Consider the following 288358-nt stretch of genomic DNA (forward strand, 5'->3'; position numbering starts at 1 on the left):
TTAAATTGAGGTTGGGCTCAATCTTCTCTCTAAATTATGAGAAGAACCTATCTCTGGAAACAACATGTATATGGATATAGAGAAATGTAAGGGCTTGGGAAAGAGGATAAATATCTCTAAAAGAGATGCACGCTGCTCATTATTCTGTAATAACCTAAATGGGAAAAGAATTTGAAAAAGAATAGATACGTGAACATGTATAACTGAATCGCTTTGCTGTACACCTAAAACTAACACAACATTGTTAATCAACTATGCTCCAATTTAAAGTAAAAATTAAAAAAAAATAAAAGAAATGAAATATTGCTGAGTCACAGCTAACCTGAATACTTGTCAATCCAAGTTGGTTAGAAGGTATGTCCTTGTCTGTCTCTTCTTCAGACTATAATCCCTGGACTAGAATGTACAGAAGGAAACTTTGTTGAGTAGAACTGAAGATGCCTCTTATAATCTCCTCTCCTTGAGTGTTGGTGGGACCTGGGGCTTACTTCTAACCAATAGAATATGGCTAATGTTTTGGGATATCACTCCTGAGATTATGTTAAGTAGAAAAGGTGAAGGGATTTTGCAGATACAATAAGGTCTCTAATCAGTTGACTTTAAGTTCATCAAAGGGGAGATTTTCAGGGTGCATCTGACCTAAGAGGATTAGAGACTCTCTCCTGCTGGCCTTGAAGAAGAAAACTGCTATGGCTTCTACAGCTGCAAGGAAAGGTATTGTGCCATCAGCCTCATAAGCTTGGAAGAGAACCCCAGGCCCAGATGAGATCCAAGTCCTGGTGCCTCCTTGATTGCAGCTGGGTGAGACCCTGAGCAGAGGGTAAGCTGGGCCCAGATAAACTGGGCCTGAACTTCTCACTCGTGGAAAATATGAGATAATAAAAGTGAGTTATTTTAAGCCTCTGAGTTTGTGGTAATTTATTATGCAGCATAGAAAATTAATATGCAAGCCTATGGAATATTGCAGGTCACTCTGGTAGCCTTGTACCATTATAATAAGTTTTTACACGTCTGTATTCTCATACACTTCGTGAGAGCTGGGCTCCTCTTTGGTTCTCTTTGTGTCTCTCTTCACTTAGTGCTTAAACATTCCTTGAATGTTCTTTGAATGAATAAATTAATGGATGAATTCCTTTTTGTTGTACTCTGGTTCTTTTTCAGTTCAATCTTTTTGCTAAGAAACTGCCCTTCCCATCCCCTCGTTTTATTCCTTCCTCTGACTGTTCTCAACTGGAGAAATGGTTATATCCAATAACCAGCCATTTCTGGTTATAATTAGCAAGCATTACCATTGCCAAGTATAGTGAAAGTTTATCCCCTTGTGTTTGGGTGTCCATGTGAGCTACTCAAATTAATGTATTGATATCTTTCTTCATATTCAATCATAAAGACATTTTTCCATTGGCATGTCATCAGCTGTCACTTAACAATTATTAGGATATTCTTAAAATGGATTTCCCATAAAAATTGTCCAATTAGAAATACTAGGGCTTCCCTGGTGGCGCAGTGGTTGAGAGTCCGCCTGCCGATGCAGGGGACACAGGTTCGTGCCCCGGTCCGGGAAGATCCCACATGCCGCAGAGCGGCTGGGCCCGTGAGCCATGGCCGCTGAGCCTGTGCGCCCGGAGCCTGTGCTCCGCAACGGGAGAGGCCACAACAGTGGGAGGCCCGCGTACTGCAAAAAAAAAAAAAAGAAATACTACAAGATACAATTACTCTATACATTCTGTTACTTAGGAAAAACTGTGTCAGTCAGTGTTCATTGCTAAAGTGACAGAAATCAATTCTGCCATTAAGAAAAAAGTGTTGGAACATACCTAGCAGTTGACAGGATAAAAAGAAGGATAGAGAATTTGGATTGGAAAAATAGGTCGGACCCAGGGGAAGATGGAAAGTTAGAACCCAAGCTAACGTGATGACCTTCACGCTGTCAGTGCAGCGTGTTGCTACATTCTTGGCTTGATGTTGGACATCACTCACGAAGCCCTCATCCCCACCATCCTCCCACTTGACCCCCACTCCCACCACCAGAAATAATTCTCAATTGTCTCTTTTTTTGCCTCACTAGCTAAAGATTCAGTGGACTGGGGAAGCATCTGATTGGCAGAGTATTCTATGGATCTGAGAGAGCAAGTATCTGGCATTTTGGTTTCTGTGGCAGTAGGTGGAACCCTACCTCTCACCAAGACACAATGGCCATTTGTCCAAACATGGGGTTTAGATAGTGGGCTGCCTCCACCCAAAAACACAACCCCTGATACATCCAGTACAATGTGTTGGTGTTTTTCTTAAAATAGCCTTAGTTGGATGGAATTGTTGAAAGAAAACAGATAAGAGTTTCCAGAAAGACTTGAAACAAGGATAGAGAAATCTGGAACATTAAAGTAAGATTATTTAATGGCCAAGTGTACAGCCACTTTTGGCAATAGTTACATAAAGAAGGAGATAACCCCAAATGGTTCTGGAGAATTCTTGTCTTCCCAGAAATTGACATTCATATACACAGCTGTGGCTAATTCCATTTAAGTGAATGAGGATTCTGCAACGTTCAAAAAATGTGATTGCCATACTGAAGAGTGTTTTTTTTTTCACCCAGTGTCTCCTACTCACCAGCTAACTGTTATAGAGATTCTGGCTACAGGGCTTCCTGCCCATCTCCTCCAGGTAATTGGTTCAAAACAAATACAATAGGTTCATGATCGTTTACTTCAAGTTTCTGTGAACCAAAAGTAAAGGAAAGTTCAAGTTTTTAGTACCTTTATTCAGTAGGCTGGGACACGAGACGTGTGCTGTCAATTACTTCTACTTCATTCTTTCTCCACCAAGGCCTATATCAAATGCCATGCTCTCTGTGAAACCTTGTTTATTTTCTTAGACTAAGTCCATTTTTCCTTCCTTTGACTTCCAGTAATTTGTAAATAAATTTGCTTATTAACATTTCTTATTTTGTTGTTTATATTCTTGATTCTCCTACCAGATAGTGAACTGTGTCAGAATAAATACCATCTTCTTTAGGAAGAGTTAGGTGCTCCTTCTTCCTGGTTTCCTCATTACCTTGTACACTATGACATTGTTTCTGTAGATGACTCCCCAGCAGGCTGTAGGCTTTTGGGGGTTGAGGTTATTTGTTTTGCTTCTGTCTTTGTCCATGGTACTGAAATTCAAGAGTCAATAAGGTGGGATCATTGGTTTGTCTTAAGTGGACTGGTCATAAACAAGATATAATAAACTTCCATTTATTTGGCAAAATTATCATATTTTTGGAATTCCAGTGAAATTCATGTGTGTGTGTGTGTGTTTCTGTTTTTTGGAAATTAATCCTAACATGCCATGTGAAAAAGAGTTAGCATTACATCACTTACTCTTTGAAGATAGAAAAAAATAAATTTGAGGATTGAGTATAAGCCCTCAATATAAGAAAGCATATCTTCTTCATCTGTTATTGCTCTCCTGACAAAGATCTGCATAAGTGAGTGGTAAGTCAATACCACAATGTACCTTTTTGAATTCATTTTGAATAATGTTGGCAAATGAGGCAGTGTTGCAAAATATATTATCTTCTTAAATCAGCATACGCCAGAGCTAATACACTGGACTAAGAGTCAGATCTGATTTCTTTTTTTTTTTTTTTTTTTTTTTTTTTTTGCAGTACGCAGGCCTCTCACTGTTGTGGCCTCTCCCGTTGCGGAGCACAGGCTCCAGACGCACAGGCTCAGCGGCCATGGCTCACAGGCCCAGCCGCTCCACAGCATGTGGGATCTTCCCGGACCGGGGCACGAACCCGTGTCCCCTGCATCAGCAGGCAGACTCTCAACCACTGCGCCACCAGGGAAGCCCCCAGATCTGATTTCTTTATTTTTTTATTTAATAAATATTTGCTGAGGTATTATGCTAGGTACAAGGTTTAACATGACCATACACTTGCTGTGTACTGTTGGTAAGTCACTCAACTGCCCTGAGACTAGGCTTCCATATTTGTAGAATGGATATAGAGTATGTCCTGCCTTGTCCCATAGCATAGTTAGTGAGGGTCAAATGAGACACCATATATTCAAGTGATTAATATATGGTAAAGCACTTAAGTATAAAGTTATAATACTTATTATGTTATAACATGTATAATATAGCTACATATTATATTAGCTAGTGCAATAAAACTATATTTATTAAGTAGCACTATAGCTAGCTCTCAAAACAAATTCCTAATTTCCATAATTTCATACTACCACAATATTATAATAACTTATAACAGTATCATACATTTGAATTGTCCTCTACCATTTTCAGAATACTTTGAAGTAAGTCTTCTTTGATCCTTTCAACAACAGAGAAAGTAAAGTCACCTACTCTGCTTTATTTTTTCATTCACATATTTCTAGGGATCTACTTTTCTACTTGATAATTTCTAAATCTAGAGCTAAACTAGCTTTTGAATGGTACTTAAGTAAGCAAGAAACTTTGGTTCAATTTATTTCTACCTCAGTTTCTCAAAGGATCACCATAGCGATACATGATACCTGAGAGACATAAAGAATTGTCAGATCAGTTTTATTTCTAGTTCTTGCAAAATGCCTGATGACAATGGAAGTCTACAGTAGTGGGTTTCAACATTTTTGAAATGGACTGCATTTTTTCTAGGACTGCTTTACACAGTGAAAAATTAGTGAGGACCCCAATGAGATTTTAAGTCTGTAGGCTGTATACCCTTCATATTGGAAGTTACAGCTGAGAAATTTCAAAAATATTTATTTATTATTTCATTCAAAAACAAGAAATGCATTATATTTTAATATAAATATTACTTTTATGAAAAGTGACCACCTTTTCCAAAACAAAAAAGATGAGTGAGAAGAATGAAATTGTTTTACATTTTTGCAAATCTCTGATATCTGGTTTAACAGAAGAAAACAGAAATCTCTAATTTGCTTCTACATTCTATCTGTTACCATATATTGTTTGGGTTGAAGTATAAGAGGAAAATCTGGTCTCACACAGATATATAGTTGGAAAAAGGAGCATCTTGCAGACCCCCTGAAAGGGCTTTGAGGACCTCCAGGATCCATTAACCACACTTGAAAAATGGCTGGTCTACAGTGTAGAGGGTTTAAAAGCCAAAGCTTTGAAGTCAGACAGACCTTCTACCTGAATTCAATCCAGTTTAATATGTTTTGGTTGTGTGTCCTTGGATAATTTACTTAAATGATAAGCCACAACTTCTTCCTCTGTGAAAAGAGTGTAATAATTCCAACTTCATGGGGTTGTGGTAACGATTAAATTGCTCGAATTGTGAAGTGCTTAGCATACGTCCTGGCCCATAGTAAGTGTATGGAAAATAGTAGCTGGCTCTAATGTATCATAGGCTGTTTCTTGTACCCTGTTCAAAATAGAAGGCCTAGAATAGTCAGCCTAACTCACCTGACAGTAAGGTCAGTCTTAGAGGGGAGGTTCTGAAATTGAAACCAATAAGATCTAATTTTAAAATATGTTATCCTATTTTCACTTATACAAGATTTATGCTCAGTTAATATTGCCACACAATTGCGGGTGTTTATGATTGCCCAAACTAAAGCTATGGTAGATTTGAACAGAATCATTTAACTAACCTTCACATAAAAAAATTCCATGCGTTGTTCTTAATGAAAAACAGATCAAACTACTAGACTGAGAAAATAGTAGATTATTGTATACACATCTCATTTTATAAGATGGTAGTAGGTATTCTAAATATACTAAAAAGAGTTTCTGAAAGCCTAGAAAGTAGGAAAGGGGATTTTTAAAATTTGGTTTTATTCACTTATTTATTTTTAAAATTTATTTATTTTATTTTTGGCTGTGTTGGGTCTTCATCGTTGCACAAGGGTTTTCTCTAGTTGCAGTGAGCTGGGGCTACTCTTCGTTGCGGTGCGTGGGCTTCGCATTGCAGTGGCTTCTCTTGTTGCAGAGCACCACTCTAGGTGTGTGGGCTTCAGTAGTTGTGGCACACAGGCTCAGTAGTTGTGGCTTGTGGGCTCTAGAGCACAGGCTCAGTAGTTGTGGTGCACGGTCTTAGTTGCTCTGCAGCATGTGGGATCTTCCCGGGCCAGGGCTCGACCCCATGTCCTCTGCACTGGCAGGTGGATTCTTAACCACTACGCCATGAGGGAAGCCCTAAATTTGGTTTTATTTTTGTTTATAAATTCATTTTAATTACACTTATTGAGCACTTATTTAGTATAAACATTGTGCAGAATCCAAAAATGAGTAGCACTTCTGCCTAATATTTAAGGTTTTTTTTCCTTTTCTTCTGTTTCTACTTGCTAATAGCTTTGTTTGTCCAAAAATAAATTTCTGATTTGCCATATCTCTAGTATGTATTTTTAAAAATTAAAGACACTTATATCTGAACTTTGTGTCCTTTTTACTATCCGAGAGAGTACAAATGATCATCAGGGGTCTGAAATTAGTGGTAAAGTAGTTGTCCAGGAATAACTAAACTAGTTCTTTTGTACATTCTATGATATATGAAACTATTACAGAAATGTCAGTAGAACAGTCCCTTCTTAGACTGTCAGATTTTGTAAACTGATCTCACTTAACTCTGCTACTTGTATTGTTTTCCTAGACTCAGAATATTCAAACCCAGCTGAATAATTCTTCCTGATGTTCATCTAACGGTTTTAACTTCTAAATTTATAGATCATGTGGAATCCCTAATAATAATCACAGCAAGAACTTGCTCACATTTATTATGTACTTACTTTGTGCCTCATGGGGTTCTAAATATTTTACATGTACTTAATCATATAATCATCAAAATGACCCTATATTATTATTCTCATTTTATAGATTACAGAGACCCAGAGAACATATGACAGTAAAGGTCGTGTCAGAAAAACACAATACTCTCTGAATATTTAAATCAAGGGATAATTCAAAGGATTGGTTACACAGGTAAGGGAGGAGTACACCAAAGAGGGACAGTGAGTTAAATCAGAGTTTAGCAACAGCAAGAGATTATGATGACTCTTAATTTGGAGAGATGACGGAAGGAGGGAAGGCTTCCAGAGCTCAGGGATTTGCTTCACCAGGAGAACCTTGAACCAGGGTAGGCCAATCTGGTGAAAAGTGGAACCACCAAAGAGACATAGCTCGAAGAGATGCCCCCAAGGGGAGAGGGAGAAGGAGAAAGCAGAATGGCCTGGCTTCTCCCTTTCTCTCACATTCTAATACCCCACCTATCCCTTTCATTGGCCAATCCATTCTGAAGCCAGCTGAGCTGAGAGCATGGGATATGCACGGGTAGTTCTTTCCGTGATTCACAGCAGAACAATGGAAGTACAAGGAATGTTCCTGATAGCAAATAGGCAAGGAATATGCAGAAGGCTTAAGTAAGTTGGCCAAGATAACTGAGCTATCAGTCTTTCAGTTGCTCTTTGGGATTTGGACATACGTAGTAATCATATGCCCTGAATAAGGGAGATAGAGCTTTCAAAAAGTGACATTAGTCACTTTCTGATGTGTTTTTTTCTGACCATACATGTCATAGGATAATTTCAGGGAAATGTTTGCCTACCACTATAGCAGGGGAAGAGAGGTAGGAAATGAGAAAGGGTCTGGGATTCTAAACCATTTTCAGTGTCAGAGTATGCCTTTGAGCATGTTCAAGGTAAGAAGAACAAGTGATTCATGCAAGAAATCTCCACTTTGTACTGTCTCTCAGTTGATGAAGTATAGCTTTTTCTCCACGTAGATCTTGCTTTCAAAGTAGACCTTGCAAAGATATAGTTCACATTCAACTAGAATCTGTTTTCATTTTTTCAAAACTATTCTAATTGGAAGTGTCAATATTGGCAGAAAATGTGGAGATACTATCTTTTAATGTGTTAATGCACCTCTTGCCAATCTAAGAGGTTATGGGATGGGGCAGGAAAAAAGGATATTTGATGTCACATAGGCATGAAGTATAGGATTATAAGTAAAGTAGGCTAAATATAACTGCTATGAGCTGAATTGTGTTCCCTTAAAGTTCATAGTTTGAAGTCCCAACCCCTAGTACCTCAGAATATAACCATATTTGGAGGTAAGACCTTTAAGGAGGGATTAAGTTAAAATGAGGCTGTTAGAGTGGGGCCCTAATTCAATATGACTGGTCCTTATAAAAAGAGAAAGGGACACCAGGGGAGTGTGTATACAGAGGGTCAACCAAATATGCAGAGGCAGCATCTGCAAGCCCAGGAAAGAGGCAGCAAGAGAAACCAACCCTGCTGGTACCTTGATCTTTGACTTCCAGCCTCCAGAACTGTGAGAAAATAAATTTCTGTTGTTTAAGCCATTCAGTCCATAGTATTTTGTCATGGCTGCCCTAGCAAACTAATACACTGACCAAAGAAGCAACATCTGGAGACTCTCAGTGTGGGAGGCATTATTGATGCCTAGAGATCCTAATAGTGATATAAAACAATATGGCTGCCAGGACCACAAAGCTGTCCGATTGGAATGAGAAGTTAGAGTTAGACATACACTGTAAAAGTGTAAATAAACCTGTTTTTCTCTTCTTCATGGCTGCCCATTTAATTCAATATGCATTTTATTGTGCATGTATTAGTCAGGAAGTACTCTTACAGGTTCCAATCTCTGAACACTCTATTGATGAATGGTGCTATTGTGACATCATAGAAACCTCATCTTTGAATGATTGTTTATGGTTCCCTTATTGGTGGAAACAAAATTGTCCCAGAATGTCAATACACCTTAAGAAGAAAAATAATTCCAATCCTCTTCAAAGTAGATTTAAGAAACACTCTTCTGTTGTGGCAATTGTTCAAATCTACCCTGTGAACTGAATGTTTCTCACTTGCTCATATCTTACAGATGTGCTTTGGCAACATATTAGACTTCGGGTGTCCAGAAACAGATTTTCAAACCCTTTCTAAATGAAAAGAAATAAAGAGTCAGGATAGAATAATACCAATGTCCTTGGTTCATATATAAGATATAATATTAAATATTGTTAGAAACATCATTTTGATCCACAATAGAAAAATAGACTTTGTGTTAAAAACTAAACATTTAAACAACCTAAATATCCATCGACAGATGAATGGATAAAGAAAACGTGGTACATATATACAATGGAGTACTACTCAGCCATAAGAAAGAATGAGATAATGCCATTTGCAGCAACATGGATGCAACTAGAGATTATTATACTAAGTGAAGTAAATCAGAAAGAGAAAGACAAATACCATATGATATCACTTATATGTGGAATCTAAAATATGGCACAAATGAACCTATTTATGAAACAGAAACAGACAGACATAGGGAACAGACTTGTGGTTGCCAAGGGGGAGCAGGGATGGGGGAGGGATGGACTGGGAGTTTGGGGTTAGTAGATGCAAATGATTACATATGGAATGACTAAGCAACAAGGTCCTACTGTATAGCGCAAGGAACTATATTCAATATCCTGGGATAAGCCATAATGGAAAAGAGTTTAAAAAAGAATGTATATATGTGCATAACTGAGTCACTTGGCTGTACAGCAGAAGGTAACACAACATTGTAAATCAACTATACTTCAATAAAAATAAATTTAAAAACTAAACATTAAATTTTATATGAAATTTATCACCTTACTTGCTTACCTAAGTGTCAACAATCCAGAGCAATGCAATAATTTAGGAATTATTAAATAATATAATGGGGATATATAATTCCAACAACCATCCATATTAAGGCTGATGCATGAACAGCAAAACTGATATTGGGGCACATTTTTAAAATGATTTAGGATATCTGGCAATGGGTCTTATGTGCAAATTTATCTCAAATTCTCACATTTTTATCCTCTATTCATTCCGATTGTATGCTTTCTGGAAAAAAAAAATACCTATAAGGAGACATGAAATTTACTTCTCAAAGTTCTACAAAACCACAATTAAGATTTAAAAAAAATTAAATAGGAAACCATCAAAAGTGATTAGGGAATGATCAAAGTGGGCAGGTACAAACTACCCTATAAAGAGCTTTATTTGGTAATAATATAGTAAGCACTGGTAAGATAATTTTTTTGTGGAACTAAAATCTAACTCAGGGGTGGGATAGGGAGGGTGGGAGGGAGGGAGATGCAAGAGGGAAGAAATATGGGGTTATATGTATATGTATAGCTGATTCACTTTGTTATAAAGCAGAAACTAACACACCATTGTAAAGCAATTATACTCCAATAAAGATGTTTAAAAAACCAAAAATAAAAAAATAAAATCTAACTCAGAGGAACATTTATTGCCAAATTCTAGAAACTAAACTTTAGTATCTGGCAATATCCTTATAAAACCACAGTACCAGATTTTTATGTTAAATTTAACTTTGTTAAATTCAAATGTCATGAACTGGATAGATTTTTAAAAAAATCTGTAACACAGACAAACCTGGAGTTGATATGTGGAAAGAATTTTCATCTATAAATTAGGAAAAATGGGCTGTAGTGAGCTTTTGTTGACAAGTCACCCTCTTTGGGTCTCAGTGTTATAAAAAATGTGTGCATTCTATCAGAACTGTTGCATTGTTCCTTAAAATTCTGGGTTTCCAACCACTTCACAACCTTTCAAATTCTTCTGTTAAAGATGTAAAATAAAATTTGTAATCTGTCAAAATCAAATGAGCAAATAAACATGAAGACTCAAGGGAAAGACCTCAAAAGCGATTGAAGACATCTAAGGGTGCAGAGCAAAGACAGCTTGTAAAGTGCACAGATTGATTACAAAACCTTAGGAGGTACTGTAATCCATGATTATGAAATAAAACCTGATATTTCAATGATCATGTACCAAACTTTCTTTTCTTGCCATCAGATTAAAAACTATATCCAGATTTGTATATGTGTGCATTGTATTTGTGACAATACGCACTGATTATTCCTCCTCTCCCGTCACACCATCACCCTCACGTCCCTATCTGCTTCCTATCCCCACATTAGCTCCTGAAACTTAAGATATTTTTGAGGCTACAGATTGCTTTCTCAATATTAGGTTTGCCTTACAATTCCACATATAGTCAAATATTCCAAGCAGGGTGGTTAACAGATAATTGTTTGGCAACTGGGATATTAGGTGATGTACCATCTAGGCAGTGATACTTTTGTAATATTGTCTGTTGTATAGACCGTATTTCATTTATATCAAACCTTTGGAAAAGATACCTTATTTCTCCAGAGCCTAGCAGTGACTGGCACATGTTTGAATGAAAGAAGTAGACAGAGAATATCAATATTCATTTACGTAATGATTAGTTAAGGATTAAAGTACATTGCAGCATATGGGCTTCTGACAGCCTTTTGCTTAAACCACACTTGACTTTTCCCTTCGGGCGAGTTTACTGCTTGTGAAATTCCTAGAAAGGCCAGAGACATAGGAAGGAGCTGGGATTCGGGACCCAAAGCGGTTTTGGGACGTTATGCGCCCTGGAGAGAAATGTTTTGTCTTGGAGGAGTTCGGAAAGCCAGCGATCTAACAAATTCTGGGCACAGAGAGAAACGCTGCCCTCCCGCCTCGGCTTGGAGCATCGCAGTGCCAAGGGTAGGCGTCGCGCAACCTGCCGCAGGGGCGGCTCCGAGGCCCGGCCCACGTGGCGCTCCCTCGCTCCACCCCCGGGAGCGCGAGTACGGGGGGTGGGGCTCCGGGGCGGCTCCGCCCCGCCCCGCCGCCCCGCGGGTCATAATGTAGGGTTAGGGCGGCCGGCGGGCGGGGCTCGGCGGGGGAGGAGCCGCCGGGCGGGGGCGGTGACGACGGTTGGGGGAGGGGAGGGGAGGGGAGGAGGAGTCGCGGCGGGAGGAGGAGGAGGACAGCGCCATTCCGGCCGCTCCCTCTGTCCCCTCTCCCTTCCCCGCAGTGGCCCGCCAGCCGCCAGCGAAGGGTCGCGCGCGTGACGCGTCCGGGCTTGCTCGCGCCCTCCCGCGCCGAGCGTCCGCCGCCCGCTCATGGCCCGGGCCGCGGCCGACGAGCCGTGCTGAGGCGGGCCGCGCGGAGTCGTGGGGCCGCCGCCGTGGCCCTCGCTGTCTGCGCCTCGCCGCCAGCCCGCGGTGCCCGTGCACGCCGGACGCCATCGCCTTCGCGCCTGGCTGGCGGGGGCGCTGTCCTCCCCGGCCGTCCGCGCCGCTCCCTGGAGCTCGGCGGAGCGTGGCAGTCAGGGCCGGCGGAGGCGCGAGGAGCCGGACGCCGCCGCCGGCGCTGCGGGGGCCATGACCGTGGAGCAGAACGTGCTGCAGCAGAGCGCGGCGCAGAAGGTGAGGCGAAGCCGCGAGCCGGCGCGGCCCGGCCCCGCTCCTCCTTCTGACGTGCCGCCCTCACCCGCCTCGGCCTGGACCTCCCCGGCCTCCCCCGCCGCCGCCCGGGCCTCCGCTGCTCTGGGCTTCCCCCTTGCTGCCCCCCGCCCCTACCCGCTTTGGGGGCGTCGCGCCCAGTTCTGGGCTGCGTGGGGAAAGCGGGGTGTAGTTAGCGGGTTTCAGTGCACTTCCTTCTTGCCGATTGTTTTCCTGTAACAGACGGTGCCGGCTATTGGTTGAGCGCGACCTCACATTCCTACACTCCTCTATATGGCTTCTTAATTAAACTTTATCTTCCTCCTCTTTTTTAAAAAAGGAATAGCCGGTTGTTATCCCCTCTGAACCCAGTTTTTATTTCCAAGGTAGGAGCATTCCAGGCCTGCTATTTTGCAAAAGGGTCTCCACCAGAATTGAATAGTCGGCCTGGCGGGACAGGTACATTAACCAGGTAGACTCGGTGTAAAAGTAGAGGATTTGGTTGGTTCCTTTTCCTTCCTCCCTCCCTCCCTTCCTTCCTTTCCTTCCTCCCTTCCTTCCTTCCTTCCGTTTCTTTTTCTTTTCTTTTTTGGGTATAGAAACTGTCCCTTAAGGAAACCTTTCTGGCCATGTTATTCCAGGAATCCATTGTCCCCTAAGTTTGACCTTGTTCCATAGTTCACCCTTTACTCTTGCCTCAGTCACACATTCAAATGGTCACTGACTTAAGAAAAAAATCTGGGTTTGTGAAGCTTCACATCTTTTACGTTAAGTAATGAGAGATGCTACTTTTTTTCTAGATTTTGCTTTCAGAATCTCAAGTGCACTATCACGGCTTGCACCATATCCTGAAAAGTAGTGGGCTATGACTTAATTTTTTTTGGGGGGTGGTCATTGGTGTGAAAAGCATTTTGGGCAAAAGGAAAACATTGCTTTACTCGTCTTGGAATTATGGGGGTAACCAGCGTTTACAGAGAGCAGCTACCAAAAGTATATTTGATTATCATTCTGGGAGAGTAGTGAATGCCCCACCCTGTTGTAGTTTTGGCATTGTTATATCCTACCTGTGCTTGATTTTAGAATAAGGGCTGCTGTCCTACTGACTATGTGTATACACGCAGCTTGCTAAGTTTTTGCTTTGAGATTATTTTTAGAATTTTATTATAGTACTTGAGGTAACTGAAGATGCTCAAGAATTTTGGAAAGCAAGGATAGCGCATTGTTAGTTTAGGCACTTTGGGAAAGTTGTCTTTGGAACTCTTTTGTGCTATACTGGTTAATTTTGAAGACTATTGCAGACTGCAGTTTATTTACGGTGAAATAATTCTAGATTTAATAATGGGGGTTTAGAACAGTTTATCTCCTCATCCCCTCCATTCTGTTTGGAATACCTTAAACTTTAGTTTTTGATGTTGAGTATGACAAAGTGTTAATACTTAGAGGAGGATCTTGTGGTCATATGTATACTAAGCAATATTTAATAGGTTTGGTGTCGCTTCTGTTTATAGTTCTCTTCAAAGTTGAATACTAAAGGCTATGCGTTTCAAAGTGGGAAATATAACTCATATTCTTCACATCTCTTAAATTTGAACATTGGCAAGAAATTTGTGAGTTTTTCAAATTGATTTTGGACTAAAGTACTTCTTTAGCATAAAATTAGGTAATGCAGATATGCCCAGTTCAGAGGTTTATGCATAAAATTGTGAATCAAGAATCAAATTACTGAAAGTGATCCTGGCCACCAAGTCCAGTTTCCTAGTTTGCTGAGTCCCCTCCTTAAACAAAGGGAGTAGTTGTTAGTCTAAAATATTACCATTATGATGCTGTTTTTAGTGTGTGTCAGATCATCTCATTGATACTATGGACATTTTTTTTAGAGCAATACAATTGCATTTATTTTTGTACTTCCATCATGGTGTTTATGTATTATTTTTAAAAGAAACATGTGATGGGTTTGCTTTCTATATTAATATACTATTACTTTGTTACTCAGAACTATTTAAAAATATTTATATAGGTTCAAATACCTTAAACCATCCACTTAAAATGAGTTGACGATTTAAATCCACCATGCTAGTAACTAGGAAGTAGGCTTCAAGCTAGTAACTAGGAAATGAACTACTTTAGGAGAAACAAAAGTGAAACTCTTTGCTTTTACATTAGAAACTTTATGAATTACTAGTAAAACGAGAAGTGTCTAGTGCATATTGCATAACCAAAATCTTAGCCTGTTTTCTTCTCTCCTTTAAAAAATTGTGTGTTGTATGCTCATGTATAATATTAGCTTTATATGAAGAGCCATATTTTGGTAGTTGGAACAGTTTTCTATTTTTCAAGATTTTTTTTTCTTCCAGAAGGATGTATGATTTAAAAAAAAAAAAAGCACAACATTCATAGGTCTTTTGTCACCTACAGAGTAGCTTGTCACAGGGTAACATAAGGCAAGGGCTGTCTTTTCCTCTGATGTGTTCTTTGCTTGATTGCTCAAGTTTAGCCATGGCAGGGAGTTATGAGATTAAGTGTAACTGCAGAGAGCTGTTTTTTTGAGGTTTAAGATGATACAGGTGAGGTGGAGTTGGCAGCAGATTAGCTACAGTTAAAATCTGTCATAATTTTGTTCTTGAACGTGTGTATTCAGCCTTTGTGCTTGATATTTACCTAAGTGTGGGATCCTTGCATCTCAGAAATTTGATTCATAGATTCAGGTCCCAAATAAGGATTTAAAAAAAAATACATCTTTATTGGAGTATAATTGCTTCACAATGCTGTGTTAGTTTCTGTTGTACAACAAAGTGAATCAGCCATATGCATACATATATCCCCATATCTCCTCTCTCTTGAGCCTCCCTCCCACCCTCCCTATCCCACCCCTCTGGGTCGTTGCAAAGCACCAAGCTGATCTTCCTGTGCTATGCTGCTGAGTAGCATTGACATATATATACACTACCAAATAAGGATTCTTTAGGGCAGCAGTATAGAAGCCTTCCTCCCAGGGACCAAATTAATTTGTAGAGTTAAGTGAGCTGGATACTATTTTCATTAAATGTATCCTCCTGAGTTGAATAAAATATAAGGTTCATAAGGGAAGGTATTTTGCCTATTTCATTTCACCCTAGGGCTTAGAACAGCTCCTTGCACATAGTAGGTTTCAGTAAATATTTGATGAATGAGTGAGTGTTTTCTAAAAGGAATGCAATCGCAGGGGTTATTTTAGTTCCCTAACTGAATCTCACGATTTAACATTATTGAGAAACGATGGAAGCTCGAAACTGTGGACAACTGTTAGAATATAGGCAGTGTAGTGAAAAGACTAGGATGTGGGTTGATCTAGATCACCTTTCTATGACCTTGGGCAAGTCATTAAATGCCTCTGAATCTTCTTTTAAAGCCTTAAAGTTAGTATGATTAGACATGAGCAACTTTTGAAGATCTGAGTGTTTAGTGGAGCTAAGCATACATTTATTCCAGACAGGGAGGATAAAAAAGAAATAGTAGAGGATGGAGGCAGAAGGAATCTTATGGATCAACAGTCAGCTTTCACTTAGTTATAGGGGGGGTGGGGAGGGAAGGATGTCACAGATTAACCAAATTAAGGGTTAAAACAAAATTTGCAAAACAATACAAGCTGAATTCAGGGTAAATTTCTTAGTTAAAATAATGTAGTATTTTCTAATTTAGGTATTATCTAAAGTTATAAAAATGTAATACAACATTTCAAGGGACAGTTAACATATAAATCACTCTAAACATTATATAAAATGGATGTTCTTTAGTATGAAATAGTTGGTTATCTTGGTATTAGCATAAGACTTGGTTTGCAGAGAGAAAGGGATCCAGCTGCTTATTCCCTTTTTACTCCTTTCTTTTCTCACCTAATTTGGATTTGTTATACTAACACTGTATCCAGCTGCCTTAATGAATTTTCATTAGTTCTATTATTCTGTTGATATTCTTCAATATTCTTCGTATTCAGGCCATATCATTTGCAAATAATTATCATCTGACCTCCTCTTTGTCAATCTTTACACCTCTTTACTCATAAAGTGTTTTATTGTTTTAGCTAAGATTACAGAATACTACTAGGGTTAATACTAGTTTCTGTTATGTATTGTTTCATTGTAAGATGAAATGTCCTTACAGTTATAAGTTTTTAAAATGCTTTGAAATCAGATTTAGATGTTGACTCTTTATCAAATGTCTTTTTTTTTTGCAACAACTGATGATATTTTATATGTCCTAATAAGAACGATTGTAACAGAAGGAATATTTACTATGTACTATGTTAAGAAATTGTGCTAAGAGTTTTATAACTTTTTTTCATTTAATCTTCCCAACCACTTTTTTAGGTGGAGACTTTTTTTTTACCTTCATGTCCCGGTTGAGGAAACAGTAATAGAGAAGTTAAGAACTAAAGCAACATTTTGTTGTTAGTATATGTTAAGAGTGGGATTTAAACCCTGGGCCACGCGACTCAGGGGCTTCTGCTGTTAACCATTAATCTGTATTGCTTTCTGGCAAAATAGCATTCAGTCGTGATGCCTCCAAATTCAGTATACTAAATTAAAAAAAATTAGAATCTTTGTTTTTAAATGAGATTGGTTACAAGGTTTGCTTTTATATGTATATGGGCTATTAAGGTTAGCTAATAAAAGCATTAGAAAGCTTTTTGGTTTTTTTCCTACACTTTTGGAATTGTTAATGTAGCATTAGGTTAAACCATTAAAAATTAGTAGCTTTTAACTATTTTTGATCTTTCAAACTAAGTACCTGTTACTTGGAAGTTTTGATGAATAGGACTATATTAGGCTGACCATTCTATTTAGAGCAAGTTTTAGTTACGCTTTCCAAATTTTGACTAGTATCTTTAAAATTTTTTCTTTCATTGTTTAAAAATATTTTTTGTTTTGCTTTTTTTGTTGCATTTTTTAAATTGTGGATTCTTAGTTTCAACACAGTTGAAAGTGCCTTTAGAGAATATGATTTGTAATAGTTTTAGAAATTTATTAAGAATTTCTTACAACTAAGTACATGAGGTTTTTGGTTTTTTTTTGCGGTACGCGGGCCTCTCACTGTTGTGGCCTCTCCCGCTGAGGAGCACAGGCTCTGGACGCACAGGCTCAGCGGCCACGGCTCACGGGCCCAGCTGCTCCGTGGCATGTGGGATCTTCCCAGACCGGGGCACGAACCCACGTACCCTGCATCGGCAGGCGGACTCTCAACCACTGCGCCACCAGGGAAGCCCTGTACATGAGGTTTTAATGATCATATGAAAAGGATATGTATTTTTTGAGAGTTATAGAGTTCTATATTTATATATTAAGTGAACACTTACAGTGTCATTTGAATATTTCATGTTTTTTTTCTTTATGTGTTAAATTCTGAGAGATATTGACGTCTCTACCTTTAATGTAATTTCATCAAATTATCTTTGTATTTCTAATGGATCTAATCCAAACTTGTGTTTTTGCTGGTCTTTTAGTAAGATTTCATCGTTTCCATATATAGTGATAACAAATTTAATCTTTTTATTGCCCTCTGACTTTCATTTATTTAAAGAGCTTTTTCTGCTCTTTTAATTCTAAATGAATATATTTAAACATGTTTTTCTGTAAATAATTAATAGTTTTCTCTCCTTCCCTGTGCCCCCAATAAGATAAGACTGTTTAGCATATTTTTACTTATAGCATTCTTGATTTTGTTGGGATAATATGGAATTCTAATTTAAATGATGATATTTAAAATTTTTTACAATATACCTTACATCAAAAATATTACTTAATTGTGTTACATGTTAGTAGCTAATAAGTTTTTTAAAAATAGGTGTTTAGGTGTTTAATCTTAACTATGTTTTTCTGTGTAGTTTAATACCATTTGATTTTTTTTTTTTGGTAGATAAGTTGTTAACCCTCTGTATAAGCTTATAATGGCAAGGATTTTTTTTTTTTTTTTTTTTTTTTGCTGTACGCGGGCCTCTCACTGCCGTGGCCTCTCCCGTTGCGGAGCACAGGCTCCGGACACACAGGCTCCGCGGCCATGGCTCGCGGGCCCAGCCGCTCCGCGGCATGTGGGATCCTCCGGGATCGGGGCACGAACCTGCGTCCCCTGCATCGGCAGGCGGACTCTCAACCACTGCGCCACCAGGGAAGCCCTGGCAAGGATTTTTGACCTGAAAACTTCAGTGTTCTTCCAGGAAAAAGATATATATTTAAGAATTATTACATCTACTCTATTCCTTTTTTCTTTCTCCTTCTGAAACTACATTATTTGAATATTAGATACCATTCATCTGTCTACCTTGCTTCAAATTTCATTTTATAATTTCTTTCCCTTTTTGCTCTATGTGCTAGGATAACTTTTTACTTTGTCTGCATTATTATTTTTGTAATGCCAATTCTGCATTTATTCCCTACACAGGTGGTGAGATACCTTTTTGTGGGTGTGTTTTAATAATGTATACACTAGTTGGTTCTGAAGTACACAGAATCGAATTAATCATAAACGCTGGATCATGATCAGCTCTCTATGCAGATATGTTTTTATTTACTTATGAAATAGCATATTAATCTTTAATGATAAGCACACATTGAATGCACTACTTAAAACACAAGTGAGAACTTTGAAAGTAACCTATATCCAACCATATAGTCCCCTCGTCGCATCCCTCTATTTTCATTTGAGATTGTAATCAGCTTGAATCCTGTCTTCATTCTCCCCTTGAGTTCCTTTTTATTGCCGCTCTGAATTCCTGAAGGTATGTTTTTAATTTTAGTTGTTTTAACTTTGGAAACTTTTTTCACCTTGATATATAAATGAAATTCATCTGTATAGTAATAAGAATTTTAGTTATGTTTGTAACATCTAGACCTTATACTGTCTGTACTTAATTTTTTGTACCTGTTGTGAGGTAGGGATCCAATTTAATTTTTATTTTGTGTATGATTTTTTGTTGTTGTTAATCTTACCTTATTGAAAAGTTAATGCTCTCCCCCACTGAACTGACATACCATCTCTGTCATATATAAAAGCTTTATGGAAAATGCTTTTCTTCACCCTCTGCTGTTTTGTTCCGTCATTCGTTTTGTGAATACCATCCTGTCTTCGTTGCTTTGGCTTCATAGTAATCTCTAGTACTGAAAAAATAAGTTTGCCCCTCTACTTCCGAAGTGTTATGGTACTTTATCTTCCTTAGAAAGTTTAGAATAATTTTACCAAGTTCTCTGAAAAACCTGTTTTAGTTTTTTAGTAATTTTATTGAATCTATATACCAATTTGGGATCATTAATATCTTTATGATATTGAGTCTATCCATGAACAGGGTATACTTCTTTTTATTTAGGTCTTCTTTAATTTTTCTTTTTTTAGTTTATCATTTTAACAGTAGAATTCTTACACATTGTTTGTCCTATGTAGTTGATACTTTTGATAACAATATGTGGTGCTTTAAAATGTTTGTTATTTGTTACTGGTGTGTATGAATGCAGCTGGCTTTTGTATAGTGATCTTATATTTAGCCACCTTGCTAAACTTTATTCTAATACTTTCATAGATAATTTTGGAATTTCTACATAAAAGATCATATCATAAATAAATCATGACAGTTTTATTTAGTTGCAATTTCTATGCCTATAATTTCATTTTATCTTATACTAGGTAAGACATATGATAAATGTTGATTAGAAGTGATGATAGTGGATGTTTTTGTTTTATTGCTGCTTTTATTTATTTATTTTTAAATTTATTTATTTTTTCGGCTTCACCCCCCAGCAAATGAACAAATGGTTTGGTTTATTTTCTTTCTTGTTTTTTACTTTTGTGGACTAAAACATGCCAATCTACTCTGGGACACTGATAGTATAAGATCACACCCTTAAATGTAATAATTTCTAAGCTAATGTCACCCTAGGAGGCCTTTATAAACAGCTATCCAGAGTTTTCTTGCTACACCCTGATCTTGTCATCAGGACCCTGTGGTCCTTGCCGCACCCCACCCCCCACCCCCCGCCACGTCCTTAGCCTGCCTTTGTAAAAAATTAATTAATTAATTTATTTATTGGCTGCGTTGGCTCTTTGTTGCTGTGCGGGCTTTCTCTAGTTGTGGCGAGCAGGGCTACTCTTCGTTGTGGTGCGTGGCTTCTCATTGGAGTGGCTTCTCCTGTTGTGGAGCACAGGCTCTAAGCGTGTGGGCTTCAGTAGTTGCGGCATGTGGGCTCAATAGTTGTGGCTCGTGGGCTCTAGAGCACAGGCTCAGTAGTTGTGGTGCACGGGCTTAGTTGCTCTGCGGCATGTGGGACCTTCCTGGACCAGGGCTTGAACCCGTGTCCCATGCATTGGCAGGCAGGTTCTTAACCACTGCACCACCAGGGAAGTCCCAGCCTGCCTTTTGTCTGTGGAAAAACTTACCGATGACTTCATTTGAATCCTCCTCCCTTATTTTCCCCATGATTTCTCCACCCAGTTTTAGTAATGTTTTATGGTATCTCTTTTAACTGCCTCACATCCTTCTTTATTGCTGTTTTTAAAGGACAGTTCGTTACTTTGTTACCTGATGTACTTCTAAAGTATTTCTCTTGGACAAATACATAGGAGTGGAATTGTTGTAAGATATGGCTAAATGGTTATTCGAAGTGGTTGTACCATTGTACATTCCCATCAGCAATGTATGAGAGTTCCAGTTGGTCTATATCTTTGTTAACACTTGGTATTGTCAATTTTTATATTTTAGCCATTTTAATGAGTATGTAATGGTAGTGTGGTGTCAGTATGTATTTCCCTAATGACTAATGGTTTTGGACATCTTTTCATGTGCTTATTGGCTATTTTTGGATGACTTTTAAGTATTGTTTCTCATATATTACTCAGTTTTACATTCTCATAGGATCAGCAATGACAAAAGCTACTTATTTTTCCAAGTCTGAAAATGGCAAAAAAGTTAAAGATGTTTCTAGAGGTAAAACACTTAGGAGCATGTACTGATATGCTTACAAAACAAAATGAAATTGCACAATTTTTCCTTCATTTTATATTTTTTAAAGTAATACCTCATAAAGAATGCTCACTACTGAGGAATGAAAAGCCTTTTCTTCTTCATGCCTCAGACTAACATTGATCTCTTTAATAATTAATAGCACACACAAGAATAATCTTTATGATGTGTATTTTTCCCCACAGGGTACAAAAATACTTTCACATTGTAGTTAGCTTGGAAGTTTGGAAAGAACTTCGGGGACCAGTGATGGGGTGGGATGAACTGTGGACAGGTAAACAATTGAGCAGAGAAAGACTTTTCTTACGGTTTTTGGTCCATGTGAGAATAAGACAGAAGAATAGCTTGTTTTGAACTAGAAACTATTATTTGTTGGGTTTCTGTTGGTGTTGTTCAGCCTGGAAGTGGCTCTTTTGGGGGGAGTGGCACTAACTTTGAGGACAGGATTGGCTGCAGAGCTGAGAGCTAGGTCCTTGGTGAAGAGGAAAGATGTGGGGGAGGAGTGTAGAGAGAGGGACCAGGAATGAAGAACCATTAGTGGCCAGGAACTGGTGCTGTGCTTGCACTAATGTGAGAACCAACCATACACTTGCATATACAAAAGTTTATGCATCATAATTTGAGCCAGAATACATGCAAAATCAAATGCCTCATTTCTTTGAAATGGAACTACACAAACAAACTTGGGCTGGAGGTGTGGGGCTTGCTGTATCCTCCACTGAGGCCTCTGAGCTAGTCTTGGTGTGTCAGAAAGAGGGCTCCTAAAGTCTTCCCATGAGGCCTTAGAGAAAGGCTTTGGGTCAGGACAGGGCCAAGGAAGTGGGTTGAAAGGAAATTAGCAGTAGTCCACTGCCTCAGGTCTAAAATTCCAGCTTTTGGAGGGAAGAAGGAGCTCTCTGCACAGGCCTCCTGGGGTCATGGACACTCTTTGTGCCTGTTCTAGTTGTACCAGACATATTCTCAGAACTGACTTCCGGGCTTCTTCCCCAGTGGGGCCGGGACTTTAAGTTGGTAATAAGCCTGCAGAACTAATAGAACTGATGATATTTCCTTTTTCGCTTGTGTCATCAGAGGGAGAGCGCCCAGTGTATCTGAGCATGTGAAGCTTTGGTGGGATAGAGAAGGAAGCATATGAGCATATGTGGTGGTTATTTATAGTTATGGTTACACAAGAACTTAACCATTCTGGTGTTGATAACCTAATTGGTTATCTTTTTATATGTTTATGGGCCATTGAGGTTTTTTTTTCCCTGCGAAATTCACATTTGTTTCTGTTTTTTTTTCTTGGGGGGGGAGATTGTTTCACCTTTTTTGATTTGAAGCAGTTCTTTATAGTTTGTATACTACTTTTTTTTTTCCAACTTACATATTCTGCAAATATCTTTTTCCGTTTATCACTATGTCTTTTTACTCCCTTTATGTTGTTCTTTCATGAATAGGAGTCCATTTTGATTTAGTCTTATATGTAATTAGTTTCCTTTATTTTGATCTTTCATACCTGTTTCATAAGGATATTCTCTTTTATTGCCATGTAATCTTTTTCTTGTTTTGCTTTTGGTATTTAAGTCTTATTCCAATTGGATTTGAATTTTGCATGTCTAAGTAGGTGTCCGAGTTGATTTTTCTCATCTGGAGAACCAGCAGCTTTAGTGAAAAGTTTCTCCTTCCCATTAATACTCCACTTGATGGCAGTATTTTTTTATCCTTGAGTTAGGACTGTTTTAAAGGAAGACAGGAAAGGAGGCTTCTGGAACTCTTTCTTGAACTAAAGTATTTTTATTATAGTTTTACTGAAGTTTGCATAAATATAAAATAGACATACATTTATTATGTTCTATTGTGTAGCTTTTATGCACTGAAACCAAAAACCAACTGTTAACTCAGATGTAACCAAAATTTAAAAACCAGAATAACAAGGTTAGCTTAATTTGACAGATGGTAGTGTTTTATAGAAGCTAACTTGGCAGTTGCAGCTTCAGCCAAGGAAAGTAATATATGTATATCAGGATATTCTTGTAAAATATCTTTATTAAACATTCGGAGTAGATTTTATTGCTGCTGTCATCCACATGCCATCTGTGACCCTGGTACTTATTTGATAGTCTTTGTCTTAAGGGTAGTGTTCTCAGCCTTTTTGTTGTCAAATCTTCAGAGATGTGCCACCAAGTATGATCATAGTTTAAAACTTTTTTTTTTGCTATAACTTAGTAAATGTATTGTAATTATTCTAGTATCTCTTAAGCAGAATGTTGAACTGAATAGGTTTTGTGATTTAGTGTAGAGTGGAATACACTTGCTGTGAATAAGAGGTAACAATTATAGCTTACTTTTAAGTTAGTGCCATATAAATATTATGTATTGGAACTTGTCAGTATTTTGCCTGTGAGCATGTCTTAGTGCCTGGATAATCAAGAGGGTGAGATACTACTGTGCAGTGTGATAACTCCTTTTGCAGATACCATGTGACAGTATTGTTGTACTGGAATAATAATTGTATTGTAATTATTACCACTTCCTTTAGGAGTTGTTGAATTTTGTTGTGGTGAAAGTTTTAAACCTTTTCAAGTATGCTGCCAAAAATATTTGAACAAGTACTATAAACACAAAGAAGTTGAGAATTGATGGGTAAGAAGATAGTAGCAAGTAGGCCTAGCTATGGGCAAGATTTTTGTAAGCTTGTCAGCTTTTGCTGTGTACTTTCAGTACATATATTTAAACTCTTTACGTTTGGGCAGTACAGCATGGTAAAATTTGGCTGTTAATACCATATACTGTGTGTCTACTTAACTGTAGGAGTTTTTCAAGGTTTAGTCTTTGATTTTCTGCTTTCTTCTTTGCAAGCTTTGAGAGATTATGTAGTTTCTCAGTCATATATGTTCATTACTACCAAGTTTGTATTTTCAAAATAAAATTTTCACTCTCACATAAACTCTTGTTTCAGGTTTTCAATTCCTGTTGTACATTTCTGCTTAGATACCCAGTCGACTCTCATTATCATGTCCATCCGTTCATTTATTCTTTGTCTTAAGCAGATAGAGAAATAAATAATACACTCTAGAAAAGCTTATAGTTTGGTGGGTGGGAGCCAGAAATGCATACATTATGTTAGAAGTTAAGTGAAGTATATACAGGATATATTGATAGCACCAAGGAGAGGATCTAAGAACAGGAAAGGCCTCACTCATAGAGGAGGTAATGTTGAAGATGTATGGGGAGATTGAAGGTAGCATTCTAAACAAGGAGAAGTCCATGAGCAAGGACAAAGAAACAAAACAATTTGGTGCCTTCTGTTATCTACAAGTAGCTGTAGGAGGCTAGGTGTGGTAAAATAAAGAGTAAATATTTAGTCTTTTCCCCTGGTTTCTGCCACAGAAATTTACTGTCTTTTGTATGCTAATGAGATAACTCCTGGTTGGGGGACTAGATAGTTTCAGGATGCAGGCTGTGCCTCAGAAAAACCAACCACTATGATTAACGAGTTAGAACTTTCAGTCCACTCCCCAGTTCAAGGAGGGGAGAGGGACTCGAGATTGAGCTCCGTCACCAATGGCCAATGATTTAATTGATCATGCCCACATAATGAAATCTCTGGTGCCTTATACACTTTTAATAAGTGCTCAGTAAGCAGTGGTTCTTGGGTAGCACTTACCATATATGGTTAATTTTCCTCTTCCTATTGTTTTTGAGACTTATTCTCTTAAAAGTACAGAATTGCATCATTAACATATTATTAGAATACAAAAATTGCTTTTAAGGAAGTTGTATGAGTAAGAGTCCAGTTAGGACACAGAAACTACACAGTAATTTGAACAGGGAAAGTTTAATACAAAGAAGTATTGACTAGTAATAGATGATTGGCTACTAAAGTGCAAAGAGAACTCTAAAGACTAAAGGAAGGAATACATTTGGGAGAGGTCTTACCAAGCCCCAAGACTGAGATTCAGTTCTTATTGGAGAGGTTGGGATTGAAGCCCGCTGGATGGAAGACAAGTTTGCTGAGGTGCTGGAGGCTGAAGGCTTCTGCAAATGGCTCTTTTATGGGTCCGGGAAAGAAAGCTTTATTAAACCTAACGTTATATCTAGAAGAATGGAGTTCCTAATAGTCAGTAGGATGTATTATGAATGTAATTAGTGTGACCAAATACTGTATTTGCTTTAAGGAATTGTTTGTGACACATGTAGCTGCTAGGAATTATGTAGTATTGTAGTCTGAAAGTTCTACGTAGAGCATGCTTATTTTTTTTATTAGTATAAAGGATTTTATTTTTGGACTGAAAGTTAATTATGAAAATTTAAGTACAGAAACCAAGAGACACATAAAGATTTAATTGGATGCAAAGATTTTATATATCTTAGAGAGGTATATTAGGAATCAGCCAGATCATTAGCATCAAAAACAAGTTAAATATATACTTTATTTAAACTGAAAACATTGCAGTTCAAGGATATGATTTGATTCACAGAAGTTTTGTTTACCCACATATTCCATAATATAGGCATTCTGATTTAAAAATACAGTTCCAAAAAAAAAAATACAGTTCCAAAAGATTTTGCAAGTTGGGTTTTTGTAACTCTAAATGCATATTGCCATAGAAACCATGTTTCATGGTATTAGGTTCTTATTTGGCCAAGATATGTATTTAACTTTGTGTGAACTTAGCTTATAGCGCTGTGTAACAGTATATTTGGGGAAAATTGTGTTTAGAGTTTCTACTTCTGATACATGTCTTATATCTGCCAGTTAATAGGGATGGAAGATTCTATTAGGGGCGTGGACATCATGCAGATGTTAGATTGGTTGAAGGGCTGGAGTGGAAGGATGGAAACAAACATTTATTGAGGGCTAACAAAGTATCTCATTTCTTCACTTTCTTATTTTTCGGGGGGATTTACATAATGCTTAAGATTGTACCTCTGGATTCTATAAAAAGGTGGTAAAAGACTTTAAATTCAGAATTTCTAGCATTTCTAAGGCTTAATGTAAATAGTGAAGAATAAAAAAGCATACTTTTAGATTTATACATCCATAGAGGTATGTGATTGATTTATTTTAATAAATAAAAAATAAAGTGCTGTTAACCCAGCAAGATTAAGATAAACCTTAACTCTCTGGCAGTAGAAAATACAGGATACCCCAACTATTCTTGAGATTAATACGTAAATTATTTGCAGTTGGGAATTTGAACAATATTGTACTATACACTCCCCTTCAGGCAGGATTGACAGGACCAGAACTAGGTTATAAAGTGTTCTGTGAACCTCTAGGTGCAATGTAGGAAAGTGTAGAACATTTGCTAAGTGGCGTGATTTACGCATGCTTCTTGTTCCCATCTCCAATAATTAGTTTTTACCTCCTTCCTGTGGATGAGTTCAAGCCCTGTGATCTGACTTACTCTAGTTCACCTCTGCAAACTCTGCTATATTCATTTATTCAGTCAATATTTATTGGGTTCCTACCGTGTGCCAGACACAGTACTAGTTAGTTACCAGGAACACAGTGATGAGCGAAATAGACAGTCTTGTGCTCTCTTCGATTTAGAGTCCGGTGATTAACATAGTATGTTATTACAAGCTGTGTTAAGTGTCAGGGGAACCTCTAACCTTAACAGAAAGGTTAGACCTTTGAATTAGGAAGTTGAATAGTATTTTGTAGACCCTAATGAAAGAGGGAAGAGGAAGAAGGGGAGAGTAGTGCAGGGTGAAGCTAGAGATAGCTGGGGCATGCAAAGGGCCCTTTAAGCCATGAGAAGGGTTGTACTGTAGGAAAGTTCCTCAGAGAGGTCATAGATTATTATATATGAAGGGAAATGAAAGGTCATCATGTTGTCCTCCTTAAAATTATGGATAAAAATAAAAAACAAGACTAATGAAATGAAGTTTTTTTTTTTTTTTTTTTTTTTCTTATATATCTGGTTAGAGGCAGGTTTGGGTCTTACAAAGATGTACTTGAAGGATATATTATGTACTTGAAATTATCTGTCAGTGAAGTTTGGGAACTTTTTGTTATGGTAAGAGATAACATGAAGTAAGGCAGTTCAGTGTTAATTAGGTAGATGCAGCAGGTATTTGTAAAAATAGATATATGTATGGTTATGTACCTTAAAGGCAGTAGTATAGTTAATCCTTTCATTGATAGGTAACTTTGAAATGTTTACCATTTGGTGCCTAGCAATGCTGATTCTGAAGTTTAGGGCATGTGATTCTGAATTTTATGAATACATTGGGATTTTCTATCAAATTGGGTTTTTTTCTTCTTTTCTTAGAGATTTTGAGGTTTTTTTAGAGGTTATTCTAAGAGTTACCGTTTTTTCCCCTGAAGATGGAAACCTTTGTCTTTCTTTCTTTTGCACTAAACCAAGTTTTATTTATATTTAGAAATTCAGTCAAAGGAAACAAGAACTGACTTAAGAGTCACTCACCCCTTAACACAGAAAGCTTTCCTGCCTTGTGGTCATCAGTGCTCCAGTTTTCTTGTACCATTATCTAAGTATTTTATGTCAGCATAGTAATGGATTTTTGGGCTGAGTTTTCATTTTTCACTGAATCTTTAATCTGCAAAATCAGATACCATAGAGAAAATGTAGAAGAGACATGGGCTGTGGAAGTTGAAAAATTAGTCAGTCATTTCTGTCTCTGTACTTATTAGTCTCTTAAATATTCTATTAGTTATAAAATGAGAGTAACTTTCTAGAGGGTTTATGTTTGTGCACGTGCACATGTATTAAATGAGATTATACACTAGAAGCGCTTAAAACAGTCTGGCATACAGCAAGAGCATAATAAATGCATGTCTTCTTTTTTTGGCTTAAGCCAGTGATCCTTTTTTGCATTCTCAAGAAGTTATACCACTGTTAAATATGCTGTAGTCTTACTTAAACAGATTTAAAACAGACCCAGCATTACGTAGGATGAATGGTGGGGGGCGGGGAGAAGGAATTTCTGTGAAACACTCCGACCCTTACTTTATATTGAAATTACTGATGCCTTCTCCCTGAAGTGCATAGTACTGGATTTTGCACGTAATAGGCACTTAAGGATGTCATCACTCAGTAAAAATTACATCGAGGAAGGAATCTGAAGGCCTGTAGATAGTCTTGGTTTGTTTGCTTATTGATTTTTGTGGTGTTTGCAAGCCATTGAATCTCTTTGAACATTGTGTCTTGCTCTTCTTGGTCCAGCAGTGTGAACAGGTTGCACCCACCTCCTTATACTGTAGTAGATAGGAAATCCATACAAGGAAGACCTCAGAACTCAGAAAAGGAATTCTAGAAATGTTAGTGGGTTAGATCCACCTTGGATCCAAAATCGCTAGTCAAGGAGGAGAGAACCAACCATATGCAGGACATTTTTAGTTGAGGATCAGGGTGTATCAGACCAGAAGTTTGGTAAATAAGAAGGTGCAAACCTTGAAAGAAGACCAGGGTCTTAATCACAACAGAAATAATAGCAAAAAAATATAAAATTGTAGGAAATGAAGATGCAAATTTTCAAAGACAGGACAAGCACAGCTGGAAGATGCCAATAACAAAGGGGAAAACTTGACAAATGAGGTGGCTTCTCTTCCATAAACTTAGAATTTTTCTCATAGCTTACCTCTTTAGATCTTGGTCCCGTTTCTTGCTAACCTAGTTAAGAAAATACGTTTACTTTTTCTCCTTCCCACTCTGCCTTCTTCCCCACCCTCATCCTTTTCTCTTTATTGTTTCATTTTTCAGTCAAAATTCATGAGATGAAGAACCATGCACCTGAATTATTTTATTTGGATATTTAGCTGACATTATTGTGCAAGATGAACAAAATACTAAGTAAAAACAAAGTCTTAGGACTTCCCTGGTGGTGCAGTGGTTAAGAATCTGCCTGCCAATGCAGGGGACACGGGTTCGAGCCCTTGTCCGGGAAGATCCCACATGCCACAGAGCGACTAAGCCTGTGCGCCACAACTACTGAGCCTGCTCTCTAGAGCACGTGAGCCACAGCTGCTGAGCCCTCGTGCTACAACTACTGAAGCCCATGTGCCTGTAGCCCGTGCTCTGCAACAAGAGAAGCCACCGCAATGAGGAGCTCACACAACACAATGAAGAGTAGCCCCCACTCGCTGCAACTAGAGAAAGCCCGCGCGCAGCAACGAGGACCCAACGCAGCCAAAGATAGATAGATAGATAGATAGATAGATAGATAGATAGATTAATTAATTTAAAAAAGTTTTAGACGTTGCTTCTCTTCATAAAATACTTAGTATTCTTATAGTACTCTCTAGCAGTCAACTATCAGTGTAACAGACCACACCAAAAGTTAGTGGCATACCAAAATATTGTCATCATGTTCAGATTGGTTGGTTGGGGTGGCTCTTCTCACATGCCCCATTCTTCTGGGGCAACAAGTGGGCTACCTAGCTTATGTTCTTCTTGAGGAAGTTGCAGAAGTTCAAGAGGGCAAGCCCAACCATGCAAGCACATTTCATGTCTGCTTGCATACTGTTTGCTAATATGCCATTGATGAAAGCTTGTCACGTGGCCAAGCCCATCATCAGTACAACAAGGAAATAGATCGTGTTTCTAGTGGGAGGAAGTGAGAAGTGGCAAAGGGTGTGGGTACAGAGATGGGAGAAGAATTGGGAGTCTAAGGCAATGCAGGCTCTGTAAGCTTTTCTGGGTTTTACACTCTTTTTACATCTTACCTTGTACTTATTAACATATACACACAAAATTTTGTATTTTACCACTTTAGCTTAATATGATTTTGTAAAGATTAGCTGCTGTATAGATTATATATTTGCTATTTAAAAATATACAGTTGTTTGCTTAAATCAAACTGTGCTCCTAGGTTCATTTATATCAAAGTCATTTGAGATGCTTCCTAAAATTGCAGATCCCCTAACAGATCCCCTAGCAGATCCAGATGCCCCTGGAATCATAATTTCTGGGTGTGGCGCCTGGGAATCTTCTTTATTGACAAATTTATCAAGGCATTCTTTTGCACATTACAGTTTAGAACCTCTTCTTTAGTGGAAGGACATTTGCATTGTTTCCATTTTTCCAGCATTATAAATAATAGCAAGCATCATTTGTACACATGACTGATTTCTTTGGTGTATTCAATAGTCTTTCCCTGATACATGATTGAATAATTGCAGTTGAGGAAAATTATATTCTGTGTAAAGAATGGAGTTTGGAGTGCTATTAGGGGTGATTACAAACAAGCTTGTAAAATCTTTGAAATATTTTATGTTCACTAAAATAAGACATTGAATTAGATAAGGAGAATTTCTATAAAATTTGTATATATCTTTAATTTGTAATGTTAGGTATTGTGTAAGTTAGTCGTGGTTCCGTTGCTAGCTATTAGTAATTTTTAAAATGAAAGTAGAAAAGTTGACAGGTATAAAGAGAATTTTATTTTTCTCATATTTCAGCACTGTGAATTTGGCAGTTCAGTTCTTTTATTCAACTATTTTGATTCTTTTTGGCATTTTATATGACCTTTGTTTATATACTTTATTACGTAATTTATTTTTAGTCTCAGTTATCTCAGCTTTTAATAAGATGTTTATGGAAATTAAAATTCATTGATGGCATGGCAGATACTGCCAATGCCTGTTCAGTACATTCTTTTCTTTTTCCTTAGCAACAGATTTGCAGAAAAGCTTTTTGCCTAGCTGAAAAATACATTTCCCAACCTCCTTTGCAAGTATGAGTGGCCACATGATGTGACTTTGTTCTGCTCAGTGAGGCTTTAAGTGGAAGTTACTAGATAGGGCTTATTAAAGAACGCAGAGTCATTTAGCAGACACCCTTTGTCCTTTGCCCTTTATCCTACCTAGAACTTGGACAGGATGCTGGAGGAGGAAACATTGAGTGACATTTAGTGAATGTCACATACGAATGTTTAGTGGGAAGAGAGAAGATTTCAGCAGATCCTTTTATTCTAGTGGTGACTTGTTTTCCATGTCATATCCATTGAGCTTTCTTTATTTCATGGTGCCATCTTACAGTTTTGGGGAACTTGTTTTAAGAAATGCAGAGATGGGGCTTCCCTGGTGGTGCAGTGGTTGAGAGTCCGCCTGCCAACGCAGGGGACACGGGTTCGTGCCCCGGTCCGCGAAGATCCCACATGCCGCGGAACAGCTGGGCCTGTGAGCCATGGCCGCTGAGCCTGCACGTCCAGAGCCTGTGCTCCACAACGGGAGAGGCCACAACAGTGAGAGGCCCGCGTACCGCAAAAAAAAGAAAAGAAAAAGAAAAAAAGAAATGCAGAGATGTAGGGAGGAGCATGGCTCTTAATTAGGGAAGTTTAGGGAAGTTTAGGGAAGGGTTTTGGTAGTAGAATCTTATCCTACCTCTTTTTTTCTCCAGTAGAGTATAGTCGATTATATAGATCAATAGAGTATAAACAGATTTAAAGCAAATGGGGGCAAGTGATCAGTTTTACTTCGGATCTTTTATGACAGATAGGAAAATGAGATGATCCTTTTTTTCCTTGAATAGGGTAGAATCCCCCTGGTGTAATATATCCACCTGGTGCTTGGCCTGCCAAAGGCATGTTTTTTCCAAACATCCTAGGTGCCTCAATGCTGGTTGACTTCAGGGAGAGGGAGCGATTAATAAGGCTGCCTGGATTTCATTCTGTGGTCTCCTCCCCTAGTTAAAATAGCCCAATGAATACCTGTTTTCCTTAGTTCTTCTTAAGTTTAGCCATCAGGCAGATCACTCCTTTTCTTGTTGGGAGGCATAAATTAGGCAGTGAAGAATGGGCTTTTAGAAACATGAGAATGGAATAAGGGCTACCACAGTATGGTTCATTCTTCCTAAAAGAATGAAGTTTATTCAGTCTTTGTCAAGTTCTATTGTTTTTTTGTTTTTCACTTTAGTTTATTTTGTGTTTTCTGTTTTTTTCCCAAAGGTCATTTATTTTCTTGTCCTTGTATATTTTCAGATTTCATAGATAACACTTTTGGTTTTTCCCTTCCTCTAGCACCAGCAGACGTTTTTGAACCAGCTGAGAGAAATTACTGGGATTAATGATGCCCAGATACTACAGCAAGCCTTGAAGGTATGGCCTCTGTTTCGCAACATACAGTTTCTAGTTCACCCTCATCTCCACTGCCTACCATATTTGAAACTTGAGTTTTTAAATTATACCATGGGTAGTAGTAGAGATATAGGAAAGAACTTTTATAAAGCAAGAACCTTACTTAACATAACATACTGCAACTTCAAGCATGTTAGCTTTTAGCAGCCTAATGTTCCAAGATACCTTGGAGTGAAAGAAGACTTCTCCATGTGAAAAACACTTTTCATGCAAAAAGGAGGGAAGTGAATCCAAGTGCTAATGGCTGGTTTTACTCAAGAGACATGATTTTAGAGTTTAATTGGGGGTGGGGGGTAGGGTGGGGTAGAGGAGGAGGAGGAAGAGGAGGTGGGAGAAAATTAAGAGTATCAGAAGTTACATTTTTTTCTTCCAAGAAGGAGAAATGTAAATTGGCTAACATTCAATTAATTACACCTTAAGAATATTCAACATCAAACTGTTCTATTATGCACTAAATGAAGGGCATGATTTTTGTTATATTTTACGAAGTATGCTCATTTCCTCACAGTGGCACCCAGATGAGTCAAATCACATGGATATGCACATTGAAAGAGAGCAACTGAATGAAAGATTTCAAGAACTAGAACTGCATTTTAAGTTTATTTATAGATTGCTGCCAAAGGCTAACAGCAGTACAGCATTTTTGCTACTATAGGCATACACATAGCTTCAGTCCTTTGCAAGTTGCTCTGAGAGACAACATTAATTATATCATTTTTGATTTTGTGCCAAAAGTTCTTAATTTGTTTCTAGAAATAATTTATCTTTTGGATGATTGTAATCATAATCATCATAATTGTGATAATAGCTAGCACTTATTAAGCACTTACAATGCTATTCTAAGTACTTTATGGGCTAACTCATCCTCCTAATAACTATGACGTAGGTATTATTTTTATCCCCTTTTTAAAAGATAAGGAAACAGAGAAGTTAAAGTGACTTGCTGAAGATCACATAGTTAGTACGTGGAGGAGCTTGGAATAGAAACCAAGCAGCCTGATCCCAGTGCCACACATAATTTCTCCTTTTACTGGAAGCTTTGCTTCAGCTTTTTACCCCGATCAGGAAAACGATGAAACGGTACTGTTAGGAGCATTTTAATGCATGGTTATGAAGCCACTGTAAGTATTTGGAGAGGAAGCAAAAGTATTGTGCCTCAATTTTTATGATTATGACATTTAGATGATTGCCAGTCCCTTCTTTATTCTGCTAAATATGATTAAATCATTTCATGTCTATTTTCAGAAATTGCTTTTCCCGTTCTGTTATCACTGAGTGTGGGACTGCACCTATTACTTTGTCAGGGCAAATTTGGGGAATTCACTTATTTATTTATTTTTTTTAACTTGGGAAACACGTAGTATATGCTAAATTAAGTAAACATAAAGAATTAAATTATTGTCCACATTTCCTTTGAGGTAGGTTGTGTGACCATGTTTTTTTTTTAAACTTTTGTTTCAGTTACCAGTATCTGGGGAGGAAAACAGTGTACTTAAACCTTAATTGTTGCTCAACATAAATTTGTAAGATGTTTAATAGTGAGTTGACTCTCTCAGCAATGTACTGACAAGGAATCTACTTTTGGGAGCCACAATGTCATTGATTGATTTTAGCACTTTTACTGTATTTTATTTTGAGAATTTATTTATACCGCCAAAGTGAGTGTAGATCCCTGCTGCATTCAGTTTATTATTATTGTATGAGATAGTATATGGAAAGCCCTTAGCACATTTCTTGGCACATAGTCAGTATTCAATAAATGTTAGCCATTGTTATTACAATTATTTTATGACTAGTTTACTTATCTAACTATAGACTATGCTAAACCCATATTTTGGATGATTCATTTAAGAATCTTATAACAGTTGTGACAGATAACAAAGTTTAAAACAGTGGTGCTTTTCAGACTGCACTCTAGCTTTTTTCTCTCCTCAAAGGCTGCTAGAATTGGAGTTAGGATGGGTTGGGGACTTCATTCTTCCAGTTGCTCAGGCCTCAAATCTTGGAATCATCCTGTTCTTTCTCCTTTTATCCCTCCCCACATTTAATATGATAGCAAATAATGTTGGACTCTCTGCTTGTACCCATTCTCTCCTATAGTCTATTCCTAGCATACAGCCAGAGTAATCCTTTTAAAATGTAAGTCATACCATGCCATTTCTGTCGAAAACCTTCCACTGGCTTCCTATTATGCTTCGTGTGTATGCTAAACTTCTAAAGGCCTACGTAGTATTATGGGTTATGGCCTTCTGTTACAAAGATAACTTCATTACTAATATCTGGATTTCATAATGTGGTTTCAGTTAGCTGTCATAGAGCTAGTGTTATACTTATTGTTAACTGTGGAGAGAATATAGAGATAAGTGGGCAAGTCTCATTTTGCTATTTCAAAAATTCTTAGTATTTTAGCATCTGTTTTCTTCTAAATTAACTTTAGAATAATTTTGTCCAGGTATACTTTTTCTTTTTTCTTTTTAACATCTTTATTGGAGTATAATTGCTTTACAATGATGTGTTAGTTTCTGCTTTATAACAAAGTGTCCAGGTATACTTCTGATGAGAACTACATACAATTTATATATTTAATTTGGGTAGGATTTTCATCTTGATAGTATTGAGTATTTCTAGGAGTTCTGTGTGTCTCTCTATCAAGCTTCAGACCATTTTGCTGTTTTCTTCTTATGAGTCTTTGATATTTGCTTGTTAGTTTGCCTCTAGGTAGGCATTCAGCATACATACTAAAGGGAATATCTTTTGTTGTCCTTGTTTGCTGAAGTACTATTTTAAATATTTACTTTTCACCCTTCTATATGGCCAGTTCCAGAAAACATTTTTTAGTTTGTTCATTTGTTTAGGAGTGTAACTTATGATTGGATAATTAGTTATAGACTTGATTTTTACATTATATTAGTAGTTTTAATTAATAGCAAAAGGAATTACTATTTATATAGTCTACTTTGTTTACAGTGAATTTATACTGTAAAATTAAGAATCATAGAATAATTTTAAATCTGAAAGTGATTTTTACTATTAGTTGTTATGGAGAAAATTACATAATCATATGAGAATGTATAGAGTTATTCCAAAATATTTGATGTTCCGTTCTTGATATTTGAAGGATAGTAACGGAAACTTGGAACTAGCGGTGGCTTTCCTTACTGCGAAGAATGCCAAGACCCCTCAGCAGGAGGAGACAACTTACTACCAAACAGCGCTACCTGGCAATGATAGATACATCAGTGTGGGAAGCCAAGCAGATACGAGTAAGTTTACTGCTCTTTCTTAATATTTTAATTAGAATGTAATGAAAAATTTTTCTTGGAGCTGTGTTTTGTTTAAACAGAGGTGAAGAACAAAAAAGGAACTACTTCAGCTTTGTTTTTTTTTGGTGTAGTTGAAAGGCACATACGTTTTTATTAGCTGCTGTATTTGTTTTCAGTTTAGGAGTAAAAGATTATATTTAAGTTGTATATACTTTTATAAAACATTTCATATTGTATTCATTGTTTTGAAATATGGAACATTTAAAGGTCTTACTCATTAAAGAAACAAAAGTTTCTGGAATTTTAAATGGGGCACAGTCATTTGTTTTATTGATGTTAAGTGTTGGTAGAGATCTTAGTATTATTTTTGAAGATAAAGTGTTGTTTCTAATTACTGATAGATTTGCTGTTTAACAGAATTTTCCTTCCCTTAACTCCAACCCCTCTCCAGAATAAAGATCTTGGAAAAAGGCTTACTACAACATAACAAAATAAATAAATACACATATACACATACATACATATGGAAAATTTTACACGGGACTCTAATTTTTCTTTATAATATGAATAATTTATGCTTATATAGTTGAGTTTTGGAAAATATGTTCATTTATCTCTGTCTCATTATGGTGTAATAACTGCATTATATAAAATGTGGGTATTTCTATGCATTCTGGATTTGAGAAGTTTGATTACTAACTTGTACTTGAAGAGAATTTTTGATTTTGTTTTATAGACTTGCTCAAAGTTAGGAAACAAGCAGGAAGATCCCATTCACATAGATGTTTATAGCTATTGATTGACATTAAATGCTGTTTAATGTTCATTGATAAAATATTTTAATTTCAAAATTTCAAGGTAATCTTAGTGTTTTTGCTCCAAAAATGGTCTTATGTCAGCCAAAGCTAGGATACTCCTATCTCACACATGTAATAGGTGATGGGAGAAGTTTTATGTATGTAAGACAGACTCAATTGCTGTGTCCAGGTTCAAGACAAAGTGTGGTTTGGCCCCTATCTACATCTCTACCTTCATTTTCTACTGTTTTCCTCCTCTCACTTTACACTGTGATAATACAGAATAGATTGGAAGTTCTCATTCACCCAGTGCTATTTAATTTCTTCTGTCTTTACACTTGTTGTTCCTTCTGTCTGGACTCTCCTCCAGCCTTTATCCCTAGCCTAATTTCTTCTGATGTTATAAGACTTAGCTTAAGAGCTGCTGGCTCTAGAATGTTTCCTCTAGCCTCTAGATTGATCCAAGGGCTTTTCTGACACCCAGAGCATACTTCTGTCTTAAAGGTTACTGTGCTATTTTGAAATTATTTGCTGTGCCTTTCTTGCTTACCAAACTAAACTTAAAAGGGCAAGAGACCATTGGTAGTCCCACCATTATAATAGGATGTTATTGTTTCTCAAAAAGTGTTGAGTTGTTTTGTTAATATGTGTAAAAAAGCTGTTTTGAAACCAATGAAAGTTCTCTTGAACAGGGTTGAGAAGCTTGTTGTAAGAAGTTGGAAAAAAGAGAAGTGGTATAAATAGAGGAGGAATTAGTATGTGAGAATAACATATCTTTCAAGGTTCTGAGACTTGGGAGGAAAATGAAATTAGGTAGAAAAAGGAAAAAAAGAAAGATTCTGACTGAAGACAGCTGGTTAAAATGAAGGAGACAAAACCGAGTAAAACATGGTTCAGTGTTCTAGCTGAAAGGATGGAAAGATTTTAGAATGATAGCTGTGAGCTCAATGTAGATGGTAGACTTTGAGACGTGGGACAGCATATATAGATTTGCAGGGGAGAATTAGGATTATAAGACTGTCATTAAAGATTATGTCTTATTTGCTGTGTGAAAATTAGAAAATATTGTTTAAGTCACATGTTAACACCTGTTCAAGACTTTTGACAAGGAATAGTGAAAATGTTATGGACAAAAAGAGAGATTTGAATAGGTGCTCTTAGGGAGGAAGCAACCTGATTTCAGAAAACATGTGTCCCATTTGTTGATAATTGAAAAAAACTTTGTGTGTGTGTGTGTGTATGTGTAGCTCTCGGCAAATATGCACTAAGTACTTTCATATTCCACTTGAAGGGAATGGTAGAGAGATGGAGTTTCTGGTTTCATCTTACTGATTATCTTATTGAGCAAATTGCTCGTTGTTGTGGTTTCTTTATTGATAAAATGAGCTGTCTTTCTAACCAGGATGCTAATTCATATTTAATAATTGAATAATTTGGATAGTGCATTATTCATAAAGTTGGTTTGAGATTACTGAGAAAAAAACTTGTAGAAATATAGTGGGGTGATTGTATTATAATAGTATTAGTATTAAACTGAGAAAAATATAGCTGATGAGGTGACAATAGTTCTTTGCTATTTAACAAATTTGTACCATCTTTCATAAAGTTCTAAGAAGTACAACTGCCTTTAGGAAATAGTCTTTGTTCAGCATTTAAATTTAGTAGTGTCATAATAATACTACAAGTGTTATGACACTTGTATAATACCAAGTGTTACAAGGTTTAAAACTGAGAAAGTAAGTAGATGTCATGCATTCAGCAGATTCTTTAAATTACTATGCTGTAATTGCTGAGTAGAAATGAAATCTCTGTGTATTTTTAATTCTTGGATGGGGTGGTAAAACGTGGGAAGGATAGAAAATAATTACAAATGAATATATATATTCAAACGCAGGCCTCTTGGGGAAAACTCTGTAAGTGCTGAAGGAGTGTGGAGTATTGGAGTGATCAGAGTGTGAGGAAGTTTTCAAGGGATTGTTCTAGATATAAAACCCTTTTTGAGCATTTTCTCAATTTTATGTGAAATGCATTGTTACTTGAAAGTTGACCATAGTCGAACTTAATTCTTGCAAATATGGTAAGGGTTTTTATTTTTTCAATTTCTTCTTCTTCTTCTTTTTTTTTTTTTTTTTTTTTTTTTAAGTATAAAGTCTGTTACAACCAGGCTAAAGCATAAACAAAACCTTGCTACCTTTAAGTGTGTCATCTGTTGGTTTTAGTGCTGACAAAACATCTATATTTTGAGATAAAAGTCTCTAATGCTAAATATATAATGGTTCTTTATTGTTATAAGCTAGAATATAGCTTATAACTGAAGGTCTCTTTTAGAAGATCTAAAATACATGTTTTTTTGATGACTAGAAAAATTTAGCTTTCAAACTAATATCCCATAGAAGTCACTTTTGGGGTTGCTGAGAAAGTTTCATATACCCAAGTATATCAGAATAGAAAGCAAATTATGTCACTTGATTAGGAGAACACATATTTGTGAACTTTAATATTGAAGGAGTAATTACATTTTCAATTGTTGGCCTTCTCAGTGTATTTTTACCTTTCATTTTTGAGAGAAAAAGGAAACATTTCAAGGAAAGCTTGTACTCTGCATAATAAGGAATTAAGAAGTATTGCTTTAGTAACATTCCATACTGTAATATAATACTCTGTTGAATTCTGGGGAAAGACCCAAACCATTTTGTAGTACTGTTAGCAAAAATTTGAGGCACCTTTTTAAATTACTTACATCTCCTGTCTAGATTGGATATTGTGAATTGTCAAATGAGTGCCTCCTATACCTCTCGCTTAAATGAGAAATAAAATTACTGTGTTAGGAGTTTTGCAGTTAAAAATGCAAAGGGAACTAGGAAACAATGCAAGATATAGAGATATCATAGATGTATTTAGTAATCAGAGAAGAGATTGTGTGAAGTCTTTGTGTCATGGCAAACTCTGTCATAGACATGACCATATAAGGCTTTTGCCCAATTTGAAATCAAATAGTAATATTCTTTCTTTCATGATCATTAAATTCTTTTGAACTTTTTTAAAACAGGAAAAAAATGGTATATACCCGCCAGAACAAGATGTGTGCTACAATTGAGCAATCAAAGTATGGATCAAAAGATAAGAGGGATTTGGGTAGGTAATTTTAACACAGAAAATAATGCCGCATATTGGCTTAAGTTTTAGAGGAATTAGTATAACACACTGGAGTGAGTGTTAAGTGGTAGACTCTTCACAAATTTAGAATCACTGTATTTTTTTTTTTTAAGACACACTGTATTTTTTTTTTTTATCCTCCGAATGAACTTGAATTATTTGGTGAGGATTGCATAGAAAGTGAGAAAAATGTTGAAGTTCTGTCCTAGAACTCTAATCTTGGTTATATTGCTTGGCTAGCCTAAAAGTGATTTAAAGCACAAATGATAAATAGTCTAGTGTTCTCACCCCTGCTGAGGGCAAATCACTTATGTTAAGCAGTTTAGGATTTTATTAATTGAACACTGATATTTTTCCCATTCACCAAATTTGTTAAACAAGCATCTGCAGATAGAAAAAAGAAATTAGTGAAATGGAAGTTAAATCTCTTTCTGTAGAGATTTCTAATGCATAAAACTATTTTGATGATTGACCAAAAGTCAATGTTAAGCTTAAAAATGAGCTTCTACAATGGTATGAAAATTACTTGTAACTGATTGGATGCAATTAGACTTATATTCTATATTAGACATACACTGTAGAATTACTTGTATAACTTTATGAATTTTCTTTTAACTTTAGGACAGAATGATAGCCATGGGCCTTTGCACTTTTTGTTGACTAATATAGAATGTTAACTTTTAATTTTTTCCAAGTTGGAAAACACAGTAAAACAGATGACAAAAATCAAGAATGGCTCCTTTATTATTACTTTCCTTACTTAGTAATGCTGCCATTATAAATTTAGCAGCTATTATTAAAAACAGAGCAAGACCATTTAGAGCTGAGCTGTTCAATACAGTTGCCAATAATTACATGTGGAGACTTAAATTTAAACATAAAATTAAGTAATACTGAAACTCAGTTTTTTCCATTGCCATAGATACATTTAAAATGGTCAATAGTAGTCACATGTGACTAGTGGCTACCTTATTGGACAGTACGGATAATAGTACATTTCCATCATCACAGGAAGTTCTATTGGATGTCACTGTTTTGGAGAATCTGAGTTTAGCAATGAGAAGATTGGAAAAGTAGGAACATCTTACGAGAACTGACTGACGGCAGGGGAGAATGGGAGAGTGGGATGAGCAACACAGTTTACATTGCTTATGTCTTCTTGATTTTAAGTATTCTTTTAACATGATACTTTATTATGCTATTTTTCCTTTTACTAGAAAAAATTTTGGATAAAGTATATACTCTCAAGTATTGTAACTAGTGCCGCTGTGGAGATGACTCACTAATTTTTATTTCTATTCCATAGTCTAGATATTAACCTTTATTTGCTTAACAAATATTTATTGATTGCCTAATATGTGTCAGGTACTCTTTTAGGCTATTAAAAAATCAAAAAGTGTCTCCGTTTACATAGGGGGAAAGACAGTAAACAATAAATAACTATTGTCAGATAATAGTAAGTTCATGAAGAACAATAGAGCAGGGTAGAGGGACAGAGGCTGGCAGGGATGAGGTTGTAGTTCAGACATGGGGTATGCTATTTTAGATGGAAGGTTGGTTGGGAAATGTTTCATTTATACAGATAGCTGAGGAAGTGAAGGGGTGAACCTCAAGGATGTCTTAGGGAGGTGTGTCCCAGGCTGGGGTCTTGAGGTAGGAGTATGTTTTTGGCTCAGGAGGTGAATGGTGAGGACAACAACCGTGGTTGAAGCAGAGTGAGAGTGAGAATGGTATTTTTCTCATTTCCAATCCGTTGACCATCTCTTTCTTCATATTTGCTTTTTTCTCTTAAGGGTATCCCTGTCCTTTTGGTGGGCCAGAGATTTTTTCTGCTCTGGTACCTACTCTTCTTACAACTCTTCTCAAACTCTTGTTCAGCACATTTAACTCCTCTAACTCCCATAACAGTTATTTCTACTCATATCACTCCCCTGCCTAGAAATCTTTGCTGGTGTATCTTTGATATGTATTTGGTAAATATAAGCTTGGCTTATTAAAAATAAAACATTTCCCCTAGGTTTAGCCTTATGTAGGTAAGGAAAATAATGAAGGAACTTTTTTGTTCTAAAATAAAAATCTTTGCATATATTCAGTTAGATTACGGGCTAAATTGGCTCTTGTGAACTAACTTGGAAGCCTCATGTCATTTTATATACCATTTTCATGAGAAAAAATGAGTGATAAACAATTCATACATTTGAAGTCTAATTTATTGTTAAGTTGATGACTTTCTGTGTTTTGGAGTTAGCAGAGAAATGTTTGGTAGTTGGTGTGTAAGTTTTTAGAGAGTGGAAGATTTATTAGGGTGGACGTTATGTTTTGGTATATATATTTCTGACTTTACAGGAAAAAATGTTTTATTTTGGTCAATCTTGAAATGTTGTAGATTACTGTTCGTAGGCTTTTGTAACGTGATTTTCTACAGTGTTATTCAGCTGACACTAACACACTTGTGCCCTTGAATTCTCTTCACACTAATGCTAATACTAATACTGGAGGGAGGATTGGTTCAAACAAAGTTTGGTGTTTTACCAAGGTCCTCCCTTGGCATTGACAGAAAAATATTCATAGTACTTTGGTACTTGGATGGAATTTTTACAAAGGCTAAGTTTTTATAGTTGACTTTTGCCAATTAGAAATTGTTTACTGCTAAGCTTATTCTCTGTTCCTTTTTGAATAAACACATAAGAAAATCATAGAGGGCTATTTTTCATTGTGAAATTGATAGTTTATTACATATTTTACAGAAATTCATTAAACTCCAGAAAAATAAATTTAGGATTACCCATTCTATTAAAATAAAGTTTTATTTTCTTAATATCTGTTCTTAAAATCATATGTATTTGGTATGTGAGAAGATTATAATAATTCAAGATTTCTGTATTGTTCTAAAATGACCTATGGAAAGAAGAAGCTTTATGAAGTAATGGGGACATCATGGAGAAAATTATTGTAATTATAGTGAAACTACAAATAATAAATAAACCTTCTCCATCACTTAAAGGAACAAGTCCCAGCTTTTCAGTTAAGAACTGATAGTCTGTGGTCAGCTAACCTTTCTAGCATTAAAGACTATAATTGCTTGTTTCTTTCTCTGCTCATACTTATAATACTTCTGACACCAGATATGTGAGTTTTTTCCCCCCACACACGACCAATTCTCCAACACCAGCTGGGTGTTCTACAATTCTGATACCATCTATCTGGAGTTAGCATCAGACCCCACAGGCTAAATGCTCAGTCCCATAAGATTGCCCCTACCTTAGACACCAATCACAAGTAGTGGGTCCCCAGGTTACCCACATTCTGTCTGACTTGGCTACAACAAATTGGGGGTTCTCAAGACCCCCTCAAGTTTGATAATTTGCTATAATGGCTCATAACTCAGGGAAACACTTAACTTTTACTGGTTTATTATATAATAAAGGCTATGATAAAGTATGTACAGCCAGATGGAGAGGTATATAGAGCAAGGTCTGGAAGGGTCCCAAGCCAGGAGTTTCTGTTATGTGGAGTTGGGGTGCACCACCCTCCTAACATGTAGATATGTTCACCAACCTTGAAGCTCCCCAAACCTTGTACTGTAGGGATTTTTATGGAGGTTTCATCAGGTAGGCCTGATCGATTATTAACTTAATTTCCAGTCCTTATGTCTCCCTGGAGGATGGGAGGTAGGGCTCAAAGTTCCAAGCTTCTCATCATGGCTTAGTCTTTCTGATGACCAGTGGCCCATCCTGAAGCTATTTAGGAATCCACCAGAGTCACCTCCTTACAGCAAAATATGTTCCTATCAAGCTAGGAAATGCCAAGTGATATAGGAGCTCTATGTCAGGAACTGGGTCAGAGACCAAATATTAGAACAAAAGATGCTCCTAGTGTCTTATCTTGCTCTTTGAATGGATTGTTTATCCATGCATGATTTAATAACACAGTGCATTGGTAATTTGGAAAAGGTTTCCTTCCAAATGTTGGAAGAAAGTCTACATTATAAAACAAATAGAAATTGTTAATATCACTTGATTTCACCAGAAAAGCCTTTAAGTATTGGGAAGATGTCAAGCTCATAGTGGTAGAAACAAGTTTTCTGAAGTTTCAATTTTTGCTTGAAAATTCCATGCTAATCATTGGCAACAAATACTCTTCATTTGTTCTTCACGTGACAGGCTCACTTTATTTTTCAGAAAATGTCTGCCAAATACTGACGTCTGAATAATCGTAGTTTGTAGTTTGTCAGTTGTTCTTTCAAGTAAAAATAGTGCTCCATGAAAAAAAAATCAGTTCAGCTTTCAACTCAAGCAGTGTACTAGTGTTTTTCTTTACCAACAGCATACTTTGGATATACAGCAGAAGTACTATGCATACTTTCTATTTTGTCACATAGAATTAAAAGAACATGTAAAACAATGTTTGAGATTTAATAAAATTAGTTTCCTCATTTTATCAAGGATTTAAGAGAGACTGGCTTTTTTTTTTTGAATAATGGGTGTGAATAGTAGTAATGTAATTAACTTGATGCTACTGCCTTGATTTGTGCTAAGATGCTGTGGTTTTATGCACTGTTGTTTTGCATAATCACTGCAAATGTGACCCCAGTAGGAAAGGCAAATAACATCTTAGTATTATTATGAGAATATTTTTTACTTAAGGAACCCCTTCCTTCATAGGGTTATTGGGGATCCCAAGGATCCATGGACTACACTTGGATACTGCTAGTATGGAGGAAAGACCACTGGACTTAATAATTTGCAGACTCAAATTTGAAACCTGTGTACCATTCTTTATTCTTATACTATTAGACTTCATTTCTTGCAACTTCATTATCTCATTTATGAAATAGGGTTAAAAGCATCTTGCCTAGTTTTTTGCTTTTGTGTTGCTTGAGTTACGATTGCTAAATTCTGAAAAGTTCTAAGTATAACTTGTTGCCATTTCTAGGTGAGTTCTGCTCTAGCCAGTTTGGTTTACTTGTCAGTCATGAAACAGTAAACACTCTAGATAGTTCCAAAGAAGAAATTTAATACAGGGAACTAGGTTCTTAAGAAAATCAGTGGAAGCAATGGAGGAAGGATCTCTAGCTCAGCTTTCTGAAATGACTCCTAGATTCTTGCAGGACTGGCCAGCCAGGGAAGACATTCCGTCTGCCACAGTCAGGAAGATAGTGAATCAGGAGACTGCCTTTGGGACTGCAGGGTTCAAGAACGTACATAGCTCTGTAGCTGCTGCCAGGGAACAAGCAGCCAGGATTAGGTAACTGCCACTGAGCTGTGCCTGGGCATTGGAGTGCAGAGTCTGGTTACCACTTCTATTCTATCTCTTGACATACCTGAAGCTGTAAATTGGATACTGGATTGCTACTGTGGAACAGCCCACATCTGTTCAGTCATGCTGGAGAAAAACAGCCAAAAGCAGCAGGATAGAGGCTTCCCCCCTCAAGTCTGCCTTCCACATCTCATGCTAATGCATCCGATTGGTGTAACCTAAATTTTATCCAGAACCATAACTGCAGGTGAATCAGGAAAATAGGTTTGTTTGTTTTAATCTTTTCAGCTTCTGTAGTTGTAGAGGGCACACAAGGAGGATGAGAGATTGGAGTCTGAGGGCTAATTGATCGTGTCCCCAAAACCCGTTTTTCTGCTTCTCTGTGATTTTCAAGTTATTTTCTTTACTTCCATTATTCTCTCTTTACTCACCCAAGTTCTAGTCATTATTTAATGACCATGATAGTTCTCATTTTTATGAGGCCACTTCATGCCTCTCCAGTCCTAGCTTCTTTATCAGTATTTCAGCTGGACTGAATGACTACACCCAGGTGATATCCGTCTACAGCTGTGGTTTGGTGGACTTGGAATTTGTAAACCAGAATTAGGAAACCTTTGGCCTGCTGACGTACGTATGCATGCCCATCATTTCACTTGCTCTATAACTCTGTTCCACATTTTACTTAACTGAATTTTTTGGACCCTACTTACTACATTTTTGTGAGGTTTTGTTATACTCCCTAAGAATATTAAAAAAAATCTTCTGTGGCCAACTGTTATTTTTAATATTTTTAATATTCTCATAAGCTGCTGTTTGGAGAAAAAAGTGTATATAACAATAGAAGTAGACTTTTGAAACTATCAATATACTTTATTTTTTATTAAGTGCAAAATATTTTTTTTCTAGTAGTTATATATAACCCTGTAGCCAGATGGTAAAATGCAGACACTTTATCTACCATCCCCAACCCTTTTGTTTGTTTCCCTCTTATAATATTCTAAGATTACAAAGAAAAAAATTAATTTTAACATGTCTCGAATACAAATAAACAAAATGATTATAAAACTTGTCCAGAATACCAAACAGCATAATCCCAACTATGCAAAGGTAAGGTTGTAACAGCTGTACTTCTTTCTCTTTCTCATCCCATTATTTTGTAATATCCTACTTAGCAACATGTTATGGTCTACCATTGTTTAAATGATAATAGGAGTATTCTTGACATCTTTTGAGGTAAGGAAATAAATCGATGTATATTGGGAAATTGGATTAAAAATCAGTTTTTTTTGAATGTGGTAATAGTTGTAGACTTTATTCTTTGGAAGAAGAACACTTACAGCATCTAGACTACTTTATTTTATTCTAACAAAAGATAACCTGTCATTTACTTGCATATTTTTCTCTTTTGTGAAATGAAAACTTTTTTTTTAATTAAAAGGAATGCATAGAACAGAAAATAGAAAGTGAAAGATCCTTATACTTCCTTCTCCCCATAACCCTCCTCATCAAAATTAACCACTGTTAACAGCTTCATACATTCATCCAGACTTTAAAAGTGTATATAAATATAGATATATATGGTCAATTAGTTTCTGAAACATAGTTTTTGAGAGCTCATTTAATTGTTATACTTTGATAAATGTCTAGGTAGTATAGCCGACTGTAATGTGTGTGTATTTGGGTTAACTTCAGAAAGCATAAATGTAAATGTTTAATTATGTTGGCTTCAATTTTTGTTGTTAAAGAACCTGTTTTTAGCAGTCTTTCTGCTGATTAGCTTTTAATCAGAGACTTCATAGTAAATATTGAGATTCCTCTGTAATGAAAAATATTTATACTCTTAATTGCTTTAGGTATATTTTATAGAGAAGAACATTAAATTTCAAAGTATAACCAATTTAAAAAGTGTTTGCATTCTCTTCAGAGAGGCTCTTATACAGAATTAAGTTGGTGCTGACTTTGATTGGAAAGGGTATATTGGGTATAAAATCTCCATTATAAGAATTACCTTTCATTTTGTTTGACTTTTAATTTTGAGAAAGATAGTTTTGCTTTTCAGATGTGATTGATCTCACTGGAGATGATAAAGATGATCTTCAGAGAGCAATTGCCTTGAGTTTGGCGGAATCAAACAGGGCATTCAGGGAGACTGGAATAACTGATGAGGAGCAAGCCATTAGCAGGTAAAAATATAATTTGTATAAAGTAGATATAAATACTATTTATAATAGAAATAATAATTGACTTTAATTTGAAGAGGCACAAAGATATACTTTGCAATTCTAAATAAACTATTAATAAACTTAGTATTGTTTTTATATTTTATGTAACCCAGATTTTCTTATTCTAGATCCAATTGCATTTGAAACTTAGATTGTTTTTAGGATTTTGGAGTGGCATTGTGGGGCATTAAATTTAGGTATATATTTTAATATTTCTTTGATTTTTTTTTTCTTCCCCTAATTCCTTTTGGATACATTGTCCAATTCAATTTATAGTCATTTATGGCCAGGGTCAACAAACTTTTTTCTGTAACATGCCAGTGGTAAATATTTTAGGCTTTGTCAGCCATCTGGTTTCTGTTGCAGTTGCTCAACTCAAGTGTTGTAGTGTAAAAGCAGCCATCAATAATGCATAATTTAATGAGTGTGGCTGTGTTCCAGTAAATCTCGATTTACAAAAACAGAGGGCCAGTTGGATTTGGCCCATGGGCCATAGTTTGCCAACTTCTGATCTATAATATGATAGTATATTTATAGGTTTAAGAAAAAAAAAGCAAGATTCCAAGATGTGTGATAGAATGCTTTTTTTTTTTTTTTTTTCTCTCGGTACACGGGCCTCTCACTGTTGTGGCCTCTCCAGTTGCAGAGCACAGGCTCTGGACGCGCAGGCTCAGCGGCCATGGCTCACGGGCCTAGCCGCTCCGCGACATGTGGGATCCTCCCGGACCAGGGCACGAACCTGTGTCCCCTGCATCGGCAGGCGGACTCTCAACCACTGCGCCACCAGGGAAGCCCTGGAATGCATCTTTTGATTTAATTACCAAAACTTTTTAGTTTGAAAAAATTTGATCCACCAAAGGATTAAAATTTAAGTTTGATTTAAAAAATAAAACTTTAAATTACAACTAAACATAATCTTCTAAACAACCCTTTGGAGCCAATGGTAACTTTATCTTACTGAAGAAGAAATTTGTCCTTTAAGAGGTTAAATGATTTTCCAAAGGTACACAGCTAAGATGGGTCTTATGACTCTAATGTTCTTTTCCCCTGTTAACACAGTTGTTTGGTAGCAGAATGTACCAGCTTTCTTAGATAATTTCCCTTGGCACAATACTAGTAGTACATTTCTTTCTGAGTAATCTGAGATTACTGTAGGAGATGCCTCAAAATGCTATGTTTAGCAAAGGCACATAATTTTTTATAGTAATACTTTTTAATGTCTTTGTTACTTTGGAAACTGCTTTGTATAATAAGATATCAAGATGGCAAGCCTTAATTAAAATCCATTATCCTCTTTAGTTGTGGCTAATATCATTTAATGCCAGTAATTTTAAATGAAAACCAAAAGTACATGTGCTATTTTTAGACATTTTATTTAGGCTTATTTTTTGAAGGATTTGGAGAAATTACAAAGTTAGATTTTGTCTTATAAAAATGAATTGGAATAAATATTTGTCTTGAATAATTATAAAATTCGATAATACTTAAGCTTTATGAGAAATATTTTAAACATGAAATACATCAGTTGCAATTCATATTTAAGGTGAATGATAATCTAGTATGTGAAAAAGAGATTATAAAATAGAATATGTACTATGATACAAATATTTTTAAATGTATATATATCGTTATATATATTAATTTATATTAGTACATAAATAGAAAAAAGTCTGGAGGATTATATACCAGGTAGTGTCTGTAGTTTTGTATCCTGTGTTTTCTAATTAAAATAACATAATAATTAGATAATCAGTAAAAATAAATAAATAAATAAAGTTAAGGAATTTAGATTATTCCTAATCTCTGTTACATACAATATATGTTATATATTCTTTAAGATACTAATTTTTGTCCAAATGGGAAAAAAGTCTCTTTAAGTTAATGCCCTTTTTTCCCCTTGATCTTTTAATTTTAATATACTCTTAAAATAGTAAATATTTTGCAAGTATTTTTATTGTAGATAGCATTGCAGAGAATTGGTATAGTGTAATATAACAAAATTTTATGTAAAATTATACTCAGAAGTAAAAAAAAATATTAATTTACTGTTGCAAAATGTAATTTTTTTCTTGATATGCATAGATTTTATAATATATAGTTAACAAAAAAAGTTAACTGCAACATTCAGTAAATAAGCACATTTATAAATCATATTGTATTAGAAATAAGGGAATATGAGAATTCTAGTTAAGCATTTGACAAATACAACATTGCAGTGAGTTTTATTAAGGCTTAGACTCTAAATTCAAAAGGGAAAATGGTGAAGTTTTTTAAGGAAAACATTTATATATTATGCTTAAAAGTAAATTTTTTTGTTCATTACCTAGTAAGTTCAGATGACAAAATCTTGCCAAATAAAATCCTAGAATCATTTGACTATGGTTGTATTTCAGTATACATACTTTAATATGAATTCACACATTTGGAATACTGCATTATTGTGTATAACTAGATGAGATAAAACCCTTTTACATCTTAAAATCCTGTGTTCAGGCACCCATAAATTTCATGGTAAAATTTCTTAAGTTGAACATTTTAGAAGTGTACTTCTTAATATAATTACTTCTTAATGTCAGGATTGGATGCATTTATTATAATTATCTTAGTTATCACTGCACAGACAGGGAACAAGTTGAGTATGGATAGTAGAAATTTGTTAATAAACTGCATTGTGGCTAGTTTGTTTCTAGCATATTTGTTGTGAAAAGGCTTGCCTCATGAAATGACTTTCAATAAGTTGGGTAGAAGGTAGGGCTAGGTTCTAGTTAAAATTGTTACAAAGAGCACACCTTCAACAGTTTCAGGAAACATGGTAGACTAAAACATATTTTCTAGTGGAAACAACCAGAATGTGTTGTTTCTGTTGGATGTAAAATATTTTAAGATCTCTTGAAAGTATTGTAGAATTGTTAAGATAGTAAGGGTTATAATCAGACTAAATCAGAGTGAAAGGTGGAACCCAAAGAAGTAAGTTCGGAATGCTGAAAGTCACTTTTTGACATGATGACATTTGCTTGTGTGTATAAATTTGAATTTCAGTTTTGATATCCTTGTTAATGTGGGAAAAAGAAGTTAAAGGCCATTGTCTATATTAGGTGGGAAGCTTTAATAGGAAATCATTCCCCTTGTAAAGTTATGTCAATGGATGACATATTCACAAATAAGGGTAAATCAGAGCTATCCCTCCCTCTGAAACCCCTATAATATTACAAAGACAGTTGCCTTAGCTATGAGGAGTGTTGTTGGAGGGGATGAGATTTGCCCCTGAGAAGTTGTACCATGGTTGTACAGCTGAAATTTGTGTCACTTTAATGATTCAATAAATCTCTACTTGAAAAAGGACTGTGAAAATATCTTCTAGAAACGAAAATAAGAATTACTAAAGTAAAAAAAAAGAAAAAAAAACAGAACACAGGTTTAATAGCAGATTAGAAATAGCTAAAGAATACATTAGTAGACTATAAGCTATATGAGAAGAAATTATCCAGTGTGTAACAGATAGCTAAAAAGTTAAATAATATGGAGAAAGGTTGAATGACATGGAGAATAAAATGAGTAGGTCTAACATACATTAATTGGTGTTACAGAAGAAGAGGAGGGAGTGAGTCAGAGGCAAAATTTAAAGTGATAATCACAGAATTTTTTAGAAGTGAAGAGATAACTTGTAATTTCATGAGCCAACAAATCCCAGTCAGAAAAATGAAAAGAAACACACACATAAATTCATTATAGTGACACTCCAGAATACTTAAGACTGGGAAAGTCTTAAAATTACTCAGAGGAAAAAGGTAGAATTATCCTAAAAATAGTGACAGTGAAAGTGACAAATGACATAAATTTACATAGCAGTTAGACACATGAAAATAATAAGTTGGACAAGTTGCCATGTTGGGTATGATGATAGATTATAGCAGTGCTGGTAATCTTTGTGGCGCAAGTTTGATGAGTCACCTTATTGGAGAACAGCCACCACTATATATCCAACACAATGGCTAAAATTAAAAAGACTGACAATATCAAATGTTGGCAAGCATGTAGAGCGATTGGAAGTGTCATATATTGTTCGTAAGAATGTATAATGGTGTAGCCACTTTGGAAAACTGGGAATTTCTAGTGTATTTCGACATATATTATGCTAGGACTTAGCATAGTCCACGTTTCCACTTCTAAGTATAGACCCTTGAAAAAGAAGCACATAGTGCCTTTATTGATAATAACTAAAAACTGTAAAAACCAAATATCCGTAAGAGCAGAATAGTTAACAGTGGTTGTATATTCACACAGTGGAATACTAAGCAATGTAATGGAAAACATTTTCCTGGTACTTTTAAAAATGTGGAGGAATCCACAAAGCAACATGTTGAGTGAAAGAAACTTGACACAAAAGAGTAACTGCTGTGTGATTCCATTTATGTGATGTTTAAGGACAAGCAGAACTAGTTTATTGTGGTAGAAGTCAGAATGGTGATTATCTGAGAACTAGAGAGACACTATTGGTTGGGAAAGGGCATGACAGAATTTTGGGGAATAATAGAAATTTTCTATATCTTGGTCTGGGTGGTGGTTACATGCGGGGTGGTATTCATTGGTAAAAATTTCACTGAACTATACATTTAAGGTTTGTGTATCTTGTTATATGTAAATCACCTCAATAAAATACTCTTACCAAGAAAAGATGTATTTAGCCCTGTTCGTTGATAATCAGTATACAAAAGGTTACGTTCTTATGTATAAGAAAGAATGATAAGGAGAAAAATTTAAAAGCTACCATTTATAACACATAAAACTATTAAAGACCAGGAATAAATCTAATAAGTGTGCAAGAACTTCTAAGAAGAAAATTATTTAGTAACACTGAGACATATTAATGAATATGGAAATAATTGGAAATGTATTCTGTTTCACAAATTGGAAGACTGAATATTGTAAAACTGGTCAGTTCTCCTTAAATTAACTTATGGGTTTAGTGTGATCACAATCAAAATACCAATAGATTTTTTTTAAAGGAAATGTAGAAGATGAATACTCCCTCCCTCTCTCCCTCCCTCCATCCCTTCCTTCCTCCTTCTCTTCCTTCCTTCCACCTTCTTTTTTCTTTTCTTTTTGGTTGATCTGTATAGCTTAAATGATATGCATGTTTTCCAGTGAGTATGTTGCTTGCTTGAAATAGACTTAGATGATCCAAAGTGGAATGTTTTCTATAATGCAGTTTAAATAACAATACAAAAGAAAACAAGCAAAAAAAAAAAAGCCCTCAAAATCAGTACAATAAAATTCTACTAGGAACATGAACACTTACCATAAGTAAGTGTCTTAAAGATTCATTCAGTATAGTGTGTGGAAGGAAAAGAGACAACAAAACATTTTGTCATCTTTTTATATTGTTGAATGCCATGGTCATGACTAGTGTTGAGAAGATAAGGTGATTGTAGTTGGGGTTGGTATTTGTGGCTTTTGGGCTTGCCTTTTTCAGTATGCTACATTTTGTTCTAAGCTATTTCTGAGCTCTGAGATTTGCAGTGTTATTTTTTAATTCTCTCTCTCTACTTGCAGCCTTAATATCTGAAATGTAGCTATTGGCATACTTTACACTTTAAAGCCTGGGTAGAATCATTGGCTTCACTTTGTTTGGTGAGGCCAGGGAAGGAACCCTTATGAGGACTTGGCTTTATATAAAGCTTATATTAATATGCCAGGACTGGACTATAGCAAAGGACAGGGCTTGGGAATGGAGGGCTCATATTTGGGCTAGAGGTTGGGCTGCTTTTGCCAAAAAAAAAAAAAAAAAAAAAAAAAGAAAGAAAGAAAAATGACAAACAGATAGCAACATCTAATATTTTAATCTGCCATCTACTTCAAACACTTGTTTAGCCCCTGTTTTTTTTTTTTTTTAAAATCATGTATGCTCTAGGGATGAAACAAATCCATGTTTCTATCCTCTGGATGCTGATGGGAGAGACTGGTTGATTAATAATTTTGTGCAGTGTAATAAATGTATTTATAAAGTCTTTTAGGAGCCAGGAGGAAGTGGTAGGAGGAAACCTACTGGAGCATGTTGTAAGTCCTTGGTGATTAAAAAACTAAATGTGTTATAAGCTCTAAATCAAGATTACAAAGCCATGACATTCTTTCATCCACTATTTTTAGTACCATAATTCTACCATATTACCATATGTTTAGGGAATATTATAATAAATCTACTTCTTTAAAACTCATGCTTTTATTATAATGAATGATGATCTCTACCATATGACTGAATTGAGTTATATGAATATTTAATTATATACATTTAAGTATGTATACCCACCCACCAAAAATAAATGTGGTTTAAAAATGGGTACTTAAAAATTTTTTTATATCTTTAGGTCACTTTGAGAAACAGTGAACATGTATGTCTTAAGCTCTACTCAGTTATTACAGTTTGTATGTAATTTTACCTCTGTAAAAAGTTTTATGGGAATGCTGGAGAGATGGTATCTTCAGTTTATATCCTTGACTTCCTTTCCCTCCTCTTATAACAAAAAGTGCAGGCAAGCTGCTTGGTCCTAGAAAGTACATATGAGGCCATACATTCTCCCAGAAGTAGGCAAGGGAACTAAAAAGCTTATATTATCACATTAATGTTTTCATACAACGTGAAAATCAAGAGATGTATTTTCTTGGTGGGAGGGGGCTGAAGAGGAGAGTGTCTGAATTGACTGTATCGAACCATTAAAAAATACTTCCTGTTTTTTAGTTTTTAGTAATCTTAACTAGATCTGGAATTAGAAGAATGTCATTATCTCAGGGGAGTCTGGATTGTAGATTTGGGATGGGTTGTTGACCCTTGTGGGGAACAGGAGACCTAGTTTTACTCAATATGGTCTTGAGGCTGAGTTTCATTTTGTTATTAACTTCATGTGACTTATTTTTATTTCTTCAATTTTTAATATTTATTTTTTTAACCTCTTTATTGGAGTACATGTGACTTATTTTTAGACTTTAATTTTTGTAGACGGTACATTTTGTAGAAATCAGGTCTTCTCAAGTTTTCCATGACTGTTGTCTGTGTGACCCGTTTCCTGGTCATTATGATACAAATGATCTGGTGTGTTGGCATTGAAAAGGGTTATTTCTAATTAGTATTTTATTATGATTAGAAGTTTAAAAATATGTAATGGTAGAGGATCATCCACCTAGAAGATTTAGGAATGAGTGTAGTTCTCCTTGTTCTCCTTCACTTTTGATCAGTTTATGCTTTTGGAATATACTGTAGAATCCTCTTTTTAAATGGTTATTGTACATGCCCACTGGTGCTAATCAACTGCTGGATGCCTCTTCTGTGTCTTATATGTGACCGCTGGTGCTAATTCTTCTTTCCTGTTTGTGGTATTGTTGCTACTTCACCCAGAAACCATTGCTTGTTTTAGTTCATTCATTTCTAATTACCAGTGTAGAAATAAGGTTCCTTTATTTATACTTCTGGATACACATATGTTACAAAAGGAGCAGACTTTTCAAATGAAAACACTCCCATTTATAAAAGTCAATAAATAATTAAATATACCTTGTTATATAAAATAGACTGGTGTTGTATTTACCTTTTGTATACTATGTGTTAACTTTTCTCTTTTGAAGTAGTCGCCTTGTACAAATTTAATTTTTCTAGTTGATTATTCTTATATTATGTTGAATTGTACAACTTGAACAGTAGGAATTCTCTCAAGTTGGCTTTGACTTACCTCCCCCTTATGTTCTTTAAAACTTATTTCTGATAAGAGTGGGATGTTGTAGATAAATGCTGATTTTCTTATGCCCCAATTCATCTAACTAAATACCTTCCAAGGAGTTATAGTACCTTTTTTTTTTTTTTTTTTTTTTTTTTTTTTTTGTGGTACGCGGGCCTCTCACTGCTGTGGCCTCTCCTGTTGCGGAGCACAGGCTCCGGACGTGCAGGCTCAGTGGCCATGGCTCACGGGCCCAGCCACTCCGTGGTATGTGGGATCCTCCCGGACCAGGGCACGAACCTGTGTCCCCTGCATCGGCAGGCAGACTCTCAACCACTGCGCCACCTGGGAAAACCTCTAGTACCTTTTAGTGGTCAATAGTTTAAGAGAAAAAGCTTGTATGGGCCGAGGTTTCATGGAGAGTTGATATTTGGGCAGAGTACTGCTGCTAATGTTGGACCACTCTTAAAAGTGTATACTGATTATTTTTAAATATGTGAATTTACTTTGATCTTTACATTGTAATGTATCATGTTGTTTGTTTTCTTTTTTTAAAAATTAATTTATTTATGGCTGCATCGGGTCTTCGTTGCTACACACAGGCTTTCTCTAGTTGTGGCAAGCAGGGACTACTCTTCGTTGTGGTGTGCGGGCTTCTCATTGTGGTTGGTTTCTCTTGTTGTGGAGCATGGGCTCTAGGTGCGTGGGCTTCAGTAGTTGTGGCACACGGGCTCAGTAGTTGTGGCTCGCGGGCTCTAGAGCACAGGCTCAGTAGTTGTGGTGCATGGGCTTAGTTGCTCCGTGGCATGTGGGATCTTCCCAGACCAGGGCTTGAACCCATGTCCCCTGCATTGGCAGGCGGATTCTTAACCACTGTGCCACCAGGGAAGTCCCTATCATGTTGTTTTCTGCTTTTTTTTTTTTTTAGTATGTGGTTTTACTGATTCCCAAAGAAGACTCTATCCTACATTCATATAAGTTATTTTAAGTAATACTAGTTTGGAATCTAATACATTGTATCTAATGTCATGTTATAAGGTTAGAGACAAAAAAATAATTTACTTTTTCTGCATAATTAAGGAAGATAGCTATATTATTTTGACATTAATCTGATAGAGCAAAATCTTTAGGAGAAAAATAGTGTAGGATGAATGAGATCTTCTCAAGAAGCCAAAAAAGTTGAAAAAACTTATTCTTGCTGAGGTTTTGTAATGAATACAAAATGAGTTAAGATATTTAGCTATTATTTATGCTTATTTAGAATAGTAAGTAACACATGTCTTGAGCAGGCAAAAATGCATGGTTAGTTTATATGAGGGGATTAGGGTTTTCCAGCATGTTGTTGCGTGTTTAAGAGCAAGAAGAACAACATTAAGTGAAGTAGCATTACTCTTAGCCGTGTTTAGATATTTTAGATATATTTTTAGATATTCTGTAGGTGCATTTATTTTGAAGAGGTTAATCTTTTATTCTGATATGTAGATATTTATTTCAGTAGATTTTTCCCTTCGCAAACTTTTGAGTAAAGAAGTGGACACATAAATATTCTCTCCCTTTATTTAGCTCTTGTAGAATCATGGATCTCTAGAACTGAAAGGAACCCTAGAATTTACCTTACCGTTTTTATAATAGGAAAGGAAATTAATGGTCAGAGGAATAAAAGTACAGTTTTTTTCAATTTTTAGTTTTCTTGATTCAAAGTAATTCTTATAAAAATAGTCATTATGTTATATTGTAAATATGTACTTCAGTACAGTGACTTTTCAGGAAACTTAGCTAGGTACTGTATCCCTGGTACTAAGCCTCTAATTTGTTGAAATATAATTTAATATATTTCCTATTATATAATGCTGTCTTTTTGTGTTTGAAATTTCCTTTTTCTGAGAAAAGTAGGCTGCATGCCTCTTGATGTGTTGGCATTGCCACGGCTATGTTCTTAAAACTAGCTTCCGCTTGAGTAAATTTAGTTTTAAATATTACTTCCCCAGATGGATTGTCTAGAGCTTAATCTATTAAAATCCTTAGTTTATAGTATGCTCTTTTCTAGGGTACAGCACTAAATTAATACTGTACTTTTTTTCCCCATCATCTTCTTCCCATTGTTTAAGAGTTCTTGAAGCCAGCATAGCAGAAAATAAAGCATGTTTGAAGAGGACACCTACTGAAGTTTGGAGAGATTCTCGAAACCCTTATGATAGAAAAAGGCAGGACAAAGCTCCTGTTGGACTAAAGAATGTTGGCAATACTTGCTGGTTTAGTGCTGTTATTCAGGTAAGAGTGTTTATGCAGATCTTATTTGGTGGGCCTGACAGCAATGGAAAGTGGGTTGGGGTTGTGTTTCTTTTAAGCTGTATACTTTATATATAACTGCAGACCAGGTTTCAGTATGCCTTTCTGTCTACTAACCTAGTTTGGGGATTGCAGTATTCGCCACCCCACTTTGTTCCTCACTCCCAGTATGGAGTTTTAATGATAGAACACTACCTAATGCCTTATTCAGAATTAATTTTTCCTCCTTCCCATTTGTTGGGAATTGTCAGAGTGGAAAGAAAATATTTTTGTATATAAATCCCTGCAAATTTAGGGAAGGATGTAACCAAGGTATGAAACCAAAACTTTTTTTTGTGAGTCAGATCAGAATTATTTATATATAATGGAAAATATCATTCAAGAATTATAGTCATTTAAATACTATTTTTATGTAAGAGAACATTTTATTTGAGGAGGGAACAGATTGACAAATAATTCTCAATACATATATGAGAATGATGTAAAGAATAAATGCTGATAAATCAAGAATAACATTTTCTTTCTAACTTGGAAAGGCCTTAATGAAATGTTTCTTGAACTCCTTATTCTAAAATGAAAAATGTTTGTATGCATAGATATCCATCATCTTCTGAATTTGGACTAGTTTTCTTTTTTTTTTAAACTTTTATGTGATATGACTTTTGTCATAAATCTTTACCATTCTCAGACATTGATAATGTTATCCGTCAAATTGCAGAATGTTAAAGTCTCCTTAAATAAAACAATCTATGAATAATAACATGCTCTTAATTTTAATTTCCATTTAGGAAAATTAATATTTGTGCTTATTTTCCTAATACAGCTGAATTGTAGCTTATTTATTATTTCTGATGAGTACTTTTTAAATCATTAGATGTTTTCTAATTTACATTCTTTTACATTCAAAATATCTCTTCATTTTGTACTTTTCCAAAACTGTATACGGCGTAAACTTTCATATGATATTAATGCAATTCACGGGTTATTAAGTTCATTTCTACAAGGTTGTTAATTGTGTTCTCTAGGCGATTAACCTGTAGTTTTAACTTTTTTCTACTTCCGTGTTATAATTTCCAGCTCTTTTATGCCTTTCTGGCAAATAATATTATATAATTTGATTTCCTTTGGTTTTCTGGATTTATGCCTCACTTCTTAATAAACTGTGGTATACACCAGTTAATAATGTGCTATGTTATTTGTTTTCCAGCCTATTAAAATGTTAAGGAATACCTGGATTAGCATAAATTTATGATGATACTTTTGTTCTTGGCCTTGAGTATGCATTAATTGTTCACTTACATGCCAACAATATCTCAAACTTTATTTGCTATCTTAATCTCTTAGATCTTCTTAATAGGCTATCTTGCTTTACTTTACTTGCACTGTTAGTGAGGGCTTTTGCATTTCATTGTTCAATCTAAATTTCATAATTTAGTCATCATTTTAAAAGATGAAGCACAGTTTTAAGGCTCTGATCTGGGTGTTTATGAGTATGCTTTGCAGCCTGTATTTGGACAAGTAGATGCTACCTTTACACTATTACAGCCAGTAAATGAGGCTCATTGATTAGCTGTTTCTCTTAGAAAACTGTAAGAAGTAAGAAAGTGCTTCTAAAGAATCAATAGTTTAGTTAGAATAAACACTTAGGAGAAGTAACCGCTAACCTTGAAAAATTGGGATTTTAATAAAATAATAAGATACTGACTTGGGGATGTAGAAAAACATTAAGCTTCAGAGTTCAGAAAATTGTGGGTGGGAAGAAAAATTTATCTGGAGATAACTTCGTTTTGTTTTTGAATGTAATTTTAAAGTCTCTTAACCCATTTTAAGTACCTTTTACTTTGCATTTCTAGTAATTGAAATATTTTATTTTTTCATTTCTTGACATTTGCTTAATTTCACAGACATCTGAAATATAACAGTTTATCATCATAAACGGAACTTTTCACTTATGAAAGAAAATTTGGGTAGGAAATCTGTATTAGTGTTGGAAGTTTTTAACTTGTATTTTCCAAAGCAAGGTGGAACTTGTTCAGACTGTGACATAAATGTACTGTGACGTTTCAATTACAAACTTTTCTCAGGGATGGAATTTATTATACTTAGTTGGCAAGACGAGTATGAAACAACTGGGAATTCTTTTCTTTGTAAGTATTTCTACCAATTATAATAGTTTACTGGGATTATAAATCTCTAACTTCAGAGTAGGTAATGAGGATAGGCTACAGAAGGCACAGCTTTGTTATATTTGTTCCTTTAGGTACTGAGACCTAAGTGTTTTGGAAGAAAAGGGGAACAGAATATCAGAAAGAGACTGTAAGCAAGGAGAAGGTTGTACAGAGAATGGCTTACATAACCTTTTGGATGCTAATAATATTAGCCTGACTGTCTTTAGATTGGGTATCAACCAGTTATCTAGTCAGGACTATTCATCCTGTTCAAAAGGAACTTTTATGTAGAAAGTACTAATTGGGGCTGCTTTTTCCACTAGGGTGTCAGTGAATTAGGTAGTTGCTTATAGGAATATATTCTCCTCTTTCTCTTGTTTTGGGTGTTAAGTTCAAGTAATCCATGGATTCTCATGATAAACCTTAGCACCATTCCCATTTGGATGCCTCTGAGATGCTCAGAAGTAAGGTGCTCATACTTCTCAGTTTGCCTGGTACAGTCCCAGTTTACTCACATTGTAGATCTATCAGCACCTGTTAATTAGTCTCGAAGCCCTTTTTCATACTCAGAAGGGTTATGGGTTGGATGATAAAGTATATGGTCACCTTATGCATAAATTATGAAACTCTAAGTTGACTAAAATACAGGCATCCTGAGGGCAGAGAGCACATCATCTAGGTTAGTGTTCTGTACCAGTGTATAGTAGAGTGACACGTTAGAGGAACCCATTAAGTAATTAGTGAGTTAGTAAATAAATGACCCATAAAGGAGCATATATTACTTATGGTGGAATTGAAGACTTAAGATGCTTCTACCACTCTAATGTATTAAAGTATGGTATTGAAAAGGTGCTGCAAGTTTTCAAAACATTTCAGGATATCATTTAACGTGCTTTTCATAACACTTGCTTTTGTCTCTAATTTTCATCAAAGAACATGAGTACATAGTTCAAAGAGAAAACCAAAAATCCCATAGCAATAAAAGCCTTGTGAAAAACAGCAGTCCTCTGCTCCAAACCACCCTGCCTGAGAAGCATAGTCCTGCTTCTTAAAGGCATCTACAACCAATTCTAGCTGTTTCTCTTGCTATCTTCGTTTTTCTAAATGACATGCCTTTCTGCAGAGATAGATGAGGATTTAGCTCTTTCATTTCACCTACCTAGAATTGCCTTTCCTTTCATCTCCCAGCATAGTTATATCACCAGTTAAAAATAGTCAGTAGTCAGTGTTTACATTTTCTTTGACTTTGTAGACATTATAATGGTTTACTAAGACTACCCCTCTGTGATTCTTTGTTTTCTTGGAGTTGTCAGTTGCCACCTTTTCTTCTTTCTGTTTTCTGTATACTTATTTATCCTTAAAAATTTCCAGCTGCTTCAACCTCGCTTTTGAGGTATTATCAATAGTGTGTTTCATATACTCAAACATCTCAAACATGTTAACTCTTTTTCTTTCTTTTTTCCTTTTTTTTTTCTTTTTTTTTTGGTGAGGGGAGTCCTTTACAACATGAGATTTCTGTGCCTTAAATCCAGACTGGATCATGATTTTTTTGTGGTTTAAGCATGGTTGCTAACTTTCCAAAAGCAGGTCTAGGGAAAGGGAATTGGGGAAGGGACAATTGGGGGTCAATTGAAAGGCTTTTACTTAACCCTATTTGTAGCCCTGAATCTCATCCTACCCTGAAATACACTATGACTGATTTTTATGAACCTGAGTCAGTTAAATTATATTCACAGTTTAAATTTTCCTGTATTCCACAGAGGAGAGAGTACTTGTCTGATGATGCTTCTCAGTCTGAGAAGGACATAGGGCTTTAATTGCTCTGTATACAGACTTTCAGTTTTTAATCATGCCAGTCTGTTTCTACCTCACATTGAAGCTTACCTGATACCATTTCATTTTAAAAAAAATCCACCAAGGAGAATTTATTTTGCTTTTCCTTAGTATTTTTCATTATAGACAGTTTATGTCTCCCTTTGCTCTCTTGTCATCACTCTTTTTGTTTTCCACAAATTATGTATTTAAACTCTCATCTTCCATTAGCTCTCTGATATTAGCAAGAGTTTAACCAAACTCTAACAGATTTCAAAATTGACACATTAGCTTTGGACTGAATGAAAGGATACTTGTTTTCAATGTGTATGACTCACAAACACAATTTAGGCAGTAGTGACAATTACTCTTTCCTGCCCCTTTTGAAGGAATGTGTTGACTAATACTGCTATGCCTGATTTATGGTATAGATTGGTACTTAAAATAAATTTCTATGATTTGTTGTGATAATCCATGGTCAGAAATTCTACTTTGGGTAGTAGCATATTAAGTTGTTTTCGGACATCTACCTGCTCATATTTTGCTGGAGTCCAAAACAAAACAAAAGAAAAATGAAATCAGCTTTTTGAAGGCATAAACCCTAAAGCAGTGAGGAATTTTGAGGCTACACTTTGAGAGAACAAAAATTTCAGAGAGTAAGCTTCACATTTTGGGCTGATTTTATCTTTGAGGCAATTTCAGGAGTGACTTCTGATTGGCTGGGGAGCTAAGCAAAGTTTCACACAGGCTTGGAGCCAGAGGAAACACCTGAGATTTTCAGTTAAATTCTAAAGGGCTACACCCTAGAATTAACTGAGAACTGAAAATAAGGCCAGGCTTTATAATTTGTGAATCCCAGCTTGAGATTTTCTCAGAATTGATTGGGTTAAGATGATCTAGGCTTGCAAGTAGTCCCAGTTTTGCTGCCTGCCAGAAGGAAATGTAAATTCTGTTAGAAGATACTATCATCTTGAACTTTGTATGTAAAAAACTGGAGAAAATTCAATGTCTAGCACTCAAATCAGTCATAATTAGTTATATCAGAAAATAAGACATGTCCAAAAATTATGAGAAAATAATGAATAATTAGAAATATACCTACAGGGAAACCTAAAAATCGAATAATTTGTTATGTAACTATTACTACGCTCAAGGAATTAGAAGCCTGCTTGAGAATTTTGATAGAAAAATAAAAACTATAAAAAGAACAAAATAGAAATTTTAGAACTGAAAAATATGATAAATGAAGTTAAGATATCAGTGGAAGAGTTTAGCAGGATATCAGACACAACTGAAGAGAGAATTAGTCAACTGGACAGTTTGTGGAACATTTTCACACTAAAGCCATGAGATACAGATGAGAGGATATAAGAGCTATTTTGGACATGGTGTAAATTGTACTAACACAATTTATTTTTGGTTCCAGAGGGAAACTAAAAGGGAAATAGGATAAAAACAATATTTGAAGAGATGACAAAGAGTATTCCAAACTTGAAGAAAGAGATGAAGCCACAGATTAGGGAAGCAATAGGAACCAGGTAGTATGAACGTAAAGAATACTACACCAAGGCACATCATAGTAAAACAGATAAACACTCTAGACAGAGAAAATACTAAAAGTAGCCAGATGGAAAAGGTGTGTTGCCTCTATGAAGGAGCAAAAATAAGACTAACGGTTGACTTCTCAACAGAAATGCTATCTTTAAAGTTCTGGGAAAAGTTAACTGGCTGTCTAGAATTCTATAACTAGCAAAAATCTTTAAAAAATGAAAAAAACCCCACAATTTTCAGTTTAGCAGAAGCTGAAATACTTTGTTACCAGGAGACCCACACCAAAGGAAATTCTAAAGGGTGTTCAGGAAGAAGAAAAGAGTTTTCCAGTGGGAGCTCAGAGCATAGAAGTGGGATTGAGATTCTCCAGATTTGTCAATATTCTCTTTCCTATTTAAATTCATTTTAAGAACAGTCTGTACTTTGTCCCCCTTACTTTTATCCCATTTCTTCAGGACTCATTGCTGATCTTCTGCCATTCTACCATTCTACTGGAAAGGTGACTTCCCAATTGACAAGTCTAAAGATTATTTTCTTGCCCTTACCTTACTAGAATGTGGCAACCTTCAACCTTTGCTAATCTTGTCCTTCATGAAATTTGCCAGTGATTCTTTGATGTACTACAGAATCTTCTATGGTACTTTATATCTTTGTTGAGAGGTTCCTGACAGGAATTTTTAAAGCTCTGCAGTTATTCTGATACACAACTATGTTTGAAAGCTTTTTCTACGCCTTTTTCTTCTGTGATCTCATATTCCACACTTCCTTTACTATTTTTATTTTGTCTTTCTTATAGCTCTTTTTCCTCTGGCTTTTAAATGCTGCTTCTTCCTTAAGTTTCTGATTTTGGTCTGTTATTGTACTTATTATTTCTGATTTATAACATCTGCTCTCATTGTTTTAACTTGCAGTAACAAGATAGTACAAGGGCAGAGACTTGATATATTTTATTCTCTGCTGCCTGTCTTCCTTGTGTCTGGCATGTAGTGGGTGCTCCATAAATATTTGTTAAATGAATGAATAAATGAATGAATATGTTCATATTGTTTAATTAAAAACTACTTCAGATCACAATTATCAGTTTTATGGTTTTACCTTTCATATTTAGGTCTTTAATCCACATCTATATCTATATATCTATATATGACTATTTCTTTATATATAGTGGACCAGTTTTCCCAACACCCGTACTAAACAAAATCTTGTTTTCTTATGGATTTGTGGTGCTATTTTTATTTTCTAGCAAGTTGGCTAACCCATCTTTTACAAAGATTTAATACATTATCACCTCCAGTGCAATGATTTTCAAACTTTATAAACTGTGACTCACAGAAAGGAATACATTTTACATTGTAAAACACTTTACACATACATATGTATGTAAAAATATCACCAATGAAAATTTTACAAATGATACTCTGGTGAATTGACTGTTTATGACATGTTCTGATATTTTCCATTATATTTTATTTCAGTTTTTAAAATTAATGTTTATCGTGATGACATTAATGGGTTACAAGCTATAGCTTAAAAACATAGCTGCAGGAAGCTTTTTCATGAGCATCTTTCACATGCTTTCATTATGCTCTACATGATCAATATTACTGTATTTTGGAGTAACACTGCTATTGTTATAATTAAATATCTTTCTCCTTTCTAGGTTGTGTGTCTCCTTAACCATTAGCGATAATATGTAATTTTTTTGTCTCTATAAATTTATTTGTACTATATTTTTGTAGAATTGATACCTCTAGAAAACTCATACTGAACATAACATGTCTAAAAAGTTCTCAACTTTGCATTTGTGTAGATTTTATTTTGAGGAAACTGCTTAGGCACATAGTAACATAAAGAAAGGAAACTTTTAATAATATATATTATGTTTTTTTGAGTTGTCCACGTATAATTTTCTCCTTTGCAGTACCGTAAATATTGTTCATGATCAAGAATAATATGTCAAAATAAAAGAAATGTGACTTCTTCTCAGGGAGAAAATAGGCCTTCTTGTGCTAGTGGGAAATATTCTGTATATAAAATAAATCTCTCAGGCCAGTCATATTTTTATAGTTCTGTTAATAGAATTTTCCCTTCAGTTATCTTAAATTGTTGTTCTTTTTCAGTCATTATTCAATCTTTTGGAATTTAGAAGACTAGTTCTGAATTATAAGCCTCCATCAAATGTTCAAGATTTACCCCGAAACCAAAAGGTAAAATAATGAAAAATTTTTAAGCACAGTATATGTGGTCTTCATATTCTTTTATCTGTGCTTGCTTTTGGGAAATTTGCCAAATCAAATCTGAAATAGTGTCAAATTTGAATGTGAACCTATTAATCTCAGCTACAACAGTAACTTCCTATTCTTGGTTAGTATATTGTAAATATGAATTTTTCTTCACCTGTGTGTCAGTAATAGGCCAATTTTTTTGTTTCATTTTAGTAATTGCTTTTTTCTTCTTTTTTTTGGATGTCAAATTTCAGTAAATTTTATAGGTTACCATTTACAATTCAAGGTCTTTACTCAGTTGCCTCCTGAAAAATTGTGTGGAAATCAAAAATTTATCAGTTATTTCTGTAGATGAGCTTTTTAAAAGGTTAGTTTTGCATTAGTTGTCTTTGCTGTGCAAATCTGTAACTTCTAATATTGTTAGGCAATATAATGTGACAGAGAGCACAGGCATCAGGACCACATTTCCTGGGTTCTGGCTGTGGACCTGCTTGATCTAGTTACTGCTTGTTTTCCTTATCTGAAAAGCATAAATAATAACAGCAGTTATTTTATAGAGTTTCTACGAGAATTAAATGAGATAAAACACATAAAGGACTTAGAAATACCTGGTACATAGTAAGTACTAGGTGTCAGCTATTGCTAGTTATTATACTGTTCATATTAGCTTTTCAAAAGATAGGACTGCTTTGCACGCAGAAATTCATACTTAATGAAAAAAATTAATTATGGAGATGATATCCTTGAGTGTAAGACTTCAGTGATCTTGTCATAAAGAAACTGTAGCCCTAAATGGGACTGGTTGCAAAGACAATGAAGTTAAAGTTTTAGGTTTCAGTAAAGTGTTGAACTTTGTGTGACCTATTGTTAATAGTAATAATATGTTATTAAATTATGTTTTCCTTTTAGTGTCTAATTTTGTAAACTACTTTTCCTGAAAACATGGGAAACATTTATAATGCTAGCTAGTGGGAATATAATTTGATTTATAACCAGCTTTTCAGGCCGTAATCTTTGGCCATAAAGTGTCAGACTGATAAGCCATTTTCAAAAGGGAAGCAAGATCACCTGACCAACTACTCATACTTCCAGAGAAATTAAGCAAACACCTTTCAGTCATTACAGTGTTTACATGAAACTTTTTGGACTGTTTCCTCCCTCTGTCACAATTTGGTTAGTTCGTTGTTCTGATGTCTTGGTTGAAGTGTATTTATAATTCACATGATTATTTAGAATTATTACTTGCAATTAGAAAAATATCAAGATAATCCTCCTAGTACTTGGAAATTATTTACACCACTAAATAATCCCAGGAACAAAGAACAAATCAAAGAAGAAATTTCAGGGTATTCTGAACTGAATAAAAATTAAAACATGATGTATCAAAATTAGAGGGATTTAGCTAAAACAGTGGTTAGTGGAAAATACATGAACTAAATGCCTTATTAGAAAATAAGAATTGTTTCAAATTAATGGCATCAGATTGCATCAAGAAATTAGGGAGGACCGCCTGCCGATGCAGGGGACACGGGTTCGTGCCCGGGTCCGGGAAGATCCCACATGCCGCGGAGCGGCTGGGCCCGTGAGCCATGGCCACTGAACCTGCGCGTCCGGAGCCTGTGCTCCGCAACGGGAGAGGCCACAACAGTGAGAGGCCCGCGTATTGCCAGAAAAAAAAAAAGAAATTAGGGAGGAAAAGCTCGTTAATTTGAAAGCAGAAGAAAGGAAATAATAAAGACAAGTACATAAATCAATGAATTAGACATCAGGAAAACAGTAGAGAAAAATTAATGGAACCACAAGCTGCTGCTTAAGAAAGTTGGTAAAATTGATAACCTTCTAAGTAGACTTGAGTAAGAAAAAAGAGGGAAGAAACAAATTACCAAAATAAAGAATAAAAGAGGGGCACATCACTGCATATTCTGTAGACAATAAAAGAGAATAGTGGAATATTATAAACAACAGGCAAATATTTTAAAAGCTAACAGCTATTGAAACTGATGAAAAGATAGATAACCTGAGTATCTCTATATTATATTAAAGAAATTGAATTTTTAGTTAAGAACCTACCCACCAAAAAAAAAAAAAAAAATCAATAGCAGCAACGTTTATTGGTGAGTTATACCAAACATATAAGGAAGAAATAATAGCAATTCTCTACATGTTTTCCCAGAAAATTGAAGAAGAGGTAAAACTTCCAGATTTACTCTATGAGACCAGCATTACGCTGAAACCAAAAGTAGAAAAATATATTTCAAGAAAAGAAAACTACAGACCAATATTCCTCATGAATAATAGAACCAAAAATTGTCAGATTTTTGGCAAGTTGAATGCTGTAGTACATATAAAGGATAATAATACCTCATTGGCAGGTGGGGTTTATCCAGGACTGAAAGATTGGTTTAGTGTTCAAAAATCAGTATAATTCATCATATTAACATATTAGACAAGAAGAGCCATATGACTATCTCAGTAGATGAAGAAAAAGGATTTGAAAAAAGCTAACATATTTATGACAAAATCTCTCAGAAACTAGGAGTAGTAAAAAGACTTTTTTATCCTGATAAAACTCATTTATGAGAAAGTTACAACTAATTATAATACTTTATGGTGTAAGACTGAATCCTTTTCCTCAAAGATCAGGAACAAACAAGATGTCCCTCACCACTTTTCTATTAGACATTAGACTGGAGTTCTTAACCAGTGCTGTAAGGTAAGAAAAAGAAATAAGTGTGCAGATTGGAAAGGAAGAAACAAAGCTGTCTTTTCATTTATATGACTGATTGTCTATTTAGAAAATCCTAAGTACTCTACTAAAAAAAAAAAAGATGCTAGAATCAAGAAGTGAGTTCATTCAGCAACATTACATGATACAAGGCAAACATACAAAAATCAACTGTATTTCTTAATACTAGCAACACACAATTGGGAATTTAAATTAAAAAATACTTATGTAAGACAGCATAAAATATGGAATATTAGAGATAAAGTAGACAAAAGATATGGAAAACTACAAAACATTGGTGAGAGAAATTAAAGAAATAAAGAGATACACTGTGTTCATGGATCAGGGGATTCAATTTTTTTAAGATATCAATTGTCCCCAGTTTAATCTATAGAATCAGTGCAATCCAGTTATAATCCCAGCAGGCATTTTCATAGGAATTGACAAATTGATTGTAAAAATTTATATGCAAAATCAAAGGATGTGGAATAGCCATAGCAGTTTTAAAGAGAAAGGCAGTGTTGGAGGAATTAATTATTTGGCTACAATGATCAAGACACTGTGTTATTGGTGAAAAGATAGTCATATAGATCAGTAGAACAGAATAGAGTGTCCAGAAATAGAACAACACATATAGGGGTAATTGGTTTTAATCACAGTTGCCAAAACAATTCAATGGTCAAAGGAAAATCTTTTAAACCAATGATGTCTTAGACAGAAAAATACTTTTCAACCTTTACAGGACACTATTTATGAAAAAAAAATCACAATGAACTATAGACCTAAAACAAAGAACTAAAACTATAAAAATTCTTGAGGAAAACAGAAAATTTTAGGGTTCTGGATTAAGAGAAGATTTCTTAAGAAGGACAATAAACAGGCACAAATCATACAAGAAAAAAATTGATGTTTCATTTTCATCAAAATGAAAATCTTGTCTTTGAAAAATTCATACAAAATGAAAAGGCAAGCCACAGATTGGGAGAAAATATTAGCAAAACATATATCACACAAAGGAATTGTGCCTAAAATATATACAGAACTTTTACATCTCAATAGTAAGACAAGTAACCTATTACTATATTGGGAAAAATATCTCAACAGATTACAACACCAAAGAAGATACACAGATTGTAAATAGCTACATGAAATGATGCTCAGTGTTACTAGTCCTTAGGCCAAATGCAAGTTAAAATGAGGGGTGCCACTAGAAGAACTAAAGTTAAAAAATATAGCCCATATCCAAGTGTTTTAGAATGTGGACCTAGAACTCATTACACTGCCAGTGAGAATATAAAGTAGTTAAATGCCTTTGGAAAACAGTTTGTTTGTTTCTTAAAAACATCTACCATACAGCCTTGCCATTTCCCTTCAGTTCTTTACTCAAGAGGAATGAAACCGTATGTCCACACAAAGCCACATCCAATAATATCCACTGCAGCTGGAACAGGTTAATGGTCTGTCCACACAATGAAATCCCACTCAGCAATAAAGTTGTGGTCTGTCCACACAATGAAATCCCACTCAGCAATAAAGTGGAATTAATTATTAATGTACATAAACATATGGATGAAGTTCAAAATAATTATGCCGATTGCAGGAAACCATTGACTAAAATGAGCACATAGAGTATGATTTGATTTATATAAATTTCTAGAAAGTGTAAAGTAACCATGGTCACCTGGGAATGATTAGGGAGGGGAGTGAGGGATGAAGAAAGTTTTGGGGGTGATGGACAGGTATGTTATTGATTGTGGTGATACATTCGTGGATGTATACATACGTGAAGCTTGTAAAATTGTACACTTTCTAATGTACAGTATATTGTACATCAGTTATATCTTGATAAATCTGTTTAAAAAAGATAAAGAATTGTGTTTGAATAATTTCTAGATGTGGTATTTTCATAATTTATGCAGTGGCTAGTCTTAACAGCAACCACTCATTTTGCCTTTTGAAATTCAAGATTTTCTAGCCACAGGAATTGGCTGAGAGCAAAAGCTGTTTTATTAAAGTATTTAACTTTTCACATATGCATCTCAGCAGAATTTCACTTGATTTTCAAAAGTCATTTTTTCATTCTTGTCACTTGGCAAGGAATGTCTCAAAAAACTGCCTTGCCTTAGGTACAGTGATAAATGAAGAAATTGATCACAAGAAATTAAGGAGATTTCCGAAAATTATTTTATGGATTAAAATTTTTAACATTTACACTCTTGAAACCTATTTATATAGGGCACTTGTTGGGGAATAGTAAGTACCACAGAAAAATCATGGATTAATTTTTTATCTCATTTAAAACTTGCATTTTATCTTTATCATCAATGATGGAATTTATTATGCTTAAATAAAATCCATGTTTTCTATAACAGCATTTTTATGTTAGACTTTATGTACTTTCTGATTGCTGTAATGGGTATGTAGTTTTTAGATCAAATAAATATTTGGAATCAATTTTATTCCTTTACACCTATTTCTTAGGACTGCTTTTTAATGTATTGTGGGAGCAACTGTTTCTGTATTAATTGATTATATTATTCTGGGTAACAACTGTACACACACAGACACACACTGCTACAAAACTGCAAACTTGGAAAATTTTTCTAATATTTAAATAGTATATGTAAGCTTTATCTGTTAAAATTGTTATTTCAGGAGCTAACCATAGTAAGAACTTCCTGTCTCATTTGTTACTATAATGTGTTTCACTAAGACATGTGAATTACATTCTTATAAAAAGTTTTCTTCTTATTTTAAAATAAATTGTTTGTGATTGATAATATTGGGTTGTTTTTGTTCCTTATGGAAGAAGAAGAAAAACAATAGTGAGTTTTCAAAGGAACACTAGAATGATGATACATTAGTCTAATATTAGGATCTAGTCTAATTACTTATTAGACTAATGTGTCTGATAATTAGGATTTTCACATAACAGTGGCAGTAGTGATTCATTGCTGAATGAAAAACATTAATTTCAGTAGATGTGGAGTTTGAAGAGATCATTGACTTGGAGGGGCCTGGGAAGGCTTCATGGAGGAGGGGGATTTTTGCTTAAATGGGTTTATTGAGCGTAAGGTACTTAAGTAGTGCCTGGCACGTGGTTAGCACTCATTGAATGTTGGCTCTTGTTATTGCTGTCCTCAGCAGCAGCTGGGCTTTGCTGAATGGAAAGGATTATAATAAACAGAGTTAAATGAGGATATTCTTGGCTGGGTAATGACATGATTTACTGTGAATATGTGGCATTTATTCTAAAATTGTGAGCTTAGTCTAGGTCCTCTGTTCTTTCCGTGTTTGACTTCTTCTTTCAGTCTCCTAGATGACAAGGATCACTCTTCTTTTTTTATGATAATAGGAGTGCTAGATTCATCCCTAATCTATATTAGTTAAATTTTTGGTTAATTTTAAAATGAGTATTTCTTTACCAGTAAAGATTTTAATCTTCACTTAAGGATTTTTTCTTTTTTTTCAATAGGAGCATCGGAATTTGCCTTTTATGCGTGAGCTTCGGTATCTATTTGCACTTCTTGTTGGTACTAAAAGGAAATATGTTGACCCATCAAGAGCAGTTGAAATTCTTAAGGATGCTTTCAAATCAAATGACTCCCAGCAGGTAGCTTTGTTGTGCTTACTTAGTTATTAACTTTTTAATTTAATCTGATCTTTTCTTAAGCAGTTTTTTTCAAAGACAAATGACAAAGATGTTGTCATTTATCTTTATACAAATAAGCTGGAGCCATTTAAAACATTGTTTATTTGGAAGATTTACTTTTAAATTAAGAAATAGTGATAATCTTGAAAGTATATGATAAATGAAGCTGTAATTTATATTAAAATTACTAAATGAAAGCAGTGGGTAAAATTAAGAATGTTCACAAATTTTTGATTAAAAATCTTCACCAAGGTGTGATAACCCAGTGTCAGTACAGTATACACGCTTTTGATATTCCTCTTTTTGCTGGCAGAAAGTAGTTTCCCGTAATTACTCAGAAAAGGTTTATGAATGACATTAACTTTGTCATTTTATTTTTCTTTTATTTTTCTCTTATTGTGCTTTTATTTCCCAATCTTTATGTAGTGCTGTTTGGTTGCTTTTTATCATTTTTTTAGAAAGAATATTGGGAATTTTCCTATAAAAATAGAAAATGTCTATAAACAAACCAACATTTTCACATATAATGTGAGAAGTCAGAGAAATTAAAGAAGGAAAGTAGAAGAGAAGAAAAGAAAGTAGCAGAGAATAATAGCAACAGTGTTGGAAAAGATGACAGTGACATAATGGGCAAAAAATAAAGACGATACTTGAGAGGAGATTTTAAAAATCTGCTACGTTTGCAGTGTAGGTGTTGTAGTACTTGGATATATATGTTACATGGATGTGTGGAGAGCTGAAAGATGTCTGATTTTGCCACTGCCTTCACTGTGCTTTTTTTGTTTTAATTCATTTTTTATGGCAAAGATAAATGAACAAAAAAGGTGGTCACATCAGAATTTGCTTATATTTGTTGTTGTTTTCAGTTTTTCTCCCCCCAACATTTTCTTCTAAAGAATATTATAAGTAGGAAACCTTTTTGTTTCTTGTCAGATATAACGTTGAAGGGTAAGTAATGTTATAGAAAAGTATAGAAAGTCATTTTAAAGTCTTATATTAGTTTGCTAGGACAGCTGTAACAGATTACCACAAACCGAGTGACTTCAAGACAATAGAAAATGATTCTCTTATAGTTCTAGAAGCCAAAAGTTCAAAATAAAGGTGTTGGCAGGGCTGTGCTCCCTCCGGTGGCTCTAAAGGAGAATGCTTCCTTGCCTCCACCATCTGGTGACTCCTGATGTTCCTTGGCTTGTGGTGCCAATTTCTTGTCTTCATCTTTACACGACCTTTTCCCCTGTATGTCTGTGTGCCTGCTCTTTTTTTTCCTCTTAATTTTAAGAGTACTCATCATTGGATTTAGGGCCTACCTTAAACCAGGATGATCTCATCTTGAGATCCGTACCTTCCTTACATCTGCAAAGACTCTTATTCCAAAAACAGATTCTGAAGATCCAAGTGGACATATATTTTGACAGGCCTCAATTTAACCCACTACGGGTGGTATGGATGTTTATAACTGGCATTTTGTGTTAAGTTTAGTTGTCTTTATATGGCCTTGGAGCAATTTATTTAAGCTTCCTAGACCGTAGTTTCAACATTTTAAAGGTAAATAGGTTGGCCCAGATGCTTTTCAAAGAACATCTAGCTGTGACAATGTATAATAGTAAGTTTGTTTTATATTTGGGACTATTTTGATAAAGGCGAATTGCTTACGCTTATTTATCTGTTTTTGGGAAGTCATAGTAGAGTTGCTTTATCCCCCCAGCCCACCCCAGCCCACCCCAGCCCACTCCAGCCCACTCCACTCCCCATGCAGGTTCTATACAAACCTGTTTGCTATGCTCCAGGTCGGAGTGTTGAAAGAATTTTATGGTAATGGACAAGTACAGCTGCCACTGCTTATTCCTGTTTATCTATGTCAGGTGATCTAGGACCGAAGGGATGGCAAAAGGTGAAGACTGTTCTGGTTCTGATTGGAGAATCAGTTCGAAGTTCATGAGGTGGTAGACTTGATAGTCGGGGAGTCAGTGATTAATTAGGCTCAACCTATCCAAATTAACACATATCTTAGTAAAATCGGATATGGCTTAAAAAGTTGTGCGTTAACAGTTGAATTGAAAAAATGAATTGTTTAAAAACACATATTCCTTCTAAGACAGAAACCGGTAATACATCTTTATATAATGAAGAACTCTTTGGTAATGTGGGTCCTTCATTTTATAAAGATTCATTAGAGAGCTCTTTTTGGGGGGGTAATAACTTTTTAAAAATCTCATTGATAAATTTGAATTTATACACACACACACACACACACACACATACACATATTTTTCCCTCCTAAGGTGAAACCCAGTTACATGATTATGAATAGAATGCTTGTTTTTCTCAAATACTGATTTTATGCTCTGGTTAAGTTATAAATGTTTCTTGCATTTGATGTGAAACATTTCATATGATACCATTGTGAGGAGTCAGTTAATTATACGTTTGAAAAGACTGGCTGTAAGTTTTATGTTGCAGTATTTAGTGTTTTCATTGGTAGGCTTGAATATCAACAAGACTTTTTTTTTCCCCCTACAGCAAGACGTGAGTGAGTTTACACACAAATTATTAGATTGGTTAGAAGATGCCTTCCAAATGAAAGCTGAAGAGGAGACGTAAGTTACTGTGAAATTTAGTGATGGAGATAAATTAGGAGATCGATAACACTCATTTTTTTTTCTTATGTATTCAGTGTCAACAGAGAAATAAGAATCTGAGATAAGTGTGTGGAAACCCAAATGTTATCTGTATTATTGACAAGCTCTTTGGAATTTGTTGCCGTAAATGTTGTGTAGCTTTAGATGTCCAATATAAGGTCAGAATCTAGTGAGAGATATCTAAGAAGTGATCCTTGAAAAAGCTAACCCCACATCCTCATTTCTTATTCCATGAAGTCATATTCCACGAAGAAGAATGGGTCAGTGGTAGGGAAACATGCAGGGAGTAATAATTCTGATGAAATCTTTTTACATGGAATCGTGAGGACCTTCATGATTCCTTCCATGTAAAGTTTCTCCTTAACATTCCCTGGGGCTTTTTATTTTGTGCCCATTTGGTTGAACCACTAAGACACTGGTCATTTAAAATATATGGGCAGACCTCCTTAAGGGAAGAAATTCACACACTTTCAGGGTGTTCCTACTCCCACTCTTCTGAGGCCAGTCTCCTAACACCAAACATTGGTTCCTTTGCGCATCTTCCTGAAACATTGGTGGACCATTTAGGATTTTCCACTGCAGGTTCTGATGTGATTCTACAAAGATGCATTACGTAAATTAACACCTAGAATACAGGCAGAAATCCAAGGCTGAAAATTCTTTCCTTCTCTTTTTATCTATTTTTGTTTTTATTTCTTCTTCTTCCAGTTTTATTGAGATATAATTGACATAACAGCACTGTGTAAGTTTGAAGTATACAGCATAATTATTTGACTTACATACATCATAAAATAATCACCACAATAAGTTTAGTGAACATCCGTCATCTCATATAGATACAAAATATAAGAAAAAGAAAAATATTTATTCCTTATGACGAGAACTCTTAGAATTTATTCTTACAAATTTCAAATATAACATACAGCAGTGTTAATTGTATTAATCATTTCAGTACTTATTTATCTTATGACTGGAAGTTTGTACCTTTTGACCACCTTTGTCATTATACAAAGATATTTGATTATTATTGACTATATTCCCCATGTTGTACATCCCTGTGACTCACTTATTTTGTAACTAGAAGTTTCTACCTCTTAATTTCCCTCACCTACTTCACTCATCCCCTGCCACCATCCACTTTTGTTCTCTGTATCTATGACTCTGTTCTGTTTTATGTTTGTTCATTTGTTTTTTAGATTCCATATGTGAGTGAAATGATACAATATTTGTCTTCCTCTGTCTGACTTATTTCACTTAGCATAATACCCTCTAGGTCTATCCATGTTATCACAAATGGCAAGGTTTCATTCTTTTTTTATGGCTGAATAATATTACATGGAATGTGTATACACACACACACACACACACACATCTTTATCCATTTATCTATCAGTGGGCACTTAGGTTGCATCTGTATCTTAGCTATTGTGAATAATGCTGCAGTGAACTTAGGGGTGCATATATCTTTTTGAATTAGTGTTTTTGTTTTCTTTGGATAAGTATCCAGAAGTGGAATTGCTGGATCATATATGGTAGTTCTGTTTTTAACTTTTTGACAGCCTCCATACTGTTTGGCATAGTGACTGCACCAATTTACATTACCACCAAGAATGCATGAGGGTTCCCTTTTCTCCACATTTTCACCAACGCTTGTTGTTTGCTGTCTTTCTTGTTTGTTTGTTTAGCCTCCATGTGTTTGTGTTTCTTACATTTTTTCCCTGTGATTTATTTCTAATCTCATAGTGTTGTGGTCAGAAAAGATGCTGGATATGATTTCAATTTTCTTAAATTTACTGAGGCTTGATTTGTGACCCAACATATGATCTATCCTGGAGAATATTCCGTGTGCACTTGAGAAGAAAATGTAATCTGCTGTTTTCGGATGGAATGTCCTATAATATCAATTAAATCTATCTGGTCTATTGTGTCATTTAAAGCTTGTGTTTCCTTATTAATTTTCTGTCTGGATGATCTGTCCATTGGTATAAGTGAGGTGTTAAAGTCCCCCACGATTATTGTGTTACTGTCGATTTCCTCTTTTGTAGCTATTAGCATTTGCCTTATGTATTGAGGTGCTCCTATATTGGGTGCATATATGTTTATAATTGTTAATACGTTCTTCTTGGATCGATCATTTGATCATTATGTAATGTCCTTCCTTGTCTCTTGTAACATTCTTTATTTTAAAGTCTATTTTATCTGATATGAGTATTGCTACTCCAGCTTTCTTTTGATTTCCATTTTCATGGAATATCTTTTTCCATCCCCTCACTTTCCATCTGCATGTGTCCCTAGGTCTAAAGTGGGTCTTTTGTAGACAGCATATATATGGATCTTGTTTTCGTATCCATTCAGCAAGCCTGTGTCTTTTGGTTGGAGCATTTAATCCATTTACATTTAAGGTAATTATCGATATGTATGTTCCTATTACCATTTTCTTAATGGTTTTCTGTTTGTTTTTGTAGGTCCTTTTCTTGTGTTTCCCACTTAGAGAAGTTCCTTTAGCATTTGTTGTAGAGGTGGTTTGGTGGTGCTGAATTCTCTTAGCTTTTGTTTGTCTGTAAAGCTTTTGATTTCTCCATTGAATCTGAATGAGATCCTTGCTGGGTAGACTAATCTTGGTTGTAGGTTCTTCCCTTTCATCACTTTAAATATGTCCTGCCACTCCCTTCTGGCCTGCAGAGTTTCTGCTGAGAAATCAGCTGTTAACCTTATGGGAGTTCCCTTGTATGTTATTTGTCATTTTTTCATTGTTGCTTTTAATTACTTTATCTTTAATTTTTGTCAATTTGATTACTATGTGTCTCGGCATGTTTCTCCTTGGGTTTATCCTGCCTTGGTCTCTCTGTGCTTCCTGGACTTGGGTGGCTATTTCCTTTCCCATGTTAGGGAAGTTTTCAACTATAATCTTTTCAGATATTTTCTCGGGTCCTTTCTAGGTCTCTTCTCCTTCTGGGACCCCTATAATGCGAATGTTGTTGTGTTTAATGTTGTCCCAGAGGTCTCTTAGGCTGTCTTCATTTCTTTTCATTCCTTTTTCTTTATTCTGTTCCGTGGCAGTGAATTCCACCATTCTGTCTTCCACGTCACTTATCCGTTCTTCTGCCTCAGTTATTCTGCTATTGATTCCTTCTAGTGTATTTTTCATTTCAGTCATTGTGTTGTTCATCTCTGTTTGTTTGTTCTTTAATTCTTCTAGGTCTTTGTTAAACATTTCTTGCATCTTCTCAATCTTTGCCTCCATTCTTTTTCTGAGGTCCTGGATCATCTTCACTATCATTATTCTCAATTCTTTTTTTGGAAGGTTGCCTATCTCCGCTTCATTTAGTTGTTTTTCTGGGGTTTTATCTTGTTCCTTCATCTGGTACATAGTCCTCTGCCTTTTCATTTTGTCTGTCTTTCTGTGAATGTGGTTTTCGTTCCACAGGCTGGAAGATTGTAGTTCTTCTTCTGCTGTCTGCCCTCTCGTGGCTGAGGCTATCTAAGAGGCTGTTGCAAGCTTCCTGCTGGGAGTGACTGGTCGTGGGTTGAGCTGGGTGTTGCTCTGTTGTCTTTTTGATAATAGCCATTCTGACAGTTGTGAGGTGATATATCATTGTGGTTTTGATTTGCATTTCCCTGATGATTAGTGATGTTGAGCATCTTTTCATGTGTCTGTTGGCCATCTGTATGTCTTCTGAGAAAAGTCTCTATTCAGCTCCTATGCCCATTTTCTTAATTAGGATTTTTTAAAATTTATATATATTGAATTGTATGAGTTCTTTGTATATTTTGTATATTAACCTCTTATCAGACATATCATTTGCAAATATCTTCTCCCATTTAGTAGGTTACCTTTTCATTTTGTTAATAGTTTCCTTTACTCTGCAGAAGCTTTTTAGTTTGATGTAGTCCCATTTGTTTATTTTTGCTTTTGTTTCCTTTGCCTGAGGAGACATATCCAAAAAAATTTTGCTAAGATTGAAGCCAAAAAGCCTACTGCCTATGTTTTCTTCTAAGAGTTTCATGGTTTCAGGTAGTCGTTAATACATTTTAAGTTTATTTTTGTATATGATGTAAGAAAGTGGTTTGATTTAATTCTTTTGCATGTAGCTGTCCAGTTTTCCCAACACCATTTACTGAAGAGGCTTTCTTTTCCCCATTGTATATTCTTGCCTCTTTTGTTATAGATTAATTGAGCATATAAGTGTGGGTTTATTTCTGGGCTCTCTGTTCTGTTCCATTTATCTACCTGTCTGTTTTTGTGCTGTTACTATACTCTTTTGATTTCCATAGCTTTGTAGTAGTATAGTTTGAAATGAGGTAGCATCATACCCTTGGTTTTAGCTAATAATTTTTTTACATATATCTATTCTTTTTCAGATTCTTTTACCATATAGGTTATTACAGAGTATTGGTTAGAGTTCCCTGGGCTATACAGTAGGTCCTTGTTGATTATCTATTTTATATATAGTAGTGTGTATATGTTAATCACAACCTCCTAATTTATCCCTTCCCCTCCACCTTTCCCCTTTGGTAACCATAAGTTTGTTACCTATTTCTGTGAGCCTGTTTCTGTTTTGTAAAGTTCATTTGTATCATTTTTTTAGATTCCACATATAAGTGATATTGTATGATACTTGTCTTTGTCTGACTTACTTCACTTAGTATGATAATCTGTACTTCATCCATGTTGTTGCAGATGGCATTATTTCATTACTTTTTATGACTGAGTAATATTCCATTGTATATATGTACCACATGTTCTTTATCCGTTCATCTACCAGTGGATATTTAGGTTGCTTCCATGTCTTGGCTATTGTAAATAGTGCTGCAGTGAACATTGGGGTGCATGTATCTTTTTGAAGTATGGTTTTCTCCGGATATATGCCCAGGAGTAGGGCTGCTGGATCATATGATAGCTCTATTTTTAGTTTTTTAAGGAACCTTCATACTGTTCTCCATAGTGTCTGTACCACTTTATATTCCCACCAACAACATAGGAGGGTTCCCTTTTCTCTACGCCCTCTCCAGCATTTATTGTTTGTAGACTGTTTGATGATGGCCATTCTGACCAGTGTGAGGTGATACATCATTGTAGTTTTGACTTGCATTTCTCTAATAATTAGCAATGTTGAGCATCTTTACTTGTGTGTGTTGGTCATCTGTATGTTGTCTTTGGAGAAATGTCTATTTAGATCTGCCCATTTTTTTATGGGGTTATTATTATTAATTTTGATATTGAGCTGCATGAGCTGTCTCTGTATTTTGGAGATTAATCTCTGGTTGGTCGCATCTTTTACAAATATTTTTTTCCATTCTGTTGGTTGTCTTGTCATTTTGTTTATGGTTTCCTTTGCTATGCAAAGGCTTTTAAATTTAATTAGGTTCCATTTGTTTATTTTTGTTTTTAGTTTTCGTTACTCTAGAAGGTGGATCCAAAAAATATTGCTGTGATTTATGTCAAAGAGTGTTCTGCTTATGTTTCCCTCGAAGAGTTTTATAGTATCTGGTCTTACATTTAGGTCTTTAATCCATTTTGAGTTTATTTTCCTGTATGGTGTTAGCAAATGCTCTAATTTCATTCTTTTATATATAGCTGTGCAGTTTTCCCAGCACCACTTATTGAGGAGACTGTTTTTTCTCCATTGTATATTCTTGCCTCCTTTGTCATAGATTAATTGACTGTAGGTGCATGGTTTTATTTCTGGGCTTTCTATCGTGTTCCATTGATCTGCAAGTCACTCTCTGTGCCATTACCATACTGTTTTCATTACTGTAGCTAATGTCAGGGAGCCTGATTACTCCAGCTCAGTTTTTCTTTCTCAAAATTGCTTTTGGTATTTGGGGTCCTTTGTTTCCGTACAAGTTTTAAGATTTTTTTGTTGTAGATCGACAAAAAATGCCATTTGTAATTTGGTAGGGATTACATTGAATCTGTAGATTACCTTGGGTAGTGTTGTCATTTTGACAGTGCTGATTCTTCCAATCCAAGAACATGGTATATCTTTCCATCTATTTGTATCATCTTCAATTTCTTTCATCAGTATCTTATAGTTTTCGGAGTACAGGTCTTTTGCCTCCTTAGGTAGGTTTATTCCTAGGTAATTTATTCTTTTTGATGTGATGGCAAATGGGATTGTTTCCTTAATTTCTCTTTCAGATCTTTTGTTATTAGTTTAATGTAACAGATTTTTGTGTATTAACTTTGAATCCTGCAACTTTACCAAATTCATTGATGAGCTCTAGTAGTTTTCTGGTAGCATCTTTAGGATCTTCTGTGTATAGTATCATGTCATCTTCAAACAGTGACAATTTTACTTCTATTCCAATTTGGATTCCTTTTATTTCTTTTTCTTCTCTGATTACCATGGCTAGGCCTTCCAAAACTATGCAGAATAGAAGTGGCTAGAGTGGACATCCTTGTCTTGTTCCTGATCTTAAAGGAAATGCTTTCAGTTTTTCACCATTGAGTATGATGTTAGCTGTGGGTTTTGTCATACATGGCCTTTATTATGTTGAGGTAGGTTCCCTCTATGCCCACTTTCTGGAGCATGTTTATCATAAGTGGGTGTTGAATTTTGATAAAAGCTTTTTCTGCATCTATTGAGATGATTGTATGGTTTTTAATCTTCAGTTTATTAATGTGGTGTATCACACTGATTTGCAGATATCGAAAAGTTCTTGCATCTCTGGGATAAATCCCACTTTATCAAGGTGTATAATCCTTTTAATGTGTTTTTGGATTCAGTTTGCTAGTATTTTGTTGAGGATTGTTGCATCTATGTTCATTAGTGATATCGGCCTTTAATTTTCTTGTTTTTTTGGTATCTTTGGTATTACTGTCAGGGTGATGGTGGCCTCATAGAATGAGTTTGGAGCGTTCCTTCCTCTGCAATTTTTTTTTTTTTTTTTTTTTCGGTACGCGGGCCTCTCACTGCTGTGGCCTCTCCCGTTGCGGAGCACAGGCTCCGGACGCGCAGGCTCAGCAGCCATGGCTCACGGGCCCAGCTGCTCCGCGGCATGTGGGATCCTCCCAGACCGGGGCATGAACCCGCATCCCCTGCATCGGCAGGCGGACTCTCAACCACTGCACCACCAGGGAAGCCCCCCTCTGCAATTTTTGAAATAGTTTCAGAAGGATACCTGTTAACTATTCACTAAATGTTTGATAGAATTCACCTGTGAAGCCATCTGGTCCTGGGCTTTTGTTTGTTGGAAGCTTTTATATCACAGTTTCAATTTTAGTGCTTGTGATTGGTCTGTTCATATTTCCTATTTCTTCCTGGTTCAGTTTTGCGAGATTGTACCTTTCTAAGAATTTTTCCGTTTCTTCTAAGTTGTCCATTTTATTGTTATATAATTGCTTATAGTAGTCTCCTATGCTCCTTTTTATTTCTGTGGTGTCAGTTGTAACTTCTCTTTTTTTTTTTTTTTCTAATTTTATTGATTTGAGCCATCACCCTCTTTTTCTTCATGAGTCTGGCTAAAGGTTATCAATTTTGTTTGACTTTTCAAAGAGCTAGGTTTTAACTTCCTTGATCTTTTTTATTTTTTTTTTCATCTCTTTAATTTATTTCTGTTGTAATCTTTATGATTTCTTTCATTCTGCTAACTTTGAGTTTTGTTTGTTGTTCTTTCTCTAGTTGCTTTAGGTGTAAGGTTAGGTTGCTTACCTGGGATGTTTCTTCTTTCCTGAGGTAAGATTGTATTGCTATAAACTTCCTTCTTAGAACTGCTTTTGCTGTGTACCGTAGGTTTCGGCTCATCATGTTTTCGTTTTCATTCATCTCTAGGTATTTTTTGATTTCCTCTTTGACTTCTTCAGTGATCCATTGGTTACTTAGTAGCATATGGTTTAGCCTCCACGTGTTGGTGTTTTTTTAGTTTTTTCTCGTATTTTTTGTCTGATCTCGTAGTGTCGTGGTCGGAAAAGATGTTTGATACGATTTCAATCTCAAATTTACAGAGGCTTGCTTTATGGCTCATGATGTGATCTGTGCTGGAGTATGTTCCATGTTCACTTGAAAAGATTGTGTATTCTGCTACTTTCAGATGGAACGCTCTATAAATATCAATTAAGTCTATGTGATTTAGTGTGTCATTTAAGGCCTGTGCTTCCTTATTGATTTTCTGTCTGGATGGTCTGTCTATTGATGAAAGTGGGCTGTTAACGTTCTCCACTGTTATTGTTTTACTGTTGATTTCTCCTTTCATGGCTGTTAGCATTTGCCTTCTATGTTGAGGTGCTCCTATGTTGGATGCATATATATTTACAATTGTTTTGTCTTCTTGTACTTTTCCCTTGATTATTATGTAATGTCCTTCTTTGTCTCTTGTAACAGTCTTTATTTTAAAGTCTATTTTGTCTGATATGAATTTTGTGACTCCAGCTTTCTTTTGATTTCCATTTGTATGAAATACCTTTGTCAATCCCCTCACTTTCAGTCTGTATGTGTCCCTAGATCTGAAGTGGGTCTCTTGTAGACAGCATACATAAGGTTCTTGTTTTTGCATCCATTCATCCAGTCTGTATCTTTTGGTTGGAGCATTTAATCCATTTATGTTTAAGGTCATTACTGATACATACTTACTGCCATTTTGTTAATTGTTTTGGGTTTGTTTTTGCAAGTCTTTTTTCTTCCCTTTCTATTTTATTATCTTGTGATTTGATGACTGTCTTTAGTGTTGTGTTTGTATTGCTTTTTCTTTTTTTGTGTGTGTATCTATTATAGATTTTTGGTTTGTGGTTATCATGAAGTTTTGATGTAGCAATCCATATGTATATACAAGATTGTTTTAAGTTTCTGGTCTCTTAATTTCAAATGCATTTCCAGTATTCTATATTTGTACTCACCTCTTCTCACAGTTGCTGGTTTTGATACCATGTTTATGTATGTATATATTTCCTACCTTTGCTGTATTTTTGCCTTTACTGGTGAGGTTTCCCATTTGTAATTTTCTTGTTTCTAGTTGTGGCCTTTTCTTTTCTGCCTAGAGAAATTCGTTTAGCATTTGTTGTAAAGTAGGTTTGGTGTTGCTGAATTCTCTTAGCTTTTGCTGGTCTGTAAAGCTTTTGATTTCTCTTTTGAATCTGAACAAAAGCTCTGCTGGGTAGAGTATAAGAATATACTTGTGGGGTTTTTTCCCTTCATCACTTTAGATATATGTGTTAGTCCATTCTGGCCTGCAGAGTTTCTGCTAAAAACTCAACTGATAACCTTATAGAGATTCCCTTGTATGTTATTTGTTGCTTTTAATATTTTCTCTTTGTCTTTAACTTTTGTCAATTTGATTAATATGTGTCTTGGTGTGTTCCTCCTTGGGTTTATCCTGTATGGCACTCTCTGTGCTTCCTGGACTTGGGTGACTGTTTCCTTTCCCATGTTAGGTAAGTTTTCAGCTATTATCTTTTCAAATGTTTTCTCAGGCCCTTTCCTCTCCTTATGGGACCTCTATAATACGAATGTTCGTGCATTTAATGTTGTCCCAGAGATCTCTTAAACTGTCCTCATTTCTTTTATTCTTTTTTCATTATTCTGTTCCACAGCAGTGATTTTCACCATTCTGTCTTCCAGCTCACTTATCCATTCTTCTGCCTCATTTATTCTGCTATTGATTCATTCTAGTGTGTTTTTCATTGTAGATATTGTATTGTTGAACTCTGTTTGCTCTTTAAATCTTCTAGCTCCTTGTTAAACATTCCCTATATCTTCTTGGTCTGTGCTTCTGTTCTTTTTTCAAGATCTTGGATCATCTTTACTATTACTCTGAATTCTTTTTCAGTTAGATTACCTGTCTCCACTTCACTTAGTTGTTCTTCTGGGGTTTTATCTTGTTACTTCATCTGGAACATATTCCTCTGCTTTGCAGTGTCACAGGCTGCAGAATTGTAGTTCCTCTTGCTTCTGGTGTCTGACCCCTGGTAGGTGAGGCTGGTCTAAGTAGCTTGTGTAGGCTTCCAGGTGGGAGGGAGTGATACCTGCCCACTGGTGGGTGGAGCTGGGTCTTGTCTCTATGGTGAGCAGGGCCCTGTCAAGCAGTGTGTTCAGAAGCAGCTGTGGGTTCAGGAAAACTTTAAGCAGCCTGTCTTCTGATGGGTGGGACTGTGTTCCTACCCTGTTGGTTGTTTGGCCTGCAGCATCCCAGCACTGGAGCCTAAGGGCTCTTGGGTGGGACCAGGTCTTTGCATCAAAATGGTGACCTCCAGGACAGCTCACGCCAATGAGCACTCACCAGTACCTCTGCCACCAGTGTCCTTGTTCCTGCAGTGAGCCAGAGCCTCCCCCTGCCTCCCCAGGAGACCTTCCAAGACCAGCAGGTAGGTCTGGCCCAGGCTCCTATGAAGTCACTGCTTTTTCCCCTGGGTCCCGGTGTGCACAAGACCCTGTGTTCACCCTCCAAGAGTGGCATTTCTGTTTTCCCCAGTCCTGTGGAGTTCCTGTGATCAAGCCCTGCTGGCCTTCAAAGCAAATGCTCTGGGGGCTCCTCCTCCTAATGCCAGATGCCCAGACTGGGTAGCCTGATGTGGGGCTCAGAACTCTCTTTCCTGTGGGAGAACCTCTGCAGTGTAATTATTTTCTAGTTTGTGGGTTGTCCACCCAGCATGTATGGGATTTGATCACGAATACACCCCTCCTACCTTCTCACTGTGGCTTTTTCCTTGTCTTTGGAACTAGAGTATCCTTTTTTGGTTGGTTTCAGTCATTTTTTGTTAATGGTTGTTCAGCAGGTAATTGTAATTTTGGTGTTTGTGTGCAAGACAGCTAGCTCAGGTCCTTCTACTTGGCCATCTTGTCTGCTCCTAGATAACTTAAAGAGCACCGACTTTGATGATAAAAACGAAGTCCTAGCCAATCTGCCAACTAGCTGTGTAAACCTCAGACAAGTTGTGCCTTTCTGAGCAATAATTTTCTCATTCCGAAAAAGGAGTTGCACTTACATGTGCTTTCCCACCAGGCACTTAAAACCAAACTCAGAGGCCCTGCACCACCTCATACCGGTTCCAGCTGGGTTACTAGGGGCAGCTTGATACTTTTGGTTTTGCTCTTTTTTCTCAAGATTGTTTTGTGTATTCAGGGTCTTTTGTGTTTCCATACAAATTTTAGAATTATTTGTTCTAGTGTTGTGAAAACTGCCTTTGGTATTTTTATAGAGATACATTGAATCTGTAGATTGCTTTGGGAAGTATGATCATTTTAACAATACTAATTCTTCCAATCCATGATCACCATATATGTTTCCATTTGTTTATGTCTGCAGTTTCTTTCATCAGTTTCCTAGTTTTCTGAGTACAGGTCTTTTACTTTCTTAGTTAGATGTATCACTTCTTTTTCTATTTTAAAATTATGGCCAGCCTTATTATCCAAAAAAGGCATAATAACATAGTCTGCAATGAGATTGAATTAAAGTAAAAATATTCTAATTATATACTGTTAACAACTACGAGATGCTTCTAAAATTTTATATAGCCCTCCTCATTTGTTCTCAAATTCTCAGGGGAAAAATAAGTTTCCAAATTATATCCACTTGATCTTTTAAGGCAAAATCCAAACAAATTATACTTAAAAGTCATATTCTTTTGTCCCTTGGTTGCAGTCTAACAAAAAAGAAATAATTTTTGACTTTCTGAGTTTGTTCAGCCTTTACATACAGGCATGTCTTTTCTGTGCCTGAATTGAGTTGAGGTTCTTCAGATGAAGTCTGTATTCTCTTTCACTTGTATGTGTGTAGTTCTTTCAGTCCTTCAAATGTTGAATTTCATATACTCTAATTTTAGATTTTGAAGGATTATTAGGACACATGATTAATATTGATCTCTTACTTTTGAAATCTTGAAACAAAAGCAGAACTTCAGCCCTTTAACTTTCAGTCCAGCTATAATATTCCTAGACCTTAGTGCAATCCAGACTCAAGTTATTGTTGCTAAAGACTGGGGCAGAAAATCTGGATAATGTCATAAATGGAGGCAATCATCATGGTTTTAGTTCTGCCAAGATGCCTGTCATTAAGGGCCAATTGGTCTTAGACAACTACTTATAAACTTATGTTGGAAGAAATCTCTCGAGATTATACTGCTGAATCTGCAGTTTCTGAGGGAAAAAGTTCTACTGTTGGAAACTGTCTTGAGAATGTGGCATTGAACAAAGCTGCTTCCTTCTTGGAATGTTTATGATGCTAACAGCTCTGGTCAGGTGCCCTTCTTTTCTGTCCACCAAAACTCTTAAGTTACATTTTTCTTAACGAGCTTCAGTTTGCTGGCCCTCAGTGCTGCATTGAATGTAAGCTCTTTCTAATAACATACTTTTGTGCCTAGTGGTTGCTGCCATTGCATTGGTATGGGATTGCTTAGGCCTGTAAAACCTGCTTTCTAGGTAGTTTCTTTCTTCTCTTCATGTTAGCTTCATTTGTAAATCTCCCCATCAGATTGCTGAACTGAATCTGCTGTTGATGCTTCTGAAACCTGAGTTCCAGCATCCAGTGAAGATCATCATCTCTATGATATGCTCTTTCCTCAGCTTTTGAAAGTTCTAGGCCTTGAGTATATTTCTTTCTGCTACTTTTTTTTTCTGGGCGGGATAGCCCTTTAAGGTTCAGTTACATATATGTTTTTTTCTTTCTTCTTTAAGGAAGGCTTGGCTGAATTTTTAATAGTTTAACCTGCTTTTCTACCTCATTCAGGACCATCTCTGTTTGATGGACAAGTATCTTCTCTTTCTCTTCTTTTGACTTTGTTTTCTGCCCTATAAATTTGTTTTTGTCTAACCTGTTTCTCTGTATTTTCTTGATAGGGTCCTCATAATGAGAGCTAGTGAAATATGAGTTAGGAGTATGCCCAAGTAATTTATTGTTCAAACATGCATTGTCCACCTTCACCTCTTTTGTGTTGCAGAATTCCACCAGGGTTCTGTCCTGTCAGACCAACAGACAGCCCATGTGTGGACTTGATCTATGATTGTCCACCCTTGCTCCTCTTTAGTAAAACTCATGTTCCTTGTACTTTTCCTTAGAGTTCCAACCCCCAAAATTTATTGAGCATGTTTCCTCAGAATGTGAACAATATCTGCATCCCCATCTATGATTACTGAGTCTCCTTGAAGTTCTCTCAGTAATTCTTTGAACGCTTTACCCTGAAATCCCTAGTTCCTCCTCAAATCTATCCAGATTTTCTATAAGCAGCTCATGTGGTAACCTATCTGCAACACAAGTCCCTGATTACTCTTTATCTCTAGCCTTAGAAGACTGACACTTGACTGTTTCCTGAATCCTGGTTATTTCTGAAAGGATCATTCTTTTCTGATTTTGGAGATCTTTCCTTATTACTCATTTACTTTTGAAAAATTTCTTTGGGTCCCAGTGTCAACTTTTCTGATCTAGTAACTAAGAAGTTCTCTCCCCGTTTCCTAAAACTGTTTTAAAAGAAGCTAGAACTTTCCCATTTCATCTAAAATTGTCTTATTTGAAATATGTCCTTCTCATTCATTTCTCAGTAGTTTTGTTTTTTCTTTACTGTTTATGGAGCTAAAACTTTTTTTTTTTTTTTTTTTTTTTTTTTTTGCGGTACGCGGGCCTCTCATTGTTGTGGCCTCTCCCGTTGCGGAGCACAGGCCCCGGACATGCAGGCTCAGTGGCCATGGCTCACGGGCCCAGCCACTCCGCAGCGTGTGGGATCCTCCTGGACCGGGGTACGAACCCATGTCCCCTGCATCAGCAGGCGGATTCTCAACCACTGCACCAGGGAAGCCCCAAGCTAAAACTTTTTGAACCACTATGATCTGCCTATCTAGAACAGAGCCTTCCAGTTGTGCCATGGTAAGCCAGATTATAGGTATGTGGAGATATTGATCCTGTTTCTGTGATCATGAGAAAACATGTGGTTTTATTCCAGAGTTCTCTGCATATATTATCTGTGTGCCAATGACGTTAAAAAGATTGGGAAGCACTGAGTAGGTTACTCTATCAGTTGCCCTAGATCTCTGAACTCTTTCTGTGTCGACCTAATTCCCAAGGCTGAAATGCCCCTGATACAGGTTTTCTTTAGTGATTTCTTTTGGCCTTTGCTATTTGTGTCATTCTAGCTTTTCTTCATGTAAGTGGTGGGTATATTATTTCTGTTATATCAATAGAAGTCTCACGTCTTTTAAATTGCTCTTCACTTGTGTTCCTTACATTTCTGTTGATAACCACAGTCTTAGTCCCTGATATTCAAAGCTTAAATGCACAGTAAAGAGTAAGACCTCTGAGAGGTTGCAAAGAAGGACAGGGTAAACAATTTCTAGAAGATTGGTCTGTCTGACTCCTTAGGGAAGGTCAGTGTGCATACCACAGGTCAGTGGAGAGCAGACCAAAATCCAGATACGAGATTTGGAAAGAGAATGCAGAATTAGTCGAGCAGCTCTTACCCAGTTTCTTCTGCCAGAGTCACCAACCTGGTATGTCACTGCTCTTTCTATGCAGTATGTATGTGACAGTAAGGAGAGAAACCAGGAATGTTGCTTTTCTACATGGAAATACGACCTGTGGAAATGGATATACTAATATTTATGTCTAAAGATTCATAGGCTTTTACATTAAGAGAGGCAATCTTTGGATTCTTCCTCTCCCCCATATCAGTCTCAAGTCCTTTTTATTGTCACAGTGTAAAAAATAAGGTATGAAATAAACTGTTTTCATAGAGTTAAAATGCCCAGAGATTAAGTATGCATAGCGGGAGGATTCATAGGTTTTAGAGGCAGACTTGAGTTTGCTTTTCAGTTTGAGCACTTACTAGTTGTGTGAATTTGGGCAAGTGACTTAGCATAGTCTACAGATTTATTACCAGTGCAATAGAGGTAAGAGTGCCACCTGCTGCCATTTAGGGTGGGCTAGATAATCCTGTGGCAGCATCCCCCAAACTTCAGAGGTTTATGTCATAGCCTTAGCTATGCCCAATGAGTGTGAGCAAGGGGCTCTGCACATCCATTGACAGGGCCTTACACTGACAGAGGCTTCATCTCATCACAGGATTCTGGGATCACCACATCAGTAGAAAGTATATTGGTTCTCAAAGTTACAGCCCAGAAATGGCACACATTACTTCCACTCACATTTTGTTGTGCAGAGCAAGTCATGTGGTTTACTTAACTTCAAAGTTAATGGGAACACCTCCTACCCATTAGGATGGCTGCTATCAAAAAACAAAAAAACCCTCACCAAACCAAAACCAAAACAAAACAGAAAATAACATGTGTTGATGAAGATGTGAAAAAATTGAAACTTTTGTGCACTGTTGATGGGAATGTAAAATGGTGCAGCTGCTGTGGAAAACATGGTGCTTCCTCAAAAAATTAATACTAATATAATTATTTGATGGAGGGAATCCTTTCACAGTGTATACATATGTCAGATCTTCATATTGTACTTTAAATACCTTACAATTTTGTTGGTCAATTGTATCTATAAAGATGAAAAAAACAAGAATTAACCACATGATCCAGCAATTCTGCTGAATTTATATCCAAAAGAATTGATAGCAGGGTCCCACAGAGGTACTTGCACACTCATATTCATAGCAGCATTAGCACAATAGACAAAAGGTTGAAAGAACTGATGTGTCCATGGATGAATGGAAATACAAATGTGTTATACACATACAATGGAATATCCTTAACAAGTAAGGAAACTGATACATACTACAACATGGATGAACCTTGAAGACATGATGCGAAGTGAAATTAGCCAGTCACAAAAAGACAAACACTGTATGTCACTTATATGATGTCAGTAGTTGTCAAACTCAAAGAAACAGAAAGTTAGGATGGTGGTTGCCAGGGCCTGGCAGGAGGGAGGAATGTGGAGTTGTTTAATCAGTTTCTCAAGATGAAAAATAGTTCTGGAAGTTGGTTGTACAACAGTGTGAATATACTTAACACTGCCGAACTGTAAACTTAAAAATGGTGAAGATGGTAAGTTTTATATTGTGTGTATTTTATCACAGTTCAGATTTTTTTCAAATGTCAATAAAGAGTAAATGGGGGGCTTCCCTGGTGGCGCAGTGGTTGAGAGTCTGCCTGCCATTGCAGGGGACACAGGTTCGTGCCCCAGTCTGGGAAGATCCCACATGCCGCGGAGCGGCTGGGCCCGTGGGCCATGGCCACTAAGCGTGCACGTCCAGAGCCTGTGCTCCGCAACGGGAGAGGCCACAACAGTGAGAGGTCCGCGTACCGCAAAAAAAAAAAAAAAAAGAGTAAATGGGAAAGTGCTTCTTACTATGTACCTGAAAGTAGAGGGACAGAAATCTTTTTGAATAGCACTGATGACCACCACACTACCTCATAGGATTGTTCCAGAGATTAAGTGAAGTACTTCCCACCAATTATTTTATGGTTTAAATGAGGGTGAATGTAACACATATATCAAGAGACAGATAGTGTCCTTCTCTCTTTTTAAAAATAAATCAGTTTTACTAATTTAAACAAAATATATGAAGAAAAAGTCTCTGCTGTTGTGGACACAACATACTTTTATATAGCAAAGCCAAAATAAACTGTGTTTTTAGACCACACGGTATAAAGCATTAAAAAAAAGTTAAAAATTCTCAGTTTCTATTTGCTTCAAGCAAAAAAGAAAAACAACAAATTTATATGTTAAAGAATTTGGAAAATTCACAGATGACTAATTTTACCAGCAACATGAAACTTTAAAAAAGATTGGAGTTTCTCTTTAGCTACCTGGGTTGAAGCTGGTGTGTTTCTCCTTCACTGCTGATGGCTAGTGTTCATTCTTCTAGGTAAATGTGGGAAATGACTTATTAAAATTTTATAGAAATTTATTTTGATTAAGTGGCTTTCCCTCCTTCCCAACAAGTCCAAATAAGCATGTATTGTACAGACTAAAAGTTCAAGATTGAAATGATAAAGGAAAGATCAGGCACTTCGTGAATACAGGCTCTACTCAGGTCTTCTTGTAACAAGGTCCCACATAGTAACTCATTTTAACCCTTACAACAACCTTGTGAGTTCCATTACTATTATTATCCTCAGTTGACAGGTAAAGAAACGGAAAATAAATTTAAGTACCTTGGCCCAACACTGTAAGTTACAGCGCCAAACACATGATAACCACATAAATGTTATTGTCTTGGCATATATTATTATTTTTTTAATGTTTTCTCTATTATTTACAGTTCTAAAAATTAAGAATTATAACCGCATTTATATTTTTAACGTGATTTTTAGGGATGAAGAGAAGCCAAAGAACCCCATGGTAGAGTTGTTCTATGGAAGATTCCTAGCCGTGGGAGTGCTTGAAGGTATAGTTACACATGTTTACTTTTTTATTACAATTGAGATATTATTAGCTGTTAGCTCCTTTGTCATGATAGTGACTTTATTTGTGGAATGGTTTTTAATTTTAATTTGACTTACTCTGTCTAGTAGTTTCTGCTGCATTGCTACTGCTAATCATTTATATAAAAAGCAAAGAATTGAGTGCATGTAAAGGAAAGTACAGAGTATATTGTCATATGCTACTTGGTACTTAGTTAATGTTGTCCTGATGTTCTTTGCCTGGGACAGGTTCTGTGATACTGTGAATTGTTAGGATATAGGGATTAAGGGAGCAATTGGTGGATCTTTTAAAAATAATATTGGAGTTTAATACTGGGCTTGGTATGATGGTCACTGTTTTTGAGGGTTTCAAGTCTATGCATGTTGAAAGCTGTACTTAGCAACTTAGCATAGTCAGGGTATTGCAGGGTTTCCATTTTGGGGGTGATTATAAAATTCTTCAGAATATAGTTTTCAAGAAAGAGTTGTACTCTGTCTTTTGAAAAATCAGTTGATTGACACTATTCCTGTTACGTAAAATCCAGGCCTCACCAGTTACTCTTTGGTTTTCCTAAAAAGGGCAGGGAACTGACTCATAAGATATACTTCAAGTAATAATATTACTAAGTCCCAAAGCATACATTTTTGAAAAATTGTTATTCCCAAGTGACCCTATACATCAGCTTTTGAAAGTTCACCCAAATCACCCAAAGTATAAAATGTGGGAAATTAATTTTTCTTCAGTATCTTAAGTGATGGATTCCCATGAAGTTTTGTTTGAATGTAGTTTTATATTTGAGATTTGGAAAAAGGTAGACACTAACTCAGGATTTAATCAGACATCCTAAAGGTTATATTGAGGTGTTAGTACATTTTGTTTGCCTCAAATGCTAAATATTCATTATATAAATAGTGGAATATTTTATACAGTGCATTGTATTCCAATTTGGGATGTCCACACTATCATACCAGTTTTTATTTGAAGTAGAACACTGTATATAGCAGAAGAGGAGCTCTAATCAGGTTGTGACTGGGCATTATTTATAATACTTGTCATGAGCACTTCTACCTATATTATCTGGATTCTTAAAAGTGATTATTAAAATTTCTCAATCAGTGAAGTCTTTGTACTTGGTTTTGGTAAGTTGTTTAAAGGCTACTGTGCTGCATGAATGTGATTTTAATACATTTCCAGGTGAACTCTGTGTTTGCTTTGTTAACAATTTATTTTAGAACACTTTATTATTTTTACATATATCTTCTTAATGCCTTTTTTTAGACTAGTGACTCTCAATTAGGGGTGATTTTCAGTTTGTTTACTAAAGTATCGCAAAACTTCTTCAACTCTTCTAGAATTTCTAGGCCGTTGGCCCCTCCATTCTGTTCTTCTCAGTCTTTGCTTTACTTCCTTCCTTGTCCATTATGATCATCCTTATACATTTCTAAAACTCTTTCCCCTCATTGCCTTTTGGCACCACCTCTCTGGCTAGTCTCTGACCTTCATGGAACTATTCCTCTTCTCTCTGCATGTACTGAGAACCTGACCGCTGCTAGGAGAAAGTCACTCAAATGAGCTAACTGTAGTGGATCATAAAGTTGTAGTGACTCTAAGCTTCACTGGTCCCAAGCCTGTAACCGTACCTGGCAGTCATCTTTGTTTTGTTTAAGCACTGTCTTCTTTCCCATTTTCTTCAATAACAATTTCCAGTTTTTCTACCTCTAATCTAATTTCTTTGTCTCTTCATTTTCTGAGAAGGATCTTAACTCAAATTTCATGGATTTACCATGAAGTTAATGAAGCCTAACCATGGGTCCTGGCTAAGGCCCTGAATCTTAATTTTGTGCTTATAACTTTTTTATCATAGTTCTTAAAAGTGAGTTCCTCATATATATGAGTTCAGGCTTCCCAACTTGGATCCATTCCAACCTCTACCACATTCTTTTATTTTTCCCTCCATGTAATAGAGGAAATATTTAGTCTAATATCAATGGCTATTCATTACATGTGCTCAGAATCTCATCCTTTCATGTTTTCACTCAGGTCTTATTCTGTCCATTATCTTGCTTTTTTTCTGTATCTTTAGCTTCTTCCTTTCACTGTGTCTCTCTCATCAATATTTACACATGCTCTGGTGTTTCACATCTTTAAAATTAAAAAAAAAAAATCTCCCTTCACATGCTCTTTTTCAGTCAGTCTTATTCAGAAATAAGTTCCTTTAAAGTGAGGAGTTTGTTTTCACCTGCTATTTCTCCAATTATTCTACCTGTCCCACTTTCATTTTCTGTCCCCAGACCTCTTCTAAAAGGGTCTTTTTAAGGTTATTGATTTCTTACATGTGTGTTACTCCATTGGATCCCTCTCGGTTCTTATTGAATTCTTATCAACTATTAATGCTGTTGACTCCACTCTCTCCTTCTCCCCCTTTTTCCCACTCTTTCCTTAAAAACACTTCTGGCTTCTATCACACCATATTATCTTGGCTTTCTCATGCCTCTGTGAGTACTTCTTATGAGTTATATTTATAGTTCTTTCTGTATCTAAAGGTAGGAGATCCTTGGGAATCAGCTTAGGTCCTCTTCCTCTTCCTGTCAGATAATTCCTTGGGCAGTCTCATTCACTTCCTTGATTTCCTGCTATCAATAAGCTAGCAATTCTCCAATTTATAGCTTCACACCAGTCTTAGTTACAGACTTATTTATGTCCAACTCTTTTCAACTTGAAATCTTATGGGCCATTCGAAACCAATGATTTTCCCTGCTGCCTTAAAACAAAAGTAAAAAAAAAAAAATCCTCTTCACTGGTGCCCCTTTCAGTACATAAAAATCAATTCAGTTGTTCATGCTAAAAATCTGAATATCATTCTTGATACCTTCCTTTCTCTTCTATTCCGCATCCTGCCTATGAGCCATTCAATCAAGTCCTATTGGTGCTCCCTTTTGTATATATTTATAAATGTGTGTATATCATTTCATCTGTTTTTATACACTTTTACTAACACCCTATTCAGTGCTACCTTTATTTTTAGACAGATTCTATATTAGTCTCCTAACAGTCTATCACTCACTTAACACAGAAACCATAAGGATGTTTCAGAGATATAAATCTGAGCCTCTTATTCCTAGATTTAATTATTCAGTGACTTTCCATTATATTCAGAATATACTGGAAAAAAGTTCTTAACAAGGACTACTAGACTTTGTTAAGAATTTGATTTTGATCCCTCACCTAACTCTTCATGGTCATCTCCGTCTTGCTCCCATAAGCTATACTTTCCTTCCCTTAATTCGTTAAAACATGCCAAGTTCTTTGCAGCCTGAAAGTCTTTGCGTGTCCTGTTGCTTGGCCAAGAATACTCTGGCTCCCCGACGTTGTGGCCTGGCCAACTCCCTTTCACCTTTACAGTCTCAGCATAAATGTCATTTTGATATGGAAGTTTTCCCTGCTTCACCCTCCAGCCCTAAAGACTAGGTTTGTTTCCCGTTTTTATACCTTCTCACAGCACTCTGTCTCACCACCCCTTTTATAACATCTGCAATAATAAACAATTGTTTGTTCATAATTATATGTACAATTAATATGTATAATGGCTTTTTCCAGAAGAGGATAGGAGCTTCCTCAGCTCAGAGACCATATCTCTTTTGTGCACTGCTATATATATTCTCAATGTTATCACACTCTCTTACCCTTAGAAGGTACTTTTTTAAGGAATAAACATATATATATAAATATGTATGTTTGTATACATATATACATAATATGTACTTACATATGCATGTATATAATTATATACACACATAGGGGTGTGTAATATCTATAGCATAGCTGGATGTGAATATACATCTGTACATGTACAAACCAATAGGAAAATTATACCAGCTACTACTGTCTGGAGCATAAACAATTATAGTTTTCAGGTTCAGGAGATAATTACTATATACATCTATTTACTTTTAGTAGCTAAAAGGCCATATTGAATATTAATTTCCCCCCTCTTATAGGTAAAAAATTTGAAAATACTGAAATGTTTGGTCAGTACCCACTTCAGGTTAATGGATTCAAAGATCTACATGAGTGCCTCGAAGCTGCCATGATTGAAGGAGAAATTGAGTCTTTACATTCAGAAAATTCAGGAAAGTCTGGCCAAGAGGTGAGTTTAGCATCTTTATTCCCCTTCCCTTCAGGTCTTCCTTAAAATGTTGTGAAGTGCAATTTAAGGCTCTAAGGATATAGCTATTAATAATTGAGAGAATACTCAGAAAATGTATTTGGATTTAATTATGATAATTTATACATATTTGGGAAACCTGCAGAGTCAATACAGTCTATAAGTTAAATTTTCATTTAAAATTTTCCTCAAAATTTGATGTTAAAATCCTCCTTTAGGACACTGTTCAGTCTTTTAAGACTTTTCAGTCCTGGTACCAGCCATTACAGCATGCTAGTCCTGGAAGTAAGGAAGAAAAACACTGATGTTAGAGTGGAATTTTATATAGACATATGTTACTTACATCAAATATTGTTGGAATATGTCCACACCCAAGTAGGCAACACCACACTCCTTTTCTTGTAAAATTACTGTGTGATTGCCTGAAGGACAGATGAAAAAACTTCCTTTCTCAAGAAAGAAAGAATTAAAAAAATATATTACAAACCTATTTATCTGTCTCCACTGGTCTCTGTCTAATAACCTATCTCCATCTCTCAATTCATCTCTCTAACTCCATCTGTATATCCTTCCATCCATATATTCTTCTAGAATAATAGAGTAAAGGATAAAGGACAGATTATGTGCGCTGAAATCAGTCATCATTAAGCAATTGCTGATAGCTGTCTAGATGTAAATTCCGTGCATGAGGGTGGGGGTCTTCATCTGTGCCACTCCCTACTGTATCTCTAAGGCAGTGTGGTGACTGCAGATAAAATTATATAATACATATTGACTGACTGAATGAAATGTCTCAGTCATATTAAAAAAGTTTCCAAGGTCTTTATTCTGAATAGGTACTTAATAAATATTAAGTGATGGCATCTCTGTTTATCTAAAAAGGGACTAGGTTCTTGTATTTTTCAGGATAAATTGCTTTTATTTGAGTTGTATGCTTTTTTAAAAAGATGTAATTCTAACGCCATCCTCATTTCCTTTTCTTCCCTCACATACTCAAACAAAAAAGGAAATAAGTAATATTTACTATTTTTTGGCTGTTTTTTTGAGAGAGAGAAAATATTTGACATAGTTTTTCTCTCTACATCATAGAACATCTATTTCAGTGATTCTCAACAGTTACGTAGACCTCACTTCAAAGCTATCGAATCAGAATCTAGGGTAAGGATATGGTATATGGCCACCAGAGCTCCACAGATGACTCTGATATAGACCTTTAATTAAGAATACTTAAATTAAGCTTATTTATTTTACTGATTGGGAAACAGATCTGTAAAGATTGGGACTTTCCAAGGATCCCAAAATGGAACAAGTGAGCAGAGCCTCATAAAGTGCGATCTGTTTCCTATTAAACAAAAGAATGATGGGTTTGGGCAGGGAAAAAAGGGATGGCATTTTCCTCACATTGTCAAAGTAGCTTATAAATGAAACACACTATGGTTTATTGGTAAATAATTTAATAATTGGTAAATAATCTTTCTCACATATTCCTAGCTTTTAAAAATGTTTTTCTTACATTGACTCTGATTGTCATTATTTATTTTAAAAAAAAATCTAGTTTGTCCTCTGTCTTTGGCTTCATACTCTGAATGCCGTATACTACAATATATATCTTCTGCTTAGGTTTTCCCATCTAACCTAAGATACACAGTGGTTTGTTGTCATCTCCGAATTCAGTTTCTAAGCAGTCTCAATAATAGCAAATTTGATTACCTGTGATTCCTAGTACCAGTTGCCTAGATTTGTTGAACACGGTGGTTTCAATAATAATTCAACCTGGTTTAAATGACTATCACCGACTAGAGCAGAATATCTTAAAAGTTTTTAGTAACACCCTTAAATTATAGTCTTATTATGTCCTTCAGAAAAGCTATTTTGTTTCTCTATAAAGACCAATGGGTAGCGTTTTAGGCTTGTTTCTAAATTGGCATAATCCCCAATGTTAATACCTTTTATCTCTTACACTATTATTTAATAAAAAATTATTGATTCTACTTTTATACAGAAAACATCTTTTTTTTTTTTTTTTTCTGAAATAGCTGGGGCCAACTAATATAGGAAGATCTCTAGTCTCCAGAATTGCTTATGTTAAAACATCCAGTGGGCTGTAAGAGTTTACATTTCTGTAATGATTACCAAGAGGCAACTGAATAAATTAAAAATGATTATATGTAAGATATTTTTCTAAATCATAAATCTTAATTAAATGTTTTGCCATTTGTAGATGAGTTATACTCTCCAAGAAACCTGGAGCTATTTTTTGATTGCCTATTGGAGAGAAAGAATTTCAAAGAGTAAACACCTCACTTCTGGTGTGGGTATTCACTACTAGTAGTATGATGTACATCCTTTTAGACGATTGCTATGCACATATAAATATTGTATTTGTCTGTTCATACTGTCCTGAGACTTGCATTTTTTTTACTTACCAGTATATTGTGAGCATCCTTCCATGTCAGTATATAGCTTTTCATCATTCTATTTAGAACCTGCATAGTATCACTGTAGCCCGTATTTATAAAATTAAATTGTTGTAATTCTTCTGTGAGACAGTAGTTGGACAAAGAATTATTTCAAGGAATGTCTTCCTGTAAATACCCTTGAGCACTTAGGAATGAAGGATAGTTAGAAGTGGAATCTTTAGGTCACAGGGCATACTCATTTAAAAATGTAAGTACTGCCAAATTTCCCTTCACAAAGTTGTACCAAGTTATAAGCAAAGTGCTGGAGAAATTTTACAGAGCTTTAATTAAAAAACTAAGTTATAGAAATAATACCTACATGTACTATATTAGATATATGGAGATATTATATAGGAAATATGTAGGGCAAAGGAGTGAAGGCAATTAATTAAATGACTGAAACTAATTTTTGAATTGGAATTGCAAGTTTTCCCTTCTCGTGCTTAGTTTATATCCTAACTTTGTTTGGTGTTCTGTGGGGAATTTGCAATGATAGGTCTGTTTTTTCTTGTTCCTCCCCCCCCCATATTCATGTAATCTTCCAAAAGCAAGGTAGTTAAAACATATTAATAGAAAAATCAGCTATTTACTCATAAAAATGGCCACATTCTCTCTAGAAAATATTTTAACAGGTCAGATTTATATTTACAGTAAATTCAGGAGTACTGCTGTTGCCATTGCTGATTATCTAAGTTCTTTTGTCATTCTGAAGTAATCTATTACCCCTGTCAGTTCATTTTATAATGTAGTAATAATAATAGTAATCATAATGATATGTGTTTTGAGATATGGAGAATATAAGCATCATTTTTACCTTTAATGACCTGTGTCTCACAGCGTGGCATACCGGTTAGATTAGGGATAAAGATAGAGTTTTACTGAATGGAAAAATATTTTGAAAGAAAAAAGTCTCATTGTTTTATATTATTTGAAATTCTACTTATATACTGCTGTACTTGTGATCTAAAAATCACAGAGCTAGACATACCCATAGTATTTTTGTAAATGAATTTAGGGAATGGTCTGGCTATCTCTTGTCCTGATAGCATTATAATGAAAAAGTGAAATCCTTCCACTCCTGTAGTAGGAAAAAACTGTCACTGCTGTTGGAGGAAACAGATGCACACAGAGACATATTACATAATATATTATGAACATTCTTTCATAAGATATGGAACCTATTTCCTGGACTATTTATGGTTTACAGAGAAGCATACCGCCAATTTGGGTCGTTTCATTTCTGTTGGCCATTGTAGCTTCCCATGAATTAAAGTATGTTAACTATTTAAAGTTAATACTTAGATTTAATTTTAAATAGTAACATTTAAAGCATTGCAAGAAAAAATGAAGGTAATAGTACTTGAAATCTACTTGTTTGAGTATTATAAAATGGAATAGAGAATATCATCCTAAGGCATCATACGTTTTCCTTGTGATAGGTGTGGGGTGTATTTTAATTCTTAATAGTAAGTTTAGGTGTGGATTAAAGCTAACTAAAAAAAATTATTTCCAATGCCATGGGAGAACAAAGCAAATAAGCAAACTTTGCTCAAGAAATTTTAAAACTTAAGAGATGTTTCTAATATTAGATCTTCCATAACTTTCTCTAGTCAGTTTCAGGTAATATCCATAAAGCAAATTCCTTAAACTTCAACTTTTAGTTAAAGGTAAACCAAATCCAACTCAGGAAATCTCAATTCAGGTAATCATTAGCATTTTGGGAGGGAGAAATAGTTTTTAATAACGATTTATTTTATTGATTTTATTTACAGAAAAGTAACAACTTTCAAGATCATATTCAGTTTGCCACATGTGCAGTTTCTGCTTTTCTTTTTCTTGAACGTTTGAATTTAAATTAGCATACTCTTAGCTTATTGACATTTATGTGGTGACATTTTGTGGCACTTGAAAATACCATACACGATGTAGTATGCAACAATTTCTTTTTACAGAAGTATATTGCATGGCTTAAAATAAGCACTTTAGAGTTAGTTGTTACATTATTTTATACTTCTGTATTTGTTAATTCACAAGTTTGTTCCTTTTTCTTTCTCTTTAAATAAATAAGGTTTATGTAAAACTTGACTCTGTTTATTGAAATAATTTTGAAGTTTTGTTGCATTTCACGCTTAATTGAACAGTTGCCAAAGTGTGTGGAGGAGTTGCCTCATAGCAGTGAGGCATTCAATTCTTTAAGCACTAGTCATTTTTTAAAATATTAAATGTAGTTATCATCAGTATAAACTCTGTTTGCTAGTGATAGATCTTTTTCTCAAATTTGTCAAAATTCCAGTGGGAACATTAAATTTAAAATAGGAAAGTATAAGTTTCTAGTTTTAGCATGAAAATTGTGATCATTTATGCTATAAAATATTTTTTTTTCTTTAGTGTGCTACCTCTTACATGTTAATTTGTCACAGGTTTTTGACAGGGTGGTTGATTGTATTAAGTATATGTGCCATTCCTGGTAGTAATTGTGACATAATATTGAAGAAGCCAGAAGACTTGAGATACTAAGCCATACTTTTATTCAGTGTCTTTCTCTTTGGGTTAGAAATTCTAATGTAAAGAATTAATCATTGAAGAAGGAGAGTCATTAGATTTTTCTCTTTCCTGGTTGTGTGTTACCCCATTGGAATTTTCAAAAGGTGTGAAAAACTTTTAGGAGGAAGTCGAGTTTTAACTAAATTGTATACCCAATCAATTATTTGTGATGTTAGCATTATTATGATGCATATAAAAATGCCACTGCTAACTAACATCCTGTGCCTAAAATTGCAATGGAGAAAACAGAAAGGTGAGATTAAGGGGTTTTGTTACTGTTTTCTTTCAGCATTGGTTTACTGAACTACCACCTGTGTTAACGTTTGAATTGTCAAGATTTGAATTTAATCAGGCATTGGGAAGACCAGAAAAAATTCACAACAAATTGGAATTTCCTCAAGTTTTATATCTGGACAGGTATGGTTTGGTATATACAGCATGACTTAGTTTTGAAATAGTTCAGTATCCAGTGAAGAGTTATTGTGCTTAGAGAAAATTTTTGCTTAATTTCCTTAAAATAATTTTTACTTTTTGCATAATGTATCTAATACTATTTGTCAAGGAAAATGGAGTTCTCTTTTTATTTAGAAAAATATAGTTACTGGGAATAATGTTATAAGGAAAAATACTAATTTGTATTGTCTGTATGATGTTTTATTATAAAATTTTGGATCAGTTGATCTTCTGTGGTGATGGCTAGACTTAATATTGTGTCTACTTCTATATTTGCAAATACTAATAATTGCTGTATTTCTTTTTCCTGATAGATACATGCATAGAAACAGAGAAATAACAAGAATTAAGAGGGAAGAGATCAAGAGACTAAAAGATTACCTCACAGTATTACAACAGAGACTTGAAAGGTATTGAAACTTTTGTGAAATTATGAGCTAATTATAGGAAGTCATATTTTTAGTGACTGTCTAGAGCTTTAACTTAAAATTTGCTTTGAATGATTTGTGATTCTAGGAGTAAATAATCATTCTGGATTGATATTTTGCTTGAATACTTTAGGCTTGAGTTTCGTTAGAGACTAAAATAATTCATATTTGGCATTAGAAGATGATTTTATTGTTTAAAATTAAATATTCCTACCATCAAGAGGTAATACACATGGTACTAAAAATAGTTGTAAAGTTAAACTAATCTATGATTGAGATTTCTTCTTGTGTGAGACTAAATATTACTCTTGAGATTTCCCTTAAAACGAACCGTAACTGAGTTTTTCTCCTTAACACAGAAGATACAAACTCAGATGCCTACGAGAGGCTCATGGAGGCTTTATAAAGAAGGGAAGCAAATCAAGTGTAAGCTGGTGGGCAAAGGGAGTCAGACAGCACATCCCTGTGGAGAGAGGGTAGCTGCTATCCGCACTAGTAGGCGGTGCCACGTGTGAACATCATCTTCCTATTGTCTGTAGCTTTGCATTGTTTCCAGAAGAAGCCAGAATCTAGAGTATGAAATATTCTGTAGTTCAGACAAAAGTCTACAGGCTGGGGACTTCCCTGGTGGCGCAGTAGTTGGGAGTCCGCCTGCCAATGCAGGGGACACGGGTTCAGTCCCTGGTCTGGGAAGATCCCACGTGCCGTGGAGCAGCTGGGCCCGTGCGCCACAACTACTGAGCCTGTGCTCTAGAGCGCGCGAGCCACGACTACTGAGCCCACATGCCACAACTACTGAAGCCCATGCACTTTAGGGCCCGAGTGCCACAACTACTGAGGCCCTGTGCTGCAACTACTGAAGGCTGCACACCTAGAGCCCGAGCTCAACAAGAGAGGCCACTGCAAATGAGAAGCCCGAGCACTGCAACGAGGAGTGGCCCTCGCTTGCCGCACCTAGAGAAAGGCCGTGCGCAGCAACAAAGACCCAACAAGCCAAAAAAAAAAAAAAAAAAAAAAAAAGTCTACAGGCTGAAATGTAGCCTGAAAGATCCCAGTTTGAAACCTCTGATCTAATCTGTATTCCCTTGTTTTAGTATTAATTTGAAAGTTAATAGCCTAAAACTTTTTATTCAAAATAGTATGTTATTTTTCAATAGTTTTAATTCTTAAAAGGTATCAGTAATCATATTGAAAAATAATCAGACGTAAACGGTGGGAGGATAATATTAGTCACCATCTTGAGACCAGATAACAGATCTAAAAATAAAAGTCTCAGGAGATGGAAATGTCAGTTTTCATTTTACTGTTGGGTTACAACTTACAGCAGCATCTAAAATTTATAACAGTATATACACACATTCAGTCTTAATCAGCTTTGGTTTTGTGTTCCTTTGGAGAATATTTAATTTATTTCTTGAGTGTATATTTAGTTTTACCATCTTCATTTGAAAGCAAAATTAATTTCAGTGTTGAGGAATATTTATTGAAGTGTTTTTATTATGTTTTATAACAATTATTGAAAAAAATGTGCTTTATACACAAATGAAAGCATTCATACATTTTATGGTTAACAGGTATTTAAGCTATGGTTCAGGTCCCAAACGATTCCCCTTGGTGGATGTTCTGCAGTATGCGTTGGAATTTGCCTCAAGTAAACCTGTTTGCACTTCTCCTGTTGATGATATTGATGCTAGTTCCCCATCTAGTGGTTCTGTACCATCACAGACATTACCAAGGTAAAAAGTTTTCTTGATAGAAGAGACAGCTATGTTACTGTATTATATAATAATTGATGCCTTTAAAGATGGTTTTATAAAATGCATATTGTGATTTATTTTAGTGAACTCTAAAAATATGACATTCACTTAGAAGGTTGTATGCTTCTGGGGGCTTTCTTATTTCATTGTTTCAATGGATTTTATGGTTGTGGATTGAAATTTTCATCATACTTTTTTCCATTCAGAATTATACTTTAGGTTGTATGTTATATGTATCAACCTTTCATCCATGAAAATACTACTGTTAAATTAGAAAATTTTCTGTAATGTGAGCTGCTAAGTATTAGCAAGGGAAGGTTTTATAATTCTGGTATATGTAAGATTTGTATAAATAAATATGATTAAGCCATTTCTACTATAAAGCTCCAATTTTATAGTAATGTAGTTCCATATATTAAGAATCTCATTAGGTTATTAGATTAATCCACATATTTCTGGGGGGTTTTTTTAAGAAAACTTTTTCTTTTTGAAATTATAAGCCAATTTAATGCTATTTGTTTGGCACATAATCATTGTCCAGAGCTTCAACTTGAAAAGTTTAATAATGAATATTCTGTGCTTTAAAAATACAGCACAGCAGACCAGCAGGGAACTCCTTCAGAACTGCCAAGCACATCACCTGCATCAATAGCTGCCATTTCATCGAGATCAGTAATACACAAACCATTCACTCAGTCTCGGATGCCTCCAGATTTGCCCATGCATCCAGCACCAAGACACATAACAGAAGAGGAACTCTCTGTGCTAGAAAGCTGTTTACATCGCTGGAGGACAGAAATAGAAAATGACACCAGAGGTAAGGAGCTTCTCATAGCAGAGCTACTCTACCTCAGATGAACATGATTAATGTTAGAATTGAGAAGGGAAGTCACCTATGGATTATGGGTTTCATGTGTAAATATTAATAAAGGTTTTTTTCCCCCTACAAAGTGTTTTCTGTAAGATAAACTAGTTTGGCTTCCTTTTTTATGACCTTAATATCAGGTTTAGAGAGACCAAAAGATTTTCCCTGTATTACTTAGCTAATTAATGACCTAACAGATGGTCTGATTTTCTGGTTTAGTGCTCTAAATTTATATCAAACTGGTATTCACATTTACTCCATTGGTGAAACATACAGCATCAGATTTTGTACTTAATCAGTTATGTACCTCCCTTGATGTTTGTGCAGTGAGTTCAAGTGATACAGTGTTTTCTTTAGGTTGAAGAATTAGAAATGTGAATTTTAATATTCAGTCTGCTCTAGTCGGTTTCCAAATATGATCTATTAGCTCAGTGCCAGTCTATAACGAGTTTTAACTGGCATGTAGTAAAATAAGAAAAGTAAGGACAGTGCTCTGTGGGGTGTGTGTGTGTGTTAGTGTTAAGTTGCCATCTGTCCATGCTTGGAAGGAACTCTCCTTTATTCTGAAATTATCTCCTTTACTTTTATCCTACTTTACTGTTGTTAAAATCTCCTTTTTCTTAAAATGAAGTGATATTAATATTTTATGGTTGTTTTATCATAATTTTTCTTGCATGTCAAAATATAATAACCTATTATTGCTCCCTAATTTTATCCTAATTTTATTGATCTATGAAAAAAACATCTAGGAGTTACTCTTTTTATACCAAAAGGTTGGACTTGTACTAAACAATATCACTTGTTTAAATGCCCAACTAGATGCTTTATAGACAATATGGAAATAAAGAGCAGTACGTATTTAATAGGGAGTAAATAGGGTGTGATGGCAACTAACAGCATTAGTAACTAAAGATTTTCTTTAGTATTTTTCATATATAAGGAATTTTTTGTATTTGAAATCATTAGTAAACATTAATTAAGCACATAGTTTTTCCTGAATACTGTGCTAGGTGTTGGATAATTTTCTACTGGACTTGGCAGATTGTGTTTGTTTTCATAAGATTACATTCAGAAGGCTGAAAGTTAAGAACTTTCGACACCAAGGTAGTAGCATTGAGGGAGGAAAGAAATGAATTTGGTATATTCTTTGATGTGGGTCATTGACAAGAGGGAAGAGAGAGGGGGCGGGGATCAGGGATGGTTCCCTTTGTTGTTCATAGTGATATGTATAACTACATAGATGGAATGCACTTTGGAAATGAGCAGACTGGTGGGGAGCAGGCCTTCCACCTTGGGGGAGGAAGTAGGAATATGACGAGTACACTTCTGGCCAATTTAAGTTAGAGGAACTTGAGAGACATGTCATAAGGTTTTGGACCTATAATACTGTGCATCAAGTATTAAAGCTTTTCCTTGGAATATTTGTTTTCTCTTTTATCCCTGATGATATTTGCTGTTAGCATTATTTTTTAAACTGTTACATAGTATTCCAATATATGAATATGATATAATTTATTCAATTTCTGTGTTGTTACTAACTACCAATAAAGCTGGCCTTCCGCATACATATTAACATACTTTTTGAGTTGAATACATTAAAAATGCCATTTCTGATCCAAAGTGTATATACTTAAAATTTTGACTATTTAAAAATTTCCCTCCCAAAACAATAAGGCAGTTTACATTCCCAATAATTTTGTGTGAGAGAACCTGTTTCCCAGTATTCTCCCTAGCTCTGGGCACTTTTTAATTTGGTAGCCTGATAGTTGAAATGAAAATGGTATTTCAGTGTCTTGATTTGCATTTCATTAATTATGAGTGAAATTCTATTTTTCTATAAATTTGTGACCTTTGCCCATTTTTTATATTGAACTATTTGTCTTTCTCTTATTGCTTAATAGAAACTTTAATGTTATGGGTATTAACCTGTTGCCTGTAGTGTATGCTGCAGATAATATTTTTCCAGTTTGTCATTTGATTTTCTTTATGTTGGTTTTTGTTTTGTTTCTATAATAATAGATTTTCTTAAATTTGGGGAGGGAGTCTTTTCATTTATGGTTACTGGGTTTTCTAACAAGCTGTAAAAGGCTTTTCCCTTGTCTAAAGTTCCTAATTTTCTTTTGTAGTCTTTGGTGTTTTTTTCCTGATTCTGTTTAACAGCTTCATAGTATAGTGTGGTTATACTATAATTTAACCATTTCCCTATTGACAAATATTTAGGTTGTCTCCACTTTTTAAAAAACAACTGAAACATCCCTACCTCTAAATAATTTTGTAGGATAGACTTCTACTGGAAGTAGAAATAATGAGTAATGGGAGTCTCATAACTTTATTTCAGTTGGTGATTAAAGTGGATTTTTATTCAGTTACTTCTGTACATATACATATATGTATGTGTGTGTGTGATGTGTGGTGAAGTTATTTTATTTCACTCTAAAGGTTTTCGTACAGGTTATAGCTCCCCTTTTCCACGTATGTGCCCAAGTTTCCTCTGGCTCCAAACTTACATATTTTGACACAGGGGGAACTTCATCAAGGTAAAGAACTTTATTCTTGATTTAGGGCAATAAAAGAATAAACTATAGGAAAAAAATTAAGTTTTTCCTGTTTTATACAAATATGTAGGGGGGCTTAGCTTTAATTTTCATTGGAAACTTCCTTTATAACTTTGAACAAAGTTCAGTTTTATTGGCTGTGCACAGTTTTAAAATAAACCATATTTGTTTTCGTTTTTCATTTGTGCTATATCTTTTATTAAGAACTAAATTTCATTTTATACAAATTCTGAATAGTAAGTTTTAGAACAGTTTTAGAAACTTTTTCTTAGTTCTCTAACATATTGGTAGGAAAACCCTTATTCCCTACCTTATAAGTCTCAGTAGAAACATACTTGATGTTAATCATTAAATGGCATCTTCTATCCTTAGATTTGCAGGAAAGCATATCTAGAATCCATCGCACAATTGAACTAATGTACTCTGACAAATCTATGATACAGGTAAGTTGAATTTTGAGCTAGTAAGCATTATCAAAATTATTTACATATTTTAATTTATCTTTGTTATTTATCATAATTCTCATACTTTTTGTTACAAAATTGTTGAACTTTAAGATTTTTATATTAATATTTTCCTCATTCAGTTGTATTCTCATACTGTATTTATTGCCTGCCTTTTTATTCTTTTATAATAAAATTTATCAAAAATTTCCAAAAGGCCTTAGCATTAAAAAAAAAATTCTATGGGAAAATTATATGGTTGTTTAACGATATTAAGATTATGGGAGTGGGGCTTCCCTGGTGGCGCAGTGGTTAAGAATCCACCTGCCAATTCAGGGGACACGGGTTCAAGCCCTGGGCCGGGAAGATCCTACATGCTGTGGAGCAAGTAAGCCCGCGCGCCTGGAACCCGTGCACTGCCATGAAGAGTAGCCCCCCACTCACCGCAACTAGAGAAAGCCTGCGAGCAGCAACAAAGACCCTGCGCAGCCAAAAATAAATAAATAAACAAACAAACAAATAAGTAAATAAAAGATTATGGGAGAAGGTAAAGGGCTCAGTTACATTTTAACTTCTGAGGCTCATATAATGGCTTATTACATAAGCCATTTTGCTGAACTCATCCATCAATTTATAATTGTGAAGATTTAAATCGTGCTGTATATAAAAATGTTCATCATAAGTTCTTTATTCGAAAGAAATAACTTAAATAGATCAACAAATATATTTCCAAAGTTTTGAAAATCATCTTATTTACATACCTGTCTGTTTTACATGTCTTTAGTTTGCTTATCCTCTCTGCCCCCTGCCTTCTTTTATTTCATAGTTTACTTTTTTCAAAACTTTAATCCCAGCCAATTTACTCTTGTTAAAAAACATATGCTCCTATGGGATCCTCCAGTCAGATGGTTTGTGGGTTTCATGGGATGTGGTGTAATAGACTACATAACTACAGTTTAACTCTTCTTTTTCATATTTAGGTTCCTTATCGCTTACATGCTGTTTTAGTTCATGAAGGCCAAGCTAATGCCGGGCACTACTGGGCATACATTTTTGATCATCGTGAAAACAGGTGGATGAAGTACAATGATATTGCTGTAACAAAATCATCATGGGAAGAGCTAGTGAGGGACTCTTTTGGTGGTTATAGAAATGCCAGTGCATACTGTTTAATGTACATAAATGATAAGCCACAATTCTTAATACAAGGTAAGAATATCAAATATATAGGGTGGTATATATTTTTAAATAAGTAACCCTTTTACGTGACTCTGGTCTCTGGTGTGATTAGTTAAGTGTAGTTTACTAAAGAGTGTGATGAATATGATTAGGAAATGCTGTTGGGTTATTGTAAGTGGGAAAACTGGAATTGAAAAGTAATGTGACCCGGGCTGAAAACTGGAATATATTTTGTATTCAAAGTTAACTATTTAGTAACTATTATAAAATGTCAATCGGACTTCTTTCTCCTTGTTAAAATCCCTTTAATGACTATGTCATACATTGACTCATATTCAAGCTCCTTAACCTAACATAAAAAACCTCCATTTTCTGGCCTCTAATTGTCTCTCCAGCTTCATTAATAACCATTGTCCATTTCAAACTTTAGGTACTTTACTAATATTTGAACTTCTTTGGCTCACACCAAATCATTTCACACATTTATATCTATATGTTCTTATGTTTTCTGTTTTTATTTTTTGCCAGTAATGATCTTATTTCTTTCTTCTTTTGCCTAATTCTTTCTTATCTCTCAAGATTCAATTCAGATGTCATCTGCTCTGCCAAGTTTTCCTTGACCTGCCACAAAGTATCCCTCCTTGTGTTATCATAGCATACCTCTGTTGGGCACTTACGTGTTTGAATTGTATGTTGACTTGTCTTTCCCACTTCACTCTGATCTGCTCAAAGCCAGGGACCATTTCATACTATGTCTTAATCTTTTTATTTCTCATATTCTAATATAGGCTTTGCATATAAAAAGCACTTAATAAAGGTTTGTTGAGACTGATAAAAATAAACTTTCCTTTTGTATTTAACCATTTAGCAAAACTAGTTAGGCAGTTCATTTATGACTGAAAGCTAAAATTTATTTTGTGTGTGTGTGGTAGAGGTTGAGTAACCCTTTTAAGTACTACTTATGTGATGTTTAGAGAAATCTTGCTATATTGATTGATTAGTTTTCAAATTGCATATAAGTATATTGCTATACTTAACTGCTTCAGATGAAAAAGAATTTTAGTTCTAGTTTGAGCTTTCGAGGTTATGAGTTACTTCTCATTTTGTGGTAAGTTTTACTTCATGAATAATCAAACGTCTGGTATTTTATAATAGAAAAAGTAGAACTATGTCAGTGTTTGAAAAGGAGCAAACAGTTTTGACCTTATGTCTTGTTCCATTTTTTTACTCTTCAGCCTAAAAGTAAAAGCTGAGAACATTACCTATAATGGATTATCAAATATTTGCATCATTGTTTTTCTGAGCATTTGTTTGAGTTTTCTTTTAATATATAGGTAATATTGATGCACCAAGTGGTAATAATTTGTACTTTAAATCCATTTGAAACACCTTCTGTTTTGAGCTTTGCACTTTTCCTTTAATCCTTAATTTTATAATAGTTTTTTGAAATATGATTTGCAGAGGAGTTTAATAAAGAAACTGGGCAGGCCCTTGTTGGAATAGAAACACTACCACCAGACTTAAGAGATTTTGTTGAGGAAGACAACCAGCGATTTGAGAAAGAACTAGAAGAATGGGATGCACAGCTTGCCCAGAAAGCTTTACAGGAAAAACTTTTAGCATCTCAGAAATTGAGAGAGTCAGAGTCTTCTGTGACAACAGGTTAGTCTGCTTTTATTGCATTTTATTATCAGTATCATGTTTATTATTGATATTTTATTATAAAAATAAGATATGCTCGTTGAAAAAGCAAAAACAACATAAAACTTTAGTTATCCTAAAATATGAAGACTCCAGTAAAAATCATCTGTAACTCCATCACTCAGAGATAATAAAAGGCAGCAATTTAGTTTACCCCTTTGCCTGATAACACTGTATGTACATATATATCGTTTTCAAGTTAAATGAGATGATTCTGCTAACTCTCCCTCTACCTATTCTGCCTGCTTTGATTGACTTTTCTTGGCAAGATGCTTAGAAAAACTGTGAAACCGCAGGTAACCCAAGCCAATTCACTAAAACTATCAAAGGAATGAACTCTAATAATTTCATATATGAGCAAAATAACACTACTGGTAAATAGTATTAATTCATGTACAGTATTTATTTGATTTTTTTTCAGAATTCTTAAAAACAAAATTAGCAGGAACTAAATATTTAATATATTCCAAGCAAAAATCTGTATAGATCTGTAAAACAAATGAGAAGATGTGTATAAAAATATAAATATTAAACATTCTACAATTACTAGGTGATGAAATCAATAAAATATTAAGAATAACACTGTACAAAAATATGTTCTAGCAAAGCTAAAAAAATACAATGTCTAATGATTTTTTTAAGATTAATTTCATCACTAAGTTGTCAGAATATTTTAGGATGACATTTTGTACTGTAGGAAAGGTGCTCTTTCTGTTCAGTGGTTGGGGAAATGAGAAGAGATAAATTAAACAGATATTTTCCATAACCCCATTTGTCTCTTTCTCTCTCTCTTTTTTTTTTTTAATAACTCTGAGTGGATCATTTTGAATCACCCTTTTTTTGTAAGATCTGTGTGTTTTGTTTTTATTTTTTAAGAAAGCATTTTAGGTGTTTGTTTAATTTCATCTTTTATAGACAGATTCCCATGAAGCTTTACCTAGGTAGGTTTCAGCATTATCATCTGAACTTTAGAAGGAATTATTCTTTCAATGAGAGATTTGTAATACCACAATATGGTATGGTGACTGATGTAGGCATGCACAGATCTTTCCAGACTTGGATCTTGTTCTCATATGAATTGAATAGTTGAGTCCTTGATCTTGTGTTTTTTTTTTTGCGGTATGCGGGCCTCTCAGTGTTGTGGCCTCTCCCGTTGCGGAGCACAGGCTCCGGACGCGCAGGCTCAGCGGCCATGGCTCACGGGCCTAGCCACTCCGCAGCATGTGGGATCTTCCCAGACCGGGGCACGAACCCATGTCCCCTGCATCGGCAGGCGGACTCTCATCCACTACGCCACCAGGGAAGCCCCTTTGATCTTGATTTTAAGTGACATTGATTCAGAATTTTTAAAAGACCAAGATAATGGTATTATACCAACAAAGATACCAACATATTGATACAGAAATGCAGTACAGTATATCTGAATACCACCATTGTAGTCTCTGGTGAGCTCTACCAGACGAGGACTGTACTTTCTTCCTGTACATCAAGGGCCACTGTGTAGAACAGGTGAAACTCTATAGTTTCACAACAATGCAGTTTCATTATAGTAACTTTGTCCATATTAGTAGGAAGTAAAATAGCTCAGTAGCTATCAAGAGGTTTCTGAGTTCAAATCACAGTGTAGTAACTATTTTATAGTTCCTTTCATTTTTGAGTCAGTTCCATCTCTTTGTGATTTCATCCCTTGTCTTCTGTACATATCCTTTCCAAATTACTCCCTAGAACTTGCCCCAAGGCGGAGCTACTCTGTTATTCCTTGCTTAACTTTTAAGTGCTCCAGTTGCACATGGCTCTTCTTATCTTATTAGTGGGAGGACAGGGCTGCATAATTGACGTGATAGTGGCACCTAAGCACTCAGATGAAGGTGAGTGCTCCAGTCATTGGTTAAGCTCCAACCCTATTATTCTTGGCTCAGTTTCCATCTTTTCTGTTTCTCACAAGACTGTCTAAATTTACAGACTTAACACATTTTATTTTTACTAAATCAGACTAATACATATTCCCCACTAATATTCCTATCTGACAGGACTACCATCATTTACATTTGTCATCTTATATTCCCTCACTATGAAAAGGCCACATGTGTGTATGCTCCACACCCTTTTTATCCTGATCAGTACTTCCTATTATACACTTTATATGCTGTTTTGTAAGTCTTAAAAAATTCAACAGTAGGTATTGGGCATATATGTTCATGTCCCTCTTTAGTATTTAAAAAAAAAAAAAAAACTTGAAGAGAAATACAGATGTATTTCTGAAAGGAGCCAGAATAACTAAAAAATAAAGAGATGGAAAAAGTCAATTCATATGTAATTGTTATGATAGTTATCTTCCAGACTGGGTTTTTAGAAAGCAGTGACAATACTGCCTCAGTAGAAAACATTGTGTCCTGTATAGAATTGCTAGAAATATACATTTTGAGTTAGTAGAAATAGAATGTTCTAAATCTATAAATTTGGGTATGAGATTATTGTTTAAAAGATTGGTTTCTATTACTGTATTATCTTACATATCATATTAAGAAATCCATCTTCTGTTACAGGGGAATTTAACATACCACAATTGAATAAGGGAATCTATTATTGTGTTCATTGGAATCACTTACATCCTATCATTAGTAGAGAAATTTTACTTTAATGCCTATGCCATCTTTCTCCTGTTTCTCCTCACAGTTTTCAAAGTAATTTGTTTAATTTGGTATAATACTTTCAAACTGTCAAAGAGAACCTGTGTTTAAATCTCTCAGATGTGCACTAGGATTATGAGTGACTAGTAGAAGTAATACAAGGAAATCCTGTTCATAAAATCCATCAGAGTGATTTTTTTCTCTCCCTGCAAATCTTTTCAGTAAAGCTGTAACCTAAGAACCATTAAAATCCAATTTCTTAAGGGTGATATTCCAAATAAGAATATTAATTTATATAGTATTAATTAAATGAGTATTTGTTCCTCTTCTCTAACAGGTGACCAAGAAATCCATAGGCATCACTTTTCTCACATGATTCATTGTCTTACTGAAACTAAATAATAAATGATAGAAAAGTATTCTTTAGTCCCTCTCACACTACCTCCCTAACCTGCCTACTGCAAAAGAAAACTTACCTTAACACTTACGTGTAGAGATTTAGCCAACAGTTCTTTACCATGGTATATATCGATACATCAGAATTACCTGGGGGACTTTTTCTGAGTATAAACAGGACATACCACCTAAGATTTACTGCGATCAGAATCAGTGGAGGAAGGGTCCAGAGTATATATTTTAAAAAAGATGTTCAGATAATTCTGAGGTATACCTGTGGTTAAGCAGCATGGCTCTAGGCTGTATGTATAAAACAAATTATTCTGAAGGAGAGAGAGCTTTGCCTGTTTTGCTTGTATTACCCATATCTTACTCAAAAACTATTTGAAGTCCTTACAATATATATAACATCGGATTTTAAAAACAAAAAGGAACTGAAAACAAAAAATGACCTCATTTTTGACAAAAATGACCTTATTTTTGACTTGTAGACCAAATGGTCTACAAGTCACAAATAAGCTGATATTCCAGGAAAGTACAGCTGGTTCCTGAGAGTAAGACCTGGTAGAATGAACAATATCCTCAATATTTTCAAGTTCCTTTAAAACAGGGACTGAGTGATGTTCTTATTTAAATCTCCAGAATCTAGCATAATAAATGACACATGGTTGATGCCCCTTGAATATCTTCTGATTTGATTTCATTCCCTATGGAAATTGCAATAATGAGTTTCCTAGGGGTGATCCTCAGTGTATGGGAATGCAACCATTTTAAAAGGATAGCCAGTGTAAAATAGATAGCTAGTGGGAAGCTGCTGCATAGCACAGGGAGATCAGCTTGGTGCTTTGTGACAACCTAGAGGTGTGGGATTGGGAGGGAGGCTTAAGAGGGAGGGGATATGGGGATATATGTATGCATATAGCTGATTCACTTTGTTGTACAGCAGAAACTAACAACATTATAAAGCAATTATACTCCAATAAAGATGTATATATAAAAAAGGATAGCCAAAATAACTATACATTAAGGAAGAAGGCTAAAAAATGTTGTGCAGATATAGCTCTATCCTGGATAAATTTTAGGTTTAACTTTGGTTCCTAAGCCTCTGCTTTCCACATTGCTGAGAATTCTGTTTGTGGTGCCACCTAGGAATCTGAAGTCTTAAAATTGTTTCTGTGATGATTCTATGCAGCCAGCTTAGCATGGCTCTTTATAGGCTGCTTTTGGGGAATCATTGATTTTAAATACATTTCTGTAAGAAAAATGGACTGCTATTCTTTGATGCAGTACTTTTTAAATATTGTTCTAAATGTGCATGTAATAAGTATGACTCATTAGTAAGTTAAGGTATGAAATACTTCTGAAAGATATGAGTTGTTGTTCTTTTTTTAAATAGTTGATTAGAGAGCAGATCCTTATGCTTTGACAGAAAGTCAATTGCTTGTCAAGTTGACTCTCGTAAAATGCTAAAGACCATAACCAGGAAACAGGCATAGAACACCCCCAAGGTCCTCCCAACCCCTTACTTCAACATGAAGGTGGACTAAAGGAGCAAGTTCTGAGTACTCTCAGAATGTTGGATTTTATATAACAGCCAAATAGGTGAATGAGTAAGTTCTATTATCAACATAAAACATGGCTGGAAAATATCTTATGTGGAGGACAGCGATCCAAAAATCTCAGTGAAGCATCCATAAACTAAATAAATGATTAGAAAGATACTCCAGGTACAGGGACATTTTATACCTCTACAGAGAACTGGTCATTCACGGTGAAATGAGTGTGTTTAGGAGTTTGTAGCTGCAGGTAGGTAACCAAAGAAGACTTCCAGGAATTAAGAGTAACAAATGTTACATAAGTAATCATCAGCTGTATTTCAAGCTGAAGCCTGAACAATAACATTTTAATAACTGTGGGACTAGTTAGTACATAAAATGCCAGTTAGTGCATAAAGGAAACAGCATGGTCTCTGTTTATTGAACTCCTACCATTTATATAGGCCAGCAGGGATGAGACTTCTATAGGGATACAGGATGGACAAAAACTATTGTGTGTTCAAAAAACATAAAAGAGCCAGATGTTTTGTCCTAATGTTGTTTTTAACAAAGAAATGGAAATTGCCTAAATGTATGTTACAATATTAGTTGTATGAGCCCTTTATACAGAAGAACACGGTATAACCAGTAAAAGTTGTATCGACAGGAAGAACGTTTGTTATATTAAGTTAAAAACAGTATATTCAGAATAACTTTTTAAAAAAATTTGGGTAGGTAAAATCTGGAATATATAGTACTAAAAATATTAATAGTGCTTATCACTAGGTAGTGGAAAGAGCTTTTTAATTTCTTCCTTTGGTTATTTGTTCTAGTGAACATGTTTTTTACTCTTCTGGTTTGACAAAATGAAGCTAAAACCTCTTTCCTTTTTTATGAAGACCCTCTATTATAATCTGACTCCCTTGTAATTCTTCCAAGACTACTATTCTATGTTTCATCTAAACCAGGGTATTCCCCATTATTCTTGCTTGTAGGTTATTTTCCTGTCATTAAGGCTTTGCTCATGAAGTATCCTTCATTTGGAAAATGTCCTCTTATCCTCACTATTCTTGAAATTTTGTCCATTTTAAGACTTTCCTCATATCCCCAAATCTTTATGAATCCCCCTAATTACCCCTGTAGCAATTATTACCTTTTTTCCTCTATTCTAGTCCCAATCTTTTCTCACTACCAAATTTATGTTATATTTCATCTTGATTACCAGTGTAAAGGCTCATTAATAGCAAGGATTTTATTAATCTTTTATCTGTCCTTACAGTGCCTTTGCATATGCTATTCCTTCTGCCTGGAATCATCTTCTTTCTCATCAAGATAATTTTCTCTACAAATCCTTCGAGACTCAGCTCAGTTGGCATTCCTCCTTTCTTAGCATGCAGCATCATTCCAAGTGTGTGTATTAGGTCCACAATGCTTCTGTATTACCTTGTGCATAAGTCTGTTACTGCATTCAGTACTTCGTATTGTAATGGAGTATACATTTATCTGATTTTGTTGAGAATTCCTTAAAGTGAGTAAATTTTGTCTTTTTTTTTTTTTTTTTTACCATTGTTAATACCTAGCTCGGTACTGAAAATGGCATATGCTCAACAAACATGTTGGGAATGAAGTTTGGGTTTTTTGTTTCCAAACTCCCAGAACTCGAATCCTTATAGGTTTACCTACTGTGATTACAGTACCATTCAAATAAGTTCCCTGGAAGATATTTACACAGGGAAAATTCTAGAGGAAATAGTTTTATATGACATTTAGGCAGAATCATTCAGCATCACATAAGGTTTTTGGACTCAAATCCCTATGTGGAAGGAAACCTTGATGCTGGGCACCTAAGGTGTATTTGACTGTGTCGATCAGATAAAATTACGTTTTCTCTTAAGGACTTAATTTACATACATTGTCCAGGTTTCCCTGGCTTAGACCAGTGTCACACCAGATGGATTTCTTGGCCCTCGTTGCATTAAGCTCACATCCTACTATCAACTACTGATGTTTTACCTATAACAGTGAGAAGAGACAAAGGGGGAAAACACAAGTAATGAAAGCTTTATCAACAAGAAGTCTCTCTGTTAATCCCTAAAGCAGCTGACTTAAGCCACTTATGAAACCTTCCAGAAGCAGAAGACTTGCTAAGCTGGAGTTGTAGTGGTTAAGATTTTCTTAACCTTGTCTATCATACAGGGACACTGAAAGAACATTGCAGTCCAAAGTCAGGAAATAAACAAATGAGGACATTTAACTTTTTTTAACTTCTTTACCTATCACACACATTGTAAACATTTCTACCTTTAGTTTTCCTTGTCATAGTATATTTCACTCCCATTATCCTAATTACTCATACCCCGAATTTAAGTCATCTTCACATCAGTCTCCAAACCTTTATGTCTAAAATGCATCTTGAATCTAACCAATTCTCTCTTTCTTGCTGTCTCTGTTATCCAAAAGAATAGTCGTTTTTTGCTCGTATTATTGTAGTACCTTTTAGTACTTTCATTGACTTCTAGTTTTACTTTCCTCTCTAATCTGTTCTTTGCAGTGTGGTCAGAATAATGTTCTTTAAACTTGACATGTTGCCATTGTATTTAAAACGTTCATTCACTTCCTTTGCCCTTCAAAACTTTTGTGACTCAAAGGCCTCCGTTTTGTCCCTATCTGCATCATCTCTTGCCACCTCTCCCCTCTTGTAATACTATAGTCCAGCCACACTAGATGCCTTTTGGATTGAGCTTATGCTCACTTCATGGGCTGTTCATTCTTCCATTTTCAAACCTAATCCATTATCCTTCAGCTAAAAAGTCAGTTTATCTCATATCCCATAATCTAAATTACCCTTTCCCCATTTTATTCCTATAACATATTATTATGATATTGTCACAATTCATATGTGTGATTCTTTGGTGAATAACTTTCTCCATAGTTGACTATAAACTCCATGGGGGTAGGGACTGGCTGCTTTGTTCACACCCGAGTCCCAGTGCCTAGCCTAGTGCCAGGCACATAGTTAGACACTTAATTAGAATTCATTGGATAAATGAATGCTCGTGCATCTATGTTGAAATTACATTATTTCTTTTTGAATAATATTTCACTTTGAGAAAAGTTTTAAGTTAGTAAAATATTGGAAAGGTAGACAGTAATCCTGTCGTGTCCCACCAATTGATTGAGCAAGGACTCATCCTATCCCAGTAACGCTGTAGAACATTTTAGTGTACTTTCTTATTTCTTTTTATCCATTCATTAGCTTATTAATTCATTTGTTCCATTAAGTTATTGTGTGCTTATTATATGCTAGGTATTGAAGAAATAGCAATACAAAAGGGAGATAGCATCACTGCTCTTTCGATTCTTACAGTCTAGCAGGGGGATATGGGCTTGAAACAAGTACTTAACAAAAATAATGAAGTTATAATTGTGGTAAGTGCTATTAAAAAGAAAGTATACGTTTACTCTAGAGCAGTTATTCTCACCTGAGAGTGATTTTGTCCCTCAGATGGCATTTGACAATACTGGAGGCATTTCTGGTTGTCACACCTGCGGGGACAGTACAACTGGCATCTGGTGGGTAGATGCCTGGGTACACAGGACAATCCTCCACTCCAAAGAATCATCTGAACCAAAATGTCAGTAGTGTTGAGGCAGAGCAACCCTGCTCTAGAAATGGGGTTACCAGGAATACTTCCATAAGGAAGTGATATTTAAACAAAAGGATATATAGAAGTTATTAGATGGGGGGGTGAGAATTGGTGAACACACAGGCAAAGGGAAGAAAATGAGGAAAGATCCAAAAGTTGGAAGGTAAACCTCTGATGTATTAGATAAGCTGAAAAAAGGCTAGTGTGTGTTCCTTTTTGAGTAAAGGGCAAAGGACACCTGGCAATGTTGGAGAGATAGGCAGAGACCCATTTATATAATGCCTTGTAGGTCGTATAAGGATTTGGGGGCTGTCTGTTAAATACCCAGTGGACATTCAGAGTACATTGTTGCATCTGTGGGTTTTGAACTCAGAACATAGTCAGTAGATATAACTTTAGGAGTTCTTCACAGAAGTAGTATTTGAAGTCTTGAATTTATATTGGTACCAGTTTGGCAAGTTGTAATTGTTTTTCTCTGACAACACTCAGCTACCAGGAACAGGTTCAGAAAAGATAGAAGGTTGGGTTCATTCAGGGTTAGGATTTTGTTAGGTAAGTATGAAAAAGGATACTGTGTCCAGATAAACAGCTACTGTGCTCTCTACAGAAACTCAGACCAGGATTGTTGTACAAACCACCCCCCTACCTCTTTTTTTTCTTTTTTTTGGTAGAATGCTCGTGATTTTCCAAAGTTAGACTTTGATACTTATCATGACAAAAAATTTTACTATGAATTTCTTAGCATAAACTATAATGAGTGCTTTCTTCAGTAATTATTTGACTACTCTGAGATCTGATTCTTTCTTTTGGTAAATTCTGGGGGAAGTGCTGTATATTGAAGCATGTATTACTTTAAATTGAGTAAGTAAAGTAAAATTAATTATTGTATAACTTCAAATGAGAAATAAATAACAGATATATCTTAGTATAGACTCACTGATTTATATTAGATATACAATTGATTCTTTTCTCATGAAGCACAAGCAGGAGAACCAGAATATCTAGAGCAGCCATCAAGAAGTGATTTCTCAAAGCACTTGAAAGAAGAAACTATTCGAATAATTACCAAGGCATCACATGAGCATGAAGATAAAAGTCCTGAAACAGTTTTACAGTCGGTAAGAATTTTCTCTTTTAGCTCTCTGAACATACCCATCGATGTTCACGAGGTTTCCTAGCAGTATAAGGAGAATGACCTGTCTGGGAGTCAGGAGAGACCAGGCCAAAGGACGGCTTCACTTGAACATGATGAGTGATTGTAGGTGTCACCTAACTGCCAGGCGGTAATTTCCTCAGCTGTAATTTTTAAAATGCTTCTTTTAAAAAAAATAAGTTTATATCTTCCTGTTAAAGAATTATGAAAAATTATAATCATAGACTGAACTAGTCATTTGATTTGGAACTTAAAAAAGAGAAGTACAAAATTTAGCATTAATTTTCTTTTCCCTCAATCCCTCCTCCCATCTTTAGTCTTATTACATTGAAATAGTTGGGAATATAAGGTTTAAATTTCATTGTTTCATGGACTGTGTTTAACAAAATACTAGATAGTGTAGGTTAGAGTATTATTAGTAGAATAAATATGATATTATAAAACACTTTATGCATATTTCAGTAGTGTCCTATATAAAATTGTCATTATAAGCCTCCTTTATTGGTAATTTTCAAGTATTCAAGTGTGTCTTTTTATAACAGTAAGTTGAGCACATTGGTATTGCATTACGTTTCAATGAATATGATACTCTGAGAGATGTTTCAAGAATTTCATACTACGAAACTATTCAGTTGCTATAGTCATTTATTTTTTATTTTATTAGTGAACACAAGCAAGTCTAATACAAGTTTCGTGATAGCTAATTTTAGGATTTGAAGATTCCACTCCTAGAGTGCTAAAGCGAACAGGACATGTAATTTTTCAACACATTTTCCACTGAGTGAACTTAATCTCAACAATAGCCTGCTAATTACAGTGATGTCTTTAATATGATAAGATCTTGATTAACCAAAATGTTCGATTAATAGGGTATTCTGTTAATTATGTTTTGATGAACAAAGTAATCAAATTATTTTTTAATTTAATTTCCTTTTTGAAAAAGTTTGATTATATATCATCTTACCCTAAAAAATGTATTAATATAGATAGATTTTTTTTGATCATTTTAAATTTTGCAAATATCCCTAGAGACTAAAAAACTTGCGATGAGGAATTGCTAACTCTAAAGCACTTCCTGAAAAATGATTCTTTTAATAGATCTGGGATTTCTACTTCTTGGGGGATGGTAGAAGAAACCCTAGGGAGGGAGAAAAAACACAGGAGTAGATAACAAGGGAGAAATATTTTTGCCTGATATAAAAAAAATAATTTGCCAGGGCTTTTGGTAATTAAGATTTTTATTTGTTAGAGCCTACATTATGGCTAATAAGTATCATTCTTTTAACTGGTATCAGAAAGCTGCATGCATTACTTAGCTTAATGTAGAATCATGATTTTTTTTTTTTTTTTTTTTTAGTTTGGCTAATCATGTGTAATTTAAATTTGTAGAAATCAGCACTTAAATTTTGATTGATTAGTTAATTCCTATTGATATCATCTTATAAGCTAGCAATCTACTGCTTCACCTTTACTTGAAAAAAGATGGCATTGAGGGAATATGATAGCTAGCATAAATATTTTTCTATCTGGCATATCTTCTGGAGTAGCACCAATAGTTGGCCACATTGTCTGTGTAAATTCTGAAGCATGTCTGAGAATATATTAATCATGACTGTCTGACCAGTGGTTCCTGGTCTCATGGTCAGTTGCTTAGGATCGTGGTAACCACCTACTGGGTTTTCTCCTTTAAAGGTATACCTTAGAAACTAAATTTCAGAGTCTTCAGATCTAGGGATTAAATAGTCCTGGGTTTTTGAATATTAATTTTACTTCTTGCTAGCTATGCATACTTGAATAAGTTGCTTAATTTTTCTAAACCTTAGTTTTCTTTTATATAAAATGGAGGTGATTGTCGGATGAATTAAGATCATTTTTTAAAGTGCCTAGCATGTAGTGTAGGCCCTAAGTCGCTCTTTATTTCCTTCTGTTACTTAAGTCTTAAACATTTCACAAATATACAATAAAGTTCCAACCTTAGTAGAAGAAGAATTTCCTGGAAAGCTTAGAATCACAGAAACCATAGAGAGATACTCTCCAAATGTTTAGACAGCTTGCTTTTTAGAAGAATGTCTTTCATTTTAAGTGAAGTATTTTAGAAAATTTAAAAATTCAAAAAAGTAGACTCTAAGAAAGAATCATGCATATTTCCACTACCCAAAGTTAATCACTTAATAAGTTGGTATGTTTTCTTTCATTCTTATTTTTATATACAGATTTGGGATTTAGTTTGTAATTGAGTTACTACTGCATATAAAATTTTATATCTTAACTTTTCTTCTTTTAATCACTGAACATAACAGTTTCCCCATGTTACAAACTAAAAAACATGTAATGGTTGAATAGTATTCCATTAAGTGATTAAATTCTTATTTACTTACTCATTCCCCCTTGTATATTGATTTCTACTTTTACATTATTATAAATAGGATGTTAAAAATGAAACTTTTTCCATATTTCTGGTTATTTCTTTAGACTAGATTCCCCATAAGTTAGTAGGTTAAAAAGGTATGAGTATATTAAGGAAGCCAAAGGGGTTGAAGATATATAGCTTTCTAATTACCCTTTTCTGGGACCACTTTTTAAAAAAATCATGTATTTAATAGATTTTAGGCAATTAATAAAAATCTTTGTGTTCTAATTATTTTTACAACTTATTAACTGAGGAACTTATCTTTAATCTCTTTCAAGTTCAGCCTTTGTTAAGGTGTTCATATGGGACCTGACAGTAAAAGGTAAATGTACTTTACTTCAGTGAACCCTAAAATTCTTTATATTAAAAAATTTTATGGTACTTTAGGATATCTAAACTTGATGGACACAGAATAACTACATGTGCCCAAAATTTCTTCTCTTTTTCAACTTTCACCCAAAAAATTAATTAGTGTTATTGCTGTTGAAACTCTTGTGTGGCAACTGGAAAGGATTATAGAACATTTATTTTTCCTAAGTGCAGTTTTTTTTCAAAGGAAACGTCATTTTGTAAGGATAAGTATTCTAAGGAATACATTTTCTGGTTGCTACTTGCCTTAAATTTGTATTTTTTCTTCTTAATATAGTATTGTTTTGGGTTGGTTTGCTTATGAGAAATTTTTCACCAAAAGTTCAGACAAATTTCTTAGTTAACCTGCTTATATTTCACTCTTGTGAATGGAGACATAGGACAATTCTTCCTCTCTCAAATGCTGGAAGGATTAAAAATCCTTAACTAAATGTCATAGACCAAGCTTATCTCTGTAAGTAGTAATATTGGGTTAGGATTATTCAGGTATAAGCAATTTCAAGAAGCATAATAGTATAATATTTGTAATACCTATCATTTATAGAACAACAATTAACGTGTCAGGTTTTGGGTTAGCTGAATATTAGCTCTCATGATCATGACAACCATGCAGGTTGTTTCCTCTTGAAAAATTGAGGACTCAAACAGAACGAGGAAAGCTTTTCTGAAAATGTTATGGTTAAAAATAACATTTCTTTTAAAAGAAGCAATGCCGGGTTTGGCCATTATTCTTGTTTTGTTGTTCAGTTAAACTTTTTCTGCATATGTACTTTGGAAAAGTCGGAAAGTCTTCACATCACTAAAATTTACCTGTATTTTAAACTGCAGTAAAACCACTCTGTTTTTATTAAAATTTTCTGTTTATTTGATGTCACAAGTAAAGTTCATCTTCGCTTAGGGAAATTTTTGTGGTGCAATTTGAAATTACTTAAGCAAGCTGCTTTCAAACATCTTAAGTACTTCTGAAATTTGTTTGTAGGTAAATAGTGAATATGCTAGTTATAAATCTATTCAGTAAAGTAAGATCCTTGTGAAATCTGAACAGTGTTTTGAATGAACCATATTAGTGTCTTTGAGTGGACTTTCTGGATTTCACACTGGCTTCCACTCCATTAGTTTGGGTTAGTGAAATTCTTAGAATTTCTTAACAAAGAAAAGAAGAAGAATCTGACTGAGTTTTTAAAAATGGACATCACTTTCTAGCAGCTTTCCCCAAAACAAGGATTCACTGGACACTCATGATGTAAATATATTGTACTAGATCTCATAGGCTGTGACCGAGTGGGTTTAAACACAGTAGAGTGTGGATATTAAGTGGCTATACAATCGATTATTAGAAAGGATAGAAAGGTAAAATCATAAGAAAGGAAACTTACAGACTCTCCTGGATTCAGAGGAGGTCATATCTTATTTTGATGGAGATATCAAGAAAGGCTTTGTGGAGTTATTAGAATTTAAAAAAGTAAATAAAACTTTCACCTGTAAAGACAGCAGTAGGAAATACAACTTCAGTATTAACTGTTTTTAAGAATTTGAAGATGCTTTGTGGGAAAAAAAATTAAAATTTAATTTAGTGTTTGAGATGTAAAGTGAAAGCTGGAAGTCTTGTATTATTACCTTATTAATGCATTTGCTTTAATGTTCAGTTTTAGATGTTTTCATTTCATGCTAAAAAATGCAGGTATTTTTAAAAGGATCAAGAGTCTATGCACTTAAACTGAGTGCTTCCATTGTGCGCTTTTCTAATGTTCACACTAATGATTTTCTTCTGCAGAAACCTGAAAATACCACAAGCCAACCACCTTCTAACCAGCAAGTTGTAGAGGTGGCGATTCCTCATGTAGGGAAATTTATGATTGAGTCAAAGGAGGGGGGTTATGATGACGAGGTACCTTTATTATAGCCCTCTGCACTGTTTCCACTTGTTTTTTGCTATTTAATGCAAGTACTTTGGGCATGCCTGCACCCTCACATTGTCTATTGCTGCATAACATACAGCTTTGCCACCCACAGTCTGAAATTACTTTACCAATTGCTGACAGTACTTCGAATTTCAAATGAAAATTTAAGTAGAAAGCTTATGGATTTGTCAAAAGAATAATTTTATGTTACTAGAGTTAATTCTTTTGTGCAGACATAGGATTTGTTTACTCTCGTGTTGATAGGTTTTGATAAGGTTTGTTTAATTAAATAGAAATTTTGAGCACTTAAAAATATTTTCCTTTCCTACTTTCCTCGAATTATTGATCATAATGCTTTGCCCACCATTTCCTACCAGAAGATCCTACAATCTGATTAGATATAGATTAGATACAGATTAGTGTATAGATAACTGTTTTGTTTTGTTTTCTTCTGCACCCTCTGTGTGACTGAATTGAATGATTCATCAACATGGTCGAATGCCTACCAGTGTTGTATACACTGGGCACCTCCATCTTATCTCTTCTTACTGCTCCACTGTTAATTCTCATCTACTTAGTTTTCTAACAGTATGGAGGCATTTTTGTTTCCCATGATACGGTTCTTGGGAATCCAGATGAAAATTGCTGTTGTCCTGATCCCATAAGATTTTTTTTCCCCTTTACCACTCTTTTCTTTACACTGTTAAGTTTTGATCTTTTCTGTATTTGAGAGGGGGCGAGTAAGCTGTTTCTGAATAGTAACAACAGAAAAGACAGACCCTGGATTCTATCATTTGTTAGTTTTTACTGGCATGGATGAGAACTGAATGTATATTGAATAGTTTTTTCCAAGTAATGTTTTTTTAAGACTTACTTCAAGGTTATAATTAAACTCTTATATGAGTTAATCACCAAAATCAGAGGTGTCATAAAGACATTACTATTACTGTGCTACTATAAGAAAGCATGGGCCATAAAGAGAATAAGAAGCAGGTTTGTGAGTCAGGCACTGGCCAGAAGGATTTTCTGAAGCAGTTAATGTTAGGTATATTGCAACTGTCAGTGTGTACTCCAAAATAAATACTATGAGTAATAGTTTCAGTGAGTCAGAGGTAATGGATGCAGTCTCTTTATTGCTCTAATGTGATAGCTTCATAGTGTCTTGAGTCGTTTCACTTTGCAGATATTTTAAAATACAAACATTTAAGAATACAGTCATCTATTGGTATCCATGGTGGATTGGTTCCAGTACCCTCCCTGTCCCCAGCAGATACGAAAGTCCACAGTTGCCCAGGTCCATTATACAAAATGGCATAGTACATCATAAACTATTATGAAGACAAATAAATACTTAAATATTTGTAGCAGTACGTTTTTCTGTTTAACTATTACCATGTTGGTGCTTGCAGATTATGGAAACTGGCATGTTTTTAATAAAAATGTTAATTTGTTGATCAAGCACCTTAGTGCTGATTTTAGGGTGAGCCTTCTGGCATTTAAAAAAGTAGAATTGTGATTAATCATTTAACACTGCCTTTTGTGCAAGTGCTTATGCTCTTGGCAGAGTTTTGTGTTTTGTGTATGTGTTTTTTTTAATTCGTTGGAGTGATAGTTTAACAGTGCATGTGCCTTGTAACTTTTAAAAATAAGTCATATGGGTACAGGGCTGCTGCTTAGATATTTAGACTGTATGGTTGTACAGGCAGGGGTGCCTGGCCAACTGGCAGAAGTGGAGTTGGAATTGAGCTAATGCTGAGCTCCCCGAACCTTAAAGAAGAGGCATCTTTTTAAATAAAAAGAGTGTTGCTTTTTCTAAATGGTTCTCTTAGAGAGCAGCACATTTTCTAAATTGTTTGTCAAGAGGGGGGTGCCTTTTAAAAAAATTCTTCAGTTCAGACAGGATGCCTTTTTGCACTTTGCACAAAGGCACGATGTCAGCTAACTGTGGCTCTGTATGGAAGATTTCGAGATACTTATATGCATATCAGATCACATTTGCTACAAAAAAAATGCAACGTTTGATTTATAAATAGTGAAAAACAAAGGACTTTTAACATGCATGTAAAAACAAAGGACTTTTAACTTGCATGTAAAGGAATTATTTTGGTTTTTTGATTTTTTTTTTTTATGATAACCATTCAAAAGTTCTTACTTTAAATCCCTTGTGGCAGATCATGATGACACCGAACATGCAAGGTATTATCATGGCGATAGGTAAATCCAGGAATGTATATGACAGGTGTGGCCCTGAAGCAGGGTTCTTTAAGGTACAATGAACATTTTCATTTTATTTATTTATTTTTTAAATAAACTTCTTAAAATGTTTTATTTCCTTGAATTAAATTTGTTTTCCTATATACTTTCTCTCTTCCTATCCATGGCTAATCATGGCCACATAATGTTCTAGGGGTTTCTTTTATGCATGAATCTAAGACTGATTATTTTTAAAGTCAGATAATTAAACAAAAACAGAGCAATTTACCTGAGTTATCCTAATAGTACACCTCTGATTTGTTAGCAGAAATATATTGTATTTGTATTTGAAGCAAATAAAGGGTATTGACGGGCAAAAATAGGAACTGAATAAATGCTTCTGGTAATAGTTTATTTTCTCCTCTGGTAATACTGTTAGTTAATATTACAATATTTTTCTTTAATTTTATTATCATTCATACTAAATTGCTTTCTTCATTTAGTTGTTTCTAAAATGATTCATTCATTTATTATATTTCTTATTTGTTTTCTCCATAATTAATTTTAATATCCTTGTCATTTCAAGACTTGAGACCATCAAGCTGATGAATTATTCCATGACTAAATCTTTATTCCCTCTAATACCAGATCTATTGTTTTGATTATATTATCATTTGTTCTTATATATCTGAAAGATGAAAACACTGTGTTTGGTTTGTCACTTTCTTTAGGTTAACCAAAGCCAATTCATTATTTTACGCCCCCCGGCCCCTTTTAGTGTTTGTTATTTAAAAGAAAAAAAAAAAACAGCTTTATTGAGGTATGGTTCACTTCAACAAAGCTACATGTTCCCTTTCCTGACATTTAAAATCTAAAATTTTCCCTTAATGTTCTATACCACCATTCACTGCAGTCTTTAAGAAACTGCTTATTTTCAGTGTTTCTTTCGGTATATGGTATAAACAAAGGCCTTGTGAATAGTAGCCTTATATCAATAAACACTTTTGAACTGGTTAGAATTAGAGTGACCAATCATCCTGGTATGCCTGGGACTGAAGGGTTTCCTGGGATATAGGACTTAGGTGCTAAACTGTTGAAGTTCTGGCAGGCTGGTCCCAAGATGAGTTGTTCACTCTGTTAAGATCCCATAAGAGAGGTTCAAAACTACTCTTATCAAAAAAAAAAAGGGAAGAAAGGAAGAAAGAAAAGAAAAACAACTTTTATGTTTAAAAATTAATCCTTATTTCCGGGCAGTCTACATTTCTTTTCTTAGAAAACACTAAATATGTGTGTTCAAAAGTTTTCTTCTATTTCTTATGGAAGAGTTATCTGTCATTGATAGTACCATTGTCATCTTTGTCAAGTTGGGTATCTTTATCTATCTTCCAGTTGAACTGGAAACTTCACTTTTATTAAATTAATACCTGCATATATTTTAAAGAGCCAACTAATTATACATACCACAAACAACAGTCACATCATATCCCTCCCACCCCCAGCTCTGGTAACAGCTTTCAGTTATTTCATCAAATCCTTTTGGCATTAATTCTATATCTTTAAGTAGAATGCTTGTGATTTTGTGATTCTTAGTTTACACATTTCCTGTTGAAAACCCTACCATGGGACGTGAATGATGAGCCCTCTTTCTTCTCCTGCCCCATATACACGCACCAGCACATACAGTTTTCATTCCTCCATCAACATACACACACACACACACACACACACACACACAATATGTGTATAAGAACCTTGTCATTTGATTAATTCAGAATCCTCAGCTTGTATTATTATTTCTTATGTGCTACTCAGGGTTGAACTAAGTCATACATATTATTACTTTTACTTCTCTTCCCTCATCTGTCATTTTCCTTGGAATCGGTTGTTTTGTTTTTTGTTTGCTTAGTTTTTTGCTCTGTTCTTTGTCAGCTTTATTTTCTTGTAGAATTCTATTCTGGAGCTTTATGACCTGCTCCAGTTTGCATTGGTTTTCCTTTATTCTATAACTGATGTCTTGAGATCTCCTTTCATCATCACTTTGGGAATGCCCTTTGCATCTTATCCTTTGTGTATTTTCTGTATCTCATATATTTGTCTTTTTAAATGTACCCTCTGATTTTGATGCAGCACAAAATCTCTGAAGTTTATATTTGTGTATATTTTCATCTATTGGTAATTGAGGAATATGTAGGTGAACATTATCAGTTTAGAATCAATGTATACTTTTGGTTTGGGTAAATGATTAGCATTTGGAAAATTCTAGCTGATAATATAAAATTTGAGAAAATTTGTCATATAAATAACAAAAATAACATATACGGATGCAATCATTCAGTAATATAGAGGTGTCTTAAATAAAACTAATAACAACAGTCTCTGCTTCTGCCCTGTTGTAACCACTTCTAACATTTGTATAACCTCTCTGGTTTTTTCCTTTTGTTTTTAAAGACATGCATATATAGAGAAATTTTTTAACTTTTACTCTTCATATTATTTTGTAACTTATATCACTCAGAAATATATTGTGGGTATTCTTAAAGTTAAGACAATATATCTACCACATTATCTACACCACCTGCATTTAGTATTCTATGGTATAGATGTACTCTCATTTATTATATATTACTCTCTCTGCGGACATATGTCCTATATTTTTTCCCAGTCTGCCATTTCTGTTTGAATTTAGTTTATGGTACCTTTTTCCATAAAGAAGTTTTAAAAATACTGTGCTATCTATACTATCTTTCTTCTCCTTTCTGGATTCTGGAGTTTCACTGCTATACAAAAAGTCTTCTTCAACCTAAGGTATTATATATTTTCTGGAATATTTTCTTAAAACGCTTTTCTTAATAAATTTTTATTTCATAAATTTAAAAATACCCTATTTACATTTAACTCAGTAGCATTTTATTTGGGCTTTCTGCATTCTATATTAATAAAAAAATTGCTGTAAGTTTTTATTTGGGGGCTGTCTTCCTCAGGTTTGATGTCATGCTTATTAAGTTCATTTACTAAATTCATTTAGTAAATGGATTTGAGCTCTCCTGTTTTTCTTTAACTCTAGTGTAGTTTACATAGGAATTAGCTGTTCCATAAGAGTAAACTAGAACTCACTCGTAAAACCATATGAGCTTAGCCCCTTTTTTTGGTTATAGGTCTTTTGACAGACTTTTGGTTCCTTTTACAGCAGTTGACCTTTTAATTGTTCTATATGTTCTTGGCAATTGACTCTAATCATTATCGACATTCGGTATTTAAATCACAAGATATATATATAGCACAGAATCTAACATATGATTCCTTTTGTCTTCCTATATTCCCTAAATCAGATGTAATATAGTTTTAATTTTCTTCCTTTTTAATGCTTAGTTTATTATAAATTGAGGGAAAGAGTTTTGTTTTTTGGGTTTTTTTCTTCTATCGTGTCATATTACCCAAAAAAACTTTGTTGGGTTTATTTTATATTAGCTTTTTGGCTGTGAGAAGAAGTTTTTCAACTCTGTGCATGTTTAAGTACTTCTGTATATGGATTTCCTAATGCATTATGATCAGAACAATTTTTAAAATGTTATGTATATTTGCTAGTAGTAAAACCATGTGATGAAAATGTTCGCTTTGTTACTGATAAAAAGATAAGTTGGGAAGTGAAACTTACATCTAGCTGGGTAAGTGGATTTGCTAAGAATGAACTTTTGAATTAGGAAGGGTTACCAACCCAGTCAGTCACAGTTCCTATTTCAACCACAGGCCCTCCCACATGGGAGTCTGCCCCTGTACACAGAATATTAAAGAGTTAATAGGCAGGCAGATCTGGAAAAACAAATGAGAAAAGACATTTACCTAAGTCCTTTTCCCAAGTTGTGACTTTATTTATTAAGATTAGTTTTCACTGTTAGCAGAAAGTCCCCAAATCATAGTGGCTTAAAGACAGAAGTTTCTGTCATGTAAAAACAAAATCCAGGGAAAGTCAGTACAAGGCTACTGTGATGAGCAAAAAATAAAAGCCAGAAGGAAAAAAAGGAATAATATTCTCAAAGTACTAGTTGCCTGTATGTATATGTACAGGGATGGGAGTGGGAGGGTCACATCATAATTATAATCATGGGATTAGTATAACTTTTTTCATTTACTTTCAAAGACATTAAATTTCTTTTTTGTACATTTTTTTTTTTTGTCTGTACCTATTAAAGTGCCCTTAGGATTTTAATGAAGCAGTAACACTTCTATATTATGAAACTTTTTTTCCTTACTGGTTATTTCATTGCTTCATAACAATTGTTCCCAGTTGACATAACTTTATTAGTTTGTTTTTTACTTTATAAATGCCTATTATTGTTACCCCTCTGTATATTCAGTAGTTATAAAAATATTTTTATTAAGATGTAAAGCATGCTGAAAAGAACACAGTTCGTGAGTTTACAGCCTGTGAATTATCACAGAGTGCACATATTCATGTAACTATCAACCAGGCCAAGAAATAGAACATTACATTATTCCAGAAATTACCTTTGTTTCTTCTTTCTATGAACTACACTTTCCCCCTATCCAAAAGTAGATGTTATCTGAACTTCTAACAATGTGAGTAAGTTTTCTTGTTGAACTTTATATACCTAGAATCTTTTACTATAGGTCCTTTTGTGTCTGGCTGCTTTTACTGAAGAACATGTTTGGAGCTTCATATATATTATTGGATATAGTTAGAATTTGTTCATTCTCTTATGGTATTCCGTTGTGTGACTACACTATTTTTTTTTTCTATTCTATTGATGGGCATATTCAAAAGGTATTACCTGCTTGTATCAAGGTACTGTACTAAATCCAATGAATATAGCTGGGGAAATGATGGACTGAGTTCCTGCCTTAATGAAGCTTATTTTCTAGGGGGAAGCAAACACTAATTAGAGTCATAGTTAGTATGTTAAAGGAGCAGTTTGTGGAAAGAGACCTTATAATGGAAAAACAGAGCTGTTTTCTAGAGGGCTTCTTAGAGAAAGTGATGTTTAAACTAATAAAATATACATATACCAAAACATAGAATGTAAACATTTCTCTCTCACTTTTTAATTTTCACTCCACAGTTAGCTTCTATTGATTATTTCTTGAGACTGATACTCAGTACTCATCCATACATTATAATTTAAATAAAAATAGAAGTATGCTCTTTCTATCTTTTCTTTTTCTAGTTCATGTAATGTGGTGGATGATTATTCATGTCATGATTTGTAGATTTATTGTTTTTCATAGGTACATTTTATTTCCTGTTGAGCTTACCAAAATTTATTTAAACATTTTTTTAGAGCAAGGCATTCCAGTTTTTTCCTTGTTATGACAAACATGGATGGATCTAGTGATGGATCTGGCCACCATAAAGGCTGATGGGATTAGTATCTCAGAATTCTTACAGCTTATTCATGGCCTAGGTTAGAAAGTTCTGTCCCAGGCGAGCTGTTATTGGCAAAGGCTCTATGTTCAGATGCCTGGGTTTAAATTCTAGCTGTATCACTTAATAATTGTGTGATCTTAGGCAATTTACTGACATTATCCCAGCCATTTTTTTTCAAATTTATAAATGAGAAGTTATCTTGAGAATTAAATGAGATAATCCATGTAGACATCATTGGACAGTGTCTGTCACATAAAGTGTCAGTGTCACATAACACTCACAAATTGTAACTTTTATTAAATTCATCATTACCATTTTTGTTGCTGGGCATTTAGGTCATTTCCAGTATTTTTGTGAACATTCTTGTACATATATCATTTGAAAACTCATGTGAACATAACGTAGTAGAATTTCCAATGTACTGTCATTGATGCTTAGCTGACAAAATGATATAAAAAGGGTAATCCCATTATTTTATGTATCTTTGATCTTTAGTTAGGCTAAGTATCTTTCTGTAAATTTTTTGGCAGTTGGTATTTCTTATGTTAACTGCCTGTCCATTTTTTGCACACTTTTTTTGTTTCTTTTTTTTTAAGTTAAATGAGCATCTGATCTGATTCATCTATAATTTGAACATTGTATTTTGTGGTTTGTCGTTTATCTTTAAATTTGTTTTTGGTGTCTTAACTGTACATAATGTTTTTAATCTTATAAAATATAGCAATATTTCCTTAATGGATTTGAGACTATATAATCACTTCTAAAATTCTGCAAATCTTTGTTACTTTAATGATTTCTATTGTTTGATTCCCAGATATATTTCAGTTTTCCCCCAATAGAGAAATAGCCAAAAAGTCCAAATGTATCATGACTAATAACACTTTGACTAATGCATTCTTTGCACACTGACTTAAAATACTGTATCGTATATTAAATCCCATTTATAAATGGGTCTCTTTGGGTCTCTCTGTTCCATTGATCATTTTTCTGTTTTTGAACATTACACTTATTTATATTATGTAATATATTTTGATATTTTGTAGTAGAAACACCTTGATTTATTTTCTTTTATAAATGGAAAGTTTGGCAAGTTTCATTTTTTCTTTTTTGATAATTTTTAACCAACTGCAACTTGTCTCCTTAAATCCTTTCAGAATTTGATTGTACTTGCATTATATTAAGTTACAGTGAGGTGGATAATTATATTTTTCAGTATTTTGAGTCTTCTCAGAAAGGAACATGATATGCGTCTTCAGTTTTTGGTCCTCTCTTATGTCCTTAAGTAGGGTTTTATAATTTTACTTCATAATGGTCTTATACCTTCTTTTATAATCTAATCTTAGGTATATAAAAATTATTTCTGTGAATTGAGTTGTTTATCCTCACTTTTAATACCAAATTATTGGTAGGGTAAGTTGTGGAAAAACTAATTACTTTTATGTATTTATATTGTATTCAATTACTTTAATGAACCCTTTATATTTTCTAATAATTTTTTGGTTGATTCTCTTGATTATTTCAGTAAACTGCCTCCCAATAACTATCTCATTATTGGGATAATTTCCATTATACTTATTTCTTATTTCTGGTTTTATTATGTTGACCAGCCTTTTCAGAATATAAATAACAAAATAATGGTAGTAAACTCCTTTGTTTAGTTCCTGAGTGTAATGTGAATGTTTCTAGTGTTTTATTATTAAATAGAATGTGTAGTATTGGTTTTTTACAGATCCTCTCTTATACATTTAAAAGCACTTTCTTAAATTTACAGTTTTCTTTTAAACTGGTTGGTATTAGAATTTAGATAATTTTTTAATGCATCTATTTGAGATGCTGAACAGATTTCTCCTTAATCCTTGCAAAGTAAGGATCTTAGCATTTGTCTTTTTTTTAATCATTGTAAATACTGTCTGTTCCTATATATTCTTTATGTACACAAGGTAGTTTATCAAAAATAGATGTGGGTCTTGGCATCTATGTTCACTGACAAAATTGATCTATGCTTCCTTTTTAAAAAAATATTTGTCAATTTTTGATATTCAGATTATACTAGTTTTATATAATCATTAAGGAGGCTTTCCCCCTTTTTCGGGTTCAGAGCAGTTCAGATATAGGAATCATCTGGTCTTTGAAGATCTGACATGACAGCACAGCTCTAAAACAGAATGGGCCTAATTCCTTTATTGGGCATAGATCTTAGGCAACCTTTTCAATTATTTATATTTTTTCTGCATCTCTCCAGTTTTTCTGCCTCTTAAAGTAATTCTGATAACTTATAGTTTCCTAGATGATCATCTATTTAATAAAGATGTTATGGTTTATTGGCATAAAGTTATGTATTATTATTTTATAAATTTTAAAACTTTTTCCTGTATTTTTGGTATTATCACCTTCCTTATTTCTGGTGGTGTTTTCTCCATTTTTTTGGTCTTCCATTCAGCTTTTTGGAAAGAAAAAGCCTTTGGTGGTCTTTATCTAATTGCCACATTATTTTATTTCTTCTACTTTATTTTGGTTTATTTTCTTTTTCTAGCTTCTTGAAGTAAATGTTATTCTGTATTGCTTAAGCTGGAATTTTCCTTTACCAATTTGGCTGTGTCCTTTAGGTTTAGAGATCTCATATTCCCAATATTAAGATAATTTTGATTCCTTTGTTCCAAGAATAATTTAGAACAGTATTTTAAAATTCCTAAGTGTTTAGTTTGGGAATTATCTTTATTTTTAATTCCTATTTATATTACATTGTGCTCAAAGAATATAACCTATATGATTCTGACCCTCTGGAATTTGAAATAGTTTTTCTTCATCTCGTAGTACACTATCAGTTTTTAAAATAAACAATTTTAAAAATAAAATGATATACCTAGCTTTCTGAATTTTACTCCAACTGATTTTCCCTTAGATCTTACTGCCTCCAGAATATACTGTATGTTTGTATTTTTGACATTTTCTAATGTATACATATACTTACATCAAAATAGTCTATAAGAAGTTATAAATTCAGAATATGTTTTATCATATGATTTAGAAAAGTAGAAAAAAGTCTTAAGTAGAAATCGTTTGGAAGAAGATTTCAAAAGAGAGAGACTTTAACTAGTCTCATTGAATGAGTCATGTGTGGCTAGATGGGGAACGATCAAGGACATCATGCATGTAGAGAACTTAAGGAGCAAAGACGTGTGCATTTGTGGGGAGTCGAACCTGATCTGGGTAGAAGAGTAACAGGAAATAAGACTGAATAGGTTAACACTGAGCCTGATTAGTAGGACCATGTTAAATGTTAATAGTAGATTGTGTACAGCTGTCCTACATATACCAGTGTGGAACACCTTGTTGAAAATCTGAAGGAATATGTATGGTTGCAGTATATTGTAGAAGTCAGAAAACTCGAGAAGGAAGTTCATCAACAAAAATAAATAGTTGATAAATTAACTTGTGCTGATAAAATGTGGTATTTTGTGTTTGAAAAATTGCTCCTAGATATTTAGAAGTACCTTTCTACCTCTACTGGTTTAATAAAACACCTATAGATTATGACTTTGGCATTTACTCATTAAAATTGGGAGAATCTTAAATAGAGCAAAATCAAGAGATAATCTTAGAGTTAAAGATGATGTATATTCTAGCTCTCTAATAGAAATCTATTTACTATTTATAAAAAAAATCACAGCCTGTGATTTGAAGGCAGGTGGGAGAATGGATAATCATTTAGTGTTGTAATTCCTTATGTCTAAACCTATAATATTATTTAAGAGACAAATTTATTTTATTCTGTTCATACTAATTTCGGCCAAAAGCATGATATCTGAAATATTTAAATATCCAAAAACCTTCTAATAGCCTATGGCAATCATTGTCTAAGAGCCATAATAAGGAAGAACAGTTATTTATTGTTTTTCTTTTATACTTATTCTCAAATTCCATATAGTTCAGTTATTAAATGACCATGTGCCTTTTTTCAAATTGGAAAAATTTTTAATTTCAAATTGGGAAGATTAAAGAGTTTATAAGCAAAACATGCTGTAAAGTGAGCCATGATAGTCTTACATGACTAAATATAGTTAATTTTCATGGCTGTTTTTAACCACAGTGGTAACACTTTAGAATGACATGTATATTGAAAATAAAATTGGAATAAATTATTTTAGCTATAGAGTAATTATTTTACTCTATTTATAATGCTAAGCTATATATCAGTAGAAAGGATTATTAGCTCCCCTAAGAATATATAACTAGAGTATTTTATTTACTGTTTTTCAGTTACATTGTCTCACTTCTATAAAATACAGCCCCATAGGTGGTAGTTTCTGGATGGCCAAGAATTGCTTAGGAAAGGCATGCATTTAAAAGAAAAGAGAAAAACCCTTTCCAGTAGAATGGACTTTTTGTAAAATATATTTTGCATGTAGCCCCAAATGTTTTATGGTTAGCAGAGTTAAAATTTAGATGTGTCTAATATAAGTGAATATTTTTAAAGTGTTATCTTTAACTATATGGGCTTCTTATTTATAGTAGTATTTGATAAATAACTGTACACATATTTCTTTATGAGCAGATATTTTTCAAATCATTTGCTTATGTGTGGGAACATCCATTATAATATGAATTCTAAGGTGTTTATAAAGAAAAAGTAAGCTCAAGTATCAAGGTAGTAATAGTGATATTATGCATTAATAATCATTACACTGATAAAATTCAAATATTTTTGAAACAATGAAAAATTTATTTTATGGTAAATAAAAAACTTGCTTTTTCATCCCTTATTTGTCAGGTCTACAGTTGAAGTTAATTGTGGTGATGTTATGCATTTAAGAGCCAGCCATTTTCTTTCAGATATGGGTATTCTAGGGAACTGCAGTTCAGCTCTAGAATTTGAAACATTAGAGGGGTACATCAAACTGAGCGTAAGTTAGGTGATACACCTAGTATCTCTGTCTTATGCCTCTGAATAGACTTTGACCAGGCTCTGATAAGTTTTACGAAGTTACTCACATGGTAAGCTTAGATGTATTTAAACTATGGAACATGGGACAATATTCTTAGATGTACTACTACCTTATTGTAATATTTTAAAAGGAAAACATATTTCACTGTAAGGATAATTAAGTTATAATATTGAAAGCTTTTAATTATTATAATTATAATTATAATTATAATTGACATTGTCTTATATTTTCTAGGCAATTAAGTTGGAATATTCAAGGTTGGTTAAATTGGCCCAAGAAGATACCCCACCAGAAACAGACTATCGTTTACATCATGTAGTAGTCTACTTTATCCAGAATCAGGCTCCAAAGAAAATCATTGAGAAAACATTGCTAGAACAATTTGGAGATAGAAATTTGAGTTTTGATGAAAGGTAATTTGAAAATGTTAAATATCTTATTCGTATGCTCAAATTGTCCTTGTCTTTTTTATAGCTCCCAGTGCAATTTTTGAGTGTTTATTTTACACATACACAGACATATTTCAATAAATACAGTACAAAATTTGACTTCACTTAATTTGAACAATTGCTTTGTAATTTACTTGGGATTTATAATCATGACCTTTAAAAGTTTGAAGTAGAAATAATTTAGATCACTTTAGTACATTTTAATTGTGAACTAAGGTACTGAGCTAGGCAATGTAAAGATACACAGAAGAGTATAATATAATTATCACTGCCCTTTTTGGGACTTAATATTTGAATTTCTCAACCTCTCTACTATGGATATTTGGGGCCAAATAATTTTTTGTTTTTGAGGGGGCTATCCTGTAATTTGTAGGATATTTAGTAATGTTCCTGGCCTCTACCCACTAAATGCCAGTAGTACCCTCCAACTGGTGACAATCCATACTGTCTCCAAATACTGCCAAATATCCCCTGAGGGAGCAAAATCACCCTTGTTTGAGAACCACTGGAGAAAAGTAATTAGTCATATGTACAAATAAAGTAATTAAACATCTCCTGACATAAAGAGAAGGCTTAGAATGGTTAAATTAATTTTGGTTTACCAAAAAATGTTTTCTCTTAGAAACTCCTATAAAATTATTTACTAATGTTAAAAATTTAAATTTAATCTAGTTAGAATGAATACTATTTAAAAAAATTTAAGCCTCAGGTAAAGATCCAAAGTACTGAAAAGTTATTTTAGAATACAGAAACATTTATACTATCTTGGAGTTCATTGTAAACACATTTTAATTCTGAAGTAAATGATTATCCTTTCATGAATGTCTCAAAAATACTGAATTAAAAATATGTGAGTAGAGAAGAGCGTGAGGGAAAACAAAGCATCTAGGTTTAATTTCTGCCTCACCATGTGTCTGCTGTGAAATTTAGGATTAAGTGAAATAATACAGGTAAATGGTTTTGAGTATTATCATAGACAGTAAATGCTCAGTGAGTATTGGCTATTAATATTTTTATTAGTAGTAAGGTTGGCATCACTTATTTTGTTACATATGACTGTGAAGAGCTCAGAAGCTATAATCCTCATTATCTGGACTGTCAGTATACTATGTTCCAATGAGCATGTGCTATTGAATTTGAGGAAGATACTTACAGAGTACTCACATTGATTTTTCAGTCTTTTGCAGTTATTTGCCCTGGCAACTAAAAATAGTTTGTTTTAAGAAATCTAATTTATCTTATGCTTGTAATCCAGAGTAAAATGTGTGTGATAACTAAATATATTTTGGGGAGATTCCTTTAGTAATGGTTCTGATCATAAAATCTATTGAAATGTTTCCATTCCTACCTGGAATGATAGGCACATTTTTGGATTCCTTTTTACTATTTATGAATAATACCATTTGGGGGGAAATAAGATTTCATGTCTCTGGAGTTTACTTAATAATACATTATAAATTTTTAATTTTTTTTACATATTCAATCTTTATTAATAGAATATAATTTAAAAGCCATATGTGTCAATAAATATAACATGGTAAATTTGAATTAGAATTATTGCTTCTGTCTTCTTTATATACTTTGTAACTATCTGGTATTGTCCAAAAAACACATTTTTCACTTAAGTTATTTGAAAGTTGTTTCCTCAAAAAAATATTGCTCAGTGATAATGGATTTCATTTTCATATGTGTTGGGTAGTCTAGTTTTGTGTAACACATGTTTTTCAGTTTTTATGGAGTTTGCTTTTGATTTAGAAATACATTTCTTTTATTTGAAGGTGTCACAACATAATGAAAGTTGCTCAAGCCAAAATTGAAATGATAAAGCCTGAAGAAGTAAACTTGGAGGAGTATGAGGTAATGTGCCTTTTGAGAGGTTGAACTGTAGATTGAGGAATTGTTTAATTCAGTAATCTTTCAGCACAGCTAAGCACGTGAGAAAATTTGACATAGAGTGTTGAAGTAACTTGCCTAAAGTTCTCATAGCTTCACGTCACAACTTTGTTAACAGAACCTATGTTCTTAAATACTGTACTACAGTGAAGCCATGCTATATTTTTTCTTTGCTTCATCAGATATTTTGGGGGGAAGTTAGAAATTCGTTTTAATCATTGTATGCCATATATATTTGTCATTATTGGACAGTGTTGTGTGAGAGATCTCGAGCACACACATGAGCACTCGTATCATTCCTGTGGTACTTTTTGTGGAAAATATTCTCTTTGTGTTAACTTTGGCTTTAAAACTAATATTTTTTTAAGTTACCAGTTCAAACACCTAGTATTTTTTCAGGCTTTTAAATTTAACTTTATACATTGTCTTTTCAAAAACTTATAAATTTGGTAAATTTTAACTTGCTTTCATGAGTGCCTTTGATTAATGACTGCTCTCATTTACAAACTTAATTACTTTATATTCCCTTAAACAATTAGTGTAATTCACTACATTAACAGATAAAAGGAAGGATACAGAAAACAGTCATTTTTTAATAATATCATATTTCTCCACTTATTTTTTGTTTTGTGTTGTATTATTTTTAACATTTTTATTGGAGTATAATTGCTTTACAATGTTGTGTTTCTGCTGTGTAACAAAGTGAATCAGCTATATGTATACATATATCTCCATATCTCCTCCCTCTTGTGTCTCCCTCCCACCCTCCCTATCCCACCCCACTAGGTGGACACAAAGCACCGAGCTGATTTCCCTGTGCTATGCAGCTGCTTCCCACTAGCTATCTATTTTACATTTGGTAGTGTATATATGTCCATGCCACTCTCTCCCTTCATCCCAGCTTACCCTTCCACTTCCCCACGTCCTCAAGTCCATTCTCTACATCTGTGTCTTTATTCCTGTCCTGCCCCTAGGTTCTTCAGAACCTTTTTTTTTTTTTTTAGATTCCATATATATGTGTTAAAATACAATATTTGTTTTTCTCTTTCTGACTTACTTCACTCTGTAGGACAGACTCTAGGTCTATCCACCTCATTACAAATAGCTCAGTTTCATTTCTTTTTATGACTGAGTAATATTCCATTGTATATATGTGCCACATCTTCTTTATCCATTCATCTGTCGATGGACACTTAGGTTGCTTCCATGTCCTGGCTATTGTAAATAGAGCTGCAGTGACCATTGTGGTACATGACTCTTTTTGAATTATGGTTTTCTCACGGTATATGCCCAGTAGTGGGATTGCTGGGTCATATGATAGTTATATTTTTAGTTTTCTAAGGAACCTCCATACTGTTCTTCATAGTGGCTGTATCAATTTACATTCCCACCAACAGTGCAAGAGGGTTCCCTTTTCTCCACACCCTCTCCAGCACTTATTGTTTGTAGATTTTTTTTTTTTGTGGTACGCGGTCCCCTCACTGTTGTGGCCTCTCCCGTTGTGGAGCACGTGCTCCGGACATGCAGGCTCAGCGGCCATGGCTCACGGGCCCAGCCTCTCCGCGGCATGTGGGATCCTCCCGGACCGGGGCACGAATCCGTGTCCCCTGCATCGGCAGGCGGACTGTCAACCACTGCACCACCAGGGAAGCCCCTGTTTGTAGATTTTTTGATGATGGCCATTCTGACTGGTGTGAGGTGATACCTCATTGTTGTTTTGATTTGCATTTCTCTAACAATTAGTGATGTTGAGCATCCTTTCATGTGTTTCTTGGCAATCTGTATATCTTCTTTGGAGAAACAAGGTAGCTACTTTTATCTACTAAAGAGTGTCTTGAAAAACAAAAACAAATATCATAAAGAAATCTGAACATTGAAAGCTTTCCTTTGTGATCAAGAAAAAGACAGGCATGTATGCCATTACCACTTCTATTCAGCATTGTACTGGAAATTCAGGGACAGTAAGGCAACAAAAAATAAAGCAAAAAATAAGAGATTGCAAAAGAAGAAACAAAGTTATCATTATTTGCAGATTTTATACCTAGAAAATACAAAATCTACAGATAAATTTATTGGAGATAAAGATAATAAGAGAGCTCTGTAACATACAAGTCTTATTTCTAATATCAGTTCTATTCCTTTATACCAGTAACAAATAATCATATAGAAATTCTTAAGAATAGCAGCATTTTTAGTAGTACCCAAACTGTGGAGTACCTAGAAGCAAATTTAGCAAAAATTGTGCATGACTTTAGGAGACATTATAAAGAAGACCTAAACAAATGGATATATGTATCGTATCGTGTTTAGGAAACTTGGTATTGTAAAGATGTCAGTTTTCCCCAAAATGGTTTATTGTTACTGTGCTGTTTCTGTCAGACTTCTAACAAGTTGTTTTATGGAGCTTTAATAAGCTGGTTCAAAAATTTTATGGAAATGCAAAGATCTCACTCTAGTCCTGACATTCTTGAAGAAGAACAAGGTAGGAAGGCTTTTTACTTGAAATCAATACAAATTATCTTAACCTTTATGCTTTATAATAATATTAGCATAAGAAGAGGTAAATTCGAGCAATAAAGCAGAATAGAAAATCTAGGAACACAGCCACAAATAAATGGACACACAATACATGCCAGAGATGGCAGGCAAATTGGTTGCTAACTCTACCCTTGTCTCCAAGATTCAAGTAACATGGGACTTGATTTTTTTTATTGTGATTTGATTCTACAGTCTCTCTACAAGCATGCTTCATCAGATTGGCTTCAGCATATTTTTATTATGAAAACTTCTCATATTTTTTCTAACTGCAGAGCCACTAAGTCTTATATGTGTTTACATGACATGTTTTTGGATTCTGTATATCCCACATATCTTTGTCTTGCCCTAAGTCACACATCAGCAAACCTTGCCCACAAACCAAATCCAGCTCACCACCTGCTTTTTTTAAATAAAGTTTTATTGGAACACAAGCCATTTGTTTAGGTATTGCATATCAGCACTTTCACACTACAACTGCAGGGATGAGTAACTGCAACAGAGACTGCATGGCCTGCAAAGCCTGAAACGTTTATTGTCTAACCCTTTAAAGAAAAAGTTTACCTACTTAACAACTTCTAAGGTGATTCTAATGACAAGCGAGTGGTAATTTGAACACTTCCCCCAGAAAAGTTAACTTTATGCTTGCAAGACAATTTTACCTTTATTTGTTATTAAGGTTTACTAATAGTGTGGAAAGTATGCCTTCTAAAATTAAAAATTAAAATGATTCATATTCAAGTAGAATGTAGCTGGTCAGTAACTGGCCTGTATGTTTCTTATTTTCATTTACTTATAATAATATGTATATAAAAGCTTTCACACTTCTATCATCACTATCTCCTTTAGGTTAGTCCTATATTGAATTTTAGTTATGATTTTCCTTGAATCAATTTTTATTAAGTAAGTTAAGAAAAAAATCTTGATTTTTTTTTTTTAATCATTTTCTAGAGTTATAAGTTGTGAGTTCTGAATCATTTACTCACATTACATGCCCAGTAATTGTGAGTTGTTTTGGAGGAGAGGCTGTTGAAATGTGAAATGCATCTATCTTTTTCACCATAGCTCAGCTGAAAAGAGTATTCAGCAACCATATTTAAAATTTAACACAAATTTGGGAAAATTAAAAGGTTAAATAAATTTATTATGATGTAACTTTTTTTTTTCTTTCAGTTCCTTAAAACTGTGCTTCAAATAACAGTCTTCAAGCTTTGCTTCCTGTTAGAGGAGTTAGCTTCATTTACCTTCTACCTTCAATGTGATGTAGATCTATAATAATATTTTTTTAATTTAAGTGTATTTGCTTTACATTATATTAGTTTCAGGTGTACAGCATAGGTTCAGTATGTTTACAGATTATACTCCATTAAAAGTTATTACAAGATAATAGCTATAATTCCCTGTGCTAGACAATATATCCTTGCTGCTTATCTATTTTATACATAGTATTTTGTATTTTGTAATCCTGTACCCCTATCGCACTCCTCCTTTCCCTCTCCCCATGGGTAACAGTATGGAGGTTCCTCAAAAAAATGAAAATAGAACCATCAATATAATCCAGCAATTCACTCCTCGGTATATGCCTGGAAAAAATGAAAACACTAATTTGAAAAGATACATGCACCCCAAATATTTTATAATGATATCTTAATAATAAAATTTTAACTGAAGAATTTTTGAGAGAGAGAGATGACCTACCTGAGTGATTGTCTTGCCTTTGTATTTCTGTTTTCTTCTAGTGAGTCGTTGTTTAATTTCTCATCAATGTCTAATAATTTTTACATTTATTATTATACCAATAAATCGTTTTGTATGTAAGATAGTAAAGTCTTGATTTAGGTCTAGTTTATCTTTAATTATGAACTCTTTGCTTCTGTTAATTCAAGCAGTTATCAAAACAATGTATTTATAAGCAGTTTTCATTGTAGTTTTAATATCTATATACTTTTACTATTTTCTTTCACCTACAGGAATGGCATCAGGATTATAGAAAATTCAGGGAAACAACCATGTATCTCATAATTGGGCTAGAAAATTTTCAAAGAGAAAGGTAAGGCAAGATGGACACACATGAAAAGGAGAGCTTAATTTTTGTATTCTATTCAGATGTGACCTCATCTATAGAAAAGGTTTTGTTCACAGTGTATATTTTCAATAAATGTTTTATTTTAGAACAGTCTTAGATTTACAGAGAAATTGCAAAATTAATACAAAGAGTTCCCATATACTCCACATACAATATATTTTCCATTTTAAGCTAAATCGGTAAAGCTGGCGTTATTGTCATTGTTTTTATCAGCTCTCAAACACTAAAATTGAAACTTAGAATAGAATAGGATTAGATTGAAGCCAAGAAGTTTGCTGGGGACCGAAGAAGCTGGTAGCCCAGCAAATGGAATTCTTTGTATTCTCCAGCATCTACCTTCCAGTCACTAGCCTTTTTCCTGTTCTTTCTGAGTTTAATCTTGACTTCAAATTAGAGATAGTGTTTCTAATCTGTCTCTTTCTCTGAACTTCCAGGTACTATAAAAAATATAGCTGCAGAAAACTAATCACTTGTCTTCTAAATACTGCGACTGTAAATATTTTAGATTACTTCTCATACAAATTACAGATGGTTTTAAAGGAATTTCTGCTTTTTAAATTGCAATCATTGTTATTGAGAAGAAAAGGATACATATTGATTTATTGACCATTATAGATTATTCACTAATGTGTATTTACTTATTATCCATGTATTTCTCAGTTCATATCCTTTAACATTAATTTACTTGACTAAGGATTTTTTTATGTGCCATATTTAAAATACACTGTAATACTGACGTCAAGTAAAAGGGATATTGATTTCTTTCTCTTTTTTCCTTTTCTTTTTTATTGTGTAAAGTATAAGAAACCTCCACTTGAGGTAATAATGTTATTTTTAAATGCCAACATGGAACATTACTTCTAGAGCTGCTGTCCAACATGGTGGCCACCAACCGCATGCAAAAATTTAAATTTAAATTAATTAAAATTTTTAAAGCTAAGAATTCGGTTTCTCAACCATACTAGCCACATTTTGAATGTTCAGTAGTTACGTGTGACTAGTGGCTACTGTTCTGGCCAGCACAGATACACCACTTCCATTATTGCAGGATGTTCTGTTGGACAGTGCTGCTTTGTTCATTGGACAGTACACAATGCCATCATTCTTACACTTATCAAAATCTTAAAAGTTATCACACAAAAGTAAAAAGTAATGTTAATACTTGGGTACAAATTATTAAAGTCCTAGTGATTGTGTACTTTTAAGATAATTCACTTTGGTCACTGAAATAGAAAACTATTTTGATCAGTAGCTCTATTTTATTATTTTATTAATATTTTGGTCAAAGTTTTATTTAATAGGGATATTCTAATTAGCTTTAGGATTTTGGAGATAGGGCTTCCTTGGTGGCACAGTGGTTGAGAATCCGCCTGCCAATGCAGGGGACACGGGTTCGTGCCCCGGTCCGGGAAGATCCCACATGCCGCGGAGCGGCTGGGCCCGTGAGCCATGGCCGCTGAGCCTGCGCGTCCGGAGCCTGTGTTCCGCGGCGGGAGAGGCCACAACAGTGAGAGGCCCGCATACCGCAAAAAAGAAAAAAAAAGAAAAAAGGATTTTGGAGATAAAGTTTTCTGAGAAAAATATTAATATGGTCTTACAATTGAATAGAGTATCTAAAAGGTATTTCCATTTTATAGGTAAAGAAACTGGGCTCCACAGTGCTGCAATAACTTTGTCAAGGTCACACGACTAACTAGGGAGAGAAAAATTGAAATAAAGACCTCTGTATTCTTGTATAATTTAATGAAATCAGAAAAGGACAAACTGTATTCATTATCTCAATAAGAATTAACAAGATGAACCTGTCATTTTCTTGCTCTCTGCATAGCTTCTACATTAGCTTTTCTGAGTTAACATTTGTTAAAGGACTTTAAGTATAACTTGGAATTATGTTTAAATTTCATAATTTGCTTATTCTTAAATATATTCTTCTTGGTAAAGTGAATATTCTTAGCATAGCAAATGTGAAAGCTCAGCTAGAAAATTAGTAATGGTGACAAATAATATTTATGGAATATTGTAAAAAGAAATGTTAATTTTACCACTTTAAATATAGCGGTTACCGTAACTAGCAGTGTATAAAACATTGCCAAAAGGTTCTGTCAAACTTGTTTTTAATGAAAACTTAGCACTTGAAAGCCATAAATTGAATTATTTATTGATGGGTCATTATTACTTCTCTGAGTAGTGAAATGAAATCATGTTTTTAGGAACCATAATTTTACAGCAGTAAAAATGGAAGATAAAGAGAATCTATCAGGCTACATAGTCTTATTTTATCTTAAATAAGAATTTGGTAACTGGACTGCTGAATTTTATTCTGATTACTTGAAGCACTTTAAAGGTTGACAAAATGTAGAACGTTTTGTATACTTCACTAGAAAATTGGAACATGTTCATGGTTTCAGAGCTATTCTCAGAGTGATGACTCAGGTCTAGAAAGCCAGATATGGATGTCATTCAGGGGAGATCTTTCAACAGGAAACTTAATAGCTATAAAAGGAAAGGTAGATGTGCCAGCAAACTAATTCAACTTAGTGGTGTAAAACAACATTTAATATTATTATCACTCTTTAAACAAAAAAAGCTTTAGCTGAGACTATACCCATATTATTTCAAAATAAGGTTTCATACCCTAAGTTTTCTCAGAAACAAATTCCTGGTAAAAGCTGTTTTCAAAACATAACTTAAAAGAACTTATTTTTTATGAAGTAGTTTCAGGTGTGTAATTTGATTTGTCATGAATGTGTACATTAATTTCCACATAATTCTACATTTAACATTTGGACTATAGACTTGACTTGTTTCTGAACACCTGAAATTAATAAACAGTAACACTGATTGGCAGTAAACATTGTTTCTGTACAGTATTTCACTTTTTAGGATGTTGCATTTTTCTGAATTTGTGAGGAGATACATTATGATTGGAAAATCTGACACATAGGAAATATCTTAAAATATCTTTCATATTTCAGTTACACAAATATATAGCTGTACATATTTTTTCCTACAGCATGTTAGGAGAAGAATAATCATTTTAGAGACAAATATAATTCTCAAACATTTTTCCCATATTCCCTTTTTAAAACCTAGTTTGAACTTCTTAAGGTCTAGACTTATACCAATAGCATATTAATATTAACTGTAAAACAAAGGCCTGACCCTGCCTGCCTTTTATGTTACTGTTTTCTGTTGTCTGTTTGTATCCCACTAGATTTCCCAGATTTAGAGGCATTTTTTCCCTTCTACTTCACCCATCTCCTTTGGATATTCTCCCCTCTGTTACATTTTTCTCAATGAGTAGAACTGTGCCCTCACATAGAAAAAAACCTGACTAAAAAAGAGTCACTGAATGAATCCAGTGCTGTTCGTGATAAAGGAACAAAGTAATCTGATCCTTCCCTCAAACAAAAATGGCATTATGTTGTTTAAAAAGTAGATCGTTGACTTTCACATCAGTGTTAATTTTGAGTCTAAATGGAAATAAATACCAAGGAAGACAGAAGGAACTCTGAATTCATCAATTATGACCTTTTTCTCTCAGTTTTTTCTTAATTCCTAGCTCTGTTTTTTGTTTGTTTTACTTTTAAGACAACTATCTGCTGGTTTCAGATGCGTCTGTTGCTCAAAAGATGCCTTCAGGCATACAGTGTATCATCAGATGATATTTTTTATTTTAATGTTGTTCTGGATAATCAAAATTTAAATGTATACTTAAAATGCTTTAAAATTGTAATTGACTTTTTTTTACAAAGATAAAATACTAATACTATACTTTTTTTTTAAGTTATATAGATTCCTTGCTGTTCCTTATCTGTGCTTATCAGAATAACAAAGAACTCTTGTCCAAAGGCCCATACAGAGGACATGATGAAGAATTGATATCACATTATAGAAGAGAATGTTTACTAGTAAGTTGAATGGACACCGTATGTGTTTACTTTATCATTTTGTCTTACATTGGGGCAATTATCCAGACTCATATATAAGTGATTGACTATTAATTCTGATGGGGTGTCATGATGATGTCTATAATCTGGGTCTATTCCCTTGAGGTGGGAAAATACACTCAATTCTTTATCCCTTCTTCTTTAAGGATCTTAAGTTTTGCAGATGATGAACCAGAAATGTTCTTAAAATGAGATCAGAATAATTACATTTTTATATTTGGATTTCTTCTTATTCTGCCATTCCCTCTTTTGATGACAGGCTAAATGATGTGATGAATTATCATCATTATTATTCCAGAAAAAGAATAGATTTTTCTGAGTTTTTATAAATAGTATATTTGGTGTACATGATGTTAAAGTATTCATTGTAGTGTAATATCCTTTTTTTTCACCTACTCAATGGAATATTTTTCCTCAAATATTTTTACTATCTATGTGCTGAAATATTATTGTTGTTATAAACTTTAAGAAATCTTTTTAGCAAGTTGTTTTTTTTCCCCCACCACTTTACTCTCTAGATATCTGGAGTACTTTGTTAATGTTTCTTGAGTCAGCTAACCTTTATGTATAAAATTACAAATTCCATCTTTATACTTTTTTCTGATTAGATTTTATTTAGCTATTAACATGACTATAGATTGTGAACTTCTAAGTTGCAGTTTTTTTCTATAAAATATATAAAGGTATTCAAAAGTGTATGATTTTTGAGTCTATATAGTTTACTTGGTTTATGTGTACTTAAAAAAACTTCAAGTAGGTGTACTGGTGAAATGTTTTCTTTCAGTAGAACTACATAGTATATGTTAATTGTAGTCTGTGGTATGTTTTCAGAATTTTTGAATGGGAATATTAGAAGCTTGTGATCTTGTTACTTTTCTCTTAGCTGATTTTGCTGCATTTGAGTGTATTTTAAGACTTGAATTGTTGATGGTTTGTATCCATTAAGGATGGTATTCTTAATTTGATCAGTTTCAAAAGGTTTTTAATCAACCCCTGAGAAGGAAGACCTGAATTATATATATTTCAGTTTAAAAAAGTACAGTGTTTTATATGATTATATAAAATTTTACATTGAATGAGTTAAAGCAATTTTTAATGTAAAAATGTTACAGTGTTGGGATATTGAAATATTTTGGTAAAACTGTTTTAAACATAAATACAACCAAAACTTGATGGTTATTCTAAGACATTTGTAAAATGGTAGAATGTGTTTCTTTTATCATTTTAGGTTAGTAAACCAGCCACACTTTGTTGTTTCACATGGGGATTTAAATAAAACCTCAGGAGGATTATTTTAGTGTTCCTTTAAGGTTTTTCTTTTTTTTTTACATTGAGTATTTACTAAGTGTCATATTCTGAGGGATGCAAAGATAAGTAAGACCTATTATTTATCCTAAGAGAATTTAATCTGGTGACTGATGTACACAGATAATTTTTATATTTCAGAATAAGTATTATTATGAGAAATATGCAAAATAATATGCCTGGAATTGTTGGGGAGAAGCTTAAGAGATAAGATAAACACTGTTCTGGATCTTGATGGATAAATAAGAGTTTAATGCCTTGAAGAGAGAAAAACATCCCAGACAAAGGAATATCATATGAAAAGGCATGGAAAGTATACAACAGAAAATGAAGATAAATCCATTGTGGCTAAGTTATGAGGAACAGGGTTAGGTGGAAGTGATGAAGCCAACAGGATTTGTTGATGTCAGACTGTGAAGAAGCTTATGCACCATTCTAATGCATTGGTACTGTTGTAAAGTTGGTGTAAGTTTGGCATGATCAGGTTTGTTTTTGGAAAATAATTCTGGCAGTAGTATACTAGAAGATGAACTGGAAAGGAGTAAAGATTGAAATGAAGAACACTAGAGGAGATAGGGAAGAGAGGGCGAGAGCCTCAACTAAGGCAGAAGTACAATGAATATGAAAGAGAGTGTATATAAGATGGTAAAGGAAATGAAATCAAGGACTTGGTAACGATTAGATGAGTGGAAAGAAGGAAATAGAAGCATTAAGTCTGCCTGACTTACTAGTTCTGTCTGGCTTTCGGGACTCTTAAGAGAATAAAGTTGGCTTTGGACATACTATGTTTGAGTTTCTAGGATATGTTTTGAACTTAACATCGAATTTCAGAATAATTATATGTCTTTGAGTGCAAATTATAAAAATTATACTAGATACTTAAAGGTTTACCTCATTTAATCCTCTTAACCACTGTGTAATTAAGGTAATAGTATCTCATTTTTCATATAAAGATGCTGAAGCTAGGAAAGTACTTGTTTGCTGAAGGTTAAATAATTTGCTTAGTGGCTGAATTGGACGTTCAGCGTAAGCCTCTCTACAAAATCAAGATAAATTGCACAAGAATGACATAACATAACCATAAGAAATAATAAAATTTTTGTATTTGAAATTCAGCTTAAAACTATTTAAAAATCACATTTATCATTCTGTAAACATAAGACTTCAGACATAAACGTCTTATTATACCTGTACCTTTTTATCTGTCTCCTATGTTTCTGTTTATCTCATGGATTTCTCTCTTCTACTCAATTAGATGTCAGCACACTTGGCCTGTGCTCCAGCCTACCACTTGTTTTTATAAATAAAGTTTTATTGAAACATAGGCATGCCCATTCATTTACATATGGCTGCCTTTGTGCAGCAATGGCAGAGATCAGTCATTACAATGAAAACGATATAGCCCTCAAAGCCTAAGATATTTCCTATCTTGTCCTTTACAGAAAAAGTTTACTGATCCCTGTATTGTAAGGGACTGTAAGCTCCATGAGAGTTTTCTGTATTAATCACTTGGGTACTCCTGCATCTAGAACAGTTTCTGGCACATGGCATGTACTGAGTAAGAATTTTTTGAAGGAATAAATGAACTAATGGATTACCTTTATATTTTTGTATCAAGAAATATAACAGTCCCTGTTCAGTTGACATTTATGGAAAAGATGATGAGTTTTTCAAAAATTTCTTTGTTTTTAAAATTACTTTGAGTGCTTGTCAAATTTTAGAATTGGGGGAAATTCACCTCTGGAGAACAAATTTTAAAATGGTCCCTATAGTGAAAATCAAAGTAAAATAAACTGAACTTAAGCTTTAAAAACATGGCAACATTATTTCTCCCAGTTCTTTTTTGCTTTTGTTTCTGTTGTTATATGCATAGCCTTTTCTAAGAGACTTTTCTTGCTCAATAGGTTGAGGTTGCTTTTTGTGATTTCCATTTGTTCTAATACTGTCTGCGAACATGCTTGTTATGTTGCCTTCAGTATTAACACTTACATTTTTATTTAATTAAAAAAGGAAACAAACCTGTTGTTCTTTTTTTCATTGCGTTAAGAAATTAAATGAGCAGGCTGCAGAACTGTTTGAATCTGGAGAGGATCGAGAAGTAAACAATGGTCTGATTATCATGAATGAGTTTATTGTCCCATTTTTGCCCTTGTTATTGGTGGATGAAATGGAAGAGAAAGATATACTTGCTGTGGAAGATATGAGAAATCGATGGTGTTCCTATCTTGGACAAGAAATGGAATGTAAGTTTAAACAATGCAGGTGGACAGCTGGGGTGTTGGGATTAAAAGCAGTTAGAATTAGATGCTAGTTATTATCATTTTTTATATTCTGTAACATGCTTATATTCGCATCAGTTTTTTTTCTTATTTACAAACTAAGCTGTGCACACTACTGTTGCCATTTATGTTTTACTTCTTCCCCCAAAATGGTAATAATTCTACATGTTTTGAAATGAGACATCAACTGACCACTCCAGATTAATAAATCTTGTTGAAGATAATTTCTCTCCCTGTCTATCTTTAGTTACGTCTTATTGTTTATATTTGCAGCAAACCTCCAAGAGAAGCTGACAGATTTTCTGCCAAAACTCCTTGATTGTTCTACGGAGATTAAAGGTTTCCATGAGCCGCCGAAGTTACCTCCGTACTCCACGCATGAACTCTGTGAGCGATTTGCCCGAATCATGTTGTCCCTCAGTCGGACTCCTGCTGATGGAAGATAAACTGCACATACTTTCCCTAAACACACTGTATAAACTTTATTTTAGTTCTTAACCTTTGCCTTCCTGTTACAGGGTTTGCTTGTTGCTGCTATAGTTTTTAACTTTTTATTTTAATCACCGCAGAAGACAAAAGGACTCTACAGACTTTAGCCAGACTGCAAACAAAGCTGAGAATCGCATGGTGCTCAGACTTTGTTTTAACCAGAACTGATGTATAATTACAAATCCAATTGATTTTATTATGGCAAAATCATGCTTTTGCCACTTGTCTTTACAGTATTACTTTGCTTTTATCTTTTCTTTATCTACAGCTTTCCATTCAGTCTGGATCCTCCATGACTACAGCCATTTAAGTGTTCAGCACTGTGTACAATACATAATATTTGGTAGCTTGTAAATGAAATTAAAGAATAAAGTTTTATTTATGGCTACCTATGTGTTTGTAAGCAGGTATATATTAGTGTATTTTTTTAGTTATATAAGTGAATTTTTGGGATTCTTTAAGATTGGGTGATAAATAGATTAATACACACTTTTAATTTTGCTCTAATGTTAGCACATTAGAAATTTACTAAGTACTTGACACTTAAATATATCTGTATTTTTGACTAAGTTGTTAAACTTAGTATGGCACCTAAACCTGTTTTGAATTCAAATCAGGTTTTCACTGAAGTGAGCGGCTGATATTTAAGTCAACCACACTGAAACTTTTAACCTTTTCTTAGATTAACCTTTTATTTTTTTATGTATTTACATATAATATAGCAAGGTGATTATTTCAAGAGATACCAGAAAAAAAGTACTTGAATAAGGGCTATTTAATAGTGAAACTTATAAGAAATATGTATATGTATATATACATACATACACACATGTATACACACACGTATTCTTCATAATGGAGGACAGTGTTTGCATTATATAATCATTCTATTTTTGTAAATTGTATACTACTTTATTTGAAAATGTTCTCTACTAATCAGTGCTGTGAAATGAAGTTGATATTGTTGAACTAGAAGTTATGAGTATCTTACCTGCATTTATTTACCTCCTTTTCAAAACGGAAAAAGCTGTAGAACATTTTGTAGATGGAACTGCTGTTTAAGATTAATGAAGTAATATTGTGAATGAAATTCAATGCTTTAAAGGTAATCATTGTTACCAACAACCTATTTTTGAATTTATAAAAATTCTTTATAAGTGATACTTTGTTAGTGTAGTAAAGTATATCATTATACTATGTGTATGTTTCTTATAGCGTCGCCAAAGCTAGTGCTCTTTATAAGTGCCTCTCATAAAAGATGCTGGGTGGAAGAGGAACAAGAAAATATTAAACTGTTGTATAATACTCCTTATAAAGGTATCAATATACTGCAAAGGTATTATGACAAAGAATTGGTACTATTTCTGTTGTAAAGTTAGATTTTGCATATTATAGCCATCAGAATGTGTTTTGGTTTAGATTTCAAATTCTCTACTGAGCAGAACTAGTGCTCTGCATCGGTTTTCAAGTCCTGTTGCAAGTTTAGAAACTTCATATGTATCATCAAAGCATTTATAAAGTATCTTCAGTATTTTATGATACTCTACCATAATGGTAAAGTTGTTTGTGTTTATGTGTATAACTGACCACTGAGACACAAACTGCTAAACACCATATGGAAATTACTCCTTTTACAAGGCACATCCAGGTAAGTAGTAGTATCATATTTACTCTGTACTTAAAAGCCAGCTTATTCATTCCTAGTTATGAATCTGAAGTTCTTATTTAAAAAAGTGACCTTTTTCAAGACCTAGGGAAACAACTTGTTTTTATATCAGCTTTTAATCTACTCTTAAGATTTAGGTTAGTGAAATTTTCTTAACATTATTTACTGGATTAAATATAACTTATGGCTAGTAATTTAAAAATTGAAACCTCATAGAACTGTTGTCCATGGCAGATTTCGCTTTGATTTAATGACTCTCATTTTGATTACTATAGTACTCCCTTCCCACTCCCCCAAAATTACATTTTGAAATAATTTAGGGTAGAATTCAAATAGATAGAGAAGTTAAGATTTTTAGGAACTTGTTACAAACATCTTGTATAAGGAGACTGTAGCCATGCGTGAACCTGTGAGATCCCGTAATACTTTTCAGATTCGTTAAAATACAATACACTAAATACACTAAATAAGTAGATGTGGTCTCCAGACAAGCAGCTTTTCAGCATCATCTGGGGACATGTTAGAACTGAAAATTCTTGAGCCCCATATCAGAATTACTAACACTTGTTAAAACTTGAAGAGTTAACAAGTTTCAACAAGTCCTTCAGAAGATTCTGATATCTACTGAAGGTTGAGAACTACAGCTCTAAATAAAACTATCAGTAGCATTTTTTGTTTTTTTTTTCTGTTTTTTTTTTTTTTTTGCGGTACGCAGGCCTCTCACCGTTGTGGCCCCTCCCGTTGCGGAGCACAGGCTCCGGACGCGCAGGCTCAGCGGCCATGGCTCACGGGCCCAGCCGCTCCGCAGCATGCGGGGTCTTCCCGGACCAGGGCACAAACCTGTGTCCCCTGCATTGGCAGGCGGATTCTCAACCACTGAGCCACCAGGGAAGCCCATATCAGTAGCATTTTATGCACCTTAAATTGATGTTTAATTTCTATTTACTTTGGAACCCTCATTTCTTGGAAACTTTTCATTATTTCCCTCACTGGCAATTTCAAAGAAGTGACTAAAAATTATTTTGCTTAGTTTTAGATTTATTGAGACTAAGGTGGATTCTCTCCTCCTATATCTAATTCTCCAGAAGTTCAGTGTCTTTGTTTTATGATTCAGAATTGTTGACTTTGGCTTCTGAGTCCTATTGTCCTCCCTCTAAAGTACAATTGCACAGCATACTTGGGAAGAATAAGTAGGGATACAGTTGTATTATCATTTTTTTAAATTTACTTTACATTGTTAAGCAGATTAAATATTATTTGTTGTGCCAATGATAACCTCATCCAAAGCATGTGTATTTTTCTGCTAGGACTACCATAATAAATACCACAGACTGGTCAGCTTAAAAAACATAAGTTTATTTTCTCACAGTTCTAGAGGCTGGAAGTCCAAGATCAAGATGTTGGCAAGTTTAGTTTCTCCTGATGCCTCTCTCTTTGGCTCGCAGAAAGTAGCCTTCTCACTTTGTCTTCACATGACCTTTTCTCTGTGCATGTGTGCATCTCTGATGTCTCTTCCTCTTCTTATAAGAACACCAGCCATACTGGATTAGGGCCCCACCCTTACGACCTCATTTAATCTTAATTATCTCTTTAAAGGTTCTGTCTCCAAATACAGTCACATTTGGGGGTAAGAGCTTCAACAAATGAATTTGGGGGTGGGAGACACAATTCAGTCCACAGTATGTGATGGCCCAGTTTATATACCTCCTTTGCAGACACAAAAGTATTGTTGTTACAAGATCACTGTGCAAGTATCTGTAGTTCTATTCTTTCATCTGCTTTTCTTTTACTCTCACTTTATTCTAGAAACCATATCAAAGTTATAGCAAACCAAGTTAGAAATTGCTCACAATGCATCCACCTAATCATTTCAGTATGTTTTCATTGAACAAATTTTTGCCGAATGAATGAAGTAATTCATGTTGACTTGCCCTTGTTCATGTTTATTTTATTAGTTTCACTTAACATTATACCATAGATCTGTTTCTGTTTTGCTGGTGTTTTTATTCTTACCTACTTTATATCCCTATTCCCCAGCCAGTACTGGAAGCACTGGTGTTAACCATTGTGGACACATATTTTTTTCCATGTTTGGATAATGTTATGTGGTGCATACGTATAAACATTGGTGGGGATTTTTTGCAGGGGGTTCAGGGTGGAAGGGGAGCGGGTCATTGCTTTTAAAAAATGAAAAAAAATCTATTTTACACATGCTTTCCCCTACCCCCTCCTGTACTTTATAGCCTCCAATTCCTTCTTTTTCTAATTAGCCATTTGATAGAGGTGACTTACAATAATCAAATAATAAGTACTATAATACTACTAATAAAAATAAATGAGTCATGATTGAGACAACTACATATGCAATTGAATACACACAGACATACACACCAGAATTTCAAATATCCTTACTTACTCCATGCACAGTTCTTTCACACCTTCACTACCATCCTCAACCTCCTATTCAATGCAGCTCCAGTAAAACAGATTGATCTCACCTTTACCAAGAAAGTTGGGGAGCTTGGATATGAACCCCTTCAACTTTTCACCTCCATACTTGTAAATTTACAGTTAATTATTAACCAGGATGTGACAAGGGATAGACATTTTTGATAACCCAATGTTATGAGGAAGATATACATAAAATCAAATTTAGTATAAAATGAATTTATAAACTTAGTTAAAAGTATGTTCGTTATTTGGAAGACATATTTGCTCTACTACAAAGTTAGCTCACTGTTTTGCTTTGTATTAGCCCAAAGCCTGTACAATATCAGTTTGTCCTTTAGCAAATTGTTCTTTTTCAATAATCTGGAACTAGATTAGTATCCTTAACCTTAGGTGTGCATCAAAAGGGTGAGCTTTCTTTATAAAAGGTGTCTAGGTCCTATCTATCATGTGGATTCTTAAAAGCCTTTTAAAGTGAGAACTATTTTGAGAACATTTGGTAAGTCCTTCTCCAACTTTAATTTTTCTAAGGATTACCTCTGACCCTCCCTTCAGAGACTAATTGAGCCTGACTAAAGTAGGGTGGAGAAATGTGCTTTTTGCATTATTGTATGTCACGTGAAAAGGCAGGGGGTATAAATTTGCTGATGCCCCCCTCAGCCATACTGCATGTGCATTTTAGTCTGCGCTCCAGCTGAAGCTGCACTCAAATGTTCTTCAGTCCTTAACTTGCTGGACTTCTTTCCCTCTTCTGAGTGGCCAAGAGTGCAGGCTCTAGAACCAGGCTGCCTGTGTCCAGATCTTGGCTCAGCTCCTTACTGTGGTGTTGATCTTGAGTGCACTCTTTAACTCTTCTGTGCCTACGTTTCTTCATCTATAAAATAGGATTACAGTAAAAACTGCCTTATATCATTTTTTTAAAAGACTAAATGGGTTTCTGTATTAAAAAACCCTTAGAAAATGTCTGCCACAATGTAAGTGTTTAGTAATTACCAGCCATTTTATAATTTGTCACTATTGGCTTCTGCTCATGATTTTCAGAATCTGCCTTCCTGAGACAAGCTTCTTTGGACTACTCTCATTCCTATCTGCATTCTTTGTTGTTTTCTTTTCTTTCTACTCCTTAAATATCAGTGTTGTCAAGGTCTGTACTTGGCCCTCTTCTAACTCTTCACCCTTCCTGGATGGTCGTTTCTGCTAGTTTGTCTTCCTCTGCTGCCTACATACTTACGATTCACAAGTTTGTGTTCCTAACCAAACCTCCCTTGTGCATTTTAGATGTGTACGTATGTCCAATTGTCTGTTCAACATAGGGACTTGGATGCTTCACAGGCACTTTAAACTCTGCACATCCAAAACTGAATTCACTACTTCTTCCCAAACCTGATTCTCTTACATTCTTTTGGTGAATGATATAATGATTCAGAAATAGGGAATTATTCTCAATTTTGCATTTATTTCCCATTGATTACTAGATGTTGACAGGTCAGATTTTGAATACCTTGCTTATGCATCCCTTCACTACTACTGTTGATGAGGTTTCTCATCTTTTAACTTGGACAGTTGGATTTGGCCTTGAGTGGCCTATCTTTGCTCTTGCCCCTTTAATCCATCTTTTATACTGTTGGCAGAATAATCTTTCGAAGAGGTTTTGCATATCTGTCTTCCATTGCTGCACTGAACTCCTTTAGAGGGAAATAATATCTCCTGGTTTTGTAACCCTAGTACCTGTTAAAATATCTGGCAATTTAATAAAGGTGCAGTCTTGCAGGTTGTCTGGTCCTCCAATCACCTTAGACCTGTGTGGTCTAGTATGATAGCCACTAGTCACCTGTGGCTATTTAAACTAAAACCAAATAATGTTAGTCATCCTAGCCATATTTCAAATTCTCAATAGCCACATGGGACTGTTGGCTGCCATATTGGACAATACATTTTAGAAGATTTCTATTGCAGAAAGTTTCATTGGACAGAGCTACCTCAGACCCTTGCTGATATGGACATCTTCCTCTATTAACACCCCTGGAACATTCAAACACCCTCCAAAGTACTAACCTGAGCAAATTGGCCATCATCACTTACATCTCCTTATCTTGATCCTGCCATAGACCACTTTACTACATCTGCTCTTCAGAGAGCACCTCTACCATCATATATCCAGTCAGGAGAGCCCACACAAGGTATTTCAACAGAGGAGATGTGGTAGAGGCGTTAGAGAGTAACCCAGAGAGATGCAGCTACTATTCCTAGGGGTAGGGAAACAAAAGGAAAAGTTGGGGTTACCAGAACCTTGGAGCTCCAAAAAAAGGGTCCCCATGGAGTTGGTACTCAAACCTTTGAGAAGGTTCACCACCTAAGTGTTCTTGCTACTTCTGAGGGATGCAATGAAGATAGCTCTAGAAGTTCTAAAGTTGAAGCTCTAAGTTCCAGTTGAAGACTGGAATCAATTGAAATTATTAGGTCCCCGGCAGGATTGGCAAGCAAAGACAAAGAAGTAAATCTTGTTTTCCTCTTTCTACTTTCCAACTTTTCTCTAGTACTTCATATTGACAGAACCTAAATGGAGTGCAGCAAAGAGGTCAGGAAAATGCAATTTGCAGAGTCCCAGCCGCAGCACCACAGAGCAGGGGATAAAAGGGTGGATGGAACTGGAGCTGAGAGACAATAGGTATAGAACCTACACACTAGTTTCCACTCAAAGATTTCATTTTTATCCAAATATGTTAATCACTAAAACACTAAATATTCAGAAATGGATCTATAGATTATCTCTGGGACCTCAAGAGTAAATACACTAGTTCTGATTGAAATCCTGTTGCTCTTTTTTTATCAAATGAAATTTTTAATGATGCTATTTAATGCTTTATTTTTAAAGTCAGCAGTGGAAGGATGTATATATAATATGAACTCATGCCCATTCACACGTTTTGCTTGTGTGCCATATGCCACAGTATCTGCCAGGTAGTATGTTTATAAAACAAACTTCAGTGATTAGACAAAAGTAATAATCCCCCCAAATTCATCTATCTACCCAGAGTTAGACACTTAACATTTTTGCGTTGATCCCCCTGGACATCTTTCTGTGCATGTGCACATATACATGCACACATACAACTATATCTAAATGATTTTCATAAAAATTTAAAAAATATAATAGATGTAGACATATTTCCAAGCAAGTGTGTATATATCTCTCACTGCTCTACAGTATTTGATTATAAGGAAGATGTACAATATTTATTCATGGATATACAATGTAGGCTGCTACTTATGTCTCTGTGTGTACTACTTTTATCTCTTGTTTTTCTGCTAAATTTGTAGATGTATAACTTCTGTCTGAGTTATGGAGTATACAGATATAAAATTTTGAGCTAAATTGTCAAACTTCACCAAACTTCCTGTTTATACTGCCACCACTAGTGCATGAGAGTGTGTTTCTTCACAGGTTCAACAACATAGAATATTATCAGTCTTTAATATTTTTCAGGGACAGCCGAAAATTTATTGTATTTTTTAAATTTTTAATGAGAGTGAATATGTTTCAATATGTTAATGGCCGCTTGTACTTGCTTATGACCTTTGCACTTTTTCTATTGAGTGTTCACATCTATAAATTTGCAGTAGCTCACATTAGGAATCATTTAATTCTTTACTACTACACACACTGCAAATTTTTACCTTCTGTCATTTATTTAAGCTTGCTTATAATATTACTGTTTTATGACTTTATGTAATCAAATCTGTTGACCTGCTTTATAATTTTCACCTTTGATACCATGTTTAGAAAGGATTTTCCCTGTTCAAGATTATAAAAATACCCATACTTTCTTCTGATATTTTTATGATTTTGTTTTTTATGTCAGTCTTTAGTGCAGTTGGAAATTATATTAAAGGGTGAGGCAAAAATTCACAAATTTTTGCCAAGATTATCTAGTTGTCTATAAAATATTCTTTTTCCTTACTGATCTAAAATGTAATCTGCACTAGGTAATAAATTTTTATATTTGAAATTTATGAACACTCTTCAGTTCCACTTAATGTTTTTGTCTATTCAGCTACCATTACTAATTTAATGACTTGTTTTAACATTGATTTAAAATATTTGTTTTATAACTAATACACATTTTCCTAGTAGCTAATACGTTGTGTTACTACCCAATAGAGACGCACTTAATACTCATCTTTTCCCATAATTTTCTGTACTCTTTTACAGATAAACTTAGAATTATTCAATCTTCTTTCAAATAAAAATCCTACTGGCATTTTGATTGTACTTACATTGGCTTACATAGATTGGCATATAGAGAAATCATGGAGCCTTTACAATGATGAGTCTTCCTATCCAAAAACAATATTGTCTATCCTTTCATTAGATTCATGTCTTTCAGAAGAGTTTAATTTTTTTTTAATTTTTCTTTAAGTATCTTAATGTGTTTTAATGCTTTTGTGGTGTTTTTGAATTGAATTCTAATTGAATATTAGTGGTAGAGAACAGCAGGTCTCCAACTTTTTGGTCTCAGGGCCTCTTCACACAAAAAATTTGAGGACCTAAAAGAGCTTTTGTTTGAGCAGGTTATATCTATTGATATTTTACCATTTTAGAAATTGAGTAAAACAATATAATATTAATTTTAAAATGATTAAAATATCAACATAACGTTAACCAAAATAATATATTTTAAGTGAAAAATAGTTAAATTTTCTGCCTTCTTTTCCTTTTGGAGACTGGTGTGCTTAAATCACAAACCTGAGGCTTGAAAGGAAATTAAGTGCTGATTATAACTGCTGCATCCCTTACAATAATTATGAAAATTACGCTGTTCTCACACTTCCACATGACACATAGAATTAGCTTAAAATTTGGACTAGCAAGCACAATTATTTTAAAGATAGATAGGAATCATTTTTCAAAGTAGTCATGTAATTTCTTAGAAAAATAAAAATCATCTAACAGTTTCAAACTTCAGTGTGCCTTCCATAGTCCTGGAAATTTCACCGAATAAGACACCTGCTCTTTGCTTGGTTTGCACTTCCCATACCGCATATTTTGAAAATGTCTCCAGGAAGAAAGCTTATCTGGTGTTCTACACTGCACTCGAGTATTGCAACCTTGCTTGTCCATTTTCCAAACACTGAAAAGAGTTGCTTCATATTTTTTAAACTGTTCCATGATGGCTAAATCACAGAAGTCTATAAATCTTTTAGAAGATAGTATATGGGGAGTATCTTTAAGATCTTGGAATAACAATGGATTTCTTAACACAGAAAAAGAAACATGAAGGAAATTTTTGATAAATTTAACCACATGAAATTAAGAATTCTGTCCATCAAAAGATTCCCTGAAGGACTTCCCTGGTGGCGCAGTGGTTGAGAGTCCACCTGCCGATTCAGGGGACACGGGTTCGTGCCCAGGTCCGGGAAGATCCCACATGCTGTGGAGCATCTGGGCCCGTGAGCCATGGCCGCTGGGCCTGCGCGTCCGGAGCCTGTGCTCCGCAATGGGAGAGGCCACAACAGTGAGAGGCCCGCAAACCGCAAAAAAAAAAAAAAAAAAAAAAAAAAAAGATTCCCTGAAGAGAGTGAAAAGACAAGGCAATGTAGTGAGAGAGGATATTAGCAATTTGCAAGATGGCAGTGCAGTAATAAAAATAAAGAATGGACTTATGGCTTGGGTGAGATAATCATGATAACATACTTTCTAAAATGTTCCCAGATCCTTTTTTCATTAAAAAAAAAGGATAGTTAAAAACACATAGGATTTTTCAACAAAATGAAGTGACAGGAATTCTTATAAGCTACAAAATACAAGTGGATGGAGCCAGACTACATGCAACTACAATATTTTGGCAAGACTTTGACAGGTTTAACAGATGTGAGGAGTTATCAGTAAAAAGCAAGCAAACAACAACAACAACAAAACCCAGAAAATTCTGTATGTCCTAAGACCCTCAGAAAACAAATTGCCAATAAATACCATAAAGTGAGAAGACCTCAATCGGAATCTTCTGCAAATAGTTCTGAGAACGATAAGCAAAACAGGGAGAAGGCCCCACTGGCTTCAGTTTGTGGATGAGTACAAAAGGATGTGGACAAAAATATCGGAGGGGTCTGAGGCAGTCTAATCCTCAAGGAAATAAAAAATGTTCAAAGTCAAAATTGCTTCAGAAGGGCAGACATAATCCTGGAGAAAATGCTGGGAATAGAACCTAGTTGAGATAGACCTAACCCAAAACTCTTAATATCTGACCGGCATGAACTCCTGCTCTTGCTGGTGTACCATAATGACATTCCTGCAGTCCCAGGAATTATGTCCATCATACCTGAAATGCTTGATTATATCCCTTTCCCCAGTGCACAGTCACCTTAATAAATGGGGACTTTCTCAAGGAGACTGAGTCTCCTCTTCATTCAAGTGGCTCTGCGGCTGCAAACTGACTTGTCTTGGAATTGGTTGAGGGGCCACGACTTCATTTGCTGATTCGAGTGAAATTTCTATTCAACAGATTTATAAGCTTTTCTTCTTTAATAGTCTATCTATTTTAGTCCTAGGACACCATGACAATTAGACGTTGCCAAAAATCAAGACTTCCAGTTATTTTTTGCTGTGCTGCCATTAAAGTAACCATACCTACCTTGTCTCTATTAGTTCAGTGATGCTGCATGACCCCTAGCTCTCTGGGATCGTATTATTCCCATTGAATTCTGGCAAGTTTGAGGGCAGCACTTCCCATTGTCATTTCTAGTGCACAGAGAAAAGCTACAAGAGCTCTCTTAAAGGATGCTGGTGATCACGTCACCAGTATATTTCCCAAGGATTTGATGAAGGGAGTATATTCTGGCCCCTCCAGTGGACATAGCAGGGATACATAATCTACTCCAGCATAGCAGTTTCTGTAAACCTTTGGGCAATCCATATGCAGTGTACCAAGGAAGTTCTGGCATCTCAACTTCGTTCAGTTTTGGCCATATTCGAGTCCAATTTCAGTCACCCAACCACGAAAACTCTTAGAGCTGCTGCTAGCCATTGAAGCCAAAAATTGAATCCAAGGTCTCTGCTTAGTGCTTTCATATCAATCAATTTAGCATTATATTTGATGTATATTCCCTCTTATCAAACATCCATTCTCACACATTGTCCTCAGGTTCCTCTCAATATAAATTGGCAGAAATTTGCATTATTTTTAATGTACATAGTGTCTCCTCTTGGGTCACACTTTAACTTTAACCCTGGGGCCTGCTAGAATTTGAATCTGAATATAGGCCTACAGACAATGAGAGGTGGTGTGAATATTGAAGAGGATCAGCAGGTCCCTGCTAGACAGCCGCCTCAGGTGAGGCCATTACAAGTTTTTCAGGCAAGGGAAATCTAAACTCAATACAGGGGAAGAAGGCTGCTCTTATTGACAAGGTTCAACAGAACTTTGGGGTTTAAGGTCCTCCGCTTCACTGGAAATTTCCCATGTGTCCCTATTCCAATATTCAGGGTCCCACTCTTTTCCAATCAATGATCTGACTTTAACATAAGAGATCCTCTGTAATGCTGTGAACTCAATTTGCTTTTTAATTCAGCCTTGCACAGAATTAAACTTTGGGTATGGTTTTAGACAAGACCTTGTGGTTATAGGAGACAACGGTTTCATTTAAGATAGTTGCAGTTTTCTTGTCCTTTACTCAGACTTTGAGATGAGAATTATTTAACCCCCTGAGCTCATCATTTTCTTTCTTCAAATTCTTCAGTGCACTTTGATGTAACCAGTCAATCTGTTAATACAACAAATTTTCACAAAAAAATGGCAGCAGCTACTTAGTCACTCTAAGTCTTTCCTTCTACAAGTGATTTCATGTGACAATTTAAGTCACAGTTTTGCCACTGCAATTCACGGCCTACCAGCATCGCCTTTATGATAGGCAACATTAATTCATTTTAATCTAATCGGATTGGAGATAAACATGATAGATTAATGAACTCAAGACTCAGTTACCCTGGAACCACTTCTGATACCAATATCTACATTTATGAGGTTAAATGAGGGAAGCAGAGTTACTATGAGTTGTGAGATAAGATACTTATAATAATTAAAACTTACACAATTATGGCAGGATCTGGGAAGTGACATTCTAGGAGAGAAGTTGGCAAATCAGAGGAGGTACCACTGACCAGTAAACCTGGGGAGCCAAGCACGCCCAGCTGCTGAAGTGGGACTCTGAAGAGAAGGCTCCTAGATCTATGAGAAGGTATGCCCTGTACAGCTACCACCTCTGCAATGATGATGGGCCTGGGACAACTGTTGGTCAACAGTGTTAGCAGCCAAAGAAAGCTGGGTGTGGAGTGGAGGAGAGCAGGTTCAAGCTAGAACCTATTGGCACCTCTTCATTTGTCAGTCACCACATCTAACTAATGACCTTCAGAAAACAAGGCTCATTCACTTCTACTTTCCCGGTCTTGCAATTCTTTTGGCCAATGCTAACTAGCAACCATACAGGAAGGAGATTCTAGAAGGGGACTTACAACGTTCACTGTTGACACAGTTCAGGCTACCACAGTTCAGGCTATGATGAAGACATAGAAGAAAAACAGCCACAAAGAAAAAGAATTATATGTATATATAATACAAAAATGCCTGAGAATCCAATAAAAATGTGAACTTGAATAGAGGCTTTACAAAAAAAAATCCAAATGACTGATGGCCAGAAAACCTCATAAATAATCAGGAAAATGGGAATTAAAATCACAATGAGATACCACCAAACACCCACAAGATTGGCAAAAAAAACACAAAAACAATTGGTGTGGATGTGTGTGTAGCAATAGGAACACCCAAATTATACTGGTTGTTGTGTAAATTAATTCAACCTCTTTGGAAAAGTGTTTAGCATTATTTTATAACATCTGAAGTTATGAGTACATTATTCAGTAATTCCTAAGTATTTTCCTAAAGATATTTAGGTACATGTATATCAGTTTACACATACAAAAATGTTCTTGGAAGCATTGTTTATACTAGCAAAAACTAGAAACAACCCAAATATCCATCAACGATAAACTGATAAATTGTAGTATGTTCATATAATGGAATACTGTACAGCAATAAAAAGGAGAAGGTGACAGCTGCATATATCAACATGGGTGAATCTTATAAAGATATGGCTGACTAAAAGAAACAAGACAAAACCATATACAGTAAAATTCCATTTATTTAACATTAAAAAACCTAGGTAAAATATATAGGAATGCATTAATGAATGGCAAAACTGAAAAAAAAAATTAAAAGACAAGAAAGGATTACCATATAAGTCCGGATAATAGTTACTCCAGGAGGGAGGATAAATGTGTGATTGGAAAGAGACACCTGGGAGGCCTCTGGACTTACTTCCAATTTCATATCATTTAATAAGTTTTAATTTTCTGTTTCTATGCACGTTTGCCATTGGAGTTCTAAGTCTGGATCTTGGTAGAGGATTATCCTCTAGAGACATAAATTTGAAAATCATCACGTCTGAGATGAGCTAGTCAAGGGAATTCATGTTATGTGATAAGATGATGTAGAGAGAAGAGAGGACTGAGTTCTGAGGAGCATTAAAAGGTGTTATGTTGGAGGGAAAACCAGCTAAGGAAATAGAGACTCTCCAATGAAGTAGGAAGATCTGGTGTCTCTTAATCTAAGACAGAAGAATTTTTCTAAAAGTAGGAAATGGTCACCTATGATAAGTGTTTCTGGGTAAAATGAGGACAGAAGAGTAGGTGATTTTGACAAGGGTCTTTTCAGTGGAGTGGTGGAGACAGAACGCATGTTGGATCAGCTTCAAGAATTTAACAACACGGCTGAATTGATAATTTTAAAAATGCTTGATGACGGGATGGTTACACTGAAATAACTTGATTGTTGTCTTCTAAATTCCCAGTAGGTGGTGTCATAATACTGTATTTAGAGATAGTTTTGTTTTTCTTTTTAATAAAATAGAAAAAGAAGAAAATGCTAATATACTTGTTTAAACATATGTACTTTCATTTTAAAAGCTTCTTTACTTTTTCCTCTAAGATGACACTATTATAAGCACCTTAATTCTTTATGATGATTCTTTAATTCACATTTTTACAAGAAAGTATGTACTACGTGATGGCTTTTTATTCTTTTATTCTCTATAGCTATACAATATTACATAATCAGTCAAAAGAATGAGATGGTTAAAATGTCCTACCCCAAGTTTCCCAGGATCTTTTTTTTACTCTTTTGTCTTAGACATATGAAGAAAGAAACTGTTTTCGTCCTGGAAGTCAAACAAGAATGCAGGACTTGTCATTATAACCATTATAAGCTTTATTTTGCCCTCAAAATGTTGTCTACTTTTAGATATTCTTTTGAATTATCTATATCATAAATGATTGACTTTGTGGAAATCCAGCTATTTCAAGTTGAATTCAATGTACTCTTAATCTTCCTACCTTACATTTCAGTAATCTTTACATTTGCTTTGGCCATACAATATATGCAGTGAGATAGTTATAACTTGGAGGGTAGTATGGCCTCTGTGTGAGGATGACTCTCAACGGCTATGTAACAATCTATGTTTTTAGGGTCTCCTCAGTTAGATTATATACTCTTGGAGGATCAGGCCAATGGATTAATGGATGGTTTTGTTTTTGTTTTTGATTTTCATAACCACCACAATGCCCTTTTTAAACTATGCAAAACTGTATAGTAGATGTTTGTAAGTGTTTATTAAATAAATGTGCTACTATCTACATATAAACAATTCTTGAAATTTTCCTACATCCTAGAGATACGGTGTCTACACTGTGAGCTCTATTACTTTGATAATTTCATACTTGTGGTGCTTCAGTAGTCAGGAATCTGAAGATATACGCTCTCCATGGGGTTAGTGTTTGATGGAATAATGTAAATTCTTTTGAAAAAGTTCTAATTATTTCACTTACTTTTTAAAGTCTGCTAAAGAAGTTAAAGCATTTTAACTTTCTATTGTTTTCTGAAAATTAAGATATTAAAATATGATAATTTTAAGTTAAAAAAGATAGTTTTTGAAAAATACTGAGAATCTCATTACATTCAAGGAAATGTTGAAAACCCAGGCCTTCGAAAGGGCAGAAAGTATGACCATTTCAGGGACTTAATAAGAATCCATTGACATTCCCGGGGCAAGTTGTTTCTTTACTTTATCACTGAGTGTATTGGTATGAAGAGCCATTTCCTGAAGGCTCTGTAAGAGTTCTCTCGATCTGAACCTAAGTTGTAATGGCCTCTAAAGTATAGAAATAATGAAATTTCTCCTTGAGAGCCAAGATCCATTACCTCAGGTGTTATGGGCTGAATTGTGTTCCCTTAAATTTTGTATGTTGAAATCTTAAAGCCTAGTACTTTAAAATGTTACTGTATTTGTAGATAGTGTCTTTAGAAAAGTAATTAAGTTAAAATGAGGTGGACCCTCATTCAATATGATGGGTGACTTCATAAGAAGTCTGTTGTACATGGACATGTAGAGGTGGAAGACCTTATGAAGACACAGGGAGAAGATAGCCATCTACAAGCCAAGGAGAAGGGCCTCAGAAGAAGCCAATCCTGTCAGCACCTTGGTCTTGAACTTACAGGCTCCAGAATTGTGAGAAAATAAATTTCTAGTTTTTAAGCCACTCAATCTGTGATATTTTGTTATGGCAGCCCTAGCAAACAAATATACCAGCCAACGTTGGTATGATCCTTTTGGTTTCTTCCTTCGGTACAAATCCTCTCAAATCTCTCCTTTGCTTAAAAATTAAAGAGAAACTTCATAGAATGCAAATCTGAACACTACACACAGAGGTCAGCAGGTCTGATTCTAATTAAGGTGGTCTCTAGCAGCATGAGGAGGCCAACATTCTCTTCTTTGAATTCCATTCATCCTGGTAAGTGACTCATTCTTGGGGAAGAAAAAAAACCCACACCAAATAGATTCAGAAACCTAAAGTCAAGAACTAAACTTTTGAGTGGAGCTTTTATTTCTGAGAATGGTACAATCAATTGCTTCAGAGAAATCTTCCCTGTTTAAAAAAAAAAAAGCTGCACAAAATAAAGCACATATATCTATGTGAAGGCACTGGAGAACTACCTAAATAATGAGGACTGAGGATTTGTGCACACTTGAATCCAGAAAAGAATGAGAGCAGATATAGACAAGCCCAGCATCAGGTGCTTCTTTTCTCTTCAATATATTTACCGGTTCCTAACGAGGCAGCTCAGAGGTGGGTAAGCTGAGCAGCACTTTAGGCTGACTCATGGGGCAGCAGGGATTGGAGTTCAGGACCCATATATAAGAAAAACCCAGCACCTAGAATGGTTACACACTAAAGAACAAAAGCAAGCAGAAAAAGGCCCTCAGAGGGACTAAAGCCCAGATTTGAGTCATTTCAGTGACTGATAAAATTAATGTCAATTGGAGCTGCTAGCACCCTTAACTGAGCTGCCTGCCAGAAATAAAAGTAAATCCTCTGTAAGTAAAGATATATCATCCAGAGCCTGATATGATCCCTTTGAACTTTATGTATAATCTGTACTCAAGCAAATCAAATAAGATGAAGCAAACAAATACAACAAAAACTAGAGAAGACATGAATCTGAATTTAAATGACAAGCAAAAAGTCATTAGGAAAAAATATGTGGAAGATTCAGATCATAGAATGATCATACAAGGACTTTAAAATAAGTGTCATAAATAGAATTTATTCAAGGAATTTAAAGGAGTTCAAGGAATTTAAAATAGAAAATTTCAAATGGCAGTAAGAGATGTAAGAAAGAATGAATAGCAAAAGGAAAGCATACATATGGGAGAAGGAAAATATATAATGGTGGAGTAAGGACCTCTGAAAATATATTCCTCTATAAAAACTATGAGAGGGCTTCCTTGGCGGCACAGTGCTTGGGAGTCTGCCTGCCGATGCAGGGGACGTGGGTTCGTGCCCCGGTCCGGGGGGATCCCACATGCCGCGGAGCGCCTGGACCCCTGAGCCATGGCTGCTGGGCCTGCGCGTCCGGAGCCTGTGCTCCGCAGCAGGAGAGGCCACAGCAGTGAGAGTCCTGCGTACCGCAAAAAAAAAAAAAAAAAAAAAAAAAAAAACTATGAGAACATTAGAAAAATTATCAAAGCCAATTTATTTCAGAACTCTGAAAATTTTTCAAAGGATTGTGACAATCTGAACAGTGTTATTCATGAAAAACAACAATCTTTTTTTTTAACATCTTTATTGGAGTATAATTGCTTTACAATGGTGTGATAGTTTCTGCTTTATAACAAAGTGAAACAATTATACATATACATATGTTCCCATATCTCTTCCCTCTTGCATCTCCCTTCCTCCCACCCTCCCAATCCCACCCCTCTGGGTGGTCACAAAGCACCGGGCTGATCTCCCTGTGCTATGTGGCTGCTTCCCACTAGCTATCTATTTTACGTTTGGTAGTATATATATGTCCATTCTACTCTCTCACCTTTTCACAGCTTACCTTTCCCACTCCCCATATCCTCAAGTCCATTCTCTAGTAGGTCTGTGACTTTATTCCCATCTTGCCCTTAGGTTCTTCATGACCTTTTTTTTTCTTTCTTTCTTTCTTAGATTCTATAAATATGTGCTAGCATACAGTATTTGTTTATCTGACTTACTTCACTCTATATGACAGACTCTAGGTCCATCCACCTAACTACAAATAACTCAATTTCATTTCTTTTTATGGCTGAGTAATATTCCATTGTATATGTGTGCCACAGCTACTTTATCCATTCATCCAATGATGGACACTTAGGGTGCCTCCATGTCCTAACTATTGTAAATAGAGCTGCAATGAACATTGTGGTACATGTCTTTTTTGAATTATGGTTTTCTCAGGGTATATGCCCAGTAGTGGGATTGCTGGATCATATGGTAGTTCTATTTTTAGATTTTTAAGGAACCTCAGCACTGTTCTCCATAGTGGCTGTACCAATTCACATTCCCACCAACAGTTCAAGAGGGTTCTCCACACTCTCTCCAGCATTCATTGTTTGTAGATTTTTTGATGATGGCCATTCTGACTGGTGTGAGATGATATCTCATTGTACTTTTGATTTGCATTTCTCTAATGATTAATGATGTTGAGCATTCTTTCATGTGTTTGTTGGCATCTGTATATCTTCTTTGAAGAAATATCTATTTAGGCCTTCTGCCCATTGTTGGATTGGGTTGTTTGTTTTTTTGATATTGAGCTGCATGAGCTGCTTGTAAATTTTGGAGATTAATCCTTTGTCAGTTGCTTCATTTGCAAATATTTTCTACCATTCTGAGGGTTGTCTTTTGGTCTTGTTTATGGTTTCCTTTGCTGCACAAAAGCTTTTAAGTTTCATTAGGTCCCATTTGTTAATTTTTGTTTTTATTTCCCTTTCTCTAGGAGGTGGGTCAAAAAGGATCTTGCTGTGATTTATGTCATAGAGTGTTCTGCCTATGTTTTCCTCTAAGAGTTTGATAGTTTCTGGCCTTACATTTAGATCTTTAATCCATTTTTAATTTATTTTTGTGTATGGTGTTAAGGAGTGTTCTAATTTCATACTTTTACATGTACCTGTCCAGTTTTCCCAGGACCACTTATTGAAGAGGCTTTCTTTTCTCCACTGTATATTCTTGCCTCCTTTATTAAAGATAAGGTGACCATATGTGTGTGGGTTTATCTCTGTGCTTTCTATCCTGTTCCATTGATCTATCTTTCTGTTTTTGTGCCAGTACCATACTGGTTTCATTACTGTAGCTTTGCAGTATAGTCTGAAGTCCAGGGGCCTGATTCCTCTGGCTGCATTTTTCTTTCTCAAGATTTCTTTGGCTATTTGGGGTCTTTTGTGTTTCCATACAAATTGTGAAATTTTTTTTACTAGTTCTGTGAAAAATGCCAGTGGTAGTTTGATAGGAATTGCATTGAATCTGTAGATTGCTTTGGGTAGTATACTCATTTTCACAATGTTCCACAATGTTGATTCTTCCAATCCAAGAACATTGAATATCTCTCCATCTATTTGTATCACCTTTAATTTCTTTCATCAGTGTCTTATAATTTCCTGCATACAGGTCTTTTGTCTCTTTAGGTAGGTTTATTCCTAGATATTTTATTCTTTTTGTTGCAATGGTAAAAGGGAGTATTTTCTTAATTTGACTGTCAGATTTTTCATCATTAGTGTATAGGAATGCAAGAGATTTCTGTGCATTAATTTTGTATCCTGCTACTTTACCAAATTCATTGATTAGCTCTAGTAGTTTTCTGGTAGTATCTTTAGGATTCTCTATGTATTGTATCATGTCATCTGCAAACAGTGACAGCTTTAGTTTTTCTTTTCTGATTTGGATTCCTTTTATTTCTTTTTCTTCTGTGATTGCTGTGGATAAAACTTCCAAAACTATGTTGAATAATAATGGTGAGAGTGGTCAACCTTGTCTTGTTCCTGATCTTAGTGGAAATGGTTTCAGTTTTTCACCACTGAGGGCAATGTTCGCTGTGGGTTTGTCATATATGGCCTTTATTATGTTGAGGAAAGTTCCCTCTATGCCTACTTTTTGCAGGGTTTTTATCATAAATGGGTGTTGAATTTTGTCAAAAGCTTTCTCTGCATCGATTGAGATGATCATATGGTTTTTCTCCTTCAATTTGTTAATATGGTATGTCACGTTGATTGATTTGCATATACTGAAGAATCCTTGCATTCCTGGGATAAACCCCACTTGATCATGGTGTATGATCCTTTTAATGTGCTGTTGGATTCTGTTTGCTAGTATTTTGTTGAGGATTTTTGCATCTATGTTCATCAGTGATATTGACCTGTAGTTTCTTTCTTTGTGACATCTTTGGTTTTGGTATCAAGGTGATGGTGGCCTCGTAAAATGAGTTTGGGAGTGTTCCTCCCTCTGCTATATTTTGGAAGGGTTTGAGAAGGATAGGTCTTAGCTCTTCTCTAAATGTTTGATAGAATTCGCCTGTGAAGCCATCTGGTCCTGGGCTTTTATTTGTTGGAAGATTTTTAATCACAGTATCAATTTCAGTGCTTGTGATTGGTCTGTTCATATTTTCTATTTCTTCCTGGTTCAGTCTCAGAAGGTTGTGCATTTCTAAGAATTTGTCCATTTCTTCCAGGTTTTCCATTTTATTGGCATAGAGTTGCTTGTAGTAATCTCTCATGATCTTTTGTATTTCTGCACTCTCAGTGGTTACTTCTCCTTTTTCATTTCTAATTCTATTGATTTTCGTCTTCTCCCTTTTTTTCTTGATGAGTCTCGCTAATGGTTTATCAATTCTGTTTATCTTCTCAAAGAACCAGCTTTTAGTTTTATTGATCTTTGCTATCATTTCCTTCATTTCTTATTCATTTATTTCTGATCTGATCTTTATGATTTCTTTCCTTCTGCTAACTTTGGGGTTTTTTTGTTCTTCTTTCTCTAATTGCTTTAGATGTAATGTTAGGTTGTTTATTTGAGATGTTTCTTGTTTCTTAAGGTAGGATTGTATTGCTATAAACTTCCCTCTTAGAATTACTTTTGCTGCATCCCATAGGATTTGGGTCACTGTGTTTTCATTGTCATTTGTTTCTAGGTATTTTTTGCTTTCTGCTTTGATTTCTTCAGTGATCTCTTGGTTATTAAGTAGTGTATTGTTTAGCCTCCATGTGCTTGTGTTTTTTACAGATTTTTTCCTGTAACTGATATCTAGTCTCATAGCATTGTGGTCGGAAAAGATTCTTGATACGATTTCAATTTTCTTAAATTTACCAAGGCTTGATTTGTTACCCAAGATAGGATCTATCTTGGAGGATGTTCCATAAGCACTTGAGAAGAATGTGTATCCTGTTGTTTTTGGATGGAATGTCCTATAAATATCAATTAAGTCCATCTTGTTTAATGTATCATTAAAGCTTGTGTTTCCTTATTTATTTTCATTTTGGATGATCTTTCCATTCGTGAAAGTGAGATGTTAAAGTGCCCTACTATGATTGTGTTACTGTCGATTTCCCCTTTTATGGCTATTAGCATTTGCCTTATGTATTGAGGTACTCCTATGTTGGGTGCATAAATATTTATAATTGTTATATCTTCTTCAATCAATCCCTTGATCATTTTGTAGTGTCTTTCTTTGTCTCTTGTAATAGACTTTATTTTAAAGTCTATTTTGTCTGATATGAGAATTGCTACTCCAGCTTTCTTTTGGTTTCCATTTGCATGGAATATCTTTTTCCATCCCTTCACTTTCAGTCTGTATGTGTCCCTAGGTCTGAAGCTAGTCTCTTGTAGACAGCATATATATGGGTCGTGTTTTTGTATCCATTCAGCCAGTCTGTGTCTTTTGGTTGTAGCATTTAATCCATTTACATTTAAGGTAATTATCGATATGTATGTTCCTATTCCCATTTTCTTAATTGTTTTGGGTTCATTATTGTAGGTGTTTTCCCTCTGTTGTGTTTCTTGCCTAGAGAAGTTCCTTTAGCATTTGTCGTAAAGCTGGTTTGGTGGTGCTGAACTCTCTCAGCTTTTGCTTGTCTGTAAACATTTTAATTTCTCCATCAAATCTGAATGAGATCCTTGCTGGATAGAGTAATCTTGGTTGCAGGTTTTTCTCCTTCATCACTTTAAATATGTCCTGCCAGTCCCTTCTGGCTTGCAGAGTTTCTGCTGAAAGATCAGCTGTTAACCTTATGGGGATTTCCTTCTGTGTTATTTGGTTTTTTTTCCCTTGCACCTTTTTTTTTTTTCCTTTTTTTTTTTTTTTTTGCGGTACGCAGGCCTCTCACTGCTGTGGCCTCTCCCATTGTGGAGCACAGGCTCCGGACGTGCAGGCTCAGCGGCCATGGCTCACGGGCCCAGCCGCTCTGCGGCATGTGGGATCTTCCCAAACCGGGGCACGAACCTGTGTCCCCTGCATCAGCAGGCGGACTCTCAACCACTGCGCCACCAGGGAAGCCCTCCCTTGCTGCTTTTAATATGTTTTCTTTGTATTTAATTTTTGACAGTTTGATTAATATGTGTCTTGGAGTGTTTCTCCTTGGATTTCTTCTCTATGGGACTCTCTGTGCTTCCTGGATTTGATTAACTGTTTCCTTTCCCATATTAGGAAAGTTTTTAACTATAATCTCTTCAAATATTTTCTCAGTCCCTTTCTTTTTCTCTTCTTCTTCTGGGACCCCTATAATTCGAATGTTGGTGCATTTAATGTTGTCCCAGTGGTCTCTGAGATTGGCCTCAGTTCTTTTCATTCTTTTGTCTTTATTCTGCTCTGCAGTAGTTATTTCCACTATTTTATCTTCCAGGTCACTTATCCGTTCTTCTGCCTCAGTTATTCTGCTATTGATCCCTTCTAGAGAATTTTAAATTTCATTTATTGTGTTGTTCATCATTATTTGTTTGCTCTTTAGTTCTTCTATTTCCTTGTTAAACGTTTCTTGTATTTTCTCTTTTCTATTTCCAAGATTTTAGATCATCTTTACTATCATGATTCTGAATTCTTTTTCAGGTAGACTGCCTATTTCCTCTTCATTTGTTAGGTCTGGTGGGTTTTTACCTTGCTCCTTCATCTGCTGTGTGTTTTTCCATCTTTTCATTTTGTTTATCTTACTGTGTTTGGGGTCTCCTTTTCACAGCCTGCAGGTTCGTAGTTCCCATTGTTTTTGGTGTCTGTCCCCAGTGGCTAAGTTTGGTTCAGTGGGTTGTGTAGGCTTCCTGGTGGAGGGGACTAGTGCCTGTGTTCTGGTGGATGAGGCTGGATCTTGTCTTTCTCGTGTGCAGGTTCAAGTCTGGTGGTGTGTTTTGAGGTGTCTGTGGCCTTATTATGATTTTAGGCAGTCTCTCTGCTAAAGGATGGGGTTGTGTTCCTCTCTTGCTAGTTGTCTGGCATAGGGTGTCCAACACTGTAGCTTGCTGGTCATTGAGTGAAGCTGGGTCTTGGCGTTGAGATGGAGATCTCTGGGAGATTTCTGCCGTTTGATATTATGTGTAGCTGGGAGGTGTCTTCTGGACCAGTGTCCTGAACTTTGCTCTCCCACCTCAGAGGCACAGCACTGGCTCCTGGCTGGAGCACTAAGAGCCTTTCATCCACATGGCTCAGAATAAAAGGGAGAAAAATTAGAAAGAATGAAAGAAAGAAAGAAGATAAAATAAAATAAAATAAAATAGTTATTAAAATAAAAAATAATTATTAAGAAAAAAAAAATTTTTAAGTGAAAAAAAGGACGGACAGAACCCTAGGACAAATGGTAAAAGCAAAGCTATACAGAGAAAATCACACACAGAAGCATATACATACACACTCACAAAAAGAGGAAAAGGGGGAAAATATATATATCTTTGTTCCCAAAGTCTACCTCCTCAATTTGGGATGATTTGTTGTCTATTCAGGGATTCCACAGACACAGGGTACATCAGGTTCATTGTGGAGATTTAATCCGCTGCTCCCGAGGCTGCTGGGAGATATTTCCCTTTCTCTTCTTTTTTCACAAAGCTCCCGGTTTTCAGCTTTGGATTTGGACCCGCCTCTGTGTGTAGGTCGCCTGAGGACGTCTATTCTTCCCTCAGACAGGACGGGGTTAAAGGAGTCACTGATTCGGGGGCCCTGGCTCACTCAGGCCAGGGGGATGGAGGGGTTCGGAGTGCGGGGCAAGGCTGCAGCGACAGAGGCTGGCGTGAGTTTACACCAGCCTGAGGCGCGCCGTGCGTTCTCCCGCAGAAGTTGTCCCTGGATCACGGGACCCTGGCAGTGGCGGGCTGCACAGGATCCCGGGAGGGGAGGTGTGGAGAGTGACCTGTGCTTGCACACAGGCTACTTGGTGGTGGCAGCAGCAGGCTTAGCGTCTCATGCCTGTCTCTGGGGTCCGCGCTGATAGCCGCGGCTCACGCCTGTCTCTGGAGCTCCTTTAAGCAGCGCTCTTAATCTCCTATCCTCGCGCACCAGGAAACAGAGGCAAGAAGAAGTCTCTTGTCTCTTCGGCAGGTCCAGACTTTTCCCGGACTCCCTCCCGGCTAGCCGTGGTGCACTAACCCCTTCAGGCTGTGTTCCCGCCGCCAACCCCAGTCCTCCCCCTTCGCTCCGACCGAAGCCCGAGCCTCAGCTCCCAGCCCCGCCCGCCCCGGCGGGTGAGCAGACAAGCCTCTGGGGCTGGTGAGTGCCTGTCAGCACCGATCCTCTGTGCGGGAATCTCTCCGCTTTGCCCTCCACACCCCTGTTGCTGCGCTCTCCTCCGCGGCTCCGAAGCTTCCCCCTCCGCCACCTGCAGTCTCCGCCCGTGAAGGGGCTTCTAGTGTGTGGAAACCTTTCCTCCTTCACAGCTCCCTCCCACTGGTGCAGGTCCCGTCCCTATTCTTTTGTCTCTGTTTATTCTTTTTTCTTTTGTCCTACCCAGGTACGTGGGGAGTTTCTTGCCTTTTGGGAGGTCTGAGGTCTTCTGCCAGCGTTCAGTAGGGGTTCTGTAAGAGTTGTTCCACGTGTAGATGTATTTCTGATGTATCTGTGAGGAGGAAGGTGATCTCCACGTCTTACTCTTCGCCATCTTGAAGCTCCTCCAAAAACGACAATCTTGGTAAGAAGAGTGAGCTCTGTGGCATTTTAACTTTCCTTCTTCCCATCTCCTCCCCCAGCTCCATGATAGCCTTGCAAACCAGCAACTTAGTAACCACTGAAGGGGACAGAATGGATTTTGGTCTCTCCAAAAATCTCCATCCCCAGATAGTGGTTACTACCTCACCTGTCTGGCAGCTTCATGAAAAAACCCACTTCAAAGGGCTTGCTGTATTTAAACTGACTCAGAACTTGCTCAGTGGGAAAGATACTACACCCAGAGCATTTGTGAAAAACAATCAGCAGCAATTATTAACATGCAGGTAGCTGAGGTAGCAATATCAGTTGGGGCAAACAAGAGGCTGGCCCAAAATCATAAAAGAAATATTTGGAGAATAAAATGTCCATATAGGGCTTTTTAAAGCTCTGTTATATTCCTGAATCTAGAAGGTCACACACACTGAAAGGGCTGTGGTGTGTCTAGGCCAGGAAGGACCTAAGAAATACTTATCTCTCACAGAAAGTAGACCAAGAAGAGTATGGTGGTCTTGCTAAGTTGAGAAGACAGAGATTAGGGTACACAGAGGCTATGTCTGGAATTTATGCAGCAGGATACTTGAAAGAAGGTCATTCTGAGTCTGTTCTGAGGTTCAAGATGTGGATTTTATGTTTTTTCTCTGGCTCTTTCCCTTCCAGGGTCTTTCTTCACTTCAGTGGTATTTTTCTGGCATCAGTTTTCTGGCTCCCCAACCCAGAAACACAGTGTGATTTTTCACAAGTGCCCCCCCCACACACACACACACACTGGGTGGCCTCCAAGATTCCAGTTAACTTTAGGCTAAAAGTCGTAGAAATAGGTGCTTACTGCTCCACTACCTTCCCTTGAGGGTATATACCACATCTAAGTCTGCTTTAGTTTCCTCTTCAGTGCCTTAGTGCAGGTTTTACAGTTGTTTTCTAGGAGGTGAGTCCTCTGATAGGACATTATTCCACTATTAATGGAAACTTTCTGATTGCTTAACCTCCATAGTTCTGAAAAGTTGATACTAATAAATACCTAATAAACACTTAACTTGTAAACAGGTAACGTGGGTTGTATACACTCTATTTACTCTGAGTCTAAAGGGACAGATAAGGTTGATGTTAATTTGAACCAATAGAATGTAAGACATATCAAATATGCCCAGGTCCCTAGTTAGCATAAAGTGACTAGCCTGCCACTCAACAGAAAAGAACAACACTGTACTCTCTCCCTCTCTCTGGAGTACTCTGATCTTGCAGCAGTTACATTAGGTTACTATGACCACTTAGTGCTGCTTGGATGGGGAATACTTATGAACAAAGGATCAGCTGGGAATAAACAACAGCCAAAGGAAATAGAGTTTTGGCTAAGTAATAGGCATAAGTTAGTACATCCCTTCCTGATCTATCATCTGTTATGGCTTGTTTGCTTAATTGATTGATTGCTTAATTAGGTTGTTGAATGAAAATAAATGTATTTTGTAATAATAAGTAGTTCTCTTGGTTATTTCTCTTAATCAACATCCTCAGCCAAGTCTTTGCTTTAACCTAAGGTAGAATCTGAAGTCAGAGTATACACTCAAATTTAACAGTTGGTTCAGATACAACAGCCTTGCAACTCACATGCTCTAGCTACCCAGAAATTAAGTTTTATTCTTTTTTTTAACTTTCAAAATTATATATTGTCATTAATAACTTATAGAGACAAGTTGTGTTTTTTTTGTTGTTGTTTGTTTGTTTGTTTTTTGTGCTTTGCAGGTCTCTCACTGTTGTGGCCTCTCCCATTGCGGAGCACAGGCTCCGGACGCACAGGCTCAGCGGCCATGGCTCATGGGCCCAGCCGCTCCGTGGCATGTGGGATCTTCCCGGACCAGGGCACGAACCTGTGTCCCCTGCATCGGCAGGCGGACACTCAACCACTGTGCCACCAGGGAAGCCTGACAAGTTGTTTTATATTTACAGACCCGTTAATCATTTTGTTCAATATTTCTTATGTTCCAGCTCTCGTCCTATAATCAGTTTTCTTCTTATGGAAGTCCATCTGAGGTTCCTTTAGTTAAGGTGATAAACATTCAAACGTTTTGGTTTCTAAAATGCCTTTATTTCATCCTTGTTCTAGTAGTAAAGTTTGGCTGGATACACTATTCTTGGTTGATATGTATTTCCTCTCAACACTTTAAGGTCTTTCCACTGTCTTCTGGCTTCCCTTGTTACCGTTGAAAATTCTGTCAAAAGTCTTTCTATCATCAATCAATCTATCATACCTTTGTAGGTGGTTTGCCTTTTCTCTCTGCTATTTTAAGATCTTCTTTATTTGTCGGATGCTTTCATTTTCACCACGATGTTTCTATGTGGGTGTTTCTTTGTATTTATGCTGTTTCAGATATATTGGCAGATACCTTTCTTCCACACAATCATTGAGGGACTCCGATTTTTCCTTTCTGTGTCTCAGTAATTTACTTTTCATAGTCTTGTCCAGCCAGAAGAAGGAAAAAGAGACTATTGTGGAGGGACACTAGCTTCTTAATATCATTGGCCTGGAATGACAAACATCTGTTTCTTCCACTCACTTTTCATTGGACAGTCACTATGCACATGGCTACATCTAGAAGCTAGTAGGGCAGCTGCTTCATAATCCACCTTTTTCTTTCCAAGCATAGAACACATTTACTTTCTCTCCAAGGAAGATAGCCCAAAGTCATTTGTCTATTACATCCAGACAAAAATCAAAGCACTTTGGTGCTCAACGTACTAGGCTGAATAATGGCCACCCAGAGAAAGCTACACATCCTGGAAGCATCCCTTCAAGCTACAAATGCTACCTTATAAAGAAACAAGGTCTTTGCATATGTGATTAAATTAAGGATCTTGCTATTGGAGATTATCCTGGATTGTGTGAATGAGCTTTAGATGCAGTAGCATCTATAAGAGGGAGGCAAAAGGAAATTTGAGATAGATAGAAGAGAAGAAAACAAAAAAGGGGAAGGCTATGTAAAGATGAATGCAGAGATTGGAGTGATGTGGTCACAGCAAAGGAATACCAGCAAGCACCCACAGCTGGAAGAGGCAAGGAGTGAATTCTACCCTAGAGACTCCAGAGGGAACACAGCCTTGCTGACACCTCGATTTGGGCCCAGAGAAACTAATATTGTACTGCCCTCCAGAACTGTGGGAGAATTTCTGTTGTTTGAAGCTGCCAAGTTCATGGTAATTTTTACGGTAACCACAGGAAACTGATATACTCGGATAAGAACTCCTTGTAATCATGTGAATAACATTTTTTGAGTGGGTCCTAAGGACAGGGAAGGAGGTTAAGTAATCACCAGAACTTTATTTTCCTTCTTGGAGAAAGAAGAACATTTTAGCTGTGGATACCACATTACCATCTCTGATATTTTTGGTTTGATGGGATAAAGTTTGATAGCAGTTCACCAGGAGAAATGTTTGGGGGAGCATGCAAAGTAGATCTGCCTCTTCAGTGTTCTTTGGAGTGACCTTGCTCCTCTTTTAATATGCAGACAGCCCACAGGAGACTAAATTTACCAGACTTTCAACTATTACAATCACTGTTTGTATTTCTTCTATCACTTACCTGTTAGCTGTGGTGTTTAAGGAACGAGAGACTTGATCTCAATGGTCTGTGTAGTGAAAAAAGTGTTTGGACTTTCCAGTATTCTTTCACCCTACTTTAGCTAATATCATCCTGACTTCCACAGAGTTAATTAACTCTCCCAATTTGTGCGATTTTGGTGAGACTGAAAATCACAATGCTCTCTCTTTGATCCATGTGCTGTAAAATGCCAACATCAGTGATAGGGAGTAGCCTTCCATACAGGTAAATTCAGAGGTACTTTAAATTATGTCATCTAACATGTACAGACGGTCCCCAACATAGATGCTTCGACTTAACGATTTTTCGACTTTATGATGGTGCCACAGTGATAAGAATTCAATAGAAAGTAAACTTCACATTTTTAAATTTTGATCTTTTCCCAGGCTAGTGATATGTGATACAATACTTTCTCATGATGCTGGGCAGTGGCAGTGAGCTGCAGCTCCCATTCAGCCACGTGATCATGAGGGTGAACAACTAATATGCTTACAACCATTCTGTACCCAATACAACCATTGTTCTTCACTCTTAGTACAGTTTTCAAAAAATTACATGAGATATTCACCAATTTCGGCTTTGTGCTAAATGAGTTTGCCCACCTGTAGTCTAATGTAAGTGTTCTGAGCACATTTAAGGCAGGCTAGGCTAAGCTAGGATGTTTGGTAGGTTAGGTGTATTAAATGCATTTTTGAAAAGATATTTTGAATATCTTACGATAGGTTTATTGGGACATAACCCCATCAGAAGTCAAGATCTGTATACAAATCAACTTCTTTTTAAAAGTACATAGTTGATCTCATTTCTTTTGGCATTTTTACTGATGCATGCCTATGTAAACATTTCAGCAGCTTTTCCACTAAAGGAAATTTCCTTTCAAACATCAATAATAAACAAATTGGTTTGATAATATTTATTCTATTAGATGGTTTATTTATGTTGACAGTAAGTGGATACTTTAAATGTAATGCCTACTGAAAAAAAAATTGTGGGATCATATGTTTTTAAGATAATGTTTTAGATTTCCTATGTTATTATACCATGATTTTTTGGAAACCAATTTGTACTTGTATCATCAGTTACTATTAAATTTAAAACTGTTTGAATGTACATGTCACTCAGGATCCAATCGGGAGATGGAAATCACATTGCAATTTTAACAAAGAAAGTTTAATTTAAAGAATTAATAACTATAACCAATTACTTAGCAACAGAAAAACTCTAAAGAATAATCGAATTGAAGAACACATCTAGGGAGAAGCCACTATCTCTAGGGCTGAGTCAGAGCACCAAGAGAAAGACCAAATCTGGAAGAGGTACTCTTCCCCACCAATGGAGAGGGTGTGGGCATGACCATGACCCATTGGATGGTGAAGTCCTCTGAGATATATTGCCAGCTGAAATTGCCAGGAAGCTACCTTCTGGGTTCTTGGAAAACTGTCCATAGGAAAGTGTTGCTTCATGGAATTTGCTAGGAAGCTGCCCTCTGAAGTGCCAGAGGAACATGCCATTGTGGAGGTGCCATTCAGCAGAACACACTGATGTCCTATGCACTGCTGGATGCTGTGCACCACAGTAGCAAGTGGAGAAAAACACCCTGACACAAAGCCTCTTTTTCCAGCAGTGTTCTCTCACACCATCTGCTGACAATACTTACCATTTTGTCCTCTGAGAAAAAAGAAATGTTTTCAGGGTCCAGCTCCAGGATCATCAGCAGGGCAATGGTGAGTGGATTTGGAGATGAGAGATAATCACTTGGTAACTGACACAAGGTAAGAGAAATTGATCTTTTTTCCTAAGTGAAGGCAAGGGATTTTGCAAGACTTGGTGTTCCATTGGTTTAATCTGATAAGGAAAATCAGTCCTTGAGTAGAATTTTACATAGGGTTCCATATAGGTATTTAAACTGTAAAAACAAAAAAAAATAGCTCATATTTTGTTTTTGGAGTATTTCTTTGAAATATCTAGGTACACTTATGCAGTGAAAATACTGGAATTCTCAGTTTTAGCCTGTGAAAATGCTCCGTTAGAAAATAATTTTCTCATAAAGAGACAGACTGCCCACAAACAGTCTATTCCCTAAGGAGAAAATCTGTGGTTTCTTAAAAATTGAGTTCAGATTGTATTTGCGTGGTTAAGGCCAAGCTGATTTTTATGTACTGAGGAATCATCTAAGACATGGAATTGTATTCCATCCAACATGATTGGATGAGAATAAATAGACCATCGGCTGAGGTTGCATGTACAACACATTGTAAACTATAAAGTTGTATGTAAAAGCTGTTCCAGAAGGATTTCTGTTTTGAGTCTGCTCTTTCTAATGTCATTTAACTCCCATAAAATTTTTCCAAATACTTGCAGAAAAAATTCTTAAAAGCTGTTCAAGTGACAAGGCAGAGCTCAACAGGTGGGCCAAATTTACAATTTGCTCTTTGTGATGCTCTGTGACTATTGGAGTTTACTATAAAATACCAGATTCTAGATATCATCTATAGAAAAACTAACTCCTTCCCAAGTGGGTCTGAACATTATTAGAACTTCAGACAACTGCTACCCACCTCCTAAGCTTTTCTCCAGAAATTCTGACATTTCATACTATCCTTGTAATGTTCTAAATCCTTATTGTCCAGAGTTTGTTTTAGGATGGCTGCAGAACCAATCAGAGAAGAACTAAATTGGAGCAAGGATTTGCTATTTCCCAGGATATGACACAGAAATGTGACCAAATCCTGAAAATCAGGAAGAATGTTTTATACAGTTGAGCTAAACTTTTGTGCTCAGATTTCTAGAGTTTACCTACTAGCATAAGGATTAACCATATCTCAAAGTTAACTTGCCCACAAGCACGTGGACCACAGACCGGTTGAAACCAGAAGATCGATGATGCTGACTCACCACCAACCAATCAGAAGAATGTCCACGAGCTGATGATGCCCTCTTTGAACCATTACTATAAAACTCCTCACTAACCCCTCCAAGTTGGGACACACAGGTTTTTTTGTTGCTGTTATTTTTTGTTTGGTTGTTTGTTTATAATTTTACCTATTTATTTATTTGGCTGCATTAGGTCTTCATTGCTGGGCGCGGGCTTCCTCTAGTTGTGGCGGGCTGGGCATACTCTTCGTTGTGATGTACAGGCTTCTCATTGCAGTGGCTTCCCTTGTTGCAAAGCACTGGCTCTAGGTGTGCGGGCTTCAGTAGTTGCGGCTCACAGGCCCTAGAACACATGGGCTTCCATAGTTGCAGCATGTGGGCTCAGTAGTTGCGGCGCATGGGCTTTGTTGCTCCACAGCATGTGGGATCTTCCTGGACCAGGGATCGAACCTGTGTCCCCTGAACTGGCAGATGGATTCTTAACCACTGCGCCACGAGGGAAGTCCGAGACACACAGTTTTGAGGGAATTAGCCTGCTGTGGCCCCCTTTGCCTGGCAAAGCAATAAAGCTATTCCTTTCTACTTTACCCCTCAAAAAAAAGGTTTAAGAGTTTTCAAATATCATTAACATGTTCTCCAATCATGCACAATCAGTTGTAATCTAAGCAGAAAGTAAAATACAGCATGGGTAAAGCTAAAGTGTTTGCATCTCATATTTCCATCTAAACTGTAGAGCTGAAAGGTAGGTGTCTTGGATACTAGAGAATGGGGCATGGGCTGCTTAGCACATACTGTGTTTGTAAAGTTTCTATAACAGAATCATTGTCTAATTAAGTAGTGTAGATTCTCCCCCTCCTTAAATTAATTCCCCCGCCAACTCCACATCTCTTAATTATTATAAATACTGGTTTCATTTTGCTTGCAAGTAATTTTCTGCTTCCTACATTTTTGTGGTTTACAAATTTGGAAAGAATTATAGCCAGTGTGCTCTACTTCAGATAACTCTGCAATACAACAGAGTCCTGGGTAGAAAAGTTCCATTTTCTGTGTCTTGGGGAATTTTCAAGGACTCATTCACAGCACAGTCAAATGGATTTTTAGGATAAGAAAAAATTCCCTACAAATATGATCACATGTTAGAGAAGTTGCATAAAAGAAGGACTCTCTCCCTCCTTCCTTTCCTTCCATCCTTCTTTTATTTTATATTCAAATTGAATACCGTCTCTTTTTTTCCCCATAACAGGACCCATCCCTGAGATTCACAAACCTCCAAATAAAACCAGTAAAAGTGGAAAATGATAAATTTATCTTTTATCTTTTTATATTTTCATCTGTATTTGTTTAAATGGAAAAGTTAGTCCTCCACAATTTTTTTCTCTTGACATTAAAACCAGGTGAAAGATATCATGTAAAGACAAATGACCATGCAATTAAAGATGTCTCATAGTTTTGAAATCCTAGCGGAGTCTGCCAACTCTTGCTTTTAAGAGTGAAGAGGTTTATGAGAACTTTTAGAGTCTTATCTCAGAGGGGAAAAATGTTGTACAAAAAGCCTTGTATTGCTTCTGGATCATGACATTATCTCATAAATAAAGACTTAATAAAATTTGACTATAAAGAGGGAGAAGAAAGTATTTGCAATGAAATGATATCTTAAAGACTTCTCAGATTCTGTAAAATAATTTTGGGTTTGTTTTTTCAAGGAACTAGGCACTGAGAACTCTTTAAGGAAGGAAAGTAGTTCAGAGCAAATAGGAAATTAATTATTTAACTTAAAGTTTGATGTGACACTTGCCTTTTGTGATATATATCCACTTGACTGGAATATGGGGTGCCCAGATATTTGGCTAAATGTTATTTCTGGGTGTGAGAATGTCTGTGAGAATGGTTCTGGATGACATCATCATTCGAATCAGTGGACTCAGTAAAGTGGATTGTCCCCTGCCCCCCATGTTGATAAGCATCATCCAATCTGCTGGGTAGAACAAAGTAGGCTGAGATTGGAATTTGCCCCTTCTGCCTGACTAGAGCTGGGACACCCATTTCTCCTGCCCCTAGACTGGGACTTAGAGCTCAGACTCCCCTGGTCCTCTGGCCTTCAGACTCCCACTAAACTACAGCATCAACTTTCCTGGGTCTCCAGCTTGCAGATGGCAGACTGTGGGACTTCTCAGCCTCTGTAATGGTGTGAGCTAATTCTTCATAATAAATCAGTCTCTCTCTCAATATGTAGATATAGGTAGATATAGATGTAGATACAAGTATAGACATACTATCTACCTATCTACCAACCTATCTATAGATGTATATATAGATATCTACACAGATAGATATACAGATATAGATAGGTGTGTGTGTGTGTGTATATATATATATATATATATATATATATATATATATATATATATATATATATAATTGGTTCTGTTTCTCTGGTGAACCTTGACTAATACATCTTCACTAGTTTCCATTATTGCAAATAGTATTCATAATTATGTTTGACTATATTTGAGTAATTCTAATTTATAAACAATCAGGTATATAGGCACTCCTAAGTGATTGTGGAGAGTATATGTAGAGATTGGGAAGGATGGTGAAGGAGACATGGAGATAAATGTTTGTAGACAAATGAACCCCAATCCATAACTCAGTTATAATGGTTCAATTATAACATGCATGGATTAAATAGAATATGGGTACTTTTATCTTGATTCTTAATCTCTTAATCTATATTCCAATCTCATGTTTTAACAAGCCACCATTAATTACATCAGTAATAACAAGCTGTCATTACTTCTTTATGGTTGTTGGTGCTGAGTGACCATTTGCACAAATACATTTCATTAAATGTGAACTATAATTCATTACATCTATTTTAATTGGAATGCCCACTTCATTGAGAAACTACAGTGAATCTGCTAAAGAAGAATTCTATTAAATTCCTTGTCAGATAATGTCAACATCTGTGTCATCTTGGTGGTGGCTCTGTTGATTGTCTTTTCTGGTTCAAGTTGAGATTTTCCTGGTTCTTGGTATGAGGAGTGATGTGTGATCATATCCTGGACGTTTTGAATATTATGTCATGAAACTGGATTTCATGTAAATCATATTTTAGCAGGCCTCCTCTGAAGCTGGCAAAGGATTGAGAGCACCTCTTCATTACTGCTAGAACAGGGTGGAAGTCTAGGTTTTCCCACCTCTGTTAACCCTACAGTGCGGGCAGGGAGTTGTTGAGGGTTACCTCGTTACTTCTGAGTTGGGGGTGAGAATTCAGGCTTCAGTCTAGACCTTCACGGATACCTCCCTGGCTAGAATGGCTGCTTATTGCACACAGGCGTCCTCCACTGATATGTGGGGCAGGGATAGGGTGGCAGTGATAGAAGTTCTGACCCTCTGCTAGTTCTCATCTGATACTGCTGAAACATGGGGGGAGAGGAGGGAGGGGAGCTTTATTACCACAGTGCAGGGGTACAAATCCAGATTCCCCATGTGGTACCCGCTGACACCAGGGTAGGGTGGGATGCATTACAGCTTGATGGAGATGGACTTCCCAAGCCCTCACTCAGCCTTCTCTGACACCATGCCAGTGGAAGTGGAGGCAGGAGCGGGCTCATGAGACAGCAGTTTTCTCTGTGGTATTTGTTTGAAGCTGAGTTGTTATTGTCTAGGCTGACTCTTTCCTAGTCCTCTGGGTAGAGAAAAATAGACTTTCATTGAGGCTTAATTGTCTATGCCTATTAGTATTTTCTGCTTGCTGGTTTCTTCGGCTCTAAGTCTGAGGTATATGAGATAAAAGAAAACCCCGGTATTTCACCGTGGTGTCATCCCTTGGGTCCACAGTTTAGCCAGTCTGTGTAGCCAGCCTGTCCTCTTGTCTCCACCATTCAGAGCCTGCTTTTGTTTTATATATAGTGTTCAGGATATCCAGCTGTACTTAGTACAGAAATAGGCAAATGTGGCTCGCGTCAGTCTTTCCAAACTAAGAATGACTTTTTGAGTGATCAATAGTAAAGGTACTGAAAAAAAAAAGAGCATGAGCTACATGGGAGTGGGATGGAAGGAAGTTACTAAAAAAAGCCAAAAGAAGTGGGAGAGAGGAGACAGGGATTAATTTAACTGAATATGGCGAAAAGCACTTTAGCTGTTGTAACCAGCATGTTCCCACAAAGGTGCTTCCCAACCATGGTCATACTATCCACAAATATTCAGATTTACCCCTATTCCCTCCCCCAGGATGATGGGATGTGAATACCCAAATCTTTGGGGAGAAACTGGCTGAAGCAATAGTAATGGCTCTGTGAACCTTTCTCCAGGATTCTTGCTTAAGTGCTGGGCAGATCGGGCACCAGTGTGACTTCCTGTTTGCTTGGTGATGTGAGAAACGAGTGTCCTTTGTTTACTTTCTCTTTTCTCTACCCATATGAAAACTTGACTCCTCTCATTGTGGTTTCAGGTGAAAGCAATGCAAAGTTTGGCACCAGAAATTCCATTCAAGACAGAATTTTATGGTTTTACCAGACTTGTGAGCCCTGAGACTTTATTTCAACCCACAGTTTGTAACCTCAAAATATCCCAACCCATGCAAGTCATTTTTAGAAGAAGAAATTTCTCCAGATACTTAAAAATCCCCTGTCCTTCAGTTCTCCAATGTTCCATCATTGAAGTCACAATTCCCATACTTATTACGTGAGAATCATATCTGATTTTCATTTCTTGCTCTCAGTTTAGCCAGCTGGGGTGAGACTTTGTACAATTTGGATTGACTCATGGCTGAGATAGAATAAGATAGAATCACAATTGAGAACTGGTAAAAAAAATTATTTTAGGAAACTTAACACCCAGCATATCACCTGGGACCCATGTTGGAATTTACTCTGCATATTTAATCAGGAAACTGCAGTTTATCCAAGCATGTGCCAAGGATAAAATTTGAATATGTGTTCCTTTACTCTAGATTATGGAGTGAGGCTGGCCCTAGAAGAATTTGAGGCAGTTGGCAATTTTCTTATATTTTTGAGTTCTACATCACAAAATCCTGTGAGTACTTTCTACAGAGGGTAGGGAGAATAAGGAAAAGTATCTCAGGTCAAGAACTGGACTCAAGGGGTCCATGGCACTAACTGCTTTCTAGAAGCAATGCAAGGGAAACTACACTCATTTACTCATATATCAGCACTCCTAGATGTTTCCAGGGTCACATGAGCAACTACATGAAAACATTTGTGGATTATTACAAAACCTTGATGTGGTCTCTGTCTCACTCTACCATCTCAGTATGGGTCATGCTTGAAGTAGGCAAAGGTGGGGGGGGGATCCCTCTGTTGGGTACTTGTATCTTGAGAGAAAATCCTTGGTCCTTCACTACAAGGATTTGTACTTCTAGAGATTTCAGTATGCAGAACAGTAACCAGCATATGTAGTAAGTACTCAATAAACACTTCTGCTTTGACCAAATTCCTCACTATCAAAAAATATTAATCACTTTCAAGTGTCACAGTTCCCCAGATTCTGGTTAGGACTCAAGCTAATGACTGAGATCCGGAGAGATAATGCAGTTCTTGGGTATGTGATCCATTTGACAGAGGATTACAAATATTGTGGCGTAATATTTAGGCATATTAACGGTGATTCCCCCACCTTTGCTTTTCTTTGTGCTCTTTGATGTCTCTCAATTAATCAGCTAGAACATTACTTATTCATTTCCCTACTTATTTGCAAAATACTCGATTAATGATATTTTAATCTCTTCAACATGGTTAAAAAAGGGGTAATTGATGAGTAACACAAAACTTGCTGCCTCCCACTGAAATAATAGATTCTTAGAGCTGGGGTAAGAGGAGAGTAAGATGGAGAAGCAAAGAGTAGTACATATTGAACATACCTTATAAAAGGGAGATGACCCCTCTCTTGGATGAACTAGGGGTCATTCAGACACTCCAGATAAATTGGGGAGATTGGAGTGAAAGTGGTGCCTCTTTTCCCTTCTGAAAATACAGCCATGGAGGCACATCAATATTACAGAACAGAAACTGTTTAAGATATCTAATCATATGGGTCTGTGTATTAGTTAGGATAAACCAGCCTATGGTAAGAAACACACTTAATCTGGTAATGGCTAGACAAAAACAGGAGTTTATTTATTGATCAATAACAGTCCTGGTGGGTGTTTCAGGTTACAACTCTCTGCTCTATCATTCAGGAAGCCAGATCCTTTGCAGCTTGTACAGCTTGTATCTTTTCAGCCTTTAGAGATTCATTTGTCTGTGTCATGACAACAGAGGAGGAATGAACATAAAGGAGCATGTGTGAAAGGCTTGGGGGCCAGGCTGCAAGTGACTCATATTATTTCTGCTCATATCCTATTGGTTAAAACCCAGTTACGTGGCCACACCTCCCAGCAAGGGAGGATGGAATACTGGCTCAGGAAAAAGACAAAATGGATTTAGGTGGACAAACATCTCTGATAAACTTATGGTAACATTTTTCTCATATGCCAGGTTGATACCTGATAAGTACAAATATCGCCTGAAACTAAGAGGAGCAAGGAAGTAATGAGAGATCATAGGCAGCCTCTCATCCTGTAAATCTCTGTGGACTTATGTGATTAACAGCAGAATAATCCTACATACTCTAAAAGAACATGAGACATAGCCTAGACAGAACATGCCCTCAGGAGCCTTTTGGATGGGAGGGACAAATGACTTAACAGTGACCTCTTTCGACAGAAATTCATGGACTGAAATGAATTATGAATTCCTCAGCTCATCTAAGGAGATGCCAGAATATACAGATTGTAAGACAAGAGCCAGATGCCCATCAACTCCCACCCACCCAGCATTTAGAACCCAGTGATAAGACAAACGGATATTTAAAGGATATTAATTTTTTATGATCTGACTATTTGGAAGCTTGTGACAGAAAATAAACTGAGTAATAGAAAAATAAAATTGTATTCTGTGAACACCTAATTTTTATACTGCATTTTGTGCCTACTCTACATAGTTAATTATTTAAATCATATTGCAAAAGAAATTAAGGATCTGATAAATCTTCTCTGAATACACTAGTCTTTGAAATGTCTTCATTGGCTTCTGAAAAACTTAACTGACATAAATAGCCTTGAAAATTATATAAAGTAGTGATGTACATTAAAGTACACTCTTTATTTTGTAATGGGTTAGAGTGTAGGCTACCATGTTCTACTCAGGTTCAATTCCTATGGAATAGCTTTGTGACTTTGGGCAAGTTACAATATCTGCTCCTGTCTTCTCCTCTGTAAAATGGCAATATTGAAGGATCTAAATCTTAGGATTGCTGTGAGAATGGAATGAGGTAGTATATTAATGACAGTGCCTAGTAGAGAGTATGCATCCTGTAAATATTACTTATACTTACTTGTACTTCTAGAGAGTTATGTGTGCTCTAGCTACTGCCTGGAATGCTTCCACTCCCACCTCAGGGTTCCTTTCCCCTGAGCTTATTCCTCTTCTTGCAAACCCATACCAGTATCACTTTCTTCTCAAAATGACAACCATTCTCTCATGTCTGTTCATAGAACTATTTATTTTATTGGGAATAATGATGTTGGTGAAATGAAAATGACAACTATTTTTGTTTCAATCATTGTGATTTTTACTCTGTTATCATGAATCTTCAAACTCCCCAGTACTTTTTTAGAGTATATTTTGTTGTTTGCGTTTTATGGATAAAAAAATTGAAACTCTGAGAGGGTAAGTAATTTATCCAGCATTATATTGCAAATAAGCAATGAATCTAAAATACAAATCTAGTTTATTTGATTTCTATTTATCGCATTACTATTATTTCTTACCTGAATGTCTCCTTTAGTAAACCATGATCCCCTTGATATTAGGAGGAATGTAGTCATCTTTAAATCCCTAAAGTATAAGTCAAAAAAGATTGAATGACTATGAAACTAATTTATATGACATTTATTATCTTGAAGAATTTTATGTCAATGATGTATATGCATGTGTGTAAGTGTTTCTGTGTGAATGCTGGAAGAAAAAGAGTACCAGACCTGTTATTAGTAGACTGGTATTTAGTTCCCAGTGGATTATATTAGTTATATGATCATTAGTTATATTAAAAACAAAACCTTTAATTTTTTCATGTCACATTTTCTCCATCTGTAAAATGAGATCTAGGAATTGCCAAAAAATAAGACCACTACTCAGTATCTGCAATGTAAATGCCAAAATTACAGCATAAGCAAGGGAGAGCTCTGATGATTAAGCTTAATCTTGTAGAGCAAGCATATTGACAGTCTTTTTAAAAAAAATTTTTATTAGAGTATAGTTGCTTTACAATGTTATGTTAGTTTCTGCTGTACAGAAAAGTAAATCAGTTATACATATACATATATCCCCTCTTTTTTAGATTTCCTTCCCATTTAGGTCACCACAGATCATTGAGTAGAGTTCCCTGTGCTATACAGTAGGTTCTTATTAGTTATCTATTTTATACATAGTAGTTTATATATGTCAATCCCAATCTCCCAATTCATCCCACCCCCCCGCTTCCACCCTTGGTATCCATAAGTTTGTTCTCTACATCTGTGTCTTTATTTCTGCTTTGCAAATAAGTTCATCTGTACCATTTTTCTAGATTCCACATATAAGCGATATTATATGAAACTGGTTTTTCTCTTTCTGACTTACTTCACTCTGTATGACAGTCTCTAGGTCTATCCACATCTCTGCAAATGGCACTATTTCATTTTTATGGCTTTAGGAAGACTTCGTTTTGGGTCATGCTAGTTATAGAGGAAGGAGTGGGTTGAATTCAATCTTAGAAGCATGTTTTGTGTTGCAAGTAGAAGCAGAAGTGGGGTGATGTTTTGTCTTAGATGCAGAGGTACATACACTGAAATGAATTGTCCCCAAACAAGTAGACAGACTTAAAATCACTTCTGCTGTTACCATTGCCATATAACTGTCATTGATGCTTTAGACAGATTTAAAACCAGTTCTGGTAGTTATATGTTCCTATGACTGTGGGGTAATCCGGATTTCCTTTGGAGTTTCAGGCTTTTTATCCTCAAACCCTCTTTTTGTTCTTCCTAAGCCAAAGCTGCAGAAGAAAACGCTCATATGTAGAGTTCAACAGGTCCTCACCATTATTGTTGATTAGCCTTGAAAGAGGGTTATAAAAATATTTAGGCTCTGGAAAACTGGCGATAAAACAATTGTAATGAAACGTTCTACACGAGGGGACTGAAAAGCACTATGGAAATTTATTCAGGTAGCTGAATTTCTTTTAAAAGCTGTTTTGGTTTTTTAAATAGACTTTATTGAGGAATAATCTACATACAATAAATTGCACTTATATAAAGCATATGGTTTTGTGACTTTTGAGAAACATATACCTATGCAAACAGCAATCCAATAAAGATATAAAACATTTTCATTATTCAAAAAATTTCCCTTCTGCCCTTTGCAGTTAATCCCCTCCTGATCACCCCCAATTGCCGGCAATCACTGATCTGCTCTCTGCCACTATAGATTAGTTTTGCCTGTTCATATGAATAGGATCATACAGTACATATACTTTTGTATCTGGGTACTTTTGAGAGCATAGTATTTTTGAGATTCATCCATTTTGTTGTGCATATAAGTAATCTGATTCTTTTCATTTCCGAGTGGTATTCTATTATATGCATATACCGTTATTTGTTTATCCATTCAGCAATTGATGAGCATTTGAATTTTTCAAGCTATTATTTTCTGTTTTAAAAAAATTTTTAACATCTTTATTGGAGTATAATTGCTTTATAATGTTGTGTTAGTTTCTGCTGTATAACAAAGTGAATCAGCTATATGTATACATATAACCCGATATCCCCTCCCTCTTGTGTCTCCCTCCCATCCTCCCTATCCCACCCCTCTAGGTGGTCACAAAGCACTGAGCTGATCTCCCTGTGCAATGCAGCTGCTTCGCACTAGCTATCTATTTTACATTTGGTAGTGTATATGTGTCAATTTTACGCTCTCACTTTGTCCCAGCTTACCCTTCCCTCTCCCTGTGTCCTCAACTCCATTCTCTATGTCTGCATCTTTATTCCTGTCCTGCCTAGGTTCATCAGAAAAAAATTATTTTTAGATTCATATATATTTGTTAGTGTATGGTATTTGTTTTTCTCTTTCTGACTTACTTCACTCTGTATGACAGACTCTAGGTCCATCCACCTCACTATGAATACCTCAATTTCATTTCTTTTTATGGCTGAGTAATATTCCATTGTATATATGTACCACATCTTCTTTATCCATTCATCTGTCGATGGACATTTAGGTTGCTTCCATGTCCTGGCTATTGGAAATAGAGCTGCAATGAACATTGTGATACATGTCTCTTTTTGAATTATGGTTTTCTCAGGGTATATGCCCAGTAGTGGGATTGCTGGGTTATATGGTAGATCTATTTTTAGATTTTTATGGAACCTCCATACTGTTCTCCATAGTGGCTGTATCAATTTACATTCCCACCAACAGTGCAAGAGGGTTCCCTTTTCTCCACGTCCTCTCCAGCATTTATTGTTTGTAGGTTTTTTAATGATGGCCATTCTGACAGGTGTGAGGTGACAACTCATTGTGGTTTTGATTTACATTTCTCTAATGATTAGTGATGTTGAGCATCCTTTCATGTGTTTGTTGGCAATCAGTATATCTTCTCTGGAGAAATGTCTATTTAAAACTTCTGCCAATTTTTCATTGTGTTTTTTTTTTTTTTTTTGATATTGAGCTTCATGAGCTGCTTGTATATTTGGGAGATTAATCCTTGGCCAGTTGTTTAATTTTGAAAATATTTTCTCCCATTCTGAGGGTTGTCTTTTCATCTTGTTTATGGTTTCCTTTGCTGTGCAAAAGTTTTTAAGTTTCATTAGGTCCCCTTTGTTTATTTTTGTTTTTATTTCCAATTCTCTAGGAGGTGGGTCAAAAAGGATCTTACTGTGATTTGTGTCATAGAGTGTTCTGCCTACGTTTTCTTCTAAGAGTTTCATAGTGTCTGGACTTACATTTAGGTCTTTAATCTATTTTGAGTTCATTATTGTTTATGGTGTTAGGAAGTGCTCTAATTTCATTTTTACATGTAGCTGTCTACTTTTCCCAGCACCAGTTATTGAAGAGGCTGTCTTTTCTCCATTGTATATTCTTCCCTCCATTGTCAAAGATAAGGTGACCATATGTGCGTGGGTTTATCTCCGTGCTTTGTATCCTGTTCCATTGATCTATATTTCTGTTTTTGTGCTAGCACCAAACTGTCTTGATTACTGTAGCTTTGTAGTATGGTCTAAAGTCAGGAAATTTGATTCTTCCAGCTCCGTTTTGCATTCTCAAGACTGCTTTGGTAATTCGGGGTCTTTCCTGTTTTCATAGAAATTGTGAAATTTTTTGTTCTAGTTCTGTGAAAAATGCCTTTGGTAGTTGGATAGGGATTACATTGAATCTGTAGATTGCTTTAGGTAGTATAGTCATTTTCACAATGTTGATTCTTCCAACCCAAGAACATGGTATATCTCTCCTTCTGTTTGTGTTGTCTTGGATTTCTTTCATCAGTGTCTTATAGTTTTCTGCATACAGGTCTTTTATCTCCTTAGGTAGGTTTATTCCTAGGTATTTTATTCTTTTTGTTGCAATGGTAAATGGAAATGTTTCCTTAATTTCTCTTCCAGATTTTTTGTCATTAGTGTGTAGTAATGCAAGAGATTTCTGTGCATTAATTTTGTATCCTGCTACTTTACCAAATTCATTGATTCCTCTAGTAGTTTTCTGGTAGCATCTTTAGGATTCTCTATGTATAGTATCATGTCATCTGCAAAGAGTGACAATTTTACTTCTTCTTTTCCAATTTGGAATCATTTTATTTCTTTTTCTTCTCTGACTGCCATGACTAAAACTTCCAAAACTATGTTGAATAATAGTGGTGAGAGTGGGCAATCTTGTCTTGTTCCTGATCTTAGAGGAAATGGTTTCAGTTTTTCACCATTGAGAACAATGTTGGCTGTGGGTTTGTCATATATGGCCTTTATTATGTTGAGGTAGGTTCCCTCGATGCCTACTTTCTGGAGAGTGTTTATCATAAATCAGTGTTGAATTTGTCAAAAGCTTTTTCTGCATCTATTGATATGATCATATGGTTTTTATTCCTCAGTGTGTTAATATGGTGTATCACATTGATTGCTTTGCATATATTGAAGAATCCTTGCTTTCCTAGGATAAACCCCACTTGACAATGGTGTATGACCCTTTCAATGTGCTTTTGGATTCTGTTTGGTAGTATTTTGTTGAGGATTTTTACATCTATGTTCATCAGTGATATTGGCCTGTAGTTTTCCTTTTTTGTTACATCTTTGTCTGGTTTTGGTAGGAGGGTGATGGCGGCCTCGTAGAATGAGTTTGGGAGTGTTCCTGCCTCTGCTATATTTTGGAAGAGTTTGAGAAGGATAGGTGTTAGCTCTTCTCTGAATGTTTGATAGAATTCACGTGTGAAGCCCTCTGGCCCTGGGCTTTTGCTTGTTGGAAGATTTTTAGTCACAGTTTCAATTTCAGTGCTTGTGATTGGTTTGTCCATATTTTCTATTTCTTCCTGGTTCACTCTTGGAATGTTGTGCTTTTCTAAGAATTTGTCCATTTCTTCCAAGTTGTCCATTTTATTGGCATATAGTTGCTTGTAGTAATCTCTCATGATCTTTTTATTTCTGCAGTGTCAGTTATACTTCTCTTTTTTCATTTCTAATTCTGTTGATTTGAGTCTTCTCCTTTTTTTCTTGATGAGTCTGGCTAATGGTTTATCAATTTTGTTTATCTTCTCAAAGAACCAGGTTTTAGTTTTATTGATCTTTGCTATCATTTCCTTCATTTCTTTTTCATTTATTTCTGATCTGATCTTTATGATTTCTTTCCTTCTGCTAACTTTGGGGGGGGGTTTGTTCTTCTTTCTCTAATTGCTTTAGGTGTAACATTATGTTGTTTATTTGAGATTTTTCTTGTTTCTTAAACTAGGATTGTGTTGCTATAAACTTGCATCTTAGAACTTCTTTTGCTGCATCCCCTAGGTTTGGGGTCTGCGTGTTTTCATTGTCATTTGTTTCTAGGTATTTTTTGATTTCCTCTTTGATTTTTTTTTAGTGATCTCTTGGTTATTTAGTAGCGTATTGTTTAGCCTCCATGTGTTTTTATTTTTTACACATTTTTTCCTGTAATTGGTATCTAGTCTCATAGCATTGTGGTCAGAAAAGATACTTGATATGATTTCAATTTTCTTAAATGTACCAAGGCTTGATTTGTGACCCAAGATATGATCTATCCTGGAGAATGTTCCATGACCACTTGAGAAGAAAGTGTATTCTGTTGTTTTTGGATAGAATGTTCTATAGATATCAATTAAGTGCATCTTTTTTAATGGGTCATTTAAAGCTTGTGTTTCCTTATTTATTTTCATTTTGGATGATCTATCCATTGGTGAAAGTAGGGTGTTAAAGTCCCCTACTATTACTGTGTTAGTGTCGATTTCCCCTTTTATGGCTGTTAGAATTTGCCTTATGTATTGAGGTGCTCCTATGTTGTGTGTATAAATATTTACAATTGTTATGTCCTCGTCTTGGATCGATCTCTTGATCATTATGTAGTGTCCTTCTTTGTCTCTTCTAGTAGTCTTTATTTTAAAGTCTATTTTGTCTGATATGAGAATTGCTACTCCAGCTTTCTTTTGATTTCCGTTTGCATGGAATATCTTTCTCCATCCCTTCACTTTCAGTCTGTATGTGCCCCTAGGTCTGAAGTGGGTCTCTTGTAGACAGCATATATATGGGTCTTGTTTTTGTATCCATTCAGCCAGTCTCTGTCTTTTGGTTGGAGCATTTAATCCATTTCCATTTAAGGTAGTTATCGATATGTATGTTCCTATTACCATTTTCTTAAGTGTTTTGGGTTTGTTTTTGTAGGTTTTTTCCTTCTCTTCTGTTTCCTGCCTAGAGATGTTCCTTTAACATTTGTTGTAAAGCTGGTTTGGTGGTGCTGAATTCTCTTTACTTTTGCTTGTCTGTAAACGTTTTAATTTCTCAGTCAAATCTGAATGAGATCCTTGCTTTGTAGAGTAATCTTGGTGGTAGGTTTTTCACTTTCATCACTTTAAATATGTCCTGCCACTCCCTTCTGGCTTGCAGTGTTTCTGCTGAAAGATCAACTGTTTACCTTATGGAGATCCCCTTGTATGTTATTTCTTGCTTTTCCCTTGCTGCTTTTAGTATTTTTTCATTGTATTTAATTGTTGATAATTTGATTAATATGTGTCTTGGCGTGTTTCCCCTTGGATTTATCTTGTATAGGAGCCTCTGTGTTTTCTGGAGTTGATTGACAATTTCCTTTCCCATGTTAGGGAAGTTTTCAATTATAATCTCTTCAAATATTGTCTCAGGCCCTTACTTTTTCTCTTCTTCTTCTGGGACCCCCCCCCCCATAATTTAAATGTTTTTGCATTTAATGTTGTCTCAGATGTCTCTGAGACTGTCCTTAATTCTTTTCATTATTTTCTCTTTATTCTGCTCTGTGGCAGTTATTTCCACTCGTTTATCTTCCAGGTCACTTATCCGTTCTTCTGCCTCAGTTATTCTGATATTGATTCCTCATAGAGAATTTTTAATTTCATTTATTGTGTTGTTCATCATTGTTTGTTTGCTCTTTAGTTCTTCTAGGTCCTTATTAAATGTTTCTTGTATTTTCCTCATTCTATTTCCAAGATTTTGGATCATCTTTCCTATCATTACTCTGAATTCTTTTTCAGGTAGACTGCCTATATCCTCTTCATTTGTTTTGTCTGGTCGGTTTTCACTTTGCTCTTTCATCTGCTGTGTCTTTCTCTGTCTTCTCATTTTGCTTAACTTACTGTATTTGGGGTCTCCTTTTCACAGGCTGCTGGTTCTTAGTGCCCGTTGTTTTTGGTGTCTGCCCATGGTGTGTGAGGTTGCTTCAGTGGCTCTTGTAGGTTTCCTGTTGGAGAGGACTGGTGCCTATGTTCTGATGGGTGGGGCTGGATCTTGTCATACTGGTAGGCAGTGTTGTGTCCAGTGGTGTGTTTTGGGCTGTCTGTGAACTTAGTATGATTTTAGGCAGCCTATCTGCTAATGGGTGTGGTTGTGTTCCTGTGTTGCTAGTTGTTTGACATGGAGTGTCCAGCACTGGAACTTGTTTGCCGTTGGGTGTAGCTAGGTCTTAGTGTTGAGATGGAGATCTCTGGAGGAGCTCTCACCAATTGATATTACATGGGGCCAGAAGGTCTCTGGTGGTCCTGTGTTTTGGACTCGGCTCTCCCACCACAGAGGCTCAGGCCTGACAATGGTGTGGACCACCAAGACCCTGTCAGCCACACAGCTCAGAAGAAAAGGAAAAGAAAAAATAAAATAGAGTACAAAAACAATAAGAAGAAAAAAAAAAGGAGCAATGAAATCAATAAATAAATCCACCAAAGATAATAAGCACTTAAAACTAAACTAAGATAAATATAAAAATCAGAAACAAAAACAAATCAGTCACAGACAGAAACCCCAAGTCTACAGTTGCTCCCAAAGTCCACGGCTTTAATTTTGGGAACATTCATTTTCTGTTCAGGTATTCCACAGACGCAGGGTTCATCAAGTTGATTGTGGGGATTTAATCCACTGCGCCTGAGGCTGCATGGAGAAATTTCCCTTTCTCTTCTTTGTTCGCACAGCTCCTGGGGTTCAGATTTGGTTTTGGCCCCGCCTCTGTGTGTGGGTCACCCTCAGGAGTCTGTTCCCAGCCCAGACAGGAGGGAGTTAAAGCAGCGGCTGATTAGGTCTGTCTTGCTTTCTCAGGCCAGGGAGAAGGAGGGGTACAGTAGTCATAACTGGAATGTGGGTTGAGCCTGCGGTTGCTTTGGCTGGCGTGACATTGAAACAGCCTGAGGCACACCATGTGTTCTCCTGGGAAATTTGTCCCTGGATCTTGGGACCCTGGCAGTGGCCTGCTGCGTAGGGTCCTGTGGGGGGTGTGGGTAGTGACCTGTGCTTGCACACAGGATTCTTGGTGGCAGCAGCAACAGCATTAGCATTTCATGCCCATCTCTGGGGTCCTAGCTGATAGTCATGGCTCATGCCCATCTCTAGAGCTTTCTTAGTTGGTTCTCTGCCTTCTGTGGGCACATGGGGAAGGAATCCACTCTCCTCCTGCACCCCAAAACAATGGTCTCTTATCTCTTAGGCAGGTCCATACTTTTCCCAGACTTCCTCCTGGCTAGTTGTGGTGCACTAGCCCCCTTCAGGCTGTCGTCACACAGCCAATCCCAGTCCTCTCCCTGGGGTCTGAGATCCGAAGCCCAAGCCTCAGCTCCCAGACCTGACCTGCCCTGGCAGGTAAGCAGACAAGCCTCTCAGGCTGGTGAGTGCTGGTTGGCACCGAGCCTCTGTGTGGGAATCTCTCCACTTTGCCCTCTGCACCCCTGTTGCTGTGCTGTCCTCCATGGCTCTGAAGCTCCCCCTATGCCCACCCCCCATCTCCGGCAGTGCAGAGGCTTCCTAGTGTGTGGAAACGTTTCCTCCTTCACAGATCCCTCCCAGAGGGACAGGTCCCGTCCCTATTCTTTTATCTCTGTTTTTTCTTTTCTTCTTTTGCCCTACCCAGTTACGTGGGGATTTTTTTGCATTTGGGAAGTCTGAGGTCTTCTGCCAGCATTCATTAGGTGTTCTGTAGGAGTTGTTCCACATGTAGATGTATTTTTGATGTATTTGTGGGGAAGAAGGTGATCTTCTCATCTTACTCCTCCGCCATCTTGAAGGTCCCCCACCAAGCTATTATTTTCAATAAAACTGTTAAAAACTTTCATTTAGAAGTCTTTTTTGAACATTTTGTTTTTTTGTGTTTATTATTGACTAACATGGTAAGTGATTTTTAACTTTATGAGAAGTTGCCAAACAGTTCAAAACTGTACAACTTTACACTTTTACCAGCAATGTTTGAGACTTCCATTGTTCTACCTCCTTGACAACACTTGATATTGTCTGCCTTTTGAATTTCACCTATAGTAAGTCCCCTACATATGAACAAGTTTTGTCCTGAGAGCACATTCGTAGGTCCAATTTGTTTGTAAGTCCAACAAAGTAGGCCTAGGTATCCAACTAACACAATAGGCTATATAGTACTGTACTGTAATAGATTTATAATACTTTTCACACAAATAATACATATAAACAAACAAACACAAAAAATAAAGTAAAAGTTTTTAATCTTACAGTACAGTACCTTGAAAAGTACAGTAGTACAGTGCAAAAGCTGGCATACAGGGACTGGCATCGAGTGAACAGGCAAGAAGAGTTACTGACCGGAGGAGGGAGAAGAGGTGGGAAATGGTAGAGCTGAAGTATCCTCAGCAATAGGAGACAGAGGACAAGCTGCAATTTCACTCATGCCTGACATTGATGGCAAAGGTTCTGGTTCCTTGCTAGAACCAGATGCATATTTGCATCTTTGAAAGTTCACAACTTGAAGTTTCATATGTAGAGGACTTACTGTATTTTATAGGATGAGTAGGGATATTGGAGTTTCCATTTGTACTTCTTTGATAATTAATCATTTTTAGCATCTTTTCATGTGTTTATTCAGCTACTCATATCTTTATTTATTTATTTATTTATTTATTTTATTTTATTTTTTTTATTAGTTTCTGCTTTATAACAAAGTGAATCAGTCATACATATACATCTGTTCCCACATCCCTTCCCTCATGCATCTCCCTCCCTCCCACCCTCCCCATCCCACCCCTCCAGGTGGTCACAAAGCACCGAGCTGATCTCCCTGTGCTCTGCGGCTCCTTCCCACTATCTATCTACCTTACGTTTGGTAGTGTATATATGTCCATGCCTCTCTTTCGCTTTGTCACAGCTTACCATTCCCCCTCCCCATATCCTCAGGTCCATTCTCAAGTAGGTCTGTGTCTTTATTCCTGTTTTACCCCTAGGTTCTTCATGACATTTTTTAAAAATTCCATATATATGTGTTAGCATACGGTATTTGTCTTTCTCTTTCTGACTTACTTCACTCTGTATGACAGACTCTAGGTCTATCCACCTCATTACAAATAGCTCAGTTTCGTTTCTTTTTATGGCTGAGTAATATTCCATTGTATATAGGTGCCACATCTTCTTTATCCATTCATCCGATGATGGACACTTAGGTTGTTTCCAGCTCTGGGCTATTGTGAATAGAGCTGCAATGAACATTTTGGTACATGTCTCTTTTTGAATTATGGTTTTCTCAGGGTATATGCCTAGTAGTGGGATTGCTGGGTCATATGGTAGTTCTATTTTTAGTTTTTTAAGGAACCTCCATACTGTTCTCCATAGTGGCTGTACCAATTCACATTCCCACCAGCAGTGCAAGAGTGTTCCCTTTTCTCCACACCCTCTCCAGCATTTATTCTTTCTAGATTTCTTGATGATGGCCATTCTGACTGGTGTGAGATGATATCTCATTGTACTTTTGATTTGCATTTCTCTAATGATTAATGATGTTGAGCATTCTTTCATGTGTTTGTTGGCAGTCTGTATATCTTCTTTGGAGAAATGTTTATTTAGGTCTTCTGCCCATTTTTGGATTGGGTTGTTTGTTTTTTTGCTATTGAGCTGCATGAGCTGTTTATAAATTTGGGAGATTAATCCTTTGTCAGTTGCTTCATTTGCAAATATTTTTTCCCATTCTGAGGGTTGTCTTTTGGTCTTCTTTATGGTTTCCTTTGCTGTGTAAAAGCTTTGAAGTTTCATTAGGTCCCATTTGTTTATCTTTGTTTTTATTTCCATTTCTCTAGGAGGTGGGTCCAAAAGGATCTTGCTGTGATTTATGTCATAGAGTGTTCTGCCTATGTTTTCCTCTAAGAGTTTGATAGTTTCTGGCCTTACATTTAGGTCTTTAATCCATTTTGAGCTTATTTTTGTGTATGGTGTTAGGGAGTGATCTAATCTCATACTTTTACATGTCCCTGTCCAGTTTTCCCAGCACCACTTAATGAAGAGGCGGTCCTTTCTCCACTGTACATTCCTGCCTCCTTTATCAAAGATAAGTTGACCATATGTGTGTGGGTTTATCTCTGGGCTTTCTATCCTGTTCCATTGATCTATCTTTCTGTTTTTGTGCCAGTACCACACTGTCTTGATTACTGTAGCTTTGTAGTATAGTCTGAAGTCAGGGAGCCTGATTCCTCCAGCTCCATTTTTCGTTCTCAAGATTGCTTTGGCTATTCGGGGTCTTTTGTTTCTCCAAACAAATTTTGAAATTTTTTGTTCTAGTTCTGTGAAAAATGCCAGTGGTAGTTTGATAGGGATTGCATTGAATCTGTAGATTGCTTTGGGTAGTAGAGTCATTTTCACAATATTGATTCTTCCAATCCAGGAGCATGGTATATCTCTCCATCTATTTGTATCATCTTTAATTTCTTTCATCAGTGTCTTATAATTTTCTGCATATAGGTCTTTTGTCTCCTTAGGTAGGTTTATTCCTAGATATTTTATTCTTTTTGTTGCAGTGGTAAATGGGAGTGTTTTCTTGATTTCATTTTCAGATTTTTCATCATTAGTGTACAGGAATGCCAGAGATTTCTGTGCATTAATTTTGTATCCTGCTACTTTACCAAATTCATTGATTAGCTCTGGTAGTTTTCTGGTAGCATCTTTAGGATTCTCTATGTATAGTATCATGTCATCTGCAAACAGTGACAGCTTTACTTCTTCTTCTCCAATTTGGATTCCTTTTATTTCCTTTTCTTCTCTGATTGCTATGGCTAAAACTTCCAAAACTAAGTTGAATAAGAGTGGTGAGAGTGGGCAGCCTTGTCTTGTTCCTGATCTTAGTGGAAATGGTTTCTGTTTTTCACCATTGAGGACGATGTTGGCTGTGGGTTTGTCATATATGGCCTTTATTATGTTGAGGAAAGTTCCCTCTATGCCTACTTTCTGCAGGGTTTTTATCATAAATGGGTGTTGAATTTTGTCAAAAGCTTTCTCTGCATCTATTGAGATGATCATATGGTTTTTCTCCTTCAACTTGTTAATATGGTGTATCACATTGATTGATTTGTGTATACTGAAGAATCCTTGCATTCTTGGAATAAACCCCACTTGATCATGGTGTATGATCGTTTTAATGTGCTGTTGGATTCTGTTTGCTAGTATTTTGTTGAGGATTTTTGCATCTATGTTCATCAGTGATATTGGCCTGTAGTTTTCTTTCTTTGTGACATCCTTGCCTGGTTTTGGTATCAAGGTGATGGTGGCCTCATAGAATGAGTTTGGGAGTGTTCCTTCCTCTGATATTGTTTGGAAGAGTTTGAGAAGGATGGGTGTTAGCTCTTCTCTAAATGTTTGATAGAATTCGCCTGTGGAGCCATCTGGTCCTGGGCTTTTGTTTGTTGGAAGATTTTTAATCACAGTTTCAATTTCAGTGCTTGTGATTGGTCTATTCATATTTTCTCTTTCTTCCTGATTCAGTCTTGGCAGGTTGTGCATTTCTAAGAATTTGTCCATTTCTTCCAGGTTGTCCATTTTATTGGCATAGAGTTGCTTGTAGTAATCTCTCATGATCTTTTGTATTTCTGCAGTGTCAGTTGTTACTTCTCCTTTTTCATTTCTAGTTCTATTGATTTGAGTCTTCTCCCTTTTTTTCTTGATGAGTCTGGCTAATGGTTTGTCTATTTTGTTTATCTTCTCAAAGAACCAGCTTTTAGTTTTGTTGATCTTTGCTATTATTTCCTTCATTTCTTTTTCATTTATTTCTGATCTGATCTTTATGATTTCTTTCCTTCTGCTAGCTTTAGGGGTTTTTTTGTTCTTCTTTCTCTAATTGCTTTAGGTGCAGGGTCAGGTTGTTTACTCGAGATGTTTCCTGTTTGTTAAGTTGTGATTGTATTTCTCTAAACTTCCCCCTTAGAACTGCTTTTGCTGCGTCCCATAGGTTTTGGGTCGTCGTGTCTCCATTGTCATTTGTTTCTAGGTGTTTTTTAATTTCCTCTTTGATTTCTTCAGTGATCACTTCGTTATTGAGTAGTGTATTGTTTAGCCTCCATGTGTTTGTATTTTTTACAGATCTTTTCCTGTAATTGATGTCTAGTCTCATAGCATTGTGGTCAGAAAAGATACTTGATACAATTTGAATTTTCTTAAATTTACCAAGGCTTCATTTGTGACCCAAGATATGATCTATCCTGGAGAATGTTCCATGAGCCCTTGAGAAAAATGTGTATTCTGTTGTTTTTGGATAGAATGTCCTATAAATATCAACTAAGTCCATCTTGTTTAATGTATCATTTAAAGCTTGTGTTTCCTTATTTATTTTCATTTTGGATGATCTGTCCATTGGTGAAAGTGGGGTGTTAAAGTCCCCTACTATGATTGTGTTACTGTCGATTTCCCCTTTTATGGCTATTAGTATTTGTCTTATGTATTGAGGTGCTCCTATGTTGGGTGCATAAATATTTACAATTGTTATATCTTCTTCTTGGATCGATCCCTTTATCGTTATGTAGTGTCCTTCTTTGTCTCTTCTAATAGTCTTTATTTTAAAGTCTATTTTGTCTGATATAAGAATTGCTACTCCAGCTTTCTTTTGATTTCCATTTGCATGGAATATCTTTTTCCATCCCCTTACTTTCAATCTGTATGTGTCTCTAGGTCTGAAGTGGGTCTCTTATAGACAGCATATATATGGGTCTTGTTTTTGTATCCATTCAGCCACTCTGTATCTTTTGGTGGGAGCATTTAGTCCATTTACATTTAAGGTAATTATTGATATGTATGTTCCTATTCCCATTTCCTTAATTGCTTTGGGTTCGTTATTGTAGGTATATTCCTTCTGTTGTGTTTCTTGCCTAGAGAAGTTCCTTTAGCATTTGTTGTAAAGCTGGTTTGGTGGTGCTGAACTCTCTCAGCTTTTGCTTGTCTGTAAACGTTTTAATTTCTCCATCAAATCTGAATGAGATCCTTGCTGGGTAGAGTAATCTTGGTTGCAGGTTTCTCTCCTTCATCACTTTAATTATGTCCTGCCACTCCCTTCTGGCTTGTAGATTTTCTGCTGAGAGATCAGCTGTTAACCTGATGGGGATTCCCTTGTGTGTTGTTTTTGCCTTGCTGCTTTTAATATGATTTCTTTGTGTTTAATTTTTGACAGTTTGATTAATATGTGTCTTGGCGTATTTCTCCTTGGATTTATTCTGTATGGGACTCTCTGTGCCTCCTGGACTTGATTAACTATTTCCTTTCCCATATTAGGGAAGTTTTCAACTATAATCTCTTCAAATATTTTCTCCGTCCCTTTCTTTTTCTCTTCTTCTTTTGGAACCCCTATAATTCGAATGTTGGTGCGTTTCATGTTGTCCCAGAGGTCTCTGAGACTGTCCTCTGTTCTTTTCATTCTCTTTTCTTTATTTTTCTCTGCATCAGTTATTTCCACTATTTTATCTTCCACCTCACTTATCCGTTCTTCTGCCTCAGTTATTCTGCTATTGATCCCATCTAGAGTATTTTTCATTTCATTTATTGTGTTTTTAATTGATGCTTGATTCATCTTTAGTTCTTCTAGGTCCTTGTTAACTGTTTCTTGCATTTTGTCTATTCTATTTCCAAGATTTTGGATCTTGGAAATAGAATCTTGGATCATCTTTACTATCATTATTCTGAATTCTTTTTCAGGTAGACTGCCTATTACCTCTTCATTTGTTAGGTCTGGTAGGTTTTTTATCTTGCTCCTTCACCTGCTGTGTGTTTTTCTGTCTTCTCATTTTGCTTATGTTACTGTGTTTGGGGTCTCCTTTTTGCAGGCTGCAGATTCGGAGTTCCTGTTGTTTTTGGTGTCTGTCCGCAGTGGCCAAGGTTGTTTCAGTAGGTTGTGTAGGCTTCCTGGTGGGGGGGACTAGAGCCTGTATTCTGGTGGTTGAGGCTCGATCTTGTCTTTCTGTTGGACAGGTCCATGTCTGGTGGTGTGTTTTGGGGTGCCTGTGGCCTTATTATATTTTTAGGCAGCGTCTCTGTTAATGGGTGGGGTTGTGTTCCTGCCTTGCTAGTTGCTTGGCATAGGGTGGTCAGCACTGTAGTTTGCTGGTCGTTGAGTGAAGCTGGGTGCTGGTGTTGAGATGGAGATCTCTGGGAGATTTTCGCTGCTTGATATTATGTGGAGCTGGGAGGTCTCTTGTAGACCCGTGTCCTGAAGTTGGCTCTCCCACTTCAGAGGCACAGCACTGACTCCTGGCTGCAGCACCAAGAGCCTTTCATCTACCTTTTGGGGGGTCTGAGGTCTTCTGTCAGCGTTCAGTAGGTGTTCTGTAGGAGTTGTTCCACGTGTAGATGAATTTCTGATTTATCTGTGGGGAGGAAGTTGATCTCCGCGTCTTACTCTTCCGCCATCTTCCCAGGGTCCCCTCATATCTTTATTTATGAAGTATTTATGAAAAAAATCTCACCTTTTAAAATATTTTATTTTAGTTTTGAGTAGTAAAAGCTCTTTATATATTCAGGATACATGTGCTTTTCTATATATGTAAATTGCAGATATTTCCTCCTAGGCTGTGACTTGTATTTTCATTTTCATAGTGGTGTTTTTCTAAGAGCAAATGCTTTTTTTTTTTTTTTTTTCTACGTTTGGTCTTGTTGTTGTGCATGGGCTTTCTCTAGCTGCGGTGAGCAGGGGCTACTATTCATTGCAGTGCATAGGCTTCTCACTGCAGTGGCTTCTCTTGTTGCAGAGCACGGGCTCCAAGCATGCGGGCTTCAGTAGTTGTGGCACGTGGGCTCAGTAGTTGTGGCTCATGGGCTCTAGAGCACAGGCTCAGTAGTTGTGATGCACAGGCTTAGTTAATCCATGGCATGTGGGATCTTCCTGGACCAGGGCTTGAACCTGTGTCCCCTGCATTGGCAGGCAGATTCTTAACCACTGCTCCATCAGGGAAGCCCAGAGCAAGTGCTTTTAAATTTGATGAGATCTTTTTATGTTTATATCTATGATTCATTTTAAGTCCATTTTTCTGAACAGTATGATGTGAGCATTGATGATAGTTTGTCATAAAATGATACTCAGTTGTTTCAGCATTGTTTGTTGAAAAGACTATTTTTTTCTTATTGAAATACCTTGGTTAGCTTTCTTGAAAAATCAATTCATCATATATGTGTAGGTCTATTTGTACACTTTCTAGTCTACTACATTGATCTATTTATCTGTTTTTACTCTCAGCACCAACACTGTCTTAATTACTGTAGCTTTCTAGTGAATCCTAAAATCAGGTAGCTTAAACATCACATAAATTAAATATTATGTTTGTCTCTGTTTTCTCATTATTCTGTACCAGGAAGGTGATATCACTAGAGCTTACATATACAGAAATGCAAGCATCAAGACCAGAAGGCAGTATTTGTGCTCAAGCAATTAATTAATGTTTTTTAGGTTACTATCAATATGATAAAACAACAAATAAAAGAATTTAAAAAATATTCTAGACAACTCAAAGGGCCTCTGCTGTTGAAAACAGATTTAGATTATACTCGTATCAATAGAACATCATTTCAAAAGGTAGTTATCCATATGGTATGGTTAGTCCTTCCTTGCACTGATCTGATTCTGCAATATGCTAATTGATTTGTAAACCTTCTGCTCACCCTTATTAGATGGTCTGACATGTAGTATGAAAATCATTCACAATTTGAAAAAAATACAGAAAAAATAATACCACTTTATAATTTTTTATCACACTTTCTCAGTATTTGCCATAAAATTTCTATGAACTAAATGAATTTGAATCACTACCCTATCATTTACTTAGAAAATTGCTTGTGTGTCTCTGTTTCCTTATTTGTAAAATAAAAATAATAAACCTGGCTCATAAGATTGTTGTGAGGACTAAAGGAGAAAGCATTTGAAAATTTCTGTAAGTAGAAGATGCCAGAAATAGTAGTTTCCTTCCTTTCTTGATACCAGTGAGTAATAGAAAAGATGCTTTAGTTGATTTTGATTAGAAATAATCATGATTTTGTCTCTACAGATTCATAAATGGATGCACTTTAAAGTTTCATTTAAAAAATTATTTTAAAATCTTTATTAATTTAATGGCATAATAGAAACATCTCACAGATATAAGCTCTGTTTTTGGTATTCAACTCTTTGGTACTGTATCAAACACTTTCCAAAGTACCATTTAACTCACTCAGTGGAGGTAGATTGCATGAATTGCCTGCTGTGGGTTTTTCTTCCTTTCATATAGTTAACATTGATTGGGAATAAGTGCTTCAGATAGTTTGGATGACATAGTGTAAGACAGAATAGTAATCATTTAACCACGGCATAAATTCAATTTTTATTGTGTCTTATATCATAAGATGTAATTAGGCAAAAATTATCTTATGATTTCAGTTGATATAATTACTGTGGTAAAGGAAATATTATAATGTGTGAGTTAAGTATGGCAATTGTTTTTTCTGGATTTCTATGTTTCGATTCTCTGTTATAGTTTTTACTTCCCATAAGTAGTTTTCAGTTCCCTACTGCTTTTTAAAGTCACAATACAAACATTTTCATGCAAGTTTACATAATTTTATTTTCTATGAAAGAGCAAACGGTTCAGGAAGGAAAAGAGAACTGCAATATCTGCCTTCAGATGGTGTGGGCAAAACCAACAGGCACTTTCTTTTCAGCTGTGCTTTGACTTCAAATCATTTAAATTCTTCCTGAAAATAATTTTTTTCAACAAACCCAACTAACGTGAGCACCATCTATATTGAAAATGTTGAAGCCTAATGTAGTTAGGAGAATAAAACTCCTTAAGTAGTTAGGAGAATAAAACAAGATGATGTTTCTGATCATTTATTATTGATATTCAAAAAAAATTCATAAGGAATAGCCAATAGGTAGATGGCATTTTGTAGTCTTTGATTAAGAAAAGAGGCAGATGAGTTGAAAGTATTTGCGTTGCATTTCTAAGCTTCCTCAGATAGTGTTCTTAACTCCTACTGATTTAAGTGCTGGAATTGCCAGCACATATAAAGATAAGTGTTTTAAGCTGCTGATTTGCTAGAGTCATTTAATATCCTAGAGTTTGAAAAATGACAAAGGAAATTATCTAATATTAGTTAACAGGTATTTTTGGTTTAAACATAATTGCTACATATTTTAGTGGCATCTTTTAAAAAGCCTTCTCTTGTTTATTTAATACAGTTTTCAATGTATTACTACAAACTTTAAATACCAGAAACACAGCATAAAATATGTTCTATGTTTGTCTGTCTTGAAATTCCAATCACATCTGAATAAACACTTTTTCTTTTTCTAAAATCATTTGATGGAATGCAATCCACTGAGTTCTGATTCACTTCAATGTATTATCACAACCTTGTTTTTAGAGGTTGATGTCCAAGAATTAATGTCCCTTAAGAAGCTCTTTTATTTGTTTTTTGGCAACTGTTTTCCTATTGGATAAAACGTTGAAACTCTTTTGACTAAAGGACATTTGCCATAGACTAAAAAACTATTTGGTTCCTACTCAAACCTAAGAAAATTAATCATGAGATCAGACCTAATTCTGTTATTTATTTGGCAATAATAATAATACATCAAATGAATGCACCCTTTATTTAGATTTTAATGTACTTTTGGAAGTATGCCATTTTTAAAAAGTCTGCACATTTCCTTTTTTGTTGTTGTTGTGATTATGACCATTTTGTGATAAAGAAATGAAAGCATTGAGTTGTTTGTGGACACATAGTCTCGATTAGTGGAAAACTGTCCAGGTCTTCTGATTCTCAACTCGCCTTTTTCCACAAGACTTCACTGCCTGTTCTGACCTTCACTCATTTTGGTTGCATGGTTTCCTTTTCATGTCCTCAAGTAAGCAAGGGTAATGCAGCTCTCTGTGTTATTGCAGCTGAGGGAAGTGAAGTGAAGGGGTCACCGGGGTCGAGATGACAGCAGAACTCTTACCGTTTGCTCACCAGGCTGCTGCTCAGCCCTTCCCTTCCTGCTGCCTTTGAAAACCCACTTCTTGAAAGTAACTCCTTCTATTTCAAGTGTTCAAAGGTGGGCAAATCTTGTGGATTTTTATCAAACATAAAAGGATCATCAGCTTCATATGAGCAGTTTGCAAAAGGTAGTGAGAGAAAAGAATGTGCATTAATGTGTCTCTTATGGGCATTCAGGATGTGGTGACAGTCAATGAAATGATCACACGTAATTAATAAATAGCTACATAGGTGAGGGAGTTAACTAATGGATAAGCGGGTGATTAGTGGTTACCCCATTTTCCACTGTCTGAACTATTGATAAAAATGGTGTCTCCATAAATACAATGTGAGAGTGTATGAAAATTCCTCCACAATCCCTTTTAACTCTAAAACTGTATTGTTAGGGAATTGTTTTATAAAACCAATAAAAATCAGAATAAGTTGACAGAATTGACTTATTTAGAATGAACACTACAAGGACTTGTAAAAGAAATATGTTATTCTGAAACTGAAGCTTTGACAAAAGATAAACTAAGAATCATCAAAGGGAAAAAAATGTTGTCTCAACCAAAAATGAGTCACTTCCCATAACCTTGTCTATTGGATTTTAGAACTGGGTGGGGGGGTCTCTCACTTTTGAGTGGCAATATAGAAAGCAGCAATTTTGTCCCAAGTGATTTCCTTTCCAGAAAAATACAATTCAAATATGCTTGCCTAATAAAATCACTGTTGATAAGAGTATAATATACCATACCATTGTAGTATTTAATAAAATTATGTTTTACTAACACGCTAGAAAATCTCAATAACTAAACACTCATGTGAGGTATCCTTTACCATTGAAGTCCTATAACTTTGAACGTAGGCATGTTTAATACAATTCAAGCAAAAAGTATTGCTTTTACAAAGAACAACATCTCTGTACACATTCATGGTACTTTGCAATTTATTTTTTTCCATATGTAATATTTAATTAATTACTTATTGAAGTATAGTTGACTTACAATATTATAGTAATTTTAGATATATAACACAGGGATTTGATATCTTTATAGATTATACTCCATATAAAGTTATTTTAAAATATTGGCCATATTCCCTGTTTTGTACATTACATCCTTATACCTTGTTTGTTTTGTCTAGTCGCTTGTATCTCCTAATCTCCTACCCTTATCTTGCCTCTTCCCCACCTCTCTCCTTTGGTAACCACTAGTTTGTTCTCTGTATCTGTGTGGCTGTTTCTGTTCTGTTATATTTATTCCTTTGTTTTATTTTTTAGATTCCATGTGTAAGTGAAAAATACACTATTTTTCTTTCTATGTCGGACTTATTTCTTATATAATATTTTACCAAACTATTAGAATATAAGTGCTGTGGAAAACAGACATTTATTAAATTCACTGCACAATCCAAAGTAAAACTCACTTTTCTTCCTGCCCACTCCCCCATATCTATATTTTTGTCCAAATCATTCAAATAAAAATATTCAGGCTGAACTGAAGTTAAACAAGAAATGTAGATTGGGGAGGGCTGACAACAAGCAGCCTCTGTCTCAGCATCATTCCTCACATTGAACTTTGTGCTCTACACTTCATTCAGATAAATGCCCAAAGGTGCAATTTCTAAGTTGTATGGTAGTTACATGGTTAGTTTCATAAGAACACTGCCAAGTTGTTTTAAAGAGTGGCTGTATTATTTATATGCCTACCAGCAACGTCTGGGTGATTGTTTCCCAGATCCTCATGAGCATTTGATGTTGCCAATATTTTTAATTTTAGCCATTCTGATAGGTATGTAGTCATATCTCATTTTGGTTTGAATTTGCATTTCCTTAATTGCTAATGATGCTGAACATCTTTATTTCTTATTTGTTGTCTGTATAGGCTCTTCAGTGAAATGTCTGTTCATGTCTTTTGTCCATTTTCTAATTGGATTGTTTTATTACTGTTGTTTGAGAATTCTTTATATATCCTAGCTATTAATCCTTCGCTGGATAAGTGTTTTGCACATATTTGGGCTCAATCTATAGCATGTCTTTTCATAAAGGTGTTTGAACACACAAAAAGTTTTTAATTTTGATGTGGTCTAATTTATCAGTTTCTATATTTATGCATCATGCTTTTGGTATCACGTCTTAGAACTCTTTGTCTACCCCTAGATTCTAAAGATTTTCTCCTGTGTTCTTTTCCCAAAAGTTTTATAATTTTACATTTAAGTTTGTGAGCCATTCTAACTTAATTTTGGTACAAGATATAAAGTTCAGGTTTGAGGTTCAAATTATTTTACCTTGGATGTCTTACTTTTCTAGAACCATTTGTTGAAAAGTCCTCCTCCATTGAATTGTTTTCTCATCTTTGCAAAAAATCAGTTGGCAGAATAATATTCCATGGTATGGATATATTGTATTTATTTATCTGTTCATCATTTGATGGACACTTGAGTTGTTTCTGCATTTTGGTTACCAGTAATAATTCTGCTATGAACATTGGTGTGCAACTGTTTGTGTGGACATATCTTTTCATTTCTCTTGGATATATACTTAGGAGTGGAATTAATGGGTCTCATGGTAACTCTATGTTTAATATTTTGAGGAACTGCCAAACAGTTTTCCAAAGTAGCTGTACCATTTTACATTTTGATGAGCAACATATGAGGATGCCAGTTTCTCCACATCTTTACCAATGCTTATTATCTTTTTTCATAACAGCTATCCTAATGGATGTGAAGTAATATCTCATTATGGTTTTTATTTGCATGTTCCTAATGAGCATCTTTTCATGTGCTTATTGGTCATTTGTGTATCTTCTCTGAAGAATGTCTATTCAGATCCTTCGCCCATTCCTTTTCTTCTATTCATTGTTCTGGTTTATTTCTTAAAATTTATTTATTTATTTTAAATTTTATTTTATTATTAATTTTAATATCTTTATTGGAGTATTTTGCTTTACAATGGTGTCTTGCTTTCTGCTGTATAACAAAGTGAATCAGCTATATGTATACATATATCCCCATATCCCCTCCCTCTTTCACCTCCCTCCCCCACTCTCCTTATCCCACTCCTCTAGGTCATCACAAAACATTGAGCTGATCTCCCTGTGCTATGTGGCTGCTTCCCACTAGCCATCCATTTTATATTTGGCAGTGAATATGTCAACGCTACTCTCTCAGTTCGACCCAGCTTTCCCTTCCCCCCGCCCAAGTCCTCAAGTCCATTCTTTAAGTCTATGTCTTTATTCCTGCCCTGCCCCTAGGTTCATCAGTATTGTTTTTTTTAGATTCCATATAGTTGTATTAGCATACAGTATTTTTTTTTTCTCTTTCTGACTTACTGCACTCTGTATGACAGAATCTAGGTCCATCCACCTCATTACAAATAACTCAATTTCATTCCTTTTTATGACTGGGTAATATTCCATTGTATATATGTGCCACATCTTCTTTATCCATTCATCTGTAGATGGACATTTAGGTTGTTTCCATGTCCTGGCTATTGTACATAGTGTTGCTATGAATATTGTGGTACATTTATCTTTTTGAATTATGGTTTTCTTACAGTATATGCCCAGTAGTGGGATTGCTGGGTCATACGGTAGTTCTATTTTTAGTTTTTTAAGGAACCGCCATACTGTTCTCCATACTGGCTGTATCAATTTACATTCCTACCAACACTGCAGGAGAGTTCCCTTTTCTCCATACCCTCTCCAGCATTTATTATTTGTAGCTTTTTGATGATGGCCATTCTGACCGGTGTGAGGTGATACCTCATTGTGGTTTTGACTTCTTTTTCTCTAATGATTAACGATGCTGAGCATCTTTTCATGTGTTTGTTGGCAATCTGTATGTCTTCTTTGGAGAAATGTCTATTTAGGCCTTCTGCCCAATTTTGGATTAGGTTGTTTGTTTTTTTCATATTGAGCTGCATGAGCTGCTTGTAAATTTTGGAGATTAACCCTTTGTCAGTTGCTTCATTTGCAAATATTTTCTCCCATTCTGAGGGTTGTCTTTTCGTCTCGTTCATGGTTTCCTTTGCTGCGCAAAAGATTTTAACTTTCATTAGGTCCCATTTGTTTATTTTTGTTTTTATTTCCCTTTCTCTAGGAGGTGGGTCAAAAAGGATCTTGCTGTGATTTGTGTCATAGAGTGTTCTCCCTATGTTTTCCTTTAAGAATTTTATAGTGTCTGGCCTTACATTTAGGTTTTTAATCCATTTGGAGTTTATTATTGTGTATGGTGTTAGGAAGTGCTCTAATTTCTTTCTTTTATATGTAGCTGCCCAGTTTTCCCAGCACCACTTATTGAAGAGGCTGTCTTTTCTCCACTGTATATTCTTGCCTCCTTCATCAAAGATATGGTGACCATATGTGTGTGGGTTTACCTCTGGGCTTTCTCTCCTGTTCCATTGATCTATATTTCTGTTTCTGTGCCTGTACCATACTGTCTTGATTACTGTTGCTTTGTAGTATAATCTAAAGACCTGGAGCCTGATTCCTCCAGCTCCATTTTTCTTTCTCAAGTTTGCTTTTGTTATTTGGGGTCTTTTGTGTTTTCATACAAATTGTAAAATTTTTTGTTCCAGTTCTGTGAAAAATGCCATTGGTAATTTGATAAGGATTGCATTGAATCTGTAGATTGCTTTGGGTAGTATAGTCATTTTCACAATGTTGATGATTCCAATCCAAGAAAATCGTATATCTTTCTATCTGTTTGTATCACCCTTGATTTCTTTCATCAGTGTCATAGTTTTCTGCATGCAGGTCTTTTGCCTCCTTAGGTAGGTTTATTCCTAGGTATTTTATTCTTTTTTGTTGCAGTGGTAAATGGGAGTGTTTCCTTAATTTCACTTTCAGATTTTTCATCATTAGTGTATAGGAATGCCAGAGATTTCTGTGCATTAATTTTGTATCCTGCTACTTTACCAAATTCATTGATTAGCTCTAGTAGCTTTCTGGTGATATCTTTAGGATTTTCTATGTATAGTATCATGTCATCTGCAAACAGTGACAGTTTTACTTCTTTCCCAATTTGGATACCTTTTATTTCTTTTTCTTCTCTGATTGCCATGGCTAAAACTTCCAAAAGTATGTTGAATCATAGTGCTATGATTGGGCACTCTTATCTTCTTCCTGATCTTAGAGGAAATGCTTTCAGTTTTTCACCATTGAGAATGATGTAGCCAGACTCATCAGGAAAAAAAAGGGGAGAAGACTCAAATCAATAGAATTAGAAATGAAAAAGGAGAAGTAACAACTGACACTGCAGAAATACAAAAGATCATGAGAGATTATTACAAGCAACTCTATGCCAATAAAATGGACAATGTGGAGGAAATGGACAAATTTTTAGAAAAGTACAAACTTCCAAGAATGATCCAGGAAGAAACAGAAAATAGGAACAAACCAATCACAAGCAATGAAATTGAAACAGTGATCAAAAATCTTCCAACAGGGATTTCTTGGTGGCGCAGTGGTTGAGAGTTCGCCTGCTGATTCAGGGGACATGGGTTCGTGCCCCAGTCCGGGAAGATCCCACATGCTGTGGAGTGGCTAGGCCCGTGAGCCATGGCCGCTGAGTCTGTGATTCCGGAGCCTGTGCTCCACAATGGGAGAGGCCACAACAGTGAGAGGCCTGCGTACTGCAAAAAACAAACAAACAAACAAACAAAAACAAAAGAAAACAAAAAACTTCCAACAAGCAAAAGCTCAGGGCCATATGGCTTTACAGGAGAATTCTATCAAACTTTTAGAGAAGAGCTAACACCTATCCTTCTCAAACTCTTCCAAAATATAGCAGAGGGAGGAACACTTCCAAACTCATTCTATGAGACCACCATCACCCTGATATCAAAACCGGACAAAGATGTCACAAAAAAAGAAAACTACAGACCAATATCACTGATGAACATAGATGCAAGAATCCTCAACAAAATACGAGCAAACAGAATACAACAGCACATTTAAATGTTCATAAACCATGATCAAGTGGGGTTTATCCCAGGAATGCAAGGATTCTTCAATATATGCAAATCAATCAATGTGATACACCATATTAACAAACTGAAGGAGAAAAACCATATGATCATCTCAATAGATGCAGAAAAGATTTTTGACAAAATTCAACACCCATTTATGATAAAAACTCTCCAGAAAGTGGGCATAGAGGGATTCTACCTCAACATAATAAAAGTCATATATGACAAACCCTTTGCCCATTTTTAAAACTTGGGTTATTTGTCCTTTTATTATTGAGTTGTAACAGTTCTTTACATATTTTATATCCATTTCCTTTATCAGATATATTATTTCCAATTATTTTCTCCCATTTGTGGATTATCTTTTTGTGCTCTTAATGATATAGTTCACAGCAGAAAAGGATTTTATTTTTGATGAAGCTCAATTTACCTAATACTTCTTCTATCTCTTGTGCTTTGGTGTCATATCTCTGAAGCCTTTGCATTATCAAGGTCATGAAAATTTACTCTATATATTTTCTTCAAAGAGCTTTATAGTTTAGCTCTAACGTTTAGGTCCATGATCATTTTGAGTTAATTTTTATTTATGGCATAAAAAAGGGTTCCAAATTCCTTTTTTGTCTTCTTTTTTTTTGCATGTGGCTATCCAGATTTTTCAGAACCATTTGTTGTAAAGACTTTTCTTTCACCATTGAATGTCTTGGCACCGTTTTTGAAAATCAATGGACCATAACTGTAAGGGTTTATTTCTGGGCTCTCAATTCTATTCCATTGATCTAAGTGTCTATCCTTAAGCCAGTAACACACTGTGTTGATTACAGCAGTTTTGTAGTAAGTATTAGAATCGGGAAGTGTGATTCCTCCAACTTTGTTCTCCTTTCCAAGAATTGTTTTGGATATTCTGGATTCTTTTCAGTTATATGTAATTTTATGATCCACTTGTCAAAATTCAAAAAAAAGAATAAAACAACTGGGATGTTGATAAAGGTTGTGTTGAATATGTATATCAATTTTTGGAATATTGTCTTCTTAACAATATTAAGTCTTTGCCAATTGAATTTTTTGATTAATTAATTAAGTTTTGGCTGCATTGGGTCTTTGTCACTGCATGCGGGCTTTCTCTGGTTGTGGTGAGTGGGGGCTACTCTTCATTGTGGTGTGCGGGCTTCTCATTGCAGTGGCTTGTCTTGTTGCGCAGGCTCTAGGCATATGGGCTTCAGTAGTTGTGACATGCGGGCTCAGTGTTTGTGGCTCATGGGCTCTAGAGCGCAGGCTCAGTAGCTGTGGCTTAGTTGCTCCGCAGAATGTGGGATCTTCCTGGACCAGGAATCGAACTTGTGTCCCTCAAACACTGCACCACTAGGGAAGCCCACCAATTGATTTTTGACAAATGTGCCAAGGTAATCCAACTAGGAAAGTCTGGTCTTCTCAATAAGTAGTGCTGGACCATAGACCTAAATGCAATAGATAAAACAATGACACTTCTAGAATAAAACACAAGAGAAAATCTTCATGACCTTAGGTTAAGCAAATATTTCCTAAGTACTATATGTAAAGCATAATTTGTAACTTGGACTTGAACAAAATTAAACGATCTTTAAATGACACCATTAAGAAGTTGAAAAGACCTACACATAGGGAATACTACATGGACTATTTTTTTTAACATCTTTATTGGAGTATAATTGCTTTACAGTGGTGTGTTAGTTTCTGCTTTATAACAAAGTGAACCAGTTATACATATACATATATCCCCATATCTCTTCCCTCTTGCATCTCCCTCCCTCCCGCCCTCCCTCTCCCACCCTTCTAGGTGGTCACAAAGCACAGAGCTCATCTCCCTGTGTTATGTGGCTGCTTCCCACTAGCTATCTATTTTACATTTGGGAGTGTATATATGTCCATGCCAGTCTCTCACTTTGTCCCAGCTTACCCTTCCCCCTCCCCATGTCCTCAAGTCCACTCTCTAGTAGGTCTGTGTCTTTATTCCCGTCTTGCCCCTAGGTGCTTCATGACCATTTTGTTTGTTTGTTTGTTTAGATTCCCTATATATCTGTTAGCATATGGTATTTGTTTTTCTCTTTCTGACTTACTTCACTCTGTATGACAGACTCTAGGTCCATCTACCTCACTACAAATAACTCAGTTTCGTTTCTTTTTATGTCTGAGTAATATTCCATTGTATATATGTGCCACATCTTCTTTATCCACTGATCTGTTAATGGACACTTAGGTTGCTTCCATGTCCTGGCTATTGTAAATAGAGATGCAATGAACATTGAGGTACATGACTCTTTTTGAATCATGGTTTTCTCAGGGTATATGCCCAGTAGTGGGATTGCTGGGTCGTATGGTAGTTCTATTTTTATTCTTTTAAGGAACCTCCATACTGCTCTCCATAATGGCTCTATCAATTTATATTCCCACCAACAGTGCAAGAGGATTCCCTATTCTCCACACTCTCTCCAGCATTCTTTATTTGTAGATTTTTTGATGATGGCCATTCTGACTGGTGTGAGATGATATTTCATTGTAGTTTTGATTTGCATTTCTCTAATGATTAATGATGTTGAGCATTCTTTCATGTGTCTGTTGGCAATCTGTATATCTTCTTTGGAGAAATGTCTATTTAGGCCTTCTGCCCATTGTTGGATTAGGTTGTTTGTTTTTTTGATATTGAGCTGCATGAGCTGCTTGTAAATTTTGGAGATTAATCTTTTGTCAGTTGCTTCCTTTGCAAATATTTTCTCCCATTCTGAGGGTTGTCTTTTTGTCTTCTTTATGGTTTCCTTTGCTGTGCAAAAGCTTTTAAGTTTCATTAGGTCCCATTTGTTTATTTTTGTTTTTATTTCCATTTCTCTAGGAGGTGGTTCAAAAAGGATCTTGCTGTCATTTATGTCATAGAGTGTTCTGCCTATGTTTTCCTCAAAGAGTTTTATAGTGTCTGACCTTACATGTAAGTCTTTAATCCATCTGGAGTTTATTTTTGTGTATGGTGTTAAGGGGTGTTCTAATTTCACTCTGTTACACATAGCTGTCCAGTTTTCCCAGCACCACTTATTGAAGAGGCTGTCTTTTCTCCACTGTATATTCTTGCCTCCTTCATCAAAGGTAAGGTGACCATATGTGCGTGGGTTTATCTCTGGGCTTTCTATCCTGTTCCATTAATCTATATTTCTGTTTTTGTGCCCATACCATACTGTCTTGATTATTGTAGATTTGTAGTATAGTCTGAAGTCAGGGAGCCTGATTCCTCCAGCTCCGTTTGTCTTTCTCAAGATTACTTTGGCTAGTCGGGGTTTTTTGTGTTTCCATACAAATTGTGAATTTTTTTTGTACTGGTTCTGTGAAAAAGTTCAGTGATAGTTTGATAGCTATTGCGTTGAATCTGTAGATTGCTTTGGGTAGTAGAGTCATTTTCACAATGTTGATTCTTCCAATCAAAGAACATGGTATATCTCTTCATCTATCTGTATCATCTTTAATTTCTTTCATCAGTGTCTTATAATTTTCTGCATACAGGTCTTTTGTCTCCTTAGGTAGGTTTATTCCTAGGTATTTTATTCTTTTTCTTGCAATGGGAAATGGGAGTGTTTTTTTAATTTGACTTTCCGATTTTTCATCATTACTGTATAGAAATGCAAGAGATTTCTGTGCACTAATGTTGTATCCTGCTACTTTACCAAATTCATTGATTAGCCCTAGTAGTTTTCTGGTAGCATCTTTAGGATTCTCTGTGTATATAGATACTGACTTTTTATCTGTTTTCTCTAATAGATGCTACTTTTCCATGTATATCTCTGAGTCAAAGGAAGACTGGTTCCTTTGTGATGCCTGTTTTTTAACTCTCTCATTATTCTGTGTCTTAGTCATTGCTTTGCTTCAGTTGATCCTGCATCTATATACTCTTGGTTGACTCTTTCTTGCCCATCAGTTCCTTTAACACAGATTAATTCTTATTAATGTTTAAACAGTGTTCAACACAGCTACATTCTAGCCCCTTGTAATAAACATATTCTGTTATCCTCTAATTTTTGTAATGATGGACATGGTTTGAGTGGGAAGTGTGATCTGTATGTTCATATAGGATTAATAAGGCCAATTTTCACAGGTGTCTGTTATGCTTTGGATTATAACTGTAGTCTTTTTCCAAACACCTGTCATTATAGTCACTACCCAAGTATCCATCACAATTGGAACATGCCTCCTGGGTACATATTTTGCCTGAAGGCTTTGCTTAAAAATGCGACTCAATAAAATTTCTTATGGCCACAGGACATTCAGTTCTTTTGGCAACAGTGATTTTCCACCTATTATGTATTGCTTATGACTGAGTTGAAGTGAAACTCTCCATGTTTTTTTCCTCTTTAGTTACACCATTCCATTTTTAACCTCAGTACTACAAGTAAATTTATCCTACTGCTAGTATTTTTATATGTTCAAATCCATAATAGTAACTTATTTTCTAATGAAAGACATTTTACAATAGTAGACTAGTAATGATAATGTTCAAGGATACTGAATAAGTCATAGAGGAAGAGGCTTCAACATAACATTTTTCTTTTCAATAAGCAATAAAAAATAAAAAATATATAACCTGTTTCTTTCATTGTATTCTTATATTCTTAAGGTTTAAGTTACATTTATGACATAAATTTTTAAAATCTTAGCTGATTTTTACTGTCAGTTATATCTAATTTTGCATATTTTATCTTAAGAGGCTAACCTTACATGGCAGGAGGACACCATAGCCATGACTTAAGGTAAAGGTGAGATTCAAAATGGTGGCTCCTGGTGATAGTTTATTTGTTACAACTAGGATGATGTCAATAATGTTGATGATGATGATGACTTTGCTGTGGGGTGATTGTGAGCATGTTGTTCTTGAATGCCAACCTGGAAACTCTTTTGCAGAATTACAGAGGTTAAAACAATATTCTGGAAACACATCTATAAAATAGGCATCATCAATCACCAGAATAATTAAGTGCATGCTGTATATTAAAAGTTTAATGTTTCAGATGGCAACATTTTGGATATGCTTTTATATACCTCTATTTAATAAAGTTAGCTATATTAAATTTTCATCAGCTACTTTTCTTAAATCAATAGACAATTCTATCCTACCAGGTCTGTTATGAGGTCATTTCATTTCAGTGTGTACCTCATCAGAAAGAGAGGAGAGTTGTAAATTTAGTTGTTATTAGTTTATGATACTATGCTGGTAAATGTTAACTTTATCTCCCCATTTTGCCATGCACCATTCTGGGGTCTGAGGGTTATGGGTGGTTGTTTCTACTGGCTGTACTGTCATCCATGTATTGTTACATATCTCTTAAAATGTATCTTGGTAGTGACTACAAAAACTTCAGTGTTTGCTCAACAAAGAGAAAATATGAAGTAAAAAGAAAATACTTAAGATATGGCATTTTTTTTGTATGGAACACTTACATGTAACAAATAGTTGGATATTTCTTTTTTTATTATTATTATTTTAAATAGATCTTTATTGGAGTATAATTGCTTCCCAATACTGTGCTAGTTTCTGTTGCACAACAAAGCCAATCGGCCATATGCAGACACATGTCCCGATATCCCCTCCCTCTTGAGTCTCCCTCTCATCCTCCCTATCCCACCCCTCTAGGTCATTGCAATACACTGAGCCAATCTCCCTGTGCTATGCTGCTGTTTCCCACCAGCCAACTGTTTTACATTCAGTAGTCTATATATGTCGATGCTACTCTCACTTCACCCCAGCTTTGCCCTCCCACCCCATGTCATCAAGTCCATTCTCTGTCTACCTCTTTATTCCTGCCCTGTAACTAGGTTCATCAATACCATTTTTTTTAAGATTCATATATATGCATTAGCATACAGTATTTGTTTTTCTCCTTCTGACATACTTCACTCTGTATGACAGACTCTATATCCATCCACCTCTCTAAAATAAAGCAATTTCATTTCTTTTTATGGCTGATAATATTCCACTGTATATATGGGCCACATCTTCTTTATCCATTCATCTGTCAATGGACATTTATGTTGGTTCCATGTCCTGGCTATTGTAAATAGTGCTGCAGTGAACACTGTGGTACATGTGTCTTTTTGAATTATGGTTTTCTCAAGGTATATACCCAGTAGTGAGATTGCTGGGTCATATGGTAACTCTATTTTTAGTTTTTTAAGGAACCTGCATACTGTTTTCCATAGTGGTTGTATAAATTTACATTCCCACCAACAGTGCAGGAGGGTTCCCTTTTCACCACACCCTTTCCATCATTTATTTTTTCTAGCTTTTTTGATAATGGTCATTCTGACTGGTGTGAGGTGATACCTCATTGTAGTTTTGATTTGCATTTCTCTAATAATTAGTGATGTTGAGCATCTTTTCGTGTGCCTCTTGTCCATCTGTATGTCTTCCTTGGTGAAGTGTCTATTTACGTCTTCCACCCATATTCTAACTGAGTTGTTTGTTTTTTTAATATTGAGCTGCATGAGCTATTTGTGTATTTTGGAGATTAATCCTTTGTCTGTTGTTTCATTTGCAAATATTTTCTCCCATTCTGACTGTTGTCTTTTCATCTTGTTTATGGTTTCCTTTGCTGTGCAAAGGCTTTTAAGTTTATTTAAGTCCCATTTGTTTACTTTTCTCTTTATTTCTGTTACTCTAGGAAGTGGTTCAAAAAAGGTCTTGCTGTGGTTTATGTCAAATTGTGTTTTTCCTATGTTTTCCCTAAAATTTTATAGTGTCTGATCTTACATTTAGGTCTTTAATCCATCTGGAATTTATTTTTGTGTATGGTGTTAGGTAGTGTTCTAATTTCATTCTTTTACCTGTAGCTGTCCAGTTTCCCCTGCACCACTTATTGAGGAGGCTGTCTTTTCTCCATTGTATGTTCTTGCCTCCTTTTCATAAACTAGGTGCCCATATGTGCATGGGTTTATCTCTGGGCATTTTATCCTGTACCATTAATCTATATTTCTGTTTTCGTGCCAGCCCCAAACTGTCTTGATTACTGTAGGTTTGTGGTATATTTTGAAGTCGGGAAGCCTGATTCCTCCAACTCCACTTTTCTTTCTCGAGATTGCTTTGGCTATTCAGGGTCTTTTGTGTTTCCATACTAATTGTAAGATTTTTTGTTCTAATTCTGTGAAGAATGACATTGGTGTAAGTGTTGTGTTAAAGTCTCCTACTATTATGGTGTTACTGTCGATTTCTCCTTTCATGGTTGTTAGCATTTGCCTTATGTATTGAGGTGCTCCTATGTTGGGTGCATAAACATTTATAATTGTTATATCTTCTTCTTGGATTGATCCTTTGATCATTATGTAGTGCCCCTCCTTCTCTCTTGTAACTGTCTTTATTTTAAAGTCTATTTTATCTGATATGAGTATTGCTACTCTGTCTTTCTTTTGATTTCCATTTGCATGGAATAGCTTTTCCCATCCCTTCACTTTCAGTCTGTATGTGTCCCTAGGTCTGAAGTGGATCTCTTGCAGACAGCATATATACAAGTCTTGTTTTTGTATCCATTCAGCCAGTCTGTGTCCTTTGGTTGGATATTTAATCCATTTACATTCAAGGTCATTATTGATATATATGTTCCTATTACCATTTTCTTAATTGTTCTGGGTTTGTCTTTGTGGGTCTTTTTCTTTTCTTGTGTTTTCCACTTAGAGAAGTTTCTTCAGCCTTTATTGTAAAGCTGCTTTGGTTGTGCTGAATTCTCTTAGCTTTTGCTTGTCTGAAAAGATTTTGACTTCTCCATAGAATCTGAATGGTACCCTTGCTGAGTAGAGTAATCTTGGTTGTATGTTTTTTTCTTTCATCACTTTAAATATATCCTGCCACTCCCTTCTAGCCTACAGAGTTTCCACTGAAAAATCTGCTGATAACCTTATGGGGATTCCTTTGTATATTATTTTTTGCTTTTCCCTTGCTGCTTTTAATATTTTTCTTTGAATTTAATTTTTGTTAGTTTGAGTAATATGTGCCTTGGTGTGTTTTTCCTAGGGTTTATCCTGTATGGGACTCTCTGTGCTTCCTGGACTTTGGTGACTACTTCCTTTCCCATGTTAAGGAAGTTTTCAACTATAATCTCTTCAAATATTTTCTCAGACCCTTTCTTTTTCTCTTCTTCTTCTGGGACCCCTATAATTCGAATGTTGGTGTGTTTAGTGTTTTCCCAGAGGTCTCTGATATTGTCTTCAAGTCTTTTCATTCTTTTTTTCTTTATTCTGCCCCTTGGCTGTTATTTCCACCATATTGTCTTCCAGCTCACTTATTCGTTCTTCTGCCTCAGTTATTCTGTTATTGATTCCCTCTAGTGTATTTTTCATTTCAGTTATTGTGTTGTTCCTCTCTGTTTGTTTGTTCTTTACTTCTAGATCTTTGTTAAACATTTCTTGTGTTTTCTTAATCCGTTCTTCCATTCTATTTCTGAGGTTCTGGATCATCTTTACTATTATTGCTGTGAATTCTTTTTGAGGTAGATTGCCTATTTCCTCTTCCTTTATTTGGTCTTGTAGGTTTTTACTCTGCTCCTTCATCTGTGACATATTTTTTTGCTGTCTCTTTCTTTTTTTTTTTTTTTTTTTTTTAGTGGTATTTTGTTCCTGTCTTACTGGTTGTTTGGCCTGAGGCTTCCAACACTGGAGTTTGTAAGCTATTGGGTAGAGCTGGGTCTTGGATCTGAGATGAGGACCTCCATGAGACCTCACTCTGATGAATATTCCCTGGAGTCTGAGGTTCTCTATTCATCCAGTGGTTCAGACTTGGAGCTCCCATTGCAGGAGCTTCGGCCCGACCCTGGGCTTATGAACCAAGATCCCACAACCCACATGGAATGGCAAAAAAATAGAAAAGAACAATAACAAAGTAAAAAATACAATTAGAGTAGGCAACCAACAGATATGTTAGAAAGAATGTAAAAAAATATATATAGGGGCCTCCCTGGTGGCGCAGTGGTTGAGAGTCCGCCTGCCGATGCAGGGGATACGGGTTCGTGCCCCGGTCTGGGAGGATCCCATATGCCGCGGAGCGGCTGGGCCCGTGAGCCATGGCCGCTGGGCCTGCGCATCCGGAGCCTGTGCTCCGCAACGGGAGAGGCCACAACAGTGAGAGGCCTGCATACCGCAAAAAAAAAAAAAAAAAAAAAAAAAAAATATATATATATATAGGTGAATCAACAACCAGGAGGTACATCAGTACCGCAATAGTAAAAAAAAGGAGGAGGGAAAAGAAAAATTAAAAAAAAGAAAAGGGGGGAAAGCTGTGGCTGTGGAGAGTGAGGCCTAAGCAAGGACAAGGTTTGGGTGGTGGGTGGGGCCAATGCTTAGGACCCACAGGGCTGGAATAGGCACTGGGGGGTGTGAGGGGTGAGACTTAGGCTCAAGGAAAGAAGGGGTCTAGGCATGCCTCCCACCCTTTTCTCAGAGGGCAGGGGACCTCACCTGGGAGCCCAGCAGCCTTCCTGGGCTTGAGTGAGTGGTGCAAACACCTTCCTCTCCTCTCCTGCTCCTCCGGTCAGAGGTCTGGGAGGGCCCCTCCTGCCTGCCTCTCTGATCTCCCGAGCCTCCCTCCTATGCCCCCAAGGACTCACGTGCCTGGAGGGGAGTTTGAAGGGCAGAGGACAGGCCTGGGAGATCAGCAGGCTCCCCATGCTCGAGTGGATGGGGCAATCGCCCTCTGCTCCTCCTAGTTGGATATTTTGAACCCTTATTAATAGTTGAATACATTGTTTTTAACTAAGATCAAAAGAGTCATACATTAAATTTAATATAAATGGAGATGGATTGTACTCAAGTATATTATAAAATTGTGTTTTTTATTAAAGGAATACCAAATAGAGCCATGGATTTTCTGCTCTGTGTTTAAAAAGTCTGATTTTAGTTAAAACAATTAGTCTCACGAGACCCCCTCCCTTATGTTGGTGAGAATGCTGGACAGTTGAACTAGTGCTGGGATTTGCGTCCCAAAACTAAAGAGCCTGAATCTTGCATTTATTCACAGTCAATGATGTTGACAATACTGATGCCTCATGACACAGTCTAGAGCAGCAGAATAAAGTTAGAGTGAAAAAGTATAATATTAACCAATACAATGAATATTATTGAAAAATATTTGTATTTGACCACAAAAATTATACTGCAGTATTCTTGCATTTTAATCATGAACACAGTTATTCCTCTACACATAGGATTGAGGTATAATTTGAGTTCTATTATATACATATTTGTTTCTTTAACAACTTATTGCTATGAGAATGGGTTAAACCAATAAATGATGAGGCTTGAGAACTTGAATTCCTTAAACCACAAATATATAGTATACAATAAATTTTGAACAATCATAATATTTTATAACTTGAGTACTTTGTCTTCTCACAAAAATATTCATTGTAGAATATTTAGAAAAAAGATTAAGCAAAAAAAAAAAATACCTGAAATCACTCATAATCCTACTACCCAGAAATAAACACTGTTAACCTTGTCTTCTATGTCATTACAGTTTTAAAATATGCACCCAAACTTCTCTAACACAACTGGAATTGTTGTGTAAATATTATTACATCTTACCTTTTAAAAAATTTGATTAAGTTTAAGTATCTCTGCACCTCCTTGGTCTTTGGGTAGAGATGTGGGTATGGTAACCTCTCCAATCTTTCTGGCCTTGGCCTTCACTTTCTTCATAGAACCTTAAGTCTAGGTCAAATTGTTATGTCTGAATATTCTATTGGTGACTCCCTTTGTTCCTAAGATGATCTTCTGAGTTCCTTGCTGCATGGTTCCTTGTATCACCATGTCCTGCTTGTACTATCGTCGTATCCCACCAACCTGTTGGAGAAATTACTGTGCCCATCAGGCTTCTCTGTTGTTCCACTGGCCATTGCCACTGATGTCATGGGGTCTCACGGGGCAAATTATATGGGAAATTCAATGGTGCAGCATGAAAACCTGCCTTTGCCCTCTTTATGTTATGGTCTGTTAGAGGATATTAAATGAATACTGCAATACCCCAGTGTTGCAAGAGGGAAATAGTAAAAGAAACTACTAAAAATAAATAGTAAAAATCATAAAACAAATAGTAAAAGAATAAAATGCAAACAGATACTTAAAACGGCTATGTTTTAGTGTACTATTAAATGGTACATGATACAAATCACATGTATCATCAGGCCTCGTGGAGTTGGAGGCACCTGCTGCTCCAAGGTGCTTGAGGCTCTGGCTCAACACAAAAAATGATTGTGAACAGACCACACTGTGTGATGTGAGGAGAGTGACTGTATGTGAAGACAGGAAGATGACACAGGAGGATTTGCCTCAATTCAGTTCTTCCTATAAAATCTCCCCCTGTCCTCCAACACTGTAGCCCAGGTGTCTGAGGATGTCGTCTTGCTCTTGACCTTTTTCTCATGGCCTTTTCCTTGGGGTTCAATAAGAATATTAGGGGGAACATGAGCTTCCTCTAGAGTGTGCCTCAGTTAATGTAGACCTTAAACCTTACCTGAAAAATGCTCAAGTGGTGATTTGGAGGCCCGCTTAAATAACATTTTGTTCTTAAGTGCTTTCCATGGATATCTGCTAAAACCTGTATATAGTTACTCGCATTTCTCCTTCCAGGAGACCAGGTTCCTGATGATAAAGATGATTGCATTCCTCTTTAAAAATACGTTTCCCAAGCTTTTCCCCAGAGATTGGCATGCAACAGGTGTTAAGAAGCATTCCAGGAGACACAGATCATCAGGCAAGTGTGTAAAACATTTTTCTCACAATTCTTATTACTTTTCTTTTGTTTGTAGACCTCCTCAGTTTACAGCCCTGGCTGGATTTTAGAATCACCTAGACCTTGCTCCCAGATATTCTAGTTTAACTGGTCAAGAGTCCGACCTGGTCACTGAATTTTTAAAAAAAATTCTTCAAGTGATTCAAATAGTGAGTATTGCCAACCATTACCTTAGGAAATGCAAATGTCAGATGCTTTGTAGCCATATCAATCGTTCTACTGTGAGTATTCTTTGAAATATCTAATATAGATTTTTTAGAATGTGGAGATTGCCTTTAAAGTTGAAATTTCTCAGGCAGATTGGAAGTTCTTTAAAAAAATGATTTTCATTGTTTTTCAAAAAATAAATTGCTGTTTTCTTCATCCCTCATACCTAAACATGTTGGGTTTCAAATTATCTTTGTTTATCTGCTATGCCTCCAGTTTTAAAGGAAAATTGGTCATGTTTGCTTATTGTGTTTTTAAGTACAAAACTATGTGATTAGATCCATTTTAGGCTTTGGGAGACGAAAACATTTTTGAAATAGCTGCTATTTAAGTTGCAGGAGGCATAACTTAAAACAGGCAAACCCACAATGAGGTGAATTGAGGACTGAGTTTTTCCACTTGCTGTTGTTGGGACCAAGTCAGCATCTGTCCAGTTTGAATGAGCCCCATGGATGTATTTGCTCTGGCATTGCTAGCCAAACTAAGTCTACCACTTTGGCCAAGAAGTTCACTACATTTATTCTTACTCACTACATTTATTCTTACTGGTTGACAGTTTTATTTGTGATCCCTATTTAAAATGGTGAAATTGAGCCCAGCCCTTAAGACTTTGGCTTTGGCAAAACTGCTTTGGGCAAGATACAGAAGGCTAAAGAAGGAGAGACTGAAACTTTTCCTTCATAAACCTTTCCTCTGTAAAGTTGGCATGCTGTAACCTACTAAATGGTGGGTGGGTTCAAGCACCGTGTTCAGTGCCAGCATGAGCTAGAATTTCTTTACCAGGGAGCACACTGGCTCCTTGTCACTCATGGTGTCAGTACTTTTCAGTCACACGTCCCAGAAGAACCTTCTTAAACTTTTGAAGTTTTATAAATACCAATTTGTGGCTTTGGTTTATGTGTTGGGAGCCATATGTGGCTTCATAGGTGCTTGTAGCTGTTTGCAAACTTTTTGTCTTATGGGACAACTTTGAAAACTGAGTCAGTGATGATAAAATGTTAAAGAATAACCTCAAAGGGAGCAGCTTGTATTTGTAATGAGAGAGAAAATGTTTTATCTAATCTTTACAATTTTCATCCTTACATTTCTGGTATATGAATACCGAGGTTAAAATAGTTTAAAAAAAAAGACAAGGGGAAAAATGTCAATCATGGATTGAAAGGTTTATCAAAAAGGAGACTGACAGCCAATGAGAATGGCAGTAGAGAAGTAATAAATATTGCATTTAATTAAGCAATAATTTTTATGTCTTTATTGAAAGATAAAAGGACAGTTGGGAAAAGGAGTTTGTGAGTGAGACTCATAAACTGTCCTGTTCTCTTTCAAGAATTTAAAAGATATTCATTCCTGGTAGCATCCTATATATGTAAGGTGAACCTTTATTTCACCAAAACCTATCTTACAATGCTTCCCTTACTTCTAGATCAGTCCTAGAAGAATGTTGGGCACACTAGACACTTGACTATTGTGAAGTTCTAGTCCCTGATCACTTCTTGATCTTAGCAAGGTGACCTGTGGACCTGTCAGTTCTTCGCTTTTCGTGGACATCAACCAGGCTCTCCCGAAGTGCACCCTATGTATAACTATTGAAAATATGTGCTCTTGGTTTTCAGCCTTCCCCTTCCCCTCTGGTACCTCCTACTGGCAGAGTCTGTACAGGCGCCAGGTGGCAAAACAGAGATGCAGTGAGAGTCTCCACTCCAGCATCACAGAGTTTAGAAGGGTGGGAAAGGAGTCGGAGACAGCTCAAAACCTGGCAGATGACCTCGATTTTTAAAAGCATTGGGTCTGATGGAACTGTGCAAGGGCAAGGAAGTCAGAGGCTGATCAGCTTTTCTCTATCAGGATTTAAAATGAGAAATAACCAGAAAGATCGATCATAGAATTGCCTTCTCAGGAAAATTTCAAGACTACAGTAGAGATATCAAAGCAAGACTGGTGATGCAAATGCTTTACTTCTCAAATCTGTTTGTGATATTTAAACCTCTGTCACCTGGGGCAGCCTTAGTTCTCAGAGCTACTGGTACAAGCCTCTTCCCTTGGGTGGATTCTTGGCTTTTCTCCCAGCATGGCCCCCAAAACCAGTCTTCCCAAGCAAAGAAACTGAAGAAACCGAGACTGACTCCTGCCTCCAGGCCAGAGGAAGCATCTGCTTCTCTGAAGTTGCCGAAGGAAGAAAAAGAACAGCAAGAAGCAACTGAACATATTGATGAAGTACAAAATGAAACAAACAGACTTAACAAACAAGCCAGTGAGGAGATTTTGAAAGTAGAACAGAAATATAACAAACTCCGCCAACCATTTTTTCAGAAGAGGTCAGAATTGATCGCCCAAAGCCCGGATTTTTGGGTAACAACATTTGTTAACCATCCACAAGTGTCTGCACTGCTTGGGGAGGAGGATGAAGAGGCGCTGCCTTATTTGACAAGAGTCGAAGTGACAGAATTTGAAGATATTAAATCAGGTTACAGAATAGATTTTTATTTTGATGAAAACCCTTACTTCGAAGATAAAGTTCTCTCCAAAGAATTTCATCTGAATGAGAGTGGTGATCCATCTTCTAAGTCCACTGAAATCAAATGGAAATCCAGAAAGGATCTGACAAAACACATAATAAAGCCAGCAGGAAGAGACAGCATGAGGAACCAGAAAGCTTCTTCGCCTTGCTTACTGGTCATTCTGATGCAGGTGCAGATGAGCTAGGAGAGGTCATCAAAGATGTTATGTGGCCAAATCCATTACAGTACTACTTGGTTCCAGACATGGATGATGAGGAAGGGAAAGAAGAAGATGATGATGAAGAGGAAGAGGGATTGGAAGATATTGATCAAGAAGGGGATGTGGATGAAGATGAAGATGATGATGAGGGAGAAGAAGATGAAGGAGAAGATGACTCATGGAACACTGATGGATTCTGACCTCCCTTTTTTAATTTTCTCCAGTCCCCGGGAGCAAGTGACAGTCTTTTTTTTTTTTTTTCCCTCCTCCTCTTGTGCTCAGTCGCCCTGTTTTTGAGGTCTCTTTTCTCCTTTATACCATGGCTCACAACTTATTTTGGGGGGGGGGATACCTTGAGCAGAATTCAGTGGGAAAAGAATCTCTAACCTTTTCTGTTCCAAATGCATTTTTACCCCTTCCTGTCTCAACAAAAACTTTGTGGAATCAACAGCACCATGCTCTGTGGGAAAAAAGAAAACCCTTCTGCTCCCTTAGGTCTGCTGGAAGCTGGAGGGTGCTAGGCCCCTGTGTAGTAGTGCATAGAATTCTAGCTTTTTCCTCCTTTCTCTGTATTTTGGGCTCAGAGATTACACTGTGTCTCTATGTGAATATGGACAGTTAGCATTTACCAGCATGTATCCGTCTACTTTCTCTTGTTTAAAAAAAGAAAGAAAAAACTTAAAAAAATGGGGTTACAGAAGGTCAGCAAAGGTTGGGTCTGAGACGTTTGGGTGGGTTAAGTGGGCATTTTGACAACATGGCTTCTCCTTTGGCATATTTAATTGTGATGTTTAATGGACATCCTTGCAGTTTCAGATGACACTTTTAAAATCAAATTCTCTCCTAATGATGACTTGAGCCCTGCCACTCGATGGGAGAATCAGCAGAACCTGTAGGATCTTATTTGCAATTGACATTCTCTGTTGTAATTTTATTCCTGTTTATTTAAAAATTTTTCTTTTTGTTTCGCTGGAAAGGAAAGACGATGCTCACTTTTATTTATTTATTTATTATTTATTTTTTTACATCTTTGTTGGAGTATAATTGCTTTACAATGGTGTGCTAATTTCTGCTTTATAACATAGTGAATCAGTTATACATATACATATGTTCCCGTATCTCTTCCCTCTTGTGTCTCCCTCCCTCCCACCCTCCCTATCCCACCCCTCCAGGTGGTCACAAAGCACCTAGCTGATCTCCCTTTGCTATGAGGCTGCTTCCCACTAGCTAGATGCTCACTTTTTAACATTAGAAATGTACAGGTTGCTTTGTTATGATAAAACTAAATATGTACACAAAGGAAAAAAAATCTGTTTGTATGTTCAGTTTTTACCACTCCTTGGGGATAATAAATTTCCTATGTAACTACTGAAAAAAAAAAGAAAAGATATTCTCTTGGTAAGATTCATTCAATGATCTATCACTATTTATAAAAGATCTGTTTATTATGAGTGAGGCAGTGTTCTGGGTGCTAGGGATAATTCAGTGAACACTACAGATAAAAAGTCACTTTTTTGTGGACATTATATTTTATTAGGGGAAGAGAGAGATAACACCCAATGAATATAATAAATGAATAATATAGTACATTGGAGGTTGCTAAGTGTTATGGAATAGAAATTGTGCAGGGATAAGGCCAATTCAGATTGTGGAGGTGATGGTAGTTTGCAATGTTCAATAGAGTGGTCAGGATAGGGGTATTTTAAAGAATAAAATGCAGCAAAGACTTGAAGAAGGTGAGTGAGAGAGACATCTGGCTATCTGGGGGAGGAGTCCTCCAGACAGAGGGAAAAGCCACCCTGAGGTAATGGAACTGTAAATTCCAAGTTTCAAAGGCATGAAAAGAAATCAGAGGTTTAGAAAAAGGCTGGTGTCATGTCTGGCTGGATCATAAGGGGAAACAGAGAATTATAGGTAGAAATTAGACGATTGAACACTGTGTGCTGTGTTGAGCTGGTTAGGCTTTGTTCTGTAGGGGTCAGCCCATCTTCCATACAAGGATGAGACCATAGGCAGGGATTCTTTATATCTGCCGAAGACCTTTGGACGGAAGAGATGCTCAATAAATGTCTAATGAATGAAGACATGTTTGGTGACAAAACGCTTCTACAAGTAAAGTCGTGGGAGAACTATAAGAAATATAAGCTCACAACTGTGTGTCTAAAAAAGAATATTGATGTTAACCTTAACCAGAGGTGTCTTTTTCCTAAAAATTGTTTTTCTTTTTCACAAAATAAATTATATGAGTGAATTGAACATCTGTAAGTAGTTTCCTATTGCTGTCAAAACAAATTACCATAAAGTCAATGGATTAAAACAATACAAATTTATGGTCTCACAGTTCTACAGATGGCTTAATTGGTTTCTTTGCTCTGTGTCTTGTCTCACAAAACTGAAATCAAGATGTCAGTGATCTGGGATCTTATCTGGAACTTCTGGGAAAGAATCCAGTTCTAAGATCTTTTAGGTTGTTGGCAAACTCCAGTTCCTGTGGTTATAGATCCGAGGTCTCCGCTCTCTTGCCGGCTGTCAGCTGGGGTTTGCCTATAGCTCCTAGAGACCCTTCTCAGTCCTTGCACATGGGCCCTACATCTAAGCCAGCAACAATGTGCAGTTGAACCCTTCTCCTGCTTAGAATTTCTCTGACTTCCTCTTTCTGCTGTATCTCTCTTCTTCCTCTTCTAATGTATTTTTCAAACTCACCCTTTAACATTTTCCTTCATAAGGTTATATTGAGTCCACCCTGATAAACCAGGATAATCTTCTTGCTTGAATGTCAACTGATTAATAAGCTTTTTTACATATGCTAACAGTGCCTAGATAAATGATTGAATATTCAGGAAATGAGAATCTTGTTGAGGGGTTGGTGCATCTTTAGAATCCTGCGTACCACAATATCACATTTTGGGTTGATTCATGCCAAGTACTGACTGTCTTTCTAGAGCAGGACACAGCCAAAAACCTGCCCGCACATGTTTAGGTGGTACCACAAAACCTGTTATGTGGTGAAGAACTGACACAGAGGAAGTAACTCAATATAGATGCTGATGGGAAATGGGTGATAAATTGGGGGGCTCAATTTTTGAAGAGTGTTGCAGTCTAATTTGCAATGCAGAAAAAGGTCATTTTCTAGTCACATCAGTAGTGAGTAAATCAGAAAACAGGGAATATTGTGAGCCAAGGAGACAGTGGTCATCATTGCACAACTGACCTGTCTGTAGGCATAGGTCCCCCTGGGTAGGGTTCAGGACAGGGCTTTGTTCCTTAGATGGTGGAAGACTACTAGAGTAGGCATGGAGAACTAGGCAGGGAACAGGTCAAAACTAAATTATAGGGCCAATTACAGAATGAGAAGACAGAGGAAACAGAGATGTAATTCCAGCAATTTAGGGACAGAGAGCTGGCTGTGTGCAACCTTAGAGGGCACCAATTTCTGACTCTTACTTTAAGTAAGTCATTTTCCCAGAAAAGCCCAACACTTCTTCAATGGTGCTCTATGAATACAAATGTCCAGTCTAAATCCTTCTGTCTCTAAGAAATATACATTTTCTCCTCTTGTAAATGCAGTGACATATTTGATTTAATATATAACAAGGTAGATATCCTACTGTGTTTTAGAGGTATAAGAGGGCAGCATCTCTCAACCAGCTTTTATTGTATTGACTTTAAAATGTTTTATGCCTGGCTGTTTATCTTACCATGCCTTTTCAAGAGTTTTAGAAGACAAAATATAAATGCAAACAGACATTTACAGAGACAGAATAGAAGAACTTGGAACTTTTTCACCCTCTTAGCTGTAATTACTTTAAAACATTTCTTTTTGTCTGATAAAAAAGAGAATATCTCTTGGTAATCTAGTAGGATTCTTGGATTTTGGAGAAGAATCTTAATTTGTCCTTTGGGGAAGACATCATTGATACACATCAGAAGCAAAGTGAAGATTTTCAAAGCGTCTGCTTTTAGAACTCTTTCCTGGGGCACATTTTCTGGACTCTGTCTTGTGGCCAAAAACTTTCATACCATATATCCATTAGTTATTAGATGTGTGTGCTGGGGGCATGGAGCAGCTGGGGGAAAAGGTGATAATTACTAAATAGTATTACTCTGTTTTTAGTCAACTTGTTCCTCTATAATGAGCAAGTTTCTGCTTCACGTTTTTTTCTGCAGCTAGCTAACCTGGCCAAAACTTAATCTAGCAGATGATTGAGTGTGGCATTAGCCAACACCATACAGCTTCCAGCTTCCTGTCCTGGGCCTCCCCTCCTGGGTTTATTATATTTCAAGTCTGGTTCTCCTCCAGCTGGCTCACTATCCCAAATATTGCTTTGATTGTGATATGGACAGGCCATAAAGTGAGTTAAGTTTCAGGAACATCAGAAACCCTTCCCTTTATCCATTCACTAAACAGTCTCTGTAAGTTACTTAATGACCTGTATTTGAATCTATATATCTGTACCAGGCACAGGGAAAACAAATGTCTTAATTAGTGTTAACTAATCTTTTAGATAATCGTACAGACATAAAATGCTCTGTGTTTTACTATAGATTATTGGAATTTCTGCTAAGACAAATACGAATCGATGTAACAGTGATTATGATTAGTGTAGCTGATAGTCAAAGTAGAAGAAAAACAACAAGAAGAAGGCAATAATTAAATTTTAAGAATACATGGGGGAATAAGAAGGGGTATCGTCTCATTGATATGTTGCTAGCATTTCGCAGAAATCTAGGTCTTCCCTGGCAGCCAAGTGAGGCTTCCTTACTGGATAATATCTGGGATGGTAACGCAATGAGTTGGCAGTAGGTACTAAGAAAGCTAGAGATTCGTTCTCCTGTAGAAGAACCATAGATTTGGTTCTCCTGTAGAAGAATCATTGATCGCACCTTTACTCCCAAAATTGAGTTTCACTTACATTCTATTGGTAAAACTATGTATCGGTGATTCAGCAGAATCTACCTCTAGTTCTGGAGATATTACTAGATACCTTTCATTAAGAGTAGATTAGTGACACAATTTTCATATTCAGAGGACAGTGTAGGATAATGGGCTTGAAAGAGCAGGGAAGAGGTGTACAGCCAGCACAAGGCAACTAGGCCTCTGGAAGTTTTCTGATAGGGTCACCATATTCTGGTTTGTAGGACCAGAATACATATATATTGTCAGTTATCTAAACTACACCAAATTCACAGGAGTCTAAGGCATAGACAGGAATGCCATTTTTTGTTTGTTTTTAAAAGATAAATGTTATTTCCATATAGACTAACTATGATGTTTGTAGGCTATAATGTTCTCTACCGATTGGCACCTCAAGGCAAATAATAAAATTGGAATTTTTCTAAGTGAGTATAGAGTCAGAATAAGTGATTTATCCTGGACAAGAGAACTTTAAGTACTCCTCTCCCGTGTAGACAGGCCTTGCTGATATATGCCCCTAATGTTGTGTCTGAAAGACAGATTCTACTAAGGAGTGTGGGGTATCTCTGGGTCAGGCCCAATGTCTCTTACCCAAATCTTTAAAAATTTTCTTTTCTATTTTGAGAAATTCCTTTATTCATAACTTTAAAATTATGTTAATAATATTGTCTATTTTCAACTCAAATTTGGTAGTAGGACTCATCTCTTGATTAGAACATTGTTGTTCGGTGAATTCCTCAGTCATCCATTTATAACTTGTTGCTTAGTTTAAGTAATTAACATATGGCCAACTTTAGTCATTATATGTTGATTAGATTAGATTAATTCAGAGTGGTGAGATATATTACTATCACCCATATACTTAAGGCTATAAGTGAATGAAAGATCTTACCTTAAAAAACTTCATGTAGTTTCTCTGTGAACATGCTTTTCACCTTTAGAGCTGTGTAGAGACTTTAAAAAGAGAACCTGGCCTCCTATGCTTTACCTAATTGCTCCCAGCAATAATAATACTAGGCAGAGAAGCCTTTATTTTTTCAAAGATTTTTAGCATATTAAAAAACTCTATAAATAGTGATAATAACTTATTCATTTGCTGTTTTCTAGTACAATTGTTTAGTACTAGAAAATTATCTTTCCATTAGCTGTAATAGCTCCCAAAGAAATGGAATATATCAAATCATGGAGTTACCTGAGAGTTAAAGGGATTTAACTAAATAAAAATAATTATGAGATTGTAAAATATGAGGTTTCTCATTTAATTGGTTTTTCCATGTGATTCCTGTAACTTTATATAATTATTTTTTTTCCCTATGGAATGACTTTTAGAAGATGTGGTGAAGAGAGCATAACATCCTATTTCCTATTTCTTAGTATACTTGCTTCATCTGGTGGCTGTCATACTGAGATTTCCTGGTGAATGTGGGAGAGGTGGTATTTCTGTGGTCTCTTGATTCCTTATCAAAAATCAGTGTCAGGCTTCCCTGGTGGCGCAGTGGTTGAGAGTCCGCCTGCCGATGCAGGGGACACGGGTTCGTGCCCTGGTCTGGGAAGATCCCACATGCCGCGGAGCGGCTGGGCCCGTGAGCCATGGCCCCTGAGCCTGCGTGTCCGGAGCCTGTGCTCCGCAACGGGAGAGGCCACAACAGTGAGAGGCCTGCGTACTGCAAAAAAAAAAAGAAAAAAAAAAGAAAAAAAAAATCAGTGTCAGTGCCTTTCTGCCATTTGTGAGACTCACCTTAATCTTACAATAGCACATTTTTCCCCCTTCTTATTCTTTTTTTTTTTTTTTTTTTTTTTTTTGGCGGTACGCGGGCCGCTCACTGTTGCGGAGCACAGGCTCCGGATGCGCAGGCTCAGCGGCCATGGCTCACAGGCCCAGCCGCTCCACGGCCTGTGGGATCTTCCCGGACCGGGGCACGAACCCGTGTCCCCTGCATCGGCAGGCGGACTCTCAACCACTGCGCCACCAGGGAAGCCCTCCCCTTCTTATTCTTTTGGAGTAAAAAATGAGAGTTATTTTTTACAGTGCTTATAAATCAATCTCATCACTGTTACTAAGAGGTCCTCCTACCTTCCACCAGAATATATAGACATTGTATTTTATGCATAACTATATCCATTACCATGTTTTTACTTGGTTAAATATAAGAAATAACTGCTGTTCATATTCCAAATATGGAATAGATGGCCTTGGTAGATAGTCACCAAAGGCTTGGCAATTTCTTTGATGAAATTGATGAACATTTGTTTAATAAGAACTTTCTACTCTATCACTGTTCCTTAGGGTTTCATCCTGTTAGAAAAATTTTACAATGTTTCATAAATTTCATGAAAGTATTACATAATACACTGAAGAAATTAAATGTGAAGAACACTGGTATTCATCCATAAAGAACAATATATAACTTTCTATTTTTTCTTCTTTTCTATGAGTTTTAACATTAAGTTTTTTCACAGTGAGTAATTTGTAGTCATTGACTAGGAAACATAGTGGTTTATGGAGTATCTATTTCTACCTTCTTCCTTGCTACTAGAACCCCCCCACTTGTGGAGGATGGCAATGTTTTCATGTGATAAAATGTCCACATGTGGTAAAATATCATTGCTCTAAACCACACGTGGCATCCTGATCCTCTTTGCAGTATACTGGGTTTTAGGCTGTATTGTACCTAAAAGAGACCCTGTGACCAAATTTCAGCAAATGAGATAAAAGGAAAACTCATGGGTGGATTTGTGAAAGATTTTGTTGAAAGCGGCACCCTGAAGTGGAAATTCTCATATACCCAATCAACAGTGAGACCTAGACTCCTCCATCTCCACTGCATACTGGCAGACACCTAATGGAGAAGAAAAACCTTTGAAAATGAATGACAGGGGTCTGTGAAATTTACAAGATGCACAAAAAGAATAGGAATTTAGTCACTGTTTCAGGATGCAATTGGGCATTCCAGGAGAATGTGTGGTACGTGATACCCAGGTATCTGCATCAAATTGTTTTTGCTAATCAAATTCCCATTCTTGGACTCTGTACAGCTTTGCATAAAAAGCAGCTTAATCTGTCCTTGGGATATAATGTGAATTCTCTTTAGGAAAGATGGATGAGGAGGTATTAAGAGCATGCAGAGAAGTATCTCCTTTCCTTCCTGGTCAGCTAACATCATGATCATCATCATCATAATCAAACACCCACAATGTGAGTGTGGTAATGAGTATATGCCTATAGTTTGAGAAATCACAAGATCAATCCCTTTTACTGTTTCCTGTCCAAGTCTGTATAGACTCCTTGTATAGGGATAGGATACAGCCCTAGGTAACCTGGATTACAGTAGTTTTTATAATTATAGAATTTTTATAGAGAAAATCATATACTCGGGGGAGATCCAGGTTTTAATTAGGGTAAGAAGAGAGAGTTTACGTAAACTGCTTAAACATGTAGGAGCACTTGATTTCAGAAGTGAAGGGTAAGGAAGTGCAGTTGTAAGTGAGGGCACCTCTGATGATGGGTGAGGCAGAAATAGGATATGATGGATGTGGGACAGCAGGATAGGATAAAATGGAGTAGGCGTAGCTGAAGAAGGTTGTATTCCATTGAATGATGCAGGACTCAGGGATAAACAGTATATTTGGGTGGCCCTGTCATGCTACAACATAATTTGAGTGTTAAATGTTTTGCTTGATATCTTTCACATTGTTAAGTAAATGGTGACATGTACAATAATTTGACAAGCAAAAGCAGAAAAGGGGTGTTTTTAGTACAGATCTTCGTCTACTGATGATGGGGTTATGTCCCAATAAACCTGTCATAAGATGAAAATATCATTAAGTCGAAAATGCACTTAATACACCTAACCTACTGAACAGCATAGTGTAGCCTAGCCTACCTTAAACATTCTCAGAACACTTACATTAGCCTACACTTGGGCAAAATCATCTAACACAAAGCCTATTTTATAACAAAGTGTTGAATATCTCATGTACTTTATTGACTACTGTACTGAAAGTGAAAAAAAAAGGAGGTTGTCTGGATACAGAATGGTTTTAAGTACATTAAATGGTTTTAAGTACATTAAGTACATTGCCCTTGTGATTGCATGACTGACTGGGAGTTGCAGCTATGGATATGAGAGTATTGTACCTTTTACCACTAGCCCAGAGAAAAGACCAAAATTCAACATTTGAAGTACAGTTTCTACTGAATGTGTTATCTCTTTTGAACTGCTGTAAAGTTGTAAAATCACAGGCCAATCCATCAGAATTTGGGGATGGTCTGTATAGTGTCTGTATTTTAACAAGTTCAAAGTTGGGGCAAGTGATTTAAAATTCTGCTTTTGAGAGTTCTTAATTTTTAAAAAAATTTAGGTCACTGTGCTAAAGGAGTTTATTTCTATTCAATTTCAAATTTGTATTTTTATTCACATTAGGATTTGTGTTTTACTCAAAATAACTTCATTCAGTGGAGAAATGAGATATAATGAATAATTAAAATTTCAAGAGAAGATTTGATTAGTAAGGGCACATTCCAGCTCTAAAAAAATTCTATTATTTCCCAGCTGACCCTGTAAGTATTAGCATCATTTAGATTTCTTTGGTGGATAAACTTTTCCCCCTAAATGTTTAAAAATCTCTATATATACATGTTCACAAAACAATGTAACTTTTAATTACTAGTTTTATGTAATCTTTATAATCAGTTATTGTCTTTTTTTAGATATAGAAAATATAAGTCATTTAGTTGAATCTACTCTGTCATACATGCATACCCTGAACTTCCTTTTTGTTTACATTCCTCATTTGAACTTAGTTGAACTTCCTCTTTTTCATCATTAATGGACAGAACGTCTGACTGTGATGTGTGAGCAGTGTAGATAGTTAACTGAAGCAAAGGCTGAAGCAAACTTTACTTAGGTTGCATATTTATTTATTTATTTATTTGTTTATTTTAAAGTTCTGTCTTTTTAAAAAATAAATTGTTAACCGTATTTCTTTCTTTCTTTCTTTCTTTCTTTATTTATTTTTGGCTGCGTTTTGTCTTCGTTGCTGCATGCAGGCTTTCTCTACTTGCAGTGAGCGGGGGCTACTCTTCATTGTGGTGCATGGGCTTTTCATTGCAGTGGCTTCCCTTGTTGCGGAGCACAGGCTCTAGATGCGTGGGCTTCAGTAGTTGTGGCACACAGGCTCAGTATTTGTGGTGCACGGGCTTAGCTACTCCTCGGCATGTGGGATCTTCCTGGACCAGGGCTAGAACCCATGTCCCCTGCATTGGCAGGTGGATTCTTAACCACTGCACCACCAGGGAAGCCCAGGTTTTATTTTTAGAATCAGAAAATTATGATCGTCACTCAGTGTCCTTTGACATTTACCAGCCTTCAAGCATAGTACTTTTTTTAGCAAAAGTAGTTGCTTCAGTCACTTAATCAACCTCACTAGCTTCAAATTAAAGGAGGTATAAATCATCATACTGTAATCTTTCAGGAGTTGTTCTGTAAAGAAAATGAGGTCAGGTTTCCCTCTGAAAGTACAGGCAGTGGCTGCCCTTGTCTCTTCCTTGTCTCCTGGGATCACTGTGATTCTGCTATTTCAGAGGGCCTGATTTCTAAATCTTACTCTCCAGGGATAAAACTGTGAACTACCGGATCATCTTACTCATAAGTCAAAAGTTAGTTTCCATGAAACTAATCTCTTCACTTGATAGTTTGAATAAAAATTGGAAAAGTCATATAAATAATAGACAACATTTATCTACATTTTAAGAGGGTTCCATCTTCATTTTCACATTTGCAATGGTAACTTGAATGTGATCTTTCATTGCATAATTTAACCTGTAAAGTTCTTTATCTTTGTTAGCTTTTTTTCAGATGGAAACAGAGCAAAACTACAGATAGGATCCAATTTTACCAAATATAAGCATCTTTAAAAAAATCAACGTCATTAATGATATATGAAGGAGTATGTCTAATTAAAGATAAAAACCTACATTATTATTTTCTTTTTCACAGTGTGTAATCTCAGAGGACGAAGTTTAAGAAAGGCACCTCTGGACACAAAATTACAATTTAAAGAGGTTTATTCATCCCCAGTTCCAGATATCTTCCCTTGCCACTCCTGGTTTCTCATTTAGTTTGGGATTAGTTCAACAAAGTGGACTCTACAATCCACATGAAAGGGAGTGTCAGCCTTGGGTATGGTGCCAACAGAATGCTGCTGAGAGGTTCTGGCCTTTAAGCACCTTCTCTTCAAAATACGGAGGGAGTTTACAAGTCTCTCTTGTAGGTGGAGATGATGTGCTTCAGTCACATTACTGTTTTGGAAGGTGTGATGCCTATTAAGGTGTCTTATCTACAGCTTACAGGGAACATTACTCTCAAAGATGTTCAAAGTTCCTCCCCAGATTTATAATTCTCCAGAGGCTGAGATCTGAGCAAGCCACTCTATTTCTGGAAGACTGTTATTTGATGAGAAGTACTGATAAACATTTCCTTCAGACATCTTATCCCTTAGCAGATTTCAATCACACCTTTGCATTCTCTACAAATATACAAATTCCATTCATTGATATATTTTTATTTATTCTCTGAATTGGCATCAATTCATTTTAATAACAATAATATTAATAATTATTATTAACAATCAGCTTTATAAAAATGATTATAATTACCTATATAACTATAGTTCTCTAAATAATAACTTTGATTATTAATAATTTAATGTTATCCAACACGTTGCTAAATTGTTTCAATATAATTTTATTCCATATGCTAAATCTCATAAGAAAATATCACTTCGGGAATAGAAAAACATTTTATTAATATAGTCACAGTTTTTAAATTAATAAACTTTTTCTGAGAGATTCTAACTTTATGAGGGAAAAGAATAATCTTGTCATCACTAAATTCTATTGCTGGAAACAAACTAAGTCCATTTAGTCCCAAAAGCCCTTTATTACAAATGAAGGAACTTAGGTGACTGACTCCTTATTTATTAATGAAACTATTCACAGGAAATGCAATTTTGAAGGAAAGCACACAGACTGAATACACAAAACTCTTTCCGAGAGGTCAGACTTCACAAATAATCAAATGCTAATTATTTGTAGTCACTAAAGTCTGGTTAATATTTAAAGGGTAAATTTTATGATCCTCTTAGGAGGAATTTTAATAAAGGAATTAAGGCCATAATTGCCGCTGAATGAACTTTGTATAGAGTGGGCCTGTAGGCCCAGTCTGTTACAGCAGGGGCTGTGTTTAGAGAAATGTATTTGCTGTGAAGTGGGAAGAACACAGTATTTAGAAGTAGGATATTTGGCTTCTGGTTCTGCATTCACCTCTCAATGTGCAGTGGAAATGATTAAAAAGTGCATGTGTGGGACCAGGGGTTATAGATAGGGAATATCTTTGTACTTTCACTCAATTTTGCTGTGAAACAAACTGATCTAAAAAATAAAGTCTATTAAAAAGAAAAAAATCAGTCATTGCCAAAGGTTAGGGAAGAGGGAGAATGAGTAGGCAGAACACAAAGGATTATTTGAGCCGTGAAACTATTCTATACGATCCTATAATTGTGCATATGAGTCTTCACCTATTTGTTAAAACCTATAGAAAGTACCACACCAAGGGTAAGCCCTAAGGTAAACTATGGACTTTGTGTGGTAATGATGTGTCAATGTAGGTCCATCAACTGCAATAGATGTATCATCTGGTGCAGGATTCTGATAGTGGGGAGGCTTGCGTGTATGTGGGGCAAGAGGTATATAGGAAATCTCTGTACCTTCTGCTCAATTTTACTGTAAATTGCTCTAAAAATGTCTATTCTTTTCAAAAACAGAGAAAAGTAGGAAAAAACTCATGAGCTTTGTTATTATTTTAAATTCTAAGGAGGACATGAAATCTTTATTAAATAGTTTCCATCACATGATAGGTTTCTATTTCTATTGTGAAGATGAGAACTTTTCTATGAGTAGAATTTAGATTAAATATGAATCCAAATGTTTAATAGAACTTTGGCATATAATAACAAAATATGTTATAGGTTACCTTTTGCAGCGTATATATTTAAAATAATTTAGATGCTTAAAGTGCTTTGGGAGAAGACTGTAGAAGTCAGGCTGGGAAAATAAAAGAATTGATGGATCATTTTATGTCACATCCTCCTCTATTGCTCCATACTTTCTATGGTTATGAGGGTAGTCTTTTGTTAAATAAGATTTTGTAATAAAAAATGACTTATTTTAAAGTTACTAATTATTTATTTATTGCTCCTTTAATGAAGTGTTTATTGAATAATGGAATATTCCAGGACTTCCCAGATTCTGAAGCAAAAAGAGGTGATGACTCAGTCTTTGCCCTTAATATCTTATTGTGTCAAAAAAGCAAGTCAGTGATTCAAAAATATGAAGAAAGGACCAACATGATCCAAGGTCTGATCAGGGCTGAAAGTAAGGACTTGAATTAAAGGGACTTGCTGTATATTAAGGCTCTGCCATTACAAAGAATGTTGCTACCAGGAACAGAAACAAAATCATGAGAGGCAGCCACTTTGGGGGAAAAATGAAGTCTATTTTAGACACACTGAATGTGAGGTGATGACAGGAAAAAAAAAAGAGCAAGTGAAGTACACAGTTAAAATACAGTCTAAGTGCTGTAATACAGAACAGTACTATAATGAAGATTCTGAAGAAACAGTTGTATGCCAGACAGAGGTACGATAAAAATGTTTCCTCTTTCTGAATAGCCAGGGATATTTATGACTTTGGACCAATAAATGCATAGATCTCATTCATGGTACCTGAGCCTATGTGTGTTTCCCTTATTAATGTGCAAACTCCTTAAAGAATGAAGACCTGTTTTCTTCTTCTATAGGATCTAGCACAGTGCTTTGCACAGAGTAAACATATACACAAAATAATGATACACATATATTGCTTTCCCATTACGCCTGATATATGGAAGATGGTCAATAACAGTTCAGCTTCTTTTCACTTGAGAAGTGGTGTATAAATTTTAGCATGCATAATTTCATGCCTTTGTATGATTTTATTTCTTTGTTTTGTTTATTTCTAAAAAGAGTAAATCATGAGGAATTTCTTGTATTTGCTGGAATTAAAACCTGATTCTTTGGTTTTAATAATACAGTGAGCCCTCTGTATTTGTGGATTCTGCGTCCTTGGATTCAACCAACAAACAGCAGATCAAAAATATTTTGGGGGAAAAAAACTCCAGAAAGTTCCAAAAAGCAAAACGAATTTTCTGAGTGATGGTAATTATTTACATAGCATTTACATTATGCTAGGTATTATAAGTAGTCTAGAGATGATTTAACATATACAGGAGGATGTGCATTGGTTAGATGTTGGTATCCATAGGGTTCTGGAACCATTCCCCCATGAATACCGAGGGACGATACTATTAATAATGTAGTGAGATTTGTTTGGTATTGAATCTAAAAGTAGATTGTTTTTAACTTACATAAAATTCAAATTGCATAAGCCTTGGCAGAATAATGATAGTATAAAATAGTGTCTGAAATTGCACCCTGTTCTTTTATCAGATTCGTGAACATTTATTAATATGGTCTTATCCACTAGAATGCCGTATAGAAACACATTCACCTGTCAAAACTCTGACTATGCTTTTCATTTTCAAAAGCTGCCTACAATACTATTTTCTCTAGACAATCACCCTAGAAGTAAATGTTTCTTTATGTGAACCACCACAATTCCCTGATTATTCTGTGCTTGAATTACTTATATTTATTTTGCTTCTTTGTATATTTATACGTACCACTAGTGTCTAACCTAGATTGTAAATTCTTTGTAAGGCTAAAATGTGTCCTATTCACTTTGTATCTCCTGTGGTGCCCATCTCAGGGCATGTTATAGGTCTTCACCAAAGGTACTGAGTAAATAAAGGATGAGATATTGGGGGATTTCCTTAGGTAAAATTCCATATATGAAGCTCCAATGAGTCTCTTTCTTGGGTCTCTCCTTCCTTTCCATGTCCAGGGGCTGGTTTCAGATTTCACCAGATCATCTTCCAAGCTTGCAAACCAGAAGTTCTCCATATCCCACCCTGGGCACATCCAGGAATCAGCTGATATTTTTGATGGGGGTTATACACAGATATTTTTTTGTTTTTGTTTTTGAATTGTAAAGCAACAACCAAACTAAGCACATTTATTATCACACAATGTTATGTGTATACCTACTAGATATGCACAATCTCTATGTCAAAGCATTATTTTCAAAAAGTTAAAAACACAATAATACAAATATAGAACAAATGCATGCCAAAGATTTATAAACCCATTAATGACTGATCCAGTAAAAGAGCATTTTGAGAAACTAGGAATTTACAGGCATTTATAGAAGAACGTTAGAATGAGATTGTTAGGCTACGTAAAAACTGATCAATTTCCTACAAGGCAATAAAACCTATGTAGTTACCATATGTACCTGAAATAAAAAGAAATCATCAATTTCAGGGTCTAAACTCTAATCAAATAGTAAATGGGTTCATACTTCTAGATAATTAAACAATCATGTGGGCCTATTAAACAATGTTCCTTCATAATGTCAAAAGGTCAAACTATAAAAACCTCTTTTTAAAAAAATTCTTTTTATATTGGAGTATAATTGATTTACAATGTTGTGTTCGTTTTTACAGTATTTTTACAGTATTTACAAGTTGTGTATAATTTTTCTTAGCACATAGATTTTAATCTTATGCCATAGAACTCAAATTGGGAAAAACAAGTATGATATTTTGAAGGAACATACTACATAAGTCAAATGCCTTTCAAAATAGGCAGACGTAAATATTTCAGTTTTTTTTTTTAATATCAGTATCGGAGTATAATTGCTTTACAATGTTGTGTTAGTTTCTGCTGTATAACAGAGTGAATCAGCTATATGTATACATATATCCCCATATCCGCTCCCTCTTTCACCTTCCTCCCACGCTCTCTATCCCACCCTTCTAGGTGGTCACAAAGCACTGAGCTGATTTCCCTGTGCAATGAAGCTGCTTCCTACTAGCTATTTTACATTTGGTAGTGTATACATGTCAATGTTACTCTTTTACTTTGTCCCAGCTTACCATTCCCCCTCCCCGTGTCCTCAAGTCCATTCTCTACATCTGCATCTTTATTCCTCTCCTGCCCGTAGCTTTGTCAGAACCTTTTTTTTTTTTTTTTTTTTTTAGATTCCATATATATGTGTTAGCATACGGTATTGGTTTTCTCTTTCTGACTTACTTCACTCTGTATGACAGACTCTAGGTCCATCCACCTCACTACAAATAACTCAATTTTGTTTCTTTGTATGGCTAATATTCCATTGTATATATTGCCACATATTTTTTATCCATTCATCTGTTGATGGACACTTAGGTTGCTTCCATGTCCTGGCTATTGTAAATAGAGCTGCAATGAACATTGTGGTACATGACTCTTTTTGAATTATGGTTTTCTCAGGGTATATGCCCAGTAGTGGGCTTGCTGGGTCGTATGGTAGTTCTATTTGTAGTTTTTTAAGGAACTTCCATACTATTCTCCATAGTGGCTGTATCAATTTATATTCCTACCAACAGTGTAAGAGGGTTCCCTTTTCTCCACACCCTCTCCAGCATTTATTGTTTCTAGATTTTTTGATGATGGCGTTCTGACTGGTGTGAGCTGATACCTCAGTGTCATTCTGATTTGCATTTCTCTAGTGATTAGTGATGTTGAGCATCCTTTCATGTGTTTGTTGGCAATCTGTATATCCACTTTGGAGAAATGTCTATTTAGGTCTTCTGCCCATTTTTGAATTGGGTTGTTTGGTTTTTTCATATTGAGCTTCATAAGCTGACTGTATATTTTGGAGATTAATCCTTTGTCAGTTTCTTCATTGGCAAATATTTTCTCCCATTCTGAGTGTTGTCTCTTTGTCTTCTTTATGGTTTCCTTTGCTGTGCAAAAGCTTTTAAGTATCATTAGGTCCCATTTGTTTATTTTTGTTTTTATTTCCATTTCTCTAGGAGGTGGGTCAAAAAGGATCTTGCTGTGATTTATGTCATAGAATGTTCTGCCTATGTTTTCCTCTAAGAGTTTAATAGTGTCTGGCCTTACATTTAGGTCTTTAATCCATTTTGAGTTTATTTTTGTATATGGTGTTAGGGAGTGTCCCAATTTCATTCTTTTACATGTAACTGTTCAGTTTTCCCAGCACCACTTATTGAAGAGCCTGTCCTTTCTCCATTGTATATTCTTGCCTCCTGTATCAAAAATGAGGTGACCATAGGTGAGTGAGTTTATCTCTGGGCTTTCTAGCCTGTTCTATTTATCTATATTTCTATTTTTGTGCCAGTACCATACTATCCTGATTACTGTAGCTTTGTAGTATAGTCTGAAGTCCAGGAGCCTGATTCCTTCAGCTCCGTTTTTCTTTCTCAAGATTGCTTTGGCTATTCAGAGTCTTTTGTGTTTCCATACAAATTGTGAAATTTTTTTGTTCTAGTTCTGTGAAAAATGCCAATGGTAGATTGATAGGGATTGCATGAATCTGTAGATTGCTTTGCATAGTATAGTCATTTTCACAATGTTGATTCTTCCAATCCAAGAAAATGGTATATCTCTCCATCTGTTTGTGTCATCTTCGATTTCTTTCATCAGTGTCTTATAGTTTTCTGCATACAGGTCTTTTGTCTCCTTAGGTAGAGTTATTCCTAGATATTTTATTCTTTTTGTTGTAGTGGTAAATGGGAGTGTTTCCTTAACCCCTCTTTCAGATTTTTCATCATTAGTGTAAAGGAATGGAAGGGATTTCTATGCATTAATTTTGTATCCTGCTACTTTACCAAATTCATTGATTAGCTCTAGTAGTTTTCTGGTAGCATCTTTAGGATTCTCTATGTATAGTATCATGTCATCTGCAAACAGTGACAGTTTTACCCTTCTTTCTGGTTTGGATTCCTTTTATTTATTTTTCTTCTCTGCTTGCTGTGGCTAAAACTTCTAAAGCTATGTTGAATAATAGCGGTGAGAGTGGGCAACCTTGCCTTGTTCCTGATCTTAGTGGAAATGGTGTCAGTTTTTCACCATTGAGAATGATGTTGGCTGTGGGTTTGTCATATATGGCCTTTATTATGTTGAGGTAGGTTCCCTCTATGCCTACTTTCTGCAGAGTTTTTTTATCATAAATTGGTGTTGAATTTTTGTCAAGAGCTTTTTCTGCATCTATTGAGATTATCATATGGTTTTTATCCTTCAGTTTGTTAACATGGTGTATCACATTGATTAATCTTCATATTTTGAAGGATCCTTGCATTCCTGGGATAAACCCCATTGAATCATGGTGTATGATCCTTTTAATGTGCTGTTGGATGCTGTTTGTTACTATTTTGTTGAGGATTTTTGCATCTATGTTCATCAGTGATATTGGCCTGTAGTTTTCTTTTTTTGTGACATCTTTGTCTGGTTTTGGTGTCAGGGTGACGGTGGGCTCGTAGAATGAGTTTGGGAGTGTTCCTGCCTCTGCTATATTTTGGAAGAGTTTGAGAAGGATAGGTGTTAGCTCTTCTCTAAAAGTTTGATGGAATTCACCTATGAAGCCATCTGGTCTTGAGCTTTTGTTTATTGGTAGATTAAAATCACAGTTTCAATTTCAGTGCTTGTGATTGATCTGTTTATATTTTCTATTTCTTCCTGGTTCAGTCTCAGAAGGTTGTGCTTTTTTAAGAATTTGTCCATTTCTTCCAGGTTTTCCATTTTATTGGCATATATTTGCTTGTAGTAATCTCTCTTGATCCTTTGTATTTCTGCGCTGTCAGTTGTTACTTCTCCTTTTTCATTTCTAATCCTGTTGAGTTGAGTCTTCTCCCTTTTCTTCTTGATGAGTCTGGCTAATGGTTTATCAATTTTGTTTATCTTCACAAAGAACCAGCTTAGTTTTCTTGATCTTTGCCATTGTTTCCTTCTTTTATTTTTCATTGATTTCAGATCTGATTTTTTTGATTTCTTTCCTTCTTCTAACTTTCGGTTATTTTTGTTCTTGTTTCTCTAATTGCTTTAGGTATAATGTTAGGTTGTTTATTTGAGATTTTTCTTGGTTCTTGAGGTAGGATTGTATTGCTATAAACTTCCTGCTTAGAACTGCTTTTGCTGCATCCCATAGGTTTTGGGCCATCGTGTTTTCATTGTCATTTGTTTCTAGGTATTTTTTGATTTCCTCTTTGATTTCTTCAGTGAACTCTTGGTTATTTAGTAGTGTGTTGTTTAGCCTCCATGATTTTAATTTTATACTGGTTTTTTCCTATAATTGATATCTAGTCTCATAGTGCTGTGGTTGGAAAAGATAGTTGATATGATTTCAATTTTCTTAAATTTACCAAGGCTTCATTTGTGACCCAAATATGATCTATCCTGGAGAATGTTCCACGAGCACTTGAGAAGAAAGTGTACTCTACTCTGTTGTTTTTGGATAGAATGTCCTATAAATATCAATTAAGTCCATCTTGTTTAATGTGTCATTTACAGCTTGTGTTTCCTTATTTATTTTCATTTCAGATGATCTGTCCATTGGTGAAAATAGGTTGTAAATGTCCCCCACTATTATTGTGTTAGTGTCGATTTCCCCTTTTAAGGCTGTTAGCATTTGCCTTATGTATTGAGGTGTTCCTATGTTGGGTGCATAAAATTTTACAATTGCTATATCTTCTTCTTGGATTGATCCCTTGATCATTATGTAGTGTCTTTCTTGGTTTTTTGTAATAGTCTTTATTTTAAAGCCTATTTTTTCTGACATGAGAATTGCTACTCCAGCTTTCTTTTGATTTCCATTTGCATGGAATATCTTTTTCCATCCCCTCACTTTCAGTCTGTATGTGTCCCTAGGTCTGAAGTGGGTCTCTTGTAGACAGCATATATACAGGTCTTGTTTCTGTATCCATTCAGCCAATCTATGTCTTTTGGTTGGAACATTTAATCCATTTACATTTTAATGTAATTATCAATATGTACGTTCCTATTGTCATTTTTTAAAATTGTTTTGTGTTTGTTTTTGAGGGTTTTTTCCTTCTCTTGCATTTCCTGCCTAGAGAAGTTCCTTTAGCATTTGTTGTAAAGCTGGTTTGGTGGTGCTGAATTCTGTTAGCTTTTGCTTATCTGTAAAGGTTTTAATTTCTCTGTCGAATCTGAATGAGATCCTTGCTCAGTAGAGTAATCTTGGTTGTAGGTTTTTCCCTTTCATCACTTTAAATATGTCCTGCTACTCCCTTCTGGCTTGCAGAGTTTTTAATGAAAGATCAGCTGTTAACCTTATGTGGATTCCCTTGTATGTTATTTATTGCTTTTCCCTTGCTGCTTTTAATATTTTTTCACTGTATTTAATTTTTGATAGTTTGATTAATATGTGTCTTGGTGTGTTTCTCCTTCGATTTATCTTGTATGGGATTCTCTGTGCTTCCTGGAGTTGACTATTATATGTCCTGCTACTCCCTTCTGGCTTGCAGAGTTTTTAATGAAAGATCAGCCTTTAACCTTAAGGGGGTTCCCTTGTACGTTATTTGTTGCTTTTCCCTTGCTGCTTTTAATATTTTTTCACTGTATTTAATTTTTGATAGTTTGATTAATATGTGCCTTGGTGTGTTTCTCCTTTGATTTATCTTGTATGGGATTCTCTGTGCTTCCTGGAGTTGACTATTTCCTTTCCCTTGTTAGGGAAGTTTTCAACTATGATCTCTTCAAATATTTTCTCAGACCCTTTCTTTTTCTCTTCTTCTTCTGGGACTCATATAATTTGAATGTTGATGTGTTTAATGTTGTCCCAGAAGTCCCTGAGCCTGTCCTCAATTCTTTTCATTATTTTTTCTTTATTCTGATCGTGGTAGTTATTTCCACTATTTTATCTTCCAGGTCACTTATCTGTTCTTCTGTCTCAGTTATTCTGCTATTGGTTCCTTCTAGAGAATTTTTAATTTCATTTATTGTGTTGTTCATCATTGTTTGTTTGCTTTTTAGTTCTTCTTGGTCCTTGTTATATGTATCTTTTATTTTCTCCAATCTATTTCTATTATTTTGGATCATCTTCACTGTCTATACTTTGAATTCTTTTTCAGGTAGACTGCCTACTTCCTTTTCATTTATTTGGTCTGGTGAGTTTTTACCTTGCTCCATCATCTGCTGTATATTTCTCTGCATTCTCATTTCATTTAACTTACTGTGTTTGGGGTCTCCTTTTCACAGGCTGCAGGTTCCTAGTGCCCACTGATTTTAGTGTCTGCCCTCAGTGGGTGAGGTTGGTTCAGCACCTTGTGTAGGCTTCCTGTTGGAGGGGACTGGTGCCTGTCTTCCTGTGGGTGGGGCTGGACCTTGTCTTTCTGGTGGGCATGGCCACGTCTGGTGGTATGTTTTGGGGTGTCTGTGAACTTAGTATGATTTTAGGCAGCCTCCCTGCTAATGGGTTGTGTTGTGTTCCTGTGTTGCTAGTTGTTTGACATGGGTTGTCCAGCACTGGAGCTTGCTGGCCTTTGAGTGGAGCTGGGTCTTAATGTTGAGAGAAAGATCTCTGGGAGAGCTCTCACTGATTAATATTACATGGGCCTGGGAGGTCTCTGGTGGTCCAATGTCCTGAACTAGGCACTCCCACCTCAGAGGCTCATAGGTGACACCAGGGTGGAGCACCAAGACCCTGTCAGCCTCACAGCTCAGAAGAAAAGGGAGAAAAAAAGAAGGGAAAAAAAGGAATAAATGAAAAAAAAATATTAAAATAAAAAAATAATAATTTTAAAAGAAGAGAGCAACCAAACCAAGAAACAAATCTACCAGTGATAACAAGCACTAAAAACTATATTGAGATAAATATAAAAATTAGAAACAAATCAGTTGCAGACAGCAAACTCCAAGTCTACATTTGCTCCCAAAGTCCACTGCCTCAATTTTGGGATGATTTTTTGTCTATTCATGTATTCCACAATGCAGGGTACATCAAGTGGATTGTGGCGATTTAGTTGATGCTCCTGAGGCTGCTGGGAGAAATTTCCTTTTCTCTTTGTTCGCACAGCTCCCGGGGTTCAGCTTTGGTTTTGGCCCCACCTCTGAGTGTAGGTTGCCCTCAGACATCTGTTCCTCTTGGGGAGTCTGCACTCTTCTGCGAGTGTTCAGTAGGAGTTGTTCCACATGTAGATTTTTTATGTATTTGTGGGGAGGAAGCTGATCTCCATGTCTCACTCCTCCATCATCTTGAAGTGAATCCCAATATTTCCGTTTTTAAAAGGTATTCAGTAGTACTGAAAAACAATATCAAGTATTCCGTGCTGCTAATGTACTCCAAGTCTGGGCAGAGAAAAGAAGAGCATCCTGAGAAAGGCTCCCGCAATGGGGTGCAAGTTCACAGTAGCTGGGGCACACCCAGTCCAAAACCCAAGGTGTCCAGACAGCTTCTCTGAGCTGGGGTCTGCCTTCTCCCTTCCCTCTCTAGGTAGTCAGCGCTCCCTCTAACTTGCTCTGCGAACCTGCACACTGTATGCAGTTTTGAGGACTGCCCTTACTGTGGTCTTTTTGATTTTCCCCTCTCAATTTCCAGCCATTTAGCATCCCAAACTTCCTTCTATGACTTTTGAAACCAGCAAGTCTGAGCCTTCGTTTGAGCATTAGCCACCTTCATCCTCCTCCCCAGGTGTTACCTGGTGGGTGTCCTCAGTGAAAAGCCTTGGAAACAAGGATTTCACCTGGTGCAGTTCCTTTCTTTCCTGAAAGAGTCAAATGCCCTCCAGTTTCTTTCTGCTTTTGCTCGCTCTCCAGGATTTCCTCAGAGTTACTTTTTATATTTTGTTCGGCATTTTGAGTAGTTATAGGTTCAATATAAGTGACTCCATCATTCTCACAGAATAAATTTAATGATGAAGGTTCATATTGTGCTACATCCTTGAAAGGGAAATCTGAAACAAAGAGAGAAAAATAGATTCAACTCTGAGAGTGGCTTTGTTATTAGGGTAGATATAGAATTAACCCAGGAGAAAGAGTCTGCTTTCTCTGAGGGGAATTTAATTTTATTGTATAATGGTATATAAATTTAAATTTAATTATTTATTTGATCAATTTTATTAACATGTGAAAAAATAATTGAATATTTTATTAAAGATAAGGAAGAAAGAAGCAGTAAATCAATTTAATAAGCATTTACTGAACACATCCTTGGTCCTTAAAAAATCACATTCCAGTTCATAAAGAGAAAGCAGAAATGTTCCTAATCTTTCCAGGTTCTCTTCATTATTCAGTTAAAAAAAATTAACTCGATTTTGGGAAGATGGAGGCAGTGGCCTAAATTTCAGTTCTTCGTGAATCCACAAATGCAGAGAAAGAAAGCCAGCTGGAAAGGATGGCAATCTGAAAACAGCAGGCATAGCCGGAGGGGTTCTCAGAATCAAATTTACTGGTTAGTGCGTGGGGACTTCTGTAAGGTCTGGACCCTAAAAACTTTTGATGCTAAAAAAATAGAAGCTCTCTTTCAGGTCAGTCTTGCTTGAACCAGGAGAAAAGTCTGGGAGTAGAATCCTAACTGAACAGAACAATGACAAGTTCAAAAGAAAATATTGACCTAGGACTCAGGGGATGGCAAACTTTTTCTTTAAAGGGCCAGCTTTATTTTGGGGCACCTGTGTCTCTGGGCATCATCTTTTTTCATTCTTTCCTTCCTTCCTTCCTTTCCTTTTCTTTTAAATGTTTTAAAAATGTGGAAAACATTCTTAGCTTGAAGGCAGTACAAAAACATGCCAGAGGTCCATATCTGATCCATAGGCGGTCGTTTGTCTCCCTTGATCTAGGTGAAAATGAGAAAGGGAAGCAAAGGAAACCCATCTCAGAAAGCAGGACTCTGTATTATTTCAATCACTTTGAGAAAACAACAAAAGAGGGAGCTCTAGAGCCATGAAGTTAGAAAAGATAGCAGGGCTCATTCGTCCTTTCGAAAAAGACCTGAACACTCATTTTACTTAAAATTGAGCAATAGAAAAAGGTGAGTTGAACGTCATACCCAGTTAAAATAGGAAAAGGGAGAGTAAGGAGCACAAGAGCCTCCATACAGATTAGGAGAATTCTCAAGAGATGTGCCCTCAGAGATATGAAAACTGTAACCTAATATTTCAAAACAAAATACATTAAAAACATAATAGAGAATATGGATAAACAACATAAACTTGAATGATGAAAATGAAGAAATACACTACTCTGAAGAAAACTGTTAGTAAAGTGTTTTTGAATATATATGTAAACTGTTGAATGCTGATTTCAAGTCTAATAATGTGGGCATAACAGTAACCTCCCTCTCTAGTACTTTATACCTTAGGAGGGGTCTGTGGTTTTATGAAAGACATAATTTAATACTGCCTTAATTCTCTGTTCCTTCTCTTTCAGACAATCTTCTTATCTTCTTTGAAGCCATCCAACGATTGGGGTATGTATTAAAATGGTAAGAATTTATTTTGTGAGGAATTTTATTGTATAGGTCATGCTAATAGAAATAATGTTTATAATTTCAGAAGTTAGAATAAATAAGCAAATTATATGTGTGAGATGGATGTTACTTGTTACTTTATTGCTGTTTTGATCAAATCTCAGGGGTGATTAAATCTACTGAAATTTATCAAATTTATCATTTATCTGAAAGATGACCTTTTCTAAACTACCTCGTGCACTTAATCCATTATACGAATGTACACTATTCCGGGAGGAGAGGATTTCCATTTTTCTAATATTACCCTTCTTGCAATCAATGCTATTCTCAAGAGGATTTTTGTTTCATGGACTGGATGTTCTTTGTAAATTCTCAACATGACCTGATATAAAAATCAATGCATCTTTAGGTAAGTTCATTTCTATTATTAGATCTCACTGTAGCTTCATGCTAACGTGTTTCGAAATATAAGCAGTGCCCTACCACAGGGTATGGCTTTTTCCTGGTAATGCATTAAATTTCATTATGGTAAAAACCATTATAGCAACAATAAAATCCACCACAGGTTTAAAAAAAGTCTCTCAGCTCCAGCCGATTGCCAATAATATTTGTGCTTTAATGGTCTAATTACAATACTGGTCTTAATTAAGTTAAAACGTGCTTTTTGTCCAGGTTATATCTCTATTTGTGATCTGCCCCCGTGATAACGAAGGCAGATTTTCTAGCTCAGTAAGGACTAAAGGAAGTGCTTTCTGTGAAGAGAGGTAAACAGCTTCTCTGGAAGCCCACAGCAAAAGAGGAAAGCAAAGCAGTGCACATAGCATTGCTTACAGGATAAATCTGCATGAGCAATTTATTTCATGGAATAAAGAGAGGATGATTAATTCTGCATTTTGCATATTCATGAAGTAAACCTACCCAAATTAAAGAAAAGGTGCCAAAAGATGTCTGGGGGCACTTGAGGTCTGTTTTATTTCAGTCCGATTCTGATGGAGGAGGTAGTTAATTATCCTGCAACTTGGTTTTTCTAGCCATAGTAATTAGAACATTCCAGCACAAGGAAAGAATTTAGACACTTTGAAGTGGCTGTAGAAGGCTCTGCCCTGGACTATATTTTTTCTAGAGTCTAGAGTACACAGAACACTTCAGTGATTATATTTTCTATTGATCTTACTCTCCCATCAGAGCCCAACTCTTCATAACTCTCACATGTATTTGGAGCTGTGTGGCCTTCTATTGATCACCTCCTCTTTTCATTATCCATTAAAAAAATTTTCACGTTCATGGTTTAGACTTCTTAATGATGTACTTGATTGAAATAGTCAACTTACGTTTTTCAAGTTTAGTATAGCAAGAAAAGAGATGCTTTTGAAGCAAAACCATTATTATACATATTCAAAAGAGGTGTCAGTCAGCAAGGTTGCAGAAATTCTTTGGGCCTGATCACAGTGCCAGTCAAGTGTTCTCATGATAAGTTAGAAAGTGTTGTAGAGACATTTATGGGACACGATGGAGAAAATAAAGCTTTATGGTAAAATTTCAATACCTAGTTTGAAGTATTTCCAGAAAATTAGACATGCACAAAATAACTACATATAAGAATGGTCTAAAAAGACAAGTAAGTCATGGTTGGGTTGTCCACCAATTTGGACAATAAGAGTTCCTGTGTCCTTTGATGAGTACTACTTACAGTTTTAGGCCACTGTTGAAAACATATTTTTTTCCTCATTGGTTAGTGTCCTATCCTTAAAATTTTGTAACATCATCTTGAATCTTAAGAACATCCATATACAAAATGTGCCTTACATTTTCATTATTGGATGCAATGAGCAGCTTTTTAACATTTCATATTCTGTTGTTTAAGGCAGAAGCATTGTGAAAATCATAACCTTAACGTTAATTACTCATGGGAGACATGGTGCAATATTTTTTATACTCCAACATGGCTGTTTAAAATAAGGAAGAAAATTCCTATGGCTGTCACAGGAGGAATGTGAGTCTCCTTATGAGAAAGTGGAGTGAAAGTGGAAAGAAGCTCTTTCAATATCTTCAGGAGTCCTTTGTTTTAAGGCTTCTTTCTCTGAGGAGTAGTTGAGATTTCAATGATTGTCCTTTTTTGTATTCTCTAGCTTTGTATCAGAATGGCTAGCAAATTCTCCAGTATGGTACAATTCGTCTTGATCCTCATGAACAAATAAATGAGCAATAGAAAAGATTATTGAACTCTATTACAAATCTACAGAGCATGAAAACTTGAGGACTATAGTCCCTTCAACGAGAGAGCTAGATGCTACGGGACCTTCAGTAGCTATCTATTTGAGTGGACTTTTTTTTTTTTTTTTTTTTTTTGTGGTACGCAGGCCTCTCACTGTTGTGGCCTCTCCCGTTGTGGAGCACAGGCTCTGGACGCTCAGGCTCAGCGGCCATGGCTCACGGGCTCAGCCGCTCCGCGGCACGTGGGATCTTCCCGGACCGGGGCACGAACCCGCGTCCCCTGCATCGGCAGGCAGACCCCCAACCACTGCGCCACCAGGGAAGCCCCAAGAGTACCTTTTTTTTTAAGGAGAAAGAATATAGGAGTAAGTTTCAGGAGCCTAGTGATTTTAATCCCAATTTGCCTATTACCAATGATATAACTTTGGGAAAGAGCCTGAACATTTTCAGGTTTCTATTACATAAAGGGTCAAACAAGGGGATTTCTCAGGGCACTTTCATGATAACATTCTGAGTGGTTTTTATTTGTTATATTGTTAGAAGACTTGTATATTTTAGTTTATAAGAAAAGATCACATTTTTATTTTATGCAATTCACCTAAGGAAATTGATAAAGGGTTGAAGACACAGCCTAAAATAATTCTAGAGAGTTAGGCCATTTCCCTCCATGTCTCTTCTGGATTCTTTATAGATGTATTTAAGAGATTAAAGAGAGAAGACCAAGAAGAAAACCAGTGTTGTTCAATGATACATCTTTCAGTGTCAAAGAATTATTTAACATTTTGAAGACATTTCCACCAGAAATCTTGACTGGTCATGGAATGTTACAAAAATTCATCATTCTTCCGGAAAAAGAATGACTTTTATGCTAATCAATGTTCTTTGTTCATTTCCTGGACAGAACTCTTAGCTCTTCGATAACAGGCTTTTCTAATTCTGTTTTGTAATTGCAGTAAGGCATCTTTGAGGATTTATCTCTACTGATGCATGCCAGCAGTATGTGGCCTTTTCTTGAACCCATCAGAATTGTGACTTTTCTTTGAACTCTTGGCTGCTTGGTGCTACTGACCTTGTTGCTCGTTTATAACTTGGGTGCCAGTTATCACTCCCAGACTTACAGATATTATTGTGGAAAGGGAGTGAATGCAATCATTCATGCTGTTGAGTCTTTCTAGTGGTGCCTTCCAGCTTCCTTCCTTACAGGATAACTGATAGGGAGAGATTAGTGACAAAGCTGTAATTCTATTGAGGGGTTGTGATGTAACTGTATCATAAACCATGAAGTGAGACTCAGGAGGTTTGAGATCACGAATGCAGAGATTAAGTTACAACAGCCATAGTCAATCTCTGTCAATATGTGTTTTGTGATGGTTTGTAATCTGCCTGTAAGATATTAGCTACCTGTAGAAAATACCTTTTTTTTTCTTCTAGTATTGACTTTATTACATAGCTTTTGCAATTTCAGAGTTTAAAAGAAATATTGATTTTTATTTTTGCAAATACATACAGACATCTTACAGGCCATTAAAAAAACTTGCTCTTTGTCTTGGTGATATATGTGTTTCCTTTTTTTAAATCGTAGTATAATTGACATAATGTTATATTAGTTTCAGGTATAAACATAATGATTCGATATTTGTAGTAATATATGTTTTAACTCTGAAACTTTTTGTAGGTTTGTCATACAACACTTGAAATAGTCAGGTTTTGATATTTTGAAATTGAACTTTTTATACATGTATGAAATTTTAAAAGATAATTTATTGAGGTTGAAATTCACCTAATAAACAGAACCATTTTGACATAAATAATTCAATGACATTTAGTGCATTGATAGTACTGTGTCACCACCACATCTATCTAGTTCAAAACACTTCTATCACCCAAGGTAAAACTCCATACCTATTCAGCAGTTTCTCCCCACTCTCCCCAGCTCTATGTATAAAAATTTTTAACTAAAAAGAAATGAATTGACATTTTATTTGCTTACCACTCAGAAGGGATTTAAGCCATTTTTTTGGAATCCATATCATTTCAGTTAACTTGTGCCTTGAGCAGCACTTTTGTAAGTTATTTTGGGGAATGGAGTTTGTCCAGGTGACACAAGTCTGTGCGAGTATTAACAGATATTTATTTAGGAAGCCAAAGAACCTGGTTAAGCTAGTATACATAGATTTCCTTCCTGCAGGATTTTTTAGAGACCTTTTGGGTATTAATAAACTCTGCTTCTCTTTAGTCTAGAGCAATAGTATACAGCATTACCTGAATTATGTGCCTCATTTTTCCTGGAGCATTCTGAGTCTACTGTTGAGAACAACTCTTTGTCAAACAGTAATCTATGTCTAATTGTGATATTGTTAGAGGAGAGTATCAAGAAATAGGAGGTATTTACCAAGGGAATTAAAAAAAATGAATCAGACTTTTAAAGCTTATGCTGACATCCTACTCTTAGTTAGAAAGAGCAAAGAGCTGGGATTTAGGATTTCTGGTATTTCTTCTAGTAAAGAAAAATAAGAGTTAACATTTTAAAACATTTTTATATATTATCTGTATTTCTATCAATAACCCTGAAAGCTAGGTATTATTGCCTTAATTTTATAGATGGATAAACTGAAGTTCATGGTTAAATTATTTAACTTTAGTCACATCAAAATATCTTCTTCTGGGATTAAATGATTTGCCAAATATATCATAATTATAAAAGGCAGAGTAGTGATTTGAATTCAGAAGTCTGGGCTTCCAAATCCTGCAGCCTTCTTTACTCTGCAGCATCACTGTCTAAGCATGAGCTTTAGACTCTGGTTTCCTGGGCCTTGGTTTTCATATTTATGATAATGAAGAAACTGATGATCTCTAAGTTCTGTCCTAGCTTTGAAATCTGTTGCTTAAATTCTGTACTATTTCCTAGCCTGTCTAAAGATGTAGTAAAAAGGAAATTTTATATTCCTACATCAGGAATCCCAAGATCTCAATATAAATGTTAAAATACACTCTAAAATAAATGAGCAATTATGACAGCTGACATTTATACAAACCTCCCAGAACTCAGAATGAGTTATAGAATCAAGGGAGGAACTCTGCCCTGCTTTTATAAATATAGTTAAGACCAATGTAAATATATGACCTGCCTTTAACATAGGGTGTCTTAGACATAGATTGAGCTTGCAAAGAGGGTATGTGTGTGTTTGCCTTCCCCTGGCCATCCTTGTTCATCAAATAAATGAGTCAGTTCTGGAGCTGAGGAGGTCTGTATCCAGGTGAGAGAGGAGAGAATGTTAAAATAGATTCACCGCCTTTAAATCAGCTCATTTGTTATTTTATTAGAGGAAAAGATTAGAGTAAATAGATTTGGTCAATCCTTGAATGACCAAATGGAATTTTTTTTCCCTCACCCTTAAATTATTTTTTGCCTGTTTACAAAGACCAGTGTTTCTCTCCCTTTTTCTACACACATGCATTGCAGAAAGAATTCTCAAATTTCCCTTCCTTCTAATTATAATAAAGCTTCTTTAAATCACAGTAGCATATGCATATTACCACTTAGGAGGATTTTATAAGCTTTATTTTCTATGGTTTGTATTAATAACTGTTATGATATGACAAAGTACTTTTTGTTTGCTTTGTAAAATTTAAAATAAATATCATACTGAATATGTTTTTCAAACCATGTGCCCCCCTTTCCCTCACCTTTCACCCTGATATTCCAGTATCTTCCCTCAACCTTGTTCTATACTGTAAATCACCCCTTTCCAGGATAGAAAGTAAATTTCTGTTCTCATTTCATTTTCATAAGACTCCTCTCCATTTTTAGATGAGAAACTGAAAACAGAGAGTCTGCATAGAGGAGAGGGATTTGGTAAATCAGGTCGTTGTAAGCTAATTGGATCAACATAGGAATAGATTTAATTCTCTCAAAAGATTTAATTCTTTCAACATGTACACCTCCTACAAAATTATAACAGGTTTCAAACATCTTTTGAAGACCAGTGGACTTTAAAAAAGCCCACATGTTTGACTTTTATGGTTATTAACAGAATTATCTTTGGGAAAAAAGTGGTAGCATCATAACTTTTCCCCAAAGCCTCTCTTAATCTTTTGATACTTAGTCACCTGTTTTGGGGTCAATGTCTTTTCTTCAATTGTTTCTGTGCATATAAGGAAAAGTGGTCCTCCAAAACCACTTTCATGGACTTCACGGAATCCCACATCTTTTGCAAAATGTGTAATTTTGCTTAGCCATCAATGTCCACTGCCAGATTTTCATGACTCCTGACCAAGAACTGAAAGACTGGTTTCATTAAATGGTTGGGATGATGGGCAGGAATAGAAGTTAGTGTCGGGAAAGAAGGAAAGATTTCATTAGAGTCTAATTTTTAAGTTCTAATTTTATGATATATTTATTTATGTTATGTGACTTTATGAAAGTGGTGGGTCAGAAAGTCAGAACAGAAACATCCAGATATCACAGACACCTTTTAGACCACAGATCCTTCTAAAAAATAACTTTTGTGTATGTAAAATAGTTTATTCTTTATATGTGAATATTTTATTCCTAATAAAACTGCTTCTCTCCTTAGATATCTCACCACCATCCAGATTAAGCATTCATTTCCATTTGTGAGCCCATCTAAATTTATCCCTGATCCATCCTCAAAGAGAGAGGCATCAGAAGTACACAGTTAGGGCCACCAATAACTAGCTCTTGAATATACCCTAGGGTTCACAGCTTACTGACCATAGAATATGTCAAACACTTCATATAAGTAGCCCTGGATATTGACCTTCCTGTTTAAGGACAGGCAGCACTGCAGCTCAGCAGCACCCGGAGGTCTAGGAAACCATTTTTGGGACACGTGGCTGGTTCCGACATAGGGAATGGATCTATGCAAGGACTCATAAAATCTGAATGATTCATCCAAAGCAAACACTAGGATATTGCCCACTCTGGTCCTTTCAATGTAGGGAAGGGATATAACAAGCTACTCTTGCTTTTCACTAGAGGATGTTCGTGAAAATTTTCATGACTTGTTTCATTGCCAAAAAGATTGATTTTTCTCATAGGAACAACTGTAATGGGTGGTAGGTGTCATATTTCTGATCAGGGACCCAACATAAAACTAATCAGAGCAAAACATCTAACAACTATAGAAATCTACAATAATGCAAACTATCAAAATCTTTCTTGAAATAAAAGAATAGGGAAAAATATACTGAACACATCAGTTATATAAAAAAAACTATCATTATAGATTTAACTAAAAACATATAGCTAGTTGTGATAAACACTCTCTAAGTGACTTTTATTTGCTTCCTTAGAAAGTATTCTTTGATATGGTTTTTTTCAGCTAGCTTTAAATGCTGTCCAGGGAAATCTGAATGCCTTATTTTCCTTTCCTCACTTATTTTTTTCTGTAGCAAGGAGATGTGTTTTGTAAAAATAATCTAGAGTTTCTTTTATTTTGCCAAGCCAGCGTATCATTAAATATTGAGTGAGACTTCCAAGGGTGTGAAAACTGAATAAGGATAGTGGTGAAGTTTACCCAAAACAGTTAGTTGATGGACAGTGAGTGCCTCATATAAAAATATTCAGGGAAAGTTCCTTGAAGCAAATTTTTGTGCTTCTTAGTGTCATCTTTGTTTATGACATGTTCAGGTTACCAGAGCCTTCTCTGGAGATGAGGTGGTCTAAGGAGGCTACCAGGATAATGCTTCCCTGTAGACCTTGGCATGCCGTGCCCCCCTCCAACCCTCCTTGCAATTGAGTATGTTGGCACTGGCTCAATATTTACTCTCTCCCCATCTTGAGATGGACTACACAGGGTTCTCTGACTGATCCTCATGAACCTGAGGCATTCTACTCATCTCTCCCAGCCCTTCACTGTCATACCTTTTCTAAAGCATAAGTATGTTCCTTGCCCAACCCAAGGACCTGGTTTATTCAGCTGAACATGCTCATTTTAAAGAAAGAATTAGTGCACAGTAAGTGAAGTGGGGTGTGGGAGTTAGCTTCAGAGATCGTTTCACATGTTAAACCACTGAAGTGTGGAAAGAATCAAATGTGAAATTGAAGTCTGGTGTGAAGGATAGAACAGTAGACTAGAATTCAGAAAAGGTGTGCTGCTGATAGTTCTGCCACTGCTTTGCTGTGTATCTTTGGGAAAATATTTAATCTCACCGTGTTTCATTTTCCTTATCTGTACAGTGGACCAACTTTAACATCCATAGCTGTATGTTTATAGGTGAAATACGTCTTTGTTCCCTTATGCCATACCTCAAATGGCAAATGCCAAATGTACAGACTGGATTAAATATGTATAAATATTAACTTGGACATTCTCTTCTTAGCTACCATATAGAATTCTTCATCTTATTTATATCAGTTGTATTAGTCAAGGTGCTCCAAGAAAACAGAAGCAATGGAATATATATATATATATCTTCATGTATATATATATGAAGATATTTATTATATGAAAGTGGCCCATGAGTGATAATGGAGGCTGAGAAGTCCCAAGATCTGCAGTCTGAAGGCTGTAGACCAAGGAGAGCCTCTGGTGTAGTTCAAGTCTAAGACTGAAGGCCTGAGAACTAGGAGAACTGATAGATAGACTCAAGACTCAAGAAGAGACAATATTTCAGTCTGAGTCTGAAGGCAGAAAAAAAACGATATTCCAGCTCAAGCCATCAAGCAGGAGGAGTTCCCTCTTACTCACAGGAGGGTCAGCCTTTTTATTCTATTAAGGGTTCTTCAACCCCTTGGATGAGGCCTACTCACACAGGGGAGAGTAATCTGCTTTACTCAGTCTACTGACTCAAATGTTAATCTCATCCAAAACACCCTCACAGACACACCTAGAATAATGTTTGACCAAATAACTGGGGACCCCATGGCCTGGTCAAGTTGACATATAAAATTAACCATCACATTAGTGAAAAAGGAAACCATAAAGGTAGTATGCATTTGTCTCTAATCTTTGGGATTATCTATTTGATATCTATTTTCTAAAAGGCTTTAAAGATGTTTGAGAAACTAAGAACATCAGAATCATAGGGGTCACCCTAAAAGCTCACCTGACTCCAGAGCATTTGACTTTAATAAGACCCCTTATGTGGAGAGGATGACAGCTCCTTTTTTTGATCTGTATCACAAAGAGTAGAGACTGGAGGCTCTGAAGTATAATTTCCTCTTGATAAAGATCTTTTATCCATGATGTCATTTAAGCTTTCTTGAAGCTCCTAATTTTAATCCTTACCATCTTCCAGGTTGATGAAGCCCATTGAGTGAAAGTGTGCCTTCATTTTCCAAAAATGTCTCCTTCAAGTTTCATGAACATGGTCCCTTACTGGTACACCCTAGACTTGAAAAGAAGCATGCCCTTCATGGTTTCATATTTTTCACATATATCCTTTTCCTGGTCTTTATCTTTTCAAACCAAAAATCTTAATCTGTCTTTATTCTATTTTCATCTGGAAATTTGTATGCCACATGGCTTGATTGCCCTTGGGTTACAAAAGCCACAATTGCTACCGTACATGAGTAGGTGGAAATTGGGCAACAAGGACACTGGATAGCCAACTGGAAGAGAAGGATGGTGATTTCAGGGTCAGAATCTTGGGTTCATGGTTAGTGTTGTGGGGCTTTGAACTTGAGCACAAATTCTTGCCCACAGTCTTCCCTATCTTGTGAACACTGACTTACTTTGCAAGAGTTAACTCCAGTATTCATGTATATTGTGATGCCTTCCTTCAACTTATCAGGCACAGTTAGTTTTCCTTTCCATATTTCTGTAACACAAATGCATATTTACTGTGAAGCAAAATGGTTCAACTGCAGTTAGTTATGATTTGAGTCTTGTTCCACTAATTGCAGTCACTAGAACATTTTCAGGATAAGGCTAAGGTGAAACCATGTTAGCTGTGATAAGGAAATACTTTTTGGAAAGTTTTTCATGTAGCAAGTGAGAAATTATAGACTCCTCTTTGGGACATTTATTTTTTTTAAATGGGAGAAAATTTACATAAAAATTAATGAAATATGCAAACAAAAGCAAAAGAGAAAGGTGAGAAGGAAAATTAATCAAAATTACTTTGACAATGAGAAGCAAGTTGTAACAAGACATGTTCAAAACATACCTAAAATAGTACCTTGTTAAGAGAGATGTTTTTCCAGGGCAAGGAAATTAATAGCTATAAATTGTTAGATGATCAAATTAGTGAAGAAATGAGTCATATGAACACGGTGGAAAATGACTTAATTTTTTTGCCATTTGGACAAGATTATTAACTTTGATGAAGATAACATGAAACTCCTAATGACATCAAAGTAATGAAGATATCTGAGACAAACTGGTTAATAGATGTTGTCAACTCAGAGTATGTGAGATAGTCAATATGCAGGAATATTCTAAATGCCTGGAATCTTATTTATATGAAACAAACTTGATATGTTTTCTCAAATTGGATAACAATCTAAACATTTTTATAACATTACCAATAACAAGTTGTGAAGACAAAATTTTCTAAAATAGCAATACTAAAATAACTTTATTAAATTGTACTAGAGGAAAGACTGAATTTGCCAATCTTGTGAGGTTTATAATATTTTTAGCTTTTTAAATTTTGCAATTTTTTCATGATTTATTTTCTCATTCTAAATATTCACATACTTGCCTAATTTTACATTTGTAAGTTTATATTCTTTTTCATTAAGAAGTTCCCTCAAGAATGTAAATTGGTACAGCCACTATGGAAAACAGTATGGAGGTTCCTCAAAAAACTAAAAATAGAGTTGCCGTATGATCCAGCAATCTCACTCCTGGGCATATATCCAGATTAAACTTTAATTTGAAAAGATACTTGCACCCCTATGTTCATAGCAACACTATTTACAATAGCCAAGACGTGGAAACAACCTAAACGTTCATTGACAGATGAATGGATGAAGAAGATGTAGTATATATATATATATATATATATATATATATATATATATATATATAATGGAATACTACTCATCCATAAAAAGAATGAAATAATGCCATTTGCAGCAACATGGAGGGACCTAGAGATTATTTTACTAAGTGAAGTAAGTCAGAAAGAGAAAGACAAATACCATATGCTATCACTATATGTGGAATCTAAAATATGACAAAATGAACTTATCTATGAAACAGAAGTGGACTCACAGATATAGCAAACACACTTATGGTTGCCAAGGGTGAGGGGATATGGGAGGGGGATGAATTGGGAGTTTGGGATTAGCAGATGCAAACTATTAAATATAGAATGGATAAACAACAAGGTCTTACTGTATAGCAAAGGGAACTATATTTAATATCCTGTAACAAACCAATGGAAAAGAATATGAAAAAGAATATATATATATGTGTGTGTGTGTGTGTGTGTGTGTGTATAACAATCACTTTGCTGTACAGCAGAAATTCAAAACAACATTGTAAATCAACTATACCTCAATAAAATAAAAAATAAAAAATATTCCCTCAAATTTCGGGCCCTACAAAACTTGAATCATCCTGCATAGAATACTTCACATTCTAGTAAGCATTTACTTTATTTTAATTTTGCTTTCTGTCTGTTACTCGTTTATGAAGGAAACAAGGACTTTGATCTTTAAAACCTGTGTAGCTAGCACAGTACTTGATACATAATTGTAGAAATTGCTTGATGAAGGATTATGGGATGTTTGAGTGTCTGACAGGGATTGGTTTAGAAACTCAAGGTGATTCTCAGAGTCCTCTGCTTTTACTAGTAAGATGATTGACATATTTAAAGGAAAGCCATTATATGATAGCAATTCATCATTTTGGAAAATTTAGAAAATATTGATTTGAGTAATACAGATAATCAAATCCTCCAATGAAAGCATAGTGTTGCTCAGCTTAGAGGTAACATTTTTAAAGGTATTTCATTTCATCCTTCCCCAGTTGTGATTAAAAACATAAAATTCTATGTCATAAGTAATGATGACTATTTTGAATGTGAAGAGAAATTTCTATTGCAAAAAGACTTTCACCTCAACTTACTTTTGACTTTGAGTGCAAATTACAAATAAACTCTAATAAGATTCTCCTTTAACTTAAGAACACATTTAGATATTCTTAGCATTGTTACCGACATTCCCGAGATGGTCCCAAACAAGGGTCCTCCTGTCTGATGTCAGTCACGCCTATAGAAGGAGACTGAGTTCGGCTAAGAAGCAAAGGAAAGCTTAATTCTCTGATCAGAGAAGGCACAGGTGGGAGCTGGTTCTAGACCACACGCTCTCGGGCCGCGGGCGGGGCTCCTTTATAGGGATCCCTCAGGGAGGAGGGGAGGGAGCGGAGTTCTCGCGAGGCCAGTGCAGCTGCGCTGCTCAGGCTCCGCGATTGCAGCGCCAGGTGCAGCGCCTCTGCACACGGCTCGGCGCCCGCGCCGCCGCCATCTTTAATTGCCGTGCCTTTGTGTGAAGCTTCTGCCCACGGTCCCAAGCTGAGGTGTTGGCGCAGCCATTTCACATCAGGAGCTCTGGTCTGAAGGGCCGGGTGTGAGGCCTCTGCACGCGGCACCCTATGAGCAAGTGAGACTAGACTAAGCACCAAGGAAAAAAACAGGTTAGACCTTATTTTATTACCGAGATTCTATTTTTATTCCCTCGGAATTGTTAATGGACTTTGCTGGTAACAGTGTTATAATCATTATTATTATTATTATTTTTTTTTTGCTGTACATGGGCCTCTCACTGTTGTGGCCTCTCCCGCAGCGGAGCACAGGCTCCGGACGCGCAGGCCCAGCGGCCATGGCTCATGGGCCTAGCCACTCCGTGGCATGTGGGATCCTCCCGGACCGGGGTACGAACCCATGTCCCCTGCATCGGCAGGCGGACTCCCAACCACTGCGCCACCAGGGAAGCCCTATTATCTTTTTTTAATGTTTGAATATATCTGGAGCAATGAGAGTGAGGCAGTACTTTTGGTTATGGAAAGTTAAAAACAAATATAAACCAAAGAAAACTCTGAGTCTTGCTTCAATGAAGGTGAGAGGCACTTTCATTTTCAAAGAGTAGAAAATTCATACTGCAAATTAGTTTATTCTGTGTGCATAACAAATAAGTTCTAGAAAAGGAAAAATGATAGTCAATTAAACATATTCGAACCTCATTCTTGTAACAGATGATGATATTTTGTACTACAATAATGAGTGAAGTATGAATTCATTTTGTAGATGTACAATTAAACTAAATACATACAGTTTCTTGTCTTGCCATTTCCTTAAGATTAGACATGTGATTAAACAAAATTTCTTTAAAATTTATCTTATTATACAATATTATGTCTTTCTCTTTATTTAAATATCCTGATTTAGAATATGCAGTTAAAATGCTGTTCAGTGATAGGTATTTCTTTGTTTCTTTTTTAAAAATTGTAATAAAATATAGAAATGGGGATTTCAGGCAGTATCTATTTCTGAACGCTTTAGGATTGCTTCTTACTTATCTAGGCAGACTTAGATATGCTTCTGTCCTTTTAAATGAGACTTACTGTCCAGGAGAGGATATGATGACTTTTGAACTCCCCCAGAAGAAAACATCATAGGAAAGAAAAAAATCTGCTGCTTGAGTGCTTGGGTTTCAAGACTGGGGAATACAGAAAATCTGAAAAAGCTCCACAGGGACCCACTAGAGAAATATTCCCCTCCAGTTTTTTCCCTTCAGCTAGATGTTTAAAAAGATAAGCATTATCTTTCCTTCACTCTCCCAAAGCATTATTTTATACAAGTCACACTCACTCAGTCAGTAAATATTTACATATTGCAAGCCAAACACTAATTGTGTCAGATACCATGGTATGTTACAGCAAGGGTATGAAGAAACAGATAAAAACTCACCTTGCTCTTGAGTAACTCTTGGTCTAATTTGGGGGAAAATATTATGCTAAATGCTAATGTTATAAGCAAGAATAGAGTGCTATAAGAGCAGAGGGGGCAATGAACTAACTTGGTTTGAGTGAATCAGGAAAGGACTCATCAAGCAGACTGAGCACATGTTTGTGTTAGTCATAGAGCTTTAGAATTGGATTTATAGATTACCTAACCTACAAATTAGGTATAAATTTTAAAATAAAATATTGAAGTATCCAGTACAAAGTTGAAGCTTTTCATTGATTTATTCAGCAAATAAGTATTGAATACCAACTATGTGCCCAGCATATTTCTAGGCATTGGGATTAACACTGTCAAGAAAACAAAAACAAAAGCAAGCTTATTGGACTAAGGTGATCTAGAGGCTCCTAAACTCCCCTCCTCCCAGGGACACACAAAATATACAGCTACATCTAGAGCAACCACCTGAGAAAGACATCCAGAAACTAGCTAAGTGACTCCTACATATCACGTGAATGAGAAATACCTATATCAAAATGTGTAGGAGAGGCTGAGACACACTCTCACCATAAACCTCACCCCTGACAGGGTGCCCATGAGAAACATTTCAGCTTTAAGGATACACAGACTGAAGGTGAAGGGATGAGAAAAGATATCCCATGAAAATGAAACCAAAAGAAAGAAGGGGTAGCTATACTTGTGTCATACAAAACAGGCTTTAAGCCGAAGACTGCAGCAAGAGACAAAGAAGGTTATTATATATTATAGAGTGTTCAGTTCATAAGAGGATATAACAGTAAATATTTATGCACCCAACATAGGAGTACCTAAATATATAAAGCAAATATTAACAGACTTGAAGGGAGAAATAGACAGTGATACAATAGTAGGGGATTTCAAAATCCCACTTTTAACAATGGATAGATCATCTAGACAAAAATCAATAAGGAAACATTGGACTTAAACTGCACGTTAGACCACATGGACTTACCAGACATTTATAGAACGTTTCATCCAATAGCAGCAGAATACACATTCTTTTCAAAGGCACATGGAACATCCTCCAGGAAAGATCATATGTTAGACACAAAATAGGTCTCAATAAATTTCTGAAGATTTAAATCATATCAAGTATCTTTTTTGACCACAATGGTATGAAACTATAAATCAATTACAAGAAGAAAACTGGAAAATTCACAAATATATGGAGGTTAAGCAACTTGCCCCTGAACAACCAATGGGTTAAAGAAGAAATCAAAAAAGAAGTCAAAAAATGTCTTGAGACAAATGAAAATGGAAACACCAATCATACCAAAACTTATGGGATGCAGCAAAAACAGTTTTAAGAGGGAAATTTATAATGATAAATGCCTTCATAAAGAAAAAAGAAAGATCTTAAATAACCTAAATTCACACCTCAAGGAACTAGAAAAATAAACTAAGCCTAAAATTAGTAGACAGAAGGAAATAACAAAGATCAAAATGGAAACAATAGAGACTAAGAAGACAATAGAAAAGATCAATGAAACTATAAGATGGAATTTTGAAAAGATAAGATAGACAAATCTTATATGTGGAATCTTAAAAAAAAGTAGAACTCATAGACACAGAGTAGAAAAGTGGTTGCCAGGGGCTGGGGTGAGGGAAATAGGGGGAGGTTGGTAAAAAGGTACAAACTTTCAGTTATGGGAGGATGAGTAAGTTCTGAGGTTCTAGTGTATAACATGGTGACTATAGTTGACTGAAAAAAAATGCACAAAGTGAGAGTTGTGAGTTAAGCTTTATTTGGGGCAAAATGAGGATTATAGCCTGGGAGGCAGCATTTCAGGTAGCTCTGAGAAACTGCTCTAAAGAGATGGGGGGAAGGTCACTATATATGTGATTTTGGTGAAGGGGGAGCACATGCAATCAAGCACATATTTTTTGCAGAAAGTTGCTGATAGTCTCGTGAAGGTTACCGATAGTCATGAGGAGCAGACATCACCATGAAGGATTTTAGTGCTTTTCTAGATACAAGGAGATGCAAGAATTGGGCTCATAAACTCTTCTCTTGAAAATATCTAACTATCTGAAGACCTGTTTTTGCCAGTTTTTGCCAGAGCACAGAGCGCCTCATTCCTGATCTCCACCCTGATCTCCTTTCAGGGGTTGTTAAAGGTCAGCAGCTGCAGCAGCTCCTGATTTAATCCTTGTAGAGGTAGATGGCAAATGCCAATTTGTAGCTGGCAAGTTGATAACACTGTATTGTACAACTGAAATTTGCTAAGAGATTCTAATTTCATCTCTAATTTAAATGTTTTCACCAATAAAAGCTAAATAGTGAGGTAAAGGATTTGTTAACTTGATGCAGGGAATCCTTTCAAAATGCATACATATATATATATATAATCACCATGTGTACACTTTAAATATCTTACAATTTGTCAGTTATACCTCAGTGAAGCTGAAAACAATAATTAGAACCTTAAGAAAAGCCAACAAAACAAAACAAAACCCAAAATTTGTGTCCTCATGGCATTTACATTTTAATGGGAGTGAGAGTCACACAATTAAACCTATGGTACATCAGATGGAGATAAATAAATAACTGTTATGGACCAGCTGCACAGAAAAGGAGTATAGAGACTGAAAGAGGTATTACCATTTTAAATAATCTGGCCAGGTAAGACCATTGAGGAAGACCTGGAGGAATTGAGAGAGAAGAGATCTGGGTGTATTAGAGGGACAGTTGCAAAAGCATTCCTAGCAACAGAAGAGCGCAATATAAAGACCATGATGTGAGATTGTATCTTTAGCTTTCAAGAACAGCATGGAGGCCAGTGTGGCTGGAGCATCACATGTGATGGGAAAGCACAGGAAATGAGTTTAGACAGGACATAAGGAGTTAAATCACATAAGATCTTGTAAACAATTGTAAATCCTTTCAATTCTACTTTTAGTAAAATGAAATATGAAATTGTTTTGAGTGATGGGAAGACAAAGTATGACATGTATTTTAAAAATGCTTCCTCTGGCTTCTATGTGGATGTGGACAATAAGAGAAGAAAAGGGTCATTTAAAAGTTGCTTTCGTGACCCAGGTGAGAGATGATGTAAGCTGGACCAGGGAGGAAGCAGTAGAGGTGGTGCGATGTGGTTGAATTCTGGGTACATTTGTAAAGGGAGCATCAACAGGGCTTGCTAAAAGAATGAATGTGGGGTATAAAAGAATGAGTAATCCTAGATGATTCCCAGGTTTTTGGCCTGAAAGCTAGAATGATGGTGAAGATGAGATGGTGAAGACTATACAGAGCAAGTCTGGTATAATAATGAGCCTGTTTTCATACACATTAAGTTTGAAATGGCTATTAGGTATTCAACTGAGATGTCAAGTAGTCAGTTGAGTATAAGGACACTGAGGGGGAGAGAAGGGCTGGTGATTTAAATTTGTTGCTTCTCAATATATAGATGATATTTAAAGCTCCAAGGCTGATTGAGGACCAGAAAGGAAATGAGCACAGAAAAGAGAAGAGGTCCACTGGTTGAGCACTGAACACACTATCGGTTGGACATGGTTGGAAAGGAGAAGCCAGTAAAGGGAAGTGAAAAGGAATAACCACTGGGAAAGCTTTACCCTAGAAGTGAGTGAACTGAGAGTGTAATGAAGGGAGAAGTGATCAAACTATTGCCAACTGCAGCCAAAACCTGCTAAAGGATCAAGTAGAATGAAGCCTGAGGAATGACCATTTGATCTAGGATCATACAAATTATCAGTGACTTTGAAACAGTTTAAACAAAGTGGTAGTAGTGGAGAAAGTCCAAATGGAGTAAGTTCCAGAGAGAAAGAGAAGTTGGGAATAGCCAGTATAAATCCTTTTTTGAGGAGTTTTGCTATCAAGAAAAACAGAAAAATGAAGTGGTTGTGAGAAGGGGTTGTGGAATTAGGAGAGGTTTTTATTTTTAAGTATTTTAAGAAAGGATAAATAACGGTTTCTATGCTGTCCTGAATATTCAAAAGGAAAATTTACTGATGCAGGAATGAGGATAATTACTCGTAAAATATCTTTGATATGGTCATAACTTTCTTTCACTGGAATGTAAGGATGTAATTTTTATGTCTCTTGACTGAATCAATTTAGAATCTCTTGACTGAATTTTGAGTCTCTTAGCTGCTTTTTGATTAGTGGGAAAAACTAAAGCAGTGGTCCTCAATCTTTTCTGCCCAGTAGAATCACTTAGGGACATAAAAACAATCAATGCCTAAGCCCCAACTCAGGACAGAGAAATGAGGCTTTCTGATTTATCGCATAGTTTGGAAAGGTCCCTAGGGGATTCAAATCTAAAACTAGCCTTGAGAACTACAGAAGTAAAGTAACTAGAAAATAATTAATAATGAAGATAATAAAATGCACTAGGGCATGGACTTTTTAAACTAAGCCTCAGGCTAACAGAAGAAAAAGCAAAACCACTTATCGGAAATATCTATGACATAGCATGTCCTGATTTATTTAATTTCAAAGACAATCTAATAATAAACATTTGTTTTTATTATGGTAGATTTTAAGATGATATTTGCTGAATCCTTGCAGATCAAAAGAGGTGATTTCTAAAAAAATGCCAGGCAAGTAAAAAATGAAATCTTCTGGGTTATTTTGCAGCAGGAAAGTTAAATGGGAAGATCTTAGAATGGTTGGAAAAAAAGGAGAAACAGATTCGTATTACAAATGAGCTCTCCTATGAAAAAGTTTCTTCTAACTCTAAGCAATTATCAAAATATAATGGTACTATAATTGGTTGAGGATTACCTACATTGCTTTGGGGGATCTGATATACAAAGTGTTTCTACATATTTTGTCATTTACCCTTTTTACAGAGTGGTAAAACCTAGACTCAGGCACAAAACTTGGTCTTCCAACTCTGAAGTCTATGTTCTTTGCACAGTTGTTGGCTAATCTTATGAATTAAGCATCAGTCGAGGATGTGGAAATTTATAAAGAAAGCCTCTGACAGAGTTATTGAATGAAATGGATAGTTATTCTTATTTCAAGATTTGTGAATCATGAAATATTCTCCATGTTGCGCAAAATTTAACATGCCACAGCTTAAACATTTGCAAGGACACCTTGGTTTTCATCTAGTCTGTAGTTTGGACATAGTTCATCTATCTAATGAATGTCATGGTTAATCTGTGACATTGTTAGTTTTCATATATCTGGGAGGAAAATATTTATGATTGCTTGAAGTTTTCAAACCCTAAAGATCAACCCTAACAATTTTCCATAATTTTTCCTTTTTTCTAGTTAATGATCTTTTCTTCTCTTTGGCCATATCATTTCCAAAGTGCTATGACTCCTTTTCTCTATAATGTTCATCCATTCTTTTCTTTCTCCTATCTCTACCCCATTTCCTTTTTGTCCTTCTTTTGCTCTTTCTCCATTTTCTTGAAGGGAATATTTTGTCCCTATTTTTTTCTATTATACGATGGTTTATGATATAGTACTGAGTTGTATAATCAATTAACTAGGCCTCAAACAGCATTTTTTAAAAGGAAATAGAAAAGAATATAAAATACCAGACAGTATAGCATGTAGAAGGGTAGGTATTATTTTATCAAACTTTTTTCCATTTTACAATTTCATATAAATATATAAAAATATATGAAGTTTATATATATATATAAAGCTATATGTAACATGTGTACATACATATATGCATATATATATGTAGAGAAAGATATATACATACACTTGTCCATGATATAAAATATATTTTTTATTGGAAGTCACAGTAAAAAGTTAAAAGGCACTGGAGTAATGAGTGTTAAGGACTTGATAAAATTATGTGGAATGATTTTGAATAACATATTTTAAAAACTCAACCAAGTATGGGCCATAAGCCAGGGTTTATGACTATTTTCCTTATGGTGATTATTTGTTTTAAAATTTTTGTGGTAGCATAATTTGGCCTTATTAACTTTTGCTATAATGTTCATTTATATTAAGTATATTCAGGTTGGAATGGGTTCAGTTCACAGAACAATCTGGCCCTCAGAAAAGAGGTGAAATGAGGAGAGATTTTTTTTTTTATATTCATACCTAAAAGCCCAAGCGACTTTCTCCTCTGGGAGGTGGCTTCCAACTCATTATTCATATATTCTTACACACAGGGTTTATATTAAAAGCCATTTTTTCCTCATGAAGAATTTCCTTACCAATAATTCATGTACCAACTTACTAAAACTAAATGTTTAACGTGAACATGATGGGTGTGGTTTTGTATTAATAAAGCAAGATTGTTGCCCACACTTATTTTGGAATTAAATGTTTCACTCTTTCTTTTTCTTTACATTTCTTTTCCAGTAATTGCTTTTTCCTTTCTTTTCCAGTAATTGCTATGGGAATAAAAGTGAGAAGTATTATTTAACTCCTTTTTTCATATTTAAGAAATTCATTTCAGAGTTTTGTCTGATATAAAGTAGGTAAAAACTCTTATGTCCCAAATAATTACTTGGTTATTTTTAAAGTTGGCTTAGATATTAATCAAGAAGTAACTGACCACTTACTGTCTGGGTAGCAGAATTAAGAGTATGATATAATTCCTACAATGTAAAATTTACAGTCTGGGATAAATAATGTTTATTTTGCATAAATAAAATTAGAGAACTAAATAACACAAGACAATCTGAGTGTAGATATTTTAATATGTGCATTCCTCATTGGCCCTGGTCCACACTTCCCAATTGCTACCAACCTTATACATTCCTTGACATGTTCTGGCAATGAATGAACATGGTCCATTATTACATGGGGGTACTCAAAAAATTTGGTTGGGAAGGTGGACTTTCTGTACTCTTGAGAGCCAATAAACATCAGCAGGAACCACACAGAAACAAAGAATGTGAGAGTATGAAGAACCTCAGAGATCCCATTTTAGGGATTTGGACACTGTGATTAAAAACCCAGGGGTTCAGGGCCTTGCCCACAGCCATGGACTCAGTAGAAGAGGGATCATCAAAATGTGTCTGGCTCCTTCTAGTAACGGTTGTTTCAGATGTCTTGAAATAGACCAAAAAAGGCTGTAATCAAGTACCCCCAAGATAATGCTACAAACACAAGTCAACCATTTAGTCATATATCCATTCACAAAATTTCATACAAATGTGTTATTCTACATAATCTGTCTAAATGTTTCAATTATATACAATTGGGTAAATCTTATGTGCCAGGCAGGTGAGCTGTAGTTTTACTCTGACTTGATGAACATCCGGACCATCACTACATAACCTCTAAGAGTATGTATATGTACTATCCCTTGCTATCTTAAGGGAGAATAAGATAGTAAGAGAACACAAAGAAAAAGAAAATAGGTCATTTCACTTCATTGCGAGATGATGCTTATTGTGTTGTACTTAAAATAGAACCTCTATTTTCATGTCTCTAATCATGATAACATAGTATCATGTGATGCTCCTTTAATTTGTACAGGATCATGTTACACCAAATTAAATTTTAAACTGGTACAGTACACTTTTAAAAGTATATTTGGTTCATATATCATCTCCTACATATTTTTAGTTGCTGTCTTTTTACTCTGTTTTGATGTTAGAGAACCCAGATATATTTGTATGATTCACCAAATCTCCAGTAATCTGCACTTTGAGTAAACTCATCCATCACAGGAGGTGCCTTTTCAAAATTGTACTGACTTGCAACTATCTTTACGAAACTTTTTTGTAAATCATCACTAACGTTTTTAATAAGTTTTAATTTTTTATGAACTGTTGTTAGTGGCCATCTAGGATTTCAAATAATGCAGGGAGAACAAAGGAGTTATAATGTGATTGTCAGGGCAAAGAAATAAAACATGTTTTTCAAGGTTCTGTCTATGGTATAATCTCAAGCCAAATCATAAGAGCCTGAGTCTTTTCAAAATGTTTCTGAAGTTAAGTACTCATTTAGTGTGCCCTACTTTTCTACAAACATAGCATTCATCCCACTTTACTGTACTGGCTTTTTAATTGTTAGTCTTCAGTAAGAGGCTTTATAGTCTATGACCTCAGACCAGGTCCATCTTTTCACTGCTCTACCATTTGCACCTAATATAGCACCAAGCACTTTACAGGTAGAAAACAAATTTTGTTGAATTAATGAGGGATACTCTGAGTAGTGGTAAAATTTCACCTATTTCATTTGTATATTTGTTGGGACATAATATTATGAGTAGTACCATATTTAATAATTGAAAACAATGATACTTTGTTGTATTTTTCCAGACTTATTTCTTGAATTATCTAAAAGGCTCTGAAAATATCTACAGAGTCCAAAGAATAGAGCTAGCTCTACTACAGAAAACCTGCCAATGTTAGAGCTTCTTAGACCCTTTATGATACCAGGTGGGACATACATTCCAAAATGTATGTAAAATCTTTTCCGTATGTTCTGTTTAAATTTGTTTGTTTAAAAATAAAAAAATATATTTCACTACTATTTAATGTTAAGATTGATAGGAGAACATGCATGTGATTTGCAAATAAGTATAACACATTGCAGAGCCCTTCATTTTTTTGACAAAAGTATGTGATTTAAAAATTTTTGACTATCACTGTACAAGACCACCATCAATACATATCCAGAATACCAAGGTGACATGAAATACTAAATGGTAATGCATTAATATGTTTTCTCTTCATTGACATAAATGAAGATGATGTAAACCATATATACTAAATCTGCATATATTTTAAACTAACTTTTAGAGATCACATGGTAAGAAAATTGTGAAAACCATAAGAAATGACAAATACACAGGGAAACCAAAGGGAATTGAGGAAGCTACAATACAGGTGAAGTAGAAAGCCAATGACAAAGTGAGATTTCTCAACAAACTGGAAAACTCCACAAATTGGCATTGATGAGAGCTTGAGTAGACTGTGAGTTTGTGAATATTGGGACAATTTATTGGAAAACTAAGTGGAGCCAGAGGCCAATGAAGTATGGAGATGAGTGGTATCAACAACAACAGCAGAAGGTAGAAGACAGGAGAATATTATCTTCAAATAGTGACGGAAAATAATTGTTAATCTGGAATTGTATACCACTGAAGCTTTAAAGGAGAAGGACAAACTAATGATTTCTGCAGACAAAAATGGAGAGCATTTCATACCAGCAGACCTGCGTTAAAGATGAACTAATTTCAAAGGAAGGTCTGAGATGCAGGAAGGAATGGTGAGCAAATAAAATAGAAAATATCTGTGTAACTCTAAGTAAACTTACCATGTGAAATAATTACAACATTTTCTAATTGATAAGGGTAAAAATTGAGAGAAATTAGTACAGAACAATAAGAGACTATAAGTTGGGAAATGACTGGTTAGCGTTAGAGCATTCTGAGTTCCTTTATTTAGGAGCAGTATAAAAAGATGGATGAACTTTAATATTTCAGTGAAACATACATGTTAAATTTTCTAAGAAAACAGCTAGTAGAATAGAAACAGAATGTTTAAATACCAAAAAAAAAAAAAAAACTGATGGAGGGAGAAAACTTGGATTTTAAATGAAGTGATTTAACTAATTTAGTTAAACATGCAAAATTATAATACTGACAGTAGAGGGCAGGGTATCCCTGATACTGTGTTGATAATTTCTTGAAAGTGTAAAGCATATCTAATGTTATCCCTGAAATCTTATGTTTTATGTATTGAGCCGCATATTAGAGATTTTATGCTTAAAAATACTAATGACACAATTTAAGTTTTAATTAAAAACAGAAATCCTGAAATGACCTGTGTAATATTGACAGCTTCTAGATGAGGAAATGTCATATTTATTATTAGTCTTTGGATTTAGGAAATCTGTTGAATTTTGCTAGTGCATTTTGAGAGTCATTTCTTTTTTCCTTGAAAATAATTTTGAAGTTTCTTGGTTAAAAAATAGAAAAAGAAAAAAGTGATTGTAAATAAGATGGTGAGAGCCCTAATTTCTAGGATTATAGATAATCTCTAAATGATGGCCAGTATTGTTTCTGGATGTGATTCTCTGGTTTTATGTCTTTCTATCCTATAAATAACTTGAAAAATTATTGCAGTCTGAATCCCTTACACCATCTTTGTGGTTTAGTGAGACAAAACTTGGTTTTTATATCCTGTTGTAACTGTGTTCACATATAGGAAACATTGGAATGCTTGTTTCTTTCTTAATAAATGAGAATTTATGTTGCTGCCATGTTTATGTTAATTATTCTAATTGTCAACATAGAGAGTATAACTGGACTTTTGCATTCTTGTATTTAGTCAGTTAGGATAGCCTAGGTAATCCTGTGGTAGCAAATGACTTAAAGGATCAGTGACTAACAGGAACAAAATTTTACTTTTCACTCACTCTACATGGTCTCACGGTTGGTCTTAGTGCTGTTTTATGTTGTCTTCATTTGGACCCCAGAATGTTGGAGCAGCCCTTATCTGGAATATTCTGGTCTTATAGTGTAGGAGATAAGAGAACCTGGCAAACGACATAGTGGCTTTTAAAATTTCAGCTTGCAGGTGACATCGGTCACTTCTGCTCACGTTACAAGAATCATACAGCTGAGGCTGATAGTAGTGGAGTAGGAGGGTATAAACCTTCCAGAGAGATGGGCTGCAAATATTTGTGAAAAATAACACAATCTAATATTACAGTGTCCTTACTATATTTCTTAGAAATTTAACCAAAATTTTAGGAGATTTATTTGTGCAAACTACCTTTTACAAATAACTTGGTTCTGTAAGTACTATTATTGTTTAGTTTTTAGTTACTGAGATTTCTAAAGAAAATGTGTAGGAATCTAATAGACTGTATATTTAGAAATGTTGGTGATTACTAATGGTAAGGAAAAATTTAAAGGTCCTAAAAAATAAAACAGTAGTAGAATTATGGCTTTACTTTGTTTTTTCACAATGATGGCCTGGCAGAAATTCTGAACTCTGGGTCTCTTCTGTTTCTGGTGAAAGGGATTATAGATCTGTGAAAGAAGGAAAAAAGTAAAAGTATTTTTCTTTGTAAAAACGGATTGTATTATAAGCCTTAGATGTCTACCTTAATGAATATAGCATTTTAAATTTATAAGATAACTTTATGAATTTTTTCCATATAAGTTTCACAATGACCCTGGTATGGTAACAGATGATATAATTACCATTTTTCTAAAGAAGATGCAGAATTGGCTGAAGGTCGTATGATTGGTCCATAGTAACATTAAGACTGAAGTAGAAATTTTCTGACCATTCTCCTGCCCAGAGAGCTTGTTACATCTCCATTATTTAAGGAATGTTATGTCATCTTGACTCATTCTGTCATGGATGTGGCTCTCAAATTCTGGTGAAGATCTACTACTAAAAAATCAAACAATGGACTCAATCTGTTGATTAATTTTCATTGCTACTTTATAATTTATAAACACAAGAAAAACTAGATATGATTAAAATATCTTTCCTTATGACTTTGAATTTTAAACAACTTAAAATGGATATAGCTATATTGCCCAATATTATTGTATGTATGAGACAAATTCACGGATAATGATTTTGAAATTAAGAAAAAAATAGAGACTTGTTAAACTAAGTATTGCTATATTTTAAAAGAACCCAGAGTCATCTTCTTCTTTCTTCTTTTCCATTTTAGCAGGCTGAGTACTGCCCAAATTTCAGATCTGCACATCTATCCTAACATAATGTTGTTAAATCCACATTCTGTTAGGTGAGCTACCTACCTTGTTTATGCTCTCTGGGCATCCAAATCTTTCTGCTCACCAAATCCCAATAAGTGACAATTCCTATTAACTGGTTAGATTCTTTAGAACAAAACTGTATAGAGAGGCAAAGAATATTTGAAAATTAGTGAACCCATGTTATGGGAGGAGAACCACATTTATTTCATTTTCTCTTATTGTATGGCAGTTTAGTTATTAAAGGCATAGACTTGAGTTTGAATCTTGATTTACAACGTTCTAGATCAGAGGTTGGCAAACCACAGCCAGTGGACCCACCACCCATTTGTGTAACATAGCCACATTGACTCCTTGAAATATTGTCTATGTGTGCTTTTGTACTACACAGCAGAGTTGAGTAGTTGTGACCAAGACCTTGTGACTGGCAAGCGTATTGTTTACTCTCTGACCCTTTAACAAAAAGTTTGCTGACCCCTGTTCCAGAAGTATGGTCTTGGCCAAATTATCTAAATTTCTGGGCCTCATTTTTCTAATTGTAAAATATGAATAACAGTCTACCAAGTTGGGTTTAGTGAGGACTAAATGAGTTACTCTGTATAAAAAGTTAGCATAGAGTAATAGCATGGAGAATAAGTGCATCATAAAGACTGATGAAACTATAATCATATCCAGAAAATATAGTGTAGCCTATATTTCCTCCACACTAAGGAACTGGTAAAAATTCTTATGAGAGAATAAATCTCTGGTTATGTTTGGTCAAGGATATGGATTCCTTTTGTGTTGTTTCATTTCTGCTGAGTCTCTTTTCTGTGTCCCGTGTAATTCTAGCCTCCTGCAAGCCTGTTCCGGACTGTCACTTCTTGTAGCCGACCCTTCTTTATTATTTGTGGAAAATTCTCCATGTCTACATCTGGAATTGCTCAAAGGTCAGTGTAAGTACTGAATCTTTATTAATGGTTTGTTCCCATCCAAAATGCTTTCCAAAATGCCTGCAGCCAGGGACTTAGAGCTCGTTCGAAGAGATAGTTTTCTCTCTGTTTTCAGGGATCTCACAGCTTGCTCTCATTTGTTTTATCAGTGGAGAAAAGAAAGGTTTTATCCTGCTTGCTATGAGGCATGAAGATTTTCATGAGTTAAAGCAAGTTCTTTGTTGGGCAAATGTATTTCAGGCCACTACGTTTAAACATTCCAGATTGGAGCACACTAGGAGTTTTCTGTTTTGTAAGTGTACGTCTAACGTTAGATGACCTGAAGACTTGTTTCTTTGGCTTTGCAACTTACAATATTTTCTGAGCATATTGTTTATCAGATTGCAAGTAAAATATGCAAAAATTGTAGGAAATTTGACAAACATAGAAGAGCATTAAAGAAATTTTAGAAATTTAATCTAGTCCTTTCCCTCAGTTGTGACAATTTCTGCCATATATATGTGTGTACATATGTGTATATATTCCTCTCACATATATAATTTATATAGTAATATATCATATCAGTGGTATGCTTTATCTTATACCTTGTTTTACTTGACACAGTCCTATGCCTAGTTTGCCATGTCATTAACTTTTGCAAAATAGTATTTTAGTCTGTGGAAATACCATAATTTATTTAAACATGGTCATATTGCACACTTAGGGAGAGAGAATAAATTGTTACAACTTTTCTAGAGGGTAATTTATTTATTTATCTTATTTTTTATTCAGCAGGTTCTTATTAGTTATCTATTTTATATAAGTGTATATATGTCAATCCCAATCTCCAAATTCATCCCACCACCACCACCTCCTTCCACCCTTGGTGTCCATATGTTTGTTCTCTACATCTGTGTTTCTATTTCTGCATTGCACACCAGTTCATCTGTACCATTTTTCTAGATTCCACATATATGCGTTAATACACAATATTTGTTTTTCTCTTTCTGACTTACTTCACTCTGTATGACAGGCTCTAGGTCCATCCACATCTCTACAAATGACCCAGTTTCCTTCCTTTTTATGGCTGAATAATATTCCATTGTATATATGTACCACTTCTTCTTTATCCATTCGTCTAGCAATGGGCATTTAGGTTGCTTCCATGACCTGGCCATTGTAAGTAGTGCTGCAATGAACATTGGAGTGCACGTGTCTATTTGAATTATGATTTTCTCTGGGTATATGCTCAGTAGTGGGATTGCTGGGTCATATGGTAATTCTATTTTTAGTTTTTTAAGGAACCCCCATACTGTTCTCCATAGCGGCTGTACCAATTTACATTCCCACCAGCAGGGCAAGAGGGTTTCCTTTTCTCCACACCCTCTCCAGCATTTGTTGTTTGTAGATTTTCTGATGATGCCCATTCTAACTGGTGGGAGGTGATATCTCATTATAGTTTTGATTTGCATTTCCCTAATAGTTAGTGATGTTGAGCAGCTTTTCATGTGTTTCTTGGCCATCTGTATGTGTTCTTTGGAGAAATGTCTATTTAGGTCTTCTGTCCATTTTTTGATTAGGTTGTTTGTTTTTTTAATATTGAGCTGCATGAGCTGTTTATATATTTTGGAGATTAGTCCTTTGTCTGTTATTTGTTTGCAAATATTTTCTCCCATTCTGAGGGTTGTCTTTTCATCTTGTTTATAGTTTCCTTTGCTGTGCAAAAACTTTGAAGTTTCATTAGGTCCCATTTGTTTATTTTTGTTTTTATTTCCATTACTCTAGGAGGTGGGTCAAAAAAGATCTTTCTGTGATTTATGTCAAAGAGTATTCTTCCTGTGTTTTCCTCTAAGAGTTTTATAGTGTCTGGTCTTACATTTAGGTCTTTAATCCATTTTGAGATTATTTTTGTGTATGGTGTTAGGGAGTGTTCCAATTTCATTCTTTTCCATGTAGCTGTTCAGTTTTCCCAACACCACTTATGAAGAGTCTGTCTTTTCTCCATTGTATATCCTTGCCTTCTTTGTCATAGATTAGTTGACCGTAGGTACATGAGTTTAACTCTTGGCTTTCTATCCTGTTCTAATGATCTATATTTCTCTTTTTGTGCCAGGACCATATTGTCTTGATTACTGTAGCTTTGTAGTATAGTCTGAAATCAGGGGGTCTGATTCCTCCAACTCCATTTTTTTCCCTCAAGATTGTTTTGGCTATTCGGGGTCTTTTGTGTCTCCATACAAATTTTAAGATTTTTTGTTGTAGTTGTGTAAAAAATGCCACTGGTAATTTGATAGGGACTGCATTGAATCTGTAGATTGCTTTCGTAGTACAGTCATTTTCACAATATTGATTCTTCCAATACAAGAACAGGGTATATGTCTCCATCTGTTTGTGTCATCTTTGATTTCTTTCATCAGTATCTTATAGTTTTCTGAGTACAGGTCTTTTACCTCCTTAGGTAGGTTTATTCCTAGGTATTTTATTCTTTTTGTTGTAATGGTGAATGGGATTGTTTCCTTAATTTATCTTTCTGATCTTTCATTGTTAGTGTATAGGAATGCAGGAGATTTCTCTGCATTCATTTTGTATCCTGCAACTTTACCAAATTCATTGATTAGCTCTAGTAGTTTTCTGGTGGCATCTTTAGCATTATCTATGTATAGTATCATGTCATCTGCAACCTATGACAGTTTTATTTCTTCTTTTCCAATTTTTATTGCTTTTCTTTCTTTTTCTTCTCTGATTGCTGTGGCTAGGACTTCCAAAACTTTTGAGTAATAAGAGTGGCGAGAGTGGACATCCTTGTCTTGTTCCTGATCTTAGAGGACATGCTTTCAGTTTTTCACCATTGAGAATGATGTTTGCTTTGGGTTTGTTACATATGGCCTTTATTATGTTGAGGTAGGTTCCCTCTATGCCCAGTTTCTGGAGAGTTTTTATCATAAATGTGTGTTGAATTTTTTTTTTTTTTCAGTACACGGGCCTGTCACTGTTTTGGCCTCTCCCATTGTGGAGCACAGGCTCCGGACGTGCAGGCTCAGCAGCCATGGCTGACGGGCCTAGCCGCTCCGTGGCACATGGGATATTCCCGGACCAGGGCACGAACCCATGTCTCCTGCATCGGCAGGCGGACTCTCAACCACTGTGCCACCAGGGAAACCCCCCTGGGTGTTGAATTTTGTCAAAAGCTTTCTCTGCATCTGTTGAGATGATCACATGGTTTTTATTACTCAGTTTACTAATATGGTATATCACATTGATTGATTTGCATATATTGAAGAATCCTTGCATCCCTGGGATAAATCCCACTTGATCATGGTGATGATCCTTTTAATGTGCTGTTGGATTCTGTTTGCTAGTGGTTTGTTGAGGATTTTTGCGTCTATATTCATCAGTGATATTGGTCTGTAAGTTTCTTTTTCCGTAGTATCTTTGTCTGGTTTTGGTATCAGGGTGATGGTGGCCTCATAGAATGAGTTTGGGAGTATTCCTTCCTCTGCAATTTTTTGGAAGAGTTTGAGAAGGATGGGTGTTAGTTCTTCTCTAAATGTTTGATAGAATTCACCTATGAAGCCATCTGGTCTTGGACTTTTGTTTGTTCAAAAATTTTTATTTACAGTCTCAATTTCATTACTTGTGATTGATCTGTTCATATTTTCTATTTATTCCTGCTTCAGTCTTGGAAGGTTATACCTTTCTAAGAACTTGTCTGTTTCTTCCAGGTTGTCCATTTTATTGGCATAGAGTTGCTTGTAGTAGTCTCTTAAGATGCTTTGTATTTCTGTGGTGTCTGTTGTAACTTCCCCTTTTTCATTTCTAATTTTATTGATTTGAGTCCTCTCCCTCTTTTTCTTGATGAGTCTGGCTAAAGGTTTATCAATTTTGTTTATCTTTTCAAAGAGCAACATTTAGTTTTATTGATCTTTGCTACTGTTTTCTTTATTTCTATTTCATTTATTTCTGCTCTGATCTTTATGATTTCTTTCTTTCTACTAACTTTGTGTTTTGTTCTTCTTTTTCTAGTTACTTTAGGTGTAAGGTTAGGTTGTTTATTTGAGAGTCTTCTTGTTTTTTGAGTTAGGATTGTATTGCTCTATATTTCCCTCTTAGAACTGCTTTTGTTGTATCCCATAGGTTTTGGATCATTGTGTTTTCATTGTTGTTTATCTCTAGGTATTTTTTGATTTCCTCTTTGATTTTTGCAGTGATCTCTTGGTTATTTAGTAATGTATTATTTAGCCTCCATGTATTTGTGTTTTTTACGTGTTTTTTCCTGTAATTGATTTCTAATCTCATAGTGTTGCGGTTGGAAAAGATGCTTGATACGATTTCAATTTTCTTAAATTTTCTGAGGCTTGATTTGTCACCTAAGATTTGATCTATCTTGGAGAACATTCCATGTGCCTTGAGAAGAAAGTGTAATCTGTTTTTGGATGGAATGTCCTATAAATATCAATTAAATCTATTTTGTCACTTAAAGTTTGTGTTCCCTTATTAATTTTCTGTCTGGATGATCTGTCCATTGGTGTAAGTGATGTGTTAAAGTTCCCCACTATTATTGTGTTACTGTCGATTTCCTCTTTTATAGCTGTTAACATTTGCCTTATGTATTGAAGTGCTCCTATGTTGGGTACATATATGTTTATAATTGTTATATCTTCTTGTTGAATTGATCCCTTGATCATTATGTAGTGTTCTTCCTTGTCTCTTGCAACATTCTTTATTTTAAAGTTTATTTTATCTGATATGAGTATTGCTACGCCAGCTTTCTTTTGATTTCCATTTGCATGGAATATCTTTTTCCATTTCCTCACTTTCAGTCTGTATGTGTCCCCAGGTCTGGGAAGTGGGTCTCTTGTAAGCAGCATATAGATGGGTCTTGTTTTTGTATCCAATCAACCAATCTATGTCTTTTGGTTGGAGCATTTAATCCATCCACATTTAAGGTAATTATCGATATGTATGTTCCTGTTATCATGTTCTTAATTGTTTTTGGTTTGTTTCTGTAGGTCCTTTTCTTCTCTTGTGTTTCCCACTTAGGGAAGTTCCTTTAGTATTTGTTGCAGAGCTGATTTGGTAGTGCTGAGTTCTCTTAGCTTTTGCTTTTCTGTAAAGCTTTTGACTTCTCTGTTGAAACTGAATGAGATCCTTGCCAGGTAGAGTAATCTTGCTTGTAGGATCTTCCCTTTCGTCACTTTAAATATACCTTGCCACTCCCTTCTGGCTTGTAGAGTTTTGGCTGAGAAATCAGCTGTTAACCTTATGGGAGTTCCGTTGTATGTTGTTTGTCATTTTTTGTTGTTGCTTTAATAATTTTTCCTTGCTTTTAATTTTTATCAATTTGATTACTATGTGTCTCAGTGTGTTTCTCCTTGGATTTATCCTGCCTGGGACTCTTTGCACTTCCTGGACTTGGGTAGCTATTTCCTTCCCATGTTAGGGAAGTTTTCAACTATAATCTCTTCAAATATTTTCTTGGGTCCTTTCTCTCTCTCTTCTCCTTCTGGGACCCCTATAATGTGAATGTTGGTGCATTTAATGTTGTCCCAGAAGTCTCTTAGGCTGTCTTCACTTCTTTTTATTCTTTTTCCTTTATTCTGTTCTGCGGCTGTGTATTCCATCATTCTGCCTTCCAGGTCACTTATCCGTTCTCTTGCCTCAGTTATTCTGCTATTGATTCCTTCTAGTGTGTTTTTCAATTCAATCATTGTATTGTTCATCTCTGTTTGTTCTTTAATTCTTCTAGGTCTTTGTTAAACATTTCTTGCATCTTCTCCATCTTTGTCTCCATTCTTTCTCTGAGGTCCTGGAGTCCTGGATCATCTTCACTATCTTTATTCTGAATTCTTTTCTGGAAGGTTGCTTATCTCCACTTCATTTATTTGTTTTTCTGGGGTTTTATCTTGTTCCTTCATCTGGTACATAGTCCTCTGTCTTTTCATTTTGTCTGTCTTTCTGTGAATGTTTTCATTCCACAGGCTGCAGGATTGTAATTCTTCTTGCTTCTGCTGTCCCGCCCACTCATGGATGAGTCTATCTAAGAGTGTTCTGCAAGCTTCCTGATGGGAGGTACTGGTGGTCGTAGAGCTGGGTGTTGCTCTGGTGGGCAGAGCTCAGTAAAACTTTAATCCACTTGTCTGCTAATGGATGGGGCTGAGTTCCCTCCCTGTTGGTTGTTTGGCCTAAGGTGACCCAACACTGGAGGCTACATGCTCTTTAGTGGGGATAATGGTAGACTCTGGAAGCTCTCATGCCAAGAAGTACTTCGCAGAACTTCTGCTGCCAGTGTCCTTGTCCCCGCAGTAAGCCACAGCCATCCCCTGTCTCTGCAGGAGACCCTCCAACACTAGCAGGTAGGTCTGGTTCAATCTCTTATGGGGTCACTGCTACTTCCCTTGGGTCCTGATGCGCACACTACTTTGTATGTGCCCTCCAGGAGTGGAGTCTCTTTCCCCCAGTTCTGTCAAAGTCCTGCAATCAAATCTCGCTAGCCTTCAAAATCTGATTCTCTGGGAATTCCCCCTCCTGTTGCTGGACCCCCAGGTTGGGAAGCCTGACATGGGGCTCAGAACCTTCAGTCCAGTGGGTGGACTTCTGTGGTATAATTGTTCTCCAGTCTGTGAGTCACCCACCTAGCGGCTATGGGATTTGATTTTATTGTGTTTGTGCCCCTCTTACCATCTCATTGTGGCTTCTCCTTTGTCTTTTTATGTGGGGTATCTTTTTTGGTGAGTTCCAGTGTCTTCCTGTCAATGATTGTTCAGCAGTTAGTTGTGATTCTGGTGCTCTTGCAAGAGGGAGTGAGTGCATGTCCTTCTACCCCGCCATCTTGAACCAGTCTTCCCTAGAAAATAATTTGTTAATATAATGTAAAATATAATTTTAAATACTCTTCAACATGAAAAATTGCATTTCTAGGAATTTTCCTAAGGGAAATAATAGTGCAAGCTCACTCAAGTATGTGTACTGAAATGTTCATGTTAGAGCATATGATAATGAAAATAATTTTGCAACCTAAATGTCTATCAGAAGAAGATTGCATAAATAATTATGGTGCATACTTCCAGTAAAATGCAATGTAGTTAAAAGTAAATGAGCTAATTTTTATTTATGTACATTTAAATTGTTTATATTGTTTTAAGTATAATAGAGCAAATTAAAAAAAATAGTTTAGCAGATCTTGGTTTGGTAAACAAACCCATATATATGAATATAAAAATCGGGGAGAATATACTTCACAATACCTACTGTAGTTATCTCTCATTACTGGCATCATGGGTGACTGTGTCTTTTAAATTTTTTC

At 35.7% G+C, this 288358-nt stretch overlaps 1 protein-coding gene and 1 pseudogene across 3 annotated transcripts; both read left to right on the forward strand.

Annotated features, from left to right (window-relative positions):
- Nucleotides 1–12111: 12111 nt before the first annotated feature.
- USP25 (ubiquitin specific peptidase 25) lies at nt 12112–151587 on the forward strand. Of its 2 annotated transcripts, XM_082625213.1 has the most exons (26): nt 12112–12265; nt 32235–32312; nt 35470–35614; nt 46886–47009; nt 56863–57025; nt 64695–64781; nt 71000–71137; nt 73697–73773; nt 91011–91084; nt 95100–95248; nt 100559–100686; nt 101037–101132; nt 102725–102886; nt 103501–103724; nt 106700–106770; nt 107751–107979; nt 109411–109611; nt 118837–118976; nt 123565–123678; nt 125863–125958; nt 136448–136626; nt 138441–138519; nt 143061–143140; nt 146964–147087; nt 150479–150674; nt 150984–151587. In XM_082625213.1, exons 1-26 carry the CDS (start codon nt 12221–12223, stop codon nt 151154–151156), a joined length of 3372 nt encoding a protein of 1123 aa, XP_082481339.1. In that variant the 5' UTR covers nt 12112–12220; the 3' UTR covers nt 151157–151587. The 2 variants fall into 2 exon arrangements, with proteins under 2 accessions (XP_082481339.1, XP_082481340.1); XM_082625214.1 differs by lacking the exons at nt 123565–123678; nt 125863–125958 and having other exon boundaries at nt 12118–12265.
- A 77673-nt stretch (nt 151588–229260) lies between these two features.
- On the forward strand, nt 229261–230971 carry LOC309806012 (protein SET-like; annotated as a pseudogene). Its single transcript has one exon. The product of its transcript is annotated as a protein SET-like (transcript).
- Nucleotides 230972–288358: the final 57387 nt, after the last annotated feature.

Source organism: Mesoplodon mirus (assembly GCF_964341445.2).
Source record: "Mesoplodon mirus genome assembly, chromosome: 6".
In the NCBI taxonomy this organism is placed as follows: Eukaryota; Metazoa; Chordata; class Mammalia; order Artiodactyla; family Ziphiidae; genus Mesoplodon; species Mesoplodon mirus.

Excerpts from the sequence above, each read along its gene's own strand:
- USP25 (XM_082625213.1), top strand. The coding sequence starts at position 12,221 with ATGACCGTGGAGCAGAACGTGCTGCAGCAGAGCGCGGCGCAGAAG. Across the intron at positions 101,133-102,724 it reads TTACAACAGAGACTTGAAAG|GTATTTAAGCTATGGTTCAG; the intron begins GTATTGAAACTT and ends TATGGTTAACAG. Across the intron at positions 109,612-118,836 it reads AGAGTCTTCTGTGACAACAG|CACAAGCAGGAGAACCAGAA; the intron begins GTTAGTCTGCTT and ends TTTCTCATGAAG.